The 247,714-nt window shown below is 35.1% G+C and overlaps 35 protein-coding genes and 4 long non-coding RNA genes across 59 annotated transcripts; 19 read left to right on the top strand and 20 right to left on the bottom strand.

The window, feature by feature from the left end:
• The first annotated feature begins 388 nt into the window (after positions 1-388).
• On the top strand, positions 389-1,640 carry LOC148169142 (carbonic anhydrase 4-like). Of its 3 annotated transcripts, none has more exons than XM_088045375.1 (8): positions 389-457; positions 506-532; positions 580-636; positions 689-838; positions 882-996; positions 1,042-1,147; positions 1,190-1,426; positions 1,476-1,640. In XM_088045375.1, exons 1-8 carry the CDS (start codon positions 430-432, stop codon positions 1,578-1,580), a joined length of 825 nt encoding a protein of 274 aa, XP_087901501.1. In that variant the 5' UTR covers positions 389-429; the 3' UTR covers positions 1,581-1,640. The 3 variants fall into 3 exon arrangements, with proteins under 3 accessions (XP_087901501.1, XP_087901502.1, XP_087901499.1); XM_088045376.1 differs by having other exon boundaries at positions 506-535; positions 888-996; XM_088045373.1 differs by having other exon boundaries at positions 506-535.
• On the bottom strand, positions 1,620-6,556 carry LOC148169140 (DNA oxidative demethylase ALKBH2-like). The gene is made up of 5 exons (XM_088045377.1): positions 6,450-6,556; positions 2,347-2,538; positions 2,106-2,290; positions 1,845-2,008; positions 1,620-1,800 (listed from the first exon to the last, which is right to left on the bottom strand). Exons 2-5 carry the CDS (start codon positions 2,536-2,538, stop codon positions 1,664-1,666), a joined length of 678 nt encoding a protein of 225 aa, XP_087901503.1. The 5' UTR covers positions 6,450-6,556; the 3' UTR covers positions 1,620-1,663.
• Positions 5,543-6,325, top strand: LOC148169141 (uncharacterized). The gene is made up of 2 exons (XM_088046325.1): positions 5,543-5,818; positions 5,866-6,325. The coding sequence occupies exons 1-2, from the start codon at positions 5,752-5,754 to the stop codon at positions 6,231-6,233; spliced, it is 435 nt and encodes a 144-aa protein (XP_087902451.1). The 5' UTR covers positions 5,543-5,751; the 3' UTR covers positions 6,234-6,325.
• A 3,073-nt stretch (positions 6,557-9,629) lies between the features above and the next one.
• LOC148169139 (uncharacterized) lies at positions 9,630-10,261 on the bottom strand. The gene is made up of 2 exons (XM_088045739.1): positions 10,067-10,261; positions 9,630-10,020 (listed from the first exon to the last, which is right to left on the bottom strand). The coding sequence occupies exons 1-2, from the start codon at positions 10,202-10,204 to the stop codon at positions 9,877-9,879; spliced, it is 282 nt and encodes a 93-aa protein (XP_087901865.1). The 5' UTR covers positions 10,205-10,261; the 3' UTR covers positions 9,630-9,876.
• A 1,637-nt stretch (positions 10,262-11,898) lies between these two features.
• LOC148169138 (uncharacterized) lies at positions 11,899-23,550 on the top strand. Its single transcript, XM_088046286.1, has 23 exons — positions 11,899-11,903; positions 12,023-12,077; positions 12,197-12,241; positions 12,553-12,583; positions 12,707-12,722; positions 12,871-12,891; positions 12,964-13,009; positions 13,381-13,462; positions 13,718-13,738; positions 13,887-13,907; positions 14,057-14,183; positions 14,229-14,333; positions 14,399-14,431; positions 14,500-14,570; positions 14,612-14,758; positions 18,612-18,806; positions 18,860-18,940; positions 18,986-19,219; positions 21,386-21,574; positions 21,619-22,129; positions 22,181-22,392; positions 22,439-22,621; positions 22,669-23,550. Exons 1-23 carry the CDS (start codon positions 11,899-11,901, stop codon positions 23,073-23,075), a joined length of 2,838 nt encoding a protein of 945 aa, XP_087902412.1. The 3' UTR covers positions 23,076-23,550.
• A 227-nt stretch (positions 23,551-23,777) lies between these two features.
• Positions 23,778-25,750, top strand: LOC148169137 (protein rhomboid-like). Of its 3 annotated transcripts, XM_088045675.1 has the most exons (6): positions 24,008-24,062; positions 24,107-24,165; positions 24,217-24,275; positions 24,597-24,754; positions 24,919-25,236; positions 25,284-25,750. In XM_088045675.1, the coding sequence occupies exons 4-6, from the start codon at positions 24,599-24,601 to the stop codon at positions 25,608-25,610; spliced, it is 801 nt and encodes a 266-aa protein (XP_087901801.1). In that variant the 5' UTR covers positions 24,008-24,062; positions 24,107-24,165; positions 24,217-24,275; positions 24,597-24,598; the 3' UTR covers positions 25,611-25,750. The 3 variants fall into 3 exon arrangements, with proteins under 3 accessions (XP_087901800.1, XP_087901801.1, XP_087901799.1); XM_088045674.1 differs by having other exon boundaries at positions 23,778-24,165; XM_088045673.1 differs by lacking the exons at positions 24,008-24,062; positions 24,107-24,165; positions 24,217-24,275 and having other exon boundaries at positions 24,474-24,754.
• A 482-nt stretch (positions 25,751-26,232) lies between these two features.
• On the top strand, positions 26,233-27,867 carry thoc6 (THO complex subunit 6). The gene is made up of 4 exons (XM_088045060.1): positions 26,233-26,583; positions 26,634-27,023; positions 27,070-27,232; positions 27,512-27,867. Exons 1-4 carry the CDS (start codon positions 26,471-26,473, stop codon positions 27,830-27,832), a joined length of 987 nt encoding a protein of 328 aa, XP_087901186.1. The 5' UTR covers positions 26,233-26,470; the 3' UTR covers positions 27,833-27,867.
• Positions 27,782-42,548, bottom strand: LOC148169135 (uncharacterized). 2 transcript variants are annotated; one of them, XM_088045057.1, is made up of 4 exons: positions 42,430-42,548; positions 38,199-38,692; positions 31,275-31,482; positions 27,782-28,262 (listed from the first exon to the last, which is right to left on the bottom strand). In XM_088045057.1, the coding sequence occupies exons 2-4, from the start codon at positions 38,643-38,645 to the stop codon at positions 27,859-27,861; spliced, it is 1,059 nt and encodes a 352-aa protein (XP_087901183.1). In that variant the 5' UTR covers positions 38,646-38,692; positions 42,430-42,548; the 3' UTR covers positions 27,782-27,858. The 2 variants fall into 2 exon arrangements, with proteins under 2 accessions (XP_087901183.1, XP_087901185.1); XM_088045059.1 differs by lacking the exon at positions 42,430-42,548 and adding an exon at positions 42,312-42,397.
• Positions 27,991-47,991, top strand: LOC148169134 (beta-1,3-glucan-binding protein-like). Of its 3 annotated transcripts, none has more exons than XM_088045055.1 (6): positions 27,991-28,080; positions 46,251-46,609; positions 46,657-46,781; positions 46,882-47,270; positions 47,322-47,467; positions 47,517-47,991. In XM_088045055.1, the coding sequence occupies exons 2-6, from the start codon at positions 46,382-46,384 to the stop codon at positions 47,700-47,702; spliced, it is 1,074 nt and encodes a 357-aa protein (XP_087901181.1). In that variant the 5' UTR covers positions 27,991-28,080; positions 46,251-46,381; the 3' UTR covers positions 47,703-47,991. The 3 variants fall into 3 exon arrangements, with proteins under 3 accessions (XP_087901181.1, XP_087901182.1, XP_087901180.1); XM_088045056.1 differs by lacking the exon at positions 27,991-28,080 and adding an exon at positions 43,168-43,233; XM_088045054.1 differs by lacking the exon at positions 27,991-28,080 and adding an exon at positions 45,620-45,993.
• Positions 47,992-50,910: 2,919 nt separating this feature from the next.
• LOC148169133 (beta-1,3-glucan-binding protein-like) lies at positions 50,911-54,194 on the bottom strand. Its single transcript, XM_088046285.1, has 5 exons — positions 54,083-54,194; positions 51,617-51,805; positions 51,447-51,561; positions 51,141-51,399; positions 50,911-51,096 (listed from the first exon to the last, which is right to left on the bottom strand). Exons 1-5 carry the CDS (start codon positions 54,192-54,194, stop codon positions 50,911-50,913), a joined length of 861 nt encoding a protein of 286 aa, XP_087902411.1.
• Positions 54,195-55,817: 1,623 nt separating this feature from the next.
• Positions 55,818-57,131, bottom strand: Xbp1 (X box binding protein 1). Its single transcript, XM_088046064.1, has 3 exons — positions 56,833-57,131; positions 56,314-56,784; positions 55,818-56,004 (listed from the first exon to the last, which is right to left on the bottom strand). The coding sequence occupies exons 1-3, from the start codon at positions 56,970-56,972 to the stop codon at positions 55,917-55,919; spliced, it is 699 nt and encodes a 232-aa protein (XP_087902190.1). The 5' UTR covers positions 56,973-57,131; the 3' UTR covers positions 55,818-55,916.
• Positions 57,132-57,825: 694 nt separating this feature from the next.
• LOC148169131 (uncharacterized) lies at positions 57,826-58,373 on the top strand. Of its 2 annotated transcripts, none has more exons than XR_015770720.1 (3): positions 57,826-58,094; positions 58,149-58,227; positions 58,292-58,373. It is a non-coding gene; the product is annotated as an uncharacterized LOC148169131 (long non-coding RNA). The 2 variants fall into 2 exon arrangements; XR_015770719.1 differs by having other exon boundaries at positions 58,149-58,256; positions 58,303-58,373.
• On the bottom strand, positions 58,367-59,365 carry LOC148169130 (protein SET-like). Its single transcript, XM_088045213.1, has one exon. The coding sequence runs from the start codon at positions 59,254-59,256 to the stop codon at positions 58,510-58,512; it is 747 nt and encodes a 248-aa protein (XP_087901339.1). The 5' UTR covers positions 59,257-59,365; the 3' UTR covers positions 58,367-58,509.
• Positions 59,366-59,714: 349 nt separating this feature from the next.
• Ntf-2 (nuclear transport factor-2) lies at positions 59,715-61,358 on the top strand. Of its 2 annotated transcripts, XM_088045960.1 has the most exons (5): positions 59,715-59,961; positions 60,012-60,083; positions 60,133-60,231; positions 60,286-60,409; positions 61,159-61,250. In XM_088045960.1, the coding sequence occupies exons 1-4, from the start codon at positions 59,854-59,856 to the stop codon at positions 60,397-60,399; spliced, it is 393 nt and encodes a 130-aa protein (XP_087902086.1). In that variant the 5' UTR covers positions 59,715-59,853; the 3' UTR covers positions 60,400-60,409; positions 61,159-61,250. The 2 variants fall into 2 exon arrangements, with proteins under 2 accessions (XP_087902086.1, XP_087902085.1); XM_088045959.1 differs by lacking the exon at positions 60,286-60,409 and having other exon boundaries at positions 61,159-61,358.
• Positions 61,345-62,774, bottom strand: LOC148169128 (uncharacterized). The gene is made up of 4 exons (XM_088045958.1): positions 62,332-62,774; positions 62,080-62,287; positions 61,623-62,036; positions 61,345-61,583 (listed from the first exon to the last, which is right to left on the bottom strand). Exons 1-4 carry the CDS (start codon positions 62,604-62,606, stop codon positions 61,422-61,424), a joined length of 1,059 nt encoding a protein of 352 aa, XP_087902084.1. The 5' UTR covers positions 62,607-62,774; the 3' UTR covers positions 61,345-61,421.
• A 2,839-nt stretch (positions 62,775-65,613) lies between these two features.
• On the bottom strand, positions 65,614-67,341 carry LOC148169127 (uncharacterized). Its single transcript, XM_088046052.1, has 4 exons — positions 66,032-67,341; positions 65,913-65,984; positions 65,764-65,853; positions 65,614-65,712 (listed from the first exon to the last, which is right to left on the bottom strand). The coding sequence occupies exons 1-4, from the start codon at positions 66,905-66,907 to the stop codon at positions 65,614-65,616; spliced, it is 1,137 nt and encodes a 378-aa protein (XP_087902178.1). The 5' UTR covers positions 66,908-67,341.
• Positions 67,342-75,401: 8,060 nt separating this feature from the next.
• Positions 75,402-77,711, bottom strand: LOC148169126 (cytochrome P450 18a1-like). The gene is made up of 5 exons (XM_088044909.1): positions 77,201-77,711; positions 76,762-77,150; positions 76,548-76,710; positions 76,235-76,499; positions 75,402-76,151 (listed from the first exon to the last, which is right to left on the bottom strand). The coding sequence occupies exons 1-5, from the start codon at positions 77,562-77,564 to the stop codon at positions 75,749-75,751; spliced, it is 1,584 nt and encodes a 527-aa protein (XP_087901035.1). The 5' UTR covers positions 77,565-77,711; the 3' UTR covers positions 75,402-75,748.
• A 34,196-nt stretch (positions 77,712-111,907) lies between these two features.
• On the top strand, positions 111,908-114,114 carry pkaap (A-kinase anchoring protein pkaap). The gene is made up of 3 exons (XM_088045161.1): positions 111,908-112,128; positions 112,176-112,280; positions 112,325-114,114. Exons 1-3 carry the CDS (start codon positions 112,101-112,103, stop codon positions 113,728-113,730), a joined length of 1,539 nt encoding a protein of 512 aa, XP_087901287.1. The 5' UTR covers positions 111,908-112,100; the 3' UTR covers positions 113,731-114,114.
• Positions 114,115-114,853: 739 nt separating this feature from the next.
• LOC148169124 (transmembrane protein 65) lies at positions 114,854-121,697 on the top strand. Of its 2 annotated transcripts, XM_088045669.1 has the most exons (5): positions 114,854-115,320; positions 116,623-116,748; positions 120,701-120,742; positions 120,792-120,859; positions 120,909-121,697. In XM_088045669.1, exons 1-5 carry the CDS (start codon positions 115,011-115,013, stop codon positions 121,203-121,205), a joined length of 843 nt encoding a protein of 280 aa, XP_087901795.1. In that variant the 5' UTR covers positions 114,854-115,010; the 3' UTR covers positions 121,206-121,697. The 2 variants fall into 2 exon arrangements, with proteins under 2 accessions (XP_087901795.1, XP_087901796.1); XM_088045670.1 differs by lacking the exon at positions 116,623-116,748.
• A 2,396-nt stretch (positions 121,698-124,093) lies between these two features.
• Positions 124,094-130,496, top strand: LOC148169123 (peroxisomal acyl-coenzyme A oxidase 3). Its single transcript, XM_088046079.1, has 9 exons — positions 124,094-124,183; positions 127,229-127,364; positions 127,412-127,573; positions 127,623-127,778; positions 127,829-128,434; positions 128,485-128,607; positions 128,687-129,044; positions 129,805-130,244; positions 130,289-130,496. The coding sequence occupies exons 2-9, from the start codon at positions 127,236-127,238 to the stop codon at positions 130,409-130,411; spliced, it is 2,097 nt and encodes a 698-aa protein (XP_087902205.1). The 5' UTR covers positions 124,094-124,183; positions 127,229-127,235; the 3' UTR covers positions 130,412-130,496.
• A 67-nt stretch (positions 130,497-130,563) lies between these two features.
• LOC148169122 (F-box only protein 21-like) lies at positions 130,564-133,410 on the bottom strand. Of its 4 annotated transcripts, none has more exons than XM_088045502.1 (7): positions 133,155-133,410; positions 132,797-133,021; positions 132,482-132,751; positions 131,961-132,399; positions 131,334-131,795; positions 130,960-131,269; positions 130,564-130,835 (listed from the first exon to the last, which is right to left on the bottom strand). In XM_088045502.1, the coding sequence occupies exons 2-7, from the start codon at positions 132,946-132,948 to the stop codon at positions 130,651-130,653; spliced, it is 1,818 nt and encodes a 605-aa protein (XP_087901628.1). In that variant the 5' UTR covers positions 132,949-133,021; positions 133,155-133,410; the 3' UTR covers positions 130,564-130,650. The 4 variants fall into 4 exon arrangements, with proteins under 4 accessions (XP_087901628.1, XP_087901629.1, XP_087901630.1 ...); XM_088045503.1 differs by having other exon boundaries at positions 132,797-132,950; XM_088045504.1 differs by having other exon boundaries at positions 132,797-132,950; positions 133,208-133,410.
• Positions 133,411-133,472: 62 nt separating this feature from the next.
• On the top strand, positions 133,473-135,640 carry LOC148169121 (sugar transporter SWEET1). Of its 2 annotated transcripts, XM_088045506.1 has the most exons (6): positions 133,473-133,561; positions 134,003-134,261; positions 134,343-134,500; positions 134,606-134,797; positions 134,909-135,311; positions 135,386-135,640. In XM_088045506.1, exons 4-6 carry the CDS (start codon positions 134,628-134,630, stop codon positions 135,482-135,484), a joined length of 672 nt encoding a protein of 223 aa, XP_087901632.1. In that variant the 5' UTR covers positions 133,473-133,561; positions 134,003-134,261; positions 134,343-134,500; positions 134,606-134,627; the 3' UTR covers positions 135,485-135,640. The 2 variants fall into 2 exon arrangements, with proteins under 2 accessions (XP_087901632.1, XP_087901633.1); XM_088045507.1 differs by lacking the exon at positions 134,343-134,500.
• Positions 135,641-135,967: 327 nt separating this feature from the next.
• On the top strand, positions 135,968-146,782 carry Khc (kinesin heavy chain). Its single transcript, XM_088046629.1, has 10 exons — positions 135,968-136,211; positions 141,016-141,331; positions 141,379-141,669; positions 141,717-143,047; positions 143,104-143,261; positions 143,310-143,411; positions 144,883-145,000; positions 145,053-145,312; positions 145,361-145,578; positions 145,680-146,782. Coding segments are annotated over exons 1-10 (2,943 nt in total). The 5' UTR covers positions 135,968-136,064; the 3' UTR covers positions 145,682-146,782.
• Positions 146,714-149,747, bottom strand: Bap60 (Brahma-associated protein 60). The gene is made up of 5 exons (XM_088046631.1): positions 149,501-149,747; positions 149,286-149,452; positions 148,386-149,238; positions 147,016-147,222; positions 146,714-146,969 (listed from the first exon to the last, which is right to left on the bottom strand). The coding sequence occupies exons 1-5, from the start codon at positions 149,618-149,620 to the stop codon at positions 146,814-146,816; spliced, it is 1,503 nt and encodes a 500-aa protein (XP_087902757.1). The 5' UTR covers positions 149,621-149,747; the 3' UTR covers positions 146,714-146,813.
• Positions 149,748-149,930: 183 nt separating this feature from the next.
• Positions 149,931-153,271, top strand: LOC148169118 (S1 RNA-binding domain-containing protein 1). The gene is made up of 9 exons (XM_088046630.1): positions 149,931-150,071; positions 150,484-150,867; positions 150,920-151,152; positions 151,278-151,404; positions 151,539-151,719; positions 151,765-152,044; positions 152,102-152,301; positions 152,346-152,535; positions 152,584-153,271. Exons 1-9 carry the CDS (start codon positions 150,042-150,044, stop codon positions 153,266-153,268), a joined length of 2,310 nt encoding a protein of 769 aa, XP_087902756.1. The 5' UTR covers positions 149,931-150,041; the 3' UTR covers positions 153,269-153,271.
• A 5,642-nt stretch (positions 153,272-158,913) lies between these two features.
• Positions 158,914-174,259, top strand: LOC148169117 (uncharacterized). The gene is made up of 2 exons (XR_015770706.1): positions 158,914-159,529; positions 174,170-174,259. It is a non-coding gene; the product is annotated as an uncharacterized LOC148169117 (long non-coding RNA).
• On the top strand, positions 174,174-206,950 carry Dh31-R (Diuretic hormone 31 Receptor). 2 transcript variants are annotated; one of them, XM_088044988.1, is made up of 11 exons: positions 174,174-174,389; positions 183,028-183,135; positions 186,497-186,603; positions 186,662-186,753; positions 191,243-191,369; positions 194,320-194,549; positions 200,791-200,970; positions 201,160-201,283; positions 206,058-206,099; positions 206,197-206,286; positions 206,814-206,950. In XM_088044988.1, exons 1-11 carry the CDS (start codon positions 174,296-174,298, stop codon positions 206,856-206,858), a joined length of 1,239 nt encoding a protein of 412 aa, XP_087901114.1. In that variant the 5' UTR covers positions 174,174-174,295; the 3' UTR covers positions 206,859-206,950. The 2 variants fall into 2 exon arrangements, with proteins under 2 accessions (XP_087901114.1, XP_087901115.1); XM_088044989.1 differs by having other exon boundaries at positions 174,175-174,389; positions 206,197-206,277.
• Positions 202,919-204,087, bottom strand: LOC148169116 (uncharacterized). The gene is made up of 3 exons (XM_088044978.1): positions 203,583-204,087; positions 203,097-203,178; positions 202,919-203,035 (listed from the first exon to the last, which is right to left on the bottom strand). The coding sequence occupies exons 1-3, from the start codon at positions 203,861-203,863 to the stop codon at positions 202,919-202,921; spliced, it is 480 nt and encodes a 159-aa protein (XP_087901104.1). The 5' UTR covers positions 203,864-204,087.
• A 3,956-nt stretch (positions 206,951-210,906) lies between the features above and the next one.
• On the top strand, positions 210,907-217,623 carry LOC148169114 (uncharacterized). Of its 4 annotated transcripts, none has more exons than XR_015770744.1 (10): positions 210,907-210,996; positions 211,106-211,762; positions 211,840-213,289; positions 213,344-213,425; positions 213,525-213,760; positions 213,811-214,004; positions 214,574-214,749; positions 214,797-214,956; positions 215,863-216,078; positions 216,126-217,623. It is a non-coding gene; the product is annotated as an uncharacterized LOC148169114 (long non-coding RNA). The 4 variants fall into 4 exon arrangements; XR_015770745.1 differs by having other exon boundaries at positions 211,106-212,046; positions 212,089-213,289; XR_015770746.1 differs by having other exon boundaries at positions 211,106-213,289; positions 213,811-213,999.
• An 813-nt stretch (positions 217,624-218,436) lies between these two features.
• On the bottom strand, positions 218,437-219,492 carry LOC148169113 (uncharacterized). Its single transcript, XR_015770717.1, has 2 exons — positions 219,332-219,492; positions 218,437-218,698 (listed from the first exon to the last, which is right to left on the bottom strand). It is a non-coding gene; the product is annotated as an uncharacterized LOC148169113 (long non-coding RNA).
• Positions 219,493-219,590: 98 nt separating this feature from the next.
• LOC148169112 (23 kDa integral membrane protein-like) lies at positions 219,591-221,639 on the bottom strand. 2 transcript variants are annotated; one of them, XM_088045174.1, is made up of 5 exons: positions 221,489-221,639; positions 221,249-221,437; positions 221,031-221,201; positions 220,756-220,983; positions 219,591-219,743 (listed from the first exon to the last, which is right to left on the bottom strand). In XM_088045174.1, exons 1-5 carry the CDS (start codon positions 221,549-221,551, stop codon positions 219,687-219,689), a joined length of 708 nt encoding a protein of 235 aa, XP_087901300.1. In that variant the 5' UTR covers positions 221,552-221,639; the 3' UTR covers positions 219,591-219,686. The 2 variants fall into 2 exon arrangements, with proteins under 2 accessions (XP_087901300.1, XP_087901299.1); XM_088045173.1 differs by lacking the exon at positions 219,591-219,743 and adding an exon at positions 220,369-220,710.
• Positions 221,640-222,933: 1,294 nt separating this feature from the next.
• Positions 222,934-224,570, bottom strand: LOC148169111 (leukocyte surface antigen CD53-like). Its single transcript, XM_088045300.1, has 5 exons — positions 224,240-224,570; positions 224,006-224,194; positions 223,786-223,956; positions 223,504-223,737; positions 222,934-223,457 (listed from the first exon to the last, which is right to left on the bottom strand). Exons 1-5 carry the CDS (start codon positions 224,300-224,302, stop codon positions 223,401-223,403), a joined length of 714 nt encoding a protein of 237 aa, XP_087901426.1. The 5' UTR covers positions 224,303-224,570; the 3' UTR covers positions 222,934-223,400.
• A 909-nt stretch (positions 224,571-225,479) lies between these two features.
• On the bottom strand, positions 225,480-227,765 carry LOC148169110 (superoxide dismutase [Cu-Zn]-like). Of its 2 annotated transcripts, none has more exons than XM_088046544.1 (4): positions 227,685-227,765; positions 226,095-226,149; positions 225,850-226,044; positions 225,480-225,803 (listed from the first exon to the last, which is right to left on the bottom strand). In XM_088046544.1, exons 2-4 carry the CDS (start codon positions 226,143-226,145, stop codon positions 225,549-225,551), a joined length of 501 nt encoding a protein of 166 aa, XP_087902670.1. In that variant the 5' UTR covers positions 226,146-226,149; positions 227,685-227,765; the 3' UTR covers positions 225,480-225,548. The 2 variants fall into 2 exon arrangements, with proteins under 2 accessions (XP_087902670.1, XP_087902671.1); XM_088046545.1 differs by lacking the exon at positions 227,685-227,765 and adding an exon at positions 226,226-226,271.
• A 764-nt stretch (positions 227,766-228,529) lies between these two features.
• LOC148169109 (superoxide dismutase [Cu-Zn]-like) lies at positions 228,530-229,251 on the top strand. Its single transcript, XM_088046546.1, has 3 exons — positions 228,530-228,660; positions 228,713-228,907; positions 228,952-229,251. Exons 1-3 carry the CDS (start codon positions 228,610-228,612, stop codon positions 229,204-229,206), a joined length of 501 nt encoding a protein of 166 aa, XP_087902672.1. The 5' UTR covers positions 228,530-228,609; the 3' UTR covers positions 229,207-229,251.
• A 168-nt stretch (positions 229,252-229,419) lies between these two features.
• On the bottom strand, positions 229,420-230,540 carry LOC148169108 (superoxide dismutase [Cu-Zn]-like). The gene is made up of 3 exons (XM_088046541.1): positions 230,203-230,540; positions 229,930-230,151; positions 229,420-229,826 (listed from the first exon to the last, which is right to left on the bottom strand). The coding sequence occupies exons 1-3, from the start codon at positions 230,407-230,409 to the stop codon at positions 229,566-229,568; spliced, it is 690 nt and encodes a 229-aa protein (XP_087902667.1). The 5' UTR covers positions 230,410-230,540; the 3' UTR covers positions 229,420-229,565.
• Positions 230,541-230,681: 141 nt separating this feature from the next.
• LOC148169107 (uncharacterized) lies at positions 230,682-233,361 on the bottom strand. The gene is made up of 6 exons (XM_088046284.1): positions 233,283-233,361; positions 232,517-233,244; positions 232,215-232,468; positions 231,993-232,161; positions 231,782-231,936; positions 230,682-231,729 (listed from the first exon to the last, which is right to left on the bottom strand). The coding sequence occupies exons 1-6, from the start codon at positions 233,359-233,361 to the stop codon at positions 231,513-231,515; spliced, it is 1,602 nt and encodes a 533-aa protein (XP_087902410.1). The 3' UTR covers positions 230,682-231,512.
• A 111-nt stretch (positions 233,362-233,472) lies between these two features.
• Positions 233,473-234,835, bottom strand: LOC148169106 (dolichyl-diphosphooligosaccharide--protein glycosyltransferase subunit 1-like). Its single transcript, XM_088046539.1, has one exon. The coding sequence runs from the start codon at positions 234,792-234,794 to the stop codon at positions 233,511-233,513; it is 1,284 nt and encodes a 427-aa protein (XP_087902665.1). The 5' UTR covers positions 234,795-234,835; the 3' UTR covers positions 233,473-233,510.
• Positions 234,821-235,685, bottom strand: Coa8 (Cytochrome c oxidase assembly factor 8). Its single transcript, XM_088046542.1, has 4 exons — positions 235,514-235,685; positions 235,427-235,455; positions 235,122-235,359; positions 234,821-235,074 (listed from the first exon to the last, which is right to left on the bottom strand). The coding sequence occupies exons 1-4, from the start codon at positions 235,577-235,579 to the stop codon at positions 234,877-234,879; spliced, it is 531 nt and encodes a 176-aa protein (XP_087902668.1). The 5' UTR covers positions 235,580-235,685; the 3' UTR covers positions 234,821-234,876.
• Positions 235,686-235,746: 61 nt separating this feature from the next.
• Positions 235,747-236,897, top strand: LOC148169104 (tRNA methyltransferase 10 homolog A). Its single transcript, XM_088046540.1, has 4 exons — positions 235,747-236,133; positions 236,181-236,471; positions 236,517-236,622; positions 236,673-236,897. The coding sequence occupies exons 1-4, from the start codon at positions 235,759-235,761 to the stop codon at positions 236,840-236,842; spliced, it is 942 nt and encodes a 313-aa protein (XP_087902666.1). The 5' UTR covers positions 235,747-235,758; the 3' UTR covers positions 236,843-236,897.
• The last annotated feature ends 10,817 nt before the right edge of the window (positions 236,898-247,714 follow it).

Genomic DNA, 247,714 nt, shown 5'->3' with positions numbered 1-247,714 from the left:
AAACTAACCCAACTGATATGCATGCAGTAATGCCAACTAGCAAAATAAAACCAACTATTCTAAATGTGATATTTGACTGCCTAGACATTCAAAAGATAATTAAAATGAAAATTCGGGGGTTAGGGTCTTCTCGTAGTTTTCTCGGTATGACAACCCTGTCCTTAAGCCAAATTTTAAAAGGAAAATAATGTATGGTGTAATTAAAAAAAGGCAGATAAAAATGAAGATTTATGTATGTAATTATTAAAAAATGCAAAACGGCTTTTTAGACTTATCACACAATAATAGACCTACCATAAATACTACTTACCTAAATACATAGATAAAATAACGCATATCAATATCTAAAAAAGGTTTTTAAATCCAAAAAAAATAATTTTACTATTTATAACTACAACCGACAAGTAAAACTTCCACTCACTACTCGACATGGAGAACTGGCTTTGGCTCTTGACATGTAAGAACTCAACGAATTTTGGTGTGTAATAACTGCAAACTTTTCTAGGCATTTTCTCAATTGCAACACCCAACAGTGGTAAATAAAATATTTACAAAAATCTGTTGCATTCTTGTTTTTAGACGCTCAACCTGCTCCTGGTAGCTACGAGGAAGGCAAATGGTCCTACGCAAATCAAGGTCTAAACTTACCAATTTCGTCATAAATCCTATAAAACTTCTCATTTTAAAGACTCTTGGACCATCGACTGCAAAGGCTACTCGCAGTCTCCAATTAACATAATAGATTCCCAAACCACTAAAACACAGAGAAGTCCTTTCGTTTTTAGTGAAGAATTTCGAACTTACCACCAAGCCATCATGACAAATCATGATTATACGAGTTAAGTGTGAATTTTATCATGCTTGTACTAATTTTTTTGTAGTTGCAGTGAATATTTCAGCAAAGGCCACCGTTTCAGGAGGAGGTCTTCGCAATGAGCACGTTTTTCTGTTTTTTAACTTTCACTGGCCTTCTGATCATATGATCAATAACAGGAGGTAACTAATTTTTGGATTACGAAGGTATCATTGCTGGTATTCTAGATACCCTTTGGAGGTGCGTTTCGTGTTTTTTAACACTTTTTATGGACTTCCCCAAGAAGCTGTGAAGTATGCGAATGGTTTACTTATGTTTTCTTCATTCTATACAGTAAGTTCTTTGCAAAAAACTAAGAAAAACACGCATTTTTAGGTGTCACCTGGAGGTCACTCCTCTTTTGATAACATCCTTGAAAGTCTTCCAATGATTGCTTCTAAGACAGAGCAACCTGCAAGTACCACTTTACGAAATCCTGTCTTATTGTCCGATTTTTTACCACCTGATCTTTCCCATTATTACTACTATCAAGGATCTGTCACTAAACCGAATTGTGACCAAAATACGATCTACTACGTCTTTCCCAAGCCATCTAACATCTCGCAGTATCAAGTAGAAATTAGTTAAATGTCTAGATTTTTTAAACTTCGACGTGTTTTAGTTGAACGCGTTGACTAACATTTTAGATAAACGTGGTAATCTTGTAGTACGCAATTCCAGAGATGTTCAACCGTTACACGAACGCCCTGTATATTCAGCTTCATAAGTAAGACGGATTTGTATGAATATCAAAAGTATCAATATAGGGAGAGGGTGATTGGAAGAAGTTTTATTATTAAACCTTCAATTTCACACGTTAATTTTTCTGAAAGTGAAATTAATCCTGACCCCAGGAGCGCTTTTCCGTGGCGGTAAAGAGTGGTACCAATAACTGTTAGTCGGAGGATTCATCAAAAGAAGACTTCCGTGCTGCAGCTCAACTTGAACTAGAACAAATTGACTTGATCACCACAAAATTTCTATAACTTACTTTTGGGAATGTCGCGCTTCTCGGGGGGCTTTCGTCGCGTGTCTTGATGTTTCAAAACAAACACTCTTTGTTGCCCCAAAGACAGTGACGCAATTGGTGTGGTCTTATCCAGCTCCAATTCGTTGTCTTTGTGGTCGCCGATATGATCGTTTCCGTTTCTATATCTGTAAAACGAATTTGAAGTCAGTTGGTTGGTAGTCCTGGGAGCGAGTCTTTGACAGTTCAAACAGGTCTACCAACTGTGGTGTTTTTTTTTCGTACCTGTTAATTAATACGAAATTGTACGTAAAACCGGTCACTTTGGTGATGAGATCTCTAACTAATTCTAATTGTTTTGTCCATGGTTTGGATGGTATGGTGGTACCAGAGAAGCGGTAGACTGTGTCTTCGTCCCCATAAGCCGCTTGTTGTCTGGGGATTTGGTGCCACTTTCCAAAAACTTTTACCTGTGGACAAACAAAAACGACTTTCTGTTGGTAACACTGTCTTTTTGACAACTTACCTGCGATAAATCTCCTTCCAGATATTCGATTGAGTCCTCTAGTTCCTTCATTAGTTCACTTGCTACTGCTTTTGAGAAGAGATTCATGTAATCTAGATCTAGATTTTCGGCGGTAATTTTCTTTTTTTGAATTTTGGATGTGGTTATCGATTGGAAGGAAACCTCAAGGTCGAGTCCTTTCGAGTCCAACATCTAGCAAGCAGAAAATTATTAAAAATTAAGTAATTTACTCAATAAATGGGTACGTTCGGAATCACTGATCAGGGGAGCCAACCCCAAAAAATTGTTTCGACGTTTCAGCTATGAAAAACAAGTCAAACTATAAAATTTTCGAAATCCTTCAATAAAATTCGTAGTTTTGTTAATTTTAGTGCTACAGTAATGAAATTTGAGGTGAATAGTATTTATAAGTCGTTAAAACAACAGTTTTAGAAAATTTTATTTAGAAGTCGAACCAAAAATTTTTGAAATTCTCCACTAAAATTCGTAATTTTGTTAATTTTAGTGCTACAGTAATGAAACTTAAGGAGGATACTACTTTTGAGTCGTAAATTAACTCTACCAAATTGCAACATTGTAGAGCAAAAGACAAAAGTTTTAAAAAATTTTATTTTTAAGACGAACAAAAAATTTTCGAAATTCTATATTAAAATTCGTAATTTTGGTAATTTTAGTGCTACAGTAATGAAATTTACGGAAGATACAATTTTTTAGTTGTGTTTTAGGTCTACCAAATTTCCAAATTGTAGAGCGAAAGGCAACAATTTTAGAAATTTTTATTTTTAAGACCAACCAAAAATTTCCGAAATCCTCCACTAAAATTGGTAATTTTAGTAATTTTAGTGCTACAACAATAAAATTTGAGGAAGATACTACTTTTGAGTCGTAAATGAAGTGTACCAAGTTGCAAAATTGTAGACCAAAAGACAACATTTTTAGAAAATTTTTTTTGAGACGAACCAAAAATTTTCGAAATTCTATATTAAAATTCGTAATTTTGGTAATTTTAGTGCTACAGTAATGAAATTTACGGAAGATACAATTTTTTAGTTGTGTTTTAGGTCTACCAAATTTCAAAATTGTAGAGCGAAAGGCAACAATTTTAGAAATTTTTATTTTTAAGACCAACCAAAAATTTCCGAAATCCTCCACTAAAATTGGTAATTTTAGTAATTTTAGTGCTACAACAATAAAATTTGAGGAAGATACTACTTTTGAGTCGTAAATGAAGTGTACCAAGTTGCAAAATTGTAGACCAAAAGACAACATTTTTAGAAAATTTTTTTTGAGACGAACCAAAAATTTTCGAAATTCTATATTAAAATTCGTAATTTTGGTAATTTTAGTACTACAGTAATGAAATTTACGGAAGATACAATTTTTTAGTTGTGTTTTAGGTCTACCAAATTTCAAAATTGTAGAGCAAAAGGCAACAATTTTAGAAATTTTTATTTTTAAGACCAACCAAAAATTTCCGAAATCCTCCACTAAAATTGGTAATTTTAGTAATTTTAGTGCTACAACAATAAAATTTGAGGAAGATACTACTTTTGAGTCGTAAATGAAGTGTACCAAGTTGCAAAATTGTAGACCAAAAAACAACATTTTTAGAAAATTTTTTTTGAGACGAACCAAAAATTTTCGAAATTCTATATTAAAATTCGTAATTTTGGTAATTTTAGTGCTACAGTAATGAAATTTACGGAAGATACAATTTTTTAGTTGTGTTTTAGGTCTACCAAATTTCAAAATTGTAGAGCGAAAGGCAACAATTTTAGAAATTTTTATTTTCAAGACCAACCAAAAATTTCCGAAATCCTCCACTAAAATTGGTAATTTTAGTAATTTTAGTGCTACAACAATAAAATTTGAGGAAGATACTACTTTTGAGTCGTAAATGAAAAGTGTACCAAGTTGCAAAATTGTAGACCAAAAGACAACATTTTTAGAAAATTTTTTTTGAGACGAACCAAAAATGTTTGAAATTGCCTACTAAAATTCCTAATTTTGGTAATTTTAGTCAACTATGAAATTTGGGAAAGTTACTATTTTGGAGTCGTGTATTATGTCTACCAAATTGCAAAATTGTAGAGCAAAAGATAACAGTTTTAGAAATTTTTTCTTTAAGACAAACCAAAAATGTTCGAAATTGCCTACTAAAATTCCTAATTTTAGTAATTTTAGTGTTACAACTATGAAATTTGGGGAGGATACAGTTTTTGAGTCGTGTATTACGTCTACCAAATTGCAAAATTGTATGGCAAAAGACAACAGTTTTAGAAAAAAAAAATTTTAAGACGAACCAAAAGTGTTCGAAATTGCCTACTAAAATTCCTAATTTTGGTAATTTTAGTGCTACAACTGGGAAATTTGGGGAGGATACAATTTTTGAGTCGTGTATTACGTCTACCAAATTGCAAAATTGTAGAGCAAAAGACAACAGTTTCAGAAATTTTTTTTTAAGACGAACGAAAAGTGTTCGAAATTGCCTACTAATTTTGGTAATTTTAGTGCTACAGCAATGAAATTTAAGGAAAACACTACCTTTGAGTTGTAAATTAAGTCTACCAAGTTGCAAAAATGTAGAGCAAAAAACAAAAGTTGTAGCAATTTTTATTTGTACGACGAACCAAAAAATTGCCACTAAAATTAGTAATTTTGGTAAATTAAAAATTTAATTCTAATTATGTAAAATAGTGCCGACAAGGGTACGTTCGGAATCACTGAACAGGGGAGCCAACCCCACAAAATTCTTTAAGCTGTCAATAACATGTCAAACAATAAAATTAGTTTTTCAAAGCACTCTAGACTTGATTAATTGATTAAATTTGACATTATTAAGTACGCAGTAACACAAATGATACAAACTTTCTACTGTTTACATAATAATATCTTCTCAGGAGAAAGTAATCCATCAGTTCCTGAGATGGGTCTATTTGACCCTAAATTAAAATTTATTATGTAAAAAAAAATCTTCGTTGAAAACAATGTATCTACTTTAATTAATTAAATTAAATTCCTCCGATATTTTATAAAAACAATATAAAAAATTCCCTTCGTTTTATCCGCACTTACTTAAGTGAAAGTTCTGGAAAAACGAAACTTGCTTTACAACACCGTCACTTTCTACGTTATTGAATCAACAAATTTGCGACTTTTAACAGTAAAAACGACCAAAATCGGAAACTAAAAAATAAAAATGCCGCGAAAAGCACTTTTCCGGACTGTTTTATAGTATCCCCATAATTATCTTCCTTCTTCCTTAGAAGCACGTCTACGCATGTCAACAAGACAGAGAAAACTCGCATTGGTAGGTTCATTGAACAAAAACGATCGGCAGAGTAGTTACCGAATCAAAAAGCGCAAATCTGCAAAAGTGCGTACGTGAAAAAGTTTTTTTAGACGATGAGCATGTCGAATTTCTGGTCCATCCTCCTTTTTCTGAACGTGCACTTGAAATTGTCGTTTTCAGGTAAGTTTCTTAGTTTTTGTATTTATCATCATTCTTCCTTTCCTTAGAACCATCCATGTACCAAGGATCATCAATCAAAGACTTTGAATTAACGGGTTTGAGAGAAAGAATCCAGAAAAGGGCGCTCGGTGAAGAGGACATTTTCAAGCAATTGGAGTCGGAATTGAACGTGGAGAACACGGAACGAAGACAGTCAGACTTGGAGGAAAAACTAGAATCTGATCGAATTTTCAAGGAACTTGTTGATGAGATGACGACTCCAAGATCTCTTAAGAAAGATAAAGATTATGAAACGATTCAGTTAATAACTGATAGCATCGCAAAATTGGTTTTTCGAGGAAGACAGAATCCTGGGGATGTTTTAGGGACTTTGTCTACTTTGTTTAATTTGCGCCAGAGACTGAGTGGGAGATGAAAAATTTGTACTAATTATTATTATTATTATAAAATTAAACTGACTGAACTGGGTGTTAACAGTGTAATTAAATTTAATTTGTAATTAACTTGAATAAATGTTTTTATAATCTGTCATTGTGTGACGTTTTTAATTACGTTCGTATGAGTTAAGAACAGACGTGACGTGCAATGTTCAGAGTTTACTTATTATTTTTTTTTACAAGTTCTTACTTACCGTTGGATCCTTTTCTTGTTTTCTTTCACTTTGTTAAACTCACAGAAAAACAAATTTTATTATAAGCAACCAATAGATTGTGAGGTTACAATTGAATTACAGAAATCTGTAATGAGGTTTTGTACGTTTCTAAATTACCCGCGAAATTTAAAATTTTTGATGTTGACTACAGAGTATGATTACTGTGCGTTTGGTGTTAAATTGTTTGCCTACCTCAAATTCTTGTTTTTAGCCTACCTAGCAGATTTAATAATCATACATGAAAATTTCGAGTTACAACAGCACGTCTTTGTTGAACGAAAATCCGAGCACGAATAAAATTTGTCATTTGAGTCATTTTAGTGCTACAACTATGAAATTTGGGGAAGTTACTATTTTGAAGTCGAGTATTAACTGTACGAAATTGCAAGGTCGTAGACCAAGGGACAACAGTTTTAGACATTGTTATTTATAAGGCAAACCAAAAATTTTTGAAAGTCTTTACTAAAATTCGTAATTTTGGTAATTTTAGTATTACAGTAATGAAATTTGCAGAGGATACTAATTTTGAGTCGTATATTAACTCCGCCAAATTGCAAAATTGTAGAGCAAAAGATTAAAATTTAAAAAATTTATTTTTAAATCGAAACAAAAATTTTCGAAATCTTTCAATAAAATTCGTAATTTTGTTAATTTTTGTGCTGCAGTAATGAAATTTGGAGAGAATACTAATTTTTAATCGTAAATTGACTCCACCAAATAGTTAAGTCGTAAAGCCAAGAACAACAAATTTAGAAATTTTTATTTACAAAGCAAACCAAAAATTTTTGAAATTCTCCACCAAAATTCGTAATTTTGGTAATTTTAGTGCTACAACTATTAAATTTGAAGAGGATACAATTTTTGAGTCGTGTATTAACTCTACCAAATAGTAAAGTCGTAGACCAAAGGACAACAGTTTTAGAAATTTTTATTTCTAAGCAAACCAAAAATTTTCGCAATTTTTCTCTAAAATTCGTAACTTTGGTAATTTTAGTATTACAGTAATGAAATTTGGAGAGGATACTAATTTTGAGTCGTATATTAACTCCGTCAAATTGCAAAATTGTAGAGCAAAAGATTAAAATTTAAAAAATTTATTTTTAAAACGAAACAAAAATTTTCGAAATCCTTCAATAAAATTCGTAATTTTGTTAATTGTTGTGCTACAGTAATGAAATTTGGAGAGAATACTAATTTTAAGTTGTACATTAACTTTACCAAATAGTAAAGTCGTAGAGCGAAGGACAACAGTTTTAGAAATTTTTATTTATAAAGCAAGCCAAAAATTTTTACAATTCTCCTCTAAAATTCGTAACTTTGGTAATTTTAGTATTACAGTAATGAAATTTGGAGAGGATACTAATTTTGAGTCGTATATTAACTCCGCCAAATTGTAAAATTGTAAAGCAAAAAATTAAAATTTTAAAAATTTTTATTTTTAAAACGAAACAAAAATTTTCGAAATCTTTCAATAAAATTCGTAATTTTGTTAATTTTTGTGCTGCAGTAATGAAATTTGGAGAGAATACTAATTTTGAATCGTAAATTAACTTCACCAAATTGTAAAGACATAAAGCAAATGACAACAGTTTTAGAAATTTTTATTTATAAAGCAAACCAAAAATTTTCGAAATTCTTTACTAAAATTTGTAATTTGAGTAATTTTTGCACTACAGTGATGAAATTTAGAGTGAATATTATTTTTGAATTAAGTACTAACTCTACTAAATTGCAAAGTCGTAGAGCAAAGGACTACAGTTTTAAAAAATTTTATGTAGAAAGCAATCAAAAATTTTCACAATTCTCCTCTAAAATTCGTAACTTTGGTAAGTTTAGTATTACAGTAATGAAATTTGTAGAGGATACTAATTTTGAGTCGTATATTTACTCCATCAAATTGCAAAATTATAGAGCTAAAGATTAAAATTTAAAAAAAAATTATTTTTATAACAACAAAAATTTTCAAAATCCTTCAATAAAATTCGTAATTTTGTCAATTTTTGTGCTACAGTAATGAAATTTGAAGAAAATACTAATTTTAAGTCGTATATTAACTCTACTAAATTACAAAGTCGTAGAGCGAAGGACAACAGTTTTAGAAATTGTTATTTATAAAGCAAACCAAAAATTTTTGAATTCCTCCACTAAAATTCGTAATTTTTGTAATTTTTGTGCTACAGTAATGAAATTTGGAAAAAATACTAATTTTAAGTCGTATATGAACTCTACTAAATTGCAAAGTCGTAGAGTGAAGGATAACAGTTTTAGAAATTTTTATTTTTAAGACGAACTAAAAATTTGCGAAATTCTCCACTAAAATTCGTAATTTCGACAATTTTAGTGGTAGAATAACAAAATTTAGAGGAACGACTATTTTTAAGTCGTGTATTAACTCTACCAAATTACATAATTGTAGAGCGAAAGACAACAATTTTAGAAATTTTTATTTATAAGGCAAACTAAAAAATGTTCGAAATTCTCGACTAAACTGCGTCATTTTGGTAATTTTCGTGCTACAACTATGAAATTTGAAGAGGAAACTATTTTTGAGTCGTAGATTAACTCCACTAAATTGCAAAATCGCAGAGCGGAAATCAACAGTTCTAGAAATTTTTATTTTCAAGTTGTGGAAAGATTTGTTTGCTTATAATAGCGCTTCAGTTTTTCTTCCAAAAATATTCGACTTATCCAGCCTGTACACCCCTTAAAACAGCAACCAAAGCCTTCGTTTTTCACAAGTTTCTCACGCTCACTCTCAAAAATCAGCGTAATGATGCAGCGGCGCAAAAAAAATCTAAAAAGTCTGCATGTTTCAGTGATCGGTATCTGCAGCGACCATCGCCTGAGTAATGCAGGAATTTATAGACAAAGTTCCAAGAGTACAAATAAAAAACGAGTTTTCGACAAGAATTATGTGACTTTGTATTTACATATTTCGTAATGTAGAATTTTCGTTTGAAAAAGCAGCGAAAACGAGAAAGTTTTCATTGTTAATCGGCGAACAAATAAGAGATAATTCGCGATAATTGTTCTGGTTTCGTTCAAATGGGTTTCTAGGTCCTTTTCTCAAGCTGCATATCAATTTCGTGACGTAATGATAAAGCCTGATTTGTTTTCTTACGTCACTTCCGCACGAATGGGAATAATAAATAAAACAAGTTAAAAAAGATCGTTTTTTATTATCACATCATTAAAATTCGTCGTATCTAATGCAGGATTCTGTTTTGGAAAGAGAAAGTAAAACGCACGTTCAACTCGGGTCAAGGATATGAATCTTCGACTTTCACTGTGTTTCTTCCAGTCCGTGAAAAGATCAAAAATAGAGCTCTACATTAACTACATTGGCACTTTGAACGGAAGAATGTCAAGTGAAGAAAAGACGCGAAAAGAACTAGAAGACAGACACTTAATTCCGCCCAACTTGATCGATCTGTTGCTGCAAATTGTTGACAACCTCAGTGGGAAACTGGTCGCCCAAAATCTCGAAGAGGTTGATCCTCTGGTTCCCAGGAATGCTCTCATACGCTCCGATCTCAATCCCTTCCTGCACCTAGAAAAATCCCTTAACTAGATGGTAAAACCGGCGAAGAACTTACTTTTTGGATCTGCGCGTCTTTGGGGATCAAAAACGTGTTTTGGGCCTGTCGGATGGCCTCGTTGGTGTAGGCGCCCCCTTCTTTCTGAGGGAACGCAGCGCAGAACGCCACCAAAGCCGCGAGGACGAACAACTTCATTTTTCTTCGATGAACTTTGATAGATACTAGCAGTTTCTCTAATATTTCACTTATATAAGGACTTCCATCTCTCCACCGCCTCCCTCCTGATGGGTCTCTGAAATTACGATGACCTGAATTAAAGAGTTTTTTGTCCAGGGGACATCTTTTAAATGACCGAATTCGTTGCCCAACTGGTCTTCTAGAAGAGTCCATGCCAAAATTTCGAGCGATTTTTCCACAAGAAATGAAGGAATCGGGAAAATTACCACTTAAGAAAGTCACACATTAATTTAAGTCACGAATACGATGAAAGTGGCCGGAAATTCTCACAAGCACTCGGATTTGCTTTTACTGCAATGGATGTCGCGGAGGTTTTTAATTCACAAGTTGCGCAATGGCAATTAAGTTCATATTGTTCTAACTAAAAAGTGGTCTTCGGTTCGAGTTGGATTCTATCGGGGAAATGTGAAAGAAGTGTTGAAATGCAAATGGAATAAAAAATTCGGTTTGGAAATTTGCTGACATTTTGTCCGTTTTGTTAGAGGCGGTTACGACATTTAATGTAAAGGTACTACTTGGTTGTTTACGTTGGTACCAATAAATCAGTGGAGATTATGGTACCGATCAATATTTGTCCCATGATGTAATGTGTGCAAATACTTAGAAGGAAGGACACTGCTAATGGAAAATTAAAAAAAATTAATAGATTATTTATGTTGGTACTCTTTGGAGGGACTTTTGTGTGGGCAGAATGACAATCATTATGGAGTCCAATTTTTTATCGCCTTTTACCGGATTGAAGAGAAAATTCATCTGCTTTTGCAATGAAATTTTGAGAAAATATTTATTTTGAGTTGTGTATTAACTGTACCAGATTGCAAAGTCGTAGAGCAAAAAACAACAGCTTTAGAAATTTTTATTTAAAATTTCCAAAATCTTTCAATAAAATTCGTAATTTTGTTAATTTTAGTGCTACAGTAATAAAATTTGGAGAAGATACTACTTTTGACTCGTAAATTAAGTCCACCAAATTGCAAAATTGTAGACCAAAAGAGTCAAATTTTAGAATTTTTTATTTTTAAGACAAACCAAAAATTTTTGAAATTTTCCACTAAAATTCGTAATTTTGGTAATTTTAGTGCTGCAACAACGAAATTTGGGGAAGAGACTACTTTTGAGTCGTAAATTAAGTCTACCAAATTGCAAAATTGAAGACCAAAAAAGTCAAATTTTAGAATTTTTTATTTTTAAGACAAACTAAAAATTTTTGAAATCTTTCAATAAAATTCGTGATTTTTGTAATTTTATTGCTACAGCAATGAAATTTGGGGAAGATACTATTTTTGAGTCGTGTATTATCTCTACCAAATTGCAAAATTGTAGAGCAAAAGACAACAGTTTTAGAAATTTTTATTTATAAGGCAAACCAAAAATTTTTGAAATTTTCCACTAAAATTCGTAATTTTGGTAATTTTAGTGCTGCAACAACGAAATTTGGGGAATATACTACTTTTGAGTCGTAAATTAAGTCTACCAAATTGCAAAATTGAAGACCAAAAAAGTCAAATTTTAGAAATTTTTATTTTTAAGACAAACCAAAAATTTTCGAAATTCTCCATTAAAATTCGTAATTTTGGTAATTTTAGTGCTACAATAATGAAATTTGGGGAAGATACTATCTTTGAGTCGTGTATTAACTCTACTAAATTGCAATGTCGTAGAGCGAAGATAAACAGAATTAGAATTTTTTATTTTTAAGACAAACCAAAAATTTTCGAAATTTTCCAATAAAATTCGTAATTTTTGTAATTTTATTGCTACAAGAATAAAATATAGAGAGGATACAATTTTTGTGTGGTGTATTAACTCTACCAAGTTGCAAAATCGTAGAGTAAAAAACAACAGATTTCGAAATTTTTATTTTTTAGACGAACCAAGATTTTTCAAAATTCTCAAATAAAATTCGTAATTTTGGTAGTTTTAGTGCAACGCCAATAAAATTTGCGAAAGTTTCTATTTTTGAGTCGTGTTTTAACTTCACCAATTTGCAAAATTGTAAAGCAAAAAAAAACAGTTTTAAAAAAACATATTTTTAAGACGAACCACAAATTTTTAAAATTCTTGACTAAAATTTGTAATTTTGGTAATTTTAGTGCTACAAAAACGAAATTTGGGGAAGTTTCAATTTTTGAGTCATGTATCAATTCCACCAAGTTGCAAGCAAAGTCGTAGAGCGAAGGACAACAAATTTAGAAATTTATATTTTCAAGACGGACCAAAAATTTTTGAAATTCTCTAATAAAATTCGTAATTTTGGTAATTTTAGTGCTACAGATATGAAATTTAGGGAAGTTACTATTTTTAAGTCGTGTATTAACTCTCTCAAATTGCAAAGTCGTAGAGCAAAGAACCACAGATTTAGAAATTTTTATTTAAAAAGCGAACCAAAAATTTTTTAAAATTTTCGACTCAAATTGTATTTTGGTAATTTTAGTGCTAAAACAATGAAATTTGGGAAAGAGACAATTTTTGAGTCGTAAATTAAGCCTACCAAATTGCAAAATTGTAGACCAAAAAAATCATATTTTAGAAATTTTTATTTTTGAGACGAACCAAAAATTGTCGAAATTTTCTATTAAAATTCGTAATTTTGGTAATTTTAGCGCTACAACAACAAAATTTAGGGAAGATACTATTTTTAAGTCGTAAATTAAATCTACCGAATTGCAAAATTGTAGACCAAAAGAATCATATTTTTAGAAATTTTTATTTTTAAGACGAACCAAAAATTGTCGATATCCTCTAATAAAATTCGTAATTTTGGTAATTTTAGTGCTACAGTAATGAAATTTAGGGAAGTTACTATCTTTAAGTCGTATATTAACTCTATCAAATTGCAAAGTCGTAGAGCAAAGAACAACAGATTTAGAAATTTTTATTTAAAAGGCGAACTAAAAAATTTTTAAAATTTTTGACTCAAATTCGTAATTTTGGTAATTTTAGTGCTACAACAATGAAATTTAGAGAAGATACAATTTTTGAGTCGTAAATTAAGCCTACCAAATTGCAAAATTGTTGATCAAAAGAATCATATTTTAGAAATTTTTATTTTTGAGACGAGCCAAAAATTGTCGAATTCCTCTATTAAAATTCGTAATATTGGTAATTTTAATGCTACAACTATTAAATTTGAGGAAGTAACTATTTTGGAGTCGAGTATTAACGCTTCCAAATTGCAAAGTCGTAGGGTGAAGGACAACAGTTTTAGAAATTTTTGTTTTTAACACGAACCAAAAATTTTTGAAATTCACCAATAAAATTTGTAATTTTGGAAATTTTAGTGCTACAACAATGAAATTTAGGAAAGACATTATTTTTGAGTCGTAAATTAAGTCTACCAAATTGCAAAATTGTAGACCAAAAAAATCATATTTTAGAAATTTTTATTTTTGAGACGAACTAAAAATTGTCGAAATCCTCTATTAAAATTCGTAATTTTGGTAATTTTAGTGCTACAAGAATAAAATTTAGGGAAGATACTATCTTTGAATCGTAAATTAAGTCTACCAAATTGCAAAATTGTAGACCAAAAGATTCATATTTTAGAACTTTTTATTTTTAAGACGAACAAAAAATTTTCGAAATTCTCTATTAAAATTCGTAATTTTGGTAATTTTAGTGTTACAACAATGAAATTTAGGGAAGATAATATTTTTGAGCCGTAAATTAAGTCTACCAAATTGCAAAATTGTAGACCGAAAAAATCATATTTTAGAACTTTTTATTTTTAAGACGAACCAAAAATTGTCGAAATTCTCTACCAAAATTCGCAATTTTGGTAATTTTAGTTCTACAACAATAAAATTTAAGGAAGTTACAATCTTAAGTCATGTATTAACTCAACCAAAATGCAAAGTCGTAGAGCAATGGACAACCGATTTAAAAAAAAATATTTTCAAGACAAACCAAAAATTTCCGCCAACCTTCACAAAACTTCGTAAACAAACAAAAAAAATCTCCCAGTTAGGTGAGACATTTCCAGACCACCTGTATCGCTATTCCTGCCGTCCAACGGTACGAAACAACTTCTAGAAAATACGTTATTTGACTATACAGTACGTTCAATTAAAGCGCAAGTGGAAACTGCGTAAATACATTATTGCATTCCAGCGTACAATAGTTACAATAGTTAATCGACCGCATTCTTCCCAGCAACTGTATTAAGAAGACGACAGCTACACCGCCGTTTAACACAACGAACTGTTGAATTTTCGCGTTTAATTAAAATTCCATTCTCGCATTCCGATGAAAAGGTACAGAATGAACATGTCTGCGAAAAAAGTCCATTTCCATTGCGGTCCCATCGAAAGATATTTGTGCAACGGTTCGCTCTTGATAATAAGTTACACAACGCACGTATGTGAGTTGATCTCCGTAGCGCGTGTCATCGGAAGACCTCCAACAGATCAGTTCTTCGGCGGATCTCCGCTAACATGCTTCGCGTACAATGGTGTAGCCGACTTATACTGTCTGTGCTGTGTTTTTTTCACTCGTTTTTTTTTGCAGGCGGAGGTAAGTTGCTATTCATTTCGTCCGACCGCTGGAATCTTATCGGGGAATTCTTGAGATTAGAGGCGACGCCTTCGAAGTGTCGAACAGTATTTTGCGTTCGAGGCGAGTCGGGTCGTAAATTCAAAAACTATTCAAAATATTTAGACAAAGCGTGTGGCGGGTATTTGAGCATGCACGAGCTGTCTTTTACGCTCATTCTGATAACTGCCTGTTCATATACCGTATAGGTAAGTACAAGTACTGTTCGCTAGTGGTGGTATTGTTGAGTTTACTCTAAGGTCAAATTTTGTTCACACGACGAAAATTAACAATATTACTTTACGGTACTTGCTTTATCGGATCTTTTATTGAACAGTTGCTCTATTCTCTTGGAGTCAAACGGTTTGACGAGGTTTTAATCGCTTTTGGAAAAAATCTCCACCCGTTTTAACGCTCGATTTTTTTTTTTACTTTAATTTAATTTTTTTGTTTTTGGAAAATTTTTGGTTCAACTTTGGTAAAAAAAAATACAAAGTGGATCTTGTTTGACTTACAGTTTTGCAATTTAATACAGTTAATAAGCACCTCTTAGTTGCTAACATCTCTAAATTTGATCACTGTGGCACTAAGATTACCAGAGTTGAAAGTAAAAGTACCCTTAATAAAAAAAATTACAATTTTAGGGTCGTTCTGCAAATAAAAATTTCTAAAAGAAATTGCTTCCGTCTTATAATTTTGAAATTTGGCACAGTGGATAAAGATGTTTAAATTAGTAACCTCCCCAAATTTCATTGTCGTGGCGTTAAAATTACCAAATTTCTAGGTTTCAATTAAAAATTTTGGAAATTTTTGGTTCACTTCCAGAATAAAAAATTCTATTTTTTTTTTCATTTAACCTACAATTTTGTAATTTAGCACAATTAATAAGCAACTCTAAATTAGTAACCTCCCCAAATTTCATTGCCGTGGCGTTAAAATTACCAAATTTACAGATTTTAAATAAAAATTATGGAAATTTTTGGTTCACTTCCAGAATAAAAAATTCTAAAAATTTTTTTATTTAACCTACAATGTTGTAATTTAGCACAATTAATAAGCAACTCTAAATTAGTAACCTCCCCAAATATCATTGCCGTGGCGTTAAAATTACCAAATTTACAAGTTTCAATTAAAAATTTTGAATTTTTGGTTCACTTCCAGAATAAAAAATTCTAAAAATGTTTCCATTCAACCTACAATTTTGTAATTTATCACAATTAATAAGCAACTTTAAATTAGTAACGTCCCCAAATATCATTGCCTTGGCGTTAAAATTACCAAATTTACAGATTTTAAATAAAAATTATGGAAATTTTTGGTTCACTTCCAGAATAAAAAATTCTAAAAATTTTTTTATTCAACCTACAATGTTGTAATTTAGCACAATTAATAAGCAACTCTAAATTAGTAACCTCCCCAAATTTAATTGCCGTGGCGTTAAAATTACCAAATTTACAGGTTTCAATTGAAAATTTTGGAAATTTTTGGTTCACTTCCAAAATAAAAAATTCTAAAAATTTTTCCATTCAACCTACAATTTTGTAATTTAGCACAATTAATAAGCAACTCTAAATTAGTAACTTCCCCAAATTTCATTGTCGTGGCGTTAAAATTACCAAATTTCTAGGTTTTAATTAAAAATTTTGTAAATTTTTGGTTCACTTCCAGAATAAAAAATTCTAAAAATTTTTCCATTTAACCTACAATTTTGTAATTTAGAACAATTAATAAGCAAGTCTAAATTAGTAACCTCCTCAAGTTTCATTGCCGTGGCGTTAATATTATCAAAGTTACAGATTAAAAATTAAGGAAATTTTCGGTTAATTTCTAGTATAAAAAATCCAAAAAAAATTTTTTGTGGCCTATAATTTTGACATTTAGCACCGTTAATAAGCAAATCTAAATTAGTAATTTCCTCTAATTTCATTGCTGTTGCGTTTAAATTATCAAAGTTACAGGTTTTAATTACAAATTTTAGAAATTTTCGCTTTATTTCCAGAGTAAAAATTCCAATATTTTTAGCTTTTGGCCTATAATTTTGTAATTTGGCACAATTAATAAGCAAGTTTAAATTAGTAACCTACCTAAATTTCATTGCCGTGGCGTTAAAATTATTAAAGTTACGATATTTAATTAAAAGTTTTGGAACTTTTCGGTTCATCTCCAAAATAAAAATTACAAAATTTGTCCTTTGCGGTCTATAATTTTGAAATTTAGCAAGGTTATTAAGCAGGCCCAAATAAGTAATTTCTTTAAATTTAATTACTTTGGTGTTAAAATTGCTTGAGTTAAACGTTTTTTAATAAAAAAAACTGTATTTGTTTGCTTATTCGCAAAATACAAAATTCCAAAATTTTACCCTCGCTGCCTATCATTTTGTAATTTAGCAGCGTTAATAAGCAAGTCTAAATTAGTAAGCTCCCCAAATTTCATTACCGTGGCGCCAAAATTACCAAAGTTACAAATTTTAATTAAAAAAAATTGAAATTTTCGATTCATTTTCAGAATAAAAAATCCCATTTTTTTTTCTTTTTGTGGCCTATAATTTTGTAATTTGGCGCACTTAAAAACCAAATCTTAATTAGCAACCTCTTTAAATTTGATTGCGCTGGCGTTAAAATTACTAAAGTTACAGCCCTTAACATAATTATAAATTTAACTTGCGACCATGCAAAAAGTATTTCGATTTCTTTAATATTTCCGAATTGTTTAGAATCTTGAAAAACCTCTTCTAGAATCGCTGTTGACTAATAAATCATTCTTTTGTGAGAATTATAGCGGTATAAATGTAGTTATTCCACTTAACTACTAATTAAACTAATAAGATTATAACAACGAAGCTAATTCCCATCGATGCTCGTTGTCAAACCGGCTTTAGCACCTCAAAATCTGTTGGCAACCCTTTTATTATTCCCAAACGTCAAATCACAGACACGCAGTTACCAACATTGAAGAAAAAAGGTTCTTTTTGGAGCGAAAGCAGCGAAAAACGAAAGCAAAAAATCACTTTCCCAATAAAGCCTAAATAATCGAGTGAGATTTGATTTTCTCCTTTTCTAAACTCTAATTAAGTGAAACACTGTCAGGCCTTAGCAGGGCTGCCAACAGATTTCAAACCCCAAAGCCGACTTTGTCGCTTCCAGTGTGTGAAATAAATTAGTTTTGCTAATTACAGAAGTGACTGCTTCCAGGTGTTTACGTTTCGCTGCTCATTTCTGCAATTTGAATTCCTTATAAGTTCTCGCGGTTCTTTTAATGGTTCGTTTAGCGTCGTTTAATTCTTGAGAGTTAATTACAATAATGTATCGGGTGTTCATTAATTTTCCCCTTAAGTTAAGTTTAAATGAACACTCGTTATTTTCTGAAGAATGATTTTAGTACTTGAAGCTACTTAACATTCTCGCATTGCAGACGTTGAAATTGCCTTAAAATGAGATCGTCTGGTTCTCTTCAGACACTGCGGTGCCGACATTCATTGTTTTTGAACTAATTTGCAATTCAAATCGTCTCTGTATAAATTAAACATTATATTAGTAACTCCGCATATTTAGGCCCATAAAAGTCCATAATTATGTGCGAATATCTAAAAATTCAGTAAAATGTTGTGAACGGAAGTGGTGTTAAACACAGTGTGAGAGTTTTCGGTATTTTCTTCTTAACGAAATTAATTAGGAGCTGCCGGTTTTTCAACACTGCAATTCAGTTGACATTTACCGTAAATTCCGCGATGATTAACCCAGCAATTCGTTTGTTAACTTGTGGGAAGTTAGCCGCAGAGGAAGTCGAAGAAGAATTGTGTGAATATGATTCTTCAAAGTGAATGAATCTCTTCTAGAATGTTGGTACAACGATGAGCTGCACCCTGAAGGCCTCGAAGTCCTCACCCCCGAACCCTGCCTAAACTGCACTTGCAGCCGAGGAGCCCTTCTCTGCTACTTGCGCGTTTGTCCACCTCTTCCGAATCCACCACCTTCTGGTTGCATTCTTCTGCACCGTTATCACACGTGCTGCCCCGAGCTGATATGCGCAGGTACCACTCTTCATCACTGCTTAACACTCCTACAGAGCGTTTGGTTTCTGCAGATAACAACAAGAACTCCATCGAGGCGAGGTCGAGCATTGACGACAACAACCTCCTCCAACACGAGATAAACCCAGGAAAAGGTTTGTTGGGGATTGGAAACTTCTTCTTTAACAATCTGTTGGCAGCTTGCGTGGTAAACGGCAGTGTTTATGCACCTGGTTCAGCGATGGATTCCTCATCTTTATGTGAATATTGTTACTGCTTGGGTGGCAAGCAAGTGTGTGTCAAACCCAAGTGTTTACTACCGGTAAGCACCTGTGTACCATCGTACGATTCCTCCAGTTGTTGTCCAGTTCGGTACGATTGTACCAACGCGACCACCACCACCACTACCATGAAGACTGAGGTTGGGTTCAAAGGTACAATCAGCGGCGAAAGAAAGGTTTTGCTAGCTTAGTTTGTGAATGCGCACTATGTTCTTCTACACGGCCGTGTTATTTGTGGGTTTTGAGCCCGGATCTAGAATCTTCGTGAAATTCTGCGCAAAATGAGCGTTGATAACTCAAATTTGCTCCAAAAATGAGCGAGGATTCGACTGATAAAGATTTACATAATTTTAGCCATGAAAGTTTTTTCGAACTTTAATCCGAACTTGAATCTAATTAAATTAACTAAATTAAATTTTGGATTCAGCGTAAAATTCTGCGTTAAATGAGCTGCAATGACTCAATTTTCATATGAAAATAAGGAGAAATCGATCGAAGAACATTTACAAAATTTTAATCAGGATTTTTTTTTCGAACTTTAATCCGAACGTTAATTGTCTTTAATTTATTTATTTGTTAACGTATGGAAAAAATAAGAACGGTTTTGGATTCAGCGTGAAATTCTGCGTTCAAAAATTAATGAGAAATTGAACGAAGAAATTTAGAAAATTTTAGTCACGAAATTTTTTTTCGAACTTTAATCCGAACTTTAATCGTCCATAATTTAGTTATTTGTTATCGTATGGAAAAAATGAAAACAGTTTTGGATTCAGCGTGAAATTCTGCGTTCAATAAGCCGTAATAACTCAAATTTGCTCCAAAAGTTAAAGAGAAATTGATCGAAGAACATTTACAAAATTTTAGTCACGAAATTTTTTTCGAACTTTAATCCGAATTTTAATCGTCCATATTTTATTTATTTGTTATCGTATGGAAAAAATATCAACAGTTTTGGATTCGCGTGAAATTCTGCGTTCAGTGAGCCGCAATAACTCAAATTTGCTCTAAAAATTAATGAGAAATTGAACGAAGAAATTTAGAAAATTTTAGTCACGAAATTTTCTTTCGAACTTTAATCCGAACTTTAATCGTCCATAATTGAGTTATTTGTTGACTTATAGAAAAAATGAAAACAGTTTTGGATTCAGCGTGAAATTCTGCGTTCAATGAGCCGCAATAACTCAAATTTGCTCCAAAAATTAAAGAGAAATTGATCGAAGAACATTTACAAAATTTTAGTCACGAAATTTTTTTCGAACTTTAATCCGAATTTTAATCGTCCATAATTTAGTTATTTGTTATCGTATGGAAAAAATAACAACAGTTTTGGATGCAGCGTGAAATTCTGCGTTCAATGAGCTGCAATAACTTCAATTTGCTCCAAAAATTAAGGAGAAATTGATCGAAAAACATTTACAAAATTTTGGTCACGAATTTTTTTTTTTTCAATTTTAATCCGAACTTTAATCGTTCATAATCCAGTTATTTGTTAATGTATGGAAAAAATAAGAACAGTTTTAGATTCAGCGTGAAATTCTGCGTTAAATGAGCCACAATAACTTAAATTTGGTTCAAAAATTAAGAAGTCATCAATCGAGGAACATTTACAACATTTTAATCACGAATTTGATTTTTTTTGAACTTTAATTCGAAATTTAATCGTCTATAATTCAGTTATTTATTGACGTATGAAAAAAATGAGGACAGTTTAGGATTCAGCGTGAAATTCTGCGTTAAATGAGCTGAAATAACTCAAATTATCTCTAAAAATTAAAGAGTAATCGACAACATTGAAAAACATTTACAAAATTTTAATAACGAAATTTTTTTCGAACTTTAAATCCGAAATTTAATCGTCTATAATTCATTTATTTGTTGATATATGGAAAAAATGAAAATAGTTTTAGATTTAGCGTGAAATTCTGCGTTAAATGAGCCGCAATAACTCAAATCTGCTTTAAAAATTAAGAAGACATCAATCGAAGAACATTTATAAAATTATATCACGATTTTTTTTTTCGAACTTTAATCCAAATTTTAAACGTTTATAATTCAGTTATTTGTTGATGTATGGAAAAAATGAGAACAGTTTTGGATTCAGCGTGAAATTCTGCGTCAAATGAACCCTAATAAAGCAAGTTTACTTCAACAAAAAGCGAGATATCGACCTCAGAACTAGTTTAGTCATAAAAGTTTACTTGCGATTGCTAAAATGTTCGTTCATAACTCCACGGTTATGTAAAAGAACATAGTGCGCATTCACAAATCGGTTCTAAGAGCCCATTTCTTCCTTTCGTACCACCATCAATGTACCATTAGGTTGCATGGTCGATGGGACGTACCATGAAGAAGGCACAAAAGTCTTAGGCGCTGGCCACACTGAATGCGATAACTGCTACTGCCTCGGAGGAGTCCTCCGCTGCGAGCCTTTGGCCTGCGCGCCGCCCCTCTTCGGCTGCTCTCCAACCATCCGAGCTGGAGATTGCTGCGCGATTAGCTACAACTGCAGTAAGTCACCCAAATCACTTCTTCCTCAATGACCACATCTTCAGGTGGTGTCATCGAAATCAACGCCGAGCCAAACTACGGAGACTTCCCCACCATTAGCAAAGACTACGCGAAGTTCCATAACGAAGTACCGCACACCACGAAGACGCAACGGAACACTGATGCGGTCTTTGATTCTTCGGATAACAGTCTGTTGCTTGAAGATCGGTTTAATAGGAAAATTGACACGACGGCTTTGCCGGAGAGTACCACTGATGGTACCACCGAAACCACGGAGGAAGGAGGGACGGAGACCGTTGGTACGGTTGGTACTTCGACGTGGTGGACTGAAGAACCCACAGAGACACCTCCGGAAATTGTGACGGTCATTTTAAACTCCACGGATTGTATAGATGGTACCACACCAAGAGAAGACATGACGAGTTTGGCGGAAGAAAGCAAGAGTACGACAGTGCCGCCGGCTAACACCTCCGAAAGAACGAACGCGGTGGTCAACTCCGACTACGAGTACGACTATAACGAAGCTTCTTTACCTCCTTCGCTGCCAAACTTGCGGTAGGTAGGTATGTTAAACCAGGAAGAAGTATGACAAATATGTTTTTTTAGCATTATTCCTTTTGTAGCTGCAGATGCGTTGGATTTAGAGAACACCGAACAGAGTGTGGCGTACCAAGAGAGCGAAACTAACAATGGTGTTAATTATAACTTGTTCTCGCCGCCGGTGGAGACAGAAGGTGGGTTTGTTCCAAAAGAACCTTTGATTCTAGATAATTTCTACGAAAATGTTATTTCGTCGACGAGCATCCCGAAGATCAAACGTAAGATTGTTAAATAAAGCTACTTTCTCTACATCGCAGTTTGCAGTGAGCTGCGTGGTCAAAGACCAGGAGGTTGCCCATGGAGAGGCCATCGAAGCCACGTCTTGCGAGACCTGCAGGTGCTTCTACGGCAACGTGGTGTGCGAGAAGGTAAAGTGTCCCTCGCCAAAACTTGGGTGTCACGTCTCGCTAGAAGACTCTTCTTCTTGTTGTCCACGTCACGTTTGTGGTAAGAATCGTTCGTTTCTCTCCAAGGAGTTGTGATGGTTCTTGCAGATGACGCTCCTGGATCTCCACTCCAAGACAGTCTAAGTCACCCCCAAAACTCCTCCAGGATTCTAACCGATCGAACCACTCTAGCTACTGAAAGACCTGCAGAGGATTCTAGCGACTCTCCGGGCGGTTTCTCGGTGGACCAAGTGCTGAATTTCCTCTTCTTCAACCAAGAGACGAATCAAACCTCAACGGCACCACCTGTTAAAGAACTAGACAAAGAAGAGGAGGAAGAGTCGCTGCTGGACCGATCAGACTTAGCTCCATCCCTCGCAATTCTCAAATTAGCCGGATGTAACATTTACGGCCGGATGTACAGAGTCGGGCGCATCATTTCCGAACTCTCGAACCCTTGCTTGGAGTGCAAATGCACGGAAATTGGGGTGCAATGCAAGGCTCTTAGTTGCTGAGTCTCGGATTTTGCAACGAAAGCTTAAAATGATCTCATTTGCTTCTTGTCGTTTTTATGGAAAACTCTACTGCAAAATATTCGGTTTCTTAAAGATTGCAATAGCTTGATCTCACAGTAATATAGTTTCATATTTTGCAGTAAACTCTCACGGGTATCGCTCATTCATTTCGTTATCTAGTTGGCCGTACCCGTGAACGTATGTCTTATTATCTGTCATTCCCTCACATCTGTCAATTGTGTGAGGGTTTTGGGGCAAGTTCAGACACACGTTCGCTGGGTTTTAGCCGACTCAGATAAATAATTCACTTTGTAGTTATTACATTACTCATCCAAAAGACTGTTGGCATGAAAGAGGCTGGGACAATGACAATGATGTTCAAACGACAAGTATTATTTATATAAAAATAGCACTTCTGTTTTCTCACTGTTATTATAGGTTAAAATAATGGAGTTTCTTTCCCTAATAAAATTCTTTCTTTAGGTATTCAGTAGCGTCATTTCGTTTCAAATCATTTTTTTTATTTTTGTGAACGTATGTCGGAACTTGAGGCAAAACCCTCACACAATTGACAGATGTGAGGGAATGACAGATATCTAGCAGGCCGTATTACAGGTATCTAACTTATCCCTCTCAAATCCCGCTGATTTCTAAACTTGCGCCTGTATAAATCGGCAAATTCTCTGCAGGAAAAACGACATTGAGAGCTCATTCCTGTCCATCCTTTTATTAAAAAGTAAAGTTGGCAGCATCGTCTGGTGACAGTTGGCATCAAAAGCGTGACACAAGTGCTACCAACTGAATAAAAATTGCACAGCCGCTCCCACCGCTTTTAATCGCGCTTGCAAAAAAGTGGAGAGATTTCATAATTGGGCCAAGTTATTCAGTTTGTCGAAAAGTTTTATCTTGCCTAAAAATTATCGCTCCACGTGTAACAATAACGCAGTTAATAGAACAAAGCGATAGCGCGTCAATTAGAACCATTGAGTAAGCTTAGACTTGTAGGTGTTTTAATTATTGCAAGTTTTTAGTGTGTCTCAACGTGTCGACGAACTGTTTTCGTGCACACGATAAGAAATACACACTTTAGGTACATCTCATAAGTTTATACTTCATGTTTTTCTATTAATAGTTGGTTCAGTTTTAGATGTACTCTGCTTGGAAATTATTGCGCCAAGTACTGAGTGAGATATTTAACAGGTACGTTCAGTTTAAACATTATTACTTTTTATTTTCACATATTGGCAGTGCAAAAAGTTGCGAGAGGCGGTAAAATATTTTTTTGTTTCCTTACATTGGTATCATGATGTAATAAAACCCGAGAATTCCCACATGTCTGGCGTGGTTGAAGAAATAAACAGTTTTGAACGTTTATTGAACACCATCATTACGTCTTCATGTAATTATAAATAAAAGTACAAAAAATTCCAAATTATCGTGTTACCCTTGACATTAATCAATTGAATGGTTAACTTTACACCTGAAATAGTTGAATGACGCCAACTAAGTTTTTTCTATTAGTGATGTTAGAATCAAATCGAGATGGCTATGAAGACGGAAAAAACGCACACGCCACTCTTCTGCCCACAGAATCTCCAAAATACTCCACGTGGTCCAATTTGCCCAAACTTCTAAGAACACACGTGCCGTTCGGCATCGCCACCATCAGCTTCCTTCAGGTGCGTCCTTAAACTAGTAGTTACGTTGGTAGTACCGTCAAATGACAATGAAATTCCACAGCCGCTTTGACGTCAATAAAACGATTTTTATAACGGAGGATTATGATTATCTGCCGTAATCCCAGTGTTAAATAATGACGTCTTTATGTTATGTAAATTTCCAGATCCTCTCCTTCGCCACTTTGGCCGACTTCCAGAAACTCCTGCGTTTCTCGCCCCAAAGAATCACCCAACTATGGCGCTTCATCACCTACATGTTCCTCCACGAAAACTGCATCCATCTCTCTCTCAACGTGTCCCTCCAAATCCTCTTTGCGTATTTTCTCGAGCTCCGCCACCACAGACTGAAAATCCTCCTTCTGTACTTCTTCGGGGGAATCACTGCAGTGTTGGGCGCATCCTGTTTTCACTCAAACTTAATCATAGGAGCCTCAGGAGGAGTTTACACTCTATTGCTGTCTCACTTATCCGACGTGATCATGGTGAGTTGAAGCATGTCGTTGATAAGACCGTACATGTTTTTTTTCAGAACTTTGACAGTATCAAGTACAAAAAACAGCGTTTTTGCAGCGTTGTTTTGATAGTGTTGTTCGATGTTGTTTACAACGTCATTCATTTTTATACGAATAGCAATCCGGTGATTTCGTGGCAGACGCATGGCGTCGGGGGAGTCACTGGGATTCTTCTGGGAGCTGTGCTTTTTAAGAAAAAGGAGTGTGGGAATGGACAGTTGTGGTTTTTCTGGACTAGTCTTATTTTGTACGGTTTATTAGTTGCGTGTTTAGTCACGTTGACTGTGCAGATAAAGAAGTGTACTCCTGCTAACGTCAAAACTGATTATGTTTACTTTTGTTGATTAAGGTGGCAACATTGTGCCATAAAATTGTATTTTAATCGCTTTTTAGTTTGAGAATTTGTTTTTATTTGTAAGGGATCAACACGAATGACACTTAATTTTAAACGCTTACCTGTGATATTGACACATTTTGTTTTAATACATTTTTTTACTTTTTTCTGCTTGTTTTCTTTGAAATCACAATTTTTGCTTATTTGTTGATAAAACAAACTGTTACCTAGCAACAAGTTTTGTTCTCAGAAGAAACGTTTGTGATTGGCGAATTTCAAATTGGACGTTTGTGATTGGCGAACTTCAAATTGCTCTAATTTGCAGAACTTCTAAAAATCGGTTAATAAACGTGTCAAAATGAGTACTGTATGTAAATTTTGTTTAAGTACTACCAAAATTAGCGAAATTACGTATTTTAATTTAGAATATTACAAATTTTTAGCTCGTCCTCAAAAAACAAAAATTTCTAAAAAATCAGTAATCAGTAAATCAGTAATTCACTTTGGAACACAAGCCCCAATCTCTGATTATCCAATCCTTTGCGAATTCTCGAAAATTCAGAATTTTAAAAATTAAACGTAAAAATTAGCGCCACTTTTCAAATAAAAGTTGCCATATTTGACATTTGACATTTGACATTTCAGCAAAGTTCCGAAAGTTTGTGCTTTCACCGGCAATTTTACGTGCAGCTCTTAAATTGAACGCCAATTAAGTGAAAACTAGCTGTGAAGCGCTTCTTCATTACTTCTACTCCATTTTTGTGAAGAAACTACGTTGTGACTTCGGGTAATATTTGTGAGGTTATGTTGCATTGTTGACAAACTTTGAGCCGCGTGTACTGCAAACAAAACTAGTTTAAACTCAGCGAGATGGTCAACAAACTAAATAAATGTTTCTACAACACTGTCCTGAGCCAAACTTTCACGCCTTGTGGAAATTACTTGGTCGTGGGGGACATTTATGGCTGCATTTCCGTGTTTCAGTAAGTGGAGTTGCGTTCTTATACCATTTAATAATTCAGTTCGATTTCAGTTTGTCGCGGCTGGTGAATCAAGGCACTACGATCACAAAAGAAGATCAGCTCCCCAAAAATTCGTTTACTATCAAAGAAGACGTTCAAATCAACAGTTTAATTACAACCAAATCGTTTCTAGTCGTCGGAACAGTCGATGAAATCCTAGCTTACACTTGGAAGAGTGTGAAGTCCAGTAAAAGACCAACAGCTTCATGGAGCATCGATATTCCTAACGCCAAAGACGGTTTTGATAAACCCGATATCAACGCGTTGGTTTTTGACGATGAAAATCACTTCTTGTATGCAGGGTGTGGTGACAACAACGTTTACGTCTTTGATGTTGAAACTAGGAAAGATATGAAGACTTTTAAAGGGCATAAGAACTACGTCCATTGTTTAACTTACATGTAAGGGCTTATCTAGACACGACTCCAATGACGTTGTTTGTTTTAGGAATAACAAACTGATATCAGGTGGAGAAGACGGCGTTGTTCACATGTGGGATATAAGAACAAACAATGCGGTACATAAAATTGAACCTTTTACTAGAGATAAGGTGTCACGGCCGGAACTTGGACCTTGGATTGGAGGAGTGGGAGTTAACGATGACTGGCTGGTAATCTCCTTTAATTGTTTTATTAGTTACTTGATTCTAGAGTCTATTGTGAAGGTCATTGTGCCCTAGGGCTATAAAATGTACCAATTCCTTAAAATAACCCACATGAAGTGACGGTTTGATCGGACGACCAATAACGGTCAATATCTGGTTTATTTGTGGGGTAATCGTAGGTTATGGGGCCTCATTTTACGCAGAATTTCACGCAGAATCCAAAACTGTCTCAATTTTTTTGCAATTTCAATTTTGCAAACTTCATTTCTCTCGTGTGATTTCCAGTTGTGTGGCGGCGGCCCGAGGCTGTCTTTGTGGCACTTGCGCTCCCTCAACATCTCGACAATTTTTCCGATCGACGACAAGGGCATCCACGTCGCGGAAATCTACCAAGACAAGATCTTCGCCGGAGGGCGATCAACCCTATTTTACCAAATGAGCTTCAACGGGGACATCGTCACCGAAATCCCGACGTCTCCAGTAACGACGTACACCGCCGTCCACCAAGACGAGCCCTTTCAAACTTTATGCATAGCAGGATCGAGTCCGAAAATCGACGTCTGCAGCAACTTTATTTACAAGAACTTGCAGCTCTCACTATACTAAATACAGAATAAATAGTTATGTACAAGTCACAAGAATCCGTGCCCGGCGATGACAGCAGGGATGAACCCTTCCCGTCCTTCCTTGTTTTTCACCCAGAACCATCCCTTGATGTTTGTGCCGAGGAGGACGACGACGTCGCCCTTTTTCACGTGTAAGGCGTTGCGCTCGGTGGAGAAGTAATCGGCGTTGATGACGACGAGAGTTTGGCGGAGGTTTTTGCTCCGTTTGGTCGACGCGAGGGCTTTGAGGTAAAGTCGATCGACGCTTTCTTCTTCGGCGGTGCGCGAACGGTAGTACGTAACGTCGCTGCATTCCGACTTCGAGCTGAGCTTTTCGGTGTCGGTCATGTTGCCGCAGGGTTTGGGGAAGACGTCGGTGCTTTTCTCCCAGCAGGGGGCGGGGGCGTCCGTGTCGGCGCGGGGGATGATGCCTGAGGGGAAAACATTAGTATTTCGAAAAGGGCTTCAAAGGGCTAACCTAGGGGTAGGAGTGCTGTCTTCAAATTTCATTCAAGTACTACTAAAATTAGCGAAATTACGTATTTTAACTTGGAATATTACAAATTTTCAGCCAGTTTTCAAAACAAAAATTTCTAAAAAATCAGTCTCTTGTTCTAAAATTTTGAAATTTGCCAGAGTTAATAAACGTGTCAATAGGAGTACTGTCTCCATATTTCATTCTAGTACTACTAAAATTAGCGAAATTACGTATTTTAACTTAGAATATTACACATTTTTAGCTAGTTTTCAAAACAAAAATTTCTAAAAAATCAGTCTCTTGTTCTAAAATTTTGAAATTTGGCAGAGTTAATAAACGTGTCAAAAGGAGTACTGAGTGCAAATTTCATTCAAGTACTACTTAAATTAGCGAAATTACGTATTTTAACTTAGAATATTACAAATTTTTAGCCAGTTTTCAAAACAAAAATTTCTAAAAAATCAGTCTCTTGTTCTAAAATTTTGAAATTTGGCAGAGTTAATAAACGTGTCAAAAGGAGTACTGTCTCCATATTTCATTCAAGTACTACTAAAATTAGCGAAATTACGTATTTTAACTTGGAATATTACAAATTTTCAGCCAGTTTTCAAAACAAAAATTTCTAAAAAATCAGTCTCTTGTTCTAAAATTTTGAAATTTGGCAGAGTTAGTAAACGTGTCAAAAGGAGTACTGTCTCTAAATTTCATTCAATTATTACTAAAATTAGCGAAATTACGTATTTTAATTTAGAATATTACAAATTTTTAGCCAGTTTTCAAAACAAAAATTTCTAAAAAATCAGTCTCTTGTTCTAAAATTTTGAAATTTGGCAGAGTTAATAAACGTGTCAAAAGGAGTACTCTCTCCATATTTCATTCAAGTACTACTAAAATTAGCGAAATTACGTATTTTAACTTAGAATATTACAAATTTTCAGCCAGTTTTCAAAACAAAAATTTCTAAAAAATCAGTCTTTTGTTATAAAATTTTGAAATTTGGCAGAGTTAATAAACGTGTCAAAAGGAGTACTGTCTCCATATTTCATTCAAGTACTACTAAAATTAGCGAAATTGCGCATTTTAACTTAGAATATTACAAATTTTTAGCCAGTTTTTAAAACAAAAATTTCTAAAAAATCAGTCTCTTGTTATAAAATTTTGAAATTTAGCAGAGTTAATAAACGTGTCAAAAGGAGTACTGTCTCCATATTTCATTCAAGTACTACTAAAATTAGCGAAATTACGTATTTTAACTTAGAATATTACAAATTTTCAGCCAGTTTTCAAAACAAAAATTTCTAAAAAATCAGTCTTTTGTTATAAAATTTTGAAATTTGGCAGAGTTAATAAACGTGTCAAAAGGAGTACTGTCTCCATATTTCATTCAAGTACTACTAAAATTAGCGAAATTACGTATTTTAACTTAGAATATTACACATTTTTAGCCAGTTTTCAAAACAAAAATTTCTAAAAAATCAGTCTCTTGTTCTAAAATTTTGAAATTTGGCAGAGTTAATAAACGTGTCAAAAGGAGTACTGAGTGCAAATTTCATTCAAGTACTACATAAATTAGCGAAATTACGTATTTTAACTTAGAATATCACAAATATTTTGCCAATTTTCAAAACAAAAATTTCTAAAAAATCAGTCTCTTGTTCTAAAATTTTGAAATTTAGCAGAGTTAATAAACGTGTCAGAAGGAGTAATGTCTCTAAATTTCATTCAAGTACTACTAAAATTAGCAAAATTATGTATTTTAATTTACAGTGTGTCCCCGAATTGAGTTCACAAGAGGAAAAAATACGTTATTTTTTATTTTACAAAAAAATGACAAAGGAATAATATTTTTTGCTTAATTTAAAATAAATAAATCTTTAATTAAAACTTTTATATTATCAAGCTGTGTTATTAAAATCGAAAAAAACAAAAAATAACAATTATTTTTAATTTTGCAAAAAATGTCAAAGGAATGAATTTTGTTTCTTAACTCAAACCAATTTCCACTATTTGATTGACCCATCACCTATTTCAGCCATAGTTCAATTCAAACTCGTAATTCTTTAAGACTGTTTCAAATTTTCTGAATTATTGTTAAAGTTGCAACTGCATTTCTTATCCAATTTTTTAATACTTATGCATTATTGGGTAAATTTTCCTTTAATTTTTAACGCACTATTTGATATTGTGAATCCACAGCCTGCTATTATTTAATACGATTTCATAATTTAATAAAAAAAAATAATGAAAAAAATTAATTTTAAGAGTAGGGGAGAGGGGGGCAAGGTGAGGAACTTAACAATCAATTAGTCACGCATCCTAAAATAATAGGAATTAACAAAAAATTTCATCATATTTAGCCACTACATTTGTATGACTAAATTTAAAAAAAACTTGCTCCTTAACTGCGTGAATTTTTTAACGAAAACACTGAATTTCACATTTTGTTTTATAAAACGTATAGGTTTTCACAGTTTATTTTATAAAACACGCATGGTCAACTGTCAACTGACAACCAATCAAAACATGCTATTTGACTTTTTTCACGGCGTTTGATTTGAGCAGCAGCAGTGTTGCCCCGGTACCCCACTATGCCCCCCTCTCCCCTACAAACTAATAATTTTGAAATTTTAATTGCAGATTTATCTGTTTTGAACTCAATCCGGGGACATTACTGTAGAATATTTCAAATTTTTAGCTCGCCCTGAAAACAAAAATTTCTAAAAAATCAGTCTCTAGTTGTAAATTTTTGAAATTCGGCACAGTTAATAAACGTGTCAAAAGGAGTACTGTGTCCAAATTTCATTCACGTACTACCAAAATTAGCGAAATTACGCTGGCATCTCCAAGAAATCAGTGTATGTATAAATAACTGTTAGGAAATCAGGGGAAATCACTAATAAATCAGAGGAAATCAGGGGAAATCATCATCATCATCATCATTTTTGAGGCATATCAAAGGGCTAACCTAGCGGCAGACAGGCCGCGTAGCTGACATATCCCTCTTCGGCGTGCGGCGTCTGGACGTACAGCCAATGCTGGTTCTTGAAGACGGCGTTCACGACCATTCCCAGCGGCAACGCGATCTCGGCTTGGTACCCCCCAATTCGCGTTTGGTACAATACGCTTGGGAAGGCCAACACCACCGGAATGTTGGCTGGTTTTTCAATCGTGGCCTGAAAATTTGAGCACAATTAGTCGTTTGAGCAAAAAAAGTAAACATGATCGAGATTAATAAGCAGATAGCGCCGACCCTATAATTACGCTTCGTGGGTGGATATTGGACAGGTGTTTTCCACAATTTTGTACCCCTTGACCCAAAGTTTCATTCGTTTAATTGCCCCTCTGACAAACTAAACACCACGTTTGCAGATGGAGGATGTGAGCTATGGGATCGGTAAATACAGGCCGCAATCTCTTACAAGCTGAGACGAAGCAGACGTATGAATTATAGCCCACGGAACCGAGAAACATCAGATTTCACAACGTTAAGCCGCGGGCGGGATTTATATCTATCTGATTATTACGTGGATGATCTATTAATTTGATAAAGGAAATTTTTACGGTGATTCTTCTAATTGCGAAGTACTTATGATGAGGTAATCACACGATGCTCATTTTTGTGTTGGTTCACGGCTGGAAACTCACACATGCGGAGATTGAAGATGTTTGCATCAATAGTCAATATTAGTTATCGATTTCTAATGTGTTTTATAGTTTTGAGCGCGGCGAAAGAAGCGAAGGAAAATTCAAAATGTCGTTATGTAAAAGACTAGAGCTAGAAGAGCTAGAACCTGAAGCAAAACTGACAAGTTTGTAAAGAAAAGTGTGAAATTAACGAATTTAGCTAAATTACGTATTTTTTTTAGCTCGTCCTCAAAACACAAATTTCTAAAAAATCGGTCTCTGGTTCTAAAATTTTGAAATTTGGCAGAGTTAATAAACGTGTCAAAAGGAGTACTGAGTGCAAATTTCATTCAAGTACTACTTAAATTAGCGAAATTACGTATTTTAACTTAGAATATCACAAATTTTTAGCCAGTTTTCAAAACAAAAATTTCTGAAAAATAAGTTTCTTGTTCAGAAATTATGAAATTTGGCAGAGTTAATTAACGTGTTAAAAGGAGTACTGTCTCCAAATTTCATTCAAGTACTACTAAAATTAGCGAAATTACGTATTTTAACTTAGAATATTACAAATTTTTAGCTCGTCCTGAAAACAAAAATTTCTAAAAATTCAGTCTCTTGTTCTAAATTATGAAATTTGGCAGAGTTAATTAACGTGTCAAAAGGAGTACTGCCTCTAAATTGCATTCAATTTGTACTAAAATTAGCGCAATTACGTATTTTAATTTAGAAAATTACAAATTTTTAGCTCATCTTGAAAACAAAAATTTCTAAAAGATCAGTCTCTTGTTCAAAAATTATGAAATTTGGCAGAGTTAATAAACTTGTCAAAATGAGTAATGTCTCCAAATTTCATTCAAGTACTACTAAAATTAGCGAAATTACGTATTTTAACTTAGAATATTACACATTTTTAGCCAGTTTTCAAAACAAAAATTTAAAAAAAAAATCAGTCTCTTGTTCAGAAATTATGAAATTTGGCAGAGTTAACAAACGTGTCAAAAGAAGTAATGACTTCAAATTTCATTCAAGTACTACTAAAATTAACGGAATTACGTATTTAATTAAGAATATTACAAATTTTTTGCTCGTTCTGAAAACAAAAATTTCCAAAAAAAGAGTCTCTTGTTCTAAAATTTTGAAATTTGGCAGAGTTAATAAACCTGTCAAAAGGAGTACTGCCTCCAAATTTCATTCAAGTACCACTAAAATTAGCGAAATTACGTATTTGAACTTAGAATATTACAAATTTTTAGCTCGTCCTGAAAACAAAAATTTCTAAAAATTCAGTCTCTTGTTCTAAATTATTGAAATTTGGCGGAGATAATAAACGTGTCAAAAGGAGTAATGTCTCTAAATTGCATTCAATTAGTACTAAAATTAGCGCAATTACGTATTTTAATTTAGAAAATTACAAATTTTTAGCTCATCTTGAAAACAAAAATTTCTAAAAATCAGTCTCTTGTTCAAAAATTATGAAATTTGGCAGAGTTAATAAACCTGTCAAAAGGAGTACTGCCTCCAAATTTCATTCAAGTACCACTAAAATTAGCGAAATTACGTATTTTAACTTAGAATATTACAAATTTTTAGCTCGTCCTGAAAACAAAAATTTCTAAAAATTCAGTCTCTTGTTCTAAATTATTGAAATTTGGCGGAGATAATAAACGTGTCAAAAGGAGTAATGTCTCTAAATTGCATTCAATTAGTACTAAAATTAGCGCAATTACATATTTTAATTTAGAAAATTACAAATTTTTAGCTCATCTTGAAAACAAAAATTTCTAAAAATCAGTCTCTTGTTCAAAAATTATGAAATTTGGCAGAGTTAATAAACCTGTCAAAAGGAGTACTGCCTCCAAATTTCATTCAAGTACCACTAAAATTAGCGAAATTACGTATTTTAACTTAGAATATTACAAATTTTTAGCTCGTCCTGAAAACAAAAATTTCTAAAAATTCAGTCTCTTGTTCTAAATTATTGAAATTTGGCGGAGATAATAAACGTGTCAAAAGGAGTAATGTCTCTAAATTGCATTCAATTAGTACTAAAATTAGCGCAATTACGTATTTTAATTTAGAAAATTACAAATTTTTAGCTCATCTTGAAAACAAAAATTTCTAAAAATCAGTCTCTTGTTCAAAAATTATGAAATTTGGCAGAGTTAATAAACCTGTCAAAAGGAGTACTGCCTCCAAATTTCATTCAAGTACCACTAAAATTAGCGAAATTACGTATTTTAACTTAGAATATTACAAATTTTTAGCTCGTCCTGAAAACAAAAATTTCTAAAAATTCAGTCTCTTGTTCTAAATTATTGAAATTTGGCGGAGATAATAAACGTGTCAAAAGGAGTAATGTCTCTAAATTGCATTCAATTAGTACTAAAATTAGCGCAATTACGTATTTTAATTTAGAAAATTACAAATTTTTAGCTCATCTTGAAAACAAAAATTTCTAAAAATCAGTCTCTTGTTCAAAAATTATGAAATTTGGCAGAGTTAATAAACCTGTCAAAAGGAGTACTGCCTCCAAATTTCATTCAAGTACCACTAAAATTAGCGAAATTACGTATTTTAACTTAGAATATTACAAATTTTTAGCTCGTCCTGAAAACAAAAATTTCTAAAAATTCAGTCTCTTGTTCTAAATTATTGAAATTTGGCGGAGATAATAAACGTGTCAAAAGGAGTAATGTCTCTAAATTGCATTCAATTAGTACTAAAATTAGCGCAATTACGTATTTTAATTTAGAAAATTACAAATTTTTAGCTCATCTTGAAAACAAAAATTTCTAAAAATCAGTCTCTTGTTCAAAAATTATGAAATTTGGCAGAGTTAATAAACCTGTCAAAAGGAGTACTGCCTCCAAATTTCATTCAAGTACCACTAAAATTAGCGAAATTACGTATTTTAACTTAGAATATTACAAATTTTTAGCTCGTCCTGAAAACAAAAATTTCTAAAAATTCAGTCTCTTGTTCTAAATTATTGAAATTTGGCAGAGTTAATAAACGTGTCAAAAGGAGTAATGTCTCTAAATTGCATTCAATTAGTACTAAAATTAGCGCAATTACGTATTTTAATTTAGAAAATTACAAATTTTTAGCTCATCTTGAAAACAAAAATTTCTAAAAATCGGTCTCTTGTTCAAAAATTATGAAATTTGGCAGAGTTAATAAACCTGTCAAAAGGAGTAACGTCTCTAAATTGCATTCAATTAGTACTAAAATTAGCGCAATTACGTATTTTAATTTAGAAAATTACAAATTTTTAGCTCATCTTGAAAACAAAAATTTCTAAAAATCAGTCTCTTGTTCAAAAATTATGAAATTTGGCAGAGTTAATAAACCTGTCAAAAGGAGTACTGCCTCCAAATTTCATTCAAGTACCACTAAAATTAGCGAAATTACGTATTTTAACTTAGAATATTACAAATTTTTAGCTCGTCCTGAAAACAAAAATTTCTAAAAATTCAGTCTCTTGTTCTAAATTATTGAAATTTGGCGGAGATAATAAACGTGTCAAAAGGAGTAATGTCTCTAAATTGCATTCAATTAGTACTAAAATTAGCGCAATTACGTATTTTAATTTAGAAAATTACAAATTTTTAGCTCATCTTGAAAACAAAAATTTCTAAAAATCAGTCTCTTGTTCAAAAATTATGAAATTTGGCAGAGTTAATAAACCTGTCAAAAGGAGTACTGCCTCCAAATTTCATTCAAGTACCACTAAAATTAGCGAAATTACGTATTTTAACTTAGAATATTACAAATTTTTAGCTCGTCCTGAAAACAAAAATTTCTAAAAATTCAGTCTCTTGTTCTAAATTATTGAAATTTGGCGGAGATAATAAACGTGTCAAAAGGAGTAATGTCTCTAAATTGCATTCAATTAGTACTAAAATTAGCGCAATTACGTATTTTAATTTAGAAAATTACAAATTTTTAGCTCATCTTGAAAACAAAAATTTCTAAAAATCGGTCTCTTGTTCAAAAATTATGAAATTTGGCAGAGTTAATAAACCTGTCAAAAGGAGTAACGTCTCTAAATTGCATTCAATTAGTACTAAAATTAGCGCAATTACGTATTTTAATTTAGAAAATTACAAATTTTTAGCTCATCTTGAAAACAAAAATTTCTAAAAGATTAGTCTCTTGTTCAAAAATTATGAAATTTGGCAGAGTTAATAAACTCGTCAAAATGAGTAATGTCTCCAAATTTCATTCAACTACTACTAAAATTAGGAAAATTACGTATTTTAACTTAGAATATTACAAATTTTTAGCTAGTTTTCAAAACAAAAATTTCTAAAAAATCAGTCTCTTGTTCAAAAATTATGAAATTTGGCAGAGTTAATAAACGTGTCAAGAGGAGTAATGTCTCTAAATTGCATTCAATTAGTACTAAAATTAGCGCAATTACGTATTTTAATTTAGAAAATTACAAATTTTTAGTTCATCTTGAAAACAAAAATTTCTAAACGATCAGTCTCTTGTTCTAAATTATTGAAATTTGGCAGAGTTAATAAACGTGTCAAAAGGAGTAATGTCTCTAAATTGCTTTCAATTAGTACAAAAATTAGCGCAATTACGTATTTTAATTTAAAAAATTACAAATTTTTAGCTCATCTTGAAAACAAAAATTTCTAAAAGATCAGTCTCTTGTTCAAAAATTATGAAATTTGGCAGAGTTAATAAACTTGGCAAAATGAGTAATGTCTCCAAATTTCATTCAAGTACTACTAAAATTAGGAAAATTACGTATTTTAACTTAGAATATTACAAATTTTTAGCTAGTTTTCAAAACAAAAATTTCTAAAAAATCAGTCTTTTGTTTAGAAATTATGAAATTTGGCAGAGTTAATAAACGTGTCAAAAGGAGTAATGGCTCCAAATTTCATTCAAGTACTACTAAAATTAACAAAATTACGTATTTTAATTTAGATATTACAAATTTTTAGTTAGTTTTCAAAACAAAAATTTCTAAAAAATTATTCTCTGGCTTTAAAATTTTGAAATCTGGCAGAGTTAATAGACGTGTCAAAAGGAGTAATGTGTCCAAATTTCATTCAATTTCTACTAAAAGTAGCGAAATTACGTATTTAAATTTAGAATGTTACAAATTTTTAGTTCTCTCTGAAAACAAAAACTGTAAAATCAGTTTCCAATCAGTTTCTGAACCTGAAGAGAAACCAAGAAATTCAAATGTGGACTCAATTAACAGAAGTCAAGAAATAATCTCAGAAAAGAAAGCAATAAAGTGGTGAAGGAAGAATGAGACCAAAGAGAGAATATAAGAAATATTCCGAAAAAGAATCTAATTAAATGCAAAATTTGACTCAAGAGTGATGCTCAGAAAAGAATCTGTAAATTTCAAAAGCGAAATATCAGAAAATTGGATATCAGAAGATCTCACAAAAACACTAAAGAATTAAATTAAATAAAGGCTAAAGAAGAATCTGAACAAACGAAAGAAAAAACCTTGAGAACATCATCTTAAAATGGAATTTTAGAAATGAACAAAAAGGAATTTAAATATACAAACAGATTTGAAGGAATACTCGAAAGAATATGAAAAGGAATGAAAAAGGACATTAAAAATAGAATCGAAATATGAGCCTATAAACGAATTTGAAGAACAAGAATGAATAAAAAATTAACCCATAAAAGCGATGCAGAATATCGCACGATATAATAAAAAAACAAGCGTACAAAATCCTAACAATTTCTTCTATTCTTCCACTTCTTAGTACGTTAGAAAAGGATAAACAATCACTTTAAACCACCACCTGTAACGTAACCCGTTTCAATAATTCATGATAAAAATGAGGGCAATCAATAATTCCAATTAAATAAGAGACGATTATCGATATTAACTACAAAGTATTGATTTAACTCCTCACTTTTTAATGTATTCTGTAGCGCTTTGTCGAAGCATTACTTATTCAAAAGCTTCCACGCATCTCGTGCTTTCGAAATTTCCGTTTAAATTTAGCTTCACTTTGAAACAATTTGAAAACACGTCATCTCTGTCGCCAGATGTTTTGAAAAAGCTTGTGCTAATAAATGTTTTTACATCGACAATTTCTTTGATTGCTAGCTATCGATCAATAAAACGTTTTTGTCTTGCATAAAATTGAGTTGTAACAGTACCGTTGGCTCATTATTGACAGTTGGTTAATTAAGGCATTAATGAAGGAAAAAACGTTACATTCTTCCGAACAAACACTTTATTGTGCTCCGAAGAGAAAACTTCACTCACCTTATTAAGAAAGTCATCCACATCCTGAATTTCGTACCCAAAATGCTGCATTCCCTCTTCCCACTCGTTCTTGATCCTCGTACTCTTCCTCCTGTGTTTATTCCTCTCTCTGCCTCGTTCCACGCTTAAATTCGGCTCGGATTTTGCCCTCAGCGTGTTTTGCGTTTTCACGATTCGGCATTTTATTTCGTTCACGTTCGTGTTTTTCACGTTGTTTTTGTGGGATTGTGTTAGATTGTTTATTGTTTTTATCTTGTTTATGTTGCTGGTTTTGACGTTGTTCGTTTTGTTGTCTTTTGGTACGTTTTTTCGGCGCGTTTTATACTGGAATTTGATGGGTTGTTCTGGGTTTGGGTTGCACGTCTGTTGGCGACGGAAGATCCAGGGGAGTGGTAACTGGGGTTTGGTGTTGAATCTGCCACCCAAACAGGATGGCTTTTGACCCATGTCATTGAGGGGGTTGCCTAGGACATTTTTGCGGGGGATTTAGCATCCTGGAATTCAAGTTTTTAAGTCACATAAAAAAATCGAAATTTCTAAGTGTTTTTTGTTTTTAAAAATTTGGAATTTGGCACAATTAATTATCGCGCCGAATACAGTAGTGCCACCAATTTTTATTGTTCTAGGATCAAAATTACCAAAATTACAAGATTCATTTGACTAATATGGCAAGTTTTGGTTTATGTACTTAAAATCCGAAATTTTAATCGGCCATAATTCAGTTATTTGTGGACGTACAGTTTTTTTTTTGCAATTTTTGAATTCTACGTAAAATGAGCTCTCATAACCCAAGATTAATTCACAAATAATCTAGATATTGATAGAAATAGGCTTTCAGGACGTTCAAAAATTTCTAAAAAATTAGTCTCACGGTCTAAAATTTTGAAATTTGGCAGAGTCAATAAACGTGTCAAAAGGAGTACTGTGTCCAAATTTCATTAAATTACTACTAAAATTAGCGAAATTACTTATTTTAATTTAGAAAATTACAAATTTTTAGCTCGTCCTGAAAACAAAAATTTCTAAAAAATCAGTCTCTGGTTCTAAAATTTTGAAATTTGGGAGAGTTAATAAACGTGTCAAAAGGAGTACTGTCTAAAAATTTCATTCAATTACAACTAGAATTACCGAAATTACGTAATTTAATTCAAAATATTACAAATTTTTAGCTCGTCCTGAAAACAAAAATTTCTAAAAATTCAGTCTCTTGTTCTAAATTAATGAAATTTGGCAGAGTTAATAAACATGTCAAAAGGAGTAATGTCTGTAAATTTCATTCAATTACTACTAAAATTAGCGCAATTACGTATTTTAATTTAGTAAATTACAATTTTTTTAGTTCGTCCTGAAAACAAAATTTTTAAAAAAATCAGTCTCTGGTTCTAAAATTTTGAAATTTGGCAGAGTTAATAAACGGGTCAAAAGGAATACTGTCTCCAAATTTCATTCAATTACTACTAAAATTAGCGAAATTATGTAATTTAATTCAAAATATTACAAATTTTTAGCTCGTCCTGAAAACAAAAATTTCTAAAAATTCAGCCTCTTGTTCTAAATTAATGAAATTTGGCAGAGTTAATAAACATGTCAAAAGGAGTAATGTCTGTAAATTTCATTCAATTACTACTAAAATTAGCGAAATTATGTAATTTAATTCAAAATATTACAAATTTCTTGCTCGTCCTGAAAACAAAAATTTCTAAAAATTTAGTCTCTTGTTCTAAATTAATGAAATTTGGCAGAGTTAATAAACATGTCAAAAGGAGTAATGTCTGTAAATTTCATTCAATTACTACTAAAATTAGCGCAATTACGTATTTTAATTTAGTAAATTACAATTTTTTTAGTTCGTCCTGAAAACAAAAATTTTTAAAAAATCAGTCTCTGGTTCTAAAATTTTGAAATTTGGCAGAGTTAATAAACGCGTCAAAAGGAATACTGTCTCCAAATTTCATTCAATTACTACTAAAATTAGCGAAATTATGTAATTTAATTCAAAATATTACAAATTTCTTGTTCGTCCTGAAAACAAAAATTTCTAAAAATTCAGCCTCTTGTTCTAAATTAATGAAATTTGGCAGAGTTAATAAACATGTCAAAAGGAGTAATGTCTGTAAATTTCATTCAATTACTACTAAAATTAGCGCAATTACGTATTTTAATTTAGTAAATTACAATTTTTTTAGTTCGTCCTGAAAACAAAATTTTTAAAAAAATCAGTCTCTGGTTCTAAAATTTTGAAATTTGGCAGAGTTAATAAACGGGTCAAAAGGAATACTGTCTCCAAATTTCATTCAATTACTACTAAAATTAGCGAAATTATGTAATTTAATTCAAAATATTACAAATTTCTTGCTCGTCCTGAAAACAAAAATTTCTAAAAATTCAGTCTCTTGTTCTAAATTAATGAAATTTGGCAGAGTTAATTAAACGTGTCAAAAGGAGTAATGTCTGTAAATTTCATTCAATTACTACTAAAATTAGCGCAATTACGTATTTTAATTTAGTAAATTACAATTTTTTTAGTTCGTCCTGAAAACAAAAATTTTTAAAAAATCTGTCTCTGGTTCTAAAATTTTGAAATTTGGCAGAGTTAATAAACGGGTCAACAGGAATACTGTCTCCAAATTTCATTCAATTACTACTAAAATTAGCGAAATTATGTAATTTAATTCAAAATATTACAAATTTCTTGCTCGTCCTGAAAACAAAAATTTCTAAAAATTTAGTCTCTTGTTCTAAATTAATGAAATTTGGCAGAGTTAATAAACATGTCAAAAGGAGTAATGTCTGTAAATTTCATTCAATTACTACTAAAATTAGCGCAATTACGTATTTTAATTTAGTAAATTACAATTTTTTTAGTTCGTCCTGAAAACAAAAATTTTTAAAAAATCTGTCTCTGGTTCTAAAATTTTGAAATTTGGCAGAGTTAATAAACGGGTCAAAAGGAATACTGTCTCCAAATTTCATTCAATTACTACTAAAATTAGCGAAATTATGTAATTTAATTCAAAATATTACAAATTTCTTGCTCGTCCTGAAAACAAAAATTTCTAAAAATTCAGCCTCTTGTTCTAAATTATTGAAATTTGGCAGAGTTAATAAACGTGTCAAAAGGAGTAATGTCTCTAAATTGCATTTAATTAGTACTAAAATTAGCGCAATTACGTATTTTAATTTAGAAAATTACAAATTTGTAGCTCGTCCTGAAAACAAAAATTTCTAAAAAATCAGTCTCTGGTCCTAAAATTTTGAAATTTGGGAGAGTTAATAAACGTGTCAAAAAGAGTAATGTCTCTAAATTTCATTTCAGTTCTACTAAGATTGGCAAAATAACGGAATTTAATCTAGAATATTACATAAAATTTTGTTAATTTTGCTCGTCCTGAAAACAAAATTTTCTAAAAATTCAGTCTCTTTTTCGAAATTATTGAAATTTGGCAGAGTTAACAAACGTACCAAAGGGAGTAGTGTCATTTAATTACTACTAAAATTAGCGAAATTACGAATTTTAATTTAGAAAATTACAAATTTTTACCTCGTCCTGAAAACAAGATTTTCTAAAAGATTGGTTTCTTGTTCTAAAATGTTGAAGTTTGGCAGAGCCAACAAACGTGTCAAGAGGAATAATGTCTCCAAATTTCATTCGTTTACTTTTAAAATGAGCTAAATTACGAAATTTAAACTAAAATATTACAAATTTTTAGTTCGTGATAATAAAAATTTCACAAAAAATCAGTCTCTTGTTCTAGAATCTTGAAATTTGGCACAGTTACTTAGCATGTCCAACATAGTAACGTCACCAAGTTTCATCATTTTAACATCAAAACTATCAAAATTACGAGGGTTTAAAATAAAAATTAAGAAATTTTTGCCACCCATTCCAAATTTAAAAATTTATAAATTGTCTCTTGGTCTGAATTTTTCTAACTTAGAATAGATAATTACCAAGACTAGAGTAGTAACATCACCAAATATCATTGCTCAAACACAAAAATTGCCAGAATTACCAAAATTTTCTTTTTCGAAAATAATTGCACTAATGGCCAATTCACACAATAACTCAATTGAAACTAAGTTAATCCCGCAACTAATTATCCGATTACTGACATTTGATTGGCGTAAAAACGATCACATGGTGTTAAGTATTCAATCGAAATTAAAGATCGAATGTAAACCGGCCTTTAAACTTGCAAAATCGAAATGTTGATACGAGATCATGCAGTACCATCAAGTAGAGTTCTTCAGCCACCATCACCACGCACTGCACAAATCAAAGATGATTGAACGACCTGATCCGTACCACCGGTGTTTTAAGACTGAGGCTCACATGTGATGTAGACGTCCCAGGCCAAGTCTTCAGGAAAGTGTTAAAGCCACTTTGTTTACGTTTTGTGTTTCAAAATCCGAGAGATTTAACATTGTAAATGAACGTCTTGCAGATTCGTTTCTTTTGCAGAGAAGAACAACGCTAATAATATCCAATCATAACTTATTTATGAGCTTCGACTGATGAACTGAAGTTAGATCAATAATAACCGCAACGCAAGCTGACAACTTGCTGTAAAAACATCACTTTACAGTAACGTGAACTAAATGATTCTAGAAATTTTTTGCGGGGCGATTTTTATCGAGACTTCCTCGGTGGACAAAAACGGACGCGCGAGCTCATTACAAGAGTCAAAAAACACGTTGATAAGATAACTTCGCCGTTGAGAAAACTGCGGAATCTTCGATGAACGTGTGAACCTAAAAAGAGCGCTATTACGGCCTCGTCGAGTAAAGTTCCCAGCAATTTTGGCTTAATTGCCGATTTTGAGTAGTGTAAACAGCGCGGGATTGTGAAAGCCGGAATGGCCCTCAAGGTGTATTTTCAAAGCGGAGCTGCGGGCGTTGTGGGCGGTTCGTCCGAAAGTTCTTCGTCCACTTGGTGGTTCCCGCAGACGAGCAAGTGCGTGCGAAAGGCGTTGCCAGACGTGAGTTCCAAAATGACCCTCGACCTCGGCTGGTGAGAACGCGATCTGTACATATGGTGAGCAGTTCTTCACTCGCATTCCTGAGGGGAAGATGACGGGTTTTGGGGTTTATGTTGGTTTTGCCCGCTCATTACGCCCGCATATTTCATACGCTAATTTTTGATTGTACTCAAAAGACAACCAACGACCAAGACGAAAATCGCTACCTGTCGTGGTTTCAAAATTTTGGCTCTCTGGGGACCTCAGAAGTTTTAATCGGTAACAATTCCATTGTTTGTGGACGTACAGGAAAAATTAGCACAAATTTGGATTCTGCGTGAAATTCTGCGTAAAATGAGCCCCAATAACCTAGGATTGCTTCACAAATAAACTAGATCTTGATCGAAATAGGTTTTCGGGAGGTTCAAAAATTTCTAAAAAATGAGTCCCTCGTTCTAAAAATTTGACATTTGGCAGTGGTAATAAACGTGTCAAAAGGAGTATTGTCTCCAAATTTCATTCAAGTACTACTGAAATTAGCAAAATTACGTATTTTAACTTAGAATATCACAAATTCTTAGCTGGTCCTGAAAACAAAAATTTCTAAAAAATCAGTCTCTTGTTCTAAAATTTTGAAATTTAGCAAAGTAAGTAATCGTATCAAAAGGAGTACTGTCTCTAAGTTTCATTCAAGTACTACTGAAATTGGCGAAATTACATATTTTAATTTAGAATATTACAAATTTTTAGCTCGTTTTGAAAACAAAAATTTCTAAAAAATCAGTCTCTTGCTCTAAAATTTTGGAATTTGACAGAGTTAATAAACGTGTCAAAAGGAGTACTGTCTCCAAACTTTATTCAATTAGTACTAAAATTAGCGAAATTACGTATTTTAACATAACTTTTAGTTCATTCCAAAAAGAAAAACTTCTAAAAAATCAATCCCTGGTTCTAAAATTTTGAAATTTGGCAGAGTTAATAAACGGGTCTAAAGAAGTATTGTCTCCAAATTTCATTCAAGTACTACTGAAATTGGCGAAATTACGAATTTTAATTTAGAATATTACAAATTTTTAGCTCGTTTTGAAAAGAAAAATTTCTAAAAAATCAGTCTCTTGCTCTAAAATTTTGGAATTTGACAGAGTTAATAAACGTGTCAAAAGGAGTACTGTCTCCAAATTGTATTCAATTAGTACTAAAATTAGCGAAATTACGTATTTTAACATAACTTTTAGTTCATTCCAAAAAGAAAATTTTCTAAAAAATCAATCTCTGGTTCTAAAATTTTGAAATTTGGCAGAGTTAATAAACGGGTCAAAAGGAATATTGTCTCCAAATTTCATTCAAGTACTACTGAAATTGGCGAAATTACGTATTCTAATTTACAATATTACAAATTTTTAGTTCGTCCTGAAAAGAAAAATTTCTAAAAAATCAGTTTCTTGGTCTAACAGTTTGAAAATTGGCATAGTGAATAAACGTGTCCAAAGAAGTACTGTCTCTAAATTTCATTCGAGTACTACTGAAATTGGCGAAATTACGAATTTTAATTTAGAATATTACAAATTTTTAGCTCGTTTTGAAAACAAAAATTTCTAAAAAATCAGTCTCTTGCTCTAAAATTTTGGAATTTGGCAGAGTTAATAAACGGGTCAAAAGGAATATTGTCTCCAAATTTCATTCAAGTACTACTGAAATTGGCGAAATTACGTATTCTAATTTACAATATTACAAATTTTTAGTTCGTCCTGAAAAGAAAAATTTCTAAAAAATCAGTTTCTTGGTCTAACAGTTTGAAAATTGGCATAGTGAATAAACGTGTCCAAAGAAGTACTGTCTCTAAATTTCATTCGAGTACTACTGAAATTGGCGAAATTACGAATTTTAATTTAGAATATTACAAATTTTTAGCTCGTCCCAAAAACAAAAATTTCTAAAAAATCAGTTTCTTGGTTTAAAATTTTGAAAATTGGCAGAGTGAATAAACGTGTCCAAAGAAGTACTGTCTCTAAATTTCATTCAAGTACTACTGAAATTGGCGAAATTACGAATTTTAATTTAGAATATTACAAATTTTTAGCTCGTTTTGAAAACAAAAACTTCTAAAAAATCAGTCCCTTGTTTAAAAATTGTGAAACTTGGCAGAGTTAATAAACGTGTCTAAAGGTGTAATGTCTCCAAATTTTATTCAAGTACTACCAAAATTAGCGAAATTATGTATTTTAATTTAGAATATTACAAATTTTTAGCTCGTTTTGAAAACAAAAATTTCTAAAAAATCAGTCTCTTGTTCAAAAATTGTGAAATTTGGCAGAGTTAATAAACGTGTCAAATGTAGTAATGTCTCCAAATTTCATTCACGTACCGCTAAAATTAGCGAAATTACGTATTTTAATTTAGAAAATTACAAATTTTTGGTTCGTCCTGAAAACAAAAATTTCTAAAAAATGAAATTTCCTAACGAAAAATTGGCAGCTCTGCTCATTGACACATCTGTGAAATTGCGTACCTACTTCAACGTCAAGTATCAAATAAACAAAATTATGTAATTTAATTTGTCATATGTTTTTTTAACTCATTTTCTTACAATCAACGACATATTCAAGTGTTAATAAATAGTGAATTTTACGGAGTTTCCAAAGACCTTGAAGTACTCTAGGATTTAAACCAAACATGTTAAGACACGCCGAAAGAAAATATCTCACTGTACAAATTGTGCTGTAAAATGAAAGTGACTTTGGTTGTGCTCTTTGCGCTTTTCCAGTTGGCCACTGGATTTATCATACCTTTTGTTCTAATCGAAATCTTCGTTAAACACGTATATGTTTCAATTTTGGGTATGTACTGTTTTACAATACACATTTAGGGATATTACTGATTTGTGTTGGTAGCCCTGTTTTACAATTATCAAATTGGTATGTAGCTTCGAATTCAAAAATGAAGTTTCTGCTTCTTGACACAATTCACATTTATGCAGGGATGCCAACCAACAAAATGAAACAAACTATTAAGTTTTGATCCAGACAATCCCAGAGCGAAATTTTTTAACATTTGCTCGCTGTGCTCGCCTTGTCTCTTTGAGTTCCCATTTCAGACAAACCTGGCATCCAACTATTTGCCTTCCACGCCAAAATTGGGAGCCCTTTTAACAAGGGCGAAGCCCCAGCAATCTCAAGAAATGTCACAAAACCTTATCAGGGCCGCTGGATCTTCTCACTTGACAACATGTCTCTAAAAACGAACGATATTATCTACTACTGGGTAGATGTCGATCATTCTGATGGTAATGAGACGAAGACTTACAGTACTCGAGGCAAAAATTCAAGTTGTACCGTCAGTACGACCGAAATCGGAATCCATAAAAATTGTAGAGGCCAGTTGCTTTGGATGGATGATTTCAATTTCTTTGACAGCCCATTTTGGATTCCAGAATACAAATTCGCCGGAAAACCGGTGAGACTTTTAGGAAAGTGTTTTGATTTGTTGGATTGGTGTTTTAGGATTATGAATTTGTGGAGTACAATGATCGAAGAATGGATATTTCTGGGGGATTTCTGAAGATTCAAGCGATTCCTCTTGAGGACAATTATGTAACTGGGGAAGAAGAAATGGATCTAGGGGTTCGGTAAGTCACTCCTTTCGACATACCTGTTCATTCTGTCAAATTGCAAAATTTTAAAGCAAGAGACCAATTTTTTAGAAATTTTTGATTTCCCACTTTCCAGTTGCACTGGTGTCCTTGGCACAAGCGACTGCGTCCAAAAAGCCGACGCTTTCCTCATCCGTCCGCCAGTTGCATCGGCTCAAATAAGCACCAAAACGACATGGGCTTTCAAGTACGGAAGAATTGATATTCGCGCCAAACTCCCCAAAGGCGATTGGGTCTACCCTCAACTTTACTTAAATCCAGCCAATGAGGTGTACGGCCCTGACTACTCCTCCGGCCAAATACGAATCGCATTCGTCCAAGGAAACTCAGACATGAACCACATTCTTCAAGGGGGTGCTATTTTAGGGGACAGTCAAGCAGGGCGACATTATTTGATGAAAACCAGCAGAAGAAATAGTGCTTGGAGTGACGGCTTTCATACATTTTCGGTACTGTGGGAACCAGGTTAAGCAACAAAAAAAAAGATTTTGCATTAAGATGATTAAATTCCCCTAGGTTTTATTGCTCTGGCGGTGGATGACGAGAGGTTTAATATTATTTATCCCCCTGAAGAAGGTTTTGTTCATTTAGCTCCGTACTTGAACTTAGGAAATGTGGAATTTTGGAGACGAGGCTCTAAACTCGCTCCGTTTGATAAGATTGTGAGTTCACTCCGAAATTTTCCAAAAAACTCCGTATTTTCTTTTTTAGATGAATCTGGTAATTGGAGTTGGTGTTGGAGGTCACAATTTTGAGGATCGTACTGATGGGACGAAACCCTGGAAAAATTATGATCCTAAGGCCCAGAAAAAGTTCTATGAAGCCAAGGCAAAATGGACTCAAACTTGGACAAACGCCAGTTTATACGTCGATTATATCAAAATGTGGACAGTTTAAAGACGTTTTTGTTTAAAATCCCGGAATGCTTCAAGGTCTTTGGAAACTCATATAAGTTATGCAGTATTTGTTAACACTTCAAGTCATTGATTAAATCTATTAGCTAAAGAAAATGAATTTACTGATGCAGTTTATACAAGGTGTTTATAAATGTTTCTAGCATCAAGGATGGCTCTGGAATTCCTGTGATACACTATTTTGCCGCTTTCTTTTCATAGTGAAATTAACTATCCTGAGAATTACATATTATGTCATGTGGCAAATTTAATAAACGTGTTAAAAAGAGTAATGTCTCTAAGTTTCATTCAATTACTACTAAAATTAGCGAAATTACGTATTTTAACTTAGAAAATTATAAATTTTTAGCTCGTCCTGAAAACAAAAATTTATAAAAATTCAGTCTCTTGTTCTAAATTATTGAAATTTAGCAGAGTTAATAAACGTGTTAAAAGGAGTAATGTCTCTAAATCTCATTCAATTACTACTAAAATTAGCGAAATTACGTATTTTAATTTAGAAAATTACAAATTTTTAGCTCGTCCTGAAAACAAAAATTTCTAAAAATTCAGTCTCTTGTTCTAAATTATTGAAATTTGGCAGAGTTAATAAACGTGTCAAAAGGAGTAATGTCTCTAAATTTCATTCAATTACTACTAAAATTAGCGAAATTACGAATTTTAATTTAGAAAATTACAAATTTTTAGCTCGTCCTGAAAACAAAAATTTCTAAAAATTCAGTCTCTTGTTCTAAATTATTGAAATTTGGCAGAGTTAATAAACGTGTCAAAAGGAGTAATGTCTCTAAATTTCATTCAATTACTACTAAAATTAGCGAAATTACGTATTAATTTAGAAAATTACAAATTTTTAGCTCGTTCTGAAAACAAAAATTTCTAAAAATTCAGTCTCTTGTTCTAAATTATTGAAATTTAGAAGAGTTAATAAACGTGTCAAAAGGAGTAATGTCTCTAAATTTCATTCAATTACTTCTAAAATTAGCGAAATTACGTATTTTAATTTAGAAAATTACAAATTTTTAGCTCGTACTGAAAACAAAAATTTCTAAAAATTCAGTCTCTTGTTCTAAATTATTGAAATTTAGAAGAGTTAATAAACGTGTCAAAAGGAGTAATGTCTCTAAATTTCATTCAATTACTACTAAAATTAGCGCAATTACGTATTTTAATTTAGAAAATTACAAATTTTTAGCTCGCCCTGAAAACAAAAATTTCTAAAAAATCAGTCTCTTGTTCTTAAATTTTGAAATTTGGTAGAGTTAATAAACGTGTCTAAAGGTGTAATGTCTCCAAATTTTATTCAAGTACTACCAAAATTAGCGAAATTACGTATTTTAATTTAGAATATTACAAATTTTTAGCTCGTTTTGAAAACAAAAATTTCTAAAAAATCTGTCTCTGGTTTAAAAATTGTGAAATTTGGTAGAGTTAATAAACGTGTCTAAAGGTGTAATGTCTCCAAATTTTATTCAAGTACTACCAAAATTAGCGAAATTACGTATTTTAATTTAGAATATTACAAATTTTTAGTTCGTTTTGAAAACAAAAATTTCTAAAAAATCAGTCTCTGGTTTAAAAATTGTAAAATTTGGTAGAGTTAATAAACGTGTCTAAAGGTGTAATGTCTCCAAATTTTATTCAAGTACTACCAAAATTAGCGAAATTACGAATTTTAATTTAGAATATTACAAATTTTTAGCTCGTTTTGAAAACAAAAATTTCTAAAAAATCGGTCTCTTGTTTAAAAATTGTGAAACTTGGCAGAGTTAATAAACGTGTCTAAAGGTGTAATGTCTCCAAATTTTATTCAAGTACTACCAAAATTAGCGAAATTACGTATTTTAATTTAGAATATTACAAATTTTTAGCTCGTTTTGAAAACAAAAATTTCTAAAAAATCGGTCTCTTGTTTAAAAATTGTGAAACTTGGCAGAGTTAATAAAAGTGTCTAAAGGTGTAATGTCTCCAAATTTTATTCAAGTACTACCAAAATTAGCGAAATTACGTATTTTAATTTAGAATATTACACATTTTTAGCCAGTTTTCAAAACAAAAATTTCTAAAAAATCAGTCTCTTGTTCTAAAATTTTGAAATTTGGCAGAGTTAATAAACGTGTCAAAAGGAGTACTGAGTGCAAATTTCATTCAAGTACTACTTAAATTAGCGAAATTACGTATTTTAACTTAGAATATTACAAATTTTTAGCCAGTTTTCAAAACAGAAATTTCTAAAAAATCAGTCTCTTGTTCTAAAATTTTGAAATTTAGCAGAGTTAATAAACGTGTCAGAAGGAGTAATGTCTCTAAATTTCATTCAAGTACTACTAAAATTAGCAAAATTACGTATTTTAACTTGGAATATCACAAATTTTTAGCCAGTTTTCAAAACAAAAATTTCTGAAAAATAAGTCTCTTGTTCAGAAATTATGAAATTTGGCAGAGTTAATAAACGTGTCAAAAGGAGTACTGAGTGCAAATTTTATTCAAGTACTACTTAAATTAGCGAAATTACGTATTTTAACTTAGAATATTACAAATTTTTTGCCAGTTTTTAAAACAAAAATTTCTAAAAAATCAGTCTCTTGTTCAGAAATTATGAAATTTGGCAGAGTTAATTAACGTGTCAAAAGGAGTACAGTCTTCAAATTTCATTCAAGTGCTTCTAAAATTAGCGAAATTACGCATTTTAACTTAAAATATTACAAATTTTTTGCTCGTCCTGAAAACAAAAATTTTTAAAAAATCAGTCTCTTGCTCTAAAATTTTGGAATTTGACAGAGTTAATAAACGTGTCAAAAGGAGTACTGTCTCCAAATTTCATTCCAGTAGTACTAAAATTAGCGAAATTACGTATTTTAACTTAGAATATTACACATTTTTAGCCAGTTTTCAAAACAAAAATTTCTAAAAAATCAGTCTCTTGTTCAAAAATTGTGAAATTTGACAGAGTTAATAAACGTGTTAAAAGAAGTAATGTCTGCAAATTTTATTTAAGTATGACTAAAATTAGCGAAATTACGAATTTTAATTTAGAATATTACAAATTTTTAGCTCGTTTTGAAAACAAAAATTTCTAAAAAATCAGTCTCTTGTTCAAAAATTTTGGCATTTGGCAGAGTTGATAGGCACATCAAAACGAGTATTGCCTCCAAACATCAACATTTATTTACTTATAATGTACACGCAACGCTTTAAACTGTCCATATTTTGACATAATCCACATATAAACTCGCGTTTGTCCAAGTTTTCCGCCATGTCGACTTGGCTTCGTAGAACTTTTTTTGGGCTTTGGGATCCGAATTTTTCCACGGTTTTTTCCCATCAGCCCGGTCCTCAAAATTGTGCCCTCCAACACCCACCCCAAACACCACATTCATCTAAAAACGGAATTTAGTTTCCCAAAATTTCATTCTGAACTTACAATCCTATCAAACGGCGCCAATCTAGAGCCACTTTTCCATCTCCCCACATTCCCTAAATTTAAGTACGGAGCTAAATGAGCAAAACCTTCTTCAGGAGGATAAATAATATTGTACGTCTCATTGTTCACCCCCACAGAAATAAAATCTGGCTTCCACACTACTGAAAATACATGAAAGTCGTCACTCCAAGCGCGATTTCTTCTGCTGCTTTTCATGAATGTCTCTTCTGATATCAGTGTAGCCCACAAATTCATAATCCTAAAATTACAATCTAAGAAATTCGAACAAACATCTCGAAGTCTTACCGGTTTTCCGGCAAATTTGTATTCTGGAAGCCAAAATCGGCTGTTAAACGAATTGAATTGATCTTCCACAAGCAAATATCCTCTGCAAACTTTGTGAATACTGACTTCGGTGGTACTGACGGTACAACTTGAATTTTTGCCTCGAGTACTGTAAGTTTTCGTTTCATTACCATCATAATGATCCACGTCCACCCAGTAGTAGATAATATTGTTGGTGTTTAGATGGACATTGTCATCTGTGATTTTCCATCGGTTATGATCAGGTTTTGTGACATTCCTTGATATTGTTGGAGCTTCGTTTTTGTCAAAAGGGGTGCCAATTTTGGCGTTAAAGGTGAATTTTTGAATACCAGGTTGATCTGGAAAACAATTTCAAAACTAAAATGTGCTCATTTTATGCAGAATTTCACGGAGAATCTAAAACCGTGCGAATTTTTGACGTAGGTTCACAAATAACTGAGTAAGAAGTTTTAGCACTACCTGAAAAAATAAAATTCTAAAAAATCAATCTCTTGTTTTAAAGTTTTGATTTTTGGCAGAGTTAATGATCGTATCAACAGCAGTACTCTCTCTAAATTTCATTCAAGTACTACTGAAATTAGCCAAATTACGAATTTTAATCTAGAAAATTACAAATTTTTGGCTCGTCCTGAAAACAAAAATTTCTAAAAAATCAGTCTCTTGTTCTAAAATTTTGAAATTTGGCAAAGTCAATAAACGTGTCTAAAGGAGTAATGGCTCCAAATTTCATTCAATTACTACTAAAATTAGCTCAATTACGTATTTTAATTTAGAAAATTACAAATTTTTTAGCGCGTCCTGAAAACACAAATTTCTGAAAAATCAGTCTCTTGTTCTAAAACTTTGAAATCTGGCACAGTTAATAGACGTGTCTAGAGGAGTACTGTCTCTAAATTTCATTCCAGTACTACCAAAATTAGCGAAATTCTAGAATTTAATTTAGAATATCACAAATTTTTAGCTCGTCCTGAAAAGAAAAATTTCTAAAAAATCAGTTTCTTGCTTTAAAATTTTGAAAATTGGCAGAATCAATAAACGTGTCTAAAGAAGTATTGTCTCCAAATTTCATTCAAGTACTACTGAAATTGGCGAAATTACGTATTTTAATGTAGAAAATTACAAATTTTTGGCTCGTCCGGAAAACAAAAATTTTTAAAAAATCAGTTTTTTGTTCTAAAATTTTGAAATTTGGCAGAGGTAATAAACGTGTCAAAAAGAGTAATGTCGCAAAATTTCATTCAAGTACTACTAAAATTGGCCAAATTACGTATTTTAACTTAGAATATTACAAATTTTTAGCTGAACCTGAAAACAAAAATTTCTAAAAAATCAGTCTCTTGTTCTAAAATTTTCAAATTTGACAGAGTCAATAAACGTGTCTAAAGGAGTATTGTTTCCAAATTTCATTCAATTACTACTAAAATTAGCGCAATTACGTATTTTTAATTTAGAAAATTACAAATTTTTAGCTCAACCTGAAAACAAAAATTTCTAAAAAATCAGTCTCATGTTCTAAGACTCTGAAATTTGGCACAGTTAATAGACGTGTCTAGAGGAGTACTGTCTCTAAATTTCATTCCAGTACTACCAAAATTAGCGAAATTCCAGAATTTAATTTAGAATATCACAAATTTTTAGCTTGTCCTGAAAACAAAAATTTCTAACAAAATTGTCTTTTGTTCTCAAACTTTGAAAGTTGGCAGAGTTAATAAATGTGTCAAAAGGAGCACTGTCTCTAAATTTCATTCAAGTACGACTAAAATTACAGTAATTACGTATTTTAATTTAGAATATTACAAATTTTTAACTCGTCCTGAAAAGAAAAATTTCTAAAAAATCAGTTTCTTGCTTTAAAATTTTGAAAATTGGCAGAGTCAATAATCGTGTCTAAAGGAGTATTGTCTCCAAATTTCATTCAATTACTACTAAAATTAGCGCAATTACGTATTTTAATGTAGAAAATTACAAATTTCTGGCTCGTCCGGAAAACAAAAATTTTTAAAAAATCAGTTTTTTGTTCTAAAATTTTGAAATTTGGCAGAGGTAATAAACGTGTCAAAAAGAGTAATGTCGCAAAATTTCATTCAAGTACTACTAAAATTGGCCAAATTACGTATTTTAACTTAGAATATTACAAATTTTTAGCTCAACCAGAAAACAAAAATTTCTAAAAAATCAGTCTCTTGTTCTAAAATTTTGAAATTTGGCACAGTCAATAAACGTGTCTAAAGGAATATTGTCTCCAAATTTCATTCAATTACTACTAAAATTAGCGCAATTACGTATTTTAATTTAGAAAATTACAAATTTTTTTGCTCGTCCTGAAAACAAAAATTTCTAAAAAATCAGTCTCTTGTTCTAAAACTTTGAAATTTGGCAGAGCTAATAGACGTGTCAAAAGGAGTAGTGTAACCAAATTTCATTAAAAAACTACTAAAACTAACGAAATTACGTATTTTAGTCTAGAATATCACAAGTCATTAGTTCCTCCTTGCATAAACATCGATAACTAAATCAAATAAAAAATGCGGTTTTCCCCATGGTTTTTCTCGTGTTTTTTATCTAAGCATGTGGATCAATACTACCAACATGATAAGACAACAAAAAATACATACCTATCATTGACACCCTTATGAATTTACTGAAGATTTCTATCAAGACAAAAGGTATTTCAAAACCTGTTGTTAAATGTAATAATGGAAAAAACACAACCCAAGTCACTCTCATTTTACAGCGAAGTTTGTAGTAACATAAAATACATTTGCATATTGCTTATATAGGTTTTCGTTCAAAATCCCAGAATGCTCCAAGGTTCTTGGAAACCCCATAAAACACTTATTTATTTTGAATACCGCATTTCAATGGGCTCTACGGCAAATTTGAGAAGATTTATGCGTTGGATGAGCATAAATAAGTACTTTGTCAGCCAAAGACCTGTTTGTGTTTCAATTCAATCCTACCAAATTTGCCGTAGAGCTCCATAATTATTTACAAATTGTGACCTTGAAATACGGTATTCAAAATAAATGAAGAGTAAGATATCATTATTTATTAATACATAAACAAGTCATTGATTAAATCAGTAAGCTGAAAAAATGTGAGAAAGAATTTCTATTTACTGATGCAAAAGTTATACAGGTGTGCCGTAAGTCGTGGATGAACTCTCCACGACCATGTTTGGAAAGTTAAATACAGGGTGTTTATAAATGTTTGTAGCATCAAAGGTGACTATGAAATGTCAAAGAAATTTGCCGCTCATTACAAATGGGTTTCGATTTTTCAACTGACATTTGCAATTAACCTCAAACATGGAGCAAAGTAAGTTTTGAGAAATAAACGGTTCTAGTTGTGGTTTAAAACCTGAAAATCAAAAACTTGGACACAAAGCTGTAACTGACGTAATTAATTCAAGATAGTTATATTCATTATGAAAACAAAGCGGCAAAATAGTGTACGTCAGGAATTCCAGAGCCACCCTTGATGCTAGAAACAGTTATAAACACCTTGTATAAAGTATTGTTGAAAAAAATATTTTTGTAAATAGTATATTTCTTGAGATATTGAGTAGTATTGCTTAGTTAATTTGGCAACACTTCGTTGCAAATGCTTCAAAACTTCATTATTATGGTTACAGCTTTCTTTAAAGTTTACCGAATTTCCTAATAAAAAGGTATTTACCTGCTTTGTTACAACTGCTTCTATCTTAAGAAGTGAAACCACGTTTTTATGCTTTTTTAAGACCAGCCTTTATGAATTGGTCAAGTTTATCCGCGACTCCTGTATAATTTTATTTATCTTATGTTTGGACTCGCAGTTGGCTATGGGATATGACACAATTTAACCTTCAAGGCCCTCTAGTAAGAAACTGATATAAAAACTCCACGCCTACTACACCAATCTTTTTTATTAGACGAAATTCTCACAAGTACAGATAATATAAAAGTTTCTCCTTACAACTACAATAACAAAATAAATTAGCTCCCTTAAACTAAGTCATGCCCGCTATTTAAAGTAACGAAGGAAATAACTCCGAAACTCCGTTATCCCACAAGTCATTCGTCTCTCCTAAACTTTCAGGAGACCCGAACGACTCGTAACCACAATCCGAGCTGGAACTGGAAAGAGGGGAAGCACTTCCGCTGCTGCTTTCACCATCCGGTACAGTCAGCAGGTTGTCGTCCAAGATGACCTCTTCGTCGTGGTCAACGCAGGAGTCATCTTCGACGATGATCGTAATGCAGTTGGTGCCAAAGACGATCTCCGGTTCTTCGCTCGAAGCTAATTTATCCGTTTTGGGCAAAATCTCCCGCTTTTGCCTCGGCTTGCTACATCTAGTGCTCGTGCGTGCTCGACTGCTTTTACATTTTCGTTCTTGCGGCTTTGCGCTGTAGTTGTGATGCAGTAACAGATACTGTGAGATGTCTTGTATCAGTGGATCTTTATTGGCGTTTAACAGATCACTTCCATCGGATTCCAGTTGTTCTGATGGCGTCCCCACCATTTGTCCCGGATTGTTTTCTTCACCACCATTTTGTTCCTGCAAAAGTCGGGATTGTGGTCAATCGGCAACGACAAGGATGAGACAACAATTGATTTGGTGTTTGAATGACAAGAAACGAGACAGAATGAGTGATTGGTGACGTATACTGCATTTATTCATGCAAAGCTGTAATTCTAAAACGATAAGAGACAAGGACACGTTCGTTGACTCTATTCACCTTGTATCTTCATTTGTTTTTTTGCTTCTATCAATTGTTAAAACATCAAGGTATCTAAAAAAATCCAAAAGAAAATGTAGGTGATGTTATGAAAGCGGCAGAATCGTGTGGCCCCCTCAGACACTTACTTGAATATCTGCCTTTTCAGCAGCAGCCTCCAGGTCTCTGGCGATATCCTGAAGAAGGCTCTGCGTGAGTTGCTCGAGGGACGAGATGTCCACATCGCTGTTGAGTTCATCAAGGAGGTCCGGTAGAGAAGGCAAGCCAGCACAATCTTCAGAAGCGCCGCCGTTGGCTGTCTCAGAACCGCTGCTGAGTATGTGACTGTTCCTTGCGGCCGAAGGAGGGACTCAGTTGATCCACTCTGAGCCTCACACTCGACAGTCCGGTTCTGAGAGCAGCTGTCGCACGACGTCAATCTGCTGCGTAGTTCTGCGTTCTCCATCGACAATCGCTCGTTTAAACCCTTCAGTTTGGTGCACTCATCTAACAAGCTCTCGTTCTTCGAAAACAACTCCTCGATGGCCTTCTCCATTTGGTCCATCTTCGCCTTCTTGCGGTCGCGGGAGGTCTGGGCAGCCACGCGGTTCTTCAACTTCCTAAACAGAATTTCTAGTTTCGCGCTCATTGTCACGTTGCAAACTCACTTTCTCTGCAACTTCTCCTCCCATGACAAGTGGTCCAGGCGCCTCTTCTTGGCCCTGACGGGGGCGTCCATGTTCTGATCGATGTTATAATTACTGCTGTCACTCAAATACTTTAAAATCGCCGGAACCGCACTTGTCATCGTGTTGGATAATTATAAATAACTTTTCTTTTATTTCACAACACTTCAAGAACACTGTTGCGTGTTGTCGTCGTGGCTGTCTAGTGGTATCTGTCAATTTTTCCTTCTAGAAACAAGCGATTGTCGCTTGTTTTCGTCGAAGGTATGTGGGGATTTCTCATTGGTTGGACTGTGGCGGATCAATATGCCTCAACCAATGAGAATTGTTGCTGGGACCCCGCTTATCTGGGTCTGTGATGTGAGTAAATAATGTGGTACGATAATGATGAATCATCTTTTCTGCATTTTGATGATGCAACATATAAACATTTGCTGAAATGAGGGGCGGAAGAGGCCCTCATGTTGTGCAACTTTATTTTAGGGTTTTTTTTTTTTCAAAAATTCGTTTAATATGAAGCTTTGCAGTGTTATTGATTAAATACATTATCGAACGCTTGTCGTAATACCAACAATAGACTTGTAATCGTGATAATTAATTCATGGGTTAAAAAATTATTCAATTAGTTATAAATTCTAGTTTCTTGATTCACGAATAAAAATTCCCCACTTTTTAATTCTTATCTTCTAGTTTTCTACCTTTCAAATTTCCAATTTCTAAATTCGCATTATGGGTTTTTTATTACAGGAAAACTGACCTCCTGTTTATCTTGGTACCCAAGATTTTTTGGGGATGTCTGTAACAAAAAACGTGATTTTTTGACAGTTTGAGCTTTGACTCGCAGGGCTGCCAACGTGTAGAAGACACCAAAGCCGCCTAGACCGATTTGTGTAGCCTCAAATTCAAAAAATCCATTGCAGTATTACAGTTACGAGCAAAAACTTTGGATATCTGTTTATCGGCATTTTATCTTATCAAAGTCCCTCGATCAAGTAGTCCAAGTCCCCGAGATTTTTGGTCACGGCTGTAATAAACAAACCCGAAAGTGTTTGACTTGTGAATCTTTTGATAATTTGAACTAGTAGGGCTACCAACGTGTGGAAGACACCACAGCCGCCTGCTAGGCCGATTTTTGTATTCTCATATTCGAAAACGCCATTCCAAAACGTGTTTGATGAGGTTTGCTGTGGAAAACACCGAAAACGTACGTCTTGGTTTGAATATTTATCACAAGAAACTGACAAGTACGTCAAATGTTGGTCATGCGACTTTTTAACAGTTTAAGATTAATCTCGCAGGACTACCAACGTGTGGAAGACACCAAAGCCGCCTAGACCGATTTTTGATCAGGTTTGCTGTGAAAAACACACCTAAAACGTACGTCTTGGCTCGAATATTTATCACAAGTACGTCAAATGTTGGTCCCTTGATTTTTTGACAGTTTGAGGTTAGTCTCGCAGGGCTGCCAACGTGTGGAAGACACTAAAGCCGCCTAGACCAAGGAATGAAAGTCGGATTGTATGAAAATTTTAATTACTCACTCCACTAAAGGAAATTCCCATGTGACACTAATTCAAATAAAATACAATGTTTTTATCCCAACATTCAAGTCTGATCTGCACTTTTACATCAAGACTAAAAACATGCAGAATAAAATGATTAATTTGATGAAGTTCCATCCCCAGATGGTGCAGTCTTTTCTCCATTTGTTTCGTCGCCCCCTTCTTCACCCTCTGAGCTCTCGTTGCTGTCATCCTCCCCTTCTAGGTCAGGGTCAGGTAGATAATATTGAAGAGTGTTGGCCCAGACGTCATCCTTGATGATTTCCGCGATTTTATCATTGGTGGGATCATCGTTATTGCTGAACCAAGCAAAGAAGGATTTGGGTTCTTCGCGCGCGCGTTTCTTCCCCGCCGGCTTGGCCGCGTTCTTCTTCTGCGGCTTGATCCAGTCGATTTTCGTGCTCTCTGACGCCATCTTATCCTGTTTATATGAGATTTCCTTCACCAGCAAGTTGTTCTTAAAAAACGGATTCTCTTTAAAAGTAAACCTGATGCTGTACCCTGAATTGTTATCCGACATATCCACTTCCAACTTGTGGAGGAAACGCAGGCAGTCTTCTTCCTCCTCCGTCAAAATGTTACACAAATCCGGATGCCCCGTAAACACTGTGAACCAGAAGTCTGGAATCCTGTCTATGATTTTACTCCTTTTGTCGTAACACTCCTGGCGGAGTTTTCTGTATTTTTGGTCCATCGCGACGACTTCTTCGTTCTCTTTTTCGTTGAGTTTGTCCAACTCGTTGTGGCACATCTCCAGCTCGATTATGGCGGAGTCCATGTCGCCCTCCTCGGGGTTACCATCCTCCTGGGCCTTCAACTTCTTCGGCGTCGGTGACTCGGACATAACGCGGAATTTCACTTTTCCAATTGTATACAACAACCTGTCACTGAAACGTCATAAAACAAACGCCGGCTTTCGAGGTTAGGTGTCAAGTGACGCACCGAAAAAGTCACTAGATGACCCGCGAAATTCAAAATCGACCACGTTCCCCGGAGCTTAAAGCTACTTGAGGGTCGGGTTTTCAGCGACTCCACACTGCAGCGGGTGTTTTTGACTCACTGGGCGTAAATAGCCCCGTTTTAGTGACTTTCGCGTCACCTTTCAAACTCTGGGGAATTTGGTGCGGGACGAAACGTCACACGTCTTTTTTATCTCGAGAAAATTATTACAGTCACCTAAAACCACCCCAAAAAACATTGTTTGGTCAATGTCTTGTTTATTTGTAAATAATATTTGTAATTTTGTAAATTTCCCAAAAGTGGCCGCATTTTAAATTTAAAATATCCGCGCCACTCAGTAACTTTCACTACTCAAGTTGGCAGTACCACCCCTGTTAAATTGACAGTTTTGTACCCACAGTCGGTTAAAATAATTTTGGGGTTAACTCAGCACTCAGCTTTTGGCTGAAATTGCCACAATAAATTTTCAATTTCGTTAAAAATGGCTTTAAACTTACAATACGAAGCGATAGGCAAAGGTTTTGTACAACAATATTACGCATTATTCGACGATCCGGCCCAAAGAGTAAACCTAGCAAACATGTACAATGTGAGTATGCAAAAGTGTGAAAAAACGACTTTTAACGCCTTTTTTTTCAGTTGGAAAGTTCGTTCATGACGTTTGAAGGCGTCCAGCTGCAAGGATCTGTGAAAATAATGGAAAAATTGACTGTAAGAGACATGGAAAAGTAAAGACGTCGTTCTAATGTAAAAGTTTCAGAGTTTATCCTTCCAAAAAATTAACCGAATAATAACAGCCGTAGACTCCCAACCTATGTTTGACGGAGGGGTTTTAATTAACGTCTTAGGTAGATTACAGGTAAATCCTTTTATCTCCACTCGGTAAGAATTGAAATTTAAATAATGTTGATAGACTGATGAAGACATGCCTCATGCTTATATTCAAACTTTCGTCTTGAAACCCATAGAAGGAAGTTTTTTTGTTCAGCATGATATTTTCCGTCTTGTACTACACGATACAATTTAGTCCAGAGGCAGTATGTATCTGTGTTGTTCTAATTGCTGCCAGATTCTTACTAACGAGTTCTTATTCAGTCAATGCATGCCTTAGTCTTACAACTACACTGACGGCCAAAAGTAACTGCTACAGTTTTGGCGGTGTAAAACGGGCTTCAAACAATACGCAATCTGTTTAACTACCAATAATAAGTCATCAGAACTACTAATTTTGTTCCGAGGCTAGACTTTTGCAACTACTTGATCCAGGGTAGTCTACTTGATCCAAATTATGTCTTCTTGATACAAATTAATTTTGAGAAATTTAGATTTAGTTTGTCCAAATCTACTTCGGTCGATATCTTGCTTATTTTTGGAACAAACTTGCCTTATTTGGTCTCATTTTACACAGAATTCTACGCAGATTCCAAAAATAGGTTAAAAATCGATGTACGAAAAACAAACCGAGTTTTGGCCGTAATCTGTTTAACTACTAATAATAAGTCGTCAAAACTACTAATTTTGTTACGAGGCTAGTTTAAGAGACTTTTTCAACGTGTATCTTACAACGTTTTATCCACGATGTCAAAATAAATACAACTATTTGATCTAAGGAATGCCTACTTGATTCGGAGTATGCCTACTTGATCCAAAACATGCCTCCTAAATACAAATTAGCCTACTTGAGTAGATTTAGCCAACAAATTGACGAAAACAGCGCCCAAGACTGCAGCAGTTGCTTTTGTGCGTGACTGTACCTCTAAAATTCTAATGTGCTCTTAATTTTCAGTCTGATGAGGATCCTCCACATGCATTTTCCCAGACATTTGTTTTAAAACCTCTAGGAAACTCGTTTTTCGTTCAACATGACATTTTCAGATTGGGAATTCATAATACTGCTTAAGTTTCCTCCATCTGCCACTACTCTTGTTTAATTAGCATTGAACGCTTTATTATAATTCACCGTAAAAATAAATTTTATAAACTTTACTGATGTTTATTCGAGCAACAATTCAGGTACAAATAAATTAACGACGACTAGAAATGTCCCCCTCAAGCGAGTATCTTCTTCCGATGTTTCTGTCCGACTCCAAACCCGCGCAGCGACCGCATCGCCATGGCTTTGTTAAAATGCCTCTGAGTCTTCACCTCGGCGTACTCCGTCTCGCTGAAGTTATCCACCGAGGAGAGGATCACCAGCAGCACCCCTAAAACCTACCACACAATCCCAGCACCACCCTAATGAATATTTACCAGACAAATTATAATGACCAACGTGTAGACGTGCAGATTGTTGGAAGGCATCCCCTCCATCTCCTTCAGCGCGATCTGCGCGGGTTCAAACCCCGGCCTCAACTCCAGAGTGTGCTTCAGATGGATCGACGCCTCCTGGTAGTGTCCGTACGCCTTCAGAATCTCGCCGAGAGTGAAATACTGCTGCCACGCTCCCTTATCGGGCGGCTGCACTTCCAGAGAGCGCCGCGTCAAATAAATGGCGTCGTCTAAATACTGTAAGGTGAATAAAACTCGGGCGAGGTTCAACAACACTTCGGCGTTGTGCGGGGAGACTGCGAGGGCCCGACGGAAGCATTCGATGGCTTTTTCGGCGTCGCCTTTGATCCGCCAGAAGTTGCCGATTTGGTTGTAGAGTTGCACGGACTTCGGCTTCTGCAAAGAGGTGTTAAAAAGGGTGGAGACAATGCGAGTCTACCTCTTTCTTCGCCTTCTTTAACTTGCGCTCGAGAGCGTCCACGTCGAGTTCCTTCTTCCGCGTTTTCTTGGTGAAGATGAGCGCGGCTTGAGGCTCCGGGACGTTGGGGTGCTTGTTCCTATTCAACACCCCCACGAGGTTGTCGTAGTAAGTAAAATTGACCGGTTTCCCACAGTCCAGGACCTCATCCTCCGTGTCGTTGCGGACTCTACAACCCCAAACTAGCTTAAACTCATCGGAAACGTCTCTTACTTCAAGTTCTTGAGGCTGTGGCAATTCGTACAGTAGCTCACGCGCTCCTTCACCCATGACTGCCCCAAGTGAACAGTCGAGGTGATTATATTAAAGACAGGGTCTTCGTGGGATTGGGGGTACACCAACTGGCGGAACGAGCCGGCTTCCACGATCTTCGTTTGATCGGAATTGAGTTTCCACAAGCTGGAAGTCCTGGAATTTGTAGAGACTATTTCAGAGAAGAAAACGTACAGCGTGACTGTGACCAAGCGGTCGAGACCGTCAGTGACCATTACGAGGGGGCGGTTTCACATTTCGGGGGCTTTAACACACACCATCGGCCGCGGATCGAGCTGCCCCGTGCGATTTTTCAAAAAATAACAAGCGGTTTGAACGACTCACTTGACAGGTGACAGGTGACGTTTCGGCGCGGCACCAAACTCCCTAAATTTTGACAGGTGCCGCGAAACTCACTTAAACGGGGCTATTTGCAGGCCCAATTGCCCCCACGCAGTGCGGAATCGTTGAAAACCCAACCGTGGAGTCGTCGAGTAACTTTAATCTCTGGAGAACGTGGACAATTTTGAATTTCGCGGGTGATTTAGTGACTTTTTCGGTGCGTCACGTGACATCTAACCTCAAAAGCCGGCATTTTCATGATTTTATGGTGGCTCAGACCAACTTGGCTAATTAATAATTAATTCTTAACTAATGTGAGATGTTGATACAACACTAAACTTTGACAACGTGTTAACCTCAAAAATCGTTATTCAATTTTCCCCTAATTTTCTCCCTAAAGAATTGAAAGCCTGATTTACACCCAAGAATTTTTAAAAATTTACACAGCAGAGTGGACTTTACCTTTGGTCGAAAAAGTTATTTGTCTTTTTTTAAATCAAGATAAGACTTGATTCATATGTAGAAAGACGCGAGAAAGACGATGGCGCTAACCGTTTCAATTTATCTCTTTTAGTTTCGTAGATGTCGGGGTTTGAATATTTGAAAATACTGAAAATCAGACATCCAAAAACGGCCATAACTGGGTTATTTGAGGGCCGATTTTAACAAATTTTACGTGTTTGGAATCTGCGTGAAATTCTGCCTAAAATAAGACCAAATAACTCAAATTTGCTCCAAAAATAAGCGAGATATCGACGGAATTAGATTTGGACAAATTAAATCTTGGGGTTATTTTCAAGGAACTTTATTGGGGCGAAAATCACTTTAAATACCTTTGAGGTTATGCACCAATCGAAAGAGCAGCGCAACTTGCGCTCTTATCAAATTATTATTCGTAAATTTCAAAGAGATTTTTTATATTTTGAAAAAACAACCTTCAGCCCTTCGCGCAACATCGCGAATTCCCGTTGCCCACGTGACCATCGTCGAACCGAACATTCCCGAAACTTGCCGACAGTCTGTGATGTGCGGCTTCGTTTGCGCGTCGTCTCGTGTTCAAACTTCCAATTTTTGCAGTTTTTTCGAGTTTTCACCGGCGAATGAGTGTTATTTAGTGCAGGTTTTGTGATAAGAGTGCTGGTGTTGTGTGGGAACCCCCAGTTTTATCAGTTTTACCAGTTTAGTGCTCGAATTTCAACGAGTGTTTGGCGGGAAAGTGTTTCCAGTGAAACAGGAAAGTGGAAGTGTTCTATCCCGGATAAATCTTTTCTGGAGGTTCTGGAATGAAGGGATTCAGCTGGCAGAAGCTCATTTTAAGGAATAATCGTCAATTTCGCCACATAACGGAAGATCATGTCTGGTCTAGTTGGTGCAGGTGTGACGTCATCACTGGAACAGGGGTGAGTGAACCTGTTTTCTGTCTGGCGTGTGAATATTAAAGACGCACAAGTAAATTTTAATAGTAGGCTTAGTTTAGACAATGTCGTCTCTTTTTTAGTAATATTAACCCTCTTATTAAAAAGTTAAGTTGGCAGCAGACCCTAGCGATTTTTATCGGTAACAGTTGGCAGCATAAGAGTTCGACCTTGACCAACTGTGACATGCGTAGAACTAAACGTCGTGCGGCAGGTTGCCTACACAATTTTTTTTAAAATTTTTGTTTTGGTTCTACTTTATTCTTATACTATTTTTGGAAATTCTGGATTTCCCAAAATAAAATTTTCTAAAACTTTGGTCTCTTGCGCTAAAATTTTGAAGTTTATCACACTTAATAAATAAGCCACAAGTAGTAAAACTTCCAAATTTCACAGTTTTGGAATTAAAATAGTCATAGTTACCGAAGTTTATAAAAATTTTAAGAGAATCCTAAAAATGAAATTGTCTAAAAATTCGGCCTCTTGCTCTAAAATGTTGAAATTTAGCCCACTTGATAAACAAACTGCACGTAGTAAAACCTCAAAATCTCCACATCTTTAAATTACGATTTTCAAAGTTACAGAATTTAATATAAAATTGTGTTCGCCCAGAAAAAAAAAATCAAAAAAATTTGTTTCTTGCTTTAAAATTTTGAAATTTAGCACAGTGGATAAACAAGCTAAAAGTAGTAAACCTTCTAAATTTCATAGTTTTGGCATTAAAATTGTGAAAATTACGGAATTTAATAAAAAGTTGGGGAAAATTTCATTTAGTCCTGAAAATAAAAATGCCTAAAAATTCGGTCTCGGGCTCTCAAATTCTACAATTTTGCCTACTTTATGAACAAGTTGCAAGTAGTAAAATCTCGAAATTTCACTGTTTTGGAATTAAAATTGTCAAAGTTACACAATTTAATAGAAATTAGAAGATATTTTTGGTTTGTCGTCGAAATAAAAATTTCTAAAAAATTTGTCTCTTGTTTTAAAATTTCGAAATTTAGCACAGTTGATTATTTCACTGTTTTTGGAATAAGATTGTCAAAGTTATGGAAATTAATCAAAATTATTGGAAATTTTTTTTGCGCCCTCAAAATTAAAATTTCTAAAAATTCAGTTCCTTGGTCTAAAATTTTGAAATTTAGCCCACTCGATAAACAGGTTGCAAGTAGTAAAACTTCCAAATTTTATTGTCATTCAATAATAATTAAAAAAATTCTAGCCTTGTTGTAAAACTTTGGAATTGCATACCACATTTTATCAAAGGGGCCAGAAAAAGTAACTATACTATATTTTTTTAATTTTTAATTTGGTTCATTCTCATTCTTTGTCTTCTCGACATTATTTAAATTCAGGCCCTTAAATAACTAATAAATAAAACGAATAAAAATATTGAATAATATATTTTTTACTCGTGAATAGTTTTGCAGTTTTTGTCATTTTATTCCATGGATTTGTGCATGTGGGCGGATATAAATACATCTCCTTTTTAAAAAACCCCAAAAACCTTCTTCATCGAATAATTCAAATCCACTCCAGTATCAGTTTGCCACAACAGAATAATATAAGTAGTAGCAGTACCACACACCTACAACAAATCATAATTTCTCGCTCGCAACTGTAATCAAAACTTCAATACCGAAGTAAAAATCGGTAGATCAATCAAAAACATGTTTCCAGCGAAGATTTCGAACTTCTCGTGTAACAATTGCAGACCAAAAGCGTTCAACTATAAAAGAAAACAAAACTTTAGAAAATTCTTGCGCCGGTCCTGTCTAAACACGCCACCTCTTTCTTGAGAGTCTTGTCGCTTGAATGCAACACCAGGTACTTGTCTAAGACCGCTTTTAATCGTTTAGTCTGCAACACAACGTGTAATTTGGGGGGTTTGAGGTGGTGAAACTCACTCCAGAGGTGTGGTGGTGGCATGATAGAGTCACCAGGAATTTTTCAAAGACTCCGAAAGCGACTAAGACAGTGCCGGCGAGGGCGTATTTGAAATAAGGGCTGTGGTTGTAAATACTGCAAATTGCGTTGTACACTTGGAATGTTAGAAGGATGAAGGTGATTCCAAAGGAAAGTAGAAGTTGCACCGAGAAGATGTCATTAAGGAGTTTAGAAACTCCATGGAGGTTGTGGTGGAGGGCCATCAACTCCCTTAACCCAGACAAAGAGTCCGTTTCTCTGAAGATGACTTCCACTTTCTGGGTTAGTTGTTCCAAAATGTGCCTCACCAGGTGAAGGAATGTGAGAAAAGAGCAAATAAGACTCGAGTGGTTTAACATCGCCAAATATAACATTCCGTAAGAAGTGACTGCTTGAGTTGCATCTTTAAACTCTTGACAAGCGATCGAATAAGTGAAGAACGAATGAATGCTAAAGAGGTTCCACAACAAGCGCTTGACACAACTTCGAGTGATTTTCTTGTAATTCAAGTCGGTACCAATTTCTGTATCAATTTCAATCAGACTTTTCCATAGTTGGAAAATGTTTTCCTTTTGAACGTTCCCCCAGAGAAGAGTAAAAGAAGTGAACCCAATCACAATAAAGAAGTAGGAGACATTGATAAAATCCAATAAAGTGTTGCTATCTTCGCTAGTATTCATCAAATATCTCTGCTTGTAAAGTACGTAGATCGAAACAAGTCCACTGGTGATAATGAGTGCGAAGATTTTCGCACCCAAAGAAGCGGATTTGGAGAATCTCCTGGGCGCATAGCCCATGAAAAAATTGATCACATATAAAGGGTACAATCGTTTTGGGACGTGATGGTTTTGAGTCATGTTCGACGTGTTTAATTTCGATAAATGGGACGAGTTTCCCAGAACGCAAACACCTTTAGAAGTTGGTTGTTTTAATGTATTAAGATCTAATGGTTTTATGATTGTTATACTGGTGTGTAATTATGACGATGGGAATGTAGGTCAAATTCAGGAAGTAATGAGAGTAGTCTATTTGTATGTTTCACGTCATAATTTTTCTTTATGGGGGGCAATCTAATAGTAATGAGTTGGACGGTTTTTATGACTTTGGAGTTTTTAAATTTGTGAATTTCTGCACTTTCTAACTTTCTGATTTAGCTTCGGATTTACATTTTTTTGATAGCACCCAATTCCAATTCCAGAATAAAGTTAAACATGTTAGATAAAATTAATATTAAATCTGCCCGAAATCACTTTTTAAAACCTCTGATTTGTTTAAAAGTAACATTTTTAAATATGGTCTATTTGCGTCTATAATTTTGCAATTTCGCACATTTACTAACTAAATTAAGAATAATAATCTCCATAAATTTGAATGCTCTCACGCCGAAATTAACAAAATTAGAAGAAAAAATTTAAAAAACTCAAAATTTCTTGTTCGTCAAAAATTAAGAATTTCTAAAAATTTTTTTTTTTGTCTACAATTTTGTAGTTTAGCACATTTAATACCCATACTAAGAATAAGTATCTCCATAAATTTGAATGGTCTAACGTCAAAATTACCAAAATTAGAGCAGAAAATGAAAAAAATGAAAATCTTTCGTTTGTCCAAAAGTAAAAATTTCTAAAAGTGGTCTATTTGCGTCAATAATTTTAAAATTACGTACATTTATTAACTATGTTATGGATAATAATCTTCATAAATTTGAATGCCCTAATGCCAAAATTAACAAAATTAGAGCGAAAAATTAAAAACTGAAATTTTTCGTTCGACCAATATTAAAAAATTTGTCTATTTGCGTCTATAATTTTAAAATTTCATACATTTATTAACCATGTTATGAATAATAATCTTCATAAATTTGAATGCTCTAATGCCAAAATTAACAAAATTAGAGCGAAAAATTACAAAACTTCGAAATTTTTCGTTCGGCCAATATTAAAAATTTCTAAAATTGGTCTATTTGCGTCTATAATTTTGTAATTCTGCAGATTAAATAATTATATTAAGAATAGTAATATCCATACATTTGAATACTCTAAGGCCAAAATTAACAAAATTAGAGCAAAATATAAAAAAAATATAAAATTTCTCGTTCGTTCAAAATTCAAAAATTCTAAAATTGATCTACTTGCGTCTATAATTTTGTAATTTCGCACATTTATTAACTATATTAAGAGTAATGATCTCTATAAATTTGAATACCGTAACCCCAAAAGTAACAAAATTAGAGCAAAAAGTATAAAATTTTCAAAATTGGTTTGTCCAAAATTAAAAAATTCTAAAAGTGCTATATTTGCCTCTTCAAATTTGCAATTTTATATATTTAAAAATCTCCGTAAATTTGAATGTTTTACCAAAAAAATTAGAGCAAATAAGAGCAAAAAATTAAAAAATCTCAAAATTTTTTGTTTGCCCAAAATTAAAAATTTTCAAAATTGGTTTATTTGCGTCTATATTTTTGTAATTTTGCACATTTAATAATTATAGTTAGAATAATAATCATAAATTTGAATGCTCTAACGTCAAAATTAAAAAAATTAGAGCAAAAAATAAAAATAAAATAAAAATCTCTTGTTCGTCTAAAATTATAAATTTCTAAAAGTGGTCTATTTGCGTCTATAATTTTAAAATTTCGTACATTTATTAACCATGTTATGGATAATAATCTTCCTAAATTTGAATGCTCTAATGCCAAAATTAACAAAATTAGAGCGAAAAATTACAAAACTTCGAAATTTTTTGTTCGGCCAATATTAAAAATTTCTAAAATTGGTCTGTTTGCGTCTATAATTTTGTAATTCTGCAGATTTAATAATTATATTAAGAATAGTAATATCCATACATTTGAATACTCTAAGGCCAAAATTAACAAAATTAGAGCAAAATATAAAAAAAATATAAAATTTCTCGTTCGTCCAAAATTAAAAATTTTTAAAAGTGCGTCTATTTTCGTCTATAATTTTGAAATTTTGCACATTTATTAACTATATTGAGAGTAATAATGTCTATAAATTTGAATGCCCCAACACCAAAGGTAACAAAATTAGAGCAAAGAATACAAAATTTTCAACATTTTTCGTTCGTCCAAAATTAAAAATTTCTAAAAATGTTTTTTTTTTGTCTATAATTTTGTAGTTTGTACATTTAATATAGCCATGCTAAGGGTAATAATCTCCATAAATTTAAATGTTTTACCCCAAAATTAACAATATTAGAGCAAAATATAAAAAAAATATAATTTCTCGTTCGTTCAAAATTAAAATTCTAAAATTGGTCTTTTTGCGTCTATAACTTTGTAATTTTGGACATTTATTAACTAAGTATATTAAGAGTAATGATCTCTATAAATTTGAATATCCTAACTCTACAAGTAACAAAATTAGAGTAAGAAATACAAAATTTTTAAAATTTGTTGTTCGTCCAAACTTAAAAAAATCTAAAAATGGTCTTTTTCTGTCTATAATTTTGTAGTTTCGTGCATTTAATAATCATGCTAAGGGTAATAATCTCCATAAATTTAAATGTTCTAACTCCAAAATTGACAAAATTCAAGCAAAATAAAAAAAATACAAAATTTCTTGTTCGTACAAAATTCAAAAATTCAAAAATTGATCTACTTGCGTCTATATTTTTGTAATTTTGCACATTTAATAATTATTGTAGTTAGAATAATAATCATAAATTTGAATGCTCTAACGTCAAAATTAAAAAAATTAGAGCAAAAAATAAAAATAAAATAAAAATCTCTTGTTCGTCTAAAATTAAAAATTTCTAAAAGTGGTTTAGTTGCGTCTATAATTTTAAAATTTCGTACATTTATTAACTATGTTATGGATAATAATCTTCCTAAATTTGATTGCTCTAATGCCAAAATTAACAAAATTAGAGCGAAAAATTACAAAACTTCGAAATTTTTCGTTCGGCCAATATTAAAAAATTTCTAAAATTGGTCTATTTGCGTCTATAATTTTGTAATTCTGCAAATTCAATAATTATATTAAGAATAGTAATATCCATACATCTGAATACTCTAAGGCCAAAATTAACAAAATTAGAGCAAAATATAAAAAAAAATATAAAATTTCTCGATCGTCCAAAATTAAAAATTTTTCAAAGTGCGTCTATTTTCGTCTATAATTTTGAAATTTTGCACATTTATTAACTATATTAAGAGTAATAATAATAACCCCAAAAGTAACAAAATTAGAGCAAAAAGTACAAAATTTTCAAAATTGGTTTGTCCAAAATTAAAAAATTTTAAAAGTGCTCTATTTGCCTTTTCAAATTTGCAATTTTATATATTTAAAAATCTCTATAAATTGAATGATTTAACTCCAAAATTAGAGCAAATTAGAGCAAAAAATTAAAAAAACTCAAAATTTTTTGTTTGTCCAAAATTAAAAATTTCCAAAATTGTATATTTTTGTAATTCTGCACATTTAATAATTATATTTAGATTCGTAATTTCCATAAACTTGAATGCTCTAACGTTAAAATTAAAAAAATTCGAGCAAAAAATAAAATAAAAATCTCTTGTTCGTCTAAAATTAAAAATTTTTAAAAGTGGTTTATTTGCGTCTATCATTTTCTAATTTCGTACATTTATTAAATATGTTGAGGATAAAATAAATTTGAATGCTTTTACGCCAAAATTAACAAAATTAGAGCAAACAATAAAAAAAATTCTAAATCTCTCTAAATAATTTTCTAATATTGCACTCTTGCTCTAAAACCCGAGATTTTCGCATCTAGACACAATAACTACTAAATTGCCAACGTTCCTTTGTAAAATCCAACTGAAGCCAATTCTAGATTGTTATTTAATTAATTAATTAATTACCTCTTTAACAAGACGCGTATTCTTGCAATGAGCTGCCATAATTCTCCCCAACATCCGCCTCACCCTCTCCGACTAAAAAAAAAAGTTAAAAGAACCTCATTCAACCACCCCCCAAACTTACACAAAACATGCACTTATGGCACGAAAAAGTCACCACAATTTTCTCAAAGACAATAATAATGATCCACAAAATCGACGCCATGGAGTACTTCAAATAGTGACTCTTATTGTACAACGCGCAGAAAATACTGTAACTCTGAAAGGTGATCAGAATGAAGCTGATGGCAAAAGAAAACAGCATTGGAATGGAAAAAAACTCGTTCACTAGTTTGAGTAATTGAAAGAGATCTTGCCGTAGTGACATCAATTTGACTAGACTCTGCCTGGAATTGGACTCGCTGTGCGCTCTGTAGATTAGAATCGATTCGATTTTTTTGGTGATGTGGTGATCCATCATGGTGACGATTTTGATGCACGTTGTGAAGAAACAGACTAAACTTATGTAGTTTAGAGTGCCCCATAGTAACAGACCGTACGTCATGTAAGCTTGGAGTTTGTCTTTCATGCTCTGACTGACCAACAGATAGAGGATGTAGCAAGTAAACGTTCCACCTCCTGTGGAGATAAACCGAACAGAAAACCATTTAATCTCTTCGTAGTTTAGTCTAATCCCATTCTGTGCGAATTCTCCATCAATTTCGTTCACTTTCCGGAAGAGTTTAACCATCGTCTTCTTGTACGTTCGAGCACAGATGATGTTAATGCTGATTATCCCTCCAATGACCAAAAAGTAGCTCGTCGCCATGAGTTCTATCAAACTACTGTCTTGGAAATCATTGAAATCCAATAGAGAGTATCGATAGATTATAAAAGAGACCATCAGAATCAGAAGGATTCGCGTAAAGTAGTCGTATTTTACTCGTTGGGTTACTTTTAGGTGTCTCCATGTCTTTTCAATTTTGAGGGGGGCGCAGCCCAGGAAAAACTGCGCGTTGTAAACTGGAAGTAATGCAGAAATGATGTTCTTTGGCATGACCGATGTACTGAGACAGCACTCGCAGGATTATTGGTTTTATTTAATTAAAACTGGGTCTTGTGTGGGTGGAATCAATTCTAAACTAACATATTAACCGGGTAAATTGGATTCGCTTGATTGCTTTGGCTATCAAGTAAAAAGCAGCAATGGTAAACACTTAAAAAATTAAGTTGCGTTTCTTCTGAAATTTCTTATTACGATTTAGTTGAGGATTATTCTAAGTTTTCTTGTAGTTTTAATTCTAATTTTGCGGATTTCACGCACATTTCAGTCGATTTGGAGAGAATCAATTGTTGGATTTGGATAAAATTTATTCTCCAAAAATTTGAATGCTCTAACGCCAAAAATACCAAAATTAAAAATTTCTAAAATTAGTCTGTTTGCGTCAATAATTTTGAAATTTTGCACATTTAATAACTATGCTAAGGGTAATAATCTCCATAAATTTGAATGCTCTAACGTTAAAATAACAAAAAATAGAGCAAAAAATTAAAAACATTCAAAATTTTTTGTTCGTCTAAAATTAAAAATTTGTCTGTTTGTGTCTATAATTTTGAAATTTTGCTCATTGAATAACTATGCTAGGGATCATAATCTCCGAAAATTTTAATGCTCTGACGCCGAAATTACCAAAATTAGGGCAAAAATTTTTAAAAATGTCAAAATGTTGTGTTCGTCCAAAATTAAAAATTTCTAAAAGTGGTCTATTTGCGTCTATCATTTTGAAGTTTTGCGCATTTAATAGCTATGCTAAGGATAATATTCTTTAAAAATTTGAATGTTTTAACGCCAAAAATACCAAAATTAGGGCTAAAAATAAAAAAACTTAAAATTTTTTGTTCTTTCAAAATTAAAAATTTCTAAAATTAGTCTGTTTGCGTCAATAATTTTAAATTTTTGCACATTTAATAACTATGATAAGCATAATAATCTTCAAAATTTGAATGCTCTAACGTTAAAATTACTAAAATTAAGGCAAAAAGTGAAAAACATTCAAAATTTTTGGTTCGTCCAAAATTAAAAATTTCTAAAATTGGTCTATTTGCTTCTGTAATTTTGTAATTTTGTACATTTAATAATCATACTATGTATAATAATTTCCATGAGTTTTAATGCCCTAATGTCAAAATTAACAAAATCAGAGCAAAAAACTTAAAAAAACCTTAAAATTTCTCGTTCATCCAAAATTAAAAATTTCTAAAAGTGGTCTATTTGTGTCTATAATTTTGAAGCTTTGCGCATTTAATAACTATGCTAAGGATAATATTTTTTAAAAATTTGAATGCTTTAACGCCAAAAATACCAAAATTAGGGCAAAAAATAAAAAAACTTAAAATTTTCTGTTCGTTTAAAATTAAAAATTTTCTAAAAATAGTCTGTTTGCGCCAATAATTTTGAATTTTTGCACATTTAATAACTATGTTAAGGATAATAATTTTTAAACAATTGAATGCTCTAACGTTAAAATTACTAAAATTAGGACAAAAAGTTAAAAACATTCAAAATTTTTGGTTCGTCCAAAATTAAAAATTTCTAAAATTGGTCTATTTGCTTCTATAATTTTGTAATTTTGTACATTTAATAATCATGCTATGTATAATAATTTCCATGAGTTTTAATGCCCTAATGTCAAAATTAACAAAATCAGAGCAAAAAACTTAAAAAACCTCAAAATTTCTCGTTCATCCAAAATTAAAAATTTCTAAAAGTGGTCTATTTGCGTCTATAATTTTGAAGTTTTGCGCATTTAATAACTATGCTAAGGATAATATTTTTTAAAAAATTGAATGCTTTAACGCCAAAAATACCAAAATTAGGGCAAAAAATTAAAAAAACTTAAGATTTTCTGTTCGTTCAAAATTAAAAATTTCTAAAATTAGTCTGTTTGCGTCAATAATTTTGAATTTTTGCACATTTAATAACTATGTTAAGCTTAATAATTTTCAAACATTTGAATGCTCTAACGTTAAAATTACTAAAATTAAGGCAAAAAGTTAAAAACATTCAAAATTTTTGGTTCGTCCAAAATTAAAAATTTCTAAAATTGGTCTATTTGCATCTATAATTTTGTAATTTTGTACATTTAATAATCATGCTATGTATAATAATTTCCATGAGTTTTAATGCCCTAATGTCAAAATCAAAAAAATCAGAGCAAAAAACTTAAAAAATCTCAAAATTTCTCGTTCGTCCAAAATTAAAAATTTCTAAAAGTGGTCTATTTGCGTCTATAATTTTGAAGTTTTGCGCATTTAATAACTATGCTAAGGATAATATTTTTTAAAAAATTGAATGCTTTAACGCCAAAAATACCAAAATTAGGGCAAAAAATTAAAAAAACTTAAAATTTTTTGTTCGTTCAAAATTAAAAATTTCTAAAATTAGTCTGTTTGCGTCAATAATTTTGAATTTTTGCACATTTATTAACTATGTTAAGGATAACAATCTTTAAACAATTGAATGCTCTAACGTTAAAATTACTAAAATTAGGACAAAAAGTTAAAAACATAAAAAATTTTTGGTTTGTCCAAAATTAAAAATTTCTAAAATTGGTCTATTTGCTTCTATAATTTTGTAATTTTGTACATTTAATAATCATGCTATGTATAATAATTTCCATGAGTTTTAATGCCCTAATGTCAAAATCAACAAAATCAGAGTAAAATTTCTAGTTCATCCAAAATTAAAATTTTATAAAAGGGGTGAATTTTTGTCTATAATTTACATTTAGTAACTGTGTTAAGTTTAATAATCTCCGTAAATTTGAATGATCTAAAGCCAAAATTAACAAAATCAGAGGCAAAACTACAAAATTTCGAAATCTCATTCGTCCAAAAGTAAAAATTTCTAAATCTGATCTATTTCTGCCAATTTTCTGATTTTGCACTTTTGATAAGTGTATATGACACAGCTGATTCATCCTCTTTCAACCCTAAAAATCGAAATTTTCGTATCTAGACACACAAACCACTAAATTTTCTGTTTTTTCAATTCATTCTGTTGTTTTTTATTATTAATATAAACCGAAAATTTACAAAAATAATAATTAGAATTCGTGAGTCAATCACACTCCAATTCTACCTCAAATGCCTTTTTCTAGCTTTTTGGACTTTTCTTGCTTCGCCATTTTTCATTAAATCTCAAAAAAAAACGAACGCAAGGCCATTATTTTCTCTTTTTTATCTACACGTTTCGCTTGCGCTGCGGTGAAATCTTCATTTCTTTTCGGTTCGAGTTCAACGACACTCGGATTTCGGGAGTCCGCGGATCGTCCAACACTGGGTTAGTATGTCAATGTGGTTTTACGTCAAAACTATTCCATTTCTGTTGTACCACGGGCCGCAAATTATGCGAGTACGGTACTGGCGGGAGCTTTGATTGGCTCGGGAATTTCAAGGTTATATTATTATGAATATTATTATTGTTCATTAAAAGTTTATGAAATGAAATAAAATAAAGTTATAAGGTTTAAATAAAAAATTATATTATTGTTGGTTCTCGTTAAAAATAATTAAACATAACAATATTAAAGTTACATCTTGGGTGTTTAAAACAAAGTCATATTTACAAAGCTTAAATCTAACATGATAAAATGGCGTTGCAGTTGCCTCTACGGGTAACAAAATGGTAAAATCGGCAACATGAAAATGTAGTGACTAGCACACAGATCAGTAATCTTCAAATAATACTAACTAAGAATGAACACTTTAAAACGCACAGCCGAACAAGTCGGAGATCTCTTAAATAAAATGCTGCAATGTTAAGTACTACTCCTCGGTATAAATAAATAGGAAACGCTTTCGGTCACCGTGCTCCACCCTCCTAATGGCTCCCCGCGGATCTGATGGTACCCACCAAGTCCCATTCCATGGGTCTCGGCTTTAAACAGACCTTGAAGGCGTTGGGGCTGATGGTAACTCCAGCCACCCCTTTTAAGCTAGGTAACGTCTCTCCGTTGGGAACACAAATGTCGTACGAATGCAGCAATGAGGAGAAGAAGGAGAAGATTTCCATTCGCGCCAAAATCTCCCCTAGGCACATCCGCCGCCCGACGCCGAACGGCAAGAAGTACTCGGGTTTGACCACTTTACCCTCGGCGTTGATGAAGCGACTGGGGTTGAACCTCTCCGGCTCGTCCCACAGATTCGGGTCCATGTGGACTGAGTGGAGCAATGGGACGATCTGGGCGTGCTTGGGCAGGTGGAAACCGTTCAGTTTCAGGTCCCTGAAATGACGCAAAATTAGTTATTTGATCGGAAAATGAGCGTCTGGGTCATCGAACCGCCTCTGACACTTTCACTTTTTTACCTGGTGGGCGCGTGCGTTGTGCCCATTGGGACTATGCTGGATATCCTCATCACCTCCAGCATGGTCGACTCGGTCACCGGCAAATACGGCAGGTCTTCGAGCTTCGGGAGGCGGGTGCGACCCACCACTTGGTCCATCTCTTCTTGAACGGCCTTCATCACTTCGGGGTGGTGCAGCATGAAGAGGAACGCCCACTGGAGGGAGCTTTTGATGGTCTCCATGCCCGCGGAGAAGAGGTCGCCCATGATCTGCTGAATCTGCCGGTCTAAACACCCCATTAGAACACGTGGAGATTCGGAAGAAGAGTACCTACCATGATCCTTCCCTTCGAACAAGTCCTGGCCTGTTCCCTCCTCGTCCGCCTTCTGGATCTCGTACAGGTACGTGTCTACGAGGTCTCGGAGGTGCGAGGGATCGAACGTCCGACGGTGCTCCTCGATGGTCTCTTGGAGGAACTGCGCCATCTCCAAGCGGTTCTACGATCAATCAGTTAGTACCGATCAATACACCCAGTGAAGACACCGTACCTTGGCGATTTTCTCGCGGGTTTGGCGCTGCCCAGGCAGGTACTTCAGCATCGGAATGAAGAACGACGCCTCCAAAGAGCTGAACAACTTGAACCCTTCTTCGATGAGGAACATGAACCTCTTGAATCTCTCATCGTTGTGGGAGAACCGTACCGACATGAGCACGTCGCAGATGACGTTCGACAGCGACACGGCCAGGATGGGGTTCAAGTCCACCGGGTCCTCGTTATGACCGGCGAGCATCGCCAGAAACCCCTCCACTTCCTTCATGATGCGGTTTTCCATCTGAGTCTTCCGACTACCGAGGTACGACATCCCGAAGTGTCTTAGTCCGTCGTGGAGGAACTTCCTCTGGTCCTTCCATAGTTTCCCGGCGGTGTTGATGACACCTGCATCAAACCGTCACTCTAATCCAACTTTTTTAATAACGAGTACTCACCATAGCCGTCCAGGAGGGTGCTGAACTCCGTGATGGGCCTCCCGGTGAATTCCTCTTTGCGGAAGGCGTCCCGGATCATTTTGTAGTCGCTGAGTACCACGATGAGTTGAGAGCCCAAGCGCGTGGAAATCAGAGAGCCGTACTTGTGCGTCAAGTCCCTGAAGTGGAGGTGGAGGTCTCCTTTGAGGAACGGGAGGGATCCCAGAATGGGAACTCCCCAGGGTCCTGGAGGAAGAGAGTTCGCTTCTTTTAATAACTGGAGGGTGCGCACGAGGAGGAGTACCACCAGGAACACTGTTAGGATCGTCGCCGATATTTCTTGGGCGAAGAATTTCCACAACACCAAACCACCGTACACGAACATGATGCACCACTGAACCACCGCGTGGTGCACGTTGTATTACCAAACGACTGTCCTCTGAGTGCTTTATATTCTTCGCTTCGACTTGTAGTACGAGGGGGGAGATTCGGAGTACCGCAGAGGAGGAGCTGAGCGTCGCAGCCAATCAACACACTGAAGAGAGTCTGCGTTATTGGATGCAACGAGGATGCGGTTCATTCATGAGATTCAGTGCGGTACCACGAGTGCTAGTGGAAGATTTGCCGATGCTTTTCGTGGTTCGGTTAAAACTGAATGTTTTCCTTGACCTCTTCTCTTTATATAGGAGACGAAAAGTGCAAGTTTTTGTACGAGTGACCATGACCGTTCTAGCGGATTGGTCACTTCTTGGGAGATTAGAAGCGTGTTTGTTAGGGACGTGCGAATTATAAACAAATTTCGAAGATTTGCGAAGTGTTACGCAACGACTTGTTTGCCAGAATCTGATACGACAAAAGGAGAGTTTTTTCTGTTTACGATGGTTCCAAGTACGATTATGTACGGGGAAATGCGAAATAAAATCTTTTATTTTGGCCAAAATTTCCTCTGGTCGATTAAAAACTAAAATTTCCAAAATTTTGGTTTCTTGATACAAAATTTCCAACTTGGATTTTAACGAGAGAATTGGAAGTAGTAAGGCCACCGAATTTCATTATTTTAATATTAAATTTACCAGAATTACGAGACCCAACAAAAAATGTAGCTAAATGCAGGTACATCCAACAAAAACATTAATTTTTCAAAAGGTTTTTCCTTCTAGAATTTTGCAATTTGGCACAGTTAATTAGCTTCTTCAAGGCAGTTATGTCACCAAATGTCATTGTTTTAACACAAAAATTACCAAAATTACGAGACTCAATGCAAAATTTTGGCAAATTTGGGTGGACACTGCCAAAAAATTTAATTTTCCCAAACGATTTTTGTTCTAATTTGGCACAGATAATTAGCTTGGTGAAAACAATTACGCTACCAAATTGCATCGTTTTAACAGTAAAATTACCAGAAAAACGAGAGTTATAAGAAAATCTGGTTAATTTTTAGAACATTTTTAAAGCAAAAAAAATAAAAAAATACAAATGTTTTTTATTTTTAAATTTTGTAATTTAGCACAGTTAGTTAGCGTGTCGAAAACAGTAACGTCACAAAATTTGATCGTTTTAACACTTAAATTACCAGAATTACGAATTTTATTAGAAAATTTCGAAAATTTTTGGTTTATCTTAAAAATAAGAATTTTCAAAACTGTTGTTTTTTGCTCTACAATTTTGCACTTTGGTAGAGTTAATATACGACTCAAAAATGGCAATTTCCTCAAATTTGTTTGTTGTAGCACTAAAATTACCAAAATTACAAATTTTGTTGGAAGATTTCAGAAATTTTTAGTTCGTCTTATATATTAAAATTTCTAAAATTGTTGTCTTTCGCTCTACGACTTTACAATTTGGTAGAGTTAATACTCGACTTAAAAATAGTATCTTCTCCGAATTTTATTGTTGTAGCACTAAAATTACCAAAATTACGAATTTTAGTGGAGAATTTCGAAAATTTTTAGTTTGCCTTATAAATAAAAATTCCTAAAATTGTTGTCGTTCGCTCTACGACTTTGCAATTTGGTAGAGTTAATATACGACTCAAAAATAGTAACTTCCCCAAATTTTATTGTTGCAGCACCAAAATTACTAAAATTACGAATTTTATTAGACAATTTCGAAAATTTTTTTTTGTCTTAAAAATAAAAATTTCTAAATCTTTTTTCTTTCGCTCTACGACTTTACAATTTGGTAGAGTTAATACTCGACTTAAAAATAGTATCTTCTCCGAATTTTATTGTTGTAGCACTAAAATTACCAAAATTACGAATTTTAGTGGAGAATTTCGAAAATTTTTAGTTTGCCTTATAAATAAAAATTCCTAAAATTGTTGTCTTTCGCTCTACGACTTTGCAATTTGGTAGAGTTAATATACGACTCAAAAATAGTAACTTCTCCAAATTTTATTGTTGCAGCACCAAAATTACTAAAATTACGAATTTTATTAGACAATTTCGAAAATTGTTGGTTTGTTTTAAAAATAAAAATTTCTAAAACTTTTGTATTTCGCTCTACGACTTTACAATTTGGTAGAGTTAATACCCGACTTAAATATAGTATCTTTTCCAATTTTTATTGTTGTAGCACTAAAATTACCAAAATTACGAATTTTAGTGGAGAATTTCGAAAATTTTTAGTTTGCCTTATAAATAAAAATTTCTAAAATTGTTGTCTTTCGCTCTACGACTTTGCAATTTGGTAGAGTTAATATACGACTCAAAAATAGTAACTTCCCCATATTTTATTGTTTTAGCACTAAAATTACCAAAATTACGAATTTTAGTGGAGAATTTCGAAAATTTTTAGTTTGCCTTATAAATAAAAATTTCTAAAATTGTTGTCTTTCGCTCTACGACTTTGCAATTTGGTAGAGTTAATATATCTACGACTCAAAAATAGTATCTTCTCCAAATTTTATTGTTGTAGCACTAAAATTACTAAAATTACTAATTTTATTAGACAATTTCGAAAATTTCTGGTATGTTTTAAAAATAAAAATTTCTAAAACTTTGGTCTTTCGCTCTACGACTTTACAATTTGGTAGAGTTAATACTCGACTTAAAAATAGTATCTTCTCCGAATTTTATTGTTTTAGCACTAAAATTACCAAAATTACGAATTTTAGTGGAGAATTTCGAAAATTTTTAGTTTGCCTTATAAATAAAAATTCCTAAAATTGTTGTCTTTCGCTCTACGACTTTGCAATTTGGTAGAGTTAATATACGACTCAAAAATAGTAACTTCTCCAAATTTTATTGTTGCAGCACCAAAATTACTAAAATTACGAATTTTATTAGACAATTTCGAAAATTGTTGGTTTGTTTTAAAAATAAAAATTTCTAAATCTTTTGTATTTCGCTCTACGACTTTACAATTTTTTAGAGTTAATACCCGACTTAAATATAGTATCTTCTCCAATTTTTATTGTTGTAGCACTAAAATTACCAAAATTACGAATTTTAGTGGAGAATTTCGAAAATTTTTAGTTTGCCTTATAAATAAAAATTCCTAAAATTGTTGTCTTTCGCTCTACGACTTTGCAATTTGGTAGAGTTAATATACGACTCAAAAATAGTAACTTCCCCAAATTTTATTGTTGCAGCACCAAAATTACTAAAATTACGAATTTTATTAGACAATTTCGAAAATTGTTGGTTTGTTTTAAAAATAAAAATTTCTAAAACTTTTGTATTTCGCTCTACGACTTTACAATTTGGTAGAGTTAATACCCGACTTAAATATAGTATCTTTTCCAATTTTTATTGTTGTAGCACTAAAATTACCAAAATTACGAATTTTAGTGGAGAATTTCGAAAATTTTTAGTTTGCCTTATAAATAAAAATTTCTAAAATTGTTGTCTTTCGCTCTACGACTTTGCAATTTGGTAGAGTTAATATACGACTCAAAAATAGTAACTTCCCCATATTTTATTGTTTTAGCACTAAAATTACCAAAATTACGAATTTTAGTGGAGAATTTCGAAAATTTTTAGTTTGCCTTATAAATAAAAATTTCTAAAATTGTTGTCTTTCGCTCTACGACTTTGCAATTTGGTAGAGTTAATATACGACTCAAAAATAGTAACTTCCCCATATTTTATTGTTTTAGCACTAAAATTACCAAAATTACGAATTTTAGTGGAGAATTTCGAAAATTTTTAGTTTGCCTTATAAATAAAAATTTCTAAAATTGTTGTCTTTCGCTCTACGACTTTGCAATTTGGTAGAGTTAATATATCTACGACTCAAAAATAGTATCTTCTCCAAATTTTATTGTTGTAGCACTAAAATTACTAAAATTACTAATTTTATTAGACAATTTCGAAAATTTCTGGTATGTTTTAAAAATAAAAATTTCTAAAACTTTGGTCTTTCGCTCTACGACTTTACAATTTGGTAGAGTTAATACTCGACTTAAAAATAGTATCTTCTCCGAATTTTATTGTTTTAGCACTAAAATTACCAAAATTACGAATTTTAGTGGAGAATTTCGAAAATTTTTAGTTTGCCTTATAAATAAAAATTCCTAAAATTGTTGTCTTTCGCTCTACGACTTTGCAATTTGGTAGAGTTAATATACGACTCAAAAATAGTAACTTCTCCAAATTTTATTGTTGCAGCACCAAAATTACTAAAATTACGAATTTTATTAGACAATTTCGAAAATTGTTGGTTTGTTTTAAAAATAAAAATTTCTAAATCTTTTGTATTTCGCTCTACGACTTTACAATTTTTTAGAGTTAATACCCGACTTAAATATAGTATCTTCTCCAATTTTTATTGTTGTAGCACTAAAATTACCAAAATTACGAATTTTAGTGGAGAATTTCGAAAATTTTTAGTTTGCCTTATAAATAAAAATTCCTAAAATTGTTGTCTTTCGCTCTACGACTTTGCAATTTGGTAGAGTTAATATACGACTCAAAAATAGTAACTTCCCCAAATTTTATTGTTGCAGCACCAAAATTACTAAAATTACGAATTTTATTAGACAATTTCGAAAATTGTTGGTTTGTTTTAAAAATAAAAATTTCTAAAACTTTTGTATTTCGCTCTACGACTTTACAATTTGGTAGAGTTAATACCCGACTTAAATATAGTATCTTTTCCAATTTTTATTGTTGTAGCACTAAAATTACCAAAATTACGAATTTTAGTGGAGAATTTCGAAAATTTTTAGTTTGCCTTATAAATAAAAATTTCTAAAATTGTTGTCTTTTGCTCTACGACTTTGCAATTTGGTAGAGTTAATATACGACTCAAAAATAGTAACTTCCCCATATTTTATTGTTTTAGCACTAAAATTACCAAAATTACGAATTTTAGTGGAGAATTTCGAAAATTTTTAGTTTGCCTTATAAATAAAAATTTCTAAAATTGTTGTCTTTCGCTCTACGACTTTGCAATTTGGTAGAGTTAATATATCTACGACTCAAAAATAGTATCTTCTCCAAATTTTATTGTTGTAGCACTAAAATTACTAAAATTACTAATTTTATTAGACAATTTCGAAAATTTCTGGTATGTTTTAAAAATAAAAATTTCTAAAACTTTGGTCTTTCGCTCTACGACTTTACAATTTGGTAGAGTTAATACTCGACTTAAAAATAGTATCTTCTCCGAATTTTATTGTTTTAGCACTAAAATTACCAAAATTACGAATTTTAGTGGAGAATTTCGAAAATTTTTAGTTTGCCTTATAAATAAAAATTCCTAAAATTGTTGTCTTTCGCTCTACGACTTTGCAATTTGGTAGAGTTAATATACGACTCAAAAATAGTAACTTCCCCAAATTTTATTGTTGCAGCACCAAAATTACTAAAATTACGAATTTTATTAGACAATTTCGAAAATTGTTGGTTTGTTTTAAAAATAAAAATTTCTAAATCTTTTGTATTTCGCTCTACGACTTTACAATTTTTTAGAGTTAATACCCGACTTAAATATAGTATCTTCTCCAATTTTTATTGTTGTAGCACTAAAATTACCAAAATTACGAATTTTAGTGGAGAATTTCGAAAATTTTTAGTTTGCCTTATAAATAAAAATTCCTAAAATTGTTGTCTTTCGCTCTACGACTTTGCAATTTGGTAGAGTTAATATACGACTCAAAAATAGTAACTTCCCCAAATTTTATTGTTGCAGCACCAAAATTACTAAAATTACGAATTTTATTAGACAATTTCGAAAATTTTTTTTTGTCTTAAAAATAAAAATTTCTAAATCTTTTTTCTTTCGCTCTACGACTTTACAATTTGGTAGAGTTAATACTCGACTTAAAAATAGTATCTTCTCCGAATTTTATTGTTGTAGCACTAAAATTACCAAAATTACGAATTTTAGTGGAGAATTTCGAAAATTTTTAGTTTGCCTTATAAATAAAAATTCCTAAAATTGTTGTCTTTCGCTCTACGACTTTGCAATTTGGTAGAGTTAATATACGACTCAAAAATAGTAACTTCTCCAAATTTTATTGTTGCAGCACCAAAATTACTAAAATTACGAATTTTATTAGACAATTTCGAAAATTGTTGGTTTGTTTTAAAAATAAAAATTTCTAAAACTTTTGTATTTCGCTCTACGACTTTACAATTTGGTAGAGTTAATACCCGACTTAAATATAGTATCTTTTCCAATTTTTATTGTTGTAGCACTAAAATTACCAAAATTACGAATTTTAGTGGAGAATTTCGAAAATTTTTAGTTTGCCTTATAAATAAAAATTTCTAAAATTGTTGTCTTTCGCTCTACGACTTTGCAATTTGGTAGAGTTAATATACGACTCAAAAATAGTAACTTCCCCATATTTTATTGTTTTAGCACTAAAATTACCAAAATTACGAATTTTAGTGGAGAATTTCGAAAATTTTTAGTTTGCCTTATAAATAAAAATTTCTAAAATTGTTGTCTTTCGCTCTACGACTTTGCAATTTGGTAGAGTTAATATACGACTCAAAAATAGTAACTTCCCCATATTTTATTGTTTTAGCACTAAAATTACCAAAATTACGAATTTTAGTGGAGAATTTCGAAAATTTTTAGTTTGCCTTATAAATAAAAATTTCTAAAATTGTTGTCTTTCGCTCTACGACTTTGCAATTTGGTAGAGTTAATATATCTACGACTCAAAAATAGTATCTTCTCCAAATTTTATTGTTGTAGCACTAAAATTACTAAAATTACTAATTTTATTAGACAATTTCGAAAATTTCTGGTATGTTTTAAAAATAAAAATTTCTAAAACTTTGGTCTTTCGCTCTACGACTTTACAATTTGGTAGAGTTAATACTCGACTTAAAAATAGTATCTTCTCCGAATTTTATTGTTTTAGCACTAAAATTACCAAAATTACGAATTTTAGTGGAGAATTTCGAAAATTTTTAGTTTGCCTTATAAATAAAAATTTCTAAAATTGTTGTCTTTCGCTCTACGACTTTGCAATTTGGTAGAGTTAATATACGACTCAAAAATAGTAACTTCCCCAAATTTTATTGTTGCAGCACCAAAATTACTAAAATTACGAATTTTATTAGACAATTTCGAAAATTTTTTTTTGTCTTAAAAATAAAAATTTCTAAATCTTTTGTCTTTCGCTCTACGACTTTACAATTTGGTAGAGTTAATACTCGACTTAAAAATAGTATCTTCTCCAAATTTTATTGTCGTAGCACTAAAATTACCAAAATTACGAATTTTAGTGGAGAATTTCGAAAATTTTTAGTTTGCCTTATAAATAAAAATTCCTAAATTGGTTGTCTTTCGCTCTACGACTTTGCAATTTGGTAGAGTTAATATACGACTCGAAAATAGTAACTTCCCCAGATTTTGTTGTTGTAGCACTTAAATTACCAAAATTACGAGACTTCATAGAAAAATTTGCCAAATTTTGGAGCACACAACAAAAGAATACAATTTTTCAAAACTATTTTTTGTCGTAAAATTTTGTAAATTGGCACATTGAATTGGCTTGTCGAAAGAAAAAATGTCACTAAATTTCAAAATTACCAGATTTACAAGACTTAATAGAAAAACCGACAAAACTAAAATTTTTACAATCTCTTTTGCTCCAAAATTTTGTAATTTTGTACCGATAATTAGCACGTCTAAAATAGCACCACCACTAAATATTAACATTTTAATATCAGAAGCACCAAAGTTAGAAGATACAATAGACAAATTTTGGAACCGGAAAATAAATCAAATTCGTGGATCAATTTTAAATTTTGATTTAGATGCACGCACACTGAATATTATAGAGGTCACCGCAGATTTTCTCATATTTAAGCTTGCAGACGACACCAACAAATGAATAAATGCAAATCTGAAGCTATTTAGAATTGGGCATCCCAAACAAATGGAGATTTTAATTTAGCTTGCACGGTTGGGGAATAAATTATAAAAAATGTTTCTATATAAACACCCTGTATACGATTTTTTCGTAGTAAATGACATCGCTACAACGGTAAAACTGAAAATAACAAAGCCGCAAGGGCGAGGGTCGGATTAAGTTTTTTTCACCGCCCTAAAAAACGCGATGGATCTACTCTGATGAAGATAGGTCGAAACGGAAAAAAAATTCACGAGTAGAAAAACTGAAACTGCATCCCGTTAGAAACGTTACAAACTAAAGAGGTCATAATGCAATTCGACCCAAAATCTACCTGGAAATGATTACGGTTAACTTTCAAGGGGCCAAGGATTGTGTGTGAAGGTCCTACCTGAAAAAGGTACAATGGGGTGACTGAACTGGGGTTGAGCTGTAAAAAGATTGAAGGGTCGTTAACCTGTTGCAAAATTTCCCTGCATTCGCTTGATTTCTATTAATCCTTCCGGAACAATTAATTCTTCTGTCCTTTCAATGCGAAGTAGCTCATGCAGAGTCTCGAATTGGCTCAAAAAAGCGCAAATAAGTGCAGCTTTCCATTCGAAATCCGGACTCGCATTAACTTTCCACACCTGCCATTCTTCGATAACTCTCAAGATAATCCTCAAGGGGTCTGCTCTCCGACCTTGACCGCATCTCGGCGATGTTTTTATCGACGGAAACCTTGACTTTAGCTTACTATCATGACGCAGGCTGAGTATCAATTCTGCGTCCAATCATGACGCAAGAAGATGGAAAAAACTTCATCTTCTTACCTACACTTTCTATGGTTGTTGACCCACAATCAATGCTCGAATTTTATCGGCTATTGCACTCGAGTAGGCTAAAGTAAGCGAAATTCTATTTACGAGATTTGCAATCTGCTTCAATTCCGGTTGATGAACTTTGCTGCAACGCGAAGCGAGCGCTGGGAAATGTGGCGGTGCGGTAAGAGGGCTATTAACGCACTGATTTGCGCCATTTCCACACCGCGCGGTGGAAGTAAAACTGACCTGTATCAATACGAACTGATTGGGTTTTGGGAAACGGGTCAATTCGTGGTGAGCACGTGCATTGCGTCATAAGCGACTCGTGGCCAGGTGAATACTTAATAACAGTGTTTTTTGGTTTTGGCACTTTAGGCGGTGCTGCCAACATTATTTTCATTCTAGAGGCTTTGATAATGCAATTTTTGTTGCACTATCAGAAGCCTTTTTATCTGAACGCCCGGTACGTGCGAACGTTATGGAATATTTATTTTTTATCTGTTACGAATGCACAAATGGAAAGTTTATATTCAAAGGTCGTTTTCTTGATAGTCAAAGTCTTGTAACGTAAATCGGAAATACCCTCAGTTTCAAATGCCACAATTACAGGATTTCCAAAACAATTTTTCATTAATTTTAAAATTTAATATTCATTTATAAAGTCTGGAAATTTAAAATTATACACCTAGAATTGCAGACATTAAACTTTTTTTTTCTTATTTATTTTTCTCAGTTCGATTAAAAATTTTAAGTTTATAATTATCAATTTTTAGTCAGTTTATATGCCTCTCAAGCTTATTAACTGTGTCAAATTTAGTGTCCGAGTTACGGTATCCAAAAAGATTTTTGTAGATTTTTAATTTTTTCAAAATTGAAAATTTCTAAAACCTGTAGTTTTAGATCCACAATTTTGAATTTTTGCTGACTTTATAAACAGTCCTAGCTTAATAAGTGTACCAAATGTTAACAATTTACATCCATAATTAATTACCCAAGTTACGGCATTCAGAAAGTTTACTGAACACTTTTTATCTTTTCAAAATTAAAAATATAAAAAAATCTGTAGTTGAAGGTCCACAATTTTGAATTTTTGCTGACTTTATAAACAGGCCTAACTTCATAAGTGTACCAAATTTTAACAATTTACATCCATAATTACCCAAGTTACGGCATTCAGAAAGTTTACTGAACACTTTTTATCTTTTCAAAATTAAAAATTTTAAAAAATCTGTAGTTGAAGGTCCACAATTTTGAATTTTTGCTGACTTTATAAACAGGCCTAACTTCATAAGTGTACCAAATTTTAACAATTTACATCCATAATTACCCAAGTTACGGCATTCAGAATGTTTACTGAACACTTTTTATTTTTTAAAAATTGGAAATTTAAAAAATCTGTAGTTTTAGGTCCACAATTTTGAATTTTTGCTGATTTTATAAATAGGCCTAACTTAATAAGTGTATCAAATTTTAACAATTTTCATCTATAATTACCCAAGTTACGGCATTCAGAAAGTTTACTGAACACTTTATTTTTTCAAAATTGGAAATTAAAAAAAAATCTGTAGTTTTAGGTTCACAATTTTGAATTTTCGCTGATTTTATAAACAGGCCTAACTTAATAAGTGTACCAAATCTTAACAATTTACATCCATAATTACCCAAGTTACGGCATTCAGAAAGTTTACTGAACACTTTTTATTTTTTTAAAATTGGAAATTTAAAAAATCTGTAGTTTTAGGTCCACAATTTTGAATTTTTGCTAATAAGTGTATCAAATTTTGACAATTTACTTCCATAATTACTCAAGTTACGGAATTCAGAAAGTTTACTGAACACTTATTATTTTTTCAAAATTGGAAATTTAAAAAATCTGTAGTTTTGGGTCTACAATTTTGAATTTTTGCTAACTTTATAAACAGGCCTAACTTAATAAGTGTACCAAATTTTAACAATTTACATCCATAATTACTTAAGTTACGGCATTCAGAATGTTTACTGAACACTTTTTATTTTTTCAAAATTGGAAATTTAAAAAATCTGTAGTTTTGGGTTCACAATTTTGAATTTTTGCTGATTTTATAAATAGGCCTAACTTAATAAGTGTATCAAATTTTAACAATTTTCATCTATAATTACCCAAGTTATGGCATTCAGAAAGTTTACTGAACACTTTATTTTTTCAAAATTGGAAATTTAAAAAAAATCTGTAGTTTTAGGTTCACAATTTTGAATTTTCGCTGATTTTATTAACAGGCCTAACTTAATAAGTGTACCAAATCTTAACAATTTACATCCATAATTACCCAAGTTACGGCATTCAGAAAGTTTACTGAACACTTTTTATTTTTTTAAAATTGGAAATTTAAAAAATCTGTAGTTTTAGGTCCACAATTTTGAATTTTTGCTAATAAGTGTATCAAATTTTGACAATTTACTTCCATAATTACTCAAGTTACGGAATTCAGAAAGTTTACTGAACACTTATTATTTTTTCAAAATTGGAAATTTAAAAAATCTGTAGTTTTGGGTCCACAATTTTGAATTTTTGCTAACTTTATAAACAGGCCTAACTTAATAAGTGTACCAAATTTTAACAATTTACATCCATAATTACTTAAGTTACGGCATTCAGAATGTTTACTGAACACTTTTTATTTTTTCAAAATTGGAAATTTAAAAAATCTGTAGTTTTGGGTTCACAATTTTGAATTTTTGCTGATTTTATAAATAGGCCTAACTTAATAAGTGTATCAAATTTTAACAATTTTCATCTATAATTACCCAAGTTACGGCATTCAGAAAGTTTACTGAACACTTTATTTTTTCAAAATTGGAAATTTAAAAAAAATCTGTAGTTTTAGGTTCACAATTTTGAATTTTCGCTGATTTTATTAACAGGCCTAACTTAATAAGTGTACCAAATCTTAACAATTTACATCCATAATTACCCAAGTTACGGCATTCAGAAAGTTTACTGAAGATTTTTAATTTTTTCAAAATTGGCAATTTAAAAAAATCTGTAGTTTTAGGTCCACAATTTTGAATTTTTGCTAATAAGTGTATCAAATTTTAACAATTTACTTCCATAATTACTCAAGTTACGGAATTCAGAAAGTTTACTGAACACTTATTATTTTTTCAAAATTGGAAATTTAAAAAATCTGTAGTTTTGGGTTCACAATTTTGAATTTTTGCTGATTTTATAAATAGGCCTAACTTAATAAGTGTATCAAATTTTAACAATTTTCATCCATAATTACCCAAGTTACGGCATTCGGAAGTTTACTGAACACTTTATTTTTTCAAAATTGGAAATTTAGAAAATCTGTAGTTTTAGGTCCACAATTTTGAATTTCTGCTGACTTTATAAACAGGCCTAACTTAATAAGTGTACCAAATTTGAACATTTTACATCCATAATTACCCAAGTTACGGCATTCAGAAAGTTTACTGAAGATTTTTAATTTTTTCAAAATTGGCAATTTAAAAAAATCTGTAGTTTTAGGTTCACAATTTTGAAGTTTTGCTCATTTTATAAATAGGCCTAGCATAATAAATGTACCAAATTTTGACAATTTACATCCATAATTACCCAAGTTTATTTAGAAAGTTTACTGAAGATTTTTTATTTTTTCAAAATTGGAAATTAAAAAAAAATCTGTAGTTTTAGGTCCACAATTTCGAATTTTTGCTGACTTTATAAACAGGCCTAACTTAATAAGTGTACCAAATCTTAACAATTTACATCCTTAATTACCCAAGTTACGGCATTCAGAAAGTTTACAGAACATTTTTTTTTTTAAATTGGAAATTAAGAAAATCTGTAGTTTTAGGTTCACAATTTTGAATTTTCGCTCATTTTATAAACAGCCCAAACTTAATGAGTGTGTAAAATTTTGATAATTTCCATTCATAAGTCGTCAAATTATGGCATTCAGAAAGTTATCAGAAGATTTTTGTTTGAAAAAAATTCAAAATGGTTGTAAATCTTCAATAAAATGTTGAAAGAACAACGAATAAAGCAAAGAAGAAGAATAAGAAAAAAGACTGAAATTCTAATGATCTAAAGGAAATTTAAAGGTGCAAAGAATTGATGTCAACACGAAATTCTCCAATTTTCCCCATTGACATTGTGTTATGAATTATATAACTTTACACAATGAACAATGACGAAAAATGAAAACACGAGCCAACGTGCTGACTGAAGAGAAAAAGAATAACGTGTCATAATAAACGACAGATACCAAAATAAAATTATGTAACACCACAATTCCGTGAGCACGATTACAAAATGTAAATAACATTTTCAATCTTCCGACCGGCAAAGCCATAAAATGAGGCCAGAAATTCGGTAGACACTTCACAACAAAAGAGCGAAACTTCTTTTATCTGCATCCCTCTGTGCGATACCCCAAAAACAGCCCCCGTTCTTTGTATAACTGGTTCTTCCATTTTTTGGAAATTCGAGCCACAAATCAACCTGTAGGTGAGTTGGCCAATCTCTCTTTTATTGCCCTTGAACAGAATGCAAGAAGTAACTGCGGCCATTTCGGACAAACGTGTAATAAAAAATTTTATGTTCCCACCTCCAGGACAATAACTTTCTCGGACGAAACGACCACGATTTAGGGCGGTTGTGGTTCTTGGAAAGGTGGCGAATTTGGGGCACGTTTCACCGGACGCTCAATTTGATGGCGTTTTCTAATTTCGAGTGTGAGAAGAGGCCAAAATTAACAAATAAGTTAAAGGAATTTGGTTTTCTTCAGTTTTCTATAGTCGCGTAAATCTGGTAATTTTAATGTTAAGACAATGAAATTTAGTGGCATTACTGTCTTCGACAAGTTAATTAACTGTGCCAAATTACAAAATTTTAGAACAAAAATAAAAAAATACAAAAATTGGCAAAATTAATAGAAATGACCTAGTAAAAACCTAAAGAAAAATGAAGATCGAAGTGAATTTAACCTCACTTTGTAGCTGTCTAGTCTGTCATCCGTCAAAAAAGTCAACGCCAACCTGACAACATTTCAAATTTTCAGTTTTTCTGCGCCGTTTCGCGAAGAATTTCGCAATTACCGCCCGTTTAAAGTTACTAGCTGGTGCTAGAATAACTGAATTACTCCAGGTGTTTGTTTCTTGAGTTCGCTCACGTCTGCATCTAGACTTCTAAGAATTATTTACTACGATTTAGGCTCCGAGAAATGAAAACTGTCATACGATACATTGTTTAAAATCCCCCGTCACAAATAGACTGCTACTTCCTTTCTTGGAAAGCGCCGGCCTGGGAAAATGTTTCAACGCCCCCAAAATCGGAAAAATGTGTCAATATGTCGGTCATTGACTTGCGGAATTGGCAAAAACAAATGCTTTTTGCTTGTCAAACGGAGTACTGCAAGTAGAGCGTGCGTTTTTGGGTTTTGGGACAAGAAAGTACCGAAATTTCGTGGTTCCAATTTAAGAAAATAGAGAAAATTGTGGAGATGATGGAAAGAAATATTTACTATTTTCCCGCCGCGTCATGCGACACCACTACGACACGCCATTCAGAGAGCCAAGTTCTCTGACCTGTGACATCGTTGTTGGTGTAATTGTAGAATGGGTTTAGGTAATTTTCAGTTTCGCAATTTCAGTTTATTGATCTTCAGGGAATTATGGGAAGAAATGGGGAATTTCAATGGAAGGGAGCGCGTTTTGTAGTCAAAGGGCGAAAATTTGGCATTACTTTCTTTGTTTTTTTTGTTAATTATATTACGAATTCGATGTAAATAAAATTAAGGCCACTTTGAACCCAACAGTACGATTTTTTTCGAAATTTTCTAAAAAGCGGATTTCGAGCTACAGATTTTTGAAATTTTAGGTGAAAATAATAGTATATTAAAGAACGTGTTTTATAATGGCCAATTTGCCGTATGTATGGGGCGAGTGCAGCAATGCCATTATAAAACAAGTCCTTTATACTATTTTTTCGAATTTGCACCCTTTTTTTAATAAAAAATTAAATTTTCCAATTCTAAAACTTTTCGTTTTACACGATTGGTAATGGTTTTGTAACCACGACTTGCCACTTGATTTTCAAATTCAATTTAAAATTTGACATTTATTGAGTTTCACTATCATTGAATTTTGACTTAACGTAACCTAACCTCACAGCCAGTTTTCACATCTATTATATTTAGGTACAATTATTCTTGGCCGCAAAGGACAATTCAATTATATTGATACACTTATATTGATAATTTAAAATAAGAAAGTTGAGTATCGCCCAAAAAATACTAAGACATTTAGAAAAATTTTAAAATCATCAGTTTATAGGAAATTACAAACCATTTAATTTGTTTTTTAAATTTTTTAAATCGGTTCATAAATAAAAATTCTACAACGCCTGCCGTTTTTAAAAAATCACCCTGTATAATGGATGTGAATACAGGTTGTGAGGTTAGGTTAAAATTCAGAAATTCAATAAATGTCAAATTTTAAATTGAATTTCAAAATCAAGTGGTAAGTCGTGGTTACAAAACTATTATACAAGATGTTTATGAATGTTTCTAGCAGCTCTGGATTTCCTGTCGTGTACTACTTTGCCGCCTTGTTGTCACAGTGAATACAACTATCTTGCAAATTATTTATAATATCACTTATGTCAACGATTGTTTCTGTTACGGTTTTGTGTCAAAATTTTTGATTTTCAGGTTTCAAACCACAATTAGAACAGTTTTCTTCTCAAAACTTACTTTGCTCTATGTTTGAGGTTAACTACAAATGTCAGTTGAAAAATCTAAACTCACATTTCTAATAAGCGGCGAATTTCGTTGACATTTTATAGCCACCCTTGATGCTAGAAACATTTATAAACACCTTGTAGTTCGTACAGTGAGAGTTTGAATGACAGAAAAGTCACTAAATCTACGCAATAAAGTGTTCCATACGCGCGAAATTTAAAATAACAAAATAACCCCAGTTAATGACAACCCTGTCAACCCATTTCGCGTAGGAATTTAGTGTTTTTAGTGTATTTTATAGCATAATTTGCTGCCAACCTATATGCCAACTGTCGAAATATCCCAATCTCTCACCGGATATGCTATACCAATCGTGTAACACGAAAACTCTTAGAATTGGAAAATTAAAATTTTTTATTAAAAAAAGGGTGCAAATTCGAAAAAATAGTTTTTCGAATTTGCCGCTTTAATAGGTCCATTAAAGTACTCAATTTGGAGTCGTTTGGTATCTATAAAAGAACTCAAAGTAGGAAATTTTGTTTTTTAAGAATTGGCAGAACTAATTAGTCTGGCTGTCACCCGTTTCCTGTCAAGTTCTTGGTCAATTTGGATTTTACGATTCGTGTTTAATAAATTGCTGCGTGAATAAAAAATGTATCAATATAATCGAACTGTCCTTTGCGGTCAACAATAATTGTACCTAAATATAACAGATGTGAATACTGGCTGTGAGGTTAGGTTGCCTTAAGTCAAAATTCAGAGATAGTGAAACTCAATAAATGTCAAATTTTAAATTGAATTTGAAAATCAAGTGGCTAGTCGTGGTTACAAAACCATTACCAATCGTGTAAAACGAAAGGTCTTTAAATTTTTTATTGGTGCAAATTCGAAAAAATAGTATAAAGGACTCGTTTTATAATGGCATTGGTGCACTCGTCCCATAGTGCACCAAATTGGCCATTATAAAACTCGTTCTTTAATATACTATTTGTTACTTTTATCGATAAATGCAGTAACATTACAACGACCTATTCCAAAATCGGCTCTTTATCGTTACGACATTCAACTCGCTAATCTCGCAAAACTGACTTTGCACCGATGTTTGTGTAACCGAAAATAATTATAGCCGCCTGATTGCATTGTATGCAGTTTATCGATCGGATAACCCAGCGAGCCCCCCAGTTCACCCAAATGTCAAGATTTGTTTACGAAACGTGTTGACTGAAATCTAAAATTTCCTAGTCCTTTTACTGATTACTTGATTAGTTGATTAGTGATTAGGAATCGCGAAACCCAAGGCTGCACCTTGAAGGTCCTCGAGACAACGACCCGGAAAAGAATGCGAATTTTTTAAGGGTTACTGCGACCTTGAGGCAACCGGAAGCATAATTACGTAGTTATAAAGGCGATGCTCGATTACGTCATTTCACTTTCGATAGAATGCGAGCTTCTGCAAGAAAATTTTAACGTTTCTTCCGTTATGCGGTTCCCGTTAGCGTGACAGTAAAAGTGGTATTTTTCAGCGTTTTCCTGCGCGAAAACGAAAGGTTTTCACATTCTTGGGCTACTCTTGTTTTCGAAAATGAAAAAAGCCAACTAGTTTCGCATTATGTCATAATGGTTTTACCGTCGTCAATGCCAGATATGTTGTTTTGGTTCAACGACCGTTATTTAAAACACTGGTTAAACTCATTATGTAATTGCTATAAGTGTGATATAATTTTGTTGAAATTTTATGCGAAAAATTGCACCGAATTGCGCACCTTTCAGTGAAGTTGACTGCGACTTTTGAGTGGCGTCAGAGCAAGCCGCGATTTTGGCAAATTTCACAAGTGGGGTTAAAACAGGCGGAAAACTTTCAGTCTCCTCAGTTTTTATTCGTCTCATTTAATTAATACTAATCATCGATCACTTACATGAAAACAAAAACAAGAGGAGATGATAGGGTTGTTTGAAATCGGCGGAAAATCAGGAATTTTTTTCTTGGTCTTTCTAGATTCTTTGAAATTCTTTTGGATTCTCCAAGGTTTCTTTATAATATATTCTCCAATTTTTAATACAAAATCTTGCGATTCAGTAATGTATTCCTTTTCGGATCTCCTATAATAGAAAGAAATTTGAGGTGAATTCCAAAATTCTCAACTTAAAATCTAGTTTTGGAATTTAAAAAAAAAACACATAAAGGTCCTTCAGTATTGGCTTCAAAACGGCACTAATTTTATTACAATTGAATCGTTTATTTTGAATTGTAACACAGAAAATGGAGCTCCGCATTTTTGACACGCCTTTCAGAAAAATAAATTTTAAAAATTTGTACATCAAAATCCGCTCTTCAGAAAATTTCGAAAAAAACTGTAGTAACGTCCTTTACTGTCGGCTTCCGAACGTTGTCACGAAGCCAACACTGAAGGACTTAACTATGATTTTTTTCGAAATTTTTTGAAACTCAGATTTTGAGTTACAAATTTTTAAAATTTCCTTTCCTGAAGAGCGTGTCTAAAGTGCGGAGCTCTATTTTTCTTCTTATAATATCAAAATGAACAATTCACTTGTAATAAAATTAGTGCCAAATCAGCAAAATGATTGAAATTGCAAAAAAAACGCTAAATTAAATTAGAATATTCTAGAGAACCCCGACCTATGTAGATTTTATATCGTTATCCTCCGCTACGTAAATACAAACAATCGTCCATGAACTCTTGCTTTTGCGGAACTGTTTGCGCACGATCAAATTCTTAGATTCTTGCAAATTTCAAGGCAGGTTTGAAATTCGCTGAATTTTTAATCAAATTTTTGACTATTAATTCCTCCAAAAAAAATCGTATTGTGCGTCTATATAAAAAAGCGGCTGTTTATGATGATTAGGTAATTTGATATCAAGTAAGGTTAGGAGTGACAGTTTAATAAGACACCACGTGCGTCACAGGTGACCTGATCCTTTTTTTAGTTGAACGCCCGATACATTATTTCTATTATTTGATTCAATCACTTCAAATTATGTCACTGGCGATAAATCTTATTTTTATGAGACGCAATTTATTGGTCACTCGTTGAATATTTATCTTCAGATATGTAAAAGATATTTATTACCTTGAAACTGTTGCAAAACTCAGTCTAAGGTCTTTGGATGTTTTAATAAAATTATCGCGATATGCAAAATTGACATGACTAATGACTTCTGATTACAAAAAATTGAAGCAAATTTTGCGGGCTTCATTTGTTATTCAAATGTGTTTTCATTAATTATGCCATTCTTCGCATTTTTCTTCGGCGTTCTGAATAATCAAAGTTGGATGATTTAGCGCGTAAAAATTTTGTTGTTATTATTCAGCGGTGACGACATTGGCGCTAATAGTCTGACGTGGCATTCTTACAATCAACTTGATTTTATAGTAGATGCGAAGCTTTTACGCGTTTTGAGCAAAAAAGTTGAAGGAGCAGGAACTGTGACGTAGTGATCTCGTCAGTTGACAAAAAAATCTTGTTTTGACTAAACAAGTTTGATTTGGAAAAAAAAATAGAAATAGAAGTTTTCTAAACGACATTTTGGGAATTTTCCAGAAATTTTCGACTATTTTTCCACAAATTTACAAAACTTGTATTACTTTTTTCTATAAATTTGTAATTTGGCAAAACTATACTTTGAAATTGCTATGTGAATTTCTAAGCAAAATGAAAGTTTAGAAAGAGTTATGTAAAAATATTGGAATTCCCTTAAGATTATGAGGCGGCTATGACGCACGAAGTTAGATAAAATAAGTGAAACTTGCTCTCACCACTACGGATATACTATATATATTCTTCGGGTTCTTCGGATTTTTCTTTCGCGTTCTCCTGATTTTCCGGATTTTCCAAATTCTTTTCAATCTTTAGGTTCTTTAAATTCTTTAGATTCTTAGAATTTTCTTTATTCTCTTAATACTCTCGGTACTTTAGATTCTTTATTTTCTCCAAAATTTCCAGATTCTCTTGATTCTCTTTCTACATGGTCTCCAAGTTCTTTAATTTTTTTGCATTTTTCGGATTCTCTCAATACTCTGGATTCGCCACATCTTCTTAATATTTCCAATATTCTCCATTTTCCCCAAATTGCTTTAATTCTCCTTTTCCAGAGTCTCCAGATTCTTGAGATTCTTTGGATTCTCTGTATTCTCTTAGTTCTCTCGATACTCGATCTAGATTCCCTTGAATTTCCATATTCTCCGTTGTCTCTAGCGTTATTGATTCTCTTGATTCTCTTTCTTCAGTGTTCCCAGATTCTTTAGATTTTTTTTGGATTTTTTCGATTCTCTTAATAAAACGATGTCAAATTTCTGCGGTCAATATCTCGCTTATTTTTGGGACAAACTTGCGTTATTTGGGCTCGTATTACACAGAATCTCACGCTGAATCCAAAACTGTCTTAATTTCTTTCGTACGTTAAAAAATAACTCAGTAATGGCCGGTCAAAGTTTCGAAAAGTTGATTTTCATTTTTCCTCATTTTTCGTAATTTTTAAAGTTAAATATCTCGGAAACTATTTGAGATATTGAGATGCGGTTTGCGCCATTCTTTTTCTCGGCTCATTTTACGTTAGAAAATGTTGTCAAAAGCTCAAAATTCGATAGTCGATTTTTTGCGAAAAAAAAAATTTGATTCAAACGATGAAAAATTTTCATTTTTTTTATTTTTGACCATTACTTGTAAACTATTTGTCCGATAGACCCCAAATTTGGCCAGTAGATAGATTTCGAGCTCCTCTTTCCACTGATGTATAATTCAAAGCTATATTATTTTATTTTGAAAACATTAATTGAAAATCACCCTAAAATGATGTTTTCAAAACAGTTTTGGCTAATTCCTCGTTTATTTATTAAGCAAAGACAACAAATTTGGGTCTCATTTTACGCAGAATTTCACGCTGAATCTAAAAACATGAGAATTTTTGAATTTTCGTCAACAAATAACTGAGTTATGGCCGTTTGAAGTTTTGGGTTGTCGCCAGAGGGCCAAATTTTTGAAGGTTCAAAACAATTCGTGCTCGATATCTCGGAAACTATTTCAGATATTGGAATGCGGTTTGGGCCATCGTTTTTCTCGCGATTTTTTAGCTAAGAATTAATTCTTAGATTTTCCGGAAGTCAAAAATTTACGACTTAAAACTATGTCAAATTTCTGCGGTAGATAGCTCGTTTATTTTTGGGGCAAACTTGCGTTATTTGGGCTCATTTTACGCAGAATTTCACGCCAAATCTAAAATGGTTTTTGTTTTTTTCGCACGTCAACAAATAACTGAGTTATGCCCGATAAAAGTTTGGGGTAGTTAGTAGAGGGTCATTTTTTTGCAATTTTAGGATTCTCTCTATTTCTTTAATTCTCTCAATACTCTGAATTCTTCAAATTTTTTATCTTCATTATGTTCCTCATATTCTCCATTTTTTCCAGACTGTCCAGATTTCCTTTATTATCCTTTTTCAGAGTCTCTAGATTGTCTAGATTCTGGATTCTTTCAATTGTCTTAATTCTCTCGATACTATGGATTCTTCATATTTCCTATAGTTTCTATTTTTTAGATCCTCCAGATTCTTTAGATTCTTTGGATTCTTTAACATCCTTTAGAAACCTTAGATCCTTTAGCTTTTCAACGAAAAAAGTCGAAAGAAAGTTAAAGAACGAAGGATAACCAAAACAGACCAAAGAGAACTCGACAGAAAACCCAAAAGACGTTATGAAAACCAATAAGTTTGAGAAACTGAGAAGAATTGTTGAAGAAAAAGAAAGAATGTGACAGACTTAAGAGAATCAGAGGGAACCTAAAGAGGCCTAAGAAAATCTGGAGAAACCTGAAGAAATGAAAAGAACCTGAGAGAATCAGCGAAAATTTCAGCCCTTGGCCTCCGTCCCTCCCAAAGACACCTCCCCGCTGTCTTCGCCGAAATCAGCTCACATTCAGGCCCATAAGGGCGCAGAGTTCCAAACCGCCGCACAAAAATCGTGTCACCGCAATGAAGGTCATCGGCAATCCGGTTCAATTTCGGTTGTAACTTGTACCAAAAGTGTTAAGACGGTGTGTCATGTAGGTCAACCTTGACTTGCGTGCTGCTGCTATTATTCTATCTGCACGAATCTATGACGATTACACAATCTGCCCTACTTTTAGAGATACACGCACTTTTATCTCTTATCACCGGAACAGAGAAAACAGAAATGAAAGTTTTCACAGCGCGCGAAGAAAATCCAGACAAGTTTTTCCGCACCGACACATTCTAACGCCAAACGGTGGAGTCTCATCGTGTCGGGGAACTATCAGACTGTGACGGAGTGGTAAAAAAGGTGCCATTTCTTTGGCACATTTACATGCGTACTTGTAACCAAATATGGCGGTTTTACTGCATCAAGGATATCAGTGTTTATCGAATTTTTATTAATCTCGATTTAGCTTATTGTAATGAGGCGGATTTTTTTTTGGAAGTAGATGGGTGTACTGTCTAGGCAAAAGTGGGTTTCTAGGACTTGGTTTGGGCACTTCACCATAAATTCCAGGGGTCAATCAAGAATCAAGGTTACAAAAAATTACACAAAAACTCTTTAAAGAAGTAATGTGATGTTAAGTGCGTGGTGAATGCTCAGGAATTCCAGCAAGTCATTCTTCGGTGTCTTATTTTGTTGGAATTTAGATAAACACGCGTCTCTGGTCGTTTCCTCATCATTATTTTTAATTTTTTTTCTACATTTCCGCATTAGAATGGAAGATTATTTGTTGATTTGGAATCTGCGCGAAATTCTGCGAAAAATGAGCTCCACTGTCGCAAATCTTCGACTTCCGGAAAATCTAAGATTGAATTCTCAGCTAAAAAAATTCGAGAAAAACGATGGCGCAAACCACATCTCTCTATCTATCGTAGTTTCTGAGGTATTGAGCCGCGATATTTTCGAAAATTTGGGTCTCTGCCGTCTACCTGCGGCTTTAATAGGTTATAACTCAGTTATTTTTTGACGTACGAAAAAAATTTAGACAGTTTTGGATTCAGCATACGATTCTGCGTAAAATGAGCCCAAATAACGCAAGTTTGTCCAAAAAATAAACAAGATATCTACTGCAGAAACTTGACATACTTGGTTTTTTCAAAAAAATTAAATTTTTGACTTCCGGAAAATCTAAAAAATCTAAGAATGAATTCTTAGCTAAAAAATTGCGAGAAAAACGATGGCGCAAACCGCATCTCAGTATCTCAAATAGTTTCCGAGATATCGAGCACGAATTGTTTTGAACCTGAAATTGAGCCAAAAATTTGGCCCTCTGGCGACAACCCAAAAATTCAAACGGCCATAACTCAGTTATTTGTTGACGAAAATTGAAAATTCTCATGTTTTTGGATTCAGTGTGACATTCTGCGTAAAATGAGACCCAAATTTGTTGAGTTTGCTTAATAAATAAAAGAGGCATTGGCCAAAAACTGTTTTGAAAACGTCATTTTAGGGTGATTTTCAATCAAAGTTTTCAAAATGAAAACGACGTTTAATAGCTTTGAATTATACATCGGTCGAAAGAGGAGCTCGAAATCTATCTACTGGCCAAATTTGAGATCGATCGGACAAATAGTTTACGAGTTCTGGCCAAAAATAAAAAAAATGAAAAATTTTCATCGTTTGAGTAGGAATTTTTTTTCTCGAAAAATCGACTATCGAATTTTGGGCTTTTGAGAACATTTTCTAACGTAAAATGAGCCGAGAAAAAGAATGGCGCAAACCGCATCTCAATATCTCAAATAGTTTCCGAGATATTTAACTTTAAAAATTACGAAAAATGAAAGATAATGAAAATCAACTTTCCGAAACTTTGATCGGCCATAACTCAGTTATTTGTTGTCGGATCAGAATTTAAATCTCAGATTTGGAATCTGCGTAAAATTCTGCGTAAACTGATGTATAATAACTTAAGTTACCTGTAAAAAATTAGCGAGATATCGATATCAGAAGTTTGGCCATAATTTTAGTCATGAATTTTTGCGAAAATTTGCAAATTTCGTTTATGGAATAATCAAAGAACCGTTTCTTATGTAAAAAATTGCGAAAAAAACGATGGCGCAAACCGCATCTCAATATCTGAAATAGTTTCTGAGATATCGAGCATGAATTGTTTCGAACCTTCGAAAATTTGGCCCTCTGGCGAAAACTCAAAATTTCAAACGGCCATAACTCGGTTATTTGTTGACAAAAATTAAAAAATTATCATGTTTTTGGATTCAGGGTGACATTCTGCGTAAAATGAGACCCAAATTTGTTGAGTTTGCTTAATAAATAAACGAGGCATTGGCCAAAAACTGTTTTGAAGACGTCATTTTAGGGTGATTTTCAATCAAAGTTTTCAAAATGAAAACGACGTTTAATAGCATTGAATTATACATCAGTCGAAAGAGGAACTCGAAATCTATCTACTGGCCAAATTTGAGATCTATAGGACAAATAGTTTTCAAGTTATGGCCAAAAATAAAAAAAATTAAAAATTTTCATCGTTTGAGTCGTAATTTTTTTTCGCGAAAATCGACTATCGAATTTTGGGCTTTTGAGAACATTTTCCAACGTAAAATGAGCCGAGAAAAAGATTGGCGCAAACCGCATCTCAATATCTCAAATAGTTTCAGAGATATTTAACTTTAAAAATTACGAAAAATGAGAAAAAATGAAAATCAACTTTCCGAAATTTTGATCGGCCATAACTCAGTTATCTGTTGTCGGATCTGAATTTAAATCCCAGATTTGAAATCTGCGTAAAATTCTGCGTAAACTGATGTATAATAACTTAAGTTTACTCTAAAAATAAGCGAGATATCGATATCAGAAATTTGGCCATAGTTTTAGTCATGAATTTTTGCAAAAACTTGCAAATTTCGACTGCAGAAAAATCAAAGAACTTCTTCTTATGTAATAAAATCGCGAGAAAAACGATTTTACATCGTAAAATCTCTCTATCTGTCGTAGTTTCCCAGATATTGAGAAACTATATTTTCGAAAATTCCAGTTTTCAAAAATCTGGGCCTCTGCCAACTAGCATAAACTTTAATCGGCCATAACTCAGTTATTTGTTAACCTAAGAAAGAAATTAAGACAGTTTTGGATTCAGCGTGAGATTCTGCGTAATACGAGCCCAAATAACGCAAGTTTGTTTCAAAAATAAGCGAGATATTGACCGCAGAAATTTGACATCGTTTTATTAAGAGAATCGAAAAAATCTAAAAAAATCTAAAGAATCTGAGAACACTGAAGAAAGAGAATCAAGAGAATCAATAACGCTAGAGACAACGGAGAATATGGAAATTCAAGAGAATCTAGATCGAGTATCGAGAGAACTAAGAGAATACAGAGAATCCAAAGAATCTCAAGAATCTGGAGACTCGGGAAAAGGAGAATTAAGGCAATTTGGGGAAAATGGAGAATATTGGGAATATAAAGAAGATGTGACGAATCCAGAGTATTGAGAGAATCCGAAAAAGGCAAAAAAATTAAAGAATTTGGAGATCACGTAGAAAGAGAATCAAGAGAATCTGGAAATTTTGGAGAAAATAAAGAATCTAGAGTCCCGAGAGGATTAAGAGAATAAAGAAAATCCTAAGAATCTAAAGAATTTAAAGAACCTAAAGATTCTAAAGAATTTGGAAAATCTGGAAAATCAGGAGAATGCGAAAGAAAAATCCGAACAACCCGAAGAAGCTGGAAAATCTGAAGGAGTAGAGAATGTGGAATATCTGAGTCTGGAGAAAATGGAGAGTATGGAAAATCTGGAGAATGCGGAGGAATCTAGAGTATCGAGACAATTAAGAGAATAGAGAAAATCTAAAGAATCTCAAGAATCTGGAGAAAGAGAATCAAAAGAGTATTGAGTCTGGAGAAAATGGAGAATATGGAGAATAGAAAGAAACAAAAAAAAAGAAGCAGAAACGCATCTAATCTGAAAGAAGAAGAAAGTCCATAATGGAGACTCTTCACTTGACGTCTTTTTAACTCATTTTTCGCACGATAATTTCTCTTTTAATCGGTTATAAACTCTTGGATTAACGTACTACACTTGCATGTCTTCGCCACGCGTACTATTATCACCAACTGATAACCTTTGGCCCTTTGAAGCGAAATGCGCCCAAACCACATTTTTATTGTTGATTTATCATTTTTTAAACTTTTTTATTTTTAGCAAATGTCATTTTAATTAACAACGATCGAACGAACATATCTATAAAATATTACAAACGTAACCTTGGGAAATTGATGCGAATTTGTTAGGAAATAAAACGAAATCTTGCGAAGGAGATTTTGTTGTGCAATTATGTACAATTAATTATTATTATCTCCATGGAAATGTGCCAAAATAAGTAAGGTTATGTGTTGGCGGCCATATTGTGATATTGTCAAATTTGCAGGCGTACCAACTTTAATAAACTAATTTTAAAGGGACATTAGACCTAGAAGGTTGAACACTCTTGAACTACCGACAGACTGTAAAATGTATGCATGTATTCAGATATATGTAGGTTTAACTATATTGTAAAACATGGGTACGAATTAAATTTATTAAAATTTAAATAAATGTTTCTAGAACAAAACGTTCACGGGGGTCGTTGTTTTCATGGTCGGTTACCAAAAATTACGATTTTTGACGTTAAACAGTTGTACCAACATGAAACAATTTAGAGCCTCTTCGACTACAAACAATTGTGAGTCACTTCAAAGCTGCACTTGGTCACGTAGTGGATGGAAGTTCTTGAAACTTCTGAGAATTAATTAAAATGCTGCGATACGATATAAAAATCGTTTAAAGCGCCGATTGTTTGTGGCATTGGCTGCAGGTTATCTGGGCTGAACTTTCTTAGCGGAAAATTGTCTCGACGGGGAAAAATGCACACCGTGTGATTTATGTTGGTGCACTTGACTGTCAAAGTACCACGATTGCCAACGTATCCACTAAATTTGCGTGGTAAAGAGAGGTTATGACATTTTGACAGTTGTGCAATGTCAACTGTCAAAAGTTTGAATCAGGATTAGAATTCTGAAGGAAATCAAGAGAAAATTCAATGAAATTTAACAGATTGTAAAGAAAAGCGAAGAATCTGCACCTAACTTCCGATAAAAGTGGTTAAATTGGAATTTTTTTATCCCAAACGTGACCGATGTGCATCAGCATGCAGGTCAGTTATCACTGGTGAACTTTAGCGGTCCAAATCTCCTTTGGCGACATTTATCTCGTTCTTCTGTGCGCATGCAGGTCCATTATCATTATCACCTCTGCAGTGACGCTTCAGAAAAAGAGCCGTTGCATTATAATCCCTGACCTCAGCTTCTGGAATTCCGATTAGAGATGTTCGTTATGACTTCTTACGCATTGTCAAGTTCAAGGCTGAGACCCTGAGATTTCGACGTTTCGTAGTAGCCGAAGTTTGAAGAAGAGATCGTTTTGGAAAAATTCTGATTCATGGCACGTAGAAACGTTTGGATTTCCTGGAGGGATTGCGAAGCGAAAGTGTTAGAGGAAGAATCGGATGAAAGTGATGGATGGGTGGGTATGTGTCGGCGCCGGTTGGTATTCAAATGGGTGGGTTTTATTTATACGATGGATATTTATAAGTTGGGGCCCGAAAAGGAAAAATTTGTTTAGGCAAAGGCCATTTAAATATTAGATTGTACAGGCGCGGTTACAAAATTTCGGGCGGGATCATTTCGGTTTGTAACTAGCGAATTTGGTGGTTTGATGTCCGAAATTTTGGGGGTCGCGACTGTATGGATGTGTGGATGTGCTCTCTTTTAGTTGATTTTCGAACTTGGCCTTTTATTTGAAAAATCAGATAAATAAAAACTCGCAAATTTGAAGAATCCGAAGGAAAAAACTGGAGGTTCTGACAAATTTGGCGAATCTAGAGAATCCGAAAAATCTGAAAAATAAAATTCGACGAAACTGCAAAAGCCGAAAAACTGGCAAATCGGAAAATCTGGAGAACGTAAAAAATGTGATGGAGAATTCGAAAGACAAATCTGAAGAAGCCGAAGCACTTGGAGAATGCAAATAATCTGGAGAATCCGAAAGAAAAATCAGAAAAACCCGAATAATCTAGAACTGGAAAATCTGGAGAATGTCGAGCATTTGCAGAATCTGAAGAATGTGAAAGAAAAATCCGAAGAACTCGAAAAATATGGAAAATCTGGAGAATGTAGAGATTGTGAAGAATCTGGAAAATTTGGAGATTCCAAAGAATCCAAAAGAAAAATTGGAAAAACTCAAAGAATCTGAAAAATCTGGAGAATGTAGAGAATCTGGAAAATCTGGAGAATGCTGAGAATTTGCAGAATCTGGAGAATTTTGAGAATCCGAAAAAGCCAAAGAAGCCAAAGAATCCTAAAAAACTGAAAAATAAAATTCGATAAAACCGCAAATATTAAGAAAAATCCGTTGAATCTTCAAAATCTGGAAAATCTCGAGACTAGATAATACGAAAGAAAGATCTGAAAATCTCGAAGAATCTGGAAAATCTTCAGAATGTATAGAATCTGAAGAATCAGAAGAAACTAGAGATTCCGAAAAAAAATCCAAAAAAACTTGAAGAATCTGGAGAATCTGGAAAATCTAGAGAATCCGCAAGAAAAATCCGAAGAGTCCGGAAAATTTGGAGAATGTAGAAAATCTGGAGGATCTAGAGATTTAAAAAAATCTGAAGAATCTTGAAAGTCTAGAAAATATAGAGAATCTGGAAAATCTAGAGAATCCGAAAGAAAAATCCGAAGAATCTGAAAAGTTTTGAGAATGTAGAGATTCTGGAGAATCAGAAGAAACTAAAGATTCGAAAAAAAAAATATTCGAAGAACCCGAAGAATTTTGAAAATCCAAAGAATTCGAAAGAAAAATCAGAAAAACTCGAAGAATCTTGAAAATCTGGAGGGTGTAGGCAATGTGGAGAATTTGGAGAATCTGGAGAAGCCAAAGAATTCGAAAAGTCTGAAAAATCAAATTTGACCAAACCGCAAAAGTTGAAAAACTCCCAAAATCTGAGGAATCCGAAAGAAAAATCCTAAGAATCTGGAAAATCTGTAGAATCTGATGAATGGAGAGAATGTGGAGATTTTGGAGAATCTAAAGAATCCGAAGAATCTAAAGAATATGAAAAATAATTATCAGGGGAATCCCGAGAATAAAGAGAATAGAGAGAATCCCAGATAATCCAAGTAATTTAGAAAATCCTGATAAACCAAATAATCTGGAAAATCCAGAAAATCCAAGAAACTGGAGAATTCAAAAAGTGTACAAGATCACGCCAACTAAATCTAATCTGTACAGTTTATCAAACGCTCTAGTGCGGTTATGGCTTTGACTTTTTAAACCGTTTATAGCCACCTTACCGCAAACCCCTATAATCATAATAACCCTCAAGCGGTTGGGTCTCATCTGGCTTGAAATGAACCGTAATAAATATTCTCAATCAAAGCGCATTGCGAGTTATCGATGACTATTTATTTCAAATCGTGCGTAATAGTTGTAATTTTTGATCCAAAAATATTTTTTTGGGCATATTTTTACTCTACGTTCCTTATGCTTCTATGAAAAATTAGATTATCTGAACCTAAGTCCCACTTAGTAATAGAAACTTTCAAAAAAAATTAACAATGTTTTTACAAAAATAAAGATAATACGTTATTAGAAATAATGGCTAACAAAGATATATTAAAATTATCCTAAATTCAGCGACTTTTATGGACTATTTAATCTTAAAAATAACCCCCACAAATTTCGTTCTTGTGACACCAAAAATGTGGAAATTAAACCGCGTTCAAGTTTTTTTTGTAATTTTTTTAGCTACTAGAAATAAAAATTATTTACAAATTCTCCTTTTCGCTCTAAATTTTTGTAAATCGGCACTGTAAATAAGACAGTCAAGAGTGATAATCTCTACAAATTTAGTAAAAATCACTTAACAACTAAAGAAATTGCAGGATCTTAAAAAAAATTGGTGGCATTTTTATGGTCTTAAAACGAAAATTTTTAAAAATTCGACTTTTTAATCAAAATTTTTGCAAATTAGTGATATTACAAAAACAAACAAAAGAAACGACATGCGAATTTCGTTCCGGTCGCACTAGAAATAACGAAATTACAGTGTCGAAAAAATTGACATTTTCACTGTTGTCTAAATAAAAATTTCTACATATTCTCCGTTTTTGGTATAAATTTTTCCAAAACTCTTAATAAGACAGTTAAGACTTATAAACTTCACAAATTTGGTTATAGTGGCATTAAAAATGAAGAACTTACAGGTCGTTTAAAATTTTTGGTCACATTTTTTTTTGGTTAAAAAACAAAAATTTTTCTTCGCCCCTCGAAATCAAAATTTCTAAAAATTCTTTTTTTCGGTCTAAATTTTTCCAAATTGACGCTCTTAATAAGGCAGTCGAGAGCGACAATCTCCACAAATTTCGTTAAAATCGCATAAAGAATAAAGAAATTACAGGATTAAAAAAAAATTGGTGGCATTTTTTTGGTCTTAAAACGAAAATTTGTAAAAATTCGACTTTTTGATCTAAATTTTTGCAAATTAGTGATATTACTAAAACAAACAAAAGAAACAACATGCATAAATTTCGTTCCTGTCGCTCTAGAAATAACGAAATTAGTGTTGAAAAAATTGACATTTTCAGTTGTCCAAATAAAAATTTCTAAATATACTCCATCTTGGTTTAAATTTTTCTAAATTGATACTATTATTAAGACAGTCAAGACTTATAAACTCCACAAATTTCCAAATGTTCCGTATTTTTTTCTTTAGTATCCCCAATTAATATAATTGCGTTTATCATCAATTTGAATAAGTTTGGGTCAGTTGAGTAACAAAATCACCTCGAAATGTAGACCTGTAAGGAGTTGATTTGTAAGACTGACCAGCTGGGAAAAAATATTTATTAGATGAGACCCAACCATTTGAGCGTTATTATGTTTATGGGGGTTTGCGGTAAGGTGGCTGTAAACGATTTAAAAAGTCAAAGCCATAACCGCACTAGAGCGTTTGTTAAACTGTAGTTGAATAAAGGATCTAAAAAATTTAGAGGATTTAGAGAATCTCGAGGATCTAAAGGATCTGAAAACATCAAAAAGTTTTTTATCTACTTACTGATAACATTATTTTATTTTCGTGCAAAATTGTGAGGTCAAAAACAGTCAGACATTTTAACACCTATTTTATCAATAAATCGTGCTAATTTGACCCAACCTTCAAATCATGCAAAATTAACATTCTAATAATAACTAAAAACTAAAAATAAATAACAACAATCCCCAGTTTGGTGTTTTTACAAAAAAACCACCTCAAAGAACCTCACAATAAGACAGCCCTAACATGACCAAATTTGCCATATACAGGGTGTTGGAAGTTTTTGGCGCCGCTTTCTTTTTTTAGCAGACAGTCCCCATTAACCTTGAGCGATGCATTTCGTAATATGCATCAAAAGAATGCAAACTAATTGATTTGCATTCTAATTAAATGTCAAGGTTGTATCCGGGTGTCCGAATATTAATTGAAAATTTTTGTAAAAACGATCAGAATCGTCGTTGATAATTATGATAAACAGTGTTATGTAATTGCGCAATTTATTGTGAACTACTTATGCAAATTGTATATGAAGATAATCTACAATCGCTGAAAAAACGTCTAATAAATGTAATAGTGGTGTTGTTAGCGTATTAATTATCAATATTTATATACAAACATAATTGATATAAGGTTCAACGGAGTTCACTGGTTTTAATACAGTTTATTGAGTGGAAAACCTTGATGAGTGAGACATACTTATTTTTGAAAATTTCAATATAGCACGCCTTATATGTAGCTAACTGGCGAGTGTACTTTTCAACCAAAACACGAGCTATTTATAGCCTCTACGTTGGCAACAATGATGATTAATAAATGTTACAAAAAAAGGAATATCCGATTTAGGGACATTTTCCTAAAACGGTTAAGTTGGTAAAACGTTTTTCAAGTGTCATGGTCAGTTTTGACACTATTTGCCAGGAGTACCAACTCACAATTCAGTGATTTTGTTTAAGCATTGGTAACTACTGAACATTTCGCACGAGTGGAAAACAATATTTTTTCCACAATCACACGTCAACGTGTTTGAACTCGATAAACTCGTGAAAATTTAGAAACGCAAAACCTTTTTTTCTCTGGAAAATACGCAACTGTTATCGCTTCCAAGATAGATGAGACATGAGTATTGATTAATAATAATAATAATTTTTTCTGCATTATTTTGAAAACGGCTCACGTCATGAAGATTTATTATATTTATTGCAGATATTTAGCAAAATATTATCGTGTTTACAGATGACAGTATACAATAAGAATTATCACATCGAAAGATGTTTATTTAGGTAACAACAAAAAATGTTTTCATGGAAAATTATTTAATAAAATTGAGAGTAAATGGAAACATCTGGGTCGGTAAAGTGGGCTTGGGAATCTGCCGTTCGTTTCACCGTTTAACTGGCGTTTGGCAGGGCTGCCAACGAAATGTGAAAATTCTAGGACGCACATGAAAATTTCTGATTCGAAAAATTCTTCCTCTTCACGTTCTTTCTAAATTTTTGTCTTTGTATGTAATGCTTCTACTTTTGTAAGTTATTAGTTTTAATTTGTTGATTGAATTTTAGTATTTTTACACTTTCCACCGAATCTTCAAGAATTTGGTCCTCTGAGTTTACTCGCGCAGAACTCAGTTATTTGTTGTCAAACGTCAATTTTGAGCCCAGTTTTGGATTCCACGTGAAATTCTGCGTAAAATGAGACTGAAAAAATAAGCGAGATATCGACTGTTGAAGTTTGATCGTCATGCAATTTTTTACGACCAAATTCTTTTGTAGTTTTTTTTTAGACGGTCTAAATTTACAAATTCTTCTATAAGATCCAAGAATACAATTCAAATGAAAACATTTAGTTTGAGCAGTGCTGGCAACCTGTCCAAGGCCCACTCCTCCGCCAGAAAATTTTCCTCTTGAATAAGTTCAAGTTCGCTCCGGTAATCCGAAGAGCCTAAACTTGAACTCAAGAAAAATCCCATCAGCCTCCTGATGTAATAAGCCTAATAATAATAAAATAAGCAATAGAATTGGTGTCAGATTGTCATAAATTTCACGTAATAAGATCAATAGGTCAGGGGTAGTGTGTTAAACTCACTCAATGTCATCATCCACGCGACTGAATATTTTACCTACACGTTTCGTCCTTCCTGCCACTGCTCGTAGACATTTTTCGGATTAACGAATTTTAAATGAATTAAGCAAGATTTGATGACCTAAATTATCGACTGCGCAATCATTGAATATAAATGGCGGATTTAGATGATCTTTTGCTTTTTTTTATTCATGTGACAATGCTGGCTTTGTTTTCACCTCGCGCTTTGCTGATATTATTGTCATCGGATGATGTAAATGATGTAATAACAGTTGATAATCTTACAGCTTGGGTTATCTGCGCGACAATACGCAAATTGTCACAGTTATAGTAAAACGCAGATATCGACGCGATTTTCGGGTTTTTAGGAATTTTTAGGATTATCTGCATGATTATCTGCAGGATCTGAAAGATTTAATGGAACTGAGGGATTATCTACATGATCTGAAGGATTATCTGCAAGATTATTTGGAAGATTTGGAGGAGCTGAGGGAACTGAGAAATCTAAAGGATCTAAAGGATTTTCAGGAACTAAAGGATCTGAAAGATTTGATGAATCTGAAGGATTATCTGCAGGATCTGAAGGAAGAAACTCAGATGCAAGATGTGAAGGAAATGAAAGATTATCTCCAGGATTATCTGCAGGATCTAAAGAATTTGAAGGATCTGAAGGAACGAAAGTATGAAATGTGAAGGATTTGAAGAAACTGAAAGATTATCTCCATGACTATCTGTAGGATCTAAAGGATTTGAAGGATCTGAAGGAACGAAAGTATCAAACGGATCTGAAATCTGAAGAATCTGAGAGATCTGAAGAATCTCAAGGATTATTTGCAGAATCTGAAGGATTTGAAGGATCGAATCTGAAATCTAAAAGATCTGAGGGATTTAAGGAATCTGAAGAATCTGTAAAAGCATCTGAAAAATCGGAAGAATCCAAAGAAACGATTTGGGAACCAATCTAAAAAAATCACATAAAACATACACTTTGCTCGCTTCGCTCGCCCAAAGAACATATTTCGTCATATATCGACAATTTTAGAATATTTTTTAGACATTTTGCCACCGCCAAGCTTATCACTTATCAGACATAAACAGAAAAACGTTTTCATTCACAGACGTGACTTTTTATGTCAGAGGTCATTGAGCGTGCGTGTTTTTGATCGCTTGATATGACAATCTCATATCACAATTTGCGTTGAAATTTAGATTTGGCCTGCAAATTGATACTTTACGGACTAGCAAGTTTTTTAATAAAAAATAACTCTCAAAATGGTACATAAAACCTGATTTTAATTCACTTTTTGTTCTGTTTTTTGTTTTATATTAAGGTATTTCTGACATTATTAATCCAACAGTGATAAAAAAATAAAATGTAATTGCAAATCTTAAAAAAAGAAACTGAAATAATACAAAATATAATAAATTGTAGCACTTTTTGTTTTAAAGTTTCCAGACAAATTTCGAAAAAAATTCAAAAAGCAACAATTCAGGAACTATTTTGTTTTCGCAAAAAAGTGTTTTTGTGTGTTAATGCACCTAAAATATCTTTTTAAAAAAAATGTAGTTAAACTTTTTGCGCCTTCTATGGATCTAATTCCAAAATCCAACCTCGGAGATTACAGGAAACTGTAATAAGAACAGCTGGCGTCCTCTCGGAGTCATTTACCCAACCCTTACCACTCACATCTAGGGATTTTAGTTGTCATCCGTCACCTGTCACTTCAAAATGCATCTTAATGAGTTTTGACGTTTACGTTTTTTATTAACAATAATAACATGAAAACCGAGATTTAGCGTTTTAATTCCTTCTAAATAAGACTTTGGTTGAGTGTTGGTAATTCTAATCGCACGTAAAACCCCCTTGAGCCTCCGCCCGCAACTTGTTTACCATGAACAATGTTACAGTTTTGGAAAAAAACAAAAGGTATGACATAATTTCGCATTACCTCCAAAACTCGCTTGTTTTTCCAGCGGACAATGACAAAAATGTGGTCAGAGACGACTCAACGGCAATAAGACAGCCTCCTAAGCTGCTGCCACTCAGTTCTTTCGACGATGAGGGCCTGTTTGACATCGGTGGGTGTTACCTGCGGTAGTCACGTAATGACCGATCATTTCAGATGATTTCACGAAGGCGAAATCGAAACTGTGCAGGAGTTTGGACGAGGTGCTGTCAGACAAGGGGGCTCTGGGGTACTTCATGCATTACATGGAGTCCAAGAACGCAGCGAAGTTTCTCATGTGTTGGATCGACATTAGTTTGTTTAAATCCGCGCTGAGAGAGAAGAGGGAGCCTTCGCCGGTTTCCAAGGGGGACCATGACAGTTTGTCTGTGAGCACGGATTGTGATTCTTATACAGCCGACAGCGACTATTCCACTGCGACTGTGTCAGATAGAGTTACCCAGAGTTCTGTAGATGATAGTGATACTAGTCCTAGGAAGAGTTTTACGGAGGACGACAGCGCCGTTTCCATCTTCAAGAAGTACATCGCTCTGGAAGCCCCCCATTTCATTAAATGCTCCGAGGCGATCCGCACTGAGATTATTGAGAACATCTGCGACTCTGAGAAAGTCCTCTCAGGGCACTGTTTTGACCACCTCCAGAGCCACGTGTTTGATATTATGGAGAAGGAGTTCTTCGAGGCCTTCCTCGGAAGCGACTCCTTCTGCAAATACCAAATCGACGTCCTCACCAGCGGCAATGTGGTCTTGGACGACATTCTTTACAACGAAACCGCATTGTTCTACTTTATGGAGTTCCTAGAGCAGGAGAACACGTGTACTCTTCTGGAGTTCTGGATCGCGGCGACGAACCTCCAGCAGCACTTGAGGAACCAGAAGGAGTTTTTCGACCCGGTGGAGGCCCAAAGCGACGCCGTCGTCTTGTACGACAAATACTTCTCTTTGCAGGCGCACTGTCCTCTGGGGTTCACCGACAAGGTGCGGTTTGAAGTCGAACAGAACATCTGCGGCGAGAACGGACTAGTCCTCGACTGTTTTACCCTCCCGCTGAAGATAGTCGAGCAGGTCTTGGAGCGCAACTACCTAAAACCCTTCCTAGCTTCACAGTTGTTCTACAAGTACTTATCGGAGCTCATCAACACAGTGCAGTCCGAGTACCTCGTCATCGACAACAAGCGTCCGCTGTCTTCGGACTGCGGCAGCGAGCGCAGCTTTAGCACCAACAGCGCGTTTTTAGCTTTAGAAATCAACTACCAGAGTACAAAGAAAGGAAAAACCGACATGAATATAGACACGAGGCAACTGTGCGACCCGGACTCTCTGTGGAAGCGGAAGAGGAACCACCGGTTATCCTGTGGGAGAGTCACAGCTCTCGGGAAATTCGAAACTGACCTGGAGCCGGAGCCGGACAGGAAGAGCTTCACGCTGAAGAACGTCATGAAGAAGTTTGTTAGTTTGGACGAAGATAAGAAGAAGGAGGAGATGGCGTGGCAAGTCGCCGAAATGATTGTCAAAGATATAACGAATGTGACGTTGAATCAAACGAGGAGTTCGGCATTGTGATAACTGGTACACTTCTAGCTCAAAATACGATATTTAATAGGGTTTTGTAAGATTAGGAATAGGTGGCCACGTCGGACATATTAGGTTATCTATCGGGTGCGCAAGGATTTTTTTTGAACACCCGATATCTCTCTATCTTTTGTTAATCTTGATCAATGTTTCGTGATATACTTTGAGGGTGCCAAGAAATTTGTACGACAGAGTTTTGGGATATTCCTCCTTTTTTCTTGCGTTACTTCTACCATTTTACAATTTTTAAATTATTTTTGTACATATTTTTGATGTGTATATACTTTATTTTGTCAATGTTTTATTTTCTAGTGGAAATAATTACATTTTGTACATAATTTCCTAATACATATAGATATTCATATACATATCGAACTGGCCTTTTAATAGTCACCCAAACCCCGAGGTATATACGTTTTGCTGCTCAATCAGCCGTTTTAGAAATTCATCAAAAGTGCTCGAAATTTTGTGGCCGCTACTGTACTAATACAAAATGTCAGTTTTTACGTTTTCCTGTCTCCCAAACTCTAAAATTCTTCGATTTCCAAATTCTCAGCTTCATTTTTTTAGGATCTGAACCCTTTTTACGAGCTTTTTATCCATCTAGCGTTTCTTTTGCCTCACATTTTGCTGCTCAATTGACCTTTTACAGATTAATACAGTTGCGGCCACAAAATTTGGGGCATCTAAAGTCGCGGTCAAATTATTTTGGACGTCAGTCATTCGATTGTCATAAAGTGTAAAACACCCTTTATTTATTTCATTATTACTGTCCCTTTTGACAAATTGCGTCAGTTTCACATGTCAAATTGACAGTGATGCATTGACTACACTCAAATTTTCAAAATGTCAAAAAAACGACGTCCAAGATATTTTGATCGTGACTGTACAGTCAAAATGTCCGCAGTTTTGTGCTCGCAACTATTTCAACTGTTTTTTGGGCATGAAAAATGGCAATGAAACAAAAAACTTTCTGCATTTCGGCGCACGTGTCGCATCAACAGATATCGACCCCCTCGGCTCTGATTGGCCCGCCAAGGTCACGTGCGTGGTCACGTCCAAAAATAGCTCCCATGTGAGCTAACGAGTGACGCTTGGCCGACCAGTAGTTCAAATGCACTGTTCCTGTCAAAAGTGATGTAATTCTCTTATGGTCTTCCGTCCTCCGGCGTTCTCGTGTAGAAAAGTTGACAGTGCTAGTTTTCTATATAAAATAATCGCAAAATGAGGTTAAGAATTAAAAAATCCCTGCACTTGTAGATAATCTAGTGATGGCAACAAAAATCGCGAAATTTCTTTCGACGTCCAAACTCACGTGTGGTCGTGTCCAGTGTGTTTTGGTCCCCAAGACGCAGCTGACTAGTTTTAGTAAACGGACTGGGAAGACTCACAATCAGAGTTTTTGTACGAATTCGGTGCTGAGAGGGACTGGGGGGCACTGTGAGACAACCAGCACTACACAGGGGCTGTCGAAGTTGCAAGCCCAAGAATTGGTCTTGAGACTTAACGGGGAGGAAAGGAACATTTTGATCTCTGCTCTGCACGAGTATCAGTCAAAACTAGTCAAAGATGAATATGAAGGTAAAGAGCAGGTATTTGTTGCTTTTTGTGTTTTTATTTGTTGTTTTAAGGTTTTGCTTCTGTTTATTTTGCCATCACATCTCATCACTGACACTGAGTTGACTTGATTCTTGACTTTCTTTGCCAAGAGAGGGCAAATATAGAAATTTTAAGCGGTTTTTCCAAGATTTTTCTAGTTTTATTAACTTATTTTTATCGAATTGGAAAAAAATCAGTGACTCGTTATTATTTATAATAATCTAGTCATCCACGAATGTCACGTATGCCGATTATTCGTGCGCGATGATTCAACTGATTTTTCTAAGTAGGCCATGAACGAGAGGTGATCAATAAAAAGACATTGAAAATCGCAGACTATTTGTTTTTCTTTTGAGAATTCACAAAAACTACGTTTATTTTTCATAAAAAATAATTAAGCGGTTTTTCCAAGATTTTTCTAATTTATATGGACTTATTTTTATCGAAAAAAATCAGTGCGCTCATTATTATTTATAATAATCTAGTCATCCACGAATGTCACGTATGTCGATTCGTACCTAATGATTCAACTAATTTTTCTAGGTAGGCCATGAACGAGAGAGATAGTGTGATCAATAACAAAATCAGTGCATGACTTTACTTCGTAATTGGTAGCATTGAGAAAATTGAAAAGTTGCACTGAACATCAGTGTTGCCAACACCTCATTGAAAATCGCAGACTACTTGTTTTTTTTTGTCATATTTTTATATTGTATTGTTGGTTGCATACTCTTATTATTTATAATAATGGGCAGTTCGCAGTTGGCCGTGTCGTAGCTAAAACCATCGTAGTATTTTTGACGTTTGAAGGTTATTTGACACGTTCTTCAACCAAAATTCGACGTACGTTCAAATGCATGGCCTCCTTGGTACGATACACAAATTTATTTTTCATAGAAAATGTAAATAAAATAGTATAGAAACCCCAATTTCGATAAGTAAAATAAAAAATCTGCGTTTTTTTCATTGCGGCTAATGATATTGATTGAAGTAGAGTGCCAATGAATATGCATGAACCCAAACATGTATATGTATAAGTACAGCGTGCTAATGTCATTCTAAAATCCGACCAATCTTATTTCCATTACGAAATTTAAAAGTAGGCCGTGACTTCGTTCGGTAATTTGGCAGCACTGCCGCACTCATGCCTGCCTGCATCTTTTTATTCATCACGTGACTACTTAGTACAGTCGGTAGCGTCGTTCGTCAGTGCTACCAACCGATCATATAATAACAATAAAATGAAGCCTGAAATAATATTGTTTGTACTATGAACGCTTAAAGGTCAGCTAGCCGCCTCACGATGGAGAAGTAAATACGGCCGCCCGAGCAAATTGCCACGATTAGGAGATGTCGATCCGACAGGATCGTATTGTCCTTTTCCGGAAGACTGGCTAAAGAAGAAGTTTGGTACGCAGAGTTGCTTTTTCAAGCTAACAGAGTTCAACTCGTTCTAACATTGTTATTAACAAACGCTTTCTGCATGAGTACTAACATCATGTTCGTCTCAGACGACTAATTTAGAAGATAAGGTAGATAAGCGAATGATTTGGGGTGCTGGCTTAAGGGGGCTAGAGGTAGACGCGACGGAGTTACTCTAATCGCATGCAGCTTTGCTTTTATACCGTAGATTGAGGATCGAGTTTGCTGTGGAAAACATCAGAATATTACAAACTGTAGTGTGGGTTTTTTTTGTTTTCCACGACAACCCCTGATCGGACTTTTTTTTAGGGTCGTACGGTATTGTGATTTGTGCGAAATTAACTCTTTGTTGGGAAGTAATACAATTATTGATCAACGTGGGCAGCCAATCAAAATGATTGATTAACTTAATTTGCTGGGTGGAGTGAAATTACGACAAAGGAAGGAGTTGTTAACGATCCTGCGAAACAATTTCGTGAATTTAATTTTTTGCTCGTTTTCTTCTATTCAAATTTTAGACTTTTTTTTTTGAATATCCAAAAAACTTTGAGTATTTTCTATAAATTTTCGTAATTTTAGTAGTTTTCACGCTAGGACAATGAAAATTAAATTTAATAACTGTGCCAAATTAGAAAATTTTTAGAATTTTTTGTCTTTCCAAAAATTCCGACCATTTCTATAAAATTCTATAACTTTGGTAGTTTTAGATCGAAAGCAATGAAACTTGCAGGAGTTATTTCTTTAAAGTCGTTTATTAACTGAGAGAAATTTGACAATATTAGAATAAGAAATGAAAATTTTAGAAATTTTTCTTTGAGAACCCACAAGAACTTCGACTGTTTTCTATAAATTTTCGTAATTTTTGTAGTTTGCACGCTAAGGCAATGAAAACTAGAGAACATGCAGCCTTTGATACGTTTAATAACCGTGCTAAATTAGAAAATTTTCGACTCACGAAATAAATTTTTAGAATTTTTTGTCTGCCCAAAATGAGCAAAAAATTTCGACCATTTCTACAAAATTCCATAACTTTGATAGTTTTAGATCGAAAGCAATGAAACTTGCAGGAGTTATTTCTTTAAAGTCGTTGATTAACTGAGAGAAATTTGACAATATTAGAATAAGAAATGAAAATTTTAGAAATTTTTCTTTGAGAACCCACAAAAATTTCGACTATTTTCTATAAATTTTCGTAATTTTTGTAGTTTGCACGCTAAGGCAATGAAAACTAGAGGACATGCAGCCTTTGATACGTTTAATAACCGTGCTAAATTAGAAAATTTTCGACTCACGAAATAATTTTTTAGAATTTTTTGTCTACTCAAAATGAGCAAAAAATTTCGACCATTTCTATAAAATTCCATAACTTTGGTAGTTTTAGATCGAAAGCAACGAAACTTGCAGGAGTTATTTCTTTTGAGTGAAATTTCAAAATTCTAGAACAAGAATTGCAAATTTTAGAATTTTTTTTTGGAATCCGCAGAAATTTCGACTATTTTCTATAAAATTTCGCAATTTTGTTTGTTTTGACGCGAAGGCATTGAAAATTGGGGAAAATGCAGCTTTAAAAACATTTAATAATTGTGCCAAATTAGAAAATTTTCGAACTACGAAGTTAATTTTTAGAATTTTTTCTCTTTTCAAAATGGGCCAAAAATTCCGACCATTTCTATAAAATTCCATAACTTTGATAGTTTTAGATCGAAAGCAACGAAACTTGCAGCAGTTATTTCTTTTGAGTGAAATTTCAAAATTTTAGAACAAGAATTGCAAATTTTAGAATTTTTTTTTGGAATCCGCAGAAATTTCGACTATTTTCTATAAAATTTCGCAATTTTGTTTGTTTTGACGCCAAGGCATTGAAAATTGGGGAAAATGCAGCTTTAAAAAATTTAATAACTGTGCCAAATTACAAAATTTTCGAACTACGAAGAAAATTTTTAGAATTTTTTGTCTTTCCAAAAATTCCGACCATTTCTATAAAATTCTATAACTTTGGTAGTTTTAGATCGAAAGCAATGAAACTTGCAGGAGTTATTTCTTTAAAGTCGTTGATTAACTGAGAGAAATTTGACAATATTAGAATAAGAAATGAAAATTTTAGAAATTTTTCTTTGAGAACCCACAAGAACTTCGACTGTTTTCTATAAATTTTCGTAATTTTTGTAGTTTGCACGCTAAGGCAATGAAAACTAGAGAACATGCAGCCTTTGATACGTTTAATAACCGTGCTAAATTAGAAAATTTTCGACTCACGAAATAAATTTTTAGAATTTTTTGTCTGCCCAAAATGAGCAAAAAATTTCGACCATTTCTATAAAATTCCATAACTTTGGTAGTTTTAGATCGAAAGCAACGAAACTTGCAGGAGTTATTTCTTTTGAGTGAAATTTCAAAATTCTAGAACAAGAATTGCAAATTTTAGAATTTTTTTTTGGAATCCGCAGAAATTTCGACTATTTTCTATAAAATTTCGCAATTTTGTTTGTTTTGACGCGAAGGCATTGAAAATTGGGGAAAATGCAGCTTTAAAAACATTTAATAATTGTGCCAAATTAGAAAATTTTCGAACTACGAAGTTAATTTTTAGAATTTTTTCTCTTTTCAAAATGGGCCAAAAATTCCGACCATTTCTATAAAATTCCATAACTTTGATAGTTTTAGATCGAAAGCAACGAAACTTGCAGCAGTTATTTCTTTTGAGTGAAATTTCAAAATTTTAGAACAAGAATTGCAAATTTTAGAATTTTTTTTTGGAATCCGCAGAAATTTCGACTATTTTCTATAAAATTTCGCAATTTTGTTTGTTTTGACGCCAAGGCATTGAAAATTGGGGAAAATGCAGCTTTAAAAAATTTAATAACTGTGCCAAATTACAAAATTTTCGAACTACGAAGAAAATTTTTAGAATTTTTTGTCTTTCCAAAATGGGCCAAAAATTCCGACCATTTCTATAAAATTCCATAACTTTGGTAGTTTTAGATCGAAAGCAATGAAACTTGCAGGAGTTATTTCTTTCAAGAGAAATTTCAAAATTTTGCAAATTTTAGATTTTTTTGGAATCCGCAGAAATTTCTACTATTTTCGATAAAATTTCGTAATTTTGTTTGTTTTGACGCTATGACAATGAAAATAGGGGAGTTGCAGCTTTGAATACGTTAATTAACTTTAGCAAATTGAAAATTTTTCGAACCATTTTCTTATCTTTTTTTTTTTGATACAGTGTGCTTCAAGATCAAACAAGTTGATTACTAGTTCCAGTATAATCAGTCACGAAATTGCAAATGTTTTCTTTCGATTTTTCATATCCGCTTAATTTTGTTCCCAAAATTTCAAATTTCTAACAGTTGTACTCTTTGAGAAAAATGTCGAATAAGCTCATTGTGGACCACCCTGTACATGATTTTATTTCTGTGATTTCCGAATAATAAACTATATTCAGTAAGTTTCAGTTTCATTCCTAGGAAATTTCTTCTAGTTTTGTAAAAAACAGATTTGTGGAGAATACATGCCAGATCTACCAACCTAAGTGGTGACAGTTTGTCTCTTAATTACGTTTTTTTGTAAAGTAACAGACGTTATTTGCGCAGATAAGAGATATCTACATTTGAAGTAACAGCAAATTAAATAATCAAATGTAATGGATGAGCTTGGGAGAAAAAAATTAACTAAAATTTTCTGTTTTTTGTTTAATTTATTGACACTGCTGCCAAGGATGTAAGCTTTTTGCCTTTTTTTTCAGTTTTTTATTCTGTGTTTTTTGTACTGCATGTTCTGTCGGTAAGTGTGATGTATTAATGTTCATTTAACCAATTTTAATACAATTCTGTGGGATTTACTATACAGGGGTTTTCAAAACGGATGTTGAATCCGTTTTGAGCACTCCTGTATTCTTTTTTTTTGCATTTCCCAGCAAACCATAATGAAGTTACTGTTTTAGCTGAGTCAATACCTCGTCCAACAAACAGGAATTTGCTTGACAGTAAGTAATTTTATACCTTGAAACCGTGAACGTAAAATTGGAATTTCAGTCGCCATCGCCAACTCCATCCCCTTCATCGGCTTCGGTTTCTTAGACAACTTCTTCATGTTATTCTTCGTAAGTCCCCCAATTCTCCTTCACTCAGTTTAAATCCTCCGATTTCCAGGGCGATTACATCGATCTCTACCTCGGATCGTACTTTTGTATCACCACAATGGCCGCTGCCGCCATTGGCAACACATTCTCGGACGTTTTAGGAATCGGAACGGCGTTTTATGTTGAAAGACTTGCCAATAAAATTGGTTTTAGACCTCCGACGTTATCACCCATGCAAATGGACATGACTTGTTCCAGGAACTCCGCAAATCTTGGGAGAGTCCTTGGGGTAACTTTGGGGTGCATTCTGGGGATGTGTCCGCTGTTGTTTAGGAGGGGGAAGGACGAAGACACCGAGGAGACGTAATGACATGAGACGCTAAGAATTACCAGTTTTAGTTATGAAAATAAAGGAGTAGCAATAATTACCCATTCGTTTTAAATTTAGTCGGTTGGCACTCTTGCACTTTCTGACATTTCGACACTGTCGCAATAACCAAGCAATCTGACTTTTGGGTCCACGGAATGTCAACGTGACAACACAGCCAACTTAATTACTTTTATTCTCGCCATACTTTGTTGTTCAATGTTAACTTGATGGGAATGTCGATGTTAATGTACGAGGAGTAGTTTGTAAGTCAGTGTAGGATTTACGAGGCGTGTTCAAAACTTTCTTTGTCTTTTTCAATTCAAGGGAATTGTGTTAAGCTTCACAACTAAAACTGGAGAGGTGACGTGGTTGTCTATTTATAATTTTTGTAAATTTCTGATTGCCTTATGAGCTTTTCTTCCTGTCTGTATATACTTAGCTATATAGTTCTGTCTCTTCTTTCAGGAGAAAATATACAAAGAAGTAATTTCTCGTTTTCTTATTCCGCCGAAATTCCTACAAGATTCAAAAGAATAAAATAAACATTTTCGCTTTTTATTCTCCGTTTTTACAACGCTTTTATTTGATGACTTTGTAAACACATTTATTTGTGATCAAATTTTATTATTTCCGAGCCTGACGAAGATGTTGTGTATTCTGTAAACTATGCAGAGATAAGAAAATTTACACTGATAAGAGTGATAAGTAATAACACCGTGTCTGGCATTTCCGGTAATCTAAAATCGAAAAATCTGCACTGAGAATTGAAAGTCCTTTCTGTAATAAGAGCGCAAAATGATGGATTTTCGCACGACAAAGAAACTTGTCGCGTGACTGCGTGCATATTGCATACAATTTTGTTTCTATCTTCACAGTTGCAGCATCTGTTTACATCCCAATAAGAGCCCATGTTTGTGGAATTGAATGGATTTCCAAACAAATCACCGCTAAATGGTTAAACAGTTTGCAATAATGTAACAGCTGTGTTTATTTACACTTCATTATCCGTCAAATAAAGCAATGATGACAGTTCGTGTTTTTTCTTCATTTTGCACTTCTATTTAACAAGTTTTCAGGTCAAGAAAGATTACGAAAATTCCGACAAATGTCGCTGCTGTAGCATTGAAAAATCGTCAAAAATTTTTACAAATCCTGAATTTGAAGTTTCAAGGTTGTCGATAAAATCAAGTTTCTAAATTTAATTCGGCCGATTTCTTGCTTATTTACGAAGCAATCTTGTATATTTGGGGCTCATTTTGCGCAGAATTTCACGCGGAATCCAAAACTGGGCGATATTTTCACGTACGTCAATAAATAACCGAGTTAGAAGCATCTAAACTTTTCAAATTGATTGATTCAAAATTTTTGTTTTGGAGTAAGTCGTAACAAAAAACCGTACGTCGTAGATAGCTAAATAAATTTTTTTTGCTTATTTGGTTTCACAACGTTAACGTTTGAAATTAGTGACCCTTGCTCAGCGAAATGGACAATGTACACAACGAAAATTCAAAGAATCCTAAAAGCAGCAGTAAACGCTAATGTGCATGATAAGTAGTTTTATTGGGCAATAAAATCTGTTTTTCTTGTACAACAATGATATGTAAAAGAACTATAAATGCCAACATAACAAAAAATGGCTCTTTTGCATATTTTGTGACAAAATAAAATTTAAATCCAATGACGTAAACAGAGAGGAAATTCGTTTATTTTGTGTTTACGCTGCTCCAGACAATGACGCCAATTCAATTTTTGTGCAGTCAATGGGAATTTACGTTTTCATTGTTTAATCTCCAAAAAATAGGTTATTACGGCCTCGAAATGAAAAAATATAAATTATCTAGAGTCCTAAAAGAAAAACGAACAACACTCTAGATCAGAAGAAAAAAAATCTGAAAAATTGCGTATACAGGGTGAATCACAAAGAGTACAGATTGAGGGATTTTCTCTTCTATTTTGCTGTTCTTTGGTAATAACATGAACAAAAAAAGGTTGGGAATTCTACTTCTTGATCATTAAAAAAATAAACTCAATTTTTCAATTGTTTTTTCAGTGCTACCAAATTAGGGCATAAAGTTTCACCTACTTATTTTTAATGGTAACACGGTACATTAGCAATGCTAAGCACCACTGATTACAATAACACGTCGTGTAGTTTAGTAGTTATCATAATTAGTTAACATTTTTAGGTAATTTGTAGCAGTTTTAATTTATGTTGGTAAGCATAATCAGGAGTGCCAACACACCAATAGAAGAGAGTAATGATTTTACCATTTTCATCATAGTTGGGTCGTAGAGACAGTAATAAAGTAAAGCAACTATTACTTGAATAATACGATAAAGAAAAAGAAACATAAATATATAATATATTGACAGTTTATGGCTGTCATATCTGCAAAATGCTATAAAATGAAGTCGAGCATAAAAAGTATAGTACTCAACTCGGTCACAATGCGTTCGTACTCGTGGGAAATGAGTAGCATTCGAGGCTCGTTTCGCAATGTACTATTCGGTTATAACGGATGGAAAAAGGGTCAAAATTGTCATAAAATTGAATAACTTAATGTTTTCAACGAACGAAAAGCTTGAAACTTGGTAGTTCTAATGTTTCCTTATATTCGATCGTGGTGAACAACCTCGTATTAAAAAATATTTCATATTAAAATTTCCTCCACCTCGGCGACCAACACCGCACCGCGTCCGCAAAAGCGGCCCTTCCGCCCTCGCGCCACAATATCCTCCCCCGTCCCATGCAGCCCGTGTCGGTCACGTGACCGTACCCAGCACGTGCAAATTTGGATTTGGCGTCACCATCGCGGCCACCCAACCAACCAACGGATGTGTCGAGTCCGCGTTGCGGCAGATGGGAGTGTTGGAGTCAGTGGAGTCAGTTGGAGTGTTCGTGCAACAAGTGAGGGGCGGTGTTTCTGTAAAATCGAATTCAGTGATCATTTATTGAACGTTTGGTGGCGAAGTTGGTGAGTTGATATTTCTTCTTTCTGCTTTTCTTCGAACGGGAAGAGAAGACCGGCGTGCGGCGTGTAACCACGTGATGTGACTTATTGCGCCGAGGTGGCACTGGAAACAGGAAATCGGAAGTGAGGGTGATGGGGGGTTTGTGGCAGTGCCACCCTTTGACCAGGGGCGAATGCAGAAAACTGCCATGTTGGTTTGGGGGAGTTGATTTAATCAAGATCTGGATGAATTGGAGGCCTTGAAACTCTATGCGTGCCGAAAGAATAACAATACTATTTATAACACGGAATATATGGACTATTTGGCTATTTTTACCTACTACTTATTAATATCCGCAATTCTTACTTAACTATTATAAACTACAACTGAAAATGACATCAAATAATGATTCAATTTAGATAAGGAAATATTCATACCCATAAAGATTATCTGCTCGCATATTACATATTAAAGAACACGTGTATAATAGAATTTCAAATTTTTTAAACAGTCGGTATTGCAGGGTTCTAATTCGCTCGATCTCAGTTGGCTGCAATTCGAACGGACGTCTTTGATTAGAAAAATCTATTTTCTGTTATTTTTAATCGTAAATTTACATAACAAAAGAGACTTTTAGAAAAATTCCTCATTTTTTAAGGTTATTTAAGTGTAATTTTGGAAAATTGTTGAACAAAAACGACAAATTTGAAAATTTTTTATTTTCATGCCAATCTAGAACTGTCAAATTAGGTCTAAGTTTGGTAAAGTCCGTTTTTTTTATTAAAAAACCACCAACACCGCACTCTCCCACCACTTTACAACCGGCAACGTCGTCGATGGTGACTTTTTGGGGATAAAATCAAATAGGTTAGCTGCCTAATTGACAATTTGATTACCCAAAACGGCCTTTTAGGCTGTGCCGAGTCTTTTCACTATTAAATCATTTGATTTGCAATCCAACAGGCTGTAAAAGAAACGTTTGTCACGGAAACACTGCCTAATTTTCAGAAATGTCAAAAATTTGACAATTATTTTCTCACCAAAAATCTCCCTAGGCAACGTTGCCGGTTGTAACGCAGGGGAAAATTGCGGTGTTGGTGGTTTTTAAAAAAAAAAACGGACTTTATAAAAATTCCGGCAAGTTGTCAATGCGGCAAGTTTAAACTACCAAATTTATAGTAGTTCAAATTTTGAGGTATTAAAGTTTGTCATTGTCATTGGTAGCGAGTCAAATAAGAGACGACAAATGCAAATTTAGGCATTTTTATGACCATGTGATTCTAGTAGTTCTAATGGAATCCTATTTTTAGTACGAATATGCAACAATAGTTCAAATGCGATCGCATCGAAAGAAGATTTCAAATATTTGTAAATCTGGTAGTTCCAAAGTCATGGTTTGTCATAATTTCAATGTTTATGACCAAGCAAAAAAGTTCTGTATTGATGACAATATTGTGTACAATTTTTCGGTCAAAAGCTGTGTCCAGTCATGGCTACCAACCGATTTCCATTCTAAAATTGTGTAACAAATTCCGAAAATCTAAATTTATATTTCAATAACTATAAATGCCATTGTTTAAGAGTTACGACCAACACTTAAATATTGAAAGCAAAGTGTTATTGATATTTTTATCGTCACGTTAACAAGCGTGACTTTTGTGTAAAAAAACTTGGACATGACAGCTCGATATTTGCTTCTGCAGTTGGTAACATCAAAGAGTACGATCGGACAACAATAAATAATCGAGTTGGCCTTGAAAACCGCGTGTATTCGACAGTTGGTGAAAAAGCGCCAGTGTTGCCAACAGATAAGACAATTGCAAGGTCTCTTAAACAACACGAATAAGTGGGATTGTTAATTTAGGCGTACAATCAAACTTGCAGGATATAAAATTGTGACAAGAGCTGTCGTAAAAGTTCAGTAATAGTTTATAAATTCGGTTTGTAACCTCGTCGTTTATTGATGTCATGATAAAATGGTGACTTTAATAAGCGCACTTTGAGTAATTCCATTCCATTTATTTAATCTGGTGCTTTGTCATAGTTGGCAGGAAAGAATGCGATAAAGTTTTACCCACAACTTCACCGGTGTTATTGTAATGTAGTTTTTTTTGTTTTGCAAACAAAAATGAGGTGGTGTGATCAGGTGTTTTCGAAGCGGGCCATGAACAAACAACGAATATCGTAAAAGAAATTGACATTAAGTGACTCTTCTTCGTCTGTCTTTTTCGGTCATGGCCCACTTGGGAAACATTTTTTGTGGTTCACCCGTTATATGAATTAGCGGGTTTTTTAATAGAAAAAATTATTTAAAATTTATAAATAAATATTCTTAAACGACATGTTCAAACAAGAGTGTGATAAAAATGTCGGAAGAATATTTTATGTTATGTTTGCGCGTCACTCAAAAATTGTAGACGAATTTTCGAGTTGGATTGAATTTTCGTCGGTTAATTTGCTCCCTCAAATTGCGTTTATTTTTAGATTTAGTCGTTTTAAATCAAATCGAATCGTAATAAAATTAGTGCCGTTTTTAAACCAATACTAAAAAACCTTGATTTGTTTTTTTTTTCAAAATTTTTTGAATTTGAAATTGCAAATTTTTAATTTTCAGTTTTTGAAAAGTATCAAAAATGTAGAGCTCTATCTTGTTTTTTATTGTTAATTTTAATGTTAATAATTCGATTTTAATAAAGTTAGTGCCATTTTGAAGTCAGCAGTGAAGTTAATTTTTTCTCAAGTTTTTTTCCATAATCTGACAGCTGACATAAATAGTTTAGTAACTTAATATTTTATCACACTAAAAATCAGAGGCGCGAAATTTAAACAACCCAAAAAAAAACAAAAGCTACGAAAACTCTTGGATCCTTTTTTGTTTGTAATCGACAGTGCTACCAACCGACGACGCCTATTTCCCCAAATCGTTTAATTCTTTCTATGGACAAAGCGACAAACCAAACTTGGATCAGATCAACGGTTGGAGATTCTTGGAAGAATTCGTTGAGCCTGTAGCATAAAAAGTACCGTAAAAAAGTATAAACCGAGTTAAAGTTGGTTTTATTTTACAGATTCAAGATGTCTCTGCATTCCGAACTTATCAAAGACATGCCGGCGGGGCCGCTGGATGATTACAGGAAACGCGCCACCTTCGACTGGAAGAAAATGAAGCTGTTTTTTGAGGATCCAGAGCTTCTGAAGATTAAAGTAAGATCGATCGGCCTCTTAATTGTCAAAATGAATTAACTTTCCAGATGCACGTCTGGCAAAAACTGGAAAACGAGCCGATTTTCCGGAGGAACATAGTCGAACCGCTCACTGAAGAAATGAAGAGGATTTCGGCCCTGCAATGGCGGCGGTACTGCGACTTCCAGTTTGTAACTCTCGAGATGTCGAAGATCCCGTATAAAAGAAAGGTAAGTTTGAAGAACCACTTGGAAACTCTTCAGATGGTGGTATTTTCAGACCCGCTACCTGATGACCGTTAATGAAGCCATGGCGGTGACTTTCCCAGACGTGTCAGTGAAACACGCCATCGGCGTCGGCCTCTTCATGAACACTCTCACCACGTTGGGCACCGAGCGCCACCACCACATCCTGGAGGCCGCTTGGAAAGGAAAAGTGAGCTTCCAACGTGCGATTTCCAAGACGTTTTAACACGAACTCCGCAGATTCTCTCTTGTTTAGCCTTGACGGAGGTGGCCCACGGGAGCAACACCAAGCAGATGCGCACCACGGCGACGTACGACAAGACCACTCAGGAGTTCGTCATCGACACCCCCGACTTCGAGGCGGCGAAGTGTTGGGTGGGCAACCTGGGGTACACCTGCACGATTGCGCTTCTCTTCGCGCAGTTGTACATCGAGGGGCAGTGTTACGGTCTGCACGCCTTCGTCGTGCCGATAAGAGACCCGAAGACTCTTCTGCCCTATCCGGGGCTCACTGTGGGGGACATGGGGGAGAAGATCGGGCTGCATGGGATCGACAACGGCTTCATTATGTTCAAGGAGTATAGAATACCGCGGGAGAATCTTCTTAACCGCACCGCCGATGTCACTCCAGAGGGGGAGTATAAGAGCAGTTTTTCGGAACCTGGGAGGATCTTGGGGGCGGCGTTGGAGAACTTGTCGGCGGGGCGGGTGGGAATCATGCAGGAGAGTTCCAATAATCTCATCTGCGCCGTCACCATAGCGGTGAGATACGCGGCGCTGCGGAAGCAGTTTGCCAGGACACCTGAAGAAGTGGAGGAGATGCCGCTCATCGAATACCAACTCCACGTAAGTTAACCCCTCATTTAGCCTCATTGTTAATTCCTTTGTGTTGGCAGCAATGGCGCCTCTTCCCCTACGTCTCCGCGGCCGCAGTCCTCAAAACCTTCATCACCGTCTTCAGCAACCAATATCTAGAAGCCGTGGAGAAGTCGACTTCAACCACCAAACTCGAAGACGTGGTAAGTGTGCCATAAAACGGTATTTTGCGCCACAAGCGAGTAAAGTCGTTTTTTGTACCCGAGCTGATTTTTGCTACAGACGAGCGTCGTGGCCGAGATCCACGCCATCGTCTCCGCCGCCAAGCCGCTAATGACGTGGATGTGCCGCGACGCCGTGCAAGAGTGTCGCGAAGCCTGCGGAGGCCACGGATTTATGAAGTCCGCGCGGTTTGGAGATCTTCGAGGGGCCGTGGACGCCACCGTCACCTACGAAGGAGACAACAACGTTCTTAGGCAACAAACAAGCAACTGGCTCTTGCGTCAGTGGGAGAAGATATACAAATGCGGGGAAGAGCCGTGTTCGCCGCTGGGGACGTGTTCGTTCTTGAAGGAGCACAAAGAGATTCTTCGGGGGAGGTTCACGGGGGCAGCGGTTGAGGATGTTTTGTGTTTGGACTGTAAGTAAAATTTTGACTGTTTTGAGATGATCCCCGAATTTAACCCCCTGGCTATCTTTGGAATTTGAGGGTTTAGGACTAAAAGTTGTTAACAAAAGTTGTCAAGAATTTAATTTTAGACTACTTTTGTCTCTTGTGTTTTCTCAGAGAAACTCACTTTTCCAAGATTTTTCTTAAAATTATCTGGAAACTTGTCAGATTTTTGAAAAATAATGAGGTAGAGCCAAAATTCTAATCAAAAGACACATTGAACTTCATGGGAGACAATTTTTTTATTTATTTTTAGAAAAAAAAAGCACTTTTGACAATCCCTAAAATTTAACCCCTTGTCTATCTCTGAAATTTGGGGTTTTAGAGAAAAAACTTTAAAGTAAATGTTGCCAAAAATCCAATTTTGGACAACTTTTGTCTCTTGAGTTTTTTTGTAAAACTCACCCTTTTCGAGATTTTCTCGAAAAAAGTCTCAAAAGAGGTGCCAATGGACTCAAATTTCCATAAGAGCACATGCCAAATTGAATCCCAATATTTTTTTTCAAAAAAAAGTACCTTCTTGAGATAACCCCTGAAATTTAGCCCTTCCATTATCTTCGATTTTTATGGTTACTGAAAAAAAAGTTACAAGAAAAAGTAGTTCTAAACTCGTTTTTAAACAATTTTAGTCTGTTGTAGTTTCTTCGAAAATCTCATAGTTTCCGAGATTTTCGAGAAAAAGCTTCAGAATTGGTCAGAATGGGTTCTACCAGGCAATGCCATGTTTCAGTTATTCACTCGTGTTACCAGTGGCTGGTCATTTACTTGGTCCAGGGGACCTACAACCGCCAAAACGAACTACTATCAACTGGCAAGTGCAAATCGGAAGCCCGAAACGAATCTCAGCCATATTGGGCTTCAACTTTATCAAAAGCGTACGGAGAGTACAACGCCTTCAGGTTGTACCACACCGAGCTGGTCAAAACCGACCAACCCATCCAAAGTGTCCTTCGAGAATTAGGCATTCTCTACGGCCTCGTCAGCCTGGAAAAGCACTCTTCGTACTTCTATCAAGGCGGCTTCGCCAACTCCTCCAACTTTGCACACTTACTTAAAGAAGGAGTACTGAAAGAGTGCGCGCTTCTGAAAGACAACATTTTAGGGGTCGTTGACGCGATGGCGCCCCCTGACTATGTCCTGAATTCGGTTCTGGGGAAGTCAGATGGAAAGGTACGGTTTTGTTGGTACGACTGAGTTATAAGTTGTGTTTGTAGTTGTACGAGAACATACAAGCCGCCATTTTGAACAATCCAGCCGCCATGTCCAGACCAAAATGGTGGAAGGAAGTTGTGGTTCCGGACGCGCCGGACTTTAAGAAACCAAAGAGTAAATTGTGAGCGCGGGTATTTGGAACTTTTATATAAAATTATTTTTGTAATTCGCCGCTATATTGTATATTTTTAAATAGATTTATGACTGGTTGATCCTCATTTTAAAGGTCTATGGGGGATTCTATTCTGACTTTATATGGGATTGCAATAATAGACGGTTTTACCTATAAAATTATTTTAACGATTGCTTGAAACAAAAACTGACAAAATTGTACATTTGTGAAGAAATTTCAGACACAGCCACCTCACGGCTTGTACAGACTCAACTGCATCTCGTGATAGAACTTCTGTCGGACTCGCTTATCGAACGGGTACTCCTTCTCCTTCTCCGCGTTCGGCACGAAATGGTTCCCAAAAAAGTGCGAAAAGTGGCGCCCGATGTCCTTGTTGGCGTCCAAACACCCGATATCCGAACCCGGAACCAACATATCTAAAACAAAAGAATGAAATATTGCGCGCCGTCAAGTCGCCGTGTTTATGACGTAATTGTGTTCCTTTGTTTCGTCCCTTTGTGGAGTTAGGGCCCCTATTAAGCCATAAAAGGGCTACAGTACCTTGTGGAAGGTACCGCTGAGTGCCATCTTCGACCAGGACGTTATAAAACGGTTCCTTGCGCCTACATGCTGTTTGGTACTTTCCGGGATTTGGGTGAACGACAGACCCGTTGGAATTCCATCCGTAGATGACGCATATGTCGTTGTTGGTAATGTCGGTCATGATCATACCAACGGCGTATTTCAATTCTTCAGGACGTGGGACTGCTGGGGGTTGTTTCTCAAGGTCGAGGAGTCGGTCGCTGTTGTAGTTGGAGAGGCTCTGGATCATGGTGAGGTTCCTAGCGACGTGGTCTGGCGCGTTGAATACCTGGAAATTGTGGAATTTAAGGGATTCAGAAGAATAAAGATGGAACAAAGAAACCAGAAGTTACCTGCGAAGCCAAATAATTCTCCAAACTCCTCGTGTCGATCTTATGCAAAGTGTAGAGATTCGCCAAACTGACCACCGCCGACAGATCCTGGGGGCTCACCAGAATGAGCAACTCCAGCACTGCTCTTAAGAAAGTGACTCTTCCATTTGGTTCAATGTGCTGCCTCGTTGACACCTCAAGGTTATTGACAATGCGTTCGACAACTTGGATCGAAGTCGCCACAGGAAACAAAACTTCTCTGGACACCGAAGCGCTGTAAGGACAAGCAGTCTTTGGCATGACGTCACCGCTGTTAAAAGTGTCTATATAGTAGACAACCGGCTTCGTGTGCTCTTCGACAATGAAGCGCAACAAGAAGTGGGCGGGGAAGTTGATGGGCTCGAAGAGAAGACCCAAGCGACGACCTACGCTTTCGTAGATCACGGCCAGGATTATCGGGAGGCCCGTTCGCTGCTCCAGGACCTGAAAACGCCAAAAAAAATATTGTCGAGGTTTCACTGTATCACACCCGAAGCTTATATGTCAATTTCGTTTGTTTCCATGGCTGTCTACACTTTTCATTTCTTATTATTAACGGTTCAGCGAGTGTAGACACAGGGCCGGATTGTTGAAATTCGAGCCCCTTACCTTATTAATCAACGAATTCTCCGGCATGTAGTAATTCTCCGTGTTCCCGTGAAATCCCAGCTCGGCATACATAACTTCCCTCATCGCCGCGATGAGTTGGCGACACTCGACAACACTCCATTGGTTCCTGTCCAAATTCTCCACCCTCCATCGCTCTAAGTCGGCCTGGGGCGCCTTCAGAAGTCGATGACTCTCATGGATATTGGCCAGGTTTTGTTTAACGAGTGACGCGATGAAATCGTGTTGAGCCTGAATGCTTTCTTCGGTTATATCAAGATCTGTTTGACACCACTGGGCTACTAAAGTCGCCCCTTTTTCCAGAGTCTGTCTCTTTGGGGGGAGTCGCAAGTAGTCTTGCCAGACCGCTGCCAAGTGGTGTTGTTTCACAAATCGCAAGACTTTGCTGGCGTAGTATTGCAAGGTTTTATTACCTGGAGTGCTGTAATAAAAAACAAAGGATTATGTACAGCACTTATAGCGCAACTATTACACAACAAGTGTGGTAATGGAGTGGGCCTTACTTGAGCGGGACGGCTTCGATGCTTTTGATTTGCTCATTACAAGAAACAATTCCTGCTAATGTCTGAAGGAGATAGTGGTAAGTTTGGGGTTTTTCCGACGTTATGGTTTCCCACTCTTGAAAGTCGACGTCTGACAGTTGGTAGCACTTGTAAAAACGTGCCGGCATCGTTTCTAGCACACCAAAAGTCCGTTTTTTCAAGTCATAGATGTACTGAATCTCCTCTAAGAAGTTGTGACATTTCTCAAAGAACTTCACGAACTGGGGCCAACTGAAATTGCAAAGTCAATTGAGAGTCACGGAGTTGTCTGCGTACTTATCATAGAATTTTTGTTTCCAAATTAAGGAACTGCACAGAACGGCACCTCGGAAGTGTTTGGAGGTGGCTGAGAAGTTGACGACGTCTTGGATGGTCACCACTTGGAAACTTAAGATTTTCTCGAGGAGTTCCACAGGTAGTCGCTCCATGACTTAAAAATCACGTGGGAAGAGATGAGTCGAACGTATGTCGTTTCTTAATGGTTACTGATTCAACTAGTCTCTAAATTATGGATTATAATAAAAAACTTGCAACAACGAAGAAGTGACGAATCTAAATCGTCTAAAACGGAATAATTACAAACAAATTTACGGCTTTTCATTGACACAACTGACACTATTAAGAAACGACGTACGTGTTAAAATCCAATGATGACTCGATCTGTTTTTGTAGCAAACTGGGGCTCACTTGTATCGTTAATTTTCTCAATGACACTTTGACGTTTTAACGCAAAAGTGTCATAATATAGTTCGTGGACGCCAGAAACAATTCAATTATAACGCAGGATTCAAATGAAACGGAAAAACATTGAATTAAAAACTCCGGGAAAATTTCAACACTGACAGATGACAGACGAAAATAAATAGTATTTGACACAAATCATGTGTTCTGCGTTACGTCAATTGGTGGATTGAGGTTATGTAATCATATAGAACGTACAGTCACGCCCAAAATTAACGGGCAATATTTTATGTTACCTACTAGCACAGGTGAATAGGTCATAGGTCATTAGAAGTACCTACTATAATACTAATTACGAAGGTGTGTAATTTCGACTCGCCAAAGAAAATGTCATTTTTTCATTTGTTTTATTAATGTCATTGTTAAGCTTATTTTGTTCCTCTCGATTGACACAATTAAATAAAAAAAATATTTCCTAAACTTTAAAAACAAACAACTATAGAAAAAGCAACGCTAACTTTATTAAAATAGGGATGAGGAAAATTTCATCAGTTTTCTTGCTGAATTTTAACTGATATGACCTACGTCTTCATGTTACAACTTTAATAAAAAAAACAATAACATTTCTTCTAATTTTATGTTCTTTTAGATGTGCATAAAACTCGTTTGACATAAAGTGTTCCCATAATTGCGTATTGTACTTGCAATCACGGAAATTTAGCCCAAAATTCCATTAATCATAGTTGTACCAGACAATAAATTCATTGGAGATTGTTTTTAAATAAATAAATTTTTTTTTAGGTATTTTGCCCCCAGCTTTTGAGAACCGCTGTCACGTCCCCAGAGCCGATTTTAAAATATCCAATTTCGATTTTAGTTTTTATTCTTTTATTTGACCACAATTCAAAGTAAACAAAAATGACTGTCAAACGCAGAACGACTATAATCTAAAACCCTATAAAAAAGATAAACCTAACCTTATCTTTACTGTGACCTGAACAAAACAGATAAACAAGAATAATCGCAAAGTTGGCTGTAATCGGTGATCCTCTCGATTTTTGTAAGTGTGAAGTCATCATTATTTTCATAAAGGTTTATTTACACATTCATTAATAGTAATATTTGATTGCTGTTATTAAAGGGGAGCTGTAATTCTCTTTATAAGTTTGACCTTCACTGGTGAATTAAAAATGAAACGTTGATAGTTTGATAGAAAGCTGCCGACTTCGCTTCAGTCATTGTCATCATCAGTCATTACTGTCATTACTTAGAAAGGCAGAATTGGGGTAAAACACCAAAGTAAGTCCCATTAATATTGTGTAATCATAATTAATTCCTGCGAGTCATCATTACCTGATATAAACCATAAAACTTATGCAGTTGTCAGCAAATGTTTTGTTTCAGACTTCACAATTGGTAGTTCAAAATGGACTTCGTGTCAAGCACCTTAGCCCCCTACAAAGATGTCATAGGAACAGTGGCTGGATATTTAACCATAGCCCAGTTCTTCTCAGGAGTGTTCATGTGTCTGGACATTAGGAAACAAGGGAATACCAAAAATGTCAGTTCAGTGCCGTTCGCTGGAGGAATTATGATGTAAGTGTCTTTTTGAACTACTAACAGTGGGTCATTGTGCCTACTCCAAAAACGTGCGAATTGAGATTGTAGAAAAAACCTTGTACGCAACATAAAAATCGTCTATTCCAGGGGCCTTGCCATGCTGAAATACGGGCTTATGCTCGACGACCCCGTTATGCTTCAAGTGAACTTAGCCGCCATAGGTCTGAACGCTCTCTACACTATATTTTACTATTTTTACTCAACCGATAAGTGGAACGAAGTAGTCAAACAACTCTCAATAAGCATGGCGCTCGTCGCCATCTTGTGGGGCTATTGCGAGTGGGAAGATCCGTCTTTAATCGAATTCCGATATGGTCTCATCGTGACAATACTAATGTTAGCACTACTAGGCAGCCCCCTTCTGGACGTAAAAGAGATCATCGCGAAGAAGGACGCGTCGCAAATTCCGTTCGTTTTGACATTCATGGCGACGATAGTGACGTTCATGTGGTTCTTGTATGCTCTTGTTTTGAAGAACGACTTTATGATAGTAAGTGAACACCCGATATTTTACTGTGACGTATCGAGTGGTCAAGATAAAAACTAACAGTGACAATATTTTAGGTGCAAAATGTCGTGGGATTTCTACTCTCGTTCACGCAGTTGAGTCTGATATTCGCATATCCGGGTAAGCCAAAAACGGGCAAGAAGAAGAAGCATTAAGGGCGATCTTTAGTATTATAAGTAGACTTTGTAACAATTTTACATTCCAGGGGTACAAAACATACAAAACAGACAAGAATGAAGTTTCGAGAGATGTTTTATTTTGTATTATTATAATATATTGAATATTGAATAAAATGTTTACGGAAATTGGAATTTGTGGACACTTTTATGCTGTTATCATCGAGATTAACATTGCAAAAGTGGCGACAATACGCATATTCATTTATGTTTCTCGCTAAATTCGTACCGAGATAAGATAACACGTTATTTTAACAATAATAAGTTTTTTTTAACTTTATTTTTCTACGATCCCCTTTAGGAAACGTGTGAAGGCGCCTTTAGCTCCACCGTGTCACAGTGGTACTCGCAACTTTTCACAGATGGCGGCAGCGGTCCGTCAATGCAGTCTTGATTTCTTTGATTTCTTTATTCATTGTCAAGATGGCTGTCGGTTCGATGTAGGAGTCGTCAGTATCGGAAAGAAACCGCAACTTTTTTATACAAATGTATCATTTATAGTTTTAATTAGTTTGTTATTAATTTATTATTGTGCTGTGAATGAAATAAGTGCTTTAAAATGTCTGGCGAACGTGAAATACCAGCAGAAGACAGTATTAAAGTCGTGTGTAGGTTTCGACCCCTCAATGATTCAGAGGAGAAGGCTGGGTCGAAATTTATTGTGAAATTTCCTGCAGGAGGCGAGGATAATTGTATATCGATAGCGGTAAGTTTGAGACGCATTTTGGGGTATTTCGGGAAAATGATGCGATTGTCCACTTACGTCACTTCGTGTCGGTCGCGCTCCACCGACTCCTGTTTCTACCTGCAAGGACGTGCTCTATTTTCCCGAAATTCCCGTTTTCTTCCCTTGGCTATTGTTATCGCGAAAAACGCGTCTCATTGGTTGCTGATGACAACACTTTTGATAATCAAGTCGCTCCAAACGTCAAAGATGAAGCCTACTGAGATTTAGGGCATCACTTTTAGTTGTTTTTATTGTTGAACCGTCATAGTTAATCGATTTCCACCAGTGTTAGATCGAGTGGGCTTTTTGCCTAATCCGCAGTACCTACAAAAGTATGCACTTGCAAACGAGTAACGAGACGAATTTCTGTTGGTATTCCTGCCAGCACTTCATTTTTAATTAGTTTTACGATGCTTGCACTTGTTTTATTTCGTTATCATAAATGGAATTAATATAATGAATCATACCGGCCATGGAAGGTATAGATACAGTAGAACTTCATTGAAGGGGCTCTACGATAGCGCCGCCTTTGATGACGAGATCACTTGTTTTTTTTTCTGTTATTCAACAAGAAATTAAGCAGGCAGGAATTACGTGTTACTGAGTAAGACTTTGTTTCATAACTTGGTAACACTGAAAAACAGTTGATGACGTCATTTTGTATATAAAATACACCTCAAACTTGTTTAAATGTCGCATTGACAGTCAGTGTTACCAGAATCTCGTTAAAAGTCATGGCCTACTGGATTTTCGGATGTTAAGTTGTATTTTAACCCCAACCGTAGAAATTAACCAATACAAGTTTTTATCCAAGCTCGAATTATTTTTTGCCATCGATCTAGTTGCACTGTACCACGTGATAATCAAATATCTTTTATTTTGGCTCATTTTTTGTCAGAAATTTCAAAATTTTTGGTCATAAATGGATGCAGGTGAAACACATTTTTTTCTAAAATTTCTGGTTTTTGCGTTAACGTTTTGCAATTTGGCGGAGTTAGTAACCGTGGCGAAAGTAGTAACGCCTCTAAATTTCAGTGTTTTTCCATTAAAACTCGAAGAGTTATGGAATTTAATAAAAAAATTGAAAAGTCATGGCCTATTGTATTTTTCGATGTTAAGTCGTATTTTAACCCCAACCGTACAAATTAAATACAAGTTTTTATCCAAGCTCAAATTATTTTTGCCATCGATCTAGTTGCACTGTAACCGCACGTGATATGCAAATATGTTTTATTTTTAACACGGTTATAATGATAGTTTTGTATTGACCGCGTTTGTACCCACATTTTGCCTTATTTTTCGTTGATTAAAAATACGTTCCAAATTCAAACTCTTCCGATTCCTAGTAAAAAATTGCATAATTTATTGAAATTACTTCATGCACGCATGCCTCACTCCTTTCGCATGACTCATTCCATCACAGATGTTGCTTTCTAGATTAGTGTTTACCTATATTTTTGTAATTATTTCTTTAGTTCCAACTAATTTAGTTACTCTGAGAAAGCCACTGCATAAAACTAAGAAAGCGCAAATTCGTTGGAGTGATTAATTTCACAGTTATTGTTAACTTTCCTTGAGGTGTATAAGAAATGTAGTCACTGAGACCAATGGAGAATTAAAAAAAAAATCATGTATCGGGTGTTCACAAAAATTGGACCAAATTTGAGTTTGAAGTGACCTACGACATACGTTCGAACGTTTTTATTTGAACTCTGTTGTTTATCGCGTGTTCGGTTCCTACAGCTATTTCAAATCGCCTTTAAATAATCAATACACCTGTCGTACGTTGAACTTGATAATTAGGAAACTTTTTTCGCATGGGAAAGCATGACTGGACACTTACATTAATAATTGTAGGTTTTTTTTCCGGGGAAATTAATGTTTTATTGGAGAAAATCACTGAATCTGTTGCTAATTCCTGTTTTTAATTGTTCAAATTTACTACAAGTTTTTGGCCAGTTTAATTGAAAAAAAAAACTCCAGCAAAGTCTATTCCTGCATTGCCTCCGATGAGTAAACAGAAAATCATTCTATTTTAAGACACACACTCAAAAAAATTTCCCTTCTAAGTAGAATCTGTAAAAACAATTCCAAAGTGTTTGACCCACTTCCTGTGAGAAAGTGACATTTATGCCCCTCGTATTTCATTGTCTTGTAATTAATTTCCATCTCAGGTCACATGTATTTACTCTACTTCGTCATTGCACACATCAAACATTTCTCTTCTTCTTAGTGTTGACATTTTTCTCCCGGCTCTCCTCCGCATCCCTTTCAATCAATAACCATGCCGCGCCCTTGACCGAGCGTCGTTTGTATTTTGGTTCTATCCCTGTTCTATTATTCTGGAATGAGGACGCGGCAGGATTCGGGAATTTACCAAAGTCGCAGGAAAATAAACACATTTCGAGACCATAATCACACACTAAAACTTTATGGTGTTTTCTTTATTCAGATGAATCAAGAAGAGCAAATAAATGGAGGCAGTTATTTTTATGCGTGAGTTGGAGGGATTTATGGCGGATTATATCTGTTTGTTAAAAATGGAAATTGTAGGCAGCAACCTACCTCAATTTCGTTGTGGCTCAAAAAAAGGAATTTGATTATGAAGTAATTTTAGAAATTTCAAAATTTTTGGTCATAAATGGATACAGGTGAAACATCAAAATTTCTAAAATTTCTGTTTTTTGCCCAAACATTTTGCAATTTGGCGGAGTTGGTAACCGTGTTGAAAGTAGTAACGCCTCCAAATTTCAGTGTTTTTCCATTAAAACTCGAAAAGTTACAGAATTTAATAAAAAAAATGAAAAATTTTGATCAGAAAATTTCTGAAATTTCTATTTCTTGTTCTAAAATTTTGTATTTTGGCATAGTTGGTAACCGTGTCGAAAGTAGTATCGCCTCTAAATTTCAGTGTTTTTCCATTAAAATTCTAAAAGTTACAGTTTAATACAAAAATTGAAAAAAATTGATCGACTCTAAAATAAAAATTTCTAAAATTCCTGTTTTTTGCTCAAAAATTTTGTAATTTGGCACAGTTGGTAACCTTGTTGAAAGTAGTAACACCTCCAAATTTTAGTGTTTTTCCATTAAAACTCGATAAGTTATGTAATTTCATAAAAAAAATGAAAAATTTTGATCAGAAAATTTCTAAAATTTCTATTTCTTGTTCTAAAATTTTGTATTTTGGCACAGTTGGTAACCGTGTGTCGAAAGTAGTATCGCCTCCAAATTCCAGTGTTTTTTCATTAAAATTCTAAAAGTTACAGAGTTTAATACAAAAATTGAAAAAAATTGATCCGACTCTAAAATAAAAATTTCTAAAATTCCTGTTTTTTGCTCAAAAATTTTGTAATTTGGCACAGTTGGTAACCGTGTTGAAAGTAGTAACACCTCCAAATTTTAGTGTTTTTCCATTAAAACTCGATAAGTTATGGAATTTCATAAAAAAAAATGAAAAATTTTGATCAGAAAATTTCTAAAATTTCTATTTCTTGTTCTAAAATTTTGTATTTTGGCCCAGTTGGTAACCGTGTCGAATGTAGTATCGCCTCCAAATTCCAGTGTTTTTTCATTAAAATTCTAAAAGTTACAGAGTTTAATACAAAAATTGAAAAAAATTGATCAGACTCTAAAATAAAAATTTCTAAAATTCCTGTTTTTTGCTCAAATTTTTTTTAATTTGGCACAGTTGGTAACCGTGTTGAAAGTAGTAACACCTCCAAATTTTAGTGTTTTTCCATTAAAACTCGATAAGTTATGGAATTTAATAAAAAAAATGAAAAATTTTGATCAGAAAATTTTTAAAATTTCTATTTCTTGTTCTAAAATTTTGTATTTTGGCACAGTTGGTAACCGTGTCGAAAGTAGTATCGCCTCTAAATTTCAGTGTTTTTCCATTAAAATTCTAAAAGTTACAGAATTTAATACAAAAATTGAAAAAAATTGATCAGACTCTAAAACGAAAATTTCTAAAATTCCTGTTTTTTGCTCAAAAATTTTGTAATTTGGCACAGTTGGTAACCGTGTTGAAAGTAGTAACACCTCCAAATTTTAGTGTTTTTCCATTAAAACTCGATAAGTTATGGAATTTAATAAAAAAAATGAAAAATTTTGATCAGAAAATTTCTGAAATTTCTATTTCTTGTTCTAAAATTTTGTATTTTGGCACAGTTGGTAACCGTGTCGAAAGTAGTATCGCCTCCAAATTCCAGTGTTTTTTCATTAAAATTCTAAAAGTTACAGTTTAATACAAAAATTGAAAAAAATTGATCGACTCTAAAATAAAAATTTCTAAAATTCCTGTTTTTTGCTCAAAAATTTTGTAATTTGGCACAGTTGGTAACCGTGTTGAAAGTAGTAACACCTCCAAATTTTAGTGTTTTTCCATTTAAAACTCGATAAGTTATGGAATTTAATAAAAAAAATGAACAATTTTGATCAGAAAATTTCTAAAATTTCTATTTCTTGTTCTAAAATTTTGTATTTTGGCACAGTTGGTAACCGTGTCGAAAGTAGTATCGCCTCTAAATTTCAGTGTTTTTCCATTAAAATTCTAAAAGTTACAGAGTTTAATACAAAAATTGAAAAAAATTGATCAGACTCTAAAATAAAAATTTCTGTTTTTTGCTCAAAAATTTTGTAATTTGGCACAGTTGGTAACCGTCTCGAAAGTAGTAACGCCTCCAAATTTCAGTTTTCTCCCATTAAAACTCGCAAAGTTACGGAATTTAATGCAAAAAAAAATATTTTTTTGAGTCACCCCAACTTTCGTTTTTTTTCCCAGGGTAAAGTCTACTTATTCGACAAAGTCTTCAAACCCAACGCCACCCAAGAAAAAGTCTACAATGAGGCAGCCAAAAGCATCGTCTCCGACGTGTTGGCCGGTTACAACGGCACAATCTTCGCCTATGGCCAGACATCGTCCGGCAAAACACACACTATGGAAGGTGTCATAGGCGACCCCTCAAAACAGGGTATCATCCCCCGCATAGTCAACGATATTTTCAATCACATTTACGCCATGGAAGAAAACCTGGAATTCCACATTAAAGTTTCATATTTTGAAATCTACATGGACAAAATCAGAGATTTACTAGACGGTAAGTCTTCAGGGCGTTTTCACCCCTTTCTAACGCCGCTTTTACAGTGTCCAAAGTAAACTTAAGCGTCCACGAAGACAAAAATCGAGTTCCTTACGTCAAGGGGGCCACGGAGCGGTTCGTTTCCAGCCCTGAAGAAGTTTTCGAATCGATCGAAGAAGGAAAATCTAATAGGCATATTGCAGTAACAAATATGAACGAACACTCGTCTAGGTCACATTCAGTATTCCTCATCAACGTGAAGCAGGAGAATTTAGAAAACCAGAAGAAGTTATCGGGGAAGCTGTACCTGGTGGACTTGGCCGGGTCGGAGAAGGTGTCCAAAACCGGCGCTGAAGGTAACCAAGCTCTTAAAATTCTTCTTGTCTTCACCACCACCTTCCAGGTACCGTCCTCGACGAGGCGAAGAACATCAACAAGTCGCTATCAGCCCTCGGCAACGTCATCAGCGCCTTGGCCGACGGGAACAAATCCCACATCCCATATCGCGACTCCAAGCTAACGCGCATCCTCCAGGAGTCCCTCGGTGGTAACGCCCGCACGACCATCGTCATCTGCTGCTCCCCCGCCAGTTTCAACGAATCCGAAACCAAATCCACCTTGGACTTTGGTAAAAGAGCCAAGACTGTGAAGAACGTCGTCTGCGTGAACGAGGAGCTCACCGCCGAAGAGTGGAAGCGCCGCTACGAGAAGGAAAAGGAGAAAGTCGCGCGTCTTAAAGGCAAAGTCGAGAAACTCGAGAGCGAACTCCAGCGCTGGCGGGCTGGGGAGACCGTCAAAGCCGAAGAACAAATCAATCTTAATGATATTTCCGAGGCGGTGACGCCGGTTTCCGGCATGGAGGAGAGCACGATTGAGAAGCCCCCAGGTCCTGTTCCTGCGACGCCGGCGCTCATGATCGGCTCGACGCTCGACATGGAGGACCGAAAGAAGTTGGAGGCGGAGCGCGAGCGACTCTACCAACAGCTCGACGAGAAGGACGAGGAGATCAACGAGGTGAGCCAGTACGTGGAGAAGCTCAAAGAACAAATGTTGGAACAAGACGAACTGATCGCCGGGACGCGTCGCGACTACGAGACTCTCCAGTCGGAGATGAACCGCATCCAGCAGGAGAACGAGAGCGCGAAGGAGGAGGTCAAGGAAGTCCTCCAGGCGCTGGAGGAACTCGCCGTCAACTACGACCAGAAATCGCAGGAGGTCGACGCGAAGAACAAAGAGATGGAGTCGCTATCGGAGGAACTCATGCAGAAGCAGGCGAGTCTCAACACCACCACCACCGAGCTGCAGCAGTTGCGCGATATGAACAGCCACCAGAAGAAGCGGATTGCGGAGATGTTGAGCAACTTGTTGAAGGAGCTTGGGGAGATCGGGTCGACTCTCGGGAGCGACGGCTCCGAGATCAAGATCTCCAACGACGCGGCTAAACTCGAAGAGGAGTTCACCGTGGCGCGGTTGTACATCTCCAGGATGAAGAGCGAAGTGACGAATCTAACACAGCGACTCCACGAGATCGAGAATAAAGAACAAGACAGCAATAAGAAGGTCACTGAGTACGAGAAGGAGTTGGGAGAGTGTCGGTTGCTCATCTCACAACACGAAGCGAGGATGAAGAGTCTCCAGGAGTCCATGAGGGAGGCGGAGAACAAAAAACGCACTCTGGAGGAGAGCGTGGACGCGCTCAGGGAAGAGTGCGCCAAGTTAAAAGCGGCGGAACAGGTAACTAGTTTCCAGAGCCGCACTAAGACCATTTGCAATCTCCATTAATTTCGCAGGTTTCGAGCGCGAGCGAAAGCGAGAAGAAAGAAGCGAACGAATTGCGAGTGGCCCTCGAGCAGCAAATGGACCAATTGCGAGTTGCTCACCAGAAACAAGTGGCGGCGCTGCGTGACGAAATCGCGGAAAAGCAGGCCTTGATCAACGACATCAAAGAGTAGGCGGTGGCAACGTGTTTGATTGTTTCTCATTCTTTTGTTTTTAGTTCAAACCAGAAACTGACACTGGCGCAACAGCAACTTCAGTCCGAATATGAGAAAGTCAAGACGGAAGAAGCAGAAAAGTCGCAGAAACTCCAGGAGCTCATGTCAGTAGTTTTGAATTACAAACGCTCATTCCCATGTTCCGACAATTCCAATAACCGAGACCTTGATCCTTCACATCTTAAAAGAACCAAGTCTGCTTGGGAGGAATTCATGCCTTATAAAAATGAATTCAGAAATAATAATTCAGTGCCTGAAAGCAATAAGTTTGCGAAAGATGCAATAAATAATCTGACGAAATTATCAAAATATCAGTGTTCAATGTCGATATTTCATATTCACACGTTCCATTTGCATTTGTTTATATCGTTGACACTTTTGCTCGTTACTCATAGATGTCCTCAGTATCTGATGGTTGTCTAAGTCGGCGTTTCTCAACCTGGAGGGCTTTCAACACTTGGAAAATGACTAAATTTGTACAGTTTACACGCGAAGGTAAAATGTTTTCATCGGTTGACAATCTGAATTCAGTCCACGAAATTTTCAAAAATTCGTACAGTTGCGGTCTTGGACTGTTGGGCAAAAATTTTTAAGACATTACAAGAAATTTCATAAGTATTGCAATTTTTTAAACTTTCTTTGTAGTTTGACTTGGAAATTTCGTAAATTTTAGTTTTATGGCCTGATTTAACATATTTCTTGTACTCTCTAGTGATATAAAGTAATGCCATGTTACATTTTCATGTCAACAGCTCTCTAAATGCTAGAATTTTGTCATTGGTGTCACTTCTTTTAAAGCTTTAGTTGCAACCAACAAAGGCTTGGATAAAATGTTGTATTATACTCGAGTATAATGGCTTTTTTCGTTCTCTGTTCCGTTTTTTCGATGGTTCGCTCAAGTTAATTAATATTGATTTTCTATAAGTAGTAAATCTCATTCCAAAGAACTTCCATTTATGGCGAGCAGTGCTCCTTTCGCCAAAGAAGAAAACATTTTACCACAAAGATTGAGAAACGCCGGTCAAAGTACATATTATTTGTAATTAATTCTAGTCGTGACTCAGGTGATTTATTTAGTGATATTAGTGCATTTAAATTGGATTTATCTGTGATTTTTTTAAGAGCTTTAATTTTTTTTGGCATTGTCACATCACGCCACTGTTTGGTTGAGTTTTATTTTACAAATTCACGAGTAACAAGTTGGATCAAACACTGCCAGCCAGTGGCCAGTGTTTAGGTGAATCAAGCACAGTATTACGTTTATTTTATGGAAGGCCATTTAATAAAAAAGTCTTGAGGAACTTTTGATCTAAGTGGTCTTGGAGTTATTGTAAAAATTGTAAATAAGATAAGAAAATAGTGTATAAAAGATGTTGCATATTTTAAACGCAGTTATTTTTGAGGGATGATTCGACCCCAACCCCCAAACTTGTTGACTATTTGTAATAAGTAGACCGTGTTTTGTTTGCGAGTAAGTCGTAGTATTTTTGGTTGCCGTGAAAAATAAAACGAGACCTAACCAAACACTCCGTGAGCGTGGTGTGGCTTGATGCTGACACTGGCTGTATTCTGCAGTACAATCAACGAGCGACGCGAGCAAGCAAGGAAAGACCTCAGAGGCCTGGAAGACACCGTCGCCAAAGAGCTCCAAACTCTCCACAACCTCCGAAAACTCTTCGTCCAGGACCTCCAGGTAACACTCCTCTTATTACCCACCACCACCCCTCTCTAACTCGCCCCCGCAGGCCCGCATGAAGAAGAACCTCTCCGCCGAAGACAACGAAGAAGACGGCGGCTCGCTGGCGCAGAAACAGAAGATATCATTCCTCGAGAACAACCTCGACCAGTTGACCAAAGTCCACAAGCAGCTCGTGCGAGACAACGCGGACTTGCGCTGCGAGCTGCCCAAACTCGAGAAGCGACTCCGAGCCACCATGGAGCGCGTCAAGGCGCTGGAAACCGCCCTAAAAGAGGCGAAGGAAGGGGCGATGCGCGACCGCAAAAGGTCTGTTTTTGTAAAGGAGGGAGCGTGTCTTCAAGGGGGTTGTTGCAGGTACCAATACGAAGTTGATCGGATTAAAGAGGCGGTGCGGCAGAAGAATCTCGCCAGGAGGGGGCCGGCGGCCACCATCGCCAAGCCCATTCGGTCTGGTCAACATCATGTTGTCGTTAGTGGTGGCGGTGCTATCCGTACTGGACCTAATATGGGGGCGGCGAAGGCTGACGTTGCACGAAAACGCGAATCACTCATTATAAACGAAAAAGACCCATGTAAGTAACCAGAGCTACAGCTGCGAACTCTCAATTCCTTTTAAATCCTCTTCGTCGCCATGATCTTCTAATTTTCCTCCTAATCCTCCCTTCTGTTGCAGAGATTTTCTCGTCGAGCTGAGAGGTGCTTCAGACAGTTTAATACCAAAAATATTGCCGACACTCTTATTATCAGTGAGCTTGTTACACGCTCTCGTGTAGCAATCTTACATCTATGTGCTTACTTGCTTAGTTACTAGAATAAGGTGCACTTAAAAGTTTTAACATGTAAAAGTGTAATTGGCAAATTATTTCTTAGATCCGAACGGTTCTGTTAATAGTGCAATGCTAAGAAATAATTTGTGTCGTCTAAATTATCACAGCTGTCGCTTTATAACCGGTGGATGTCATGACTCAATTGTACAATCATTTAAAAAAACGAGGCAGGCCATGACTTTATCGCACTGAAGTGTCAAAAGTCGTGGCCTACTCGATTGGTTTTAAGTGCTCACTTTCAGGCTTGATCTGGTCGTTTGTCATGTTTCTTTCTGAAGGGTTCTAATTTCAAGTCACTTTTAGGTGGTTAAGAGGCACATTTTAGTTAGTTAATTTTACACTAGCCTGATACATTAAATTCTGTATTTTTTTGTATAAATTTGTTTACTATGATTGCTTGATGTAGTGAATGGTTAACCGTTTATATATTTTTTTAAAACAATTTTATTTGTGTTATGGTGCAAACCACAGAGAACTAACTTGACGGGTGCAAGTTTAAGTAGTTGCTCTGGCGCAATCTTCTTCCTAAGTAGGAAGATCATAGAATTCGTTTTTGTGATACGTTTGTAGCAATTTTTGTTCTTCCTTTTCATGATAGAACTGAATTCATGTGATCATTTCAATTTTTAGTGCACAGTTTGTAATTAAAATGTTGCATTTACTTAAAATAGGCAGGCCATGACTTGGACACTAAAAAACAACAGAAAACAGGTGCCGCCACTCAAAACAATTGGGAGTCATTGCCTGTCCATTTTTGTTCACTATTTATTTTCAATTGTTTTTGTTGACTGTAGATAATTGTTTAGGAAATTACCCAACAATTAACATTTTTGGTACCGCAGTCTAGTAGTTGTGTAACGACATATTTCATAGTGGATGCTTGAGTCAATAATGCAATTTATTTATTTAAATGATGGAAATTATATTCTAATAAACTAATACAAATTTCCTCCAGTGTCGTTCTTAAAATCCAAAAATCCCTAATTATTACGAATACCAAGCGCTTGCTCCAGTTCGGCCCGCTTCTGTTGCACCTTCGTGTAGAAGTATCTGCACACAGCCTCCTGAGCCCACGGCTGGTAGAAGAAATCAGAGCGTCTTTCTTCTTCAGGATTGCCAACGACGTCAGTCATACACTAAAATCACCAGTTGAACAAAAGTGGTACTCCCTGAAGACTTTACCTTCAAATCTCTGGTTTGGGACACGATCCACTTATAAATAAACTGTTGAGGATCCTTGGCGAAGCTCAAGAAGAACTCTCTGTTGGTCTTCAACTGGTTGATCGTATCTACAGTTTCGTGGATCTTCGCGTCAAGACCTTGAATCTCCTGTTGGCTTGCTGTGCTCAACAAGAAGTTGTTCATTTGGGTTTTCAATGTATCATCAACCTGGAAGATCATGAAAGTGTTATCTGAAGACCTCTCAAGAGGAATATGCGAGGGGTTAACGGAAGTTGGATGAAATCACAAGGAAATAAGGAGAGGTTGGAGGACATCAGGGGAAGTTTTACGAAATCACAAATAAATAAGGGGAAGATGGACTAAATCACAAAGAAATGAGGGGAATTTGGACAAAAGCAAGACAATAAGTAGAAAATGGACGAAATCGCAAGGAAATTAGGGGAATTTAGACGAAATCACAAGGAAATCAGGGGAATCTAGACGATATCACAAGGAAATCAAGCAAATTCAGACGAAGTTACGAAGAAATAAGTAGAGGTTGGAGGAAATCATAATGAGATCAGGGGAAGTTTTACGAAATCTCAAGGAAATAAGGGAAAGTTGGACGAAATCACAAGGAAATAAGGAGAGGTTGGAGGACGGACATCAGGGGAAGTTTTACGAAATCACAAATAAATAAGGGGAAGATGGACTAAATCACAAAGAAATGAGGGGAATTTAGACAAAAGCAAGACAATAAATAGAAAATGGACGAAATCACAAGGAAATTAGGGGAATTTAGACGAAATCACAAGGAAATCAGGGGAATCTAGACGATATCACAAGGAAATCAAGCAAATTCAGACGAAGTTACGAAGAAATAAGTAGAGGTTGGAGGAAATCATAATGAGATCAGGGGAAGTTTTACGAAATCTCAAGGAAATAAGGGAAAGTTGGACGAAATCACAAGGAAATAAGGAGAGGTTGGAGGACGGACATCAGGGGAAGTTTTACGAAATCACAAATAAATAAGGGGAAGATGGACTAAATCACAAAGAAATGAGGGGAATTTAGACAAAAGCAAGACAATAAATAGAAAATGGACGAAATCGCAAGGAAATTAGGGGAATTTAGACGAAATCACAAGGAAATCAGGGGAATCTAGACGATATCACAAGGAAATCAGGGGAATCTAGACGATATCACAAGGAAATCAAGCAAATTTAGACGAAGTCACGAAGAAATAAGCAGAGGTTGGAGGAAATCATAATGAGATCAGGGGAAGTTTTACGAAATCTCAAGGAAATAAGGAAAAGTTGAACGAAATCACAAGGAAATCAGGGGAAGTTTTACGAAATCACAAGGAAAGGTGTAAGGGGAATATGCGTTACCTCCACATCGATATCGTAGCAAGCCGTCTGTTTGCTTTCAGCGCCCCCTTCGACCGAGATGACGTGGTTGATAACAATCGGATCCGGGGGATGAAGCAGCGGATTCAGCCTCTGCGGAATCTCCGCGAACTTCATGCGAGGACACCCAAAGATTTGCTCCAAGTACTTATCGCAGACGATGTACTCTCGCTCGTGGGCGTCCTGCAACCTGTGGGTTTTTATATACTGCCACAACGCCGAGATGATCACCGGCCGGGTCTGCGTGTGCACCCCCAACAGTCTCGCCAACCGCGGATCGAGTTTGAATTGCAGCGGTTGGTAGTCCAACAGCAACAGAATCGTGCATCTCACGTTCTTGTCTCCGGGGCGCTTCACCTGAAACCCGTCCGTTTCTTGGGTGGTCAGAGTGCGATGCCACTCCACGAGGTGGTTGTCTGGACCGTACAACTCTTTGTCGAGTTCAATGACCAGAGACTTGAAGAACGAAGAGAACTTGCGTTTGACTTTATTGGGGTCGCTTTTGGAGTCGTCCAGGAGGCGGCCTTCGACGCGGAGTTCCCAGGAGGCGACTGAGCCTTCCTGGCCTGGACCGTCGGGCCCGTCAGCGCAGGCTTCTTTAGCTGGGTAGAACGTGTTGGAAATGAAGATTCGCAGTTTCCGCTTTTGTTTCATGGGGCGTTTTAGCGCTTCTTGGATGTCGAGGCGTTTTCGCATTATGGTTGAATCGAGTTTCCTTTCGAAAGCGAGGAGGTCCATGTAGGCTTGGCTCTCGGGGACCAAATCCCGGACCTTCTGAGGGAGGATTTTATCAGAAAGTTTCTTCTTTTTCTTGCTGGTGCCGTGGGGGTAGTCGCTGGAAAAGCACAGTGAGCCCCAAAATCAAGCAAAAATAACAACTACCTCTTCTGCTGCATCACAGCGCGATTATCCGTGGGCCTCTTCACCCCAGGCTGCGGGGGCATCGGCCCTCCCCTCATCGGAGAGTACGGAGCTTGCGGGGGTCGAGCCATCAAAGGCCCCGGACTGCCACCCATGTTGGGGGGCGGTGTATTGTAACCAGTACGTTGCTGCAATGAATTTATTACCGAACTGTTTTTACCCCCAGTCAAACTTACAGGGAAAGTCTGACTGGCATACTGGCGCATTCCTGGGTTTTGGGGCGGAGGGTAGCGCTGCTGCGGAGGAACCCCCCCGGGGCCTTGGGGGGGAACGGGGCCCGGGAAACGCTGCGCCATAATTTAGCGCGTTTTAACACTGAAAAACTAAGAAGAGCACGAACCAGAGACACAAACTGTTTCAGTATTTATGACGCCGCATCTGTCAACACGCCAACTGTCAAACTCGGCTGTCAAACGTCAAATTTGCCGAGAGATTATTTATTGAGTTTTTTACTGTTTTTACGTGACTACGGAATGAAATTGAAGACAACGACTTTAGTGGAGGACGTATAAAATTTCTAAGTTTGTCAGGGAATGAGAATTTTGATTTTATTCATAGGCCATCTATGAGTGAGTTCTGCAAACTGACAATTTTATTGACAGTGCTCTTTTTTACCGGCATTGCTAGTGTGATTTAACCTCAAAATTCAAAAATTCCAACATTGGAAACAAGTTCTGTGTCGTTCTTAATAACTTTTGTGTGTTTGGTAAGACTACAATGGAGAAATTAAAGACTTCCAACTCTTTGGTAAGAATAATTTTTGATTCTCTTATGTTATTTCTTTTATAAATAGTTTCGTTTCATTTTTCATTTTTCAACCTTTCTTCTTATTGAAACATCTGTCTGAGATCTTTTAGAGCCCGATTACAACTGAGTGGTGCAAAGTGCGTTGACGCAGTTGCTAAGGTAGCGTCAGTTTGATTAGTGTTGCTAAGGCGCAGCTGTGATTTGCAATGCCGCAAGTCAACTTGAAACCTTAGAATGTCTTTGTAGGGCCCACTCAGTGTCTTTCCAAGTTTTCAGGATGTGTTTCTAGAGTTTCGCAGCTTCTTTATAGAACATCAGAAGGCTTGCTCAGCGTCTCAGAGTGTCTTTATAGAATCTTATAGGAGTTTCTCAAAGCCCAGCAACAATTTTCCACTTCTTTTTTTCTTCACAGAAAAGAAAAACCGCCGCATGCGCCCCCGGCCCTTCCAAAAAGCGCCCCAAAGCCTCCACCCCCACCGACATCTATCAACCCCAATGGAGCGAGCAAGAGTTGCTCGCAGAACATCACCAAATCGCCCCATCCACCGCCAAAGACATAATTGACCTCCTCGAAGAAGGAAACACAATTCCGTTCATCGCGCGGTACCGAAGAAACCTCACAAACAACATGGAAGCTGAAGACTTAAGAGCTGTTAAAGAAACGTACGAAGAAATAGGGTCGTTGAAGAAGAAAATCGGCACCGTCATGAAAAACTTGGAGAAATCTCAAGTGTTGACGAAGGAGCTGCAGAGTGCTGTGACGTCGTCCAGAACAATCGAAGAGTTGGAACACATTGTGAGTAGGGCGGACATTAAGATGTTTAATTACTTTTGTTTTGTTTTTTTAGTACGCACCGTATAAGCCCGGGAGTAAGCGGACGTTGGCTGAGAGGGCGAAAGAGTTGGGCTTGGAGGAACCGGCAATGCTTCTTCTGAACAACCAACGCGTCAACTTACATAATTATGTTGCTGCGGACAAGGAGGAACTCGCTGATATTGCTTTGGTGGAGAAAGGAGTTGTGCATATCATTGCAGCAGTCATGGCCACAGACTCCGAAGTGTTGTCTTCCTTAAGAAGCCTGTAAATCGACGCCTTTCTGATCTAGTTATCCATGAGACGGCGATTTAACACCACAGTTTCACGCTTTTGTTTCTCAAGGATAACTAGATCTGTTTTTTTTTGTTGTACTAAACAATGAATTGTAGACGAAGTAGGATTAATTGTACTGTTAAAACAAAGAAACACACGTCCAAAAGCAGCGAAAGTAAAGAAACGAAGTTTGAGAATTATTACAATTTTGAGGTGGCTGTGAAGTATGTAAAACCACATCAGGTACGTGTAGGAATCGGAGAATCCAGTTGGCCGTCACCGAATTGACAGATGTCAGGGGAATACACTTGATCAAAGACATACGTTTTTTGATATAGATACTTACTGGTGTTATTTTTTTTTATATTTTTTTCTAGATCTTGGCTATAAATCGCGGCGAAAACCTAAAAGCCTTGTCAGTAAAAATTGTCATTCCCGACTCCTTTTTCCATGAATTCAAAAAACTTTGTTTACGAAAATGGATGCTCAAAGGAGAGCACAAACCACCAAGAGAGAGTATAATTCACCATGCCATTGAAGACTCCTACAATCGACTAGGTACGACCCCCAGCTACCCAGTGCTGCCAACTTAATTTCTTTTAGTTAAGCCGTTGGTTACAAGAGAAATTCGCTCTGAATTGAAGCAGAAAGCGGAGAGAGCGTCGTGCGAAGTTTTTAGCACGAATCTGAAGAACCTTCTTCTGGCGGCTCCGGTCAAAGGGAAATCTATTTTAGGAATCGATCCAGGATTTTCAAACGGGTGCAAACTCGCGATGATTTCACCCATGGGGACTTTGGTGGCGAGCACTGTTTTGTATCTTCACAGAGGGAAGAACGGGGGGAAAAACGAAGGGGTGGTCAAGAATCTGTTGGTGGAGCACAAGTAAGTTTGGTGTGCTGGAGCAGCATCGTGTTGAAATCACATCTAATTTTTTTCCAGTTGCGGACTTATTGCCCTCGGAAACGGCACTGCCTGCCGACAGACGGAAGAATGGCTCACTAACTTGATCCAAACGAAGTTTTTTCATCCTCTCGACGTCAAGTACACAGTTGTTCGGGAGGAAGGAGCGTCTATTTACTCCTGCAGCGCCGAAGCCAAAAAGGAGTTTCCTCAATTAGATCCGAACATCATAAGTGCAGGTAATTTTGGTAATTTTAGTACTATTTTTTGATTTTTTTTTCAGTTTCTTTGGCCCGTCGCATCCAGGACCCCTTGGCCGAGCTGGTGAAGATCGAACCCAAGCACCTGGGGATTGGAATGTACCAACACGACGTGAAGAAAAAACAGTTGGAAGACGCCCTCAACGACGTGGTGTCCGAATGCGTGAGCTTCGTAGGCGTCGATCTCAACACAGCCTCCAAGTGTCTTCTAAAGTAGGTCTTTTGACCACGTCCCCCATCATTTACCAACTGTCTTTCCAGACACGTCGCCGGTTTATCCGAGAAGAGAGCCCAGCAGATCGTCGACCACCGCACCAAAACCGGCGCTTTCATTTCCCGGAAGCAACTGCTCAAAGTCTCGGGAATCGGCGAGAAAGTCTTCCTCCAAAGCGCCGGTTTTCTTCGCGTCGGTCCACTGACCGACCAAGAAAACGCGACTTTCTACAAATCCGCAGAAGCGACGAAGTTGGATCGTACCAACATTCATCCTGAGTCGTACAAAACCGCCGCGGCGATAATAAAACAGTTGGGGTTGACTCTGAGCGAGGTGGGCGAGCAGGAATTTACTTCCACGGTCAGGGAGAAATCGGCTCAGATGAGTTTCTCAGAGTTGAGTGATGAGCACACAGTGCGGTTGATTTTGGACGCGTTGGGGAAGCCGTTGAATCATGATTTTAGAAGCGAGATGAGCAATGAGCCGGTTTTTAGGAAGAATTTGACGAGTATTGAGGATGTGAGGGTGGGGACGGTGCTCACGGGGGTGGTGAGCAACGTGACGCATTTTGGGTGTTTTGTGGATGTTGGAGTTGGGGTTAATGGACTTGTTCATGTTAGTAAATACGGGGGGTTGAATCCACAGATTGGGGATAAACTAGAGGTTAAAATTGTTAATCTGGAGATTAGTAAGAAGAGAATTGGATTACAAGCCTTGACGTTGTTAGCCTAAGATTGAAAATATTACATTGAATTGATTTAAAATTCATCGTCAAATTACAGCACATGTTAAAAAACATAAAAAAGCACTAATTGTATTTTTAGCTTTTTAGAGCAATTAGTTAAAAGGTTCTCTTTTTTTCCCACACTTTTTACTTCAGTTATTAATAAAATGTACCATTTTATGAGAGTTCGAGGCCCAAAGGGAATCAACTTTACGGTTGAACACACGCATAAAAACCGTCTGGGGATTTTACTTTCTAAATGTTTGAAAATATTTATAATGTTTCCGGTATTTGTTCATGATGACGACAAAATCAAACATCAAGTTGGCGTAGTATTGTTAAAATTGTCATTTTCCAATTGTTTTATCAGTAATAATACGAAATTCTGAAACAAAGTCGTGGCGTTCTTTTTTTAAATAAAATTATTATTGCATTAGTCGGGTTAAATAATAAAAGACCTTGTCTGCCTCAAAGGACGACACTAATCGAGTTACTCCATTAAAGAGCCGACGCTTTGCAAATAGCTTTATGATCATGAGGCAAAACAACAATAGACTGGTTCTAATTTCATTACTTTGAGATCAAAAGTGGTGCTATTGCGCTCAAACTAAAAAGGGATCAGGTCACTTATGACGTCACGTCATGTAATGGGTGTTCCAAAAATCAGTCGGCCATAACTCAGTTATTTGTTGTACGTGAATTTTGAGCACGGATTTAGAATCTGCGCGAAATTCTGCGTAAAATGAGGTATAATAAGGCTAGTTTACTCCAAAAATAAGCGAGATATCGATTTCAGAACTTTGACGTAGTATTAGTCATGAATTTTTGCGAAAAACTCCAACTTTCGACTTTTGGAAAATCTAAGAACTATTTCTTATGTAAAAAATTGCGAGAAAAACGATGGCGCAAACCGCATCTCAATATCTGAAATAGTTTTTGAGATATCGAGTATGAATTGTTTCGAACCTTCGAAAATTTGGCCCTCTGGCAACAACTCAAAAATTCAAACGGCCATAACTCAGTTATTTGTTGACGAAAATTGAAAATTCTCATGTTTTTGAATTCAGCGTAAAATTCTGCGTAAAATGAGACCCAAATTTGTTGAGTTTGCTTAATAAATAAACGAGGAATTAGGCAAAACTGTTTTGAAAACATCATTTTAGGGTGATTTTCAATCAATGTTTTCAAAATGAAAATGACGTTTAATAGCATTGAATTATATATCAGTCGAAAGAGGAGCTTAAAATCTATCTACTGGCCAAATTTGAGATCTATAGGACAAGTAGTTTGCGAGTTATGCCAAAAATTCAAAAAAATGAAAAATTTTCATCGTTTGAGTCGCAATTTTTTTTCGCGAAAAATCGACTATCGAATTTTGGGCTTTTAAGCACTTTTTCTAACGTAAAATGAGCCGAGAAAAACGATGGCGCAAACCGCATCTCAATATCTCTAATAGTTTCCGAGATATTTAACTTTTAATATTGGGAAAAATGAGAAAAAATGAAAATCAACTATCCGAAACTTTGATCGGCCATAACTCGGTTACTTGCAGTCGTATCTGAATTTAAATCCCAGATTTGAAATCTGCGTAAAATTCTGCGTACACTGATGTATAATAACTCAAGTTTACTCCAAAAAATAAGCGAGATATCGATATCATCCATTTGGCATAGTTTTAGTCAAGAATTTTCACGAAAATCTGCAAATTTCGACTTTTGAAAAATCTAACAATTATTTTTTATGTAAAAAATTGCGAGAAAAACGATGGTGAAAACCGTTTCTCAAAATCTTCCGTAGTTTCGGAGATATTGAACTTTGAAAAAATTTCCACTCAAAATTCAGTATCCGAAACTTTGATCGCTCATTGTTCAGTTACTTGTGGACCGATTTTAACGAATCTTACTTTTTGGATTCCACGTGAAATTCTGCGTAAAATGAGCCCAACTAATGTGAGTTTGGTCCAAAAATAAACGAAATATCGACCTCAGTCATTGTATCACTTTTCTTTCGTATTCTTTCAGTCAATCATTCTTCCAGTTTCGTTATTATTCTCCACAACTCTTTATTAGTAATTATCACGAATTATTCCTCTTCCTATAATTCCCATTTTCCGTTCCCACTTTACAACAATTCTCGAATTTTTGCTAATTTATGATTTAACCGCACAACAGCTTGAAATAAGTTTCACACGTTCGAACAATACCAAACTGAGCACGTTTCCTCGTTGACAGAACGTGTAAATTTGAATTGTAGTCGGAAGAGTTCCGGTTTTGTTGAAGCAGAGTTTAGAATTAAATCCAATTAACTATTACAACACCACACCCTCCTTACTCCACTTTTAATATACCGTGTGATCAAAAAACACAACAAACTGTCAAAATTACGTCAAGGATCAAACCACGACGTACGTTATCCACAGCGGACCTGATCAAAACGCTAATTAACTTTTTGGCATTCTTTTAAGAAAACCCGAATTTTTGTACGGAAACAAAAGAAAACTTAATTAAATAAAAGAGGGAAGTATTCAAAACATTTCCACCGAAAACGAGAAGCGAATCGGATCTGTTTTCCAAACGCTTTAATCTCTCGTTGTCAGAAGCTTTTAATAACTTTGTTAAGTGTTCTCCAACTCAATTTCAGGTTTGTTGCGCTCAAGTCTGGGTCACTCCAAACACTCGTTTAAATGTCGCACTTGAAAGTTTCACTCACAGGCTGCTGGAGAATGAGGAACGTTTTTCACAGATAAAGTGGCGCTGCGACGTACGTTGCGAGAAACTCGCAGCCTAGCCTGATCTCTATTTTTTTACAAAGCTTTCACTGGAATGCTGCAATAAGACGAGCATCCGCTGCACAGAGAAGTTGTTTTATAATTAGAATTGAATTAAACGCAGCAATGGCCTTTAATATCGCATAAAACGTTTTTATTTTGTTTTGGCCTGTATGCATTTCCGACGAATATGGGCGCTAATAAAGTGATCGTTATGAGATTATAAAAATAAGATTTATAGTGGAGGAATTGCTCGAGTGGTTCACTTTCATTTTGGCGAGATATGGAGGAGTGGAGACAAACGAAACCGCTTCGATGCACTCGACTTTATGAAGGAATGAAAACGTTGATGTTATATTCGTCTGGAGAAAATATTTCGGGCTTATCTGTATGAAGGCGGTTTATGTGTCTTTATCGCAATTAACAGTAGAGCGCGCTTTCGAGGAGTTTCAAACTGGGAGTATCAATCATCTTCTGGAAAATGTAAAGGAAATGGATGGAATATGCACATAAGAACGCCAAAAATTCAAGATGAATTTGTTCCTCGAGAGAAATAATATGAGAGTTATTTTTTTCCTAGTTCCTTGAACCTTCTAATTAAATTTGGCTAATTGCAGATTGTGCTCTAATGAAATTTTGTTCCATAATAAAAAAATAAAATTTCGAATTCGAACTAGCCAATAAGATCTAAGAACGTCACGACTTCAAACACCGAACGTTCCCGAGACTCCCCGACAGTCTATGACGTTTGGTTTTCCTACTGCGCATCTGCGCGTCCCTCGCGTTCAAATTTTCAATTTTTGCAAGTTTTTCCGAGTTTCCACCCCCAAATGAGTGTTATTTAGTGCGGTTTTTGTGATAAGAGTGATTGTGTCGTGTGGAAACCCCAGTTTTATAAGTTTTACCACTTTAATTTTCGAATTTCCACAAGTGTTTTGCGCGAAAGTTTTTCAGGTAAAACACGAAAGTGGAAGTGTTTTATTACAGAAAAATCTCCTCCGGAGGTCCTGGAATTGAAGGATTTAGTTGGGAGTTGCAGATTTTGAAGAATTATCGTCAATTTCGACACATCATGTCTGGTCTAGTCGGTGCAGGTGTGACGTCATCACTGGCAGAAAGGGTAAGTGAACCTGATTTGCGTCTTACGTCTGACCTACTTAAAGTACTGTTATTCTTAAACGGGAATATTAAAGGAGTCGACATGTATTACTATTAATACTATTACTATTACTACTTTTAATAAATTAGTAAGTTTAAAAAGTGGGGTTAGTTAGACAACGCGATTGCTCCCCAGTTTTCAATAGTACCAACGTCGAAATTCCGAGCGGCAAGTTTGAAATTTTACGTTTTTAATTCCTGAATACCAAAATTGGAAAGCCTGTGTCTTGAAAGACAACGATGTTGTTTTAGTCGTCATGGTGTGATTGGAAACAACATTTGTTAGAACGCCGCCTTATCAAATTCAACTAATTTTGTTCCAAAACCAACACCGCTCGCAACAAAAGAACAAAACGCCTTCGTTATCGCCGCCATTGAAACGCAAATTTTTCTCACAATTAAACGTAATCAAGATCCATCGATGAATAATGAATTAGCGGATTTTGTTTCAGATATCAAAGTTTAAGCGAAAGGAACTTTGGGGAATGAGAGCAAAACTCATGCATTTTGAGTGGTTGAAACAGAAAAGCGTTTCACGTCGTCGTGAAATCCGGTAAAATCGTCATTTTTATCAATGAACGTTTCTAATCTGAAATTTACGACACAAGTGTAATAATTAATCCTGAGCAGCACAGGATAATTTTATTACCTTCCCTGCAATAAGTGGATCGTAAAGTGCGCTCATGTCGCAATTGTATTCCTCTCGGAAGAAGCAGTGCAAATATTAATTCCGTTGTCTGTGAAATGCATTTTTATGAGCATTTAGTTAAATTGAAGATGGAGAGATAAAGCTCTGAGACTTACAATTAATCATAGTAAAAATAAAAAAATAAAGGAGATTCTTGGCTAAACAAGAACAAGTTCAATTAATTCCTATGTTAACATGTCAAGTCCGGTTTACAACCCTGTAATTTTGAATGGACGAGAATTCCGCTGCGGTTTGTGTATAAGGGATAAAAAATAATCGAGGAAAGTCTTGGCCGCCCTTTTAACATTTCCCGGATTATCTTCATGAGCTCGTTTTGTGATTTTGTGATTGTTTAGCACTAAAATTGTAGAAAACGGTTTGCGTGGAAATCTCCCGATAGCATTAAAGATTTTACATTTTAAGGAATTAAATGGGTTTTACCACATTTATTGGCGCAAAGTGGATTTGGGGCTAATGAGGCGGATTTGCGATGAATTTTACTACGTTAGAGAGACGATTAATTATTATTATAGTTTTGTTTTAATTTAATAATTAATAAACTGCCCACAACGACTTTTCATAGTTGATTGTGTTCACGCGGACAAATAATCGATATAAAATGGAATTGTTCTTTTTAAACCTTTCATGTAATTTTATCATAATGCTTATAAATCGATAAACTGTCCGTTTTGGAAATTACAGTATCGTTTTGTGTAAGTATATAAATAGATACCGAGATAAAAATTACCATTTCCGTCTCCGAAGAAAACACGCAAATTTAATATACACGAAAATGGAATTATGTTCGTATTAGGAATGTGTAATTTTGTGCTGAAAATAGACAATGTAGGAAGAATATTTGGGATAAACCAAAAATTTCGATTTTTTTTTTGTTTGTAGCCTGGTAATTTTAATGTCACAAGAATTATACATGGGGAAATTGGTAACTTAGGGTTGCTCATTAAATGTGTCAAATTTCAAAATTATTGCTCAAGCGAGACAGATTTTGGAATTTTTTACATTTGAGATAAACAAAAATTTCGAATTTTTTTTTGAAGCGTGTAACTTTGGTAGTTTTAACGTTACGAAAATCAAATTTGGTGAAATTAGTAAATAGGAGGTGCTTATTAACTGTGTCAAATTTCAAAAGTAGTGATCAACCAAGACAGATTTTGGAATTTTTCATTTTGGAGCTAAACCAAAAAGTTCGATTTTTTTGTGGAAATCTGTAAGTCTGCTATTTTTACCGCTACTAAAACCAATCTAATTTAGTGAGATTGGTAACTTGGAGTTGCTCTAAATCCAAACTAATCAAAAAAATCTAGGAAATTCAAAGAGAAACTTCTATGAGTCGCCAGCATTCATATGACAGTGCCGTTCGTCGTAATTTTCCTCAAAAATCGTCTCTTTTTTATAAGGGACTGAACGGGTCCTCAACCGCCCTTTCAATCCACCTCTTGCAACTTCTGAAAAGTAAAGTGTTATCCTTGCGTCATCGATACCATCCTCGTAGCGCAGCTTTGCATCCTTCAGTTATTCGCGCGTTTTCGTGCCGAGCGGAAGCATTTCAGTGCCGCTGAAAACCTTTAAAATTCCGAGGATGTTTACGGAAAGAACACCAACAATCTGAGGAATTTCCAAAGTGGATTTATAAAGGTAAATGAAACTCACATTACAAACGCGCGAGAAATTTTCATTTCTTTTCGGTCTTTGCGCTGTCTTGAGATTTCGGAACTAAGGAATTTATCAATCCGAAATTGTGAAAATTGTGTCTTTTAATCTCTTCGGAGTGTCAAGGGGAGAATGTAGGCGATTTTTCATATGGGACTTGCAGGTCACGACTCAAAGCCTGTTAGTGGCGCAAACGTCATTAAAATGTTAATGAAAGAAGCTTTACAAACACAAATAATTACATATCTTCTTCTATTTTTGTTTACGAGTGTAAAGGTCGGTCTGAGCTAGTTTCTCGCAGTTAAAATGCGAGTTTTTTTTCACTATTTACCTATCCAAAGTGTATTTATTTCGTTAATCGTGTTGTTGGTTTTCCTATCTTCGTGGTGAAACTAATTTAATGGCGTGTTTGGGTTTCGTCAAATGGGAAGTCACGGTCATTCTAGTCTAATTAAATAAATGAAAAACCATAATTATTACGATCGGAAAACTCTACAGTCTAAAACCAAAAAAAAAAAATATTTTCTTAAATTTTGGAATTTTTTATTCTGAAAATGTACTAAAAAATTATGTAATTCTGGTAATTTTAACGCCACAACAATCAAACTTGAGGAGATTGATAACTAAGAGGTGCTTATTAACTGCCTCAAATTTCAAAATTATTGCATAAACGAGTCAGATTTTGGAATTTCTTACATTTGAGATAGATAAACCAAAAATTTCGAAAAAATATTTTTGAAGCGTATAACTTTGATAATTTTAACGCTACTAAAATCAAATTTGGTGAGATTGGTAACCAAGAGGTGCTTATTAACTGTGTCAAATTTCCAAATTATTGCTCAAACGATACAGATTTTGGAATTTTTTACATTTGAGATAAACCAATAATTTCGAAAATTTTTTGAAGCGTGTAACTTCGCTACTAAAATTAAATTTGGGGGGATTGGTAACTAAGAGGTGCTTATTAACTGTGTCAAATTTCAAAATTATTGCTCAAACGAGATAGATTTTGTAATTTTTTACATTGGAGATCAACCAAAAATTTCGAAATTTTTTTTTCGAAGGGTGTAGCTTTGGTAATTTTAACGCCACTAAAACCAAATTTGGTGAGGTTGGTAACTTGGAGATGCTCATTAACTGTGCTAAATTTAAAATTTGTTGATTAAACGAAACCGATTTTGGAATTTTTATTTTTGAGATAAACCAAAAATTTCGAAAAATTTTTGTTAAAACTTGTAATTCTGGTAATTTGAACGCTACTAAAACCAAATTTGGTGAGACTAGTAATTAGGAAGTATCTATTAAGTGTGTCTAATTTCAAAATTATTGATCAACTAAGATTGATCTTGGAATTTTTTATTTAAGGGATGAACCAAACTCTTCTAAAAAATATACTTGTAACTCTACTAATGTAAAATCGATCAGAAGATGCATTTGTTTATTAAATACGAATTTCTTCGCATGATGTGATCTTATAAAATCCCATTCTGAAACTCAAACGACCCCAGGATAAAAATACATTCCCAGCGAAATAAAAGGAATAAAGCTTTCCCCATTTCGTATTTTATTTTAATATCCCGTAATGAAATCGTTTTAAATAATCATTTAGACAAACATTTCCAAGCAAAAGAAACGAAGCTTTTAACCAAAACGCTCCTATATAAAATTTCTTTCGCCAGAGACGTATTCAGGTCGCTTGCAGCCCAGTTCGTCTCTGTTAAAACCACCAAATTCTCTAATAGCACATGTTTTATTTTAAGGAGTGATAACTTCCACATTGCATGCATAAAATTCGATACTTGTCTAAAAATAGAACGGCTAAATAAAAGTAAACAGGATCGAGTGACATGGGAACAAATAATTGAATAAGGATAGTGACGATTTTACGATGCTTGTAATTCGCTGCTTTACTACTCCCAAACTCGGATCATCTTTTACAAACTCCGCAAAACCACAAACGGAAGGATAATGCGAGGAAACATAAACTTTGTCGATTGTAATCAGATTTCAACGGAAGATGTGATATCCAACGGGAAAAACAGCCACCGAATCGGCCGACGCTGCGCCTCTCAAACGGCGGGGCAAAAAAATAGTTTTTTTTCTAGTTGGCTCGGGAAACTTGCCTACTAGATAGCAACAAAAAATATGTACACTGTCGGATTTACTGTACAAACATTCAAATTCGAAACAAACATAAAACAACGAATTGATGGACACAGCTTTGTGAAAACTTTATAGCGCTAGTAAAATAAAGCCAAATTTACGATCTCGGATTAGCGATAAATAATATTAACGGCGCGAAGTTGGCAACGTCATTTTCAAAGTAGATTTTGTTTCACTACTAGCCAATAGTGCCACTGTTAAACCTAAATCCAGTGTGCTCTGGTATACAGACTTGAACGCACAGGCATGTGCCACTTCTCTCAAATAGTGAACAATTTTACAGTGTTTGAATTTGTAGTTTCTAAGCTCGAATTTACGCAAACGGAAATAGAATTCAATCACAAAAACATGCAACGAGAGTGTCAAATTTTGGCAGTTGACGTTTCTTCCAAAAGGCGGCACTCTTTTGCTTGTGCAACGCCAACCACGATGTTATATTTTGCGGATCTTATTAGAGCCGTCGCTCGTGGAAATAACCACTTTTTGTCCTTGTTACATAAAAATCTATTACCTACATTCGCGTCAGATATCAGCGGGTGTTCCTCCAAAACATCAACGTAATGAAAACTCCAATTTTATATATTTTAATCAAGTTTCCAAGGATTAAATGAATTGATTAACAGACATCGGAGCAAAATTTGCTAATTTTGTTGGCACCAACCGCACAATAAGTTGAGGCTGCTTTGAAATGAGCGGCTAAATTGACTGAAGCCTCGTAAATGAATCAATCAAGACAATATCTATTTCGGGAAGATGAATAATTCAATTAAAACAATCTCGTTAGCTAGCCATAATTATTATCAAAACAGCATGCGGCAATTTTGTACGTGGGATTTAATAAAAGACCTACGTCAATTTTAAGCTTTTGAGTTCGAAACATCAAAGTTGGCGCGGATTAACCACAAAAGAGAGCTTAGAAGAATTAGCCGACTTCTGTTATTGTTATTGAAGTTTGGCACAAAGATGGCTGTGGTGGCGACTTCACCTCAAGCTGTCAAAAAACAGACTTATTTGTTTCAAAGCCTACTTATAATTTTCCCGGGCTGTAATATTAATAAATTTTCACCTTTGTCTAGGAAACATGACTATAAATTTCCGATAACTTAAGCTAAACCAGCTAAGCCTTTGATGTTACGATTTCCCGAACAATAACACAGCATGTAGCGAAGCAGCAAGAGTCTTTAATCGATGACGGAATTAAAAGCTTACCTTGATTTATGAAATTACGAAGCCGCGAACTAGAACAATGAACGCAAAAAACTCCATTTTGCGTTTTTATTATTCTTTTGTTCAGGGACTCAATCAACGAAGATTAAGAAACTCCAATAAGAAAAAAAGATTTAATGTAGCAAGTGCGGAAAGTGGAGTTTTAGCAGACGCGATTTTATTTTGCGAATGAGGCGTGGCACAACGAACATTTGTTAGTTCAAGAAGAAAATCGAAAAGAACTTTATGTATCAAGTGCGCAAAATGATTTTGACGGCGAGAAGTGGTAGTAAAATGAGTGCTATTATTGCTCCATTGTTTTCCTTTCTAAGGCCTTGAACTTCCACATGCGATGTGCAGGTGTGGAGTAATAATTCTCCATTTTCGTTTCGCTGCTGTTTAAAATTCCGTTTATGGCTCCCGTAATTGAATTGTGGAAAATAGCGGCAATGTGCGGTAATGCAGTTATGAATTCAAACGAAATCTTTTTATTTTTGGGCACGAGCCGAGTTAAATACAAGCGTTATCGGTGTGGAAATTGATGCTAGAATAATTCCAAATTAGTTTATTCGCATTTATTTACACAAAGAATTAATATTAATGAATGGAAATTTATTGCGTGGGGTAAAGTTGACGAGGAAAAGTCGTTGCTGTCGCTCTAAAATTTTGAGATATTGGGCTGTTAATTGCCAACCCTGAAGTAGCAAAATCCCCAAATTTCATCGTTTTGCCATTAAAATTGTCAAAATTACATGTTTTAATGGAGAAAATGGAAATTTTTGGTCTATTCTATTAATAAAAATTAATTGAAATTTTTTTTGGCCTCATTAACTGTAAACGTCAAATTAACATTCAAGTGACATCTTCGGAAACATTATATTTACAAGCGCCCTGGACGTTTACACACGCCGTGCGGTAAAAATTGCCCAAATCGTCTGCTCTTCAGATGCGTTTATAAATTAAAATCACTTTACCATAATGAAGATTGATCACCAAAGTGGAATCTACCTAAATTATTATCTCAATTAAGACAATATTTCTATTTTTAAAGTCATATTAAAACTTTTTTTATACAGCGCCATCTTGTGTACTTTTTGTGCACCAACTACAAAATTGACAGAATTGACAGATGATGAAATTTATAAATGTCAGATGTGACAGTTCTCATGAATTTTGGAAAACCCAATTATTTAAATTAAAATTTTTCGGCCAAAAAGTTTAATACAACTCTTGTGCGTTAACCATTTTACAGCGCTCAACCAAATTAAAGGTAGTAAATTCTCAAATTTGATCGCTCTGGTATCAAAACTGTCAAAATTACAAGATTAAATGTAAAATGTTGCAAATTTTTAGTCTACTAGATGAAAAATTTTCTCAAAAGTCTCCGGTGCTTTCAAATTTTGAGCTTTAGGGCTGTCAATTACCAACTCAAAAATTACAAGCTCCCCAAATTTCGTCGCTCTGGCATCAAAACTACTAAAAATTTAATTACGAATACAGAATGTTAGAAATTTTTAGTCTATTCTATAGATGAAAATTTTTAAAATTCTTCCCCGTCGCACTAAAATTTTGAAATTTAGAGCAGTGAATTACAAAAGTAAAAGTAGAAAAGTCCCCAAATTTCATCGCTCTCGTATCAAAACTGTCAAAATTACAGAATTCAATGGAAAATGTTTCAAATTTTCAGTCGATTCGATGAAAAAATTTCCAAAATTTCTCCTTGTCGCTCCAAAATTTTGAAACTTCGAGCAGTAAATTACCAACCTAAAAGTAGCAAATTCCCTAAATTTCGACGCTCTGGCATTAAAACTGTCAAAAAACAGGTGCATATGTGGCGTAATTGAGCTATTTCTAATGGCATTCTAGCCTCGTAGAGAAAAAAGTAAATGAACGATTAAATCTATAAAACTGAGAAATTAGCGTCTGTTTGAGCATTAATATGAACGCAAATAAATATCCCGAATTCAATAAATCACTGAACCGAATCATTGCAATATTCATAACTGAAATCTCTCAAATTTGCAAGAGAATAAAATTATGAATTTGCAATAAAAATAATTCTCGTACAAACTTCGCTTAAAAATAGCGTAAATATTTACTCTGGAGAAAAATAAACAGTTTCTTGTTGCCTCCAAATCAATAGAATTTACGAGAGGCTAATTAAAACCTCCACATTTATAATTTCCATTTAGCATTGAATACCGAGCGAACATTACAACTGATGACCTGAACAGTTACCAGTAAAAGCAAACGCTCGTTTTGCCCTCATTTCGTGACTTCTTTCAGCTTAATTACTTACTTCATGCTTACATAATTGCCTGCTGCTTTTATAGCTGACGCGAGCAACTAATTAAAAAAAAGGTGCTATACTCGGATTTTTCTGACTTTGGTTAGGCCCCGCCCATACGAACAAAAGACGATTTGAGTTTGTCCGGGTTGCAAAGCCAATGCGATTTTCAACTAAAAGACTTATTTTCGGGTTTCGCCGAAGTGTGTGAAATTTACAATTGTTTATGCGCCAACTTTGCAATGAGAAAAGAATAAAGGGGAGGAGTAATTTAGTGGCCATTACTTCGGGTTATTATAAACAAATAAAATAATTATTTATAGTAAACCTTTCGGGTTTTTAGTTTGTTTCCACTTAAAAATGAGCCGAGTTTGTTTAGACGAAGTTTTTCTTTGTCGCGGCTTTTATTAGGGCTCCAACAAAAGAACTCTTTTTTTGTCGCGGTCTCCATCAACAGGTCCACCTCAATCCAAACCTCATTAATCATTAATAAAAGTAAACTCCAAGAAATCGATTTATAAATAGTTAATTTGAACCGTAAATATTTACCACCTTCGAAACCAATTTATTATTTTCGCGAATCGCCCCAATTGTCCGTCTAATCCGTTTAACAAGCTTATAAAATAATAACGAGAGTTATTCGTCGATTGCGGAAAATTTCATTTCTGTCTTTATGAAGAATGAAATTTTCATTCCGCGAATAAAATATTACATTGGTGGAGTAATGAAGAGCGCTTCGGGCGGATTATTGTTTTCCTTTCGTTTACATGAGAAAATGGGATCTAATTTTACATCGAATTATTTGTTTGCATGTTATTTAATTTCGTCGGAATGTTTTCGCCGGCTTCGGATTTACGATGTGTTCAATAATTGGAGTTTATTACGAAATAAAAACAAATTTGGTTTAACAGGTTTTGAGAAATTTAGCGAATTAGGCGAGAACACTCACGCGATGAACAAAAACCTTCTTATCAGGTCGGCTGTGTACAAAAATTTGCGTTTTGACATTGACAGCTTGCTGACGCTACACCAAACGTCTGCTCATATTTTGTTTTCCAAAGCCAACATTTTTTTTGATCACACTGTATAAAACAAATTGTTGCTAAATAGAAGTTATTTGATTTAATGCAAATTTTCCTTCCACGTAAATACGTTTTGTTGTTTGTTTGACATTTAACCTTTTAAATTGTTTAAATGTAACATCAAATGAATTGGATATCATATGTTGATGACAGCAACCTGACTACCTGGTGATCATTTACTGGAATTTTTTTTTGAAAAATCTCCCAGTAAACGCGACCTTGAGATGTTGAGAAATTTATTATTTTGGCCTGACAAATATGTGGATATTTCTGGTGGTTTTACGGGCGATAAAACGAGCGGATCGTAGTTCCTTGCGACATTTTTAAGTGGGCGACTGCAACTTTTGAAGGAATTCGGCCCGGGACAATTGGATATCCGCTCAAATTTTCCAGTATTAAAGTTCTATCAACATTACACGGTTTTATGGTTTTCCATTTTAACATCTAAAACGTATTTTTTATTTTACGATCATGTGCATAAACAGAAGCTTTATTCCAGTCCCACGTCTCGAAAGGTTCTTAAAATAACGTTTTAATAAGGAAGTAAATGTGCTTTTACGCCATGGGATCAACTATTGGATCTACAGGGTGCTTCAAAAATAGTTAAAAGAAGGGTTATTATGGGGTGTGGAGGCGCATTGTCGTGTTGAAAATAGCCAAATTCGAAGCTTTTTCAGTGACTTATAAAATTTAGTGTTTTATTTGCGTTTATTCAACATTTCTGTTAGAAATAGCGACGTTTTCTACCATAAATGAAGACATTTTAGTCACACCGAAATCCAAAGCAGCGGATTTGACTAGATTTTGACTCCAAAAATGTCAATAAATAGAATTTGTTTCGAAAATCCTAACTCGGATTTAGTTTTAACCAGGAATTCAACAGTTTTGGTCAAATAAAATTGGAATTGAGCTCACTTGGAGATTGAAATGCTCTCTTTCGATGGACTAAAATTTGACCACGAAAACTGTCAAAATTGAGCCCATTTAGAGATTGCAACAAAAAAGGCCAATAAAAATATATCGGCAATTAAATTTTGAGCGAATTGAAAGGTAAACACCGCCTCTATTGAACCGTTTCGTTCCGAGTTATAAACCTATAATTTTATGTTCATTTTCATTTAGGATGATGTACCTACCATATTAATTTAGACTAATAGCCGGTTATGAATTCCATTATGAACATTACACGTCCTTTCACCCAATACATTAGCGAGTGGCTGTTTTAAGTCTCCATTTTTGTTTGATCAATTAAACATATGACAATCAACTAATGGCGTATCGTGTCATCTCGCAAGATGAGCACGCTATTCAACGCGTTGACTTTTCAAACTGCCATTTCCTCCAACACAAACAATTTTTTTTTCTTCCATTTTTCTGCAGTGTTTGTTCTTGCGGAAAAACAATATTTGCGTGATAATTCCAATTCAATTGATACGTGAAAACGAAAGGGGATTCGTGCTGCTTCCTTAAAATTGTTAAAAAAATGAAATACTTTGTTGACTTTAGAGAGTTCTGGCTGTCTGAAACAAATTAAAATTAGGTGAAGTGGCCAATCGGTTCATAAAGCAGTTTTACAAACACGTCGTCTCCTGATGAGATTTAAGCCGTTTCTGCAAACTGGAAGTTGTCCTCAAGACGATGTTTTTACCATTAGTTGGATGCTGAAAGTTTGTGTCGTTCGATCTAGAATATTGCAATTTGGCGGAGTTAATAAACGATGAAAAACAAGTAATTTCTCCAAATTTCATAGCTAAAATTTCCAAATTCAAAATAAAATTCCATTCAAAATTACCAAAGTTACGAATTTTTAGAGAAAATTTCTCATATTTTGACTTCGTCTTGAAAATAAAAATTTCTAAAATTTGTGTCCTTCGATCTAGAATATTGCAATTTGGCAGAGTTAATAAACGATAAAAAACTAGTAATTTCCCCAAATTTCATAGCTGTAACACTTAAATTACCAAAATTACGAATTTTAAGAAAAGAATTTCTCATATTTTGACTTCGTCTTGAAAATAAAAATTTCTAAAATTTGTGTCGTTCGATCTAGAATGTTGCAATTTGGCAGAGTTAATAAACGATGAAAAACTAGTAATTTCCCCAAATTTTATAGCTGTAACACTTAAATTACCAAAATTACGAATTTTAAGGGAGGATTTATCTCATATTTCGACTTGGCTTTGAATATAAAAATTTCTAAAATTTGTGTTTTTTGATCTACAATGTTGCAATTTAGAAGAGTAAATATACGTTCGAAAACTAGAAGTGTCCTAAAATTTCATTGCTTTTGCACTAAAATTACCAAAGTTATGAATTTTGGGGAAGAATTTCTCATATTTCTGCTTTGCCTTAAAAATAAAAATTTCTAAAATTTGCATCTTTTGTTCAAAAATTTTGTAATTTGCCAAAATTTCATAGCTGTAGCATTAAAATTATCAAAATTACGGATTTTACTGAAAGAAATCTGAAATTTTTGTATCGACTTTAAAAAAAAATCTAATATTAGTGTCTTTTGCTCTACAATTTTGCAATTTGGTATAGTTGTTTTTCGACCTAATAATATTAGTTTTCCCAAATTTCATAGGTGTTGCTCTAAAATTACCATAATTACGATTTTTAGGGTTAGAATTGAAATTTTTAAATTTAAGTTAACACGCCTAACGTTTTTGAAACTGAAAACACTCTGAAATGTCTAATTAAAAATTGGCTTAGTTTACCTTGCAAGAATTTTTCTGAGGGCAGCACAAACTCCGAAACGACCGTCTTGTCCAAAAGTCGAAACACAACTGATTTCAATAAAGGGATTTTTACCTACTTACATAAATTTCCGAATTGCTTATCATTACTTTTTTCTTGAGCTAACAAAAAGTTCTTGGGTGGCGCTACGTAATAATAAATGACGAGTTTTCAGAAGGTCGAGTTCCAAACTAAATCCTAATATATAGAGTGTTCTAACGATTGTAGACGAAACTGATGTTGGAGCTAGCCAAGTACTCATTTTCAAAAATTCAAAGTGATTTTTAAGATGTTGGCAATTTTTGCTGGGTCAAAAATGAAAATTTCTAAAATTTGAGTCTTCCACTCTACAATTTTGCAATTTGGTGGAGTTAATAAACAATTCAAGAAGATTATTTCCTCAAATTTCGTAGTTGTGGCATAAAAATTATCAAAATTACGAATTTCAGCATAAGACGTTCGGTCTAAAAAAGAAAATGTTTAAAATCTATGTTTTTTGCTTTACAATTTTGCCATTTCGTGAAGTTAATAAACGATTTAAAAATAGTAAATTCCTCAAATTTCAAGTCTCTAGCACCATAATTACCAAAATTCCAGATCGAATTCACAAAGAATAAATAAAAACACAACAGAAAATTGAAAGTACAATAATAATTTATCCTCCACTTCATCTCGCCGCCTCCTCGACATTTCCTTGACACATTCTGTTGTCGATTCAACCCAGCGCAAATAAACTCCCTAAGCAGTGCGTTAAATGGACGGAAATTATATGATATGGAGTTGGTGATTACATGGAGCGAACGAGACGTGTTATTGATGAAAAATCAAATTATTTCGCCCTCTCCTAACCAAATCGATTCTTTTGTTGAAATGTGGAGGATTTTTGACATTATCGACAGCACGTGTTGCACTATCGGCAAATTAGTTCCAACGAAATTTATTGTCTGTATCAAACTCAATAAGCTTTGTCCGCTGGCGAATGCACTCCACTTTTAACAGAGACTTCAATGCGGCGGACAAAATTTTTGCGTTCTGAATCACATTTCCGCAAACGGACGATATAATTTCGGGTTTGGTTATTTGTACAAATGTTTGAAAATACGACTTAATGAGATAAAAACGTGGAACAATAAACTACACGACGCCGTTATTTGCTGATGTAGAGTTTTATAGCGAAAGCCAGCCTTTACGACTCGAACTAGGTGTTAAAATTCCGATTTAAGTAGCTGTTGATGGGGCTTTTCGTCGATAAAGAGTTTTTGCGGGGAAAACTATGAAAAATTCGTGAACGGCTATAAAAATTATGTACAGCACCCTCGCCGAAGCGTCACAGCGCAACTCACAAGTTCAAAATAGAGCGTCTAAAATTTCTCCCGGCTCGAAATAACCGAAAAAAAATTTCATTAGAGTTCCCGATATTTCATCCTGACTCTAAATATTAAGCAAACCTCTCGTCGCTCCTCTAAAAATACTCGATGAATATCGGTCTGTCCGCTATCGACTCCTCATATTTTCCATGTCATCCGAATGGATTTTTCGCGTATTTGAAAGACGTGAAAGACATCAATGCATAATTTAAATAAATCTGGTATGTCGGATTACATTTCTGTATTGAAAATGTGAACACAGCTGTCGGTCCATATTTTGTTTGCTATGTAGTTGTAACTATGATAATTTATATGATAATCGGTTTCTCCTGTCGCCATTCGTCATGGGAAAATAGAATTCGTTGACTTAATGGATTAGTTATTATTTCAACAAAAACGAAAACGGCGCACATTGTAGTTCTCACAGTGTTTCCTATTCGGCTCTAAATGAGAGAGTCTAGAAACTAGCTGAAATTATAATGAATGTTGAAAGCTTTTGGCTGTTTTGTTTTGAATTATTAGTTCAAAAAGGCAGATATGTAATGTATCTTCGTCAGGTCAGCATTACTCATTTAAATTCGGGCTTTAAATAGTGAAATCCGTTCGCAAATTTTTTATCTTCACAGAGATAATGAAGGAAATTTAGCCTTTAAATTCATTGGTGGGTGTTATAATTGAAAACCTGTGATGTAGACAAATTTACAGAGTAAATGCGCTGGAAGTTAATTGAAAATATTTATTAGTTAGTTAAAATAGAAAATATCGATGCATCATGTTGACAGTTCTGCTCTCGTTGCAGTTCTAGCAGAGGATTCATTAATAACCTATCGGGCTTTTCAGGAATTTAGATTTTCTGGAATAGAATTGCCTCCTGATTCTAAATCCGAAGCTCGTTTTGTTTCATCAGGTCAGGACTTGCTGCTGTTCTAGAACTTTGAAATTTGGGAGAGTTAATAACTAAGTTTCGATTGTTTACTATCCCAAATTTGGCTGCTGTGGCAATAAAATTACCAGAGTTACAACCTTTGATATTTTTTTGCAGTTTTTGGAGTTTTTGGTTCATCAAAAAAATAAAAATCTTTAAAATCGGTCGCTTCAGCTCTATAAATCTGAAATTTGGCTGAATTAATAACTCTCGATTACCAACCCTCCTAAATCTGGTTGATGTGGCATTAAAATTACCAGAATTACAACCCTTGATAATTTTTTTTGCAGTTTTTGGAGTTTTTGTTTCACCAAAAAATAAAAATTTCTAAAATCAGTCGTTTCGGCTCTCCAAATTTGAAATTTTGCAGAGTTAGTAATTAAGTCTAGATTACTAATCCTCCCAAATTTGGCTGCTGTGGCATTCAAATTACTAAAGTTACAACCCATAAACAATTTTTTTTTCAGTTTTCGGTTTATCCAAAAAATAAAAATTTCTAAAGTTAGTAGTTTTGGCTCTATACATTTGAAACTTGACGGAGTTAATAACTAGGTGTTACTTTAAAATTACCAGAGTTACAACCCTTAATAAATTTTGTTTGCAGTTTCGGTTCATCGAAAAAATAAAAATTTCTAAAATCAGTCCTTTTGGCAGTAAAAATTTGAAATTTGGCAAAGTTACTAACTAACTGTAGATTACCAACCTGCTCAAATTTGGTTGCTGCGACATTAAAATTATTAGAGTTACAACCCTTAAACTTGTTTTGCAGTTTTCGGTTTATCCAAACAATATTTTTTTTTAAATTTCGCTGAGTTCATAACCAAGTTTAGATTACCAACCTTCTTAAATTTGGCTGTTTAGGCATTAAAATTACCAGAGTTACAACCCTTGATAATTCTTCCTACAGTTCACCAAACGATCTAGTGCGGTTCTGGCTTTGACTTTTTAAATCGTTTACAGCCCTCCTACCGCAAACCCTCTGAACCGCAATAAATATTTTTACCCAGCTGGTCAGTCTTACAAATCGAAACAATGGAATTCCCCAAAATACGTCTAGCCTAGCGCTTCATTTCAATGCAGATAAGACCCAACCACTTAAAGATGTTTATGGAGTTTTGCGGTAAGGTGGCTGTAAACGATTTAAAAAGTCAAAGCCATAACCGCACTAGTTCGTTTGGTGAACTGTAGACTCGTTCTTAACAGAAATACCACAAGAGATTCTTGCAACGCTCCTCGAGAACCTAATATGTCGTGAAATTCCAGTCGGTTTTGCTTTCAAGGAAGATTTTTACTTGAAAATTCTCGTTAATTGGAAACTCTGGGTTAAATTAAACTGTCACAGTTGATCGAGAGTGATTCAATATCCGCGCGTTAGGGACATTTCACATTATGAACAGAAATAGTTATTTACACGTACGTTACCAGTGGTGAAAAGGTGGGAGCTTTCGCTATGAGCTTTTCGCGAGAGTGCTGTACATGATTTCTATATTGTTTTTTAATAAAAAAATATTTTTGTAACAAAGTCAAGAAAAGGCGAATATGCAAAACTATTTTAATCTAAAGCGTCCACAAATAAAACCGAAAGATTTCTATTATGCAAAATCAACGCATGCATATGCAATAGTTCTCTCGTATCGATTTCCGCTTCCGCAATAGAATTCCGTCTTTTTCCTCCGGTTCATTAGTAGAATCTGAAACGATCAAGATTCTAATTTATTTCTCGGCTAAATGAAACCGTGCAAACACTTCGACACTGAACACTGTCTTTATCGGAATGAGTTAGACAGCACAAACAACGACGTTTCTTTTATTGCGTTTGAAAATTTCCTCACAGACCATCAAGCTAAATTTAGTCGAAACATAAATCAATCGTGTTTTATTTTTATGTACGCGAAAAAATTCGTTTGATAAACACTTGGTAAACTTCCGTCCAACGACGAAACATGCGCTAACGAACAATGTCGGGTCTATTATTCTCTATTTTGGCTTGTGGAGTCTATATTACGGCGCTCATCATAAAAGAGATTTTTTTGTTTATTTTCTCTTCTTATGTATCGATTGATTTGAGCTGGGAGGCATTGTAAGCCAGACAATCGTATCGCTAATTCATGAAGTTTGTGCGAAAGATGAAGAATGGAGGAGTTCAGCAAATGATGTCTGTGTTTACGATAGCCGTCGGAAAAGTTTTTTTTTCTTTGTGCTCGGTCCGCAGCTCATACTCCTTCCTAGAATCTAAATTTTGCTGACTTGATGCGTAAAATACTACTAGCTTGTATAGTTTAAAAAATTCGCTCTCACGTGTTGGTAGCACTACCAATTACCCCTATCTGTCTACTTGACAGTTTTAGGTTAGGCATCGCTAGACAATGCTGCCAACGTACAAAGAACCCCACGAGCTACCAATTTTTCCTGAAAAACCTGTTGTTATCGAAATTACCGAGCAGTAAATCGAGGGAGTTCCTTTGAAGAAATTTTAGAAATATGTACTTTATTATTAATGGTCTGTTTCCGAGCTCGGCGCTGTGTACGTGTCTTGTATTTGTAACGTCTCCATCCGGAGGAACTAAACAGAATACCAACTTAAAACCAAATGGATCTATTTTTTGACATTTTGTGTGTTTGTGGGGCATTTATAATGTAAAAATCCCAAAATCTCCTCAAATTTTCCGCTGCTTATTAATCCCCAATCAAAGCTTATCAGATCCGTATCGGTTCAAATTAACAAAAATAGCGTCGTAATCGCGCCATCATGGCCAGTTTTCCCGGAATTACATCTAAAAACTGATTTATTTTGGTACTAAACTCGTGTCGCCGCCCCTCTATAAATATTAACGCAACATGTGGTTTGTCCTGTTTCAGAAATGCTGGCGGCGAACATCGCCCTTCGCATGTTCCAGGACATTACACGACTAGCCCCCCTATAATGGAAAGTCAAAAGCAAACTTGGTGAATTCTAAGCCCAGTGTTAACTCAACCTGATTCTCCATGGCCTTCAATTTGTCTGCACATGATAACGAAGTGGTGCAGTCAAGGAGGGAGTTTTGCGAAGTCTTGCACGAGTCGCCGAGTAACATTTCCGGTGAGTTTTACTTTGGTGGGAAATTTAGTGGATTTTTAATGATAAGTCTTCAAAACGTAAATGTGGAGTACATATTTTCCGTTTTTATTCTCTTTTTTCGCTTCTTTGCGCCCCTTGGAAGTTGAGCACCGCTCGCTCACTGTGAAAGCGCCAATTCGAGCATTCAAAGAGAAACTTTTAACAATGCTCGCTGACATTTTGTGAATCAAAGGTCCTGAAATAATCTATTCATTGTGGAGAGTCCAGTGTGAATTAAGCAGAAGTTGCGTTCGGAGTCGAGAGTTAAATTAGAAATGGTTTTATTTCGGAGTTTCTTGAAATGTTCGACGTTTGCTTCTTTTTTAATTCGGATTTGTGGGGACTGGTATTGGCGTATCATTTATACAGGGTGTAGCAGAAATAAGTTTATTAATCTAAACTGGTGATGGATCGTGTTAAAATAAACAAATTTTTCTTTTGCGGTTTTCCAAAATTCGAGCTCCGTTTTGAGATATCAACAATTTTGGAAACTGATTGGTTTTTGCACAAAAAATGTAAACATTATCAGCTCGCCGGAAAGCCGCAGTCGCGTAAAAACGAAAACTGATAACGTTTTTAATTTCATGAATTATTTTAGTTTTAATTTTGTCGGTTTCCAAAACAAATTGTTTTACGGAAAGTGCAAGTTTGGATCTCAAAAAATAGCCAATTTTTCAAACGTTGAGTTTGATTTGTTGTTTTTCTTAAACAAATTTGATTTTGTTTTTACTTATTTTCTGCTCTAAATTAGTCCAAAAATTTTTCATAAAACGTCACGTGTCTAAAAATCGCGTGGACAGAATTTGTTGTTGTCCATAATTTACGTGGCCCATAATTAGAATGTGACTATTTAAATTTACAAATTTCTTGGAAAAACTTGAGAATTTTGAAAAACTGAAGAGGAAAATTTTGTTTGTTTTATCTAGATTTGCCACTAGATTAATTTAATGTACTTATTTCTGTTGCACCCTGTATAGGTACGTCTTGGATAAGTCTGTAATAAATTACAGGCAATTTACATAGTTTAAAGTTAAATTAACTGAGTTGGGTGGGATGTTGGCTGAAAACCGATAAAAAACTGATATGGGGCATAATTAGAATGTTTATAGAGTTCGAGGGTGATAAGCTCACAAACCCGAGAGATATAAACATAAAACTGGGCTTATGGTACATGGCAGGTTTTATGATCAAGCTTGAGAATAAATTATGAGTTTTTAAAATTTCTGTATTAATTAGGGGACGTTAATTTTCATTTGTAGAATGGATTAAAAATTTGCAACTTTTTTCATTAAATCTTGTAGTTTGGGCAGTTTTCAGGTCAGAGCGATAAAATTTGGGGAACTTGTTACTTTTGAGTTGGTTATTAACTGTTATAAATCTCAAAATTTTAGAGCGACGGGGACGAATTTTGGAAAGTTTTATTCATAGAATGGACTAAAAATTTCCAATATTCTCCATTAAAACTTGTAACTTTGACAATTTTAATGTCAAAGCGATAAAATTTGGGGAATTTACTACTTTTGAGTTGGTAGTTTACTGCCGTAAATCTCAAAATTTTGGAGTGACAGGGACGGATTTTAGAAATTTTTATTTATTGATTGGACTGAAAATTTCTAACATTCTGATTTCGCACCTGTATTTTTGGTAGTTTTTATGCCAGGGGGATGAAATTTGGGAAATGTGCTACTCCTGACTTGGTTATTTACTACCTTAAATCTCAAAATTTTAGAGCGACAGGGACGGATTTTAGAAATGTTCATTTATAGAACGGACTAAAAATTTCCAATATTCTCCATTAAAACTTGTAACTTTGACAATTTTAATGTCAGAGCGATAAAATTTGGGGAATTTACTACTTTTGAGTTGGTAGTTTACTGCCGTAAATCTGAAAATTTTGGAGTGACAGGGACGGATTTTAGAAATTTTCATTTATTGATTGGACTGAAAATTTCTAACATTCTGATTTCGCACCTGTATTTTTGATAGTTTTTATGCCAGGGGCATAAAATTTGGGAAATGTGCTACTCCTGACTTGGTTATTTACTACCTTAAATCTCAAAATTTTAGAGCGACAGGGACGGATTTTAGAAATGTTCATTTATAGAACGGACTAAAAATTTCCAATATTCTTCATTAAAACTTGTAACTTTGACAATTTTAATGTCAGAGCGATAAAATTTGGGGAATTTACTACTTTTGAGTTAGTAGTTTATTGCCGTAAATCTCAAAATTTTGGAGTGACAGGGACGGATTTTAGAAATTTTCATTTATTGATTGGACTGAAAATTTCTAACATTCTGATTTCGCACCTGCATTTTTGGTAGTTTTTATGCCAGGGGGATGAAATTTGGGAAATGTGCTACTCCTGACTTGGTTATTTACTACCTTAAATCTCAAAATTTTAGAGCGACAGGGACGGATTTTAGAAATGTTCATTTATAGAACGGACTAAAAATTTCCAATATTCTCCATTAAAACTTGTAACTTTGACAATTTTAATGTCAGAGCGATAAAATTTGGGGAATTTACTACTTTTGAGTTAGTAGTTTATTGCCGTAAATCTCAAAATTTTGGAGTGACAGGGACGGATTTTAGAAATTTTCATTTATTGATTGGACTGAAAATTTCTAACATTCTGATTTCGCACCTGTATTTTTGGTAATTTTTATGCCAGCGGGATGAAATTTGGGAAATGTGCTACTCCTGACTTGGTTATTTACTACCTTAAATCTCAAAATTTTAGAGCCACAGGGACGGATTTTAGAAATTTTCATTTATAGAATGGACTAAAAATTTCCAATATTCTCCATTAAAACTAGTAACTTTGACAATTTTAATGTCAGAGCGATAAAATTTGGGGAATTTACTACTTTTGAGTTGGTAGTTTACTGCCGTAAATCTGAAAATTTTGGAGTGACAGGGACGGATTTTAGAAATTTTCATTTATTGATTGGACTGAAAATTTCTAACATTCTGATTTCGCACCTGTATTTTTGGTAGTTTTTATGCCAGGGGCATAAAATTTGGGAAATGTGCTACTCCTGACTTGGTTATTTACTACCTTAAATCTCAAAATTTTAGAGCGACAGGGACGGATTTTAGAAATGTTCATTTATAGAACGGACTAAAAATTTCCAATATTCTCCATTAAAACTTGTAACTTTGACAATTTTAATGTCAGAGCGATAAAATTTGGGGAATTTACTACTTTTGAGTTAGTAGTTTATTGCCGTAAATCTCAAAATTTTGGAGTGACAGGGACGGATTTTAGAAATTTTCATTTATTGATTGGACTGAAAATTTCTAACATTCTGATTTCGCACCTGTATTTTTGGTAGTTTTTATGCCAGGGGGATGAAATTTGGGAAATGTGCTACTCCTGACTTGGTTATTTGCTACCTTAAATCTCAAAATTTTAGAGCGACAGGGACGGATTTTAGAAATTTTCATTTATAGAATGGACTAAAAATTTCCAATATTCTCCATTAAAACTTGTAACTTTGACAATTTTAATGTCAGAGCGATAAAATTTGGGGAATTTACTACTTTTGAGTTAGTAGTTTATTGCCGTAAATCTCAAAATTTTGGAGTGACAGGGACGGATTTTAGAAATTTTTATTTATTGATTGGACTGAAAATTTCTAACATTCTGATTTCGCACCTGTATTTTTGGTAGTTTTTATGCCAGGGGGATGAAATTTGGGAAATGTGCTACTCCTGACTTGGTTATTTACTACCTTAAATCTTAAAATTTTTGAGCGACAGGGACGGATTTTAGAAATTTTCATTTATAGAAAGGACTAAAAATTTCCAATATTCTCCATTAAAACTTGTAACTTTGACAATTTTAATGTCAGAGCGATAAAATTTGGGGAATTTACTACTTTTGAGTTGGTAGTTTACTGCCGTAAATCTCAAAATTTTGGAGTGACAGGGACGGATTTTAGAAATTTTCATTTATTGATTGGACTGAAAATTTCTAACATTCTGATTTCGCACCTGCATTTTTGGTAGTTTTTATGCCAGGGGGATGAAATTTGGGAAATGTGCTACTCCTGACTTGGTTATTTACTACCTTAAATCTCAAAATTTTAGAGCGACAGGGACGGATTTTAGAAATGTTCATTTATAGAACGGACTAAAAATTTCCAATATTCTCCATTAAAACTTGTAACTTTGACAATTTTAATGTCAGAGCGATAAAATTTGGGGAATTTACTACTTTTGAGTTAGTAGTTTATTGCCGTAAATCTCAAAATTTTGGAGTGACAGGGACGGATTTTAGAAATTTTCATTTATTGATTGGACTGAAAATTTCTAACATTCTGATTTCGCACCTGTATTTTTGGTAGTTTTTATGCCAGGGGGATGAAATTTGGGAAATGTGCTACTCCTGACTTGGTTATTTGCTACCTTAAATCTCAAAATTTTAGAGCGACAGGGACGGATTTTAGAAATTTTCATTTATAGAATGGACTAAAAATTTCCAATATTCTCCATTAAAACTTGTAACTTTGACAATTTTAATGTCAGAGCGATAAAATTTGGGGAATTTACTACTTTTGAGTTAGTAGTTTATTGCCGTAAATCTCAAAATTTTGGAGTGACAGGGACGGATTTTAGAAATTTTCATTTATTGATTGGACTGAAAATTTCTAACATTCTGATTTCGCACCTGTATTTTTGGTAATTTTTATGCCAGGGGGATGAAATTTGGGAAATGTGCTACTCCTGACTTGGTTATTTACTACCTTAAATCTCAAAATTTTTGAGCGACAGGGACGGATTTTAGAAATTTTCATTTATAGAAAGGACTAAAAATTTCCAATATTCTCCATTAAAACTTGTAACTTTGACAATTTTAATGTCAGAGCGATAAAATTTGGGGAATTTACTACTTTTGAGTTGGTAGTTTACTGCCGTAAATCTCAAAATTTTGGAGTGACAGGGACGGATTTTAGAAATTTTTATTTATTGATTGGACTGAAAATTTCTAACATTCTGATTTCGCACCTGTATTTTTGGTAGTTTTTATGCCAGGGGGATGAAATTTGGGAAATGTGCTACTCCTGACTTGGTTATTTACTACCTTAAATCTTAAAATTTTTGAGCGACAGGGACGGATTTTAGAAATTTTCATTTATAGAAAGGACTAAAAATTTCCAATATTCTCCATTAAAACTTGTAACTTTGACAATTTTAATGTCAGAGCGATAAAATTTGGGGAATTTACTACTTTTGAGTTGGTAGTTTACTGCCGTAAATCTCAAAATTTTGGAGTGACAGGGACGGATTTTAGAAATTTTTATTTATTGATTGGACTGAAAATTTCTAACATTCTGATTTCGCACCTGTATTTTTGGTAGTTTTTATGCCAGGGGGATGAAATTTGGGAAATGTGCTACTCCTGACTTGGTTATTTACTACCTTAAATCTTAAAATTTTAGAGCGACAGGGACGGATTTTAGAAATTTTCATTTATAGAATGAACTAAAAACATTCTCCATTAAAACATATAACTTTGCCAATTTGAATGTGAGAGCGATGAAATTTGGGGAATTTGCTACTTATGAGTTGGTTATTTACTGCTTAAAATCTCAAAATTTTTAGAGCTACGGGAACATAAAATGGGTAGATTGTGTAAAAAAATAAATAGAAATTTTCAAAACTAAATATACTTAATAATTTTAAAATATCTTTAATCTCCTAACACATTCCCTAAAATCCGAATGAATCAAATATTGACTGATAAGCCTGAATCGTGTTTGTCATTTATGTATATAAAATTAGCCCTCGTAACAAAGTTCCGCATGCAACGTCACGATTCTATTGAGCTCATTTTCCAAACCTTCGTTCTACAAGACAATCGTAGAAATAATTTGAAGGTTTGCCTGCAAAAGAAACTATCTATTTCAGTCTACACTGACTTACCTATGCACATTTTTGCTCTTTTATTTCAGTTTCCACTCAATAAGATAAAACTTTCACACAAAGGGTCAGATTTTATCGCAAGACACAATTTGTATGTGGGGCCGCCCCGAGTCCAACGAAATTACACTTTGCTGCTGTTCCAACAGTTTTGCTTTTTGCGGATCCTCACTTTGGGCGGTTTACTTAATTTCGCGCGAGTGCTGATAAAACAGGATGAATTGCAAAGCTGCAGATTGATTCTGAAAGGTTTCTCGGTAAAAAAATGATGATTTTATATAATTCAAACAAACAAGAAAAATAGCAACAAGTTAAGATGTGCAGACCTCCATAACACACGTGTAGCAAACAAGACTTTTTCTACAGTCACTTAAAATTCGCATTGCATATTAATCTTGTCGCTTTTGGAGAGAAGTTAGCTCTCGATCGCTGCTCAGGTGCGATGGGTAATGTTTCCGGCCCATAGCCCCTGGGAAATATAGTGAGAGGATTGAAGTTCCCACGTGGGACTGAGCGGACTTAACCCTTTACGGGTGGAGCAATAATCGAGGTATCATGTAAGTTGAATTATGTGTTAACACTCGACAAACATCTGTGTTTATGCACGGGAGACTCCCAGCTTGTTTTAATGGATTAATAGCGAGACCGGCCCTGGAGGCATGCAGTATTCCAATAATCCGCCTCTGTCTGTCGCCCAAAAATTTCCCAACTCGATGATCCACGAAACAACGAACGATTTCCAGCGTCGAGAAAATTGATTAGCAGTTCATGTAAATTTTAGCTCCGGAGTAATAGAATGCGAAAGTACAATTGTTTTGAGCGGAAATAGGATAATTTATAATCCGGAAGAAATACGTTGTTGCTAATACAATTCCACTGCGGTGAAATACGGCTTTTAACACGAGTGTAACTCTCGCTCGTAAAGTCGGAATTTTTTTATTATCGCCGAATTAGATTGGAAAGAAATTCTTACCACAGGTGCGTGCTGAAGTAAAAGAATGAAGTAATTGCGACTTGCCAGAAGCGTCGCGATTATTAAAAATAATTACTCTAAGTGAGTTTCATTAGCAAAGACCATTCGCGATTCTTTGAAGGAAATATTAATATCCGTTGCCGAAAAAGAAAAGTAATTGTCGGGGTAATGAAAATCTACAGCTGGAATAAAAGGATTTTGTCGGGAAAATCGAGGGAAACTCTGGTGGGGGCTATAGGGGATCAAGAGAAAATCTATATAATTTTGTAATTTTCTATTTAAATTAAGATTGTAATATTTCCATTAAGTACAAGTTGCAAGAATAGCTACACTATTTCTAAGAATGCCTCATCTTTCATTTGAAAATTTCTAAGATTTGACATGTTTGCTCAATAATTTTGCAAATTGGTACAGTTAATAAATGGGCAACCTCTTCAAATTTCATTCCAGTACCGTTGCGTTTTGGAGTTATACCACTTTGAAAAATGTTTTGAAAATTTTTGGCTTTTTTTTTCCAATCGAAAATTTATAAAATTTGATATATTTGTCCTATAATTTTGTAATTTGGTACAATTAAGAAACTGGTTGAAAATAGTATTTCCTCAATATTTTTTCCAGTAGCATTACAGGTTTCGGAATTATTGAATTTACAGGCGAGTTTTCGGAGGTTTTGACTCGTCCAAAATTTGTTCAATAGACTTTTCCAAATGAAAGAATAAAGAGAAACTAAAATCGTTCATTAATGACACCTGCTCTTCACCTTTCCACTAATTTCCAATAAAACTCAGTTTAAACTTAGTTACTAGTGCGATAAATTCCCAACCAAGTCAATATTAGTTTTGCATAATTTACTTATTCGCCCGCGCCCACGTTCCTTCCTGCACCATAAAAATTTTAATTTTTCTGTTAACGACCCTAATAAATCCGCCAACAAAGCGAAAGAAGTTAATTGTGTCTTAAACTCCCGCACGCCGAATCAAAACACAAATAAATAACATTCCACAGACAAACATAAATATTTCGTTACGGCACGTCCGAATTTGTGCCAACATCCAAACAATAAACCTCCGGAAAATAGATCGACAGATAGGTCACGACGACCTTAAGCCTTGAACTCTGCTATTTCTGGACAGAGGCGGTTTAAGGCCCGGGGGCAACAATAGTGAAAACGGACGCCCTTTTCTCCGACTCTTTTAAAATACAAATCACTCCGCCGCGACGCATTTGTCGGCATTTGCGTCTTCTTATGAACCCCTAAAACGTCATTCTTGTCAATTTCCATCAGGCAGTTGAGTGGATTCCCAAATATAAGAAACAAAATGGAACGGAAACGAAGACAATTACACGTCAGCAGTTGAATTCGATAAACAGGAGGAAGCGCATTTACGTGCCGAACCATTAATTCGATTTATAAAACAACGGCGCTCAATGCTGCAGAGGGCATTTGGAAAATTTATTTGCAGTTGATCTCGTTAGTTAGAGGGGAAAATATGTTAAAAATCGCGGATTAAATTATTACATTTAATTTTCTTTAGTTTTTCCAGTTCCGGGAACAAAACCGGAATCCTCTTCTGCAACACGATCTGTTATTTATTCCAGACTACTAATTAGCTAAACTAATTTACCAGCTCGGTTTCAATAAACATTACTCTCTATATTTCCACAATTAAATTACCTGTAATTAAAACTACAAATTTGTGTAATTATCCTTTCTTCCAGGTGTACATTGTCCTGTGCGCTTCGACGGATGGTCCTGCTGGCCGGCAACTCCTGCAGGAGAGACGGCGAATCAGTCGTGTCCGCAGATCCTCACCTACGACCCCAGCAGTAAGTTTTTTCATATCCGTGCGTTAACAATCTTATTAAAGCACTGTATTGTGAATACATGGCCTGTTTGATATTTTCTAACCACTCAGCCGGCACTCTTCTATTTCTAGGATTCTGAGCGCAAAGACGCAATTTGGGTCAAAAGGTGCTCGTGCATTTAACTGTGTTTATTTTATTTTGTAAAATAAGCTTCAGTGGTTACGTTGTGGGATTATTAGCTTACTTTAAGAAAACGTTCGAATAAACTTGGCACCTGTTCCTGGTGCAGTTGGAGAGCAATTGCACGGAAATTGCAGAAATTAATAATAATTTTAAGGTTACACTTCTAATTAGGATTAATTCTGCGGTTTTATTTCCGATAGGCAAATAATTATATTCGCACATTTGGAAATAGATTTTTGTTGTTTTGCAGGCTAATTTACATTAATCATAGCGCGTTTGACGTAGCATATTAACTCTGATTCGTTATTGGTCGAAACTAACAGGCGCAATTTATAACGTACATGGACATGACAGAGATGTGTTTCCGATTATCTGTGCAGTTACCGGAAATAGGTCATCCACATATCACCAGCTGCTTATTTAAGATTAACCAGATCTTTGCAACCAACATTAATGGCCAAAACACCATTTATTACGTGTACAAATTTAGATTAAATTCGTATTTTTGGAGTTTTATTGTTTTTGCTATTTTTACTGTTTTTTCTACTCAATTGAATGTTTTGATACGTCACAATTGTTTTGTGTACATTTCAACATTTTTTTGTGACGGTTTGATTGTTTTTGTGCTTGCTTGATATTACTACTACGAGTTTCAGAATTATGCCATTTATAAGAAACTTTTCGTCTTTTAATTGAAAATTTCTAAAATTTGCTTTTGTGCTCTTTTTTATTGTTTTTTCGTCATTGTTTTGAAGCCATTTCATTGTTATTCGCCAATTTAACAACATTTTGTGTCTTTGAATTTTTTTGGTGTACATTTTATCGTTTTAGTGCTTGTTTTACGGATTTTTAGTGTCAACTTTATTATTTTACGTATTTCACTATTTTCACTTCTAATATTAATTGTGCTCTTTTCATTATTTCGTTTTATTTATCTTTTTGATAACACACTTGAATGTATTCAGTCTTGGCCGAAATCTTGAGTGAAACCTCTGAAATTGCAGCCATTCATCTTCCTCGATCTCCCTCTACAACAAACTCCTCGAAATCAGTCGAAATGAATAGCCGCGATAAATTTAACTCGTACGAAATTAACGATTGTGTTATTGCACTTACAACAGAAAGCATGTCAAGACAGTGCGAATTTAATAAGCGCATCCCAGAAATTCGATTAATCAACGCGAGGAAGCGCTAGTTTCGAGACCGGAAATGAGCCCGATTCCCCGAGGAAAATCCTCGAGTATTTGTATTGTAATACGAGAGCACACATGTTGTCTCTACTGCTAACTTTCAGCCCAGAATTACAAGTTGGCGATATTGCAGGAATTATATTGGTTTCTGAAATGTCATTTTTCAGGTCGGGCGAGAAAGAAAAGTTTAATTTTGGGGGCTTTGTTGGAGGTACGCCCACAGAACGCGCCCACAACTGTGTTGATTTAAATAGAACATTTACTTTGGCTTCTGGTGAATAAATAAATAGGTGAAACGTGGATAAAGACAATGGTTTTTTTATAGACGAAAAGAAAAATGTTTTTGAGATGTTTTCATGTAGGAAAAAATCATTTATCCCAATAATAGCCAGAGAATGACTGGACTATGCGTGATTGTTTGTTTTTCTGGAACAAAATAAACATGGTACTTTTAGCATTTCCGTTTAATTGAAAACGAAGTCCAGACCTAATGGCAATTATTCAATGTTCAGGGAATATAATAAACAATCCCAATGATTGAAGTGGTGGCTGCTTACCATAATTCCACCTCTCAATTCAGAAAAAAAGACAGTTAAAACGAACCACAATGTGACTGTTCTATTGTTTTATTATAAAACTTTCTCATCGATATTAGTTAGATATTGAACACCAATTCCTACCCTTCAAAATTACGGGGTGGTTTCTGCAACCAAAGTTTAATTATTAATTTAAGTTTAATAGAAGCAGACCGTGTAGTTGCAATAATTAATTGCGTCCAAATTAAGTTCGGATTAAGTTCGATACAGCTCAAACAGTTCCCTCTTTCAATAAGACAAGAACACACTTAATATACAAGTTGGTCCAGAATCTGTACTATTAATAGAATAACATTTCCATTGTCTTGGCTATAAACCCGAAGGACCTTTTTTTTCAAATTTAATTTCTTTGCAACAGGATTTACGTTGTTCGCTCGTGGTACATTAATGAAGTCGGTGGCTTAATTTACAGAGAGACAATTAAATTACCAAGGTTGGAAATAATTAGCACATTGATTCACTGTCTGCTGCTAGACTTCTAAACGCGACTAATTGTATTCACTTTATGTTTTCTTGTTGGCTCGATTACAAATTGTGTTCGCTGTGTTAAAATTGGTGGATGCGCCGGTTCTATCTGATCGCTTCTTTGTCCGCTTATCGTTAACAAGATAATAATGCAACCAGCTTCAGGCAGCGGTTTTGTTTTTAATATTTTTTGTTTCATGAGGCTACAAATGTAACCTACTTAAATTTCAAGGCTAAAAAATGCTCCCTTTCTTGGAAACTACATGAGAGACGTGGCGTTTTTCTCGCTTATTTTTGGAGAAAACTCGCTTTGTTGGAGCTCATTTTGCGCAGAATTTTACGCAGATTCCAAATCCAGGCAACAGTCTGATTTTAGAAATTTTTACTTTTAGCACGAGTTGCAAAATTCCATTAAAAAATTATATCTTTGATTTTCTTTCGAATTCAACGGTAATAAATATCGTTTTTGCCCTGAATTTGATGATAATTTTGGGAAAAAAAAATTAAAGAAAATTTATCTTTTACTATGTGCGCGTATTTAAAGTCTCGCATCGATCGAAGTCCCAACAAAAGAAAAATATTTGATTATGACTCGAAACCTTTTGGAGCAGATACTAAAATATGTACCACACTAAAAGGTCGAGAGACGCCGACATAAAACCACCCGAACATGATACAAAACAGAACAATACACCCCTGGATCGAACATTTCGTACAAAGAAAACATCCCTTTACTTCCGGTGATACGAGACTGCTCAGACAATGCTAGCAGAAACTAAAAAAGTGTAGCTCGTGATGGCGACAATAAACTCTATTTTACGTGAAGAAACCTCATCTTTCTCTATTTCTGCTCGGTGGTAAAATTAATTTCGAGCACTTATTTCAAATTTATTGTTGAAAGTAAATTTATCATGGCGTGTGTTTAAAGTTTTTCTGCGTTTGTTCCAGGAAAGGTGTTCAATCCCTGCGATGAAACAGGGAAATGGAATTTTCATCCCCTTTATAATAGAAGTTGGGTCAATTATACGACTTGTGTGAATATCGAGGATTTGGAGGTAAGAGAAATGATTGATTGGGTTGTTTTATTGATTTTATTGATTTGTTTGGTTGCAGTTTCGCCAGCAAGTGAATTTAATTTATTGTGTGGGCTATGGGGTGTCTATTGTGGCTCTGCTAGTGTCCCTCGCTCTCTTCGCTTATTTCAAGTAAGTCACCATTAAGTCACTTTTTCAAAAAATCCATCGAGCGGTGTTGCCATATGTGGCCTTTTTTCCTCTAAACTTATGAGATTTTTTTTAAAAGCGCCTCTAAAACCGCCCCGAGGTTCATCAGCATTAAAAAACTGGAAAACTTTTCAGACAATAATGAGCTTTCAGTGTCCACTTTCCAAATCCAACAAGTTTCATTCCGCAGTCTATTTCCTTAATTCTAAAGAAATTTCACGCTAAGGAGCTTTCCACCCTTGCCTACATTAAAATTAACTCTCGCTGTCTTTTCCCCGAGAATTTTTTAGTCGGAAATCAACCTCCAGCTAGTGCTGCATCCGTTCGATCATATATCATTCATGATTTTCAGGTAATATCCGAACTAATCTCGAAAGTGAGTTTTTTCCGACGAAAACTTTCTCTTCAATCAAGTAAATGTAACAGTCAATCTACATATTATTTTAGCGCAAATTGCTATTGAGGCAGGGGCGGATTAAGGTCGTGAAATGATGTAAAATTTTTCGCTGACTCCAAATCCGGGCTCAAAATTCTATGAAAAAACTTGTATTTTTGGTTGTATTGGTGCCACAACGATGAAAGAGAGGTTGCTACAGTTAACAAATTTGTTAACTGTACCAAATTTCGAAATAGGATGAGCTCAGAAGTTGCAAAATTTCATAAAAAAAAATTGTATCTTCGGTTGTGCTGGCGCCACAACGATGAAATTTAGGGAGGTTGCTACCCTTAACTAGTTTGTTAACTGTACCAAATTTCGAAATTCTGGTACAACAGACTCGAATTTTAGAAATTTTTATTTTTAGGATGAGCTCAGAAGTTGCAAAATTCCATAAAAAAATTGTATTTTTGGTTGTGTTGGCGCCACAACGATGAAATTTAGGGAGGTTGCTACATTTAACTAATTTGTTAACTGTACCAAATTTTAAAATTCTGGTACAACAGACTCGAGTTTTAGAAATTTTTATTTTTAGGACGAGCTGAAAAGTGTAAAAATTCTATAAAAATAATTGTATTTTTGGTTGTATTGGTGCCACATCGATGAAATTTGGAGAGGTTACTACGCTTAACTAATTTGTTAACTGTACCAAATTTCGAAATGCTGGTACAACAGACTCGGATTTTAAAAATCTTGATTTTTAGGGCGGACTGAAAAGGGTCTAAATTCTATAAAAAAAAATTGTACCTTTGGTTGTGTTGGTGTCACAGCGATGAAATTTGGAGGGGTTGCTACCCTTAACTAGTTTGTTAACTGTACCAAATTTCAAAATTCTGGTACAACAGACTCGGATTTTAGAATTTTTTATTTTTAGGATGATAGAAGTTGCAAAATTCCATAAAAAAATTGTATCTTCGGTTGTTTTGGCGCCACAACGATGAAATTTAGGGAGGTTACTACACTTAACTAATTTGTTTACTGTACCAAATTTCGAAATTCTGGTACAACAGACTCGAATTTTAGAAATTTTTATTTTTACTACGAGCTGAAAAGTGAAAATTCTATAAAAATAATTGTATTTTTGGTTGTATTGGTGCCACATCGATGAAATTTGGAGAGGTTACTACGTTTAACTAATTTGTTAACTGTACCAAATTTCAAAATTTTGGTACAACAGACTCGGATTTTAGAATTTTTTATTTTTAGGATGATAGAAGTTGCAAAATTCCATAAAAAAATTGTATCTTCGGTTGTTTTGGCGCCACAACGATGAAATTTAGGGAGGTTACTACACTTAACTAATTTGTTTACTGTACCAAATTTCGAAATTCTGGTACAACAGACTCGAATTTTAGAAATTTTTATTTTTACTACGAGCTGAAAAGTGAAAATTCTATAAAAATAATAGTATTTTTGGTTGTATTGGTGCCACATCGATGAAATTTGGAGAGGTTACTACGCTTAACTAATTTGTTAACTGTACCAAATTTCAAAATTCTGGTACAACAGACTCGGATTTTAAAAATCTTGATTTTTAGGGCGGACTGAAAAGGGTCTAAATTCTATAAAAAAAATTGTACCTTTGGTTGTGTTGGTGTCACAGCGATGAAATTTGGAGGGGTTGCTACCCTTAACTAGTTTGTTAACTGTACCAAATTTTAAAATTCTGGTACAACAGACTCGGATTTCAGAAATTTTTATTTTTAGGATGAGCTCAGAAGTTGCAAAATTCCATAAAAAAAATTGTATCTTCGGTTGTGTTGGCGCCACAACGATGAAATTTAGGGAGGTTACTACACTTAACTAATTTGTTTACTGTACCAAATTTCAAAATTCTGGTACAACAGACTCGAATTTTAGAAATTTTTATTTTTACTACGAGCTGAAAAGTGAAAATTCTATAAAAATAATTGTATTTTTGGTTGTATTGGTGCCACATCGATGAAATTTGGAGAGGTTACTACGTTTAACTAATTTGTTAACTGTACCAAATTTCAAAATTTTGGTACAACAGACTCGGATTTTAAAAATCTTGATTTTTAGGGCGGACTGAAAAGTGTCTAAATTCTATAAAAAAAAATTGTACATTTGGTTGTGTTGGTGTCACAGCGATGAAATTTGGAGGGGTTGCTACCCTTAACTAGTTTGTTAACTGTACGAAATTTTAAAATTCTGGTACAACAGACTCGGATTTTAGAAATTTTTATTTTTAGGATGAGCTCAATAACTTGCGTTATTTGTACGCAGAATTTCGCGCAGATTCCAAATTCAGCCTCCAAATTGCTCCAAACTAGAAAATTCGCGGAAAAATCTATTTCAATTCAGAGCCTCACAATAGAGAAATCAAAACCGGATTTCTTCAAAGCGTTCGATTCGAAATCAGGGCGGATTTCGGGCTGATTCACAACGTGATTTCGCACAACACTTGAAGATTCTATTGAATTAAATGCGGGATGATGACATAATAGAATTGGAATTAATGTTTGTTATTAGTAAATCGGAGGGCGCCGGAGCAGATGGGCGATGACGGTGCTAAATGGAAAACAGTTTTCTTTTCGTTGTGATTTAAGAGAGCCGTTTTCTCGCGCAGTAAAATAAAAACTGCGTTGTAAATCAATTAGGGTCTGACAAACAGCGATTTAATATCCACTAAACCGGAAAAAGAGATATTTTCGGACGCGAAAGGCGTCTTATCTAAACTGTCAGTTTATTATTGTTGTTGTTATTATTATTATTAGATAATCTGATAATTTACAGATTTATTTATCGTCCTGTAAATTTAAGAGGAAGTTCAGACACAATGTAAGAGGATCTTCAGCTTTAATAATGGAGCTTATGTAATTTTCTCCCATAATTCCAGCAGGACAAAATAGGTTTATGGTAGTTGCATTATGTCGCATGATTGCTTTCATGGAAGCTTTTCGGTATTATGTAGCCTGACATGTGAACCGCCTTTATCTAGGTTGCAGTGAGGTGCAGTCGGCGGAAATTCATCACTTTATTAGTTCACAGGGTGCATAATAATTCCAACTGATGTCGCACTAATTACTTTATCCAAAATCTGCGAAATCCGCCACGAAAAGATCAATAAACAATCGCACCCCTTTTGTCCTACAAATAACCCCCAGCCACTTGTTGAATTATCAGTGTACATCCGAAGATACTTCATTAAATTCTTGAAGAAAAACAACCACAAAGGATGCAGAGCGATGAATGGCTTGAGAAACTGATTAACTTTCAACCTGAGAGTTAAGTTCAAAGCAAACGTTGCGTGACTTTCTTTTCAAAATATTCCAAGGGAAGTTTACCCCCGAAATGGGAAGGAAAGCTGCTCATTTTCCTGGGAATATTTAAATTAAATGAAACCGTAGAGAGGCGGCTAATAAAGTGAAAATATTGCTCAATCCGATTAACGTGCTAGGAGTGAGCTGGAGATCTAATAAAATCCGCGTGGAGACTTGTTGAAAAGGATGCAAAACGGTTCAAAGTAATTCTGTACGCGTGCGTTAAAATCGTTCGTTAATTGGTGTGATTAATGAATGATTTTAGACAAAACTTGTACTACTAGAATCAAAATGCAATATTTTGGGTAACTTTTGTTTATTATAATAAAAAAATTTTTAGAATTTGACAGCGTCACTTTTTAGTTTTCAAATTTGTCACCTTTAATAACCTTTTTATGAGTACTAAGTTTACCAAATTTCATTGCTCTGGTGCTAAAACTGCATAGTAGAATTACAATATTTTGAAAAATTAATATAAAAATTTCTAGATTTTGACAGGGTTACTTTTTAATTTTGAAATTTTCCACGCTTATAACCCTTTGCATGAGTACCAACTTCACCAAATTTCATTGCTGTAGTGCCAAAATTCTTAGAATTAGGATTAAATAATTTTTTAACTTTACTCTTTTTGCTCTATAATTCTAAATTATTTGCACTCAATTTTAGAACAATCTAAATCTAATTTTTTCAATGAATTTTATTAAAACTTGCATATTTCCATCTATTTAATAAAAATAAATATTTTTTTCAGATCACTGCGATGCGCCCGAATCACGGTCCACATGAACCTCTTCTTCTCCTTCGCCATGAACAACTTCCTCTGGCTCCTCTGGTACAGTGTGGTAGTGAACGACGACGAAGTCCTCACTGAAAATAAGGTAAAGAACTCCATTTGTTCTTACTGCATTGTGAGAACGAAGTGGAAACGTTTTTGTAGCGCTTTGTTTTCCGGACAAATTGACAGCCATTTACAGATGGCATTTCTCACGTGATGCCTCATAATTGAAAGCTATTACGGGCTGTTTTGTTTGATAATTGCCGCTCAAAAATAAAAGCGATGTCCGGGAGATTTTTATTTGTGCAGAAATGAATTCTTTGTCTAGTTGGCTGCAAGTCTACGTCAAACTAGAAGGCCAACTAGATGATGAGTTTATTTCGGCACTCTCTAGTTGACTGTGGGGATAAATTCGACTTGGATTTTCCATAAACGGATAGCTTATGTTTCGTATTTGGTGGTACGTGACGTGTTTGGTATTTATTGGCGTGCGTATCGAAATGAGACGCATTTTTTGATGCGTGTGGATGGAATTTCAAGCAGGTCTTCTGGGGTAAAAGCGCCCATGACATCTAATTTTAATAACACGAAATTTCGGAATTCTCTGCATATTATAAACAAACTTGTCGCAGATGGAAGAATTTTTTATTGATCTCGATGTATAATTTGGAGTGTTTGCTCGGTCTCCTCCAGACTTTTATCTTATTTACCTCTCTTAAACGGTTTGTCGAAAAATATTCCGCCAGAAATGAAAAAGCGCCCATAAATAATTCATAGAATATTAGAAATGTTTGGAAACTTGTATCCGTGCCTCTGTGGTTTGAGCAAACGAGGTCCATCGGTTTGAGCGTGTCTCTGTTGGGAAATACACAATTTTAGATTCTCGTGTTTGTCTTAATACTATCTGGCATGTCTGGGAATAAATCTAAAGTTTTGCCAGTTTTATTGTGCCAATCGCTTTCAAAAAATGTCCATTAGGTTCTATGCCTCGTTAATGCCTCAGGTTCAAAAACACGGAATTTATGCCTCCGAATGCCTTTCGGTCACAATGAAGGAAACCGACGTTAAATCAAAACTACGTAATAAACCCAGAAAATCCCGAAAACAGACTTTTATGTAAACGTGTTTGCAAGTTCGTGTTTCCATAAACTCCAACTTCCTAAAGGAGTGATAAAAGATATTGTAACTTTAAGGAGAAGTTTTAAAATTCTTGTGTTCTTCACCGATAAAATTCGAGTTACGAGGCATAAATTTGTGATTGGCAATAATTTTTTTTTTCGCTGCCTTTCAAGAGTCAACGACTGTGAAAAAAATTGTATACAAACCATTTGATTAATGAATGTAAAGCTTCGTGACTTGTTTAAGCGAAATTTTCTTTAAATTCGTTCTATAAATAGACGTTGCAGTCAATTTTAACTCCATGTCCAGCGCAATGTTTATTATTCCCCAAAGCAACAAAATACGTATGAGGCTTTAAATTTACAGAACCACAAAGCCAGTGCAAACAACCGAACTCGACTAATTTTCCTGTCAGAGTAGAATGAATATTGTGCAAGTTTTTACATTTTTTTTACCCGGCGCATCCACCATTTAAATTCAATCTGCAGTGTTACCAACTTAGAATTTTGTAGTAATAAATCACATTTTCCGTACCAATATATCTTACTTACTTAAAACAGTTTCTGATTAGTTGGACAAGTTAGTCTTTTATTAATGCAGCCATCGAAGTTGTCTCATTGACCTTCTTTGTCCCTTACATACATTCTTTGAAAACTTTGTGGCGAGAAAACTTTACAAGACTCTGGAGGATCATAAAAACACCACTTAATTATACAGGCAAAAGTTGCGAATTGCTCGATTTTAGTTTTTCGATGTGCGTGTTTTATAGTGCTTCCACAGAAGGGTGTTGACCGAGTGGCAATCGATGGCGAGGTCAAATGAACTACTTTAAAATTTAGTAAGTTAAATTAACGTCTGGATGGGAACTAGCCAGGGCCGGATTGAGAAAGATCACAGACTCGGATTTTAGAATTTTTTATTTTTTTAACGAGCTCAAAAAAAATGTATATTTGATTGTGTTGGTGTCACAGTCCTGACCAGATGTAGCGAAACCGACTTCGGATTCAGAATCCGGAGGCAATTCTACTTGCTTCAGTACAAAATTTGTCGACTAGTGTAATTTTTTGTAATATTTTTTTGGGTCACTTAAAAAAAGTTGGGGCTTTGTGGGGCGCCCTCCGTTAAACCCGCCTCTGCCTCTAGTCCATATTGGATCCTTTTAACAACACCTCTCGAAAATCCGACCGAGATTAAACAATGATTGATAAAAAGCATCGAATAATACGTCTGGCGGAAAAAACAGTTTCAGAAGAAGTGTCAGTTTCCTTTTCGCCACTCATATCGATACCGATCAATATCATATTTTATTTCTCTTAGTAAAACGATACAAAGTGAAGTGACGATTAATTAAAAGTAGAGCGTTTGAAGCTTAAACAAACGATCGAAAATAGAGGAGATGCATCGAGCCGCGTTCATTTTAATTGCAGGTCGGGTTTTAAGGTAGAAAAAAAATTAATTCAATTATATTCCTGCTGGAAGCGAAACCGATGCACAAATTTTTTTGGAGATTTCAACACTGAGGTGGATTTTTTAGGGGCAATAAACATGAAAATATCTCAGGGTTAATCGCTTTGTTGTAAGGAAAACGTCGTAAAGTTATCACGAAATGTCGCACGAAGGCTCTTTTTCAATGTTATGACAAATTAGGAGGGTTAACACGCAAATAATAATAATAATAATAATAATAAACAAAAAAAAATAAAATGTTTCGTCCGTATAATTGTTTCTAATCCACATGTCACTATTTTGCGCTCCTGAGATGTAAACTACCATTTCCAAATTTTGAAATCGAAGGCCATCAATAACCCACCCCCTCGCTAATTGCTCGTCCTCCCTCGAGCGCAAATCACCTGTCGAAATAACACCCCAAAACCGCCATAAATGAACACCCCCGCCGCCCCCACCCCCATATTCACGCATAAATCTCGTTACAGTTGTGGTGTCGAGTCTTGCACGTGGTCCTCTTCACTTTCCTAATCTCGAATTATTCGTGGATGCTGTGTGAAGGCATCTATCTTCACACCGTACTGGTGTCGGCTTTTATCTCCGAACGCCGTCTCCTGCGTTGGATGCTCGCTCTTGGCTGGGGGATCCCCATCCTGACGACCTCCATTTACGCGCCCGTGCGAAGTCTCTTAGGGAGCACTGTGGAGGATGTCGAGAGGTGAGTGGAATTTTGCGATGTGTGCAACTTTGTGGCGGAGATTGAAAAATTATGTGCGTCGTAAAGTGGCCAATTTTGGATTTTATGGCGGATTGTCAAGATGGCTAGCGGATATGGCCGTCAACGGATTTTAATTTGCGGACGCGGAAACGCGAGGTTCGGATCAATTTTACCTATTTGACCTCGTTATGTCATTGAGTTTCGCTCCGAAATACGTCAATTTTTCACGGATATCTAGACGTAATATTTTAAAACTTCACTTGTTCACTTGTTATTTTGACGTTTCTAAAGGGGAATTGAACATCCGCGCTTTTAGAAGAAGGGGATTTGGAATAATGGAGGATTGAAAGACTTTTCTCCGGTGAAAATTATTGAGTTATTAAATTCCTGTGTCACTGCATTCGCGTCGTTACGTAATTTTACTTCCCTTTGTAATAAGTGTTTCGGGAAAAATTCGTTCTGACGTTTTTATGTCAGCGCCGCCTTTGAAAATTACTTGAGTTATTAAGTGAAGTTGGATCAAAAATCTACAAAATTTAAAGAATCGGAATTTTGTAAAAAATTCGAAGATTAGATTGGCCATGTTTTCTTCGACATTTTGGTAACACTGACTGTCAATCGATGACGTTTGAAATACTATAATTGTCATTTTTGAATGGTTTCTCCAGTGTTACCAACAACGATGAACAAATCACGGCCCACCAAATTTATTTCATCTGACTCCCGTACATGTTGCGATTATAATCCCGCAACGTTTGCATGCCCATCACGGCGAAATAGTTCGCGAAAGTGTAAATGTAAGCATAAAGCAGTCTCATCATGTCCGAGTTGTTATAAAACTTCGCACCCAACTTCGCATTTTTCAGTTTATTAACCGAATAATATTTCATGTTGCCACGGCTACAAATGGGGTCTAAGTGTTTCAGAAAAAGCGAGCTTTACACCGAAAACCATCAATAAACTCGTTATACTCCAATAAAACCTTTTAGCCTTAGAGCAGCTTTAAACGCGCCTAATTATGTTAACTCACTCAGTTGGTGTTGTTGTCATTGTGTGCTTCCACCACAAAGCTTTTTAATTAATTAGTTATTGTAAGGGAAGTTTGGGATATTATATGTTCTACACGCGGTATTATGCTTGGAATTACTAAAATTAGAATTTTGTTGTATGAGTGAGAAAGTTGGCCATTTCTATAAGAGAGGGTTTTTGGGCACGAGAGCATTAAATTTTCTCTGGCCGAAAAAAGCGCGACTTATGACTTCACGTAAACCGCAGAAGGTAAAGTTTTTAAACAGACTTGAAAGCACTTTGACAAAGAGCAAGAATAAAACATAAAAGTCCAACTGTGTATTGTGAAATCCTTTAAACTTACTTTGTGTTCCTCCCAATTCCGAAGTTTATTTACAAAATAATTTCCATAATATAATGACAATTCCGGTGGATCAAAGGCACTAGCCTAATCAAATTTCCGTCCCTCACAACCGGAAGTAGCTAATCTCCTTAATTAATCATCTCATTGTAACTTTTCCCTTTAATCGTCTCCTCTGTGGAAATTTTCGCAGTCACTTCTAAATGTTTATCTGTACCGTGTGCGTCCTCAAATTTGTTTTACATTTCCTGGGGGCTTAAATATGCGAAATGTGTTAGCGGGATGACATTTTACAAAAGCTTTCCGTCTCTGACATAAATATAGAGCGACGTAAATTTGAAACAGGGAAATTATATTTGCACGTGTGACATGCCACTTTTGTCTGGTCTTTTGTCAGGTTTTGCTCTCACTTAACTTTTACGGAGAGCTTTTGTGCTTTTAGTCCATTTTCGAGTAACAAGCTGCGACAAGACATCGGAAAGAAGTTGCTGAAGAATTTTCAAACTAACACGGACTTGAGCGATGCTGGGATATCAAATGTCTGATTTTATTTAGCTTATTCGGATGGTTTTGCTCTAAAAAAACTGAACGTGTTGTGGTATTTTGTGGACCAAGGGCGATAAACGGAGTTTTTGCTCTCTAGAATCGATGGTTACGGACGAGACGCGGTCGTTTTACCTCTTAAAATGTTGACATTCTTCTCATTTTTTGTACTTAGCTTCACTTTTTAACCACACCGAGTTTCAGCTTCATAGAGCAAAAGGCAGAAATTTTAGAAATTTTTATTTTTTTAGGCCCCCAATAATTTCGGAAAATTTTTTCTACGCTCCGTAATTTTGGTGGTTTAAACACGACAGCAACAAAATTTAGAGAGATTACTGTTGTTGATTCAATTTTTAACTGCACCAAGTTTCAACTTTGTAGAAAAAAAGGCACAAATTTTGGAAATTTTTATTTTTGGAAGTGGCAAAAAAGCCACAAATATTAGAAATTTTCAGTTTTCAGATTCAAAAATTTCGAAAAATGTTTTCTACGCTCCGTAATTTTGGTGGTTTAAACGTGACAGTAATGAAATTTCGAGACATTACTGTTTTCGATTCACTTTTTAGCTGCACCAAGTTTTAACTTTGTAGAAAAAAGGCACAAAATTTTGTATTTTTTTTAATTCAGTCTATAATTTCACTAATTTGAACGTTACAGATATGAAATTTGGAGAGATTACTATCTTAGCTTCACTTTTTAAGTACACCGAATTGCAGCTTCATAGATTATTTTTTAGGGCCCCAAAAGCCGGTTTAGCTAATAATCGCGTTGACGGAATTTGTTGTTCATATAATTTACGAAATAATAAGGAAAGTGAATTTAACAGATAAGTTATTTGTGCATTGCATTGTTGCGTACAACGAAGGACACTTAAAAGTCCCAAATTTCTTGGAAAATACTTGAAAATCTTGGAAAACTGAAGAGGAAAAATTTATGGTTTTATCGAGATCTGCCACCAGTTTAATTTAATGTACTTATTTCTGTCGCACCCTGTATGAAGAAATATGAAGTTTTTTGATAGCAGAATCGTAGAATAAAGCCCACAATTGTATTTTCCGTCCGCAGATGGAACAGTGAAACGATTTTTAGAGTGTTGTTTTCAATTCCCAGTTCAATTCATGATGATGGTCTTGCGAAAACCAATCAAATACTTTAATCCGAACAACAGATTCTCAGAGTGTGTTGAAGAAGCTCCACGAAAAGTCGTTAAAACTCACTAAATTGATTAATTGCTTTAAAGTTTTTAACAGTACCAAGCTACCAACCATTATTTTAACTTATGACACGACAAAACTAGTTTTTGTTCCCAATGTAACTGTTGCTTTAGCACTTCGAAGTTGATGGAAACTTCGGACTAACGGAAGCGAACATGTTAGAAAAACATTTAACTAATAACTAAGTTTTTTTATTGTAGTTAAATATTACTAAGGGCTGTTACTTTGTACTTATCTCAAGCTCAAAGCTCGCTTTGAAAAGACTCAAACGGATCGCTGCGGGTTACACGTGGAAACGAAACGAACATTAAATTATCTGTTTGCGGTGTAGCGTCAAAAAGACAGATTTTTCTAGACAAGATAAGTCTAAAATGATGTTCGTGTTCGTTTAGTGGAAACATTGTCTTGTGTTTCCGTACTTTGTCGACATTTTAAGACGGATTAGTTGGAAATAATTGAAAGATGGTCTAAAACGGATATGTAGGAAACCGAGGAGATTTTACGATTTCCGCTTGAGCGAACGAGAAAATTATTTCTAATGGGACATAAAACGGTTCGTTTATTTTGGGTGGCGATAGGAACGAACAATGTATAATGCAACACTGCTCCATATTTCACTATAAAATAAGTTTCGATTTTTCAGTACTTTATTGAGTTCTTAATGGATTTTTTTATCTTATTATTATTATTATTATTTTTTATCAAAATTGGAGGCGTACTCGTCGCGAACTATTTCGTCTCATGTCATAAAGCTAATTTGTACTCGCTATCTAAACAAATAACGACTCCTAAGAGCAATTTCTCGTTTGATGTGAAAATGGTGGATGCGCCGGGTAAATTTGCCAAAAGCCCGTTTAATTTCTGTAAGAGCACAAGTCTCTGCCTTCACGAAATCGAAATCGAAGGTTTTTATCAAAGCAGCCCTGTATAATAACCCGATCAATCATCAATTCGACCACGACACGCGTACAGTAAATAACTCAAATATCTCCAGGCTACTATAAAATAACGCACGCACCGATTTGGTATGTAAAAGCAGCACTCAACTCTTGTTAATTTCCTGCGAGAAATTAATTCCTTCCGAATCTTAGATTACCTTTAAAACTAGGAATTTTTCGTTGAAATCCGCCGAAAATTGATTAAACTTTCAAATAATGGAAACTGTCGGAATTTAATTGGGAAGCCAACGCGAATTTTAACAGGATTTCGCCGAAAAAGAATCCCCAAACCCTTTAACTAAGTTTGTAAAACACAAGGCAATTTCCAATGCAGATTTTCTGAGAAAATTTGGATTTCCAATATCCAGCTTGCTGAGTGAAATTATAATCTTTCGCTCCTATTGCATCCAACTGTGACCAATTTAAAAAAAGCAGCGCTCTGTAAAATAATTACTCTCTCGAATGAATAATTGAGTTTCTTTTTTCAGACGCTTCGCGCGTCAACACAACGAGGAGAAAAAGCGCGAGATGTCGGTTTCTTTTGGTCTTTTTTAGTTTGCGTTGGTGCTTCTGTTAAAATTATAGGGATCTAGTGCAGAAAAAATACACAACTTTGCGAAAATGAAGACAAAGTTTTTGGAAAATTGCAAATTTTTACAGTTTTGAGCTAAGAAAAACGAAATTTGAAGTTATTACTATACTTAATTCTACGAAATTAGATAATTTTAGAAAGAGCGAGCGAAATTTTGAAATTTTTATTGCTAGGACGAACCAAAAATTTGGAAGGTTTTCTATTTTATTTTCGTAATTTGTGAAATTTTGGATTTTGAAGAACGAAATTTTTACAGATTATTCTTTTCATGACTATTAATAATAATAATTTTAGAACAAGGAAAATCAATTTTAAACATTTTTATTTCTAGATTGAACGAAACTTTTTGAGTTTATTTTCGGGCTAACAAGATCGAAATTTGGAGATATTTAGATCATTTTACCATATTTTATATTTTTTGAAGCAAAAAGTAAAATTTTTGAAGTTTTCTATGCTTGGACAAACCTAAAATTTCGAAAAATGTTTATGGGGTTTAAAAATAAGAAATTTTTCAATAATTATTATCGTAACTCGAATAATTTTGGGTCTACAACAACGAAATTTAGATAGATTATTATTTTAAAAACGTTTTTGGCCTCATGAATTGTAAACGTCAAATTAACATTCAATTGACATTTTCCGAAACACTAGATTTACAAGCGCCCTGGACGTTTACACACGCCGTGCGGTAAAAATTGCCCAAATCGTCTGCTCTTCAGATGAGTTTATAAATTAAAATCACTTTATCATAATAAAGATTGATCACAAAAGTGGAATCTACCTAAATTATTATTTCAATTAAGACAATATTTCTATTTTTAAAGTCAATTAAAACTTTTTTTATACAGCGCCATCTTGTGTACTTTTTGTGCACCAACTACAAAATTGACAGAATTGACAGATGATGAAATTTATAAATGTCAGATGTGACATTTCTCATGAATTTTGAAAAACCCAATTATTTAAATTAAAAATTTTCGGCCAAAAAGTTTAATACAACTCTTGTGCGTTAACCATTTTACAGCGCTCAAACAAGCGCTACGCCGTCGTGCTTCAAACTGATTTCGCGCTGTAAAATGTAAGTTACCACACGCGACTGTAAATAACGATTAACGATTCTGCCAAGTTACATAATTTTAGAACAAGGGAAGCAAATTTTGGAAATATTGATTGCTGATTCAAACGAAAACTTTCGAAATTTTTATTGAAACTTGCAATTTTCACAATTTTGAGCTAAAGAAACGAAATTGGACGTCAAGAACGTGTTTTAATTGCAGTGCGTGATTTATTTAACAGCTTCAGGATGTTTGAGTTATTTATTTACTCTACGTGTCGTGTAGTAGATCTGATGATTGATCGAATTATTATACACCGCTGCAGACGGAGTGTTTTCTGCTAAATCTTTCGATTTCGATTTGATGATTGGAGAGACTTCTGTTGTCCACAGAAGCCTGAAACCGCCCAATTCTAAATGAAAACTGGCGAATAATTTCAAATTTCCAATACACCGATGCACCCCCGTTTCAATTCCTCCTCTTTTCTCCCATTTTCGAAACGAACTAATTGCCGTCTGTTTGTATTCCAGATGCTGGATCCACGACCGGGATTTCAACTACATCCTTCTGGTTCCCGTCGTCGCCACCGTCGTCCTCAACATTGTATTCTTGGTCAACATTGTCAGAGTTCTCCTAATCAAGTTACGGCGAGGTCCTGCAAATGGAGGCACGGGATCCGGAGTTTCCAGAACTTCACTCCAGGCGCTCAGGTAATTCGATTTGCTATTTAACCCTCGTACAGTCAAAATATTGTTTTTTATTCAATTTCAGCACTACTGTTATGTAATGAGCTCTATTACACCACTTGTTTAATAAGAAAATGCGTTATTTAATGTGCTCATTACGCAACGAGTGATGTAATCGGGAGAGTCTGTAGTTATTTTGTCGTTTTTTTCCAGAGCGACGATGCTGTTGGTACCATTGCTGGGATTGAACTTCCTTTTGACCCCTTTCAGACCGGAGACGAATCACCCCTGGGAACACTATTATGAAGTTGTGTCCGCCATGACGGCTTCTCTACAGGTCAGTAGGTCTTGAACTTCTGCAGCCAGCGGAGGCGTAATTAATAGGAATTTGGTTGGAGGGAAGTTTATCTCTTGTACATAAATAAGCACTTACAAACAATGGCGAAATTTCAGTAGAAGCCCTGGGCCATCTGCGTCGTTTTTTAATTACCTAAGTCTACTTAAAAGGGGTCGAAAATGGTGGAGGAATTTTTTTACATTGCAAGTAATTCGATGCCCCCTTGTCTTGCTTGCCAACAAACCAGATTCAAATTGTATGCATCGCTTTTCGCCCTAACGAGCCTGCATTGTAATGTCTGTCACTTTTGACTAACCACACGTCACTTTTCCTGACTTTTATTCAAATCCGTTCAGATTTCATCCCAAATCGAACGAAAACTATTCCTGTATTTTTGACCCGATTTTCATCGTAATTATGGAAAAAAGTCAGTTCCCAGTGCAATCTGTTCCTGTTTCGACCGGGAACCTGTTAAATCCTCTCCACATCAAATCCAGCAGATTAAATTGGACATCGTAAAAATTCTCCCGACGCATTAAAACCATATGAGAAGCGGGCGCTATGGAAAATTATGATGGCGTTCCTCTTCTAATCTATTGGAATATTTCTAATTGAGTGCTCGACCCACTTTTGAGTTTTTTAACTAGTCGAGGCGGTTTCGATTAAAAGTTGAAGCAAGAGGGGAATATTAATGCGGCGAAAATGTATCAAGCGAAATTGGACTTCGTCCGACTAGTACTTTAATAACTTTAACGGACTGGTAGGTAGCTTGTAATACTTTTTACCTCAATATCAGACAACGCGGTTTGATGTAATTGTCAAATTTCGCGTTACGAAACGTCGCTGTTCCCGGAGAAAAAATTAATGAAGTTTCCTAGAATCGCCGTGTCTTAATGCCATTATGTCAGTCAATAAAAACCCAAATGACTAAGTGGCAAAAAACGGCTTTATTGGTGTTTTCGTCAGTTTGACAACAATCGTGGTAGAAGAAAGTGCGGTTTATAGTGCAATTTGGATTATTTTGAGTGCGATTATTTTTTTCTTCGCCTGTGGTGTTTTCGAAAGTGTTGTGATGAACCTAAAGTTTTAAAAAGTGTTCAATGGAGGCCAAGATTAACTCTTTTCAAAGCCCAATTTATTTCAAACAAATTAATTTTTCGCAATAGGCAATTTTTGACAACTTGAAATTGGAAAAATTGCGTTTTTCGCAACGATAAAAAACGGCTAAAACTTGTTCTGAGAGCCGCAGGCCGTTCAATCAAAAATGAAAATTAAATGTGACAGATGACAGATTTATGACCTGATATTTCCGAAACTGCGCCAGATAAAATAAACGGTTTGCGCCATCGTTTTTTCGCGATTTTCTTCATTAGAATGCGCCCTCAAATACCAAAAATTCGATAGTCGTTTTTTTTGCGAAAAAAAATTCTTACTCAATCGATGAATAGTATATTATTATATGAGCAATTATGGTAGACATTATTCGCGAGGATGACGTTTGCGAAACGAGCCGTAGGCGAACTGACCTGACCTGACCATAATTGCGAATATAATACTATACTTTTTCTACGACCAAGTAGTGAAATTAAATTTTTACAAATGAACATTTTAACTTTAATCCATTTTATGGATTGTTTATTTATGGATATTTATTGTAAAATTCGAACAGTTTGCAATACTTAGAGCTGGTGTGGTGATGTCCATCGTTAAATTCTCCTTTGATGTCTTAATAATGGAGTTATTTTGTTTCGACTGAACAATTTTTCTGCCGTATCCAATTGGTTTTGCATTGAGTCATCGATATAGCCTGTACTGTACTGGACCTCCACCCTCCGTGTCTCTTCAAGGCCGTGATGTCGCCACCTGCGTCCACAAGTAAAGTTGCTGAAAATCTCCTAAATGAATGTCCAGTATACAATTCAGGGTTAGAAAGATCCAAAAATGTGGCAATTTGTTTCCCCATCGAAGCAAACTTTTTAATCCCAATTCTTTGACTTGTGCAACGACCATTTTGATGATTGAGAAAAAAAAGAACGGCATGCAACATCAGGAGGGCGTAGAGCAATGTATTTCTTGCTTATTTCATAAAAATCACCTGTGATTGTAAATTTTCGAATTATCTTGTTTTTTGTGTTCGGTTGGGTCACTAACATTGCAGACGTTAAATCCTGAATATCTTGAACATTCATTTCTTTCATCTCATTGTACCGGCAGGCACCCATGACACCCATAATTAATGCCACCTAAGTAAAAAAATAATTAGTAACATTTTTAGTCACGCAGGTTTTACAAACTGTACCTTGGTTGCCAAATACATTTTGTCATTTGCATTCTTGATGAAATTGTGTATCTCTTTTGAAGTGAATGTTTTAGCTTTTTTTGGTTTGTATCCGTCCGATTTGCTCTTAGTTTTCCGTAATTTTCCAATTTTATATTATGATGAATTTCAAGAGTGTTTCTTAACGTGGAATATTGAGTCCAAAGTGTTGAAGATTTATACTTATCAGCCAATTCTCCAAAATAAGCCAAAACTAAAGACTCCGAGAATGAATTTGCTTTTTTGTCCTTACGCCAGTCCATGAAAGATTTGTATCATAAATTTTCACCGATTTAGGTGGCAGTAAAGCGGCCGTTGTTGCTTTTGCTGCTTTAGTTATCTCAGGAGGAGCACAATTTTCCAAATCACTATCATCACTATCCATTTTTTAATATAAAACCCTTTGTAGTTCACTGCAGTTATTAGATTTAGAACGTGAAATTCTAAACTGCATCAGATCACGAGAATCAACAACTGTCACCATGGTAACGCTGCTTCTTCTGTGATAGGTTAGCATAAGCGCGGACGATTTGAAATAATGCAAATTGTCATAGCAACCACCTAAGGGTTTTTTATTGGTTCAGTGCACCAGTGAATTATAAAAATTTCCATCTATGATGATTCATTATTCATGTTCATATTATAAGAAATTGCCGCTCATTACAAATGTGGGTTTCGATTTTTCAACTCACATTTGCAGTTAACCTCAAACATGGAGCAAAGTAATTTTTTAGCAATAAACTGTTCTAGTTGTGGTTTAAAACCTGAAAATCAGAAACTTGGACACAAAACTCTAACTGAACCTCATTGACGTAAATAACATTATAAATAATTTTTATGATAGTTATATTCACTATGGAAACAAAGCGGCAAAATAGTGTACGACAGGAATTCCACAGCCACCCTTGATGCTAGAAGCATTTATAAACACCTTGTATTAATAAACGGTCCTAAAAAAAAATTTTGTTTTATGGTAGCCACTCATAAAATATTTGATCTATCGATCTGAGATTTGGCCAGTTGACAGATTTCGATTGATGTACAATTCAGAAGTATTAAACGTCGCTAAAAATGAGTTCAAAAAATCTCTTTTGAAAATAGATTTTGGTCAATATCTCGGTTATTTGTGAAGCAAACTCAACCTATTTGGACTCATTAAACGGAAAACTTCACGTAGAATCTAAAACTGGACGAATTTTTAACGTACGTCAACAAATAATTGAATTATGCCCGTTTAATTTGTTTTTCTCGCAATTTTTTAGTTAAGAATTCAGTCATCTCCCAACTACGACCTCCTTTAAAAGACATGCGAGTCATTAACTAAGGTTTAGTACAGTTCAATATTACATTCGATTTCCCAGTGTAATGAAAACGGGAACATCATTCTTATCAAAGGCCCGTAACATCGTATTTATAGAAAGATTGAACTCGCTATCGTCAAAGAAAGAAAATCCAGGTTTTCCTTCTGGCCGCATCCTCACGAACCTCCTTTCAGTAGTGTCTCATTTTCATCATCAGCAAGTGAGTGAAAAACTAAATCCTATTAAGAGTCTCTCTATTATTCCCACCAAGAATAATCGCCCGGAAAAACCTTCTTAAGCCATTAATCATTCAACCCTCCATTGTCCAAATAGTGTGACTCTCCGAAAACTAAAACAAATTAATAACACCTTTAATACACCTAATTTGGAAACCCTCGTCAGACGACAAGTTTATTTCTATAGCGCGCGCTTGATTCAGGTCAGAACCCTCATTTAATGGAAACTTCTACTAGATAAAACATGGGCTAAGGGGTGGCAATGAGTGACCTTATTGTCTCCCTGATTGATTTCAAACGATAAGATGTCTTTACAAGGGCAAAACGATTAGAATCTGGTCGACTCGAGCGAATGAAGAGATTATGATGGAAATGGCGAACTGGAGGTGTTCTAACCGCTTAACTGCTCGGATTAATTGAAGAGTTAATTTCATTGATTAAGACGGCTAAGTAGTCGCGGTAATGACGTTATAATCTCATCTGAGGAGAGGCGAGATTCTGCTAATCGAAAATGAGTGCTGAAATAACTTATTAAAACACGAGTTTTATAATAGTGTATTAAAAACGGGTTGTTTATGCTATTTTTTCCAATATTAACGCATACGGTGTGAAAATGGTCTATTAACGCACTCAAATGAAAATACAGTGTCATTTTTGACCATTTTACCCTCATCGATCTGAAATTCCTTCTCATTAATTGTACTAGTTGATTACCTGGGCGCCATTATCCGCGATAATGTTATCAGAGCAACTTCTTATTATAATTGCTGTAATTTCGCCGCTTTTAATGAAGCACTTGATAAGGGTTCTCTTACTACAAATTATGTTTCATTACCGTTTGACGTGAACAATTTGTTAGTTTTAATGAAACGTTTTCTGATTAACCATCATTTGATTATTAATAAACGATTTATTTGCAGGGTTTGTGCGTGGCTATTCTCTTCTGTTTCTGCAACGGAGAGGTACGTAGCACGCCAACACTCGCGACAACAACTCCGACTCGTGCGAAAAATCCCATCACGCACTTGTGACGCAAATGATCGTTTTTTTTAATTTTAGGTTATGGCTCAGGTTAAAAGAAAATGGCGCACGGTGATGTTTCGTCCTCGAGCCAATTCATGCACAGTTACCACCGTTTCGGTACGTAAGGTACAAACTAACTTTTTTAAACAAACTAAAAAAATTGTAAAGTGCTTCGGGCCGCTCGCTAATTAGACTAATTGCGAAACGAGAGAGTTCAATAGGTGCTCGATGGAATGAATGTTATTACGGCGGCGAATAACTCTTCAAATTATTTTTATTATCTAATACGCCGCAATTTCCAATAAATGTAATACATGACGATAATCCGAATTTATCGTACTGTTGACCTCGAGGGATAACTTTGACGCTTTTATAGACGGTAAAATATTTCCTTGGAGCGAATGAAAAATGGTCCTGTAGTTCCGGAAAATGAATTTACTGGAAAAATTGATTGGGATAATTATTTTCTCCATTTGTCATCGAGTGGAAATTTTCCTATTTTGCCGTTTCAACATCGGGTGCGGTAATAGCTTCGTTAGTTAGCTTCGAAAGTACTGTAATCGTCGTGTATCCTACACGATTTTTTCCAAAATGAAGCTTTCTACTCCTCTCGCCCGCTTTAGCGCGAATGATTTGTCTGTCTCTCATTGCAGTTCGTCCGTTCTTCGTACCCCGCCAACGGCGAAGAGAAAGTATGACTAGGCGGCCTCGGGCGGCGCGCATCTCACTGGATGGCCGCCCGAAGAGCCTCAACAGTGATCGTTCGCAATATCGGCGAAGCGACCGCTCAGTGCGTCTAAAGTTGTACAACATCCCTTAAATCCTAACCAAAGATCTTGTTTTTGTACCATTTAATATTAAATGTGGAGGTACCGGCTGAGCATAAAAAATCAGACTGAGTCCTGGCCTGTTTTTTTAGTGGTCGCTCGGTACAAATGGATGTAGTGAGAAATAAATGTTTGCAAAATTCATCTTGGGCTTCATTTGCTTCGACAAATATTTGGATGGGGTGGGGAAAAAAGTTTCGCGATTTTCAACTTGTTAACTTAAATTAGTTTGCTCGCTTACCTGTGACTTATTTGGATTCAATCTGGGGAGGGTTTAATGGGGGGACCTTGAGGAATTGGGACGTTTGGCTCATTACGGAATTAATTAGTGTTTTATCCGGGAAGCTGGAAGATGAATGCGGGCATTGTGGAGACGCAAACAGGTGGATCTTTTGGGTTTAGGCGGAACGGGGATTATCCAAGAGTTTCTACAGTTTGGAAGAGCTCAGTTTTAATCGGAAATCCTAAATGTTGTTTATTAATAATTTTGCTTTCTTCATTTCTTCTATTACTGATTTTTTTAACCTACCTCGGTCGATATTTCGGGGCCCAAAATCGACAACAAATAACTGAGTTACGGCCCTCCAAAATTTCGGAAACTAAATTTTCATTTTTGAAATGTTTACCACTTGATATCTTCGAAACTACAACAGCTAAAAGGAAACGGCTTGCGCCATCATTTTCCTCGCGCCTTTTTCTTTAGAATTCGCCCTCAAATATTCAAAATTCGATGATCGATTTTTTCGCGGGTTTATCGATAATTTTTTTTTGAATTTTTTGATATTTGATCGCCACTCGTAAACTATTTGACCTACCGATCGGAGATTTGGAAAGTTTGATTGATGTATAATTCAGAAGTATTAAACGTCGTTTTTGCCCTAAAAAAAATATTGAAAATGACTCCAAAAAAACCCTTTTGAAAACAGATTTTGGTTAATGTCTCGGTTATTTGTGAAACTAACTCAAGTTATTTGGGCTCATTTAACGGTAAACTTCACACTGAATCCAAAACTGTGCCTATTTTCTCCGTACGTCAACAAACAATTGAGTTATAACCGACTAACCGTTTTGGGTGGCGTCAGAGGGCCAAAATGAGTTATTTCGATCGATTTCTCACTTATTTTTTTGGAGTAAAAATGCGTTATGCAGCTCATTTTACGCAGAATTTCACGCAGATTCTAAATCCGGGCTCAAATTCGACGTGCGACGACAAATAACTGAATTATTGCCTATGAAAAATTCGGGGTTGTTAGTTTTTATTTTACAAATTTTTCCTTCTATTCTGTACACACAGTACCTTTAAATTTATCTCTAAATGAATAAACTTAGATCTAAAAGCCAAATATTCCCTCGAATTGCCACAACAGTCGACATTTTTCCATTTCAAATCCCCCATCGCAATGACCACATGAAACAAACTGAATCTTTTGCATTTGATTCGAATTCGGTCCGAACACAAAGTCGGACGAAAGGATTTTACAATGTACACTTTTATTTTCCTGTTTTACACTTGCCTCCTGACGAAACGCTCTGAAAGCTTGTTTAAAACGTTTCCGGCCATAATCTGAAACCTCACACTCGTTTTATTCAAACGAAATAGGAAGTTAAAAGTAGAAAAATTCGGAAGCGCGGAATTGCTCTATTCTGGACAACTCGCGGCTCCAACCGCCCTGAATCCGCCCCTGACGCTAAGATCAATAAACATTACTCAAAATGAGACTTTTTAGTGTCAATACCAATTTACATGTGGCGAAAATTCGTCATTTCGTCGCATCGAATTCAGACGTGTGTGGACTGGCTATGGCTTCTTCCATTTCCCGTCAATTCCAGGGAGTTGAGCGAGTCTCTGTTTTATATTTGTTAAAATGACTAGGGATAACAGCTTCATAAATGTAGCCTGGAAATAACTCAGGGACGAGGAAGTAAACTCGAGGGACGTGCATGCATTCGAAATGCTGGAGGGCCGAAGAATGGTGCGCTTGTTGGGCCATTTGTTATGGGTAATGGGACGTTTGGAGGAGACATTTTCTCTGTTGCAACAATACGGGCTGCCTTCAAGCGGAATTGCATTAGAGAGATTTTTGTAATAACGAGGTGCATTACAGTTTTTAGGTAGTTTGGGTTGTGTTTTTTGCTCTAGTTTCGTGAGGTCTGGCCTAGCGTGTTTAAACTTATGCAGATTATTCTTCTTATCATGCTTATTAGACGTGTAAAATTACAGAATTATTAGAGCGAAATAGACCAATTTTCGAAAATTTTATTTGGCTCCACCTCTCTGTTTATGCACTGAATTGATAGCTATAACACCACAACTTCCCTTGTGCTCCTAAATTAGCTTTCCAAACAGCGGCTGAAGACGTGTTGTTGTTTTGGGACTAAAACACAACAGGAGTTAAGTGACACGAAACAATCAATTCCCCATTAATTTTTGCTGCCACGACTCCATAAAGAAACTTATTTCTCATGCTTTACCCGCAAGTTCATTGTAAGTTTATTCAAGAAAATGAATTACAAGCTTCATTACAGATTACTGCATGTAAATTAAAATCAAACTTTCCCCATAAATAAAAGTAAACGAGCTTTTTCCCCTCTGAACCTGAGCGTGGTATTAAAGAATCTTGCATATTAGTCCCACCTTCATGAAATATTAATGCAAAATATTCCGAGCACTTGAATAAGATTCCACTCCTCAACCTGAAAATAAACCAGTCGCTGAAATCTCGTAAAAAATGCAACGATTGTAATATGACTGCTTAATGGATATTGCTTCACATAATACTCTCCAAAGTTTTACAAGTTAAATTGTGCACTGACACGGATGAGGCACGTCTGAACATCTTAATTCTGTTTTTCCTAAGCTGCTTCAGCGTTTTCCACAACTATTTCTTCAAGTTTAAGGTCTTTACGCAGAAAAAGTGGAAACTCAGAGCTGTTTGATGTTTCTAGGCACGATTAATGACAAAGTGATTACAGTGCGTTTGATCTTGGTTAGGACGGAGTTTGGGTTACTAAAAGCGGAATTGAGTTCGTCACAATTACAGCTGTGTTGATTAGATTTGACGATAAACAATTGGGAATGGGCGGTTGACGACGTTTCATTAATTAACTTAACAAAAGGAGCGTCTATGTGTGGTAAACTGAAGATTGGCGAAAAAGTATTGTGGGTAACTCGTGCGAAAAGCGCTTTTCTACTATTTGATTTAAATTATTAAAGAAAAATTGTGCGTGCGGAACCAAGGACACGCTTCTCTATAACAGAGGCGAGCGAAGCGAGCCAAAGTCCGTTTTTTTTATTAAAAAACCACCAACACCGCACTCTCCCACCACTTTACAACCGGCAACATTGTCGATGTTGACTTTTTGGTCATAAAATCAAATAGGTTAGCTGCCTAATTGACAATTTGATTACACAAAACGGCCTTTCAGGCTGTGCCGAGTCTTTTCACTATTAAATCCTTTGATTTGCAATCCAACAGGCTGTAAAAGCAACACGTTTTTAACGGAAACACTGCCTAATTTTCAGAAATGTCAAAAATTTGACTATTTTCTCACCAAAAATCTCCCTAGGCAACGTTGCCGGTTGTAATGCAGGGGAAAATTGCGGTGTTGGTGGTTTTTTTAAAAAAAACGGACTTTACTATTAATTTAGGTGGCTAATGTCACTCAAGGTCACTATTTTTTAAATTTGCATAGTGTAATTTGTTCTTTTTGTTAGGTTTTGGGGTACAAAAGACGATCGTGCAAGTTTTGTCAATGTGAATCTGTCCGAATCAAATTTATTTCTTGCCGTTTCAGCAAGTTTTATTTCAAATTGTGGGGACAATGGTGCCAACCTCGTTATCTCAAAATTTCCAAAGCTAATACATCAAGATTCGAAATTTAGAAGTTGGTATTACTGAAAAGTGGAAACATTGACATTGTCTAAACTAACCTCACTTTTTGAACTTTTTGTGCGTGGGTGCTACCAAAGGTGTTTCGTGCTCTGAAAAGGCATACTTGCAGTAGAAAGGTTAGTTAAGGCATAATGCGAAGTTGCGCAGAGACGAATCTTTATTTCCCAGTTGCGCAACCTTCGAAATTTCGAGCGGAAAATTTGAAATTTTACATTTTTCTTTTAGATACGAATTTACCTTCTTATTAGGATTAATTGGTTTTACTGGTTGTTTAAGAAGTAAAATGCGAAGAAACGGTTTAATTCTGGTGGAGAAGTCCCACGAGTACTAGAAATGGTGCCAACGAAGTCCGATAATTGATGAGGCTATCGATCAATTCCAGAAAAGTATCTAAAGGAAATGATCGCTTCGCTGAGAGATCGCCAGCAAATATGTAGTTTCCACGAACAATTCTTTCCAAACTTGATCCACATAAATTTACACTGAGACATCCGATTGAATATTCTAGCACTCCTCCTCGGAATTTACATTACAAATAAATAAACCGGATTTTCACAACAATAAGAACAAATCCAACACATTGGAAACTCATCGATTTCTCAAGCGTGACCATCTCGCCACTTCTTGCATCTCTGGGATCGATTAAATTTCACCACAACCCTAATTCAATCTTGAAAGCTTTCATTTAACAATGCCTTTCGAAAATATCGAAATTTCCATGCGGGATTAAATTAGAATTTAAAAGTTTAGGTATGAGGAAGTTTAAAAGCATTCTCTGAATGAAGCTGTCAGATTAGGTAAAAGCTCAAAAGTGGAACTGCGAGTTTTATACGAAATGATGAATAAACGGGGATTTTAACGAAATTTCACTGAGATAGATATGTATGTTGGCTACGCATTGTTCTAGAGTCTTCTCAGGTGCCCTTTGAGTGCCTCAACTATAGTTAAAAATGTTTTAGATGAGCTTGGAGCATTATGTACGAAACAGAGGATTAGTGAAAGGGTTTTATGTGGGGTGGAAATCGTTGTTGTTTGTTTAGGCATCCAAACTCTTACATTTCCAAGTTTCAATGGTTTTTCCACTGACCGCTCATTACACCTAAATCTGACGAGAACTTAGAAATGCAAAGACAATTCTGAAGAATAACTGAGTTTACGAATCCACGGTAGTGTAAAAAACATTGTGCGCGTTCACAAATTTGTTTTAGTGAGCACAGATTATCGAAACCACCCATTGGACGACGTTACGAGCCATCTCGCCCATGTTTGTTTCCCGAGATCCGAAGGATCGAGGGAAATTTGATACAGATCTACAGAAAATTCATAGACTTGATACATCGTCCTGCCCTACATGACCGAACTATCAATAAAATGCCAAGTTGCGTAATTAATCACAATTAAACATCCAATTAATAGCCGTCACTTAACGACGATAGTATGAGCCGACCACTCAACTTAATGAAGTTTGGAAACTTTCTCGAATCGATGGAATCATAGTTCTTGGCCTCTCAAACTATTTAATTCCATTGGAAACTCGTAAAAGCATCATCGCACTAGAATGTCGTAGTGATTAGTGACGTCATGTAGACTTTGATTTGAAATGAGCGTTCTCAATCAGTGTTTTGTCAATGCCAATTCCTCTTCATCATTAATGCGAAGCACTCATTTGAATGTCTGCTTGGGGTTCGTTCGAGGGTTATTGATAAAGAAAGGCCGCACGTCTAATTTTATTCATCAATCACTCTCATTTCTAGTTTATTTTACTGATTTTGATGACATTCTAATTGTTGTGTAGATAAAACTTTGTATATCACGCACCACTTATTATGTAACTACTTGGTTTTAATAATCGCTTTCCTCGAACTTATGCATAGGACGTGTGGAAACTTCGTGTGCCACCAAAGGGGTAAAGTTGATTCCAGCTCCTATGTTGTGCATTTTAGTGTATTAATTGCATTGCACAGAGGCACCTTTGTCTGATTGGCTAATTACCTCGGAGCTACGTTTGCGAGTTATCTGGGTCTTCCGGTTTGAGGTAATGCGATTTACGATCGTCTCGTTAGATTATAAGTGTCAAAGCCCCAAATTTTGATCAAGCGATCTAAACTTGTGTTGGCGAGCGAAGCGAGTCAAACTGATTAAAGTATCGACGTTAGAACCCTCTGTAGACCAAAATCTACCCTATTATTTTAAGAAAAAAAGAACTTTGCATGGGAATCATTTGAAATTACCGCCATTGATAGAAAGTGGCGCGATCTAGGAACCAAAGTCTAAACTAAAAATCGTAAGGTAATGCAGAAACCTGTAACTTGATACCGACAGTGAACGCATGAACAAAATGGCGATTACGGTGTTGTGCTCTTTTGAAAATGCTTTTTCAACATTAAAATGTGGACGTGAGAACCTGTGGTGAGTACTAAATGATCATAGGAGCACTCATTTCAATTCTGATTGTGTTTTTAGTCGTGGAAATTGGAGAAATTTATCAAAATCCAACATTCAACTTTCAAGATGAGACTCTTTATTAATACTTCGTTTATTTCGAGTAAGTAGAGGCGGCGTGGAGCTGTTCATCACAATTGCACCGTTTTTGTTCACCATGAAGTTCTAGTTGTGTTGAGGCTAATTTCTCTCTACATTGCAGTGAATGGTATTGGTATGAAAATCTTCATTGTTTTCACAAAGACTTGATGTTCTACTGTTTCCTGGATGGAAGGATTTTTGGGAAATTTTCACAATGGTTTCACTGATGTCGTTAAGTTGCTGAGAGCCCCTGAAGTTTTGAAGAAATTGGTTTAAATGCTGATGAGTAGGCAATCACTGCTTTTGTTATGAAATGTGCATATCAAGTATCCACTTGTTTGTTTAATGTGAAAACAGGTAACTTGTAAATTAATTGTTTGCTTCTCAGCTTTCACACAATTATTCAGTGTTAGGTTATGTTGGTGGTGGAAGAGAAACAAGTCTGTGGTCTCCTGAGCCATAGAAAGGACAAACTTAATATGAACATCACAAGAAGGGCACAAATGGAAACAATTTTCTGGAAAAATTAGATCTGCTTGACGTTTCTAGTTGGAACAGACATCATTTCCTTCCTTTTCAAACAAGTAAATTTGCATGTAAGGTAATTAATAATAAGTACATTTACTTTTACTAGCTCACTTCATGCTCAAAATTCGTCAAAATTTGAGAGTATTTTCGCATTGGATTGTACATGAAAGGGTGTTTTAACTCACAAGGACCTGTTCATGGTACAATTCAACACATAAATCCTCTTAAAATTTATCTCTAAGCTCCAAAATTTTGGCGAAATATGATCTTGAAGTGAGCGATTCAAATTAAACAGCATTTACATGAGGTGTGAAGTTATGTGAGCTTAAGTTTAGCACAGATTCAATTATTACTATCGCGGAATCAAAATTACGCACATAAAATTGATTGATGTTTAAAAATTGTAAACTGTCCTTTGTCTTTAAAATTTTAAAATTTATTTTCAACCAATTGTTAAAAAGCAAAATTTAAATTTGCCACCATCGGTTCAAATTTCCACTGGACTTGAAAATGAAGGAAAATACTTGAATCTGATTGGGTGAGCGAATAATGTGTTTTTGTGCCTACTAACAGTTGTGCCTACTCATTGACTTTTAGTCGAAAGTAGTTTTAGTAAATTTTGAACAATTGTTCTCATTTCAGATTGCAAAACGTTGAGAGTGGTTATGCGTGGCCAAGAAGTAGAAATCGTTGCTAGCAACACTTTGGAAAATTGAAGAAATTGGATACAATGTGAACATTATTAGGCGAGGCGATAGAAAAAGCGTACCACCAGCAAAGAGACGGTTGAATTCCTAAAATGGCAAAGAAATTGAAGAGTAAGACGCAATAATCTTGTAACCTGAATCTTCACATTCATCTGTAGATGACAATTTCTGAAAAGTCCACCGAAGACTTGGAAGGACTGAGAAATTCCGTTTACGGTATCAAAAGTTGGGTGACAAGTTGAGGAAACACAACGCTTATGTTGGTGCTGTCGCTGTCTCCAGTTTGATGTTGCTGACTCTGTAATGTCAAAACTTGTGGTAAGCAGGTCTCATAACTGTTGAAGGATTTAGAGCATGATTTAACATTCAATTAAGAACAAGAATTTGACGCAAATCTTTGCTTTGTGTTTGACCACAATTAAGAGATTGAAATTCAACATCGTTTACCTTACACCACTAAACTTTGTACTATTGTCTCTATTTGTGTCATCTTGTTGTTTACATTATTTTGGAATTAGTTGCTTTAGTCAAATCTTAAAGTTGGCAATAATTACATTTAAAGCAGTTAATTTTATTATTAATTAGTGACTTGTTGTGCATTTTGAGGTCTAAAGAAAGTTGCTTAGTTTAGTTTTACTATTCTATTTATCCAATTGTAAGAGAAAATTTTCTATATCAAAATCTACCAATAGTAGTTGGTGTTCTTTAGGAAGATTTCTCAAAAATTTGATTTTTTTGTGTGGGCCAGTTTATTTAATTCTTCTCTGTAAATATTTCGTTTTTATATATCTCAAATTCTAAAGCCAGCATATTTTGTCCACCTAGAGAGAACTCAATGATGTTTACTTTCGTTTTCGTTTAGTTTCGAACACTGTAACCTCTTCTAATTTACTACTATTGTCGACGCCGAAATGAGACGAGATTTTTTCATTGTCATGAATTTTTCTCTTAATATCGATAATGTAAATCAGGCTTTAAACAGTAGCATTTTTTTTTTATTTTAGTACCTTATTTGTAAACTTCAACCAATTGTTGTTAAAAACCAATATTTAAATTTGCCACCATTTGTTCAAATTTCCACTAGACTTGAAAATGGAGGAAAATACTTGAATGTGATTGGTTGAACGAATAATGTGTTTTTATGCCTACTAGCAATTGGGCCTACTCATTAACTTTTAGGCGTAAGTAATTTTGGTAAATTTTGAACAATTGTCTTGATTTCAGTCTGCAAAACGTTGAGAGTGGTTATGCATGGATAAGAAGCAGAAGTCGTCGCAGTTAGTCTCTGTACGAACTTCCAATTGCTAGCAACAGCTCTTTGAAAAATTGAAGAACTTGGAAACAATCTCAATATTCTCAATGTTGTTAGGCGAGGCGAAAAAAAACCGTACTATCAGCAAAGAGATGGTTGAATTCCTAAAATGCCGAAGAAATTGGAGAGTAAGTTGTATTGATCTTGTAACCTGAATCTTCACATTCATTTCTAGATGACTATTTCTGAAAATTCGACTGAAGACTTGGAAGGACAGAAATTCTGCTTTGTGGTAGTAATTACAGTTGGATGACAAGTTGAAGAAACAGAAGGCTTATGTTGGTGCTGTCGCTGTCTATAGTTTGATGTTGCTTGCTGACACCTCTGTAATGTGAAAACTTGGTGGTAAGCAGGTCTCATAACAGGTGAAGGATTTAGAGCATGCTGTAAAATTCAATTAAGAACTAGAATTTGACGTAAATCTTTGCATTCAGTTTGACCACAAGTAAGAGATTGAAATTCTACATCTTTGATCTTACTTACACCATTAAATTTTGTACTATTGTCTCTATTCCTGTCATCTTGTTTACATTATTTTGGAATTAGTTGCTTTAGTCAAATCTTAAAGTTGGCAATGATTACATTTAAAGCAGTTAATTTTATTATTAATTAACTTGTTGTCCATTTTGAGGTCTGAGGAAAGTTGCTTAGTTTAGTTTCTCTGTTCTATTTATCCAATTGTAGAGAAATTTTTCTAGCTATTAAAATACACCAATAATGGTTGATGTTCTTTAGGAAGATTTCTCAAAAATTTGATTTCTATGTGTGGGCCAGTTTATTTAATTCTTCGCTGTAAATGTTTGGTTTTTATCACAAATTCTAAAATTGTGCATTAAGCCAGCATATTTTCTCCACCTAGAGAGAACTCAATGATGTTTACTTTCGTTTTCGTTCAGTTTTGAACACTAACTGCTTTTGATTTACTATTGGCGACACCGAAATCTGACTCATTTTTTCGTTATGATGGATCTTTCTCTTAATTTCGATGATGTAAATCAAGGTTTAAACAGTGGCGTCCTTTTGATTTTTTTCTAAACATTTTATCTTGGATTACATTATTTGCAAATCAGTAGCAACTTCTCTTAGCGACCGGTTTTCAATAGTTTTTGCTTTTTCGACTACCCTAAAATGTCTCGGCATTTTTCATTAACTTTTGACATTAATTGTAATAGATAACAATTAGAAGTACGCCTATGATTTAAAGTGAAAAATCACGTTAGACAATTCTGCTGTACACATTTTGATGTCGTCAGTAGTGGCTTTCAATAAATTTGCATACGCTTTAAATATCAAGTAACAGCCTTTTGATGATGATTTGGTGTTTTAATTTGTCAGTGTCAAGATAAAAGCAAATTTTTGTGTTCGCAAATTTTTTGAAATCCAGTGTATAAAAATACCTTAAGGTCTAATTATAAAGGATGTCTACAAATGTTTGTTTATCAAGTTGGCTATAACATATACGATGAAAAACGATTGACGGTGCTTTCAATATGTTTGTGTAACATGTTTCGAAACTCTTCTTTACAAGCCCGTATTAATTACTCTTAGTAGATCACTTGATGGACAAACATATTAGACAGCCTAAAACAATAGATTGTGATAATAGAGTTCTAAGCAGTTAACAATGTCTTGTTATGTATCAATCACTTGAATATACAAACCCTTTAAAAGTCTTTTTTGAAGAAGGGGAAAACCCTATTCAAACGCCCTTTGTCCTAGCAAAAAGCTTTGCTTATTCCGGTTTTAATCCGATTTAAATTTAGTTGTTTAGCCAAGTTTCAAACCAGAAGTTTAGCCCTCTGGTGGAAAAAACGTGAACTACGAACTTCGGCATTATTCCGCCAGGTGGCGCTTATCGGAGTCGATTAGCCAAGTTTCAAACCAGAAGTTTAGCCCTCTGGTGGAAAAAACGTAAACTACGAACTTCGGCATTATTCCGCCAGGTGGCGCTTATCGGAGTCGATTAGCCAAGTTTCAAACCAGAAGTTTAGCCCTCTGGTGGAAAAAACGTGAACTATAAACTTCGGCATTATTCCGCCAGGTGGCGCTTATCGGAGTCGGTTAGCCAAGTTTCAAACCAGAAGTTTAGCCCTCTGGTGGAAAAAGTTTGAACTACGAACTTCGGCATTATTCCGCCAGGTGGCGCTTATCGGAGTCGGTTAGCCAAGTTTCAAACCAGAAGTTTAGCCCTCTGGTGGAAAAAGTGTGAACTACGAACGTCGGCATTATTCCGCCAGGTAACGCTTATCGGAGTCGTTTAGCCAAGTTTCAAACCAGAAGTTTATCCCTTTGGTGGAAAAAGTGAAGTACGAACTTCGGCATTATTCCGCCAGGTGGCGCTTATCGGAGTCGTTTAGCCAAGTTTCATATCACTTTTTTTTTACTTTTGACGATTTAGTTTGATCTTAAAAAAATTAAGCTTCTGTAACTTTGAACAACGGAGAGTGAATTTAAAAAAAAAACTGGTAATATGAAAAAAAATTGGATTTAATTGGAACTAATTTTTTATTCAGAAAATCCAGTGTATTATTGCCTACCACTCTTGACAGGCAGAATTTTGATACAATTTGAAATAGTAAAAGTTCACAATATAAAGTAAGCTTGCTTCAAGTGTTAGGTTCGTTTCAAGCGTTGTTGGTACTTTGCAGCAGAAGGTCTTCAGTTGTTCTGCAACAATGGTTCATGGAAACGGCCTTCCCGGATTTGATCCTTTCCCTTCAGATGACTGTCCATTTCCGCAATTCTTTCCTGAAACAATATAATTATGTAGGGCTATAAAAACAAGTATGCAGGGGTGGCCAAATAAAGTCTTGGATCAAAGTTTTAGAAATTGAGCTGTGTAAAACAAGTTTTCAAAGTAGCCAATGATATATAATTATTCTTGGCTTAACCAATCAGTTGTACAGTAGTTTTTCCTAATTTTTTTTATTCTTAAAAGCACCCGCAAGTCTACAAAACATCTTAACATTGTAGGCACATTTACTCCTAGTGATTAAGTACCTATTATTAGTAGTTACAATGTTGATTACAATGTCGTTCAAGAGCTATACCACTTTATTTTGGCCACCACTGTACGTACACTGAGTAACACTCACAAATTTAATAAGTTTCTTATCAAAGAATGTATCAAAAGCTAGTTACCACAATATGGGAATTATTAAGCACAATAAGGAATATCTTCAGGACTGTGGTAGAATTTGTCATTATAAGTGCAAAATCCGACATCTGCACCAGACCGAAATTTGATATAGCAACATAAACACCATAATTGTTATTAACTAATTCGTTCTATACAAAGACCTTCATACTTCATGAATGTTTAATGCTGATGCAGATGTTGGAGTTTGCATTTAAGCGACTAATTTACAAATAAATAATTACCAAAGGGTCAGCTTCTCTTCGCCTCACGTAACAACGTCCAGCATATTGTTCTCCATGTCTTTCCATCAAACTATCCTTGGCAATGTTGCACTCTTTAAGTCCATCTCAAAGAAGCTGATGTAGAAGTCAACAGCAGCTCCAATTCCTTCCAATGTTTTCCACACTAAAATTAGAAGTCGACATTTTAGAATTAACAAAATGCTTAAAATTTGGTGCACAAATTACCTAATTAACAAATAGACAAATTTCCAATCCAAAACATGTTAAGTGACGATGTCCAGAAACCACAGACGAATTTTCTTCATTTCTTGCAGTGGCAAATCATTTTGCAGCTTTGCTTTGGTTCCATTATTGATCACATGCATTGGCGTACGAACACTATGAAGATGTCCAGGGAAGAGTCCACCATGCACTGCAAGGAACAACAAAGTTAGCTGTTTTGTGATCAACACCAAAAGCTTCCTTAGCATCAGACACTCAGAGAAGCGAGCAAAACATGTCTTCCACCACCAGAATTATAAAATAGTTTCAAAGACATCAAAAGACCCCCCAGTTACTCAAGAAACAAATCCGACTTGAACATAACCTAAGATTCTATTTGGTATAAAATACAGCGCAAATTAAACTCACCAAACTTAAGCACCACATGAAAAGAACAATTACCGCTTCCTTTAACAACTAAAGTGACTTCAAAGATAACTAATTTGAGATTTAGAAAGAAACAAACATTTCAACACAAACAAACAAAACTTGTTGATCGAATTCAGCGCCACTTTGTTATAGCGACAATTTAGAAAATTAAACATTTAAATTACAGTTTTCTTTAAATTTACAGATTCCTGTAATAAATTTTGGCACCATGGTAAAGATACCACCATTTAAAAAATTGTACAGGGATGTATTGTTGGTTGCAGAGCCATTCTAAATGTTAATTGATTCAATCAAAAATTGATTTATGGCAGTGTGGTCACATCGGAAACATAACATAAACACCAACTTTGTATTTTTATTATAAAATCTACATTTTTATTCGAGTATTTAAAATGATGAAGCTTGCATGAAAATTAATTGAAAAAAGTTTCACACCACCAACTCTCAACGCACAATTTAGTTTTATCAATTATCAATAAGCGCATGCATCTAGATTTACAACAAATAGATTTTTCGTTGGTTTCTCGAAATAATTCGTGACATCTAAGCACAAAGAAAGACTTGTGTAGTGCATCAAACTAGTAAACCACAACTCGGTGCTTCAATTTCTCTCAATACACAAAAATCTTTTTCCGCTGATCGTAGATGTCAATAATTGTTTCTCATTTTTCGCCACTTTCTTTTTTTATTGTGTGGGCCAACCAACACGCCAAGCAAATCCCTGCAATCTAAAAAAACCCAAAATTTTATAATCAGACCCAGGAGCTACTTACTTCAATAAAGGCAATTCCAATTCCGACACCGATAAGAACCGACGTGTTGTCGTTGATTTTCATTTTCAATTGACTGTAACATCCGTCGTTGTACAGATATTTGCCCTTTGCGTTGCTGATGCAGTAATCGCTTAACGGACTGTTCAAGTCTTCCTGACCGTGGCAGCAGGAGAAGGGCAGCTGTTGTCCTTGCCAGTCGTCTGGACCTTCCACGCCGCAACATTTGAGCTGCAAAAGAATGAAAATACAAACACCAAAATCTCCAAGAGAATCACCTTCGCCTGAGCGGTGTCCCAAGACATCTTTTCCATCTCCTTGGTTGAGTACTCCTGACTGGATTTCTTCAAAGCAGTTTTCAAAGAGTCGTCGAAATCGTTCTTGTAAACAGCGGCCGCAATTCCCACAGCGAGTTCAATCAAAAAGATAATTACAAGCCAAACGGCAAACTAAAAGTTCACTCAATACGTTAATTAAAAAAACGAGTTGTGCTTACCGCAATGAGTAGATTGTAGGACTCGCGAATCGCCCCAAAACACCCCAAAAATGCGACGATGAAGATAATGGCCCCAACGACGAGTAAGATGATTGGAGGGATTAATAAGTCGTTTTCCAGAAAATGCTTGAAATCGCCGATGTCTGAGAGGACCACAGCACCTGCCACTATGATGCCGATGCCGGAAATCTGTAACACAAACGGAAGTTCATTTCAACTCTTTTCTAACAATCAACTTACAGCAAAAATCAAATTGAAAATGAAGAGAATGTATTTAATTAAACTCATTTCGCACGTTTCCATTTCGATAGCAAGAGCGAAAGACACGATTATTAATCCTGCGTCTGGCGCGAGCAAAACAACAATATCGTGCTTTAGGAATTTTCTATTGGCGGTCACAACATATAGTTTCTATAGCAGCCCTTAAATTAAAGTAAAAGCACAATTCAAACAAAGAGTTATGTAGAACATCAAAACAAACGCTTATTGGGTCTAATAAAACTCAAGATTTTTATTAATACTTTGTGACAACACTATCATTTTATAAATAAGAAAATTTATGTCATTTTGATCAGACTTTATAGGAATGGCAAAGTCCTAAGATAAAAACCGAATTTAAAAAAAATGTTGTCGCTGACACGAATAGACTGTTCTAATTTGTTCAACAAACTAATACAGATTAAAAAATGTTTTATCATCCCTTATTGAAATTTTTCGTGTCTCCTAATAATTACGAAAATCAATAAACTGTCGCAACGAATAAAGCAGTTGTGCAGGACAATGAATAAATAATTTTGTTGATTAAAATTTATCAGTAAAGCTTTATTTCCTTCAAATCTTTGTACACGCTCAAAGTAATGTAATTTTCCTTCAGGAAATATTTACATTTTGTGTAAAATTGTTATCAGGAGTGCATTAACCTTCGACAAGCTATTTTTCCGGGTTTATATTTATAACCAACGTTCACGACACAAAAAGGAAAGCAGATAATCACTGGTGGTGTTATTGATTGGGGTTAATTTCAACCAAAAAGTGGAAAGTAACACAAGAAACTCGTTTGTCGAGAAAAAGATAAATTTATTCGCTGAAGCACGAGAAAATAGGTCAAAAAATTAAAGGGGTAATTTATTACCACTAGAGTTGTTTTCCTCCCCAAAATTACGATCATAACTGATTATGTCACGTTTATTAATTTTTTTAATTGATATTTGTAATTACGACGAGTCGTTAACAGTGCACTGGGGATTTGTTTTTTGTATTGTTTATCCACACTTCAGGGCGAAATGTTTTAACAACAAAAACAAGCTAAATTTAGGTTTCAAAACCACGTCAGTTTCGTGGGTTCGAATTTTGCTGCACCTGTAATGAAAATATTCGTACAATTCACCCTTTCATTGCTTCAATTCATACAAAATCAATCGATCTGTGGTTGCTAGTATTGTGTTTCAAAATAGTGTTTTTGACCTTTAAAAAATTCAATGAACGAGTTTTATTAGCGATGAAAGTGAATGAGCTTGCATTTTATGTTCGGTTGAATGAAAATTTTGGAAAACGATTCCATGGATCAGAAGACTTTCTTTCACTGAACTTTGCTTCTTTATTTATAAAGTTTAATACAAATACGTGAGAATAATATTTAGAGCTTTTGTCACATAGAGTATCATGATTTTGGAGACACTAACTATTTATAATATCCTAATTTTTTATTCAAACTACATAATAACAAAATTATATACCACTAGCTACAGGTTTCTGGTACAGTTCGATTACAATAATTTAATTCTACTTAGATCAAGATGGATATTCTTGGAATAATTTATTACGTCTGTCGCGCTGCTCAAATTCCTGTCATGTGAGTTATTAATGGAAACTCAGTGAGTGGAAAAATGGAATTGTAGTTTCGTTAAGAGTAAACAGAATTTTCTGTAGAATTATTGATTACTCCGTCAAAGTGAAATCAATTTATACCATCAGAAGCGGTTTTGGTCCGTCGTAAAATCCCATTAACTCGAACTGCTTTGCACAGGTAATTTAAAATTAAGTTTCAAAAAAATACAATTAAAAAGTTCTCTAAGATATATTAAGTTGATGCTATAAACTCTGCTTCTAAATTTGTGGCATTTTCATATTTTGGAAGAGATTGCGTCTTGGTCTACTCTTTATTTTTAATAGCAGAAGCCAGCCAACAAGCCAGGATAATACCAATGACCTAAAAAAAAAGTTTTAATAAAAAGATAAAAACTTGTATGATATACTTCGACAAAAGCGATGCCGATGCCCACTCCAATCAAGATTTTCGATGCCGACTCCGCTCGTTCTTGCAACTGGTAGAAGCATCCATCCACGTATAAAATGCCGTCTGTTGGAACAGCGCTCTGACAATGAATCGCTTCAGGCTCTGGACCTCCTTCACGCGTGGCGTGGCAACAGGAAACCGGACGAGTTTTCTCGGGCCAATCAGTCGGACCTTCCACACCACAACATTTCAACTGAAAGACAAAAGTTAAATAATGAGCGCCTCCACCATTATTGCTCACCTTAGATTGAATGTTGTTCCACGCAACTCTGTCCGATTTGCTGTTTTCAAATCGTTCCATCGAGCTCTTCATCAAGTCCTTCATACTCATCTGGAAGTCGTTTTTGTACACGGCGGCGGCAATCCCAACAGCCAACTCCACAATGAGGATAATCAGAAGACAAAGCGCAAACTAAAAATTGTTTTAGCTTCTTGGAAATTAAGAAAAAAACGTTTCTTACAGCCATCAGCATGTAGTACGACTCTCGGATAGCTCCGTAACATCCCAAGGAAGCAACAAGGAAGACGACACAACCGGCAACTATGAGAACCACAGGAGGAGCCAGAATCCTTCCTTCCATAAAATGATCAAACTCCCCGACATCGGACAACACTAAAGCACCAGCTACAATAAGACCAACACCTGAAATCTACAAAAAGACGTAAAAAGCTCTTTAACAGTCGCACCAACTCACTGCAAACACCAAATTAAACGTAAACAAAATGTACTTGATGACGCTAAGTTCGCAGGACTGCATCTCGGCACGAGGTTTTTCGACGATTTTCAAGTTAATACTGTACTTCAGCAAGTTTTAGAAGTTAAATTGAACACGCTTCATTGGGCGGTTTTTGTTTTGAGTGGTGCGCGTTATGGCAACGGTTTGAACTGACCTTTTTCGCGGAGAGCTTAGATGTTATCTTGGAGGTTTTTTGTAGTAATTTCGTTCTTCGAATTCTGCATTCCATTAGACTATGGGGGTTGTAAATTATAACCCGTCATGGTGCGAGATTTTCCGAGATTTCACAAAAAAAAGTCTGTTGGTTTCGAACCAAAATCTGCAGTCAAAGGTTCATCTTCGTTTTAGTCCAAAGAGTTAAAGTTGCGTGTTAAGCAAAACAGACCATTAGCGTAAAGGTCGCAAACTAGATGCAAGGGTATGTTAACCCCTATCGATTATCCGAAGAATCTCATAAATACATCGAACTTCATTGTCTTGTAATTAAAATTTTAATCGAAAAAAGCTTCTTGGAAGATTTTTTACTTTTTCTATTTATACTCCCTTTACCCACATGCGAATTCTAAATGTAGAACATCTACCACCTAGTGAGTGAGGATGATCAATATAAGGGAAAGCAAATAATATAATTTTACTCCAATTCCATGTCTTTGTTCTCTTTATGTCCACTTTCCAACGCGAAGTAGCTGAATTATTGATTTTGTAAACAAACGACTTCTAAGAAATAACATTCTTTGAAATGCTAACGCACGGTGGATGTCGCTATGACAAAGGTCAAGGTTTATTTTCGTGGTTTCTTTTAAAAATTAATTAACCAGCATTGTATACCTACCATTAACTATGTCTTGATGGGCTATTTTTGGCGGTGTGACAAGTCTTTTTAAGGGCGCTAATTTAATGGTACATCAACGAATCAAAGAAAAACAAAACCCAACAAGTTTTATTTCACTGTTAAGTAATAAAGTGACAGCGTTTAAGTCATGAGCTGCGAATCAAAAGTGTTATTAAAATCAACAATGCACTTCCTGTTGCAATAAGTTGCGAAGAGCCACTTCTGCAAATAAAAAGAAAATTTGTCAAGATTAGTTGGGAATTATTACAGACCAACGACGACACTAAAGGACTCACAACTAAATTAACATTTTGTTTAATGCAGGTGGTATTGGCAACACTGTCACACAACGAAAGACACAAAGGATTCGGGGAATGTTAAATATAATTAACAATTTTTTAGAAATTACAGTACGTTTAACACACAAAGCGGTTATTACGCAATTCCGACGACTCCGCAAGCAAGTCTAGTTCCAGCATGTCCTGTCGTTTTTGAGTCATTGTACCCTCCCAGTCCCAAATCGTCTTCACCAGAGTGGATGACCAACGCACGTCCAATAATGCAATTATCTCCATTCAAAGCAATGACTTTATCGACGAAATCAATCTGTGCTACTTTTTTGTCGTCAGCGACAATGTTACCAAGATCTCCAACATGACGGTTGGTGTCGCCAGGAGCCCCATGGTCTTTCTACAAAAGATAATGGATAAAAAGAAAGAAACTCGTCGCGTGCTACCTTCAGAGGGTTAAAATGTCCTGAGGCAGCTCCGCAATTATCGCCCAAATCTCCCAAGGCGTGGATATGGAAGCCGTGTTTTCCTGCAGGAAGGCCGTTGATGGTCCCTTGGATTTTAATACCATCGGTGGTTTGAGTGAACGTGACTCTTCCGTCGATGGTGTCGGTTTTCAAGACGACGACGCCTTTTTCAACCTGAGAAACTCTAACTAGTTTTACAACACAAGAGAATGGACAAAACTTACTCCAGCAGAGACGTAGGCGAGGAGAGACGCACAGACAAGAAACTTCAACATGGTGCTGGAAAAAATAGTGTTACCAAGATCGCGATAGAAAGTGAACTGGCGTTTAGAGAGCAGTGTGGGGCGATAAGTACCTGATGTTGATGTAACTTCGCAATATCTTAATATGGCAACCGGTTTTTTTCAACAACTCTGCTTGGGACAATGGGGGACGATGCAATCATTTTATTAGTGTTTCAACGAAATAATTTGTTTACATGCGGTTTTTTGTTTATGTAAGATGGGGGAACTGAAAGTGATAGTAATAGGTGAAGCAGATGTTGTGGATGCTTGTTGAGGAGGAATTCTAGGTCATTGTCAATGCGGCCGAGTTTGAGAAATATAAATTTTGCAAGGTATTCCAGTTGGACAAGTATACCATTGCATTGTTTGGACTTTTAAATTCTTAAATAGCCAAAACGATCTCGGTAATTTGTTTAACACAAAGTAATCTACAATAATCACCTCTTAGAATATTCATATTTATTCATACCCATGTAATGTAAGAAATACATCAAATATGCAAATGAAATCAGAACCTCGAAGTATGCATACCTACATGATTGCTATTTTTGAAAAGAAACGCTAAAAATGTTGAACACATTCTCCAACGATAATAATAATTATGGATCATTTGTGGTATGAAAATTCCCGAAGCTATTTATATTCGTATCTATCCTACCATGACTAATCTTTTCGTGTTGCAAATTAATAAGTCTTACATGGAAATAATTGTTTGCTTATTCCTCTTCGTGACTTGAAAAGTGCTGCGCGAACGAAAGTAAAACCACTCGCTTGGAATTTTTTGATACGAGTTTGTTGGATTTTTTTGGAAGTCTCTATGAATTTGTAAACTTACGAAGCCAATTTCAAATATTAAAAAATGCGTGTAAAAAAACATGAAAATTGTTCTTTTTTAAAAGAGAAACGCCCTAATGGCAAAAGAATCCAATGTCTTTGACAACTGGTAGGAAACACACTTGCTTGGCTTCATTTACAGAAGCAAATTTCGTTTTCCTGCGGCGGATTTTTGTGGACAAATTTAAATTGCAGATCTGTGACATCAAACAATTAGCAATCCAATTTATACAATGCTGCTGATAACAATTTTCACAAAAGTTCTAAAATTTCGCCTTTTAAACGCGCTGCAGGGAAAAGTTAAACCTTAAGAATAAGGCATCTGTCAAAAATTATGAGAAAAACGTCTAGTCAAAGTCCTAAAAACCAATTTTAGTTAAAATTCTTTAAACAACGCAGAACATTTATTATACAAGACAAGACACTTGGTAACAAAACTGCTATTTTCATTTCGTACCCACGTTATCATAAAAACTACTCGAATAAATGGAATAAACAAAACCCTATTTTTATCACAAACTAAACTAACAATTCAAAAAAAAACAGAATAAACAGGTGATATTCTTAATTATCGAGTTCAAGGTTAATGTAATTGATTTCTACATCTTATGTAAGTGAAGAAAACCATTAATTATGCAAATATTATTCTACTTAATCTAACCTGCTTCCAAGTTGTTTTAAACTGAAATAACTTACCTTTGTTATTGATTTAAATACGCCTCAAGTCACACTAATAATACAACAAACGACTAGATAATTGCTTAGGTATTCCCGTCTTTTCGCGCGTCGTTTCTTGATTATTATGAGTGGGAATGTAAGTCGGCAACACACTAAAGTTTATGTGCAAGGTAACATAAACTCTTTTATGATATCATACTATGGTGGTGTTTACGATAAAATTGATAAAAATGTAGGTAAAGTTTAACGAAGTGTATTTTAATTTCAAAGGTGGAATTTGAGATTTTTATTGAAGCGCTCTGTTATTGTAGTCTATAATTTAATATAGCACTTATAATAAATCGGTCTTTAAACCAATGATTTGAAGATAACAGATTGAAAGGTTTATAAACTATTAATAATTAAATTAAGATCTTATCTTAATAGACAGTTTGAAATGTCAGACATACCTATTTAGATAAATTGATCGAATAGCTCAATTTTCTTTTTATTTCGATATTTTCCCAGCCTCTCACCGTAACACTTTCGTCATAAAACTAAAACCCAATACAGTGACAATATTTAAATACCAATCTTTTCTTAATTAATTCATTTTTAATATTCTTGCTCAACGATTAAAAAAATTATTAATTTGCCAGTACGATTTTTCATAAATTAGTGTTTCTCTTTTCTCTCTTTGCTGCTCTGTTTCTTCATATTGTTGTCGTACGATAAAATCAGTCCTCAATTTTTTGTTTACCACTTTTAGTTAACCGTCTAGCACTTCTTATCGCTCACGTACAGCTCAAGAGAACTAAACAAAGATGAGACAACATCAGCACCTGACTCAAATTTGTGGACTAAGAATTTAGGGCACTCGAGATAATGCGCAGTTATCTAAGGTACTTCCATTTTGTCATCAAACACTGCTCCGCAAACATCAGTCGACATTCTATCTTTCACCATGTTGAAGTTCCTCATCTGCGCGTCCCTTCTTACCTCCGCCTTTGCTGCGGTAAATAAACTCCTCCACCTGTGCATTACAAAACTTCTTCGTTTTCTTCCAGGTCGAACAAGCTGTTGTTTACTTGAACTCCGACACTCTCGACGGAAAAGTCACATTTACCCAATCCACGGATGGTGTTAAAATCCAAGGGACCATCAGCGGTCTTCCTGCAGGGAAACACGGGTTTCATATCCACGCCTTGGGAGATCTAGGCGACAACTGTGCGGCGGCCGCGGGGCATTTTAATCCAGGAAAAGTAAGAAGCGACCAGATTTTTATTTTTCTTATTGTCGTTTGTAGAAAGACCATGGGGCTCCTAGTGACACCAACCGACATGTTGGGGATCTTGGTAACATTGTCGCCGATGATACACAAGTGGCAGAAATTGATTTCGTCGACAATGTGATCGCTTTGGACGGAGATAATTCTATTGTTGGACGTGCGTTGGTCATCCACTACGGTGAAGACGATTTGGGACTCGGAGGATTCGATGACTCGAAAACAACAGGACATGCAGGCGCTAGACTTGCGTGCGGTGTTGTCGGAATTGCGTAATTTTGTTGCAGACCTACAATATGTAATAAAAATTAAAAGTACAAATTACGTGGATTTATTACCATTAACATCTTTTGGAGAAGAAAAAAGCCTAAGTTTTAAGGCGGATAAGTGCTCAATGTGTGCACAGCCGGAGCTAAAAATAGTAAAATAAGGGGTGACGTAGCTACACTTTCAATCAATCATGAAGAAACATTGGAACCTACATAAATGTTCCTTATAACAAATTCTCTTTATTATAACAAAAACATAATTGAGCTTATAAAAATGACTATCTACTCCTTTAAACTGTCTTAAATCTATTATAATACACTATACAACTTTCATCATTGAAATATTTACAGCGAGATTTCAGGCGCTTATTTAATATAAGCGATAACTCCACAAGCTAGCGCTTTGCCTGAATCTCCATTGACCAAGCTTTCAGCGGTTCCACCTCTTCCAAGATCGTCCGGATTAGTAGAAACGACAATAGCCCGACCAACGATTCCTCTAGGACCTCCAAACAATGACAACAAAGGATCAACAATGTTGAATTCAACAGAACCGTCTTCTTCGACTTCAATGTTGCCTAAATCACCGACGTGACGAATTGGGTCACTAGGTCCTCCGTGTTGGAGCTTAAATTAGACGTAATAAAATTGTACAATTCCGGTATTTTTATAGGTGCTTAGAATAAACTAAATTTCACCGGATTTAACATTGAAAGTAAAAAAATATTACCAGATAAGGATTAAAGTGAGCTCCTAGTTTCTCACATCCTTGCCGTAAATCTCCGGACTGATGAATATGCAACCCGTGCTTTCCCGGCGGTAAATCCGTCAGATTCCCTTTGACTAAAATAGCTCCAGTTGGTGGATGCCTCTGATAGAAGACAATTTCTCCTTTGGCGGCGCCTTCACCTTCTCCTTGAATCACAGCCACAGCACTTGCCGCTCGAAGATCCTACATAAACCCGAAATAAAACCTAATAAAAACCACTTGAAATCCTCTTACGAAATTATACGGTTCTGCATAAACTTCATACAAATCACTTTGGACGTTTTCAACAGCTGGGTACATCTTTATGTACAAAGGGCGGTTTCCCAGTCCGGGAACTTCATAGAGAGCGTTTTGTACTCCGATAGCTTGCATGGCTGCATTGTGAACACTTGTGAAGGCGGCGAAGAGGAAGCACGAAAAAAGCGCGTTTTTTAACCACATGATGATGCTTCTTCACTGAGCAATCGAATGAAGGAAAAATTAACAAAGCTGTTTATAAATAGTAATCGGAATCGGCGTGACACATGAATGGTATGTTACCTGTTTTAAACGGTCTGAACATCATCTTTTCTTGTGGTAAACAAGCAAAAGCATTGACCAGTAATGAGCAGACTACAAGGTAACGCATCCTTTCATTAAAATAGAAGAAAAGTCATTTGATAAATGCCTAATTTCGACTTGAAGCTTTGGTAGCTCAATAAATTACTACCAAAATCTATTCATTAGATACGGAAATTACAGTGTAATTCAATATGTGCATCCTTGAAAAACTGGCGAGTTTGTAATTACCGGCTTTACAAAGTATTATTTTCTTACATCAAGGAATTTTTCTACTTTTCTGGTTTTATCATTGTTGACATCACTTCGAAGAAAACAGCGGCGAAATGATCTAACTGTTTATGTGTGAAGACAAAAATTTGCGTAGTCTCAAGGTCTTCCATAAACCCAGCATCTTCCAAAAAAAAGGCCGTGAAATCTCTGATTCACCATATGCTAATGCGTCTATCTAGACGAAGCACGAATATTTCGTGCCGTGTTTGTACTTCCATTTCCATTACAAGAAACAACTAATACATTAAAACTACGATAAATAATAATTAAAATACAAGCGATCATTAGCTCTAATTACACTTCAAAGTCTGGAAACTTATGATAGAAACATTAAGTATTAAATTATTAAACAACATAAAAATTCAGTTCAAAAATTATTACATGGACAGTCGTTACAGGACTCCTCTTCTGAACTTTCGTATTGAATCCAACGTCTCGCCTGGGAAACAAAAAATGAGATCAATATCATGGTCTCGTGTTTGAGAGGGCACTTGACCATTTCTTTGAACCCCAAAAAAGGGCTTTAGTGCACCTAACTATTTCAAAAACAAGACAAAAAACAGAACAATAGTCAACAGAAATTCACAATTAAAAAAAACGTAAAATTGGACGCCTAATCATTCCCCATAATTGCATCAACAGACGCAGATTTCTTTGCGATAACTCATAAAAAAAATACCTTTAACCTTAGCACCGACACGCAATCTCAAGAATTATAAAATACTTGCCGTAAAATGATCAACCACTGCTTGTTTTCCTTGTAAGGTCGTAGCAAATCGATTTTTCAACATTTCCAACTCGTTACGAACGCAACGCAATTCACGCTCTTTCGACTGAAGAGTACATCTCAAGCAGCAAATTTCTTTGTTCTGCATTCGAATTTCCTCATCTTTTTGTAAAGTTGCATCGATTTCTTCGTAAAGAGTCGTTCTAAAAAGCCCAAAAAATGGGAGAAAAACCGAAATAAACGCGGACAACTTACAGAAGATCTTCGACTTCTTCAGGCAAAAGTACAGGGACATCGTCGTCTTGCTTGGATTCGAGCGCGAGCTTCATGGCGACTACTTCTTCTTGAAGTTCGATCAGTTTTCGTTTTAAGCGATCTTCGTCTTTGCGGAGGATCTCGATTTGTTTCTCCTGATCAAATGTTATTAGCAAACTTCCTAATTTTCCAATAGAATTTTAATACAGACCTTGCAGGCCATTTGGGCTTTTTGACACTTTATAATGGCATCTTTCTCACTTATACAGACAGGGCGTTCTTTTGAAAGATTCGCCAAAGTGTTACAGAAAGCCTGCAACTTCACCAACTCCTTTATCAACTCTTCTTCGTGTTTCTTCAATTCTTCCAACTCTTCGCTCCTACTTAACTAAATTAGATGTAACGAACACATCTTGGGTACTTTCACAATTACCTTTTCTTACTATTCTGCTGGTAGAAATTCAATTTTTGGAACGCATGTTTATACTTATGCTCGAGTTGATTGTATTTGACTTGAAGAGCATCGTTGTTGATCCTGCATTTATCCTGGCATAAACGTGTTTGTAATTGTTGTATTACCGATTTTAATTGAGTGATTTCGTTTTCCCGATTTTGTAGTTCGCAACAGCACTGTTTTTTTTGTGTATCAAACTCAACTTGGAACCTCTCACTCGTGTTTACAACTTCCTACGTACAGATAATGAGAAAACATGTTTTTGCTCAGGAAAAAACTACCTTCCGCGCCACCTCCAGCTGCGTTCTTGTGGAATGCAACTGCTCCTCCAAACCCTCAAGAGTGAGTATTAATTTAGCGTTCTGCTCGGCGTACTTCTTCTCATTTTCTTTACTCTGTTGATAAGTACTCAAAAGATTTCGGTACTTTTCGTTGTTCTCTTCGATAGTTTTGCACAGTTCGTTCTTGGAAGTTTCCATGTCTTCATACTCGGTGCTCTTCTCTTTGATGCACCGACAAATTTTGTTTCTGCTGTCTTCCATGACTTTCGAAGTTTCTACAAATTCTTGGTATAAACAGTTCAATTTTTCGCCGTATTCGTCTAAACATGTTCTTGACGTCATGACGCTTTCTTCGCGTGTCTCAGATTGTTTCGTTAAACTCTCAATTACTTTCTTTTGGTTCTCACATTGACACCTCAAGTTCTTGTACCGCAATTCCAGTTCGTTTGTTACGTCCAAGGCTTCTTTTTTTCGATCGGATAAAAACGTGAGTTGTTCTTTGATCGCATTTAGCTCCTCTTTTAATTGTTGACAGTATTCCGGATCTTTCTTCTGCGAATTAAAACTCTTTTTTGTTTTGTTTTTCGGGGTCGACGTTGGAAGCTTCGTGTCAGACGAAGACACTTTTTCAGAGGTACTTTTTTTTCTACTCGAAGATGACTTCATACTGTTGGCACTCGAAGGTCTCTTCTGCGTTACTTCTTTCGGTGGATATAATTTATCTGTTGTTTATTGTTTAGAAGCTTAATTACAATTTATTGCATACCTTTGGGAATTGTACGAGTGGCGCTACATTTACAAGGAAAGTGGGATTGCTTACAGGCTACAGGTTTAGGTTTCTCCATGTTTCAGGTTTTTACATAAAACGCAAAATTTGGTTGACTCGGAATTGACGGGAATTTGACATTAGTGTTAAAATTAGGTTTCGGGTTGCTTTTTCAATGCAAACGTACGTCAGAGATTTTTTATTTTTTATTCGAAATTAATGATTCCACTAAAACAAAAACTTCCTGCTGCAGATAAGAAGGACAAAAACCACTTCTAAATACGCAATAATCACAGCAGGGGCCCTGACAAGCTTCCACGCCTCCAGCGAGTATTCCACCCCCAGCAGTGTTACGTAGTCGTCGAACAACTCCTTTCCAATGAGCACAATCGTCGGTCGTCCAAAAACGCATAAGCTCCTAGGGCAACTCAATTCATTTCTCCCCCAATTCAGGATCTCCGGTTTGGCAACTCTGACTAACTTCGCACCTTCCGGTAACACAACTTTTACTACAGCATTCTCAAGAAGAGCCGCATCAACGACATAATCAATCGCTCGTATTCGCAGAAAGAACGACTCATTGCCAATGAACAAATACTCATAGATCGGAACGTCGTACTTCACAGTGTACGAAGTTTTCCAGCCCCCAAGTAGCGGATATCTCGTCTTGAAGTTCAAAGTTTTGAAGTTCGATAAATTGTAGACTTGGTGTTTAAAGTTGATGCCTAGAGTGTCTGAGACTTCGATGTTCTCAGCCGATGCTGGTAGATGAGTGTAGAAAGAACGTCTCAAAGCGATTGGTTTGTCTAAAGGGTTGAATGGACCAACGAAGCGTGGACCGTTATTCTGAAGAACAACCTCGTCGCTGATGAGGATCTTCCCGAAGTGGTTAATATCAATGGTACGAACTAAACTCCGGATTACAAAGAAAGCGGCGTTGTTAACAAAAACCAGCGTCACTTGACTTGATTCCCGTTTCGGTGTGTCATAAAAGATGAACACGAGTTTGTTGGTACTTTCACGTGTCGGGATCTTCGTCACTTCTACCAGAGAGTCGTTTTTTAGTACGTACTCAATCTTACAGAACACAGTGGGGTACTCTGAGAAGAACTTCAAGTTGTTTTCGAATTTCATGAGTTGGAGCTCTTCCATCTTCCGGGATTGAACAGCAGGGACGATTTTCTGAGCGAATGTCTGTTTGCAGATTAAACGGAATGTTTCATTCGGTTTCAGCTCCGTGTCTAGATCAACTTCAAAGACTTGGAGTTTTTGAAATTTGAGCGGTGTTCCTGTAGCGTTGTAAAAAGAAATTTTGAAGAGATTGCTGTCGTTGGTGGCATACTGGTAAGTTCGGATGACTTCAGGACCTTTGTTGGCGAAAGTGATTGTATTTTTTACCAAGGCAAAAGGAGTTATCAGATCGACTTTTGAGCGAACTTTGAGATTAATGATGTCCGTTTTGGTTTGGAGGACACACAAAAGAAATAGGAGAATCTTTGGATAATGGCGCATGATGCAACTTTGACAGAAGGCATCTAGATCTAGAAACTATCAGTATTGATCTATTTACAAATGTACACGTGATAACTCAGAGTTATCTTGTTAATTTAGTCAAACAGACTCTCATTGCAAGAAGTAATAAGGCGAAATTTTTCTTGTACCACTCAAAGTTGTACCTCACATGCACGGTCCAATTTTTGTCGAGAAACTCCTTGTAGAACTCGCTCATCTCCTCAGCAGACAACTCGCGTTTTTCTGGTGATGTTTTTTTCCTCATATAAGCCTGTCTTTCCTGGAAGGAAAAAAATGCATCACAAATCTCTCTCCGGCCGTTTATACCTTCACAAATTTAGTATTGTGACTGGCCCAGAATTCCTGGTTCCACAGTTGTGTGGCATTCTGCATTTCTCTCAACTGGCGCTGCAAACTTGTCTCATCAGGAAACTTCTTTCTAACAATGGGCCGCAGGTTAGAGATAGAATCGGGTGCTCCTATGATATCAATGTCGTTTTTCTCTGACACAACAATGACCGGATCTTCTTCGCATTTCTCCACAAAGACCGCCCCAGAGTCTCGGCTAAAATGGGGCCATGGTCAAAATTTTGTCCAATTACAAGAAACGTATTCAGTGAACGGGTAATTACCTTGTGGTAGAAGCATAGCGCCCAATCTCCTAAAATTATGAAAACAAAAAATTAAAAACCTAACCTCAAACGTTAGTTGCGACTTACCAAGTGCGATTTTAAATATTTTATAGGGTATCCCCTTAGTTGGGACACGCTGTATCGATTCAACATGTTGAGACACCCACTAAAACTGCCTTTTACATTCGCAACTACTTAATAAAGACAGTAAGAGGTTATGTTTCTCTTGTGTGAAGTTAGGTGCACAACAGATCGGCTAACTTAACACCTTTGACTGACAGTGACAGTGACAGCAGTGACACATGTTGTTTTGAGGTTATCTGTCACAAAAAATGAGCACCACTGAAGAATCAGCCCCGAAACGCCCCCTCGGCGAAGATGATTCTCTCCCAAGTCCAGAGAAGCAGCTCGTTAGTCCCACTCCGGAGCCCCCTAACACGACAGAGTTGTTCAACGGGGTTGAGATCTCCAAGCTGACCAAACGGCAAATGAAGAAGTACAAAAAGTGTCTTAAATGGCAAGAAGTCAAGAAGGAAAAGCGTGCAAAGGAGCGTCTCCGTACGAAAGCTAAGAGAATCCAAGCTAAATTAAACAACGTCGATTTGGGCCCCAGTCGTAAACAGTTGAAAAAGATGAAAATGAAAGACAGTCCGTGTAAAATCGGAGTTTGTATTGATTTGAGCTTTGATGAGTTGATGATTGATAAGGTATGTAAAGTGTGGATTTAAGGAGAAAATCATGGCGTCCGTTTAAGGATATGGCAAAGACGATAAAACAAATACTTAGGGTTTATACTGAAAATAGAAGAGCAGAAGCACCGATGCAGCTTTATCTTACTAGTTTTAATGGGCGCAGTAAAACTGAAATGGCGAAACACCACGGCTATGAAAATTGGGATATTAATTTTTGCTCTGATGACTATTTGGATGTGTTTTCTAAGGAAAAACTTGTCTATTTAAGTAGTGAAAGTGATAATGTTATCACTAAATTAGAGGAGGATAAAGTTTATATTATAGGGGGCTTAGTGGATCATAACTTTCACAAAGTAACTTACTAATTTGACTCAACGAAATTTAATTTGTTTTTTTAGGGGGTTTGTTACAAGAAAGCACTCGAGCAAGGAATTGATCATGGGCAGTTACCAATAAGCGAATATTTTTGGTTAAACCATAGAAAAGTTCTGACAATAAACCAAGGTAATGGAGGAGCGAAATTCTATCAAAATTATTACAATTTTTTACTTTAGTGTTTGAAATTTTGCTGAGGGTCAGTGAAGGAAAAACGTTCAAAGAAGCATTGGATGTTATTTTACCTAAACGAATACAAAAAGTTTCCAATAGTTCTTCTGATGATGAAACGGAAGAAAACAGCCATGAACTGAATGAAAACAGTCCAAGGAGTGCTGAACAAAGTTGATAATTACTGTATTTAATATAAAGTTATAAGTAAAGAACGAAAATTTTGAATTTGATTATTGTACTTCTTCACTCGCGAAAATTTGCATACGATAATAATTGTCTCTTTTGAAGTCAAGAATCGCACCCCTGCGCCCTCAGTTCTAAATGCATAAAATTATCCTGCACGTCCTGTGCTCCTCCTTAAAGGGTTAAAAATGGTGGATGCGCCAGGATAATCCCTGGGATTCTGTCAGAATTTGAACGATACTAACGATTTCACTGCTCTAATTTCTCTTCCAATCCATTTTGGTAATTGACTTAGGAAATTGATTTGTCAGTGATCTCCATTGCTCGGGGTATGATTGATGCCTTTTAAGGGTAATATTAACACGCCCGCTTAATCACTGTTTGCACACTTGACTGAATCTAAAGAAGGTCTAAATTGCTCATTAAAAATTGACAAAATTTAGGACGCACCGGTCAATCGTGTATTAGGTAATATCCGGACTTGGCGTTAATTACGAGCGAAAAACGGCTCACCAAGATTTCTGATAGTTGAGCGTTATTATTCTCAACACAACAATGCCGAATGTAAACCATCTTTTACTTCCTCCTCTAAATGAGTTTCGAATGACGCATAACTCGACAAAAGCAGCAAATAATCTCCTCTTTTCAATAAAAATAACTGTTGAAATTAGGTGCTGGGAGTTTCAGCCGGCTGATTAATTACGGAAATTCCAGTTTGAATGCTAATTTTTGGTGGAAAAAGTTCCAGAACTGCACTCCCTTCCAGTGGTTGAGTTGAATAGTCCAAGTTGGGACATTATTAAGTCAAACAAATGGGATGAAGCCATAAAAACGTGGGCACAGTAGATCGCGCTGATGTTGGCACAGTTTTCAGGAGGAATAAGAACGAACCATTCGTCTTATCAAATGCCACTAATGCTCTGGAAAAGTGTCTAGTTTAAATGAAATTAAACTAATCTGTAACTCAGGGATACTGAGTGAACTCATTTACTAATGAATTTTATTATGCACGAAGTTTAAATCCCATCGATTTTCGTCGAAAATGCACTCGGTGTAAATATTTTATGTTAATTAAGATGTTTAACGGGTATGAGATCATACTGCAACTACCGAATAATTTAATTAATATACATATTTACGTCAACGTGATTATCTCGAAGGGACCGGTAAAACAAGCAGGATCATTGATCTTTAGAGGTGTCAGTTTGAGATGGAAGAACTTTTCGAACGTTTTATTCTATATGAGAACGGTATACAGAGTGTTTGCGGTTTCGGGTACCCAATTTTAATGAAGTGTTAAAAGTACCCAAAGTATTGTCCAGTTTTCTTCGAGATTTGATTAGCACGCAATGAAAATCATGAAACATGAAAATTGGCTATTAACTGAGTAATCTATTGATGTTTATGTAATTTCTTAAAGCAAAGCGCAAAAAACTTATCCGAACGAAATGGTCGGTTTTTTCAATAAAATCGTAACGTTGCGGTCGGAATTTCCTCATTTACTAATTCGTGAATTAATAATTATTATTTATATTGTCAATTAATTTAAAATTAAAAGTGCTGGAAATTTTATTTTTCCTGCAGCGGATTTATAAGGAAGAAATTTTAGAAAATTTGTGAAAAATCGCAAATAAAATTGCAGAAATGTTGAAAAAGTATTTAAATTTAAATCACGGAGCTGTATTTTGAATTTGACGTCTAGAAAAAATTCTCTGCAGGAAAACGGAAGTTTTCGATTAAATTTATTTATTTATTTAAACAACTCAGTACATATTAAACTTTAATTTCCGTTTTCAAGATTATCCAAAGCTGCTTTAATTACGATCTGCATCCGATATTATCTGAAACCGGTGGAGAGCATCAGTGAATATTGAATTGAAAATTTAACTCGGCTTAGTTTCAAATGGTTTTATTTCATTCATTTTTGATATAGTATAGTTCTTCAGGTTCTTATCCTTTATATTCTGGCTATTAAAATTTTCAAAACCGTTTGTTTTTAAGGATTAGTGCATTATTAAACTCAATCTATACATAAAAAACAATATTTTACATGAAATGTTAGTCTACGTAATTGTGCTCTGGCATTTCTATTTAAAACTCGTACCCACCATACCTATTCAACTGAAACCGTAGGTAAAAACAAATTTATTGTTATTGAACATTATTTGCTACGGGTCAACAGATATAATTAAAATGATTCCAGCGTTTCAGCAATTATAACTAGATATTTTTTCATTATAACATCGGTAGCCTTCCCTGCCAAAACGACAAGCCCGCACTATTCTTCTGCGGTTTTTTCAACTTGTTGGCAGCGTCTAACCGCACGTTTTTTGCTGATAGAAGCTTTATACAAAGTGGCGTGATTTTTAAACGTCTGATTCCGTCGTGTAGAGTGTAAAAAATCGAATCAAACTGCAACGTAAGAATTAAAATTGAAGATGTCGTCGTTTGAAATTCCTCGTTGATTACAGCGCGATAAAAAGTCTTCCCAAGAGAAACTCCATATAAGTTTAGTACCAGAACCGGCCGCTAGAGGCCAACGGTTCCGATGAAGTTCCGGCGTAATTCCGCTACACCAGGAGGTTCCGCTCCAATCAGGATAATGCTATTACGCCACTCTCGAAAACTTTACACATAACGCACCAACTTTTAATAATATTATCTCATGTTCTGGTTTAACTTAACACTCTTTTAAATAATACATTTGGGATTAGAAAGGTTTCAACGGGCGGAATTAACTATTCATGGCGAACTGCGCTGACCTAGGTGAGACCACAAGTTTCCAGGAGATGCTGGAAAGCCAGTTTATGGGAGCTAGGCGGGCTATGATTCATTATTTCGTTAAAAGAGTTTCCAAACTGTTAATTATCTTTTAAAAAACACAAAAAGCACCAATTTTGCTAAATGGTTTCCACGTGCTTATTACATTTATCGAAAAAGAACCACTTTGCTTTTAGTTCCATAATATTGTATTATTTCCTAACTTTTAAATACGTTCCATTAACATATTTGATAATATTTCACGATCTAGATAAACCGCCTAGACCAAAAATGAAAGTTTCCTCGTCCTTTTTCCTCACTTTTAATTCCTGCAAATTAAGGATGAAGAGGTGGCGGCGGCGGCACCTAAAAGTGACTCAGGAATTTTTTTTCTTTGCCAATTTTCATTCTCGACTTGTCCCATTCGAACATTAATAAGTTCGTTCCACCCAAAAATTTGATTAAACAAAATATTTTTTACCTGACAAAAGAACGTGATAAAACTGAGTTTGGGTTGTTATCCTTTGATGAAACTTTTTAGGGGATATTTTAATTACGAAAAAGTAATTCTATCGGCAGCTCGACGTGATTTCATTCTCCTCACAACTGAGATTAAGCACGACAGAATCCACGGCGCGTATTTGATTTGATATCCTAATTTAATTAATGCACCGTAACTTCGAATGAAAATATGTTAAAACACGGCGCAGTTTTGTTGGTGAAGACACTACCACACTCCGTTTATCTTTATTGTGATGGTAATAGGGATTACAGTGGTCTGAATTGAAATGGACACTGCTTTTGTTTAGGTCTGGGGACAAAAAACTCCGGAAATAATATAAAAAGGCGCTGCGAAGCTATGGAGAACGAACGTGGCTATTTAGATGTATCTAATGGTTGTTATATAAAACACAATAATGTTGTGGAGAAACCGTTAAAAACACATGGAGTACAATGGCTTGTAGAACAAAGTCACTTCGAGACGTTTATTGAAATTTTCCTTGCGAGCAAAAAAAGTGTCTCTTGTTTATTACAAACAAGGTAAATAAGTTGAAATAGTGTTGTGCTCCTGAAATAGATAGATGATCTCGAGTACTCAACGGAATTTTAGGAACGACAAGAGCATGTAATAAAAACGTTGCAGAGATGCTTTACTTGTCTTAAAAAAGAGGCTCAAACCGTGTCATCAAATTTTTATTGTGATTTGAACAAATAAATATTTATGCTCCTGCGTGTAATTCAGGAATTTATGTGGCACATTTAATAAATTAGATCAAGAGAGAATTTTTTGTGATGTTGTCACGATTAACAAAGCGGAAATAGAAGGTAATAAAATATCGGAAATTTAACAAAAAGAGCACTTGTGTTTGGAATATGCAATATCCAGCGAGTTTGGATTGGCATAAAGTTCAACAACAGAATTAATCTCATTCAAATCTCTAGTGCATTTTCCACGATAAATATCTCTAAACATGCAATTAGAGAAGGATAATGCTCGCTTACTCAAATTCATGGACGGCAGCCACCACTTCAAGAAGTAAGCATACAGAGAGTTGAACAGATGCACAGAACCTTGTAAAATTAATGGGAAATTATAATTTTCCACCGAAGATAATACATGCTAATCATTTAATTTGCGGAATGCTGTGACGTGTAAGCGCTCAAATTTTCTTTGTTGGTGTTGTTCCACAAATAAAGGAATTAGAAGAGATTAAAATTACTGATGGTAAATTTTAAATTCCGAAATGTTTAAGGCTCAATATTTTCGAAACCACGACTGAAAGAAAGATGCGATTTTTACCACCGCTTTTCTCGGACTTCTTTTGCTTAGAATCCGCTCTTAAGGCCAATTTTGTTGGGAAACAAATTTTAAATTTTTGTTTTTTTGACTGCTACTTAAAAACTATTTGACTTACTGACCTGAGATTTGGCCAGTTGATAGATTTCGAGCTGCTCTTTCGATCGATGTATAATAGAAAAAATGACCCTCTGAAAACCTAATTTAGTCAATATCCCGTTTATTTGTTGAGTAAACTCAAGTTGTTGACGCTCATTCAACGTAGAATTTGAAATATTGGGTTGTCGCCTGAGGGCAAAAATTTTGAAGCTTCGGAATATTTCCATTCTGAATTTGAAAATTGAAAAAATGTGTCTTTTTGAACCAACAAGTAATTTTAAGACACAAAAATGTTCTTTAATATTAATAAGACGTTTGTGTTAAAGAAAATGTAATTAACTAGGTAAATAATTCGAATTAAAATGTATGAAGAGTGCATGGATTTGATACCAACCAACCAATCACTTCGTTCTGTTCAACTTATTATTTATATTTGTGAGCAAGAGTAAAAACAGTGAAAATGTAAAAAAAACAAGGAAGAAGAACCCGGAATTGAAGTAAAAACAACTAACTAACAAAAAAATGGAATTAATTACAACGTGCAGTATTTACCCAACGAAGTTTTCCCCATATTTTTCAATTACTTAGTGCCACTCATAATTTCCTCCTCTTGTAGCAATGTTGATTCAAATGTTGCTCGCCAATTAATTAGTAAATGAAATCAGCCCAAACAAAATAAACACTAGATACAAGTACAACACGGTTGTTTTTACTTGTCACGTAACTGCCCTGGAAATGATCTGTTCAATGTTCATTACGAATGGAACGTTACTTTGATTCCAGCTCTCGGGCAATTTGCATTTCCAATCACGCAGTGATTTACGGCTCAATCGCTCGCTTGATGTCGGATCAGTTTCGGATGGTCTGCGATCGAACGAATTTTTTAACGAATTGACGTGACTTTCATTTTTTAAAACGCGCGCCATTTGTAGTCATTATCAAACTCGTTCGGTAAAGCATTAGTTTGTTCACTTTCAATTGTGTAAGACATCATTTATGCACGGGTTGTTCGCTTTTCATAAAATCCGAGTTGGTTCTAATTTATTATGGTTACACGGAGCCTTCGAGAATCACAAAGAGGCACATTACCAGTCAAAAGAAATAATAATACACTTCCATTGAGTTTTCTCCGCTCGCAAAGTGGTTAGGTACACACTGCATAATTCTGTGAAAAATGTCTTGCTATTCTAGTGTTCCAGTTGGTTCGCCCGATTGAGCCCAAATTAAAATACCATTGAAATTCAGGTCGTTCTTCTTTGGAATAATTACATACCCTCGCGTTTCGTTTAGTAAGTTCATGAAAATTTTAAAAAGCTTACAATGAAGGCCTCTGGAAAGCCGCGAGCTTGCCGTTAATTAATAAAGAAAAACCTGCGCGTACTACAATTAATTACTCGAGTTCATTCACTTTATGCACATTTAACACTTGTATCCCAGGAAAAATTATACTAATTTGAATTTTACTTGCGTACGTTTCGGGCTAATTGCAAAGACCCTTCAAATTAATTTCGCCAATAGGGGAGAAGACGTGCCCTTCCAATTGACGAAAATGATACCGTACGTGTTTTTCAGGGAAAATTAAAAGGAGGAATGGTCTAATTAGACGGACGAATTCGAGTAGACTGTACAGTAGCAACGAGAAAGATTTTTTAATATCTCTGCTCGCTGCAGCAAAATATTTACACTACTGACTCTAGTTAATCCAAAGCAAGCTGCTTATGTTGTTTTCGTTTGGCGTGTTAAACGCGAAGAAGAAGATTTGCTGCTTTTATGTAGGCATTTTTAGTTTAAATAACGACTTATCGAAATATCACAACTGGTCAGTATTTCAAGATCCACTAATAAGATTTAAAAAGTGACCATACTAATCCATTGCTTATCTATTCGATTTTCGCCAGAAGCATTCAGCATATCTGTTATTATTTGTTAGCAAAGTTTTGATTATCTGTCCTGAAGGCGAGTAACCTATAAGGGTAGAGTTCATTCGAAACTACAGGGTGATTTTTTTCAATATTAATCAAAAACGGCGATGGGTGTGTCAAGTTTATTAATCAATAATTGTGCTCCATTACAAATTTTCTCAGCAAAGAGCCCAAATTTTAGAATATTTCTGTTAGAGTTCTGTGGGAATTAAAATTAAAAAAATGTTTTGATTCGCACGTCGTTTTTTTATCAAAGTGGTTTTTTATAACAAAAAACCGCACCAAAACAAGTAACTTGTTTTTCGTTGGCTACAAATTTCCAAACCTGTTGTTTATTCTCTACATTTCTAAGCTAATTAAATCAAGCACAAAAAAGAATAAATTCATTGGACGTTAACAAAAGAATTGGAACTCTGGATTTGTTGCATAACTTTTATTTATTGGTTAATAATGACAAACATGTGCGCAATTGCAAAATGCAAGACATTAACAAAATTATACTCCAAATTATTTAGTCATTTTAATGTATGACGACCAAAAATACACAAATGATTTTTTGACCAGACAATTTTGCACAAATTCAAGGATCAAATCAAGGATAAAAGTTATTGAGATGTTTGTCTTGCGGGTCAATTTCAAGTCACTGCGTTAACGCAAATTTGCAACCGTTGCCAAGGTATGAGCAATGTAATTGGCGTTGCTATGTTGCAAATGGGATTTGCAGTAACGCAAGTCACACTTGAAATTGACCCCTTGAACCACAAAAATGGATTATTCTCACGAAAACGACTAAAACTTCACTCATGACGCTAAACCAATTAGCACTTGTTCAATGTTGTCCCTTTCCGACACACAAATGTTTAAATTATGCTTTCTGACGCCAATTGATTCTACGCTCATGTATCAAGCCTTTAATTAGTGTAGCTAAAATGCAAAATCACTTTTGACTAATATTAACACTCTGTATTACTTTATGCAAAATTTCGTTCGATTATCGAAATCAATGAGCTTAGTATTAGTTTGGGGGCTCAACATTTTAAAACTGAACCTGAAAGCCCAAAAACACGTGACTTTGAACCAAAAATTTCAAGCAGCTTTTTGTGTTGTTTCTTTCAAAGTTTTCCTTTTGATAGTTTGCAAAACCGATTGAGGTTCACTTAGCGATTCACAAACATTTGCACAAGAACGAAACTATTAAATATGTAAATTGAGTTTGTTGCTTCAAGTTGTATCCACAGTAAACTAATTACATGTTGTAAATTATATCCCACATTATTACCACAAAGTCAATTTTGAGTAAAGTTAGTGTTTGACGTTTTACCTGAGAACAACAATGTTAGGTACCGATTTTGTTTTTAGGTAAATCCCCCGATGCACTCGAACAGAATCATTTAACTGAATGCACTCAAGGGAGCAGCGTTAATCACTTATTCAAATTAAGCACTGTTTAGTGCACAATGTATTTGTTGTTTATTAATAACGGATTAGTGGTAATGCTTTCGAGACTTTGTGCGAGAGAATTTCAATAGGCTTTTCAGCATCGCATCGATTGTTCCCAAAGACATTAACACGTCGAATTATTTGCTAATGTGTCCATTACATTTCTCTGTTAAGTGTGTTACAATACGACCACTCAACAAGGTAATTAGGTTGAAACATGAGGTGTGAGTTAGATGTTTACCCTGTTCGTTTTGTGTTTCTCTGCTTGAGTTTGTTAATTCGCGTATAATTGCTGCGGCTGTTATTTAAACCGGTGACACGGTCTCTCTAATTATTAAACCGTTTATATTCACCGGCGGTATGTTTTATTAACTTTTATTCCGACGAGGACTGAACTCCAAGATTTTGCTTTGGGTGAACATGCACTACTTAATTAACGATTTTTTAGTTTCAGTTTAACTTGAATGAAACTTTAATAGTCTGAGACTGGGCAGTGCGGTAACGGAATTAAGTGCAAATAAATGGGATTCAGGGTTTAAATGATTGGTTTCGATGTAATTTGGGCTGGAATCATAATAGAGGTGAGGTCATCCAAGTACTGTTCTAATAGCGATAAGTTGTTAGGTCTCCAATTAACACGAGAGTTAAGCGATGTCGACAAAACTCCGAATAACTAAGTACATAGAAAAATGTCCCTGCAGTTAAATTGTGTATGTAATGAAACTTTTCTAGTTAAGATGGTGCACGCCGCCTCCTCCTGACAGTTTCAAATTACTCGTCCTTATTTAACCGGTTTAAATAAAAGCGTCGTGGTAGATCATCAGTTGCTCAAAATTAGACGCAATCGTCCTGTTGGGGTTTTATAACCGGCCGTCAAGAACAAGAGCGGGGCGGCGCCGGCAGAGACGTTTCATTAACATCAACACACAGGTTTATTTGGGACGACATAGGCGGCATTATAAAGTCTTCCATGTATCTCTCGGAGAACGTGCGTGGGTTAGGAACACCCCATCTGCGAAATAAACGACACCGGCAGATTTGAGTCGGGAATTCAATGTCATAAAGTGAAATGAGCCCGATATGGAGGCACATATGGCTACCCCTCTAATATTTGGAGTTTATGCGCAGAGACAATCATAAACGCCGACCCCAATTCACCGGGGAGAAAACATTTGTTTATTGCTCTGTTTCGATTTTAATTCAAATCAATCCAAGTCATTACAAGCTCGGAATTGAAAAATATAAACGGAATTTTTTGTCGGTTCGCTTTAGCCACGACAAAGTTATTTAATCTACAAAATTGAATTGCGCCAGATAGCTTGCTGACTTTGAGTATACAACTTTAGATGGCCTGTTATTATTTCTCATCAGTAGAATTTCTATTCGATACATCTGGCACAACATTACTGAAACTGGAAAAACATCGCACTCGCCATTACGCTTATTGTGTTTTAAGGCTTCGAGCACTTCCAGACTGTTTGCTTCTTGGATTTAATTACACTAGCAAAATATAACCTTATTCTAGAAAAATGCGAGATGGCTGTCTAGGAAATTGCAATTTCAACAATTCAATTTCGACAAATTAAGTTTTTAGACAGCTCTATTTTCCTTCAGAAATACTCCTATCTAAACATTCATGGATGAGGTCGATGTAATTTTGACCAAAACAGTGCAGTTTATCGGTGCAATCTATTGGTTAAACCACAACCATGTCCATGCGCGACATCCATAAAACGAGAGATCAGTTTAATGACCGAAGAATGATTTGCCACATCGCGTTAATTAAAATCGAAAGATCGAAAGACCAAAACTGCAAATGTGTGTGTTTTAATAATAGGACAAATTACTTTAGCTTGAATAACATTGTAGCATTGTAATTTAAAAACTTTCCCGCTTAGATTTGCTTTCGACCAATTGTGAAGGAATATAGCCCAAACTTTTCGCTTTAAAACTCTTTCAACCTTTTAATCCCCTCCTGAATTATTTGTCAAGTTATTAAAACAATTCTTTTCTTGGATTATTTCGAGCTGTCTTCAAAGAAACGCTTTACGAGCTGCACTGGAATTAGAGAAGTTGTAATGTAAAGGGATTTTGGTCTCAGGTCGGATTTGAACGTGTAATTAAAGCCACCATTATTAATCATCGAAACAATAGGACCCCAAATTCACCTAAACCATTCGATGGCGCACTTGAAGAAAATCGATGGTTTTTACAAAGGCCACGATTACATTTGGTTCTCTTGGGTGTTAAATTGATACAAATCCGGCCCTTTTGAACCGAGATAATGCAGTCTCAAGACAGACCATTTGCTTGACTTGACGGATTCGAGCTGTGTCACAAATAAATTTCAACACATCCCAACTGTATAAAGCCGAAACAATTCTCTTTGTCGTAAAGAAGATGGAAACAAGGAAGCCATCGCTCATCTTCGAGTGTGTGTCTGATCTCGACCTCTGATACGAACTCTTTTGCAGATTCGGTTTTACAACGAGAGATTTCTTATCGCGATGGAAGCACGGCCCCTCTAATAACGCGCATTATAACCCTTTGATGTTACTAAAAATCGGATAGACGTGTTTCCTAGAAATTAAATAACACAAAATGATTTTGTGTTTTGTGGGCGTTTCTGCCAGGAAAATTTGCGATTTTCCTTGGCTCGTATAAACGAAGTTAAAAGAGATGTTCCCTCATCAATATTTAACACTTTAGGCAGCTAATTTCAATTTTCTAATTGTCTATTAAGTCTAGTTAAACACTCTTTATCGTTCATGCTCCCTTTATTCCAGATTGAACATAGCTAACATAAATTTACGATGCACTTTGCCCAGAGTTTATTTCGTTATCG

This window comes from Gnatocerus cornutus, chromosome 9, assembly GCF_029298725.1.
Source record: "Gnatocerus cornutus isolate USDA-ARS CGAHR chromosome 9, icGnaCorn1.1, whole genome shotgun sequence".
Taxonomy (NCBI): domain Eukaryota; kingdom Metazoa; phylum Arthropoda; class Insecta; order Coleoptera; family Tenebrionidae; genus Gnatocerus; species Gnatocerus cornutus.
This window is presented reverse-complemented; position numbering and strand designations above follow the sequence as displayed.

Bases quoted from the DNA above. Each gene is read 5' to 3' on its own strand.
- LOC148169124 (XM_088045669.1), top strand. From the start codon at position 115,011: ATGGCAACAAAAATCGCGAAATTTCTTTCGACGTCCAAACTCACGTGT. The intron at 115,321-116,622 runs GTAAAGAGCAGG...GAACGCTTAAAG, and splicing joins AGTCAAAGATGAATATGAAG to GTCAGCTAGCCGCCTCACGA. The intron at 120,743-120,791 runs GTAAGTAATTTT...TTGGAATTTCAG, and splicing joins AAACAGGAATTTGCTTGACA to TCGCCATCGCCAACTCCATC.
- LOC148169122 (XM_088045502.1), bottom strand. From the start codon at position 132,948: ATGGAGCGACTACCTGTGGAACTCCTCGAGAAAATCTTAAGTTTCCAA. The intron at 132,752-132,796 runs GTACGCAGACAA...TTGCAATTTCAG, and splicing joins AAACAAAAATTCTATGATAA to TTGGCCCCAGTTCGTGAAGT. The intron at 130,836-130,959 runs GTACTGTAGCCC...CTTTTGTTTTAG, and splicing joins TCAGCGGTACCTTCCACAAG to ATATGTTGGTTCCGGGTTCG.
- Coa8 (XM_088046542.1), bottom strand. From the start codon at position 235,579: ATGTTGAATCGATACAGCGTGTCCCAACTAAGGGGATACCCTATAAAA. The intron at 235,360-235,426 runs GTAATTACCCGT...GCCCCATTTTAG, and splicing joins CGCTATGCTTCTACCACAAG to CCGAGACTCTGGGGCGGTCT. The intron at 235,075-235,121 runs GTATAAACGGCC...TTTTCCTTCCAG, and splicing joins ACAATACTAAATTTGTGAAG to GAAAGACAGGCTTATATGAG.
- Bap60 (XM_088046631.1), bottom strand. From the start codon at position 149,620: ATGGCGCAGCGTTTCCCGGGCCCCGTTCCCCCCCAAGGCCCCGGGGGG. The intron at 149,453-149,500 runs GTAAGTTTGACT...AATTCATTGCAG, and splicing joins ATGCCAGTCAGACTTTCCCT to CAACGTACTGGTTACAATAC. The intron at 149,239-149,285 runs GTAGTTGTTATT...GTGCTTTTCCAG, and splicing joins GCTGTGATGCAGCAGAAGAG to CGACTACCCCCACGGCACCA.
- pkaap (XM_088045161.1), top strand. From the start codon at position 112,101: ATGTTACAGTTTTGGAAAAAAACAAAAG. The intron at 112,129-112,175 runs GTATGACATAAT...TTGTTTTTCCAG, and splicing joins GTTTTGGAAAAAAACAAAAG to CGGACAATGACAAAAATGTG. The intron at 112,281-112,324 runs GTGGGTGTTACC...CGATCATTTCAG, and splicing joins TGAGGGCCTGTTTGACATCG to ATGATTTCACGAAGGCGAAA.
- LOC148169126 (XM_088044909.1), bottom strand. From the start codon at position 77,564: ATGTTCGTGTACGGTGGTTTGGTGTTGTGGAAATTCTTCGCCCAAGAA. The intron at 77,151-77,200 runs GTGAGTACTCGT...GGTTTGATGCAG, and splicing joins CACCCTCCTGGACGGCTATG to GTGTCATCAACACCGCCGGG. The intron at 76,711-76,761 runs GTACGGTGTCTT...GATTGATCGTAG, and splicing joins CCCGCGAGAAAATCGCCAAG to AACCGCTTGGAGATGGCGCA.
- LOC148169139 (XM_088045739.1), bottom strand. From the start codon at position 10,204: ATGAAGTTGTTCGTCCTCGCGGCTTTGGTGGCGTTCTGCGCTGCGTTC. The intron at 10,021-10,066 runs GTAAGTTCTTCG...GGATTTTTCTAG, and splicing joins AAGACGCGCAGATCCAAAAA to GTGCAGGAAGGGATTGAGAT.
- LOC148169128 (XM_088045958.1), bottom strand. From the start codon at position 62,606: ATGGTCACTGACGGTCTCGACCGCTTGGTCACAGTCACGCTGTACGTT. The intron at 62,037-62,079 runs GTAGACTCGCAT...ACCTCTTTGCAG, and splicing joins TAAAGAAGGCGAAGAAAGAG to AAGCCGAAGTCCGTGCAACT. The intron at 61,584-61,622 runs GTAAATATTCAT...ATTGTGTGGTAG, and splicing joins TGGTCATTATAATTTGTCTG to GTTTTAGGGGTGCTGCTGGT.
- thoc6 (XM_088045060.1), top strand. From the start codon at position 26,471: ATGGTCAACAAACTAAATAAATGTTTCTACAACACTGTCCTGAGCCAA. The intron at 27,024-27,069 runs GTAAGGGCTTAT...TGTTTGTTTTAG, and splicing joins GTCCATTGTTTAACTTACAT to GAATAACAAACTGATATCAG. The intron at 27,233-27,511 runs GTAATCTCCTTT...TGTGATTTCCAG, and splicing joins GAGTTAACGATGACTGGCTG to TTGTGTGGCGGCGGCCCGAG.
- Ntf-2 (XM_088045959.1), top strand. From the start codon at position 59,854: ATGGCTTTAAACTTACAATACGAAGCGATAGGCAAAGGTTTTGTACAA. The intron at 59,962-60,011 runs GTGAGTATGCAA...CTTTTTTTTCAG, and splicing joins ACCTAGCAAACATGTACAAT to TTGGAAAGTTCGTTCATGAC. The intron at 60,232-61,158 runs GTAAATCCTTTT...CTTAATTTTCAG, and splicing joins ACGTCTTAGGTAGATTACAG to TCTGATGAGGATCCTCCACA.
- LOC148169118 (XM_088046630.1), top strand. From the start codon at position 150,042: ATGGAGAAATTAAAGACTTCCAACTCTTTG. The intron at 151,405-151,538 runs GTACGTGTAGGA...ATTTTTTTCTAG, and splicing joins AGTATGTAAAACCACATCAG to ATCTTGGCTATAAATCGCGG. The intron at 152,045-152,101 runs GTAAGTTTGGTG...ATTTTTTTCCAG, and splicing joins AATCTGTTGGTGGAGCACAA to TTGCGGACTTATTGCCCTCG.
- LOC148169111 (XM_088045300.1), bottom strand. From the start codon at position 224,302: ATGCAGTCCTGCGAACTTAGCGTCATCAAGTACATTTTGTTTACGTTT. The intron at 223,957-224,005 runs GTAAGAAACGTT...AACAATTTTTAG, and splicing joins CGTACTACATGCTGATGGCT to TTTGCGCTTTGTCTTCTGAT. The intron at 223,458-223,503 runs GTATATCATACA...CTTTTTTTTTAG, and splicing joins TCGGCATCGCTTTTGTCGAA to GTCATTGGTATTATCCTGGC.
- LOC148169133 (XM_088046285.1), bottom strand. From the start codon at position 54,194: ATGAGAGTGACTTGGGTTGTGTTTTTTCCATTATTACATTTAACAACA. The intron at 51,806-54,082 runs GTATGTATTTTT...ATTGTTTTCCAG, and splicing joins CATAAGGGTGTCAATGATAG to ATCAACCTGGTATTCAAAAA. The intron at 51,562-51,616 runs GTAATGAAACGA...TTGTACCGTCAG, and splicing joins GGACGTGGATCATTATGATG to TACCACCGAAGTCAGTATTC.
- LOC148169141 (XM_088046325.1), top strand. From the start codon at position 5,752: ATGAGCATGTCGAATTTCTGGTCCATCCTCCTTTTTCTGAACGTGCAC. The intron at 5,819-5,865 runs GTAAGTTTCTTA...TCCTTTCCTTAG, and splicing joins CTTGAAATTGTCGTTTTCAG to AACCATCCATGTACCAAGGA.
- LOC148169110 (XM_088046544.1), bottom strand. From the start codon at position 226,145: ATGTTGAAGTTTCTTGTCTGTGCGTCTCTCCTCGCCTACGTCTCTGCT. The intron at 226,045-226,094 runs GTAAGTTTTGTC...AGAGTTTCTCAG, and splicing joins TCGCCTACGTCTCTGCTGGA to GTTGAAAAAGGCGTCGTCGT. The intron at 225,804-225,849 runs GTAGCACGCGAC...TATCTTTTGTAG, and splicing joins GACATTTTAACCCTCTGAAG to AAAGACCATGGGGCTCCTGG.
- LOC148169137 (XM_088045673.1), top strand. From the start codon at position 24,569: ATGACGCCAACTAAGTTTTTTCTATTAGTGATGTTAGAATCAAATCGA. The intron at 24,755-24,918 runs GTGCGTCCTTAA...GTAAATTTCCAG, and splicing joins CCACCATCAGCTTCCTTCAG to ATCCTCTCCTTCGCCACTTT. The intron at 25,237-25,283 runs GTGAGTTGAAGC...GTTTTTTTTCAG, and splicing joins ACTTATCCGACGTGATCATG to AACTTTGACAGTATCAAGTA.
- Xbp1 (XM_088046064.1), bottom strand. From the start codon at position 56,972: ATGACAAGTGCGGTTCCGGCGATTTTAAAGTATTTGAGTGACAGCAGT. The intron at 56,785-56,832 runs GTGAGTTTGCAA...AATTCTGTTTAG, and splicing joins GAGGAGAAGTTGCAGAGAAA to GAAGTTGAAGAACCGCGTGG. The intron at 56,005-56,313 runs GTAAGTGTCTGA...CGACTTTTGCAG, and splicing joins CTGAAAAGGCAGATATTCAA to GAACAAAATGGTGGTGAAGA.
- Khc (XM_088046629.1), top strand. From the start codon at position 136,065: ATGTCTGGCGAACGTGAAATACCAGCAGAAGACAGTATTAAAGTCGTG. The intron at 141,670-141,716 runs GTAACCAAGCTC...ACCACCTTCCAG, and splicing joins GTCCAAAACCGGCGCTGAAG to GTACCGTCCTCGACGAGGCG. The intron at 145,001-145,052 runs GTAACACTCCTC...TCGCCCCCGCAG, and splicing joins TCTTCGTCCAGGACCTCCAG to GCCCGCATGAAGAAGAACCT.
- LOC148169130 (XM_088045213.1), bottom strand. From the start codon at position 59,256: ATGTCCGAGTCACCGACGCCGAAGAAGTTGAAGGCCCAGGAGGATGGT.
- LOC148169140 (XM_088045377.1), bottom strand. From the start codon at position 2,538: ATGTTGGACTCGAAAGGACTCGACCTTGAGGTTTCCTTCCAATCGATA. The intron at 2,009-2,105 runs GTACGAAAAAAA...TTCGTTTTACAG, and splicing joins AATTTCGTATTAATTAACAG to ATATAGAAACGGAAACGATC. The intron at 1,801-1,844 runs GTAAGTTATAGA...AATTTGTTCTAG, and splicing joins GAAGCGCGACATTCCCAAAA to TTCAAGTTGAGCTGCAGCAC.
- LOC148169104 (XM_088046540.1), top strand. From the start codon at position 235,759: ATGAGCACCACTGAAGAATCAGCCCCGAAACGCCCCCTCGGCGAAGAT. The intron at 236,472-236,516 runs GTAACTTACTAA...TTGTTTTTTTAG, and splicing joins TGGATCATAACTTTCACAAA to GGGGTTTGTTACAAGAAAGC. The intron at 236,623-236,672 runs GTAATGGAGGAG...TTTTTACTTTAG, and splicing joins AGTTCTGACAATAAACCAAG to TGTTTGAAATTTTGCTGAGG.
- LOC148169135 (XM_088045057.1), bottom strand. From the start codon at position 38,645: ATGGGTCAAAAGCCATCCTGTTTGGGTGGCAGATTCAACACCAAACCC. The intron at 31,483-38,198 runs GTGAGTGAAGTT...TCAAATTTTCAG, and splicing joins TGGATGACTTTCTTAATAAG to GCCACGATTGAAAAACCAGC. The intron at 28,263-31,274 runs GTTAGCCCTTTG...TTTTCCCCTCAG, and splicing joins CGCGGCCTGTCTGCCGCTAG to GCATCATCCCCCGCGCCGAC.
- LOC148169121 (XM_088045507.1), top strand. From the start codon at position 134,628: ATGGACTTCGTGTCAAGCACCTTAGCCCCCTACAAAGATGTCATAGGA. The intron at 134,798-134,908 runs GTAAGTGTCTTT...CGTCTATTCCAG, and splicing joins TTCGCTGGAGGAATTATGAT to GGGCCTTGCCATGCTGAAAT. The intron at 135,312-135,385 runs GTAAGTGAACAC...ACAATATTTTAG, and splicing joins TGAAGAACGACTTTATGATA to GTGCAAAATGTCGTGGGATT.
- LOC148169138 (XM_088046286.1), top strand. The intron at 14,432-14,499 runs GTTTAACACAAC...TCCGATGAAAAG, and splicing joins AAGACGACAGCTACACCGCC to GTACAGAATGAACATGTCTG. The intron at 14,571-14,611 runs GTTCGCTCTTGA...CACGTATGTGAG, and splicing joins CGAAAGATATTTGTGCAACG to TTGATCTCCGTAGCGCGTGT.
- LOC148169134 (XM_088045054.1), top strand. From the start codon at position 45,882: ATGAAAGTGACTTTGGTTGTGCTCTTTGCGCTTTTCCAGTTGGCCACT. The intron at 46,782-46,881 runs GTAAGTCACTCC...CCCACTTTCCAG, and splicing joins GAAATGGATCTAGGGGTTCG to TTGCACTGGTGTCCTTGGCA. The intron at 47,271-47,321 runs GTTAAGCAACAA...AAATTCCCCTAG, and splicing joins TTCGGTACTGTGGGAACCAG to GTTTTATTGCTCTGGCGGTG.
- LOC148169107 (XM_088046284.1), bottom strand. From the start codon at position 233,361: ATGGAGAAACCTAAACCTGTAGCCTGTAAGCAATCCCACTTTCCTTGT. The intron at 232,162-232,214 runs GTAATTGTGAAA...TTAGTTAAGTAG, and splicing joins CAGCAGAATAGTAAGAAAAG to GAGCGAAGAGTTGGAAGAAT. The intron at 231,937-231,992 runs GTCTGTATTAAA...ACATTTGATCAG, and splicing joins AAGCCCAAATGGCCTGCAAG to GAGAAACAAATCGAGATCCT.
- Dh31-R (XM_088044988.1), top strand. From the start codon at position 174,296: ATGGCCTTCAATTTGTCTGCACATGATAACGAAGTGGTGCAGTCAAGG. The intron at 186,754-191,242 runs GTAAGTCACCAT...TATTTTTTTCAG, and splicing joins GCTCTCTTCGCTTATTTCAA to ATCACTGCGATGCGCCCGAA. The intron at 206,287-206,813 runs GTACAAACTAAC...CTCTCATTGCAG, and splicing joins CCACCGTTTCGGTACGTAAG to TTCGTCCGTTCTTCGTACCC.
- LOC148169116 (XM_088044978.1), bottom strand. From the start codon at position 203,863: ATGGACTGGCGTAAGGACAAAAAAGCAAATTCATTCTCGGAGTCTTTA. The intron at 203,179-203,582 runs GTACAGTTTGTA...ACATTCATTTAG, and splicing joins AAATGTATTTGGCAACCAAG to GAGATTTTCAGCAACTTTAC. The intron at 203,036-203,096 runs GTACAGGCTATA...AAAATTGTTCAG, and splicing joins GAGGGTGGAGGTCCAGTACA to TCGAAACAAAATAACTCCAT.
- LOC148169112 (XM_088045173.1), bottom strand. From the start codon at position 221,551: ATGGAAACGTGCGAAATGAGTTTAATTAAATACATTCTCTTCATTTTC. The intron at 221,438-221,488 runs GTAAGTTGATTG...TTTGTGTTACAG, and splicing joins TTTTCAATTTGATTTTTGCT to ATTTCCGGCATCGGCATCAT. The intron at 220,711-220,755 runs GTAAGTAGCTCC...GGGTTTTTTTAG, and splicing joins TTGGAATTGCCTTTATTGAA to ATTGCAGGGATTTGCTTGGC.
- LOC148169106 (XM_088046539.1), bottom strand. From the start codon at position 234,794: ATGCGCCATTATCCAAAGATTCTCCTATTTCTTTTGTGTGTCCTCCAA.
- LOC148169142 (XM_088045373.1), top strand. From the start codon at position 430: ATGGAGAACTGGCTTTGGCTCTTGACAT. The intron at 536-579 runs GTAAATAAAATA...TCTTGTTTTTAG, and splicing joins AATTGCAACACCCAACAGTG to ACGCTCAACCTGCTCCTGGT. The intron at 1,427-1,475 runs GTAGAAATTAGT...GACGTGTTTTAG, and splicing joins CTAACATCTCGCAGTATCAA to TTGAACGCGTTGACTAACAT.
- LOC148169127 (XM_088046052.1), bottom strand. From the start codon at position 66,907: ATGACTCAAAACCATCACGTCCCAAAACGATTGTACCCTTTATATGTG. The intron at 65,985-66,031 runs GTGAGTTTCACC...GTTGTGTTGCAG, and splicing joins GCCACCACCACACCTCTGGA to ACTAAACGATTAAAAGCGGT. The intron at 65,854-65,912 runs GTGGCGTGTTTA...TTTCTTTTATAG, and splicing joins ACAAGACTCTCAAGAAAGAG to TTGAACGCTTTTGGTCTGCA.
- LOC148169109 (XM_088046546.1), top strand. From the start codon at position 228,610: ATGTTGAAGTTCCTCATCTGCGCGTCCCTTCTTACCTCCGCCTTTGCT. The intron at 228,661-228,712 runs GTAAATAAACTC...GTTTTCTTCCAG, and splicing joins TTACCTCCGCCTTTGCTGCG to GTCGAACAAGCTGTTGTTTA. The intron at 228,908-228,951 runs GTAAGAAGCGAC...TGTCGTTTGTAG, and splicing joins GGCATTTTAATCCAGGAAAA to AAAGACCATGGGGCTCCTAG.
- LOC148169108 (XM_088046541.1), bottom strand. From the start codon at position 230,409: ATGTGGTTAAAAAACGCGCTTTTTTCGTGCTTCCTCTTCGCCGCCTTC. The intron at 230,152-230,202 runs GTAAGAGGATTT...GGGTTTATGTAG, and splicing joins ATGCAGAACCGTATAATTTC to GATCTTCGAGCGGCAAGTGC. The intron at 229,827-229,929 runs GTAATATTTTTT...GTCTAATTTAAG, and splicing joins CTCACTTTAATCCTTATCTG to CTCCAACACGGAGGACCTAG.
- LOC148169123 (XM_088046079.1), top strand. From the start codon at position 127,236: ATGTCTCTGCATTCCGAACTTATCAAAGACATGCCGGCGGGGCCGCTG. The intron at 128,608-128,686 runs GTAAGTGTGCCA...TTTTTGCTACAG, and splicing joins CCACCAAACTCGAAGACGTG to ACGAGCGTCGTGGCCGAGAT. The intron at 130,245-130,288 runs GTACGGTTTTGT...TTGTGTTTGTAG, and splicing joins TGGGGAAGTCAGATGGAAAG to TTGTACGAGAACATACAAGC.